This window comes from Rhododendron vialii, chromosome 5a (assembly GCF_030253575.1).
Source record: "Rhododendron vialii isolate Sample 1 chromosome 5a, ASM3025357v1".
Taxonomy (NCBI): Eukaryota; Viridiplantae; Streptophyta; class Magnoliopsida; order Ericales; family Ericaceae; genus Rhododendron; species Rhododendron vialii.
Genome location: NC_080561.1, coordinates 7738507 through 8015344, shown reverse-complemented (window position 1 = coordinate 8015344; position 276838 = coordinate 7738507). Strand labels below are relative to the sequence as shown.

The window sequence follows — 276838 nt, the reverse complement described above, 5'->3', positions numbered from 1 at the left end:
AGAAGACGGCGGCTGGACTAGAATGAAAACAAGGGTCATAACACAATTGGGGGAGTGGGAGGCGCCAAAAGTGGTACTCCCTCAAAATTTAGGAAATAGAACCTGATGGAGGAAATATAACGCTCTGCTACTTAATAGTCATAAATCTTTTTATGAAAATACCAGTCTCAAACCTTCACTTAGAAAGCAAAATTACGAAAGCATTATCAAAGTAGCAGTGAGTAGAGTAGTCAATAGTCACATACTTAAGTATGTACTTATGCATGAATTATATGTCCCAGTGGAAATAGAAATACCCACATTTTCCTCCTTGTTGTGCCTTCATACGAATCATTCTGATTATGGAAGTAATTACTAGCAATAATCAATTACTGATTCATAGACCAGATATTCATCTTACAACCACAGAACATTAATAAAGTTAGTCTCATCAAGCTACCAGCTACCATCTTTAATCTCATGGCAAAATGGGTCTTCCAAGTTTAGGCCGATCCTTGCTATAAATGAATCTTGTTATTTGTACAGATGTGTCTGTGTCTGTGTTTTCCAAACAACATGCAACTAAGACCAAGGAATTGACCTTTGGCAGGACTTTGACAGCAATTGAAAGTGACTCACAGACAGGATGGAGAACTAACAAGAACATGGTTTCAACTAACAAACACAAGCATGAGAAAACATGAATGAACAACAGTATGAATGGACCATAGTAGTCCACATTTAACCGAATGGTAAGACTTGTGATGGAACTTCAAAATTGAGTTGTGTATGCTCGTGCGTGAACACTGAGGGAGAGAAGGCGATTGCAGGCACACCACACAGTGAGACAAAATACATGGACAAAATATATTCCGAAAAAAGTTAAAACAGTTGATGCAACCTGCATCAACTGAAGTAACGTTTGCATACATCCAAGGCAAAAAACCATGAAATGACTTTGCACCAATGGAAAATTTTCCCAACACTTAACCCCAATGGGTTGGCCTTGAGGTCGAGGCCTGAGACTAGGAGGTTTGCTCTGTCCTAATGTCAAGATTCGAAACCTCTCATGTGCTAATGTTATCAACTCTTGTGGGGCCGGTCCATATGGATATGGATTAGTCGAGGTGCGCGTAAGCTGATCTGGAACTTGAGTTATAAACTACTCTCTCCGTCCCAATTTGTTTGTCCAATTTCGACATACGTGCCTTTTTAAAAATTATCTATATCTCACAATCTATAATGTTTTACATAATTTTGAAAACATTATATTTTAAATCTAATTGAGATCTATCAAACAAGATCCATATTATATATAAAAAAAACATTATAAATTGAAACATATAGACAATTTTATAAGAGGTCCCAAATAGTGAAAAGAGACAAACAAATCGCGACAGAGGGAGTAAAAAGTAAAAATAAATAAATCCCAAAACTTGCAAACTAGCTAATTGCTTCTCCACCGCTCCTAGAAATTTGCACCTAAGGAACCAATGTTCTCACTTTCTTCTACCACTATCTTTAAACAGAAACACTAGGAAAAGCCAACACAGTTCATCTTCCAATTCACGACTTCACTACGAACACTTCATAGATCCATTCCAGTTTTACTCAATGAAAAATGTTACCAATACACTGCAAACCATTTACTATATCATCTAAGATAATAACTAGGCCGTATCTACACCTACACTACGGCAAATGTTCTAAAAACTGCTAGGCGCTAGTCAAGCAGAAAGGGGCACCTAGGCGCCGACTAATCAGCAGCCTAGCGCCTAGGCGGGGACTAGGCACCCACTAGTCATGCATAATCTGAGCGTTGGACCACCGCCTAGCGCCTAGGTAGGGACTAGTCGGCCTAGGCGGACGACTTTTACAACACTACACTAAGCCCTCCGCTCGCACACTCAATTCTAGCTCTCACAAATTTTAGTAATTAAGAATAATTTCAAAAGACTCTGGCCCTCGCACTCTTGCTCACACGAGCGCATTATCTTACCTACTAGACAACTACGCTTCATATAAATAAATAAATAAATAAATATAGTATGTATATATATATATATATGTATATACACATACGAGTCAAAGGATTCGATCGAGTTTGGATACCTTCTCGTCGCAGGAATGGCAAAGAGCGGCCTCGTCCGCGGCGCAGAAGAGGATCGCGGCGGCGCTCTCACAGACGTCGCAGAGAGTTCGCATAATTTCAAACTTTTACTCTAACCGTGTGTGTGTGTGTCTCTCTCTCCTTACTCATCTCTCTTCGCCAAATCCATCTTCTAGTGTCCGATTAGATCAGAATTCAGTAGCTTATCGATACAATCGTGCATCCGTATCCTGCTCAGATGTTTGTATAGAGACAAGAATGAGAGAGAGAGAGAGAGAGAGAGAGAGAGAAGTGTTTTGGGGGGTCTTGACTTGTCGTGGGGAGGCACCACAGAGGAGAAAGACCCCTTGGCCACCAACTGCGAAGAGAAGCTTGGAGGAGAGAAAAAGAGGAAAGGTAAACATCACAGGAAAGTAGGAAACGACAGGAAGGGAATATCTGGTGCTCGACGGTGCACACTACTTTAAACGTACCCGCCACGTGTAGCCGCGTCGTGGTCTAGGAATAGAAATTCTCATGAACCAATGGGGAATCCAAAACCAAGTCAACGTACATAGACTCCTCCACTATGTGTGATCACTCACTGTGATGTGTGTGTGGTGCAAGGTTTTGTTTTGTTTTTTAACGAGGTGTTCGGATCAATTTGCACCATGCAAAGTGGGTATAGAGTGGCTGATTTGGTCGTTTGTCTCGACAATCGGTGACTTTGATCCTAATTAAGTAATGGACGGTTCAGATTTGTATGCGTTCAGATTCAATTCGAACCGTCCGTTCCGAAATGAATAGCGAAATCGACCGCTCGATACCGCTTTGCGGAGATGCTGCTCGCCAGGCAAGCACAGTCTTCTCTCCGGCATATTTTGGTTTCTTTGCCCGCGCTCATAAAGTGCCCCTTTTATGAGTGATCAGTGATGTTTCAAGACTCTTCGTTACTCTATATTCATGTTTGAGTCATAGAATTCGTGACGAAACCTACGTTAATGTGCGGTGGAAAAAAAAGTCTCTAAAGATTACGTGACTCTAGCCGAGGAGCTCCTAATAATTTTTCCCCTGTATGTATGGTTTCCAGGTGGTTGGCTATTTGGCGGTGGAAGCTGCTTCGTCTTTGTCTATCAAATCTTTTTCTATTTTATATTTATCCTTTTGTTTTTATGAAATAAAATACACGGGATGTTGTCGTTTCATTACCAAGGAAATTAGTAGGTACTTATCAATATTTTTTAGGGGAAAGCTCCCTCCGACGCTTTAAAGGGAATGGACGGAGCTGTCATGGCCACTGTGAGTTCTTTCGGGGTCTATTTTGATGGTCGAAATTATTTACATTTTAGATCTCGTCGAGAATGTCAAATTTGTTTAAAATCATATTGAGAAAATTGGGTTTCGATCCAATTTGCAGGTTTATTTTGTTCGAGATACATGTTTTCTAAAATCATACTAAAACACATCTAATTGACAAGAATTTTCGAATGATTGACGTTCTCAACGAGATTTAAAAAATGAACAAGTTCAACCATCAAAGCAGAACTGAAAGAGTTCACGTGTAGCCCAATAATATGGTCTAATGTGAATCCTCTTCCTTTCTTTCCCTCTTGAAAAATGAATACCACAGATAATCACGAAAATAGATGATGAGACATAGATTATAACAGATGTTATGATGACAGATAGATTATAACAGATGTTTGAATCTTCAAAGTACATCAATGGTACAACTTTAGCATTCTGCGTTCTTTTAAACTGATAAGTCTGAAACTTATTTCGATATTTTTTACATTTTGTAATTTTTCGGTTAGTTTTCATCCTAATTTTTAGGATTAATCATTCATCTCGACAAGATGGATCGGAAAAGCATAAAAATATAGACCGATATTGAAAAAATTCAAATAAGACGGAACTTAAGCTTCCAAAGATGGTTGATACTTTTTTCATCTTTAGTGAACTTTTTTTTGCTTTTTGTCATAATTTTATACTTTTTAGACTCCTCTCGTCGAGAAGGATGATTAATCAAAAAAAAATCACGCAAATTTAACATAAATTCTGAAAAGACGAACAAAACATACAAAACGAAAAAATTAATTACTCCAAATGAAAGAGAACCAAGCCAATGTTCATCTGAAATTATTCCAGGGGCCCTTCTTTCTTTTCTTTTTCTTTTTCTTTTTTTGATATTTGGGTATCTAGAGACTTTATGCACACTCTCGACTCGTTCTAAAACCTCGAAGTTTTACGATCGGTTTGAAGTTGACGATTAGAAAAAGCTCCAACGTTCTCGAAAATCCTGACACGAAGAAAGAGTCGAATCTGCAAACTCGTGGAGATAAAACGCCTTTAATTCTTGTTATTCTCGAGTCTTCTTACTTAAAGCGGCAGGCAAAAAAGGTTAGTAGATTTTTTTTTGTGAGCACTTTAAAATGATTTTGGCCTCAAGATATGAGATACGAACTCTGGGAAGATCGGTGGATGGTAATGGATTGAGGGTTGCTTTCATTAGGTACGACCCCCTTTCCAAGCTTGTGGCTGCGAATTTTAGTCGGTGAAATCCAACTAAAACCTGGAAAATTTATTTGTTTACGATTTCAAGACCGTTTATTTTTTTTGGAAATGTTAAGAATTCGATTCCAAGGCTTGAATTTGAATTCGAAAATCCAATTTCAAAATTGCTGTGATTTTTGTTCGAAATCCTTGAAAATTTGATTCCAAGGTGTCCTACGAGTGGCTGAGACACTCAACTCAGGGTCCACCGGGAGCACGGGTCCGTACTGAAAGTTGGTAGTTTTAGTTTTACTTGAATCAAACAATTATTGCTCTTTATATAGTTGAGCCAACTAGCTCACACAACTACGCGCCTATAAAAAAAAATATTTTGTTCAATAACTAAAGTCCCACCTCAATATCCAAAGCCATTTAATAGCATTTTAACCTTTTCATCGTTTCCTGAAAAGATATCTCAATTACACATCTATAAATGCTTAATCACATTATCTAATTTTGTGAGATCCCACCCTAGTCCCACATCGGTGGGGAATTAAAAGTAAAAAAGAAGTACATAACATACCACGACTAGTTATTATATAACTTGAGATTAATTTTTTGAACCACGTGGTTAGGCTAAGGATTAGCAGGTCGTGCGAGTTGTTGCAATTTTTTTTGTTGCAAGATCATGTTATTCCATCAAATACTCATCAAAATGAGAATATGGACTTACTTGAATTGTTACAAAAAAATCCAGAATGAACTTTTTAGTTCATCTTGAGATGTGGCTGCACCTTGAGCTTTAGCTCACCAGCCCTGTTACAACTGGCCTCCATACATGTAAACGGGTCGATGGTGTATGGGCCAATTTTGGGTGGGTCTGGGCAATGCCCAATTCATGTTTTGCTGAAATTCACCCATGGAAGCGAATTCATAACTTGCTGGATGGCTCAGGACTTATTTTAATAATTAATATCTGTCAATGACATTTTCAGCATTATCAAATGTTCTCAGCATGTCTATGTCATTGGCCGTCATTTTCCCAAACTTATACTTTGCCAAATCAATATACAGGCCCAAGGCCCATTACCACACGGCCCAACAATTCCAAATATTCTTACCAAAATACTTTGTACTTGCTCGCGGAGAAGACAGTCGTTATTTGCATAAAAAATGCTACACGCGCAATGGTTGTGCATATGGACTTTTACAAGGTGAAATCTTCCAAAAATAAGAGAACGTTTTCAATACAGGAAAACCCGAGAATTATGATTGTAATTAGTTTTGTATATTCAAGAAAATCGCAGGGGTTTACTTAGGGCTATAAATGAACCGAACCATTTATGAATTGTTTGAAGCTCGACTTGGTAAAGATTCGTTCGAGTGCAATTTGGGATATGACAAACCGAACTGAGCCTCAATATGAGCCGAATCTAAACATGAAAACATTTGGCTCGATTAGGCTTACAAACATATATGGTTTGTGCGCAGTCGTGCATATGACGAGAATATTTTCGCATATAACCTTGAACATTCTAAAACTTGGCTCGAAACCTCTCAGGTGCTATCAAGTCCTTTTTGGGACCAATACATGCGGAGTTTTTCGCTCTGACTTCAATTGGGATTCTCCGCAAGTTGGCTGTGAAATTGATTATCCAGGATTATGCAATGTGTACGTAAGCTGGCCCAGATACATAAGTTATTATGAAAAAAAAGTGTGTATATTCAAGTACAATCTCAGGGGCAAACATAATCTATCAATATTGCACCTTGAAACTACATGCTAAAGATTCGATCGTTGAACCTTGAACTGTAGAGACCCGTAATTTAAAATATATATATTGGTTTAATAGATATTGGAAATCGAGGAAAATGTGATTTTATTAAGCTTATGTGAAATTTGTGGAGTTGATTTGATTTGGGGTTTGTATGCTAGAATCGTAATTGGAGGGAGTGCTAATGTAATTTGGTAGGTGTGTGAATATATATAGAGGAGTATGTGTAGGGGATTAAAAATCCCATGTATTTCTCTCTCTCAACTCTCACGTCTCTCTCCATCCCTCTCGGTCTCACTCTCTCTCTCACTCATTCCTCCACCAAAGCTCAAAACCCAAAGAACCCAACCCTCTCTCCATCTTCCTCACGTGCTATTGAGTTCGTAGCTCATCCGGTTCGGCTCGGAGAGGAGTATTTTGGGTGTATTTCAAAGTTTGAGTTCAAGGATTCGCGTGGCCAGATCTCTTTGCGTGTTTGCTCTCCGATTGCGAGGTAGGGATTTCTTGCTCATTCTATGTGTTTATGTGTGATTGTTGTGCTTTGATCGTGCCTTGGACCATTGGGTTTCGTTGTTGTGTTTGTCCTTGAAGTTCTGCAGAATCGCTGCTCGAAACCTCGTGGTATCGATACAGATTAAGAGCTGTATCGATACTATAAACTTATCTTTCTGGTTAGAGAGTGTTGTATCGATACGACTTTGGTGCGTATCGACACCACAGCCTTATCTCCAGTTTTGCTCCTACTGCTCCCTTTTTGATTGTTTTGACCCCCGATCACTTCTAATTCCTTTTGGACACCTCCAAACCTATTTCAAGCATGCTTAATTGAATTCCTTTGGTCTACTTAGGTTATCCTCTTCCCGTTGGCTTTCCGTTGTCAGAGAAAGAGTAGTGTCTTACTAGATAAAAACTTGATCGAAATGTATTTATGGGATTGATGACACTTGAGAGTCATTGTGGCATGAGGTGATGTACGCTATAGGTATGTTAGGTGTTATGACTTGATGTGGTGAACGGTAAGACGAAAGAGCGTATTGCAACAAGGTTATCGAGTATCGTAGGATGTAAGGTATGACGTGGGGCGCTTGGTTGGTCAATAGGGGTTGCCTAGTGGTTCGGAAAAGAATAGGGTAACTCGTATCTTCGTGCTTCGTCTTGATTGATCATCCTAGGTTCCTTTGGCACTCGTTCTATAGATTCTCGTTTAGAACCTAGCCGGTGGTGTGTCGTGGAGTTGTTATGGGTTCGATACGTGACGTAGGGCGTTGTAATAGATTTAAAGGGATAACATGGACTTAAGGTATTTATTAATGTACAATAGGACATGGGTTTGAGTGTGTAATACATTGAATGATGATGAGTGAAAGATTGTGACTTTGGGAAGTGTTGTCATCTTGTATTCGGATTGATAATGTATATGTGTTGTGTGAGTTGTGAATATTGAATTGAGGGTTCTGGAACGCAAGGTGTGGTAATGCGGAGACTCTAGAAGGCTCGCAACGCAAGGTGTGGTAATGTAGAAATCCAGGTGGAGAGAATTCACTGTAACGTAAGGTGTGGTAATACAGTTAAATGTCTCGCTTGATGAAGGGAATTATAATTGATTATAGAAATTCATGTTGTTGTTTGGGCAGTTTATTGCTTGAGTTTGTGACTATTAAAGAAAGAGATAAACAATTGGTTCCATCAAAGTTTTTTAAAAGAAATGACTTTGGTTTTGGAAAAAGGATTTTTATGAAAAATCCTCCGGCATTCCTGAGCGAATCAATGGCTCTGGTATTTGGGCACAAATCAACGGACTCCAGCTATTCAAGCTCGAATCAACGGAGCTTGACCTGTGACGGTTATGAGTTTTCTCTAAACTATTTCGGTAATCAAAAAGAAAAGTTTTATGAAAAGAGGCTTGATGGCAAATGGTATTGAATAATGAGGTTGTTCATGGCATTCATTTGAGTAGTTATAAAATGGTTGAGAAAATCATCGTGATTATTTAGTGTGATATGAGTTTAATGTTGCTTCAAGATGATGTATGAATGGTTAGGGATGTCTTTAGGATGTATAGGATCCCATAGTAGAAACTTGTCGGTTCATTATGGCGCCCTGTTGTATCTCTTGTTCGTTTATTGGAACTCATTCATTTTTTTTATGCATAAATCGTCACATTTTCATATAGATTGTGTAAAGATTTCTCTACTGGGTTAGTGTAGCTCAACCTAATCCTTCTTTTCAGGACAAAATGCTGGACAGTAGCCTGCATACTTTGTGTGCTTGGAAGTGAAAGGCCTTTTGGAAGCTAACTACATTAGTTACTTAAATATCTTTGTAATTGATTTTCTTGAAAAGATGGGTTTGTAACTATTTTTTTTAGAATTTCTTTTTGACTAAATCGTTTGTAACTTAACTACTCATTTGTATTTGTATTTAAGCTTATTTGGGGCCGGAGTGCCAAAATTGTAAACCTTTAAACTTGGGAACTTGTTTGTTTAAGTTAATCAAATGGGAACTCTTTTGGGTACTATTTTTGATATGCGAGGTCCTTTTATTGAAATGAATTGTTTAATTATATTGAAAATCCATGGCGTAACATGAACTATTTGATTTTTTGATAAATATATAAATTGTCTAATTCAACCAATTAAATATGCAATAAGTTTATACTTATGAGGGACAACATTTTTTTGGCTGTGACAACACAGGGAAGAGTCATAATCTCTAATTTATTTTTATTTTTTTGTATCATGACCATAATCTCTAATTGGGAGCGGCTAAACTGAGAGGATTTTTTTATTTTTTATTTTGACAAAAATCCGCTAATCTAATTTTCATTCATTTTGCTAAGATGTAATTATTCTATTTTTGGTTTGGTATTTACTATTTAGGACACTCAATTTACTTATATTTGATTATGTGCCCATGCAAAAAGTTAAGAAATTGCTCACAAAAGGTAAGGTAAAATTATGCAAATCATTTGCTTAAAGAAACGTTTTAGAGATGAATTTATTAATAAATCAAAAAAATTCAAATTTCTACGAGATGTGACAGACAATATGCAAACATTAGCATCGGAACACGCCCTGGTAAAAACGTGTAAGAATCTACAGAAGAATATGCTACATTTGCACATTATCCTTTATGTATGGGTGTTGGTTGTCTTCGGGTTGCCGGCGATCTTTTTTCATATCAAACGGTAGGAGAATTATATTTTGCATTAAATTAAAGAGTTATAATGATGGACACTACATTAATTATGTGAGCTGCAATAACTAAATCAAGCTCTACGCAAAATAGCACAAGAAAAGGCTTCATACAGAGAAGAAGCAAACAAAAATAGAACTTTTTGACTTTCTTGTTTTTCTTTTCAATACAAAATAACCTTGTTTGGTTCTCCTCTCAAAACTTTAATCTCCAAATTCTTTTATCACACTTGACTACTTGTAGTAGTTCATCCACTCTGCTCGACCTCACTCTTTCTAATCACTTTCTTTCTACTTTCCATCACGCTTTGACCACACCCAGAATCACTAGATTACATAGTTATTTGTAGAGATACATGAATCTTACTAAGTGCACAAACTACTAGATGTCTTAGACTCCATACATGAATAATAACGACTCTTGAACTGACAAATGAATCTTCGGCTACATACATGAACCACACTACAATCATGTATCACGTGTCTCCACAACTTCCTAGAATTACCTAAAATCAACTTTATTTTTCCATCATTTTTCTTATCTCAAACTGATCACAACCAACTCTTACACATAGGAGTAAGATTTAATAACCAATTCTTACCTTTGGCAAGAATTTGACCATTGACCTCTCAGCAGAGGAGAGTATACAAGGCGTACGACTAATGGTCCAACGATCTCTTAAGCATTGGGGTCCGGGATTTTACTACATATGCTGGATTGTTTTTCCTTTTTTTTTTTCTTTTTTTCTTTTTTTGTCACCAAAACTAAACTGAAGAGTTAAATCGATTGAATATTTTAGTAAGAATTTCTTTGAATATTTTAGACCCCGTTTGTTTTGAAATTTTGGATTTGGTTTTGTAGGTAATGTGCGTGGAAAAAAATAGAGTAATGATTGAAAATATGGATAATAATTGAAAAGAAATAAAATAATAATTAGAATTTAAAATCCAAAACCCTAAAACGAACATGGTCTTATTAGCGTATACTGTAATTGGTTTCCTTGATTAGGTAGTCAAATTCGCACATAATGGCTTCCACTTTGGGTAAAAACCTTTCAATAGCCACTCAAGGAAAGCAAGGAATTGATTATATGTATTTTCTAAGATTTAATCAAACCAGTCGTAAGTTAATGGGTCATTATTTCCACGACCAACCTCTTAAAAATTTTAAAAATCCTTAATCGAAAATACTAAACTAATGACTAATGAGGGGTTGGTTTAGTGGTTGGACTAAATGCCCTGTGTTCAAGTCCCCGTAGTCCCTCATTGGGGTTAAGCTTTATTCACAAAATTATTCAAAATGCCATGCACTCTCGCTCTCATGCTCGCATTGCGCTCACAACATTTATGTTGAATGAGTAAATGTTGAATGACATAAATGAGAACAAACAAGGAAGAAATTTATTTAGTAACCAGAACAACATTAAGAAATTTATTTAGTAACCAGAACAAACATCTCTCAAGAAACAAACACACAAGAAGAACAAACAACATCACCGAGGACACTCTTTTGACACTCTACTATTACTGCTGCATCATCAATATCAACCACAAGAGTCTAAACTGGTCAGATCCCTCTAGGCCAGTGCACAATGTTGACACAAATCAACAATAGTTGCATCACTGATTACCACAAATAGTTTAATTGTGTTTTGATTTTTGAGTAGAAATTTCTTCAGCAAATATGGGGTGAGATCCTCGTCATAGGCAATCCAGATCCAATCATCTTGATCATCCTGATACTCAATTTCGAATGGCATAAATGTCCAGACGAATAATCTTAAACAATACAAGCAAATATAACACTGTGCATATTTTTTTTTGGGGAGGGGAGAGTAAATTTCACTTACCTCCCCTAAGGTTTCTGACAATTTCAAATCGGCATATATATCATATATTTTTATTTTTAATTGCATAGATCGTATCGGAATACGTATCACATATCTTAAAATACGTTTGTTGGAAGAGTATGAGTCTCTATGTTTAGTTAGACAAGATTTTATGAAAGATAAAGAATACTAAAGACGAGTGGGAAAGGAGAACATTTGTCTTACATTTGAGCTCAAATCTTTTTTTTTTTTTTGATTGGTACAAATGGCTAAAACTCATCCCTATTAATACTACTCAATGGAAGGCTCTAGTATAAAGATACTTTCATACAAGATAAATTTTGAGGTAATCTTAGAATTATACATGTGACTAATTGTCACAACAAATTCTAGGTATTTCACAAGGATATTTTAGAGTTTCTAAAAACTAAATTTTTATTTCTTCTTTAATAATATCTTCCATCTTTTGATTTTTTCAATTGGAGCTTTGTCATTTAGACTTCTAATCCGTTCAATAATTTTAAAATAATTTTTTTAATGGACTTGCGAAAAATCAGCTTAATCTAATACATGCAGGTCATTTTTTCATTCAAATTAAAGTATCTCTTAAAATTATTGAATAATTCGGATTATTCGTACGGAACTCGAAGTGGGCCCCGCATGCCGGGGCGTGCACGGTCAACGCACACCTGTTGGTGTCCAACTGTCCATAGCAGGGTTGGGCCCAAATAATGGAAAATTAGGCAACATACAAGTAGGGTCGGCTCTAGTTTTTTGAGGCCTTAAAGTGAAGATCAAAAATGAAGACTTTTTGTCAGATTATTACAAGGGATGTCAAAGTAGGAGGGATCCCTACGTTTTGTGAATTTTCGGAGGCCTAAAGGCAGCGGTCGCATCTTGAGCTTTAGCTCACGAGCTCTGTTATAGGTGTCCATTTTGGCCCTACTCCATACACGTGTAAACGGGTCGATTGTGTAAGGGCCAACTTTGGGTGCGTCTGGGCAATGCCCAATTCATGTTTTGCAGAAAGTCACCCATGGAAGCCCATTTATAACATGCTTCGCCAAATCAATATACACAGCCCAATCACAGAATTATGAGTGTAAGTTTTTATATTCAAGAGAAAACCGCAGGGGTTTGCTTAGGGGCGGCAAATAAATCAAACCGTTTGTGAATTGTTCGAGACTCAACTTGTTAAAAATTCATTCGAGTTCAATTCGGCGTATTGTTTGAGACTCGACTTGGTAGAGGCTTGTTCGAGTTCAATTCGGGGTATTAAACAAACCGAAGTTAGCCTCAATTTTTAGGCTCGTTTAGTGATGAGACGAATCTCAACGTGAAAATATTCAGCTCGATTAGGCTCGAGAACATGGAGTGCGTGCACGCATATGCATATCATAAGAATTTCGCATATAACCTTGAACATTCCAAAGCTCGGTTCGAAAACTCTCAAATGCTATCAACTTCCTTAGGTTCAGTACATTTAGAGTTTTGCTCTGACTTTAATTGTGACTCTCGCAAGTGGGCGGTGGAATTGGTTACCCAAGATTAGGTAAGGTGCTTGTAAGTTGGTTCAGACACATAAGTTATACATTAAAAAAAGAAAAGAAAGAGTGGCTGTGGGATGGCCGGTGGTGTTGGCGGCAGCTAAGTTCTTTGTTAGGGTTAGGGTGTGTTTTATTGGGGCTTTATTTAATGGGTTTGTCCCATGTTATTTGGGCTTATAGACCTCTTGGGTATTTGAGTTGCATCCCAATTGTTGCTTTAATTAGGCTTAAAGGCCTTTTAAAGGTGTGGGGCTTAATAGTCCCCATGAGTGTTTTTTGATTGGCTTCTTGTCAATTAAGAGATTAGGTCTCGAGTCCTTGGGTACAAGATTATCCCTACATTTAGGAATTTTTGTTCTTAGATTTAAAAGTATGATACCGTAAACCCTTATTCCTTTAATCTTTTTCAAACATTATAAATTTTTTTTTTTGCCGTTCAAAATAAATAAATAAATAAATAAAAAGTGTGTATATCAATCACAATCTTGATAGTGAAATGAACCCAATCCGCAAGTCACCAAAACAGACAAAGGGTATAGTTTTACACTATACACTAGCATCTAGATAGTACACTCTCTTTTTTATACATAAATATAATCACAGAAAAAATCAAAGTTTTTTTTTTTTTTTTGGGTGCCCAGTAGCAAGTTGGTAGAATACCTTCTTAAAAAATAAGCACTTATTTTACATTTTTCAAATTCAAAAATAATGTAAATAAAAAATAATTTTTTGATTTTTTTGCACTGTTCAAAATATCTCAATGAGATCTATCAAACAAAATCCATATTGCTAGAAAAATTATTTACGTAAACACATTATTTTTTAGCTTAAAATTATTTTCTTAAAATATAAGTACTTATTTTCGTTTCTAGAACGGACCATAAGTTGCCAGCCCTTATTAATAAACCCAAAAAAATTCAAATTCCTATAAGATGTGACATGGGTATCACGCTGTGGTAGGCACCCTACCGATCGGCTCCCGAAAATTTCTCCATTGGAATTGTCGTATCCGCCAGCGCTAATTATCTCCATTGTTGCGTCAACCTGCCCTATTAAAAATAGGGTTGGCAATGGGGCGGGTAGAGGGTGGATACTACTATCCTCGAATTTAAATCCATTCCCATCCCCTCCCTGATCTCCACTGGGAAATTATTTTTACCCTTCATCCCCTCCCCCAAACGGGGAACGGGGGTCCCTTGGAGAATCGGGAATCCAACTGGAACTACAGGCAAAATCGATATTCTTAATCCGGTATCCCTCCTGCAACAAGACGCCAAGAACAAACAACACACGGAAAATTCTTTAAAGCTTCGTTTCTTAGTCTCTCAACACGACGCTATTTCATGAGTTTCCGACGTGAATAATATTTATCAGACGTGAACAATATTTATCTGATTAGAACTATCGATTTGAGCTCTTTTTTCTACTAATCTTCTATCCGTGATAAGTGAATTCAATTACTTCTATGTTAATTGACAGTGAGATTTAGTTTCTTTCTTTCTTCCTCACTTATGTATATATAATATTCCTATATAATTTTCATTTATGTATATAACTTATTTATTATATATATATATATACACACACACACACACAAACGGGGCGGGGATGGGACGGGAACAGACTCATACCCATCTCCTACCCGTTCCCCATTTTTAAAAAAAAAATATCTCTATCCCCTACCCGATCCCCGAAAAATCTCCAAATCCCCAATCTATTTGGGGCGGGGCGGGGTGGCCGGAATTGCCATCCCTAATTAAAAATGTGTAAGAATCGCGGATAAAAAAAATAAAAAATACGTGTAAGAATCTAGAGAATATGCTACATTTGCTTATCATCCTCTATGTTTGGGCGTTGGTTATGCTACATTTGCTTTATTATCCTCTATGTTTGGGTGTTGGTATTCTTCATCTTGCCGCCGTTCATTTTTCATATCAAGCGGTAGGAAAATTATGTTTTACATTGATAGAGTTATATTGACGGACGCTATATTAATTATGCGAACTGCAATAACTAAATCAAGTCTAATATAAAATAGGTCAAGAAAAAGTTTCATACAAAAATATAAAAGATTATTAAAAATGAGATTTAAGAATTTGGCAAGAAGTGACAATTGACCTCTGAGTATACAAGGCGTGAGTTCATGTAAAATTTTTTTTTTCATTTTGTGTATTTTGTTTGTCGTTCTTGAAATTTTTTTAAAATAATCATTATATTTTTTTGGATTAATCTCCCGTCTCAACGAGAGGAGTTTGAAAAGTAAAAATTATAACCAAAATAAAAAAAAAAGTTCACTAAAGAAGAAAAATAATCAAACAATAGCTCTCTATTTTTTTGTCTAAAGTGTTGTCTCATTACAAATTTTTCCAACATTGGTCCATATTTTTATAATTTTCCGATTTGTCTCGTCGAGACAAACAATTAACCCTAAACATTATAATGAAAAACTAAACAAAAAGTTACAAAAAGTACCGAAATAAGTTACGGACTTGAGCCCGTTCCAGAACACCTTCTTAAAAAATAAGTACTTATTTCACATTTTTAAACTCAAACATAATATAAATGAAAAATAAATTTTCAATTTTTTTTGCACCATATTAAAGATCTCAATGAGATCTTTCAAATAAGATCTATATTACATATTTTTAGATTTTAATAAGCCCATCATTTTTGAGCTTGAAATTGCCTTATTAAAAAATAAGTACTTATTTCACGTTCCGGAACGGAGCCTAAAGCACTTATTTCACATAGTTTTTTTTTTTTTTGTGAATTTTTATTTTTGTCCTTAATCAAACTTTTTCACATTTGTTATTTTTGCGTCAAACTTTTATGGATTATTAGTTAGTCTTTACGAGAGTAATCAAAAAGGTAAAAATTTATGAATTTTACTCAAACGTTTTGGGAATTATCCAAGATAAAGCCTAAAAATTTCAAAAATTCCCAACTTTTTGGGTTTTATCTTCAATATTTTCAAGAATATCTAGGTAGAAGTCATAATTTTTTACTTTTCCAACTTCACTCAATGAGACAAACTAATAATCCACGAAAATTTGACGCAAAACTAACAATTACAAAAGAAATTAAACAAAGACCAAAAAAAAAAAAAACCCAAAAAGCTAGGTGAAACATGAGCTAAACTGAAGAGTTAAGCCAATTGAATATTTCAGTAAGAACTTCATTGAATACGTGTCTACTGCAATTGTTTTCTTTGATTAGATTAGATTAGATGTAGTCAAATTCGCACATAATGGCTTCCACTTTGGGTAAAAACCTTTCAATAGCCACTCAAGGAAAGCAAGGAATTGATTAGATGTATTTTCTAAGATTTAATCAACAAAGTTGTAGGTTAATGGGTCATTACCTTCTTCTAAAAAACTAGATTGGGGGAAGTTTGTATTTGAATCAAAGATTCCTGCACTGATTCTTTTTTGAAGGGAAAAAAAAAAGAGTAAAGAAATTAACAAGTCAAATAAGGTGAAATTCATTGGTTAGATTTTATATATTCCTTCTCCACGACCAACCTCTTAAAATACTACTCCCTCCGTACTAATTTAATTGTCCTTTTTGGAATTCGTGCTACCTTTTAATTGATTATATCTTGTAATTTTATAATCTTTTATGCGGATTAAAAAACATCGTATTATAGAACAAATTGAGATATATCAAACAACATCCATATTGGATATAAAATTCATTATTAATTTAAAGATATAACTAGTTTTTTTATCCAGTTAGAATAGAACTGAGACAAGTAAATTAGGACAGAGGGAGTACATGAATGAAGGGTTGGTTTAGTGGTTGGACTTGGTTGGACTGAGCCTATGTTAAGTCCACATAACCCATCATTGGGGCTAAATTTTTTAGTCACATAATTCTTCGAAATGTCATGGGCTATTGTTCTCGATTCTCGCATTGCGCTTAATTTCTCTATTTTCGCTCTCGCAGATTATAGTAGTTTGAGATGTGATTCAAAGACGTTTGGATTCTCGCGCTCTCACGCATGCACGCACAAAGATTCACGATCATCACGACTGTAACGAAAGTAAGAGTTGGCTGCTATATGGGCATATGGCCAATCTTCTTGCAGGTTTGACATCGAGATGGAAGGCGATCGGATTTCTCAAATGCAAGGCGATGCTGCTGTTGCTGAAATCGGCCATCACGGTTGGTTCTATCAAAGATTAAACATACTCTTAACATCACTTGCACTTGGAGGGTCCTTAGTTTTGGTTTCGATATAGGTGCGGTCGAGTCCCCAACAAATAATGGTGTGGTGTGATTAATCAATACTCCCCAGCAAAAGTGACGAGGTACCGTACTTGCATCTTCTTCTTTTTTTAGCAAAAAAAAATTACGAGTATAAAATGAGAAGCCTCTTAAAATATTTTAGAAAATCATTAATCTAAATATTCTATTTGCTGGGCGACCATCTCCCAACAATATGTTCCTATTTTGTGAAGCAGAGGTGGTGGTTACGAGTCTATCAAGGTGGTTGCGAAAGAGTGGCGGTGGATGTCTCGGCGATGCTTCTTTTATTTTGTTATTTATTTGAATAATATCCTCTCTTTGGGGGGTTTTGTCTTCATTTTGTAGGACGACGCTCCTATACACTTATAAATTCTTTCTGTTAGAGTGTCCGATCTGTGGATTACCAATATCTCCCGTGAAAATATTTTGATGAATACTAACCTCTTAACTTTTGACAAAAAAGAAGAAGATACTACTAGTACTTTTATATGCATTAATCAACTGGGCAGTTGAATTTAACTGGTTTAGCACCCCCCCCCCCCCCCCCCCAACCTAATTAACCTTTCCAACTTCCAAGCGGTTGGTAAATTATGTTTGGTGGGTGGTGGGGTTGAACCGTTTATGCTCATTATTATGGGCAAGTACTGATTTAGACTTTTAAAAAAAAGTACTAACAAACCATGATTAACAATTAAAGTGGTAATTTACTTTAATTATTACTGCATATCGGAAGGTAAATCCAAAACCTTGAACAACAAAACAAAAGACAGAGCGGCGCACTCGTCAAACCCTGTGTGGATAGGACTATACGAGCAAGGATACGAGCACGACTTTAAAATACAAGTCCAAACACAACTGCGTCCAAGGCTAGATTTAGAGTTGGATCCGGGAGGTGCGTTCCTAGCTAGATTTTCCCTATCCAATGTTTCGGAATTCCATTTGGAAGCGACTCCCTCATCCCATTTTACACATTATAAAATTGTTTGTATTCTTTATTTGAATTCATAATAAAAAAATGAATTGAAATCTTTTGAAAGGTGAAATATTCAAATTTTGTTTTACGTAAAAATACAATACATATTGACTGGATTCGTTTGAGATCCCATCTGAAAGGAAGTCTCACATTGGTGGGCAAACTAAAGTTTGAAGTAATATACAAGAGGACGCGTTGAACTATTGTATAACCTGAGATTAACATTTTGAACCACGTGATTAAGTTAACTCAAAAAAAAAGAAGAAGAAGAAGATGTGGCTCTTAGCCTGTCTGGTCAATGGGTGAGTCTGGGGTTTGAATCTATGGACTATGAAAGGGACTTCGAAATCTTCTTTAGTTGTTAACCTATTAATACCTCTCTAACCCATCACTGATGCATACAATGTTGAGAAAAGAAAAGAAAAATCCGAAAGAACATGGAAAACACTACTATCCTCTGAGCTTGTAGTAAGTGGAACAATTTGTGAACAATGGATTCGCATAAAACAACCTTGTTGCTTGTCTAAGATTATGTTTGGTTCATATGTCTATCTGAGCCGTCTGTTCGGCAATTCAACGGGTCAAATCTCATCTCAGTTCAAATGTTATATGGTGTCGAGATGAGATCCGGACTGTTAGATTGCCGAACGAACGGCTCAGACGGTGCACAACACCGTGCTGGTGCACATATATATTCTCTTAGTTGTACGTATCTGTAGCACATACTAACGTACTTTGGACGACTTTCGTGAGGAGAGTAATGGGAGCAACATGACATGAACCTTATTTTGTTGACTTGTTAATATTATAAACATTTCAAAAGTAGTATCTATTTCTTACGTACCCATTCCTTATTTTGTTGAAAATGTTGATATTATAAACGTTTAATTAGAGCATCCGCAATGTAATAATCAAAAGTGAATAAGCAAAACTTATCATGTCAGCTTTTGATTATTCATTTAGAGGGTTGCTAAAATTAGCAATGTGAAGTCCCACATTGTTACTTTTGATTATTCAAATGTCCAAATTTGATTATTGGTTAAGAGGTTGCTAACTTTGATTATTACAATGTGAGCATTTTTTAAGCAAACATTGTTAGCTTTAGCAATCTTTTGATTTTGATTATTACATTGTGGATGTCTATTGGATACCCATTTTCTTAATTAATTTCCTATTTTAATAGCACTATTGCAAGAAAATCTCTGTGCGTAATCGATCTTGTAATTTGTCGGGTTTAATTGCATATTCCTAAAGAAAATCTTTGTGCGTAATCGATCTTTTAATTGATATAATACTATAAAAGAGTCAGTCTCAGGTGTTATTAAAACCGTAATTTTTAAACTGTTTGCACGAGCGAAAAGCCCTATCTTTATCAAGTCAAACATATTGCAAAACCTTTTTTTGATTCTCAATTCAAACATCGCCAATCTTTCAAAAGGAAACAAAAAGGAGAAAATTTAATTGAGTTATCAATCGTTGATTTGTAGGGTTTAATTGCATACTTCAAGTGTAAACAAAAAAAATATCCATGGTTTGAGCTTATCGGTTCTAGCCCAGATAGCACTTCCTTGATCCTTCCAATTAAAAGTCTTGGATTCAAATCTCGTTATAAGTGAAGTAGCGTTGCACGTACTGATGGTGTATATCTCATGTACCCTTAGGCTTTGTTTGGAAGATGTGAAAATAAAGAGAAAGGTAGAGAAAATTGAAAAAAATTCACTTCCTTTTGTTTGGTTTGAGAGGAGAGTTGAGAGAAAATTTCTTTTTACATCGTTTGACTTTCCTCCGGCCTCCAGATGGCTCCTCCCATCACGGCACAAGGTGGGGTCATGCGAATAATTTCAACCATTTACTTTGTTATCTTTGACCATTTTTTCCCTCTCATAGATGTTTATGCTACTTCTACGGCCTGTTTGGATGGCGGAGAAAGAAGGTGGATTTGTGAGGCGGTCGGATTTGAAGTCCTGGTCTCATTTAAATTCGGTGTTTGGTTGAGTTTTCAAGGGGCCAGAGATAAACACTGTAGCGGATTCAAATCCACCTGAAGGTGGATTTGTGAAGTGGAGGTCAACCTCCAGCATTGGCAAATCCGGGGGTTTTCAGATGGTTTTACCCCTCCAAATCCCCCTATCGAACCAAGGGGATTTCGTTTTTGTTTTCTCAGACGATTTGTTTTTGTTTTTTGAAAACCAGACCAACAGAGAGAGAGAGAGAGAAAAGTACTGTTCGTCGCCTGAGCCGTTGTCGTGACCAGAGTTTTGGATGCAGATTTGGGGGTGGTCTGATTGGATCGCCGAACTCACCATTGTTGTATCCATCATGGCTGGAGTGTTGTACCATCGTCACCGGAGTGTTGTACCCATCATCGTGGGGGCCTCCATCGTTGCCGGAGTGATATCAAATTGGGGCTCCTCGTTCTGAACTTTTGATTGATTAAATTAGGGCTAGAGAGAGGTTGAGCTATGCCGAACCCACTGTCGTTGTACCCATCATGGATGGAGTGTTGTACCATCATCGCCGGAGTGTTGTACCCATCATCGTGGGGCCTCCATCGTTGTTGGAGTGATATCAAATCGGGGCTCCTCGTTCTGAACTTCTAATTGATTAAATTAGGGCTGGAGAGAGGTTGAGATATGCCGAACCCACCGTCGTTGTACCCATATTATGGCTAGAGTGTTGTACCATCATCGCCGAAGTGTTGTACCCATCATCGTGGGCCTCCATCGTTGCCGGAGTGATATCAAATTGGGCCTCCTTGTTCTGAACTTATGATCGATTAAATTAGGGCTGGAAAGAGGTTGAGATGTGCCGAACCCACCGTCGTTGTACCCATATCATGGCTAGAGTGTTGTACCATCATCGCCGAAGTGTTGTACCCATCATCGTGGGCCTCCATCGTTGCCGGAGTGATATCAAATTGGGGCTCCTTGTTCTGAACTTCTGATCGATTAAATTAGGGCTAGAGAGAGGTTGAGACATACACATCTATATTGTATTTATCAAATTAGCTCATAACTGTTACAAATTATAGTTTAAACATTATTAAGATAAAATGAATTTATTTTATCACACAATTAATAGTAATAAATATGTATTTATTCTAATTATAATGAAATTAACCTATATTGTTCATTAAATTAATAAACTGGGAGCAATTAAGTCATTTGATACCTTATCTCATCATATCCACCTTCTAAATCCCCCTTCTCAAAAAACCATCCAAACACCTCATTACAAATTCACCATTCTTAACATATCACCCTTAATTACATATCCAGCTTTTAATCCACCCTCATTCTATATCCACCCAAAACAAATCCTCCATCTAAACAGGCCGCTAAGGAGATGGAGAGACCGCTAAGCGGCATAACGTTGAGGCAAGTCTAAAGAGCATCAACCCTCACACCAAACACTTGCGCTCCTAGCCAGAATCAAACATTCACTGTCCAGTAGAAGAGATGAAAAAGGGCTACAAGCCCGTTGGCTCTCTCTGACATGTTCACAAAATTCACAAGATCACCGGATTTAAATTTCTCTCACTGTCCCCATTTTTATCTGAATGTCACTTTGCCCCTCTTGTTGGAAAGTTGTGACCATCAAAAAAAAAAACTACTCCAAGCCAAGTACCAGAAGGTGGAGGTTCGAGCCCTGGTGTGGGCAAATTTGGAGTCAGGGTTATGGACAATCCCTGCACCCTCAGTGCTAACTTAACACATCTCGCTAACCCTCGCTAACTATATAATATTGGAAAAAAAAATAAAGTACCAGTTTCTCACTTCCGTTGGGAATCCATCTAATGTAATTAACGGAAGTACAGGTTAATTTGCTCTTAATGGATAGAGTTTCAAATATTTCTTTGTCAAATTCTCAAAATTTTCTTTCTACACTCTTTCTTATTTCAAACCGTTATCTACCCGATGCCATTAGCAATTTGGATTTGGATTAACGTGTTGTGCCCAAGAGAGGGATCTAGCGATCCAAAATATTTGACTTTTAGGCTCCATTTGTTTAGACGTAAAATATTTTACCTATTTTTCGGTGTTTGGTTGTGTAAAAAATAAAAAAAATATTTTTTTCATTAATTGAATGAAAATAATTTACCCTAAATCGAGCTGAAAGTTTGTACTTGCATTTGACTTTTAGTGAAAGTCGAGCTGAAAATTGGTGTTTATTTTTTCTGAGCATTTTAGAGGGACTAGAAACCAAAAAGCCTACCCCACCATTCACCGCTCCCCTCACCACTCTCTTCTCACAGTAAAAGAGCGTTTTGGACGGTCCGTATTTTATAAAAATTCTTCCAGGGAAGAGAAAGTTTTTTTTTTATAACTCTGACCATTGATTGCCGAGACAGACGGTAAGATTGAGCGCTGCAGTGACGGGAGCGGTGAAACAGAATTGGGGTGCCTGAGGGGGAAAGCATGCATGCTGGGCCGATCGATCGAAGTCTTTCATGCTCGACAATAGATGGCTCGCATTGCATCTCGACCGAACATATCTTGACCGTCCATTGTTATTCGACAGAGACACAATCTATGCCATCCATTGCCAAGCATGAACGATCCAAATTGGTCCCGACAAGCACGCACCCCGATTTGGTGAAACAGAGCGGGTGGTGGAGATAGACTTTCTGACTAGAAACTGGCCGGGTGAAATGATTGATAGTAGTGTAGTACGGAGTATATCTCACTTGGGTCCCCACTTCCATCTTCATCACTGCGTGGGGTGCTTTGGTAGTTAAAAGAAGGCATCCAACCGACAGAACGGCACGAGCACTCATTTTAATTTTCTCTCACCTGCCTAGGAAAGCTTTCTCTCACTATACTTTTCTCGTTCATATGGGTCCACAAATTTTTCTTACTACTTTATCCCAAGACGGTGATCCATGATTCACGCCATCGGATTGAAAAGGAGTATTCGAAAAAAAGGAATTGGGGCCGGGAAATAGCCATTTGGATTTTCGAATACAGAAAGTCTACAGTTACCGATCGGGAAATCCCGATCGGAATCCCGACGTCCTGCTGGGCACTCTCCGGCCGCCGGATGACTGATCTGATCCATCCAATAATTCTATAAAAAAAAACGAGTGGACACTCGTGAGAATAAATGGCATCCGACGTGTGTAAGTGGCCGATTCAAGCACTCCTTTTTTGGCCGATCCAAACACTCCGTTTTTTGCCGATCCAAACACAAAAATGGAGTGCTTGGATCGGCCACTTACACACGTCGGATGCCGTTTATTATCGAAAGAGCCCACTCGGTTTTTTTTTTAGAATTATTGGACCGATCGGATCGGCCTTCCGGTGGCCGGAGCGTGCCCGGCAGGGCGTTGGAATTCCGATCGAGATTTCCTGATCGGTAACTGTAGACTTACTCTTTGGAATAAGTAGGTGCAGTTGGTGGTGAGCCACTCTCCTAATTTTGGAATCGTTGTTGATGTTGCTGCAATTCGTTATTAATGACATTTCTCTCTGATGATACCTCTCTTTCAACTGCACGTTTGTCGACGGGATAAAACATGAAAGGCTGATGCGATTTCGCACTGATATAATATATCTTTTCGATTGTATATCTTGGGGCCTGATATAATAACACTACCTCCCCTATCCTTGTCCGGAAAATAGCCATTTGGATTTTGGAATAAGTAGGTGCAGTTGGTTGTGAGCGACTCTCTCCTAATTTTGGAGTTGTTGATGTTGCTGCAATTTGTTAGTATTGATGACATTTCTCTCTCTGATGATACCTCTCTTTCAATGTCACGTTCGTCGATGGGATAAAACATGCAAGGCTGATATGATCTCGCGCTGGCTAATATATTCAAACTACTCATATTCGATATGGTGTTTGACACCCGAAAATAGACGGTGGATATAATATTCTTTTCGATTGTATATCTTGGGGCCTGATATAATAACACTACCTCCCCTAAGACCCCTATCCTTGTTAATTTATATCCGTCTTTGTTTTCGGCTTTTTATTATGAAAAGGTCAACTTTTCTTTTAATGTTAGTATATCCAACTACTCAGATCTACCTAGGGTTGCTAATTGAACTGAGCTACTGGAGTTCAAGTTTGTGTTCGTTTGTTAAAAGTTTGTTCAAAATGGGTTTGGTTCATAAACAAAGTCAAGCTTAAACATTTTTTTAAAGCTCGTCAAGGTTTTAAACCGAACTTGAAAAAATTACTATTTGGCTTGTTCGGATTGGCTTGATTAAAGCTTGTTTGAGCTCGTCTCATAACCAATATAAGCTTAAACATATTTTTGAAGCTCGTTAAGTTTTCAAACCAAGTTTGATCAACCACATGCTTGGCTTGTTTATTACCCCTATATTCCCTTCAAAATGAAACAAGCATATACATACATATGCCCTTTTCTATAAATTACTCAAACAAATCTTTTACAACATATATATATATATATATATATATATATATATATATATATATATATATATATTCGCATTTTTATCATATACATATATATATCCCTCACACTATATCCACCGAAACTAAACAACTCCGGTTGGCAAATGGCTTTCAAAGATTTGGCCAAGTGAGTATGAGAAATCAAATAATGTTAGTTATCTATGAGATCGCATGTTCGTATATAGGCCAATGTTTTCATACTCGGGGCCACCAGAGAATTTGCTCGATCAGATTGAAAGGATTTTTTTTTTTTTAAATATGGGGAAAAAACCATTTGAAATAAGTAGGTGCGGTCGGTGGTGAGCCACTCCCCTAATTTTGGAGTTGTTGGTATTTTGCTGCAATTCGTTATAGTAGGAGTAATAACTTTTCAGCATTGTAAGGACCAATTTTATTTGTCCTTTTTTTTTTTTTATAATAAGTACAACTTTATTGTTATTCAACGGTCCAACTAAAAAAAAAAAACTCTCCTAGAAGATAGTTTTGTTAAAATCTAAATTATTAAAAATACTTTTAGACAACTAAAATCACACAGACGACACGCTGCAGTTCAACAACAAACTGCAGAAAAGCCAGATTCTATTCAAAATTGAGAAAGAGGTATTCTTACTTCCCTACCCAATTGTTGGTTTGACTATTTTGCTCTCGTCCAGAAATGAAAGCAATGGCTAAATTTTGTGGGGTTAATTTCTAGAGTTTAACAACATGCGTATAAGTAGGCTCGGCCATTCAATCATTGATAATTTTATTTTTATTTTTCTTTGTGTGTGTTTGCTAAGGCGCAATGAATGATCAGATTTATGGTTTATTGTAATACTAGGGTTTGCCTGTGCCTGAAGGCACGGCGCAACGTGAGATCTAATTAATGGTAATTGTGCAATTAATATTGTTTGAGAGAAAGAGGGAGAGCCGTAGGATTTATAAAGCAAATCAATGGTTATGATTTATAGAGAGATAAGATTTAAAAACCGTTCTCCATTATTATGTAGATTTTTGTTCTACTGTTGCGATTTGAATTTTTTTCCAATTTTCTTTTAATCTTATTTTTTCAAGTTTTTGGTGGAATACAACAATAGTAAATATGACGTGGATCTTCGAGGGTCCTACTTGATTATAGGCAAATGATATTGGCACTCTACTTTTTTATGATGGTACTCTAAATTTTTTCTTTTAGTATAAAAATTATACATAGCAAGGCACATTAAAAAATAAATTTTGAAATGCCATCATAAAAAAGTACAGTGTCAAAATTATTTTCCTTGATCATATAGTAATAAAATATTCAAACGGCGGTATTTACTACTACTATATTGATTACATATGCGGTCTATTTGTTTACTAGGTAGAGTATCGGATTTGACTATATACTTACGTAATCAAATATCTAGTGCTTGGTTAAAATATTTACGGCTCAGATTAGATGTTCTTCGGACATATAATCTCATTACGTAATCAAATATCTAGTGCTTGGTTAAAATATTTACGGCTCAGATTAGATGTTCTTCGGACATATAATCTCATTACGTAATCAAATATCTAGTGCTTGGTTAAAATATTTACGGCTCAGATTAGATGTTCTTCGAACATATAATCTCACAAAGTACGAGATATTTGGAAGTGTGTGATTATTAATCCAGTCACTATTAATTCCATGGAGATTTACATCAGGTGGAATCCTGTATACCTTAATTATTAGTCCCGTTAAATAAATGGGTCCATTAATTAGAAGAATTATGTTTAACTGCGTTATTCAATTACCCCTTTCTCTCTACAAATTTAGTACTGTTAAAAAAAGTAATAAATTCTCTTTTCATTACAGATTTTTACTTAAATGTAATAAAATCTAATGTCATGGGCCCCAAGAGTCGCATTACATACGGGTTCATATATCTCGACAGAAGCTATATTATAGATATGAAATCCCAAGGGAAATGTGAGTCACGTGTTTAGGATAAGAGTTAGCAGGTCAGTTGGCACATGTCATTACAGAAAGGTGGGATTCTATATCTCTCTGTCAAGAACGAGTAGATGTGACTGATTTGCCATTCCCATTTGTTCTTGCGTGGTTTGCATGATGATAAAATAGGAAATGCATGTCATTATCCCACCGAAAACTAACACCGGATTTCTCCCCCCTATCTACCACCCCTATCCTATGCATTCATGTGGGTTAATTAGTGACTTGTACTCTTTATGAGAAAAATCAGAAAAAGTGTAAAATATGAATAAATTTTTTTAAAAAGTTCAAATAAGATGACAAAAGAAATACATTTTCCAAAATTCAATAATAAAAGGGTTTCAAACGATTTTAATATCTAGTGAATTTCCTTCTTCTTTTCGGTCATAGTTTTATACATTTTAAACTAACGTCATTAAGATAAATGGTTAATTCAAAAAACTGAAGCAAATCTAATTAACATTTTAAAACGATGAATATTGAAAACAAAACTCATGCGAAAGGGCTCCTAAATCTCGTGGGGTTAAGCTCTCCTTCTTCCCTTATCCTCCACTGCGAGGTCACAATAATGATTCGAGTCGTTTAGTTGTAGATATTTTGGAAAAGAACATTCGTGTGAAAAACGAATCCGGAGACCTTGTAGTGCATGGTACACTATAGTAACTTATCTTACATGTATACTGATTTAGATCATTGCTAACACTTTTGGATGGCTGGAATACTGCACTACACCCTTGTAGTACACCCCTTCACGATAGGGTTCTCGGATCCATGGTCAATTAGCATGATCAGATAACAATAATTGCATGAATAGTTTGCATTTTGTTTTCCAAAACGGACTGCAAGTATAGTTTCAAACTAAAACGGTTGATTTCATATGAACATTCCATGTACTTATAGCTATCCAACATTTAAGATTTTACGCAAGGGTATTCTTCTACACAATATATAGGAGATGAACGGTTTAGATCATTGTTATATGTCTAATGTGGGGCAAAAATGATGAGTCTTGAGGGTTACGAAGGCTGCAAATGAAAAAGCCGTTCGTGAACTGTTTGAGACTTGACTTGATAAAGACTCGTTCGAGTAATCGAGTTCGATTCGAGTGTTAAATCTTATCATGTTTTTTACAATTTTATATGTGTGTGAACCTACTTATGTAAAAATGAAAATATTATTTGTACTTCCGTACATGCATGAGCGCATCAATATTTATAAAACAAATAAAAAATCAACTCGTAGAGGAACATAGGCAAGCTCGCCTTGAACTCGGCTTATTAAATTTTTCATCGAAACTTAAAAACTTAACAAACAAATTTGAACATTCTAAAATTGAAGCTCAACTCGATTCGATTTGTTTGCACGAAGACAAACCTACGAAAGCGGCTTAACCCAAATCTCGTGGGCTATCGGAAGGAAACGGCTGTTTTGACTGAACAATTTAAAAAAAGTACTGATCAAACAGAGGTAAAATATAAATATGAGGTGTTATTTTGACCAGAAAATCCCCATCACTCTCGTTCCTAACATCCAGGCCGTTCAAATCTTCAAAGCAAAACAAAAGGGCAAAAACGTAACTCAACGATCACTTCGCATATGAAGTTGACGCACCAGCAACTCCCCCTGTCTACGCCGATTTGCAGGACCAGAGAGAGAGAGAGAGAGAGAGAGAGACGGTTCTATCCCATTGGTCTCTGAGTCTCTCTCTGCAAATTTTCACTTTCGTTTCAAAAAAATTACAAAGAGATCGTGTGAGACTACCATTTGGCCGATTCCTACTGTTCCATAGAGGATTATATACTCGCATGCACTTTATTCGACGCGTAAAGGTTTATCATCACTGAGATCTCTCTCTCTCTCTCTCTCCTTTATGGTAAGCTTCAAGTTCACACAAACCCACTTTCTAGAGAGAGAGAGAAACTGGGAAGCTTCAAATTCTTTTTAACCTGAGATTTGTACCCGAGGTTCTCTGTACCGAGATGTATTTTCGTTAAGACTGTGTGAGTTGACGTATTTGGGTCGTTAGATTTATATTGTGCGTTTTTTGTTTTTTATGTTTTAAAATTTTGTGTAATCCAATAACCGAAAATGCACCCTTGGGATTTATGACAGCAATTTTTTTTTGATAAGTAATTTTTTTTTTGGGTAAGTATTATGACAGCAATTTGCTGATACTTAACTCTGATTTTAAACCTCGAGATCGATTTCTAACATTCGTTAAATGCAAAAAATCCCAAGATACGTAATCAAGCGGTTACTTAAATGGTGGAAAATATTTACAGGTCTGCGTATCTATTTGTTTTACATTTCTGTCGTTTACTCCAGGAGATTTAACGGTTACATTTGTGTTTTTTTTTTTTCAGGAGAAGTTTCTGACCATGAAAGAGACAGACAAGGTAAACCCTCTCTTAAGTCTTAACAATCCTCAAGATGAATATGTATAATATAGACATTTTTTTGCAATTACTCAACCACCTAGGTCAGCTAAAGCGCTCCTCGACTAATCGCGATGAGTCGTTGGTGATGACAAATCCTACTGTCCACGAGCGGGGTCCAATTAAAGCCGGGACAGCGTACGTGTACCGATATAGTATAAATATGGATACATGTATGAGCTATGAATGTGACGGGGACCACAATCTCTGAAAAATTCCAAGCTTCACCGGCCCATTAAAATATTTCCTACAAAGCACCGTTACTTGGCATTCAAGCGTAGTTGGTCCCCATCGTAATGGAAAGCAATCAGTTGTGTTCTGACCTTCAATTGAAGCTTTTAGGGTTTGTTTGCTGAAAGCTTTGAACCAAAGATTAAGCAAAAGTAGCTTCAACTCAACTAACCCATGATTTGTATTTGGGGTTTACTTTCATTGGTTATTTAGTGATCCATAATCAACCTTTTTGTTGCAGTTAAGCACAACCCATCTGGGTTAGGGTCTTAATTGTTTTGCACGGTTGGAAAGAAGGACAGTGGGGACTGATCATGCTTGATTGGTTCAGCTATGGGTATTAAGGTTTTGGATTAATGGAGGTAGGTTTGTGAAAAGGAGGAGATAGGTGGGGTGAGAAATGGGGGCAATTGGTGGGGAGGAGTTGACTAAGTGGGAGAAGATGCAAGGGGAGGTGAGTAGTGGTGGTGGTGAGGAGAAGATTCTTGTGTTGATTAGATTGAGGCCTTTGAGTGAGAAGGAGGTTGCTAAGAATGAGGTCGCGGATTGGGAATGCATCAATGAGAATACCATTTTGTTCCGGAACAGCCTGCAAGAGCGGTCCATGTTTCCGACTGCTTATACATTTGGTAAGACAAATTTCTAAATATCTTCCAATTTGCTCCAGTTCACACGTTTATTTGCATTTGAAATGTGAGATAAACTGGTGAGGAAATTGATTGGATGTAGGTTATTGATCTAGAGCATATTGAACTAGGTATCAAGAGCAACTGCGATACGCTTTAGTGAACATTGGATGATTTGGATCATGTCCATGTGGATTTAGTTTTCACTGCAAAAATAACTGTACTGTTTTCACATGCTCTATGCAATTTGTTGGTTCACTTCAATTCCCTGTATTCCTCTGTCAGGAAACTAATGCCAATTGTTCCAAAACTCTACTCATGATTAAGCATTCGTAAACTAATATGTACCCAAGTTTTCAAACAGACTGTTGTTGATGGATAAAAATGTACAAGGGTAATCTGTAGTGGCTCAGAGGTTCATAATTCACTAACAATTTGTAGAAAGTAGGCCCTTTGGGCAGTTTTTGATACACACACACACATATATATTTTGTAGAAGTAGATGTTTCATAAGTGCACTGAATTTTATTTTTAGTTGGTCATATTGTTTTCTTATTCCGATCTTCCTTGTTCTTTTATTGCTGTTTCATATTGGTAGATAGAGTATTTGGTGGCGACAGCCAGACTAGGCAGGTTTATGAGGAAGGAGCAAAGGAAATTGCTCTTTCAGTGGTCAGTGGTATTAACTGTAAGTATAATCTTCATGCTGTTGCTTTCTGGTAATTATAACCTCAAAATTGGCTCACTTCTGCATTTTCTCCATTCAGCAAGTATTTTTGCTTATGGGCAAACAAGCAGTGGAAAGACGTACACCATGGTTGGTATAACTGAATACACAGTAGCAGACATTTATGACTACATACACAGGGTAACTATGAAATGCTGATTTGGTGTTGCTTTTTGATTTCATTTTCATAATCCATAATCAGTTTGTTTTCTGGTTTGAAACCTTTTTCTTCCCCTTTTCCCTCGGTGTTCCCCCAGCATGAAGAACGAGCATTTGTTTTGAAGTTTTGTGCAATGGAGATCTACAATGAAGCTATAAGAGATCTCCTTAGCGCGGATAGTACTCCACTAAGGGTTCTAGACGATCCAGAGGTTACCTTCATATGCCTTTTCATTTACGCACTCACTATGCAATTACATTTTAACTGAGGTCTGTAATCTTTTCTCATTTCCTTAGAAAGGGACTGTGGTGGAGAAAATAACGGAGGAAACACTGAGGGATTGGGCCCATCTCAAGGAGCTTCTATCAATTTGTGAAGGTAAATGGCATTTTATGGCAGTTGTGGTGGTTATTTAAAATTTTCTCTTCTTCATGCATATAGTTGCTTTTTTTCAGCTCAAAGAAGGATTGGGGAGACTTCCTTGAATGAAACAAGCTCTAGATCACATCAAATTCTTAGATTGGTCTGCTGCTCCTTCCTCTCCAAATTTGATACTCCTGTTATTAACTAATTTTTGTCCCAAGTTACTCCAGAATATTTATTTTACTTGCTCTCTTGGATTAATTTTCTGCAGACAATTGAAAGTTCTGCTCGTGAGTTTTTAGGCAAGGACAATTCAACAAAACTATCAGCTAGTGTGGTATAAGTCAACTCAACTTCCTTTAGGGACAACTTACAGTGAATATAAACTTTCTGAGTCAATATAACTGCATAATTGTTATTCTTAAAAAGAAGAAAGTCGGACAAAGAGTCATGGTAGCAAAGTTAATTTGTTTTTTTGGCAGAATTTTGTCGATCTTGCGGGAAGTGAGCGTGCAGCTCAGGCGTTATCAGTTGGAGCAAGACTGAAAGAAGGCTGCCATATCAACCGTAGTTTACTGACCCTTTCTACCGTTATTCGCAAGCTGAGGTTTAGTAATTGCCTCTTTCTTGACCATTTTAGCTCTTTACTTCAATTGTCAGAGAAAATGTATAATAGATAGGGGCTATCTGCTTAGCTTTCAAAAAGACTACTTTGTATCAAGAGAACTAAGTTAAATCTTGTCCACTTATCAGTATGGAATCGACACCTGTGTGTTTTTTTTGTTGTTTTGTCTCCCTTTTGTTTTCCAAAATAATTGGCTCTTTATGTGGAAGGGATAATTTATACAATGTATAGCTCATCAACTTTTCACAATTTTTGAATGAAGCAAGGGGAGACATGGACATGTGAACTACAGAGATTCTAAGCTAACTCGCATTCTACAGCCCTGTTTGGGAGGCAATGCCAGAACTGCCATCATTTGCACTTTGAGCCCTGCACGAAGCCATGTTGACCAGTCTAGAAATACTCTCTTGTTTGCTACATGTGCAAAAGAAGTTAGCACAAATGCAAAGGTTAATGTAGTCATGTCTGATAAGGCCTTGGTGAAGCATTTGCAAAAAGAGTTGGCTCGATTGGAGAGCGAGTTAAGGACCCCTGCCCCTTCTTCCACTTCTGATTATGCAGCATTACTGAGGAAGAAAGATCTTCAGATAGAAAAGGTAATGACACACAATAAAATCATTTCTTTATTCTCAGATGTTAAAGTGTATCACCAAATCATGGGGTATTATACACTTGGTTTTCTTGGTGGAACTGATTGCTGCATAGCAACAAAGTATAGTACTACAGGACTTGTATTTGGACAAATCGTGAGAAACAGGGATTGGATCTGAATGTTGAATTATTTGATGGAATTAGGAAGGGAATTAAGGGAGAAATACACGAAAAATCCATAGACATGTCCCTTACCATTCCATGTGCATCTCAACTTTCAAGAGGCAAATACTTTTCAGCTTTTCATAAAGTTCCATTTTAACATGTGAAACGAGTTTCCTTGTGCCTGTCATCAGAAAATAATGTTAGTTGAGTCAGGCAAGTTTTTTTGTTGCTTCCAATAAATACAGGAGTCAGGACATATTGTAACCAAGGGCATCTTGATGAATGAAGTTTTGCAAGGGTGGATCAAACTGGTAGGATGGACTCATGAAATTTGTGTTTGTATGATATAGAAGTATGTGACATGTGTGTTACTGCTCTTCGCAAAATCGGACGCTTCATTTGGGTTGCATAATATGCAAATCACACTCCACAGTCCACCCTTCTTTTCAGCGGCTTCACCCTACATACTCAAGACCCAAACAAGCCTGTTATTCTTCCACCACCAACCAGCATCCTCAAACCATGATGCATCTCTCCCTATGCGTGTGTCATCATATGTGGTCTTTTCATGTGTCTTGGTTTTTTACCCTCTTAATATTCCTTTTCTTTTTTAAGTTTACCTAGTGTTGAAGTGTGCGTTGTGGGGAGAGTGGTGAAGTATGGGAATTTGGAACACTCAAGTGTGTTTTGTTCACCTTTTGGTGTTAAAACGGAGAGGGTTAACCTGCATTTAGACTGGCAATCTTATTCATTGAATATATTTGTCCAGAAATGGAGCTCGAGAAGGTTATGTGAGCAGGAATAGCACCCCTATTTAAAAAATGCCACATACAATGCCAATAACAGTAGGGGATCTCATTTTATGAAGGTAGCTTGGTATGATAGATTCGGCCTATGGTTATCTCATCTGTTTGTATTTTGATGTAAAGGTGTAGTAGAGCCACAAATGCATTCTAGATGATTAGAGAATATTTACTGCTAATGCTGAGACTACGAGGACTCGGGCAGAAAGGTCTCATTACTTATTAGTTTTCCCCTGATTTTTCTATCACCCAGTTGGAGAAAGAGTTGAGAGAGCAAACTAAGCAGCGGGAACTTGCAGAATCTCGGGTTCAGGATTTGTTGCTCATGGTTGGAAATGATGAAGATTCGACGGAATGGGTAAGTAACTTATGCAGAGTTGATAATACGTTTCTTATGATTTTTTGACAGCTAACCATCGTTATTTTAAATTTCTTCAGGGTGGGCTTAGTAATCGTCCTAAATGGCAAGAGGGTAACAAATGGGAAGATGAATGTTCGGTGTCAGACTCATCAGTTACAGATGATACACATTACCAAGATATAGGTGGCAGAAAAATGGGCAACTCAGTGAATTCGTGGCCCTCTAAGATAGAGTTTTTCAATAACCCACTAACAGGTAGAGTTAAGTTCCTATGATCCGGTGCATGTCATTAGTAATGCAATTTGAGGGGGACCATGCCCCACCTCATCTTTTGAAACTTACAAAAAGTGTTTAAAAGCTTGTAAAAGTGTGGAAAGATGTGCAATATGTATTGTAACTATAATTTTTTCGTAGTGCTTATGTCCAATTTTTTTTTTAGAAGCTTACTCTCTCTTTCTTGCACACTTAGGAACTGGAGAAGATCCCAATGAAATTTGCCGGGAAGTTCGTTGTATTGAGATGGATGAATCAGGAGCAGACAAGATCTCTGAACCCCTTGCCTTTTCAACTGGCAATGCTGAAGGAATGCATAGCAATGTGGCCATTGACGAGTTGGAATCAACCCCACCAAGACAAGTAACTGAAACCCAAAGTAGCATGACTAATGGTATATTGGAGGAGAGACACCAGGATGTGCAAAAGACCATTGGTTCTCTTGTTAGCCGTTACCCTGAAGACCCATCTCCTTGGGCTCAAGGCAATATGTCACGGTGTGAAAGTCAGAAGTTGAATAGGAGCTGGAGTTGTAGAGCTACTCTAATGGCTGGCTCATCCTTTCCAGACTTTGAGACGACAGGTGATAGTCAGAACACACCAGTTGAAGGTTTTGAGAAAAGCTTTCCCGGAAGACCAGAAGGCTTCCAAAGGATGGTTCCGCCATTAAATTATGATGCGGCAAGGTTGTCGAGAAATGATTCCCAGTCTTCTATGGGGAGTGCTTTTGTAGATGAGTTAAAAGCTCAGAAGAACAAGAATTCCACAGATGAGGATATTCCTAGCATTGATACTTTTGTTGCAGGACTCAAAGAAATGGCCAAGCTTGAATATGAAAAGCAACTTGCTAATTGTCAGGTTAGAACATGCCCTTCTTCCGTGCTTTGTTTCCCGGTTAATCCTGTCATTTAAGTTTTGCTAACCTTCTAGTGTACTGCGAAATTGGTTTCTGTTAGTGAGTGGGCATTTGACCACCTTATTCACTTATCCTTTCATGTAACTTCAGATGTTCATCGATGCACACATCAGCGTTTGTCTTTGAAAGAATACTAATCCAATATGTATTCATCTGTTTCTTGGAACTTCAATATTCCTTATTGAATGATTACACTTATTAATGGATTTGAAAAGAGTATTAATCATCTTATATTTGAAAAATTGCTTGTCTCAAATCCATGCTTTTCTCTCACAAGTGATGGTGGAAGCCACAAAATAGTAGTGGGGATCCCACCATCACTTTTGATTTTTGATTTTTGACTTTTGAGAGAGATTGTAAGAACAGCGATAAAAGTTGGTGTGACCCTAGCATTGCTCTTATTTTTTTGTTAGGTGACAGAGAGCAATTTTAAGGGCTTGTACATATCGACATGTCACATAGCATTTTAAATTTCATCTACTCATTTAGTGCAACTGCATGTTTACCTAAATTGTGTAAAATAATTCTGCTTCCTTGATTCATTTCATTAGATTGCTTTAATGTACGTGTATTTCAGTACTTTGAAATGGTAGTAGCTCTTTTCGTGAAGCTTGCTCCGTTTAGTAGAGTTAGAGTTTCCTTTGTACAATCTGCTTCAGGGAGAAGAATCGAAGGCCAAGAAGAACGTCAAAGATGTTGGATTAGATCCGATGCTGGACGCAGCAGAAGCTCCTGCAACTTGGAATATTGAGTTCGGGATAAAGCAGAAAGCAATACTTGAACTTTGGCAATCTTGCAATATTTCGTTGGTGCACAGGACATACTTCTTCCTGCTATTTAAAGGCGACCCAACAGATTCCATATATATGGAGGTGGAGATGAGGAGACTTTCCTTCCTCAAGGAAGCATTTTCTCAGGGTAATCATGCTGTGCAAGGGGGTCAGACTCTCACGTTAGTGTCAAGGTCTGCACTCTGTCTTTTCATATACGCTCATGTTACTGAAATTGTATGATTTTCTAGCATCCATTAGTATTCAAAGGTTGCTTTGTGATATTTGAAAAAGAATACTGTCGAATCAATATGCTCAATGGCGGACCCATGTAGGGAGCCCCACAAAACTAGGGTTACAATTTCTTCCACACAAACATCACATCTCTTCGGAGAATTCCATAAAATAGTTGTATGAAATAATGCTAATTATGGTTGACATTATCGAAATGTATAAGGGTCCTAGACTATCACACCATGACATATGCTTACCATATTTTCCACTTAAGAGGGGAGAGAAGGATGAGATAACTAGGCTGTAGACATTTTATTTATGATTTCTTTAAAAATAGACTTTAATGCACATTGTCCACAGTTATCACTTGGATAAGAGGATCATGTGATTATATTACAAAGGAAATTTCAGGGCGCAAGGTAAAATACTTGAATTTTGAGGTGATCAAGCTAACGTTACTTAAATTCTGGGAAGCCCATATGCTAATTCTCTCATATGCATGTAGTGTCAGCCCCCATTTTGGTCCACTGCCAGCTATGTAGCACAGATACGGTCACAGACACATGATTTCTAAAAAATGGGGATACGGACAAGGCCTGGGACAGAGAAAAAATAAATAAATGAATCGATAATATTTATTTTATACCGGTGGAAATATACATATATGTACAGGCATGAAGCATCAATACATACAAACAAACCTCATATATACAGCTTATTACACTTCTAACCAAAATATTTCAAGTAATACACATTTATCCCCCAAAACACTTTAAAAAAATTGCATATTTAACTCATGTCATGTTCCTATACGTGTTCCTGCCGTGTCCCCATATAAAATTATTAAATTCAATGGACACGCCCATTAGGGGTGGGCATCGTATCATGTCGTGTCAATGTCTTGTTTGTGTCACAATTTCTCAATCCGAACCCGACCTGTTTAGCTTTTCATGTTAACGTGTCATGTCATATTTGTGTTCTGTGTTAGAAATAGCCAGCCATAACCCGCTAATTTCGTGTTGGCTTCGTGTTGGGTTATCGTGTCATCTCATAAATTCCCACCCTGCGTCGTTTCATGTCATCTCATGTTCGTATTAGAATTCTCTCAACTCTAGCCCGATCTGTTTAGTTTTTTATGTTATTGTGTTGTGTGTCATATTTGTGTTTCATATCAGAATTAGCTGACCCTAACCCGCTAACTTTGTGTTGGGTTCGTGTCGGGCCAGAAATTCCATCCCTAGATGCCGGCTAGACATCTAGGACTGTTGGTGCTTTATAGTCTGCAAACTTCGTGAAATATCCATAATTCCATATTGTTTTTTACCTTTAATATTTTACTTTTTCACCAACTCATCTTCTTTATGGAGTTGCAGTTTGAAGGCTCTTCGCCGTGAGAGAGATATGTTATGCCGGCTGATGCAAAAGAGGTTCTCGGAAGCAGAGCGAAACCGTCTATACCAGATGTGGGGTATCGGTTTGGGGTCAAAGCGGAGGCGGTTTCAACTGGTCAACCGCTTGTGGAGTGACGCTCACGATATAAACCATGCCGCACAGAGTGCTTCAATTGTTGGAAAGCTGATAAGGTTCAGAGAACAGGGAGAGGCGCCCAAGGAGATGTTTGGGCTTAGCTTCGTGCCTGCTGCACCCGCAAGCCGAAGATCCTTGGGCCGGAAACACAACAATGATCATTGGGCTTCCCTTTGGTAAGCTTGTGTCATATTACCGGATAGAAAGAAAATTAGAGGCGATGTGCTGAATTGTTTTTTTTTTCTTTCGACGTTTTGTTCTGTGCAATGTTCATTTATGATTGAAATTGAAAATGGTTGTCCACAGTTGCGATCAATTTGTAAACACACTGTTGGAAATGAACTTGTTTTAGGTTACTGTTTTATGGTTTTGGAGTTCTGTTTATTGACTAGTTTTTGGAGTTCCTGTTTCGGTAGATTGAGCTAACTATGAACCTTTCAAATTTGGAATCTTTGATTGTGGCCATCCAAACTGTGTGACAAGCTGAAGCGGTTCGGAAACTCTTCTTCTCTTAGCTGTTTTTTTCCCTTTTCTTTTCTCTTTGGTGTTGAAATCCTTCTTTTCTTTGTTCTGTCACTTGCTTTTGAAAAAATGCTAGGAGGGAAAAAAATTCTCTTATCTTGTATATGAATCCAGCGCCGATGTGGCCCGTGCGCGCTTGTACTCTTAGTCACATAATCCTTCAATAGGATCTTGTGTTTGTGCTTTCAATCCTCGCTCCTGTAAATTTAAGTACTTTGGGATGTTTATGAAAGACGCTTTTATTTTATATTAGTATATCTCAAGGTGCAATTTTATTTATTTAGGTAAGATAGTGGGTTACACAAAAACGTGGGGTAGCCATCCCACGAACATCAAAAAGAAAGCATTGGTATACAAAAAGGCAAACAAAAGGGAACATATGCAAAGTTCCATCTCACTCCAATGCATTTTTAGCCAAACGACTAGCTAGGAAAGTTTTTTTTTTTTTTAAATAGTAATAGTTTTATTGATATAAAACATAGATACATAAGATAATTATCTAAAGGTACATCTGTTCTTAATTAAAGGACTAGAAAGTCACAAAGGAGGATAACATTTCTGAATACAAAGCCAAAGAACGTGTCACCCCAATTGCACTCATTTGTACAATAGAAAACTCACACTGATAAAAAAACTTTACACCTGAATCTAGTTACACGTTTCAGGATTCGCGCTACCATCCTCAAAGATTCTTTGTAGTAGATTGTGTCTACATCACTCAAGAATTAAAACTCTTTTATGCTCACGCTCGCACTCCCGCAAGCTTTATGTGACTTAGCTCCTTCTTAGAGCGGAGGGAGCAATAGAAGAGTAACACCAACCTAGTGGAAAATGGAAGTAACATTCTGATAAGAAGTTTTCATTTTCTCCCGTTGTTATTGGAGGCAAACAAAGGTATATACTATACGAGTTGTCTGAGAATTTGTTTAAATTTGAAAGTCTAACAAAATTTGCAAAATTAATAAATTATTTACACCGCCGGTGTAAACATTTGTTTCCTCCAAATCAATTGCATTGCGCCACGTCGCCGTATTTTATTAATTGGGACCACTATTTTGACACGTGTTGTGATGCAATTGATTTGGAGGAAACAAATGTTTACACCGGCGGTGTAAATAATTTATTCTCAAAAAGAATGTGTACAAGTTCAATTTTATATACTATAATTTCTCCCCCGGAAATTTTTAACTTAAAGTCACAAACTTTAAATTAGAGTTTTGATGGAACTGATTATAATTTGAACTGAATTAGCTTAGCAGTAAAGATATAGGTATCGAAAGGGGGAGTGAAAACGTACCGACCAGCCGCTCCGGGCCGTCTTCAGTCACTGGATTCTCGGATGCCGTTGATTCTCGCGTGGGCCCCATCGGGTTTTTTTTGTAGAATTTTTGGACGGCTCGAATCGGCTGTCCGGTGGCCCGAGAAGGCCCGCTGGCGGTACGTTTTCCTTCCCCCAATCAGTACATATAGCATTACTCTTTAGTCTTTCCATAAATTTATAGAGTTCAAATCTGGACCGTTCATTTGCTGTAATTAATGGTTTGAATTTGCTGTACAACTAACTTTTATCGGTAAGAATTAACTATTATCACCGGTAAGAGTTCAAACCTTAGGCCGGAGAGGATCCAAATCCCTTTTCAATCCGTTTTAACAGAGCGAATCAAGTTGAAACCGAATCCGAACCGTTCATCATCATCTCTTCGGACTTGTTCAGTTCGGGTAAAACGGGCAAGATCCGGACGTGTTTAGTTCGGCGAAAACGACGCCGTATCCAGTCCGCCTTCACACCTTACATCCTCGAAAAGTGCCTGCCTCGGCGAAGCACAGTAGACAGAGAAAGAGAGGAGAGAGAGATGAGTGCACCGGCGTCGTACCTGGCTCGGAGGGCAGCGCAGAAGGAGAGAGTGAGGATCCTCTACCGGAGAGCCCTCAAAGAGACTCTCAATTGGGCCGTCCATCGTCATCTCTTCTACCGAGATGTATGTATATATATATATGTATCTATCTGTCGATCACCTCCGTTTCTAATCCATACTAGGGCTTGTTTCATTCCTTCCATTATCTCGGTCCTGTATGTGATGCACATGTGTAGGAATATTGAAATATCGGATCGGTGATGATGGATTTGATTGATTGTTTGTTTCAGGCTTCGGAGATGCGCGAGAAGTTTGATGCCAACAAAAACGTGGTTTGTTCTCTCAAAAGCTGCCCTTCATTAGATTTTGACTCAATTACTACGGAATTAGAGAATTTAGGGCTACAAATGAGCCGAGCCGAGCTTGTTCAAAACTAGTCGAGCTCGAGTCGAGCCCAAATAGTCGAGCTCTAGCTCAGCTCATTTTATGATCGAGGTGTTCGAGCTCTGTTCGTTTACTACACTAGCATCTATAAACAGCCGAGCTTTCGTAATTGAGCACGGTTACAACTCACTTGAGCTTGGGTTGTTTACCAAATGAGCTTAAAACTCGATCTCGAGCTCCACTCGTTTACTAGCGAACTGAGCTGAGCCTCAAGATGCCCGTGAACAGCTCGGTTCGTCTGCAACCCTAAATTATTTAGAGTGTTATGTTGATGGACCAAATGGATGTCATTGAAAACCTACTGATTACTCGGATTGACACAGGATTGTTCTTAGCTTAGCCATCAAATCCTTGTTCCCTTTAGTGTTTGTAACAATTTCAAAGATTAATAAAGTAAAATTTTCTTTTGCCGTTCAAAAAAAAAAAAACCCCCCTACTGATTTGCCGTTCAAAAAAAAGAAGAAGAAAACATACTGATTTCCTTTTCTTGTCTTACTTTCATATTTCTATAGGATTGATAGTTTGATTGAAGAGTTCATTTGTTGAATAAGCATATGAATTGTGCATTTGACTTGGGGGTAGCATTCGTTGGCTAATTTGACTAGGTGAGGATGCTTGTTGTTAAGGTCTGTTTCAACTAGGTGATCACTTCCATAAAAGTTTAGCATGGTGATCATCTGTAAGGGCTTAGGCAGTGTTTGGTTCACTAGAATGAAGGTGAAATGGGATGGTCATTCCCTCGGAACACGGATACTGGCTTTCTTCTCTAAAATATTAAAATAGTATACTTAACAAATGTAACGTGTCTATGTCCTGTGTTCGTATCTGTATTTCTTCAATCAAAGTGATATGATAGAATAGTTTATAACATGGTGAGAACTGCATCATTCTGGTTAAGTATCAGGGGTAATGCTATTCTATGTTGCATCACATTGCTTCCTTTGGTGGATTTCCAGGAAAGTCTCGAGACAATTGATAGACTGCTAGAAGATGGTGAAGCAGCCTATAACAAATGGCGGCACCCTGATCCTTACATTGGTAAGTACTTTACTACACTCACAGAAGCTTTATTCAATGAGACTTGAGAGCATTGATTTAACTTCTTTTCAGAGTCCTTTACAAAGATACAATATGAGGTGAAGAAGAAAATAAGACTGGAGTTGCATCATTAGAAAAGTCAAGGTTTCCATTGGATATTTTCGCTCATTTTGAGGATCATATGTCCCTTCTTGTGATAAGATATTCTAAAATGAAAGAATAAGGAGAATGACAGACCCACTTCGAGTGGGATGGACCTCTAATAGTTTAATATGGAGGGAACCTTGTCTCTTATTCTCGATATTTTCTTTCGACATTTTATGAGATTTTCAGCCTCCTCCATTCATTAACATGCGTTATACTATACAATAAAAGCACCAACCAACCAACACACTAAAACCATGATCATACAACGTAGGTAACCATCCAATCCCTGTACCCATGACTCCTAGCTACCACTAATTGCTTTCAAATAATCAAGTAAACAAAATATAAATTGTTATCAGTAAATTTAACTCCATATGTGTGGTTTTGAAGCTCACTTGTTTTCTTTTTGACAGTTCCATGGGCTCCTGGTGGCTCCAAGTTTACCAGAAACCCGCCTCCACCTCCTGGGGTAATTTATTTGAATAATGCGTCAATTAGTTCCTGTTGTTTTATTTGTCTGGCTTGTGGTCAGTAGATGGCTTGATTTCTTGTACATTCTTCTTAGTTGCTATATAACTTTCATAAATATGATTCATGCCTTTCTGTGATACTTTTCTTTAAGCAAATGTCCAGTGAAGGGATCTGAGAAGGTAGTCACGACCTTCCAAATGTACCGGAAGTGTCAAAGGAAAACTTGAAAATAGTATTGTTTTTTATATTAGAAGTGTTTGAGGAATTCTCTATCACTGGTTAGAATGATGAACAAGTGTTAAATGAGACTGTCTTTTTGAGTGTCTCATGGGAGGAAAGGCTATTTTGAAATGTCCTCGCATGCATTTGCTAATGCTGTAAACATTGCACATGGTGTTACTTTTCCGTCTCTTCATGTGTGAAGTCATTCTGATTCTGTCCAGAACTTGGCCATTTCCTTTATTAGTTTGACAAAGTTTATGGTTGTGTTGAGCATGTTCACTTGGGGTTCCCAGAACCTTTCTTCCTCACGGTTTCCAATAAATTTTTTTCTCCACTATTATTCCCATCCCTCTATCTATCTCTCTCCACTTATTACTCCAAAAACCTCCTCAAAACCTTTACCAAACAACCCCCATCTGTTTCGTTGGAAAACGTGTTGCGGAAACAATTTTATTTTGTACTTTTGGAGTTTGTTGCGGCAGAAATAGTAGTCACGAAAACTATTTTCCATACTTTTTGGCATTTGGGCCAACGAAAAATAAAATTCTGTCAAATATTTTCCGTTAGCAAAAATGAGTTTTTTTTGGAATACATTTTCCCCTTTGAACAGTGGAAACATTTTCTGGATCAGCACTAATATCACCCCACGACTACTGCCACTCAATCACCACCTCCACCATGGCCACCAGCACGGTAGCACCATCGTTTTCAGGGTTGGAACCAAACACAACAAACCTTTTTGCAAGTGTTTTTCTCGTAATATGTTCTCTGAACGACCGTTTTCAGCGGAAACAAACGGAACTTAAGGCAACACCAAATTTTATAGAATGATTGCATTCTTAGCCATTGTCTTGCCATGCCTTTTCCATCCATGTTCTTATGTTGCCTATATCCCCTTATTATTTGTCTTTTCACTAGAGTCGATGATTACTGCAGCAAGTTATGATTGGAATTTACGATCTATTTCGATGCTCTTTATCACCTTCTTATCTATTTCGATGCTCTTTATCACCTTCTTATTCTTGGGTTCCTGATGCAGATCGAGATACTGTACAACTATGGCCAAGAAGATCATATTTGAATCTGTGCTTCTTCTCCCATGGCAGTAAATAAAGGTAAAGTACCCACTACCCATTATAGGTGTATTGTGTTTTCGGTACTTCACGGAGGTTGGTAACTCGCAATAGTGGTCGGTAGAGATTTGAAGAGGTCAATGCTCAAATCTGGGATAGGTTTACAGATGCCCCCTTTTGGTTTGATAGTTTTTCTACAACAACTAGCCTGGTTGAAACTTGGTACCTCACCTGGCCTTCCAAATTTAAATATCCTTGTAGTCTTGTACTGAAACCTATGCGAGAGCCTGGAGAATGCTGAAGGCGCTCTCTCTCTCTCTCTCTCTCTCTCTCTCTCTCTCTCCCACACCCACACCCACACCCACACCCACACACACAGACACAGAGAAACACACAAGAAAAAAAAATTCTTACAGATTCTAATTTTCTGAAATTTGCTGTGGATGCAGATCAATGGACATGACTGACAAGGGAGGGTTTTCAATTCATTGTGTTTGTGTTGTGTTTAATGATGCTCTGAACATTTTGAGACACTCGGTTGTTCTGTATTTGTTTATTGTCGAGACTGATAGTCTGCCCTAACATGTGTGGGTTGACTTAAAGCATAGCTAATCTTGCATCCGACATGCAACCATTGTATACATTTGGTTTTTGGCATATTGGAAACTCAACGACATTGGGCAGGGATAGAGATCCTTGCATTCGCTGCATCCTCATAAAAAACAAGGGATGAGTGTGTGTGTGTGTGTGTGAGAGAGAGAGAGAGAGAGAGAGAGAGAGAGAGAGAGAGAGAAATTGCTATTCAACTTCGATTGCCCCTTCTTTTTCCCTTTTTTTTGAACGTCCCTTTTTTTTCCTCGCTTTCCCATATTCCTACTTGATAAATCTCTAGATAATTTTTTCGGTTAGTATACAAGCGAGTTTGGTAAAGGGCTCAGTCAATCTGCGCTTGCGCTCTCAATCCTTATTGTTGCACATTTGAATAGTTGGGGTGTTTTCTTAAGAGGCTTTTACGCTCATGCTAGTGCATGAGAATTATATTAGGCAAAAGGTCTACTCTCAATCTCAGGGTCTCTGTGATCGAAACATTAGAGTGAGATTTTTTCCCAATCAAATTTTAGCGTGGGATTTTTTCACACGGATATTATGGCATTGGATTTTGGGGGAAGAAATATGGACTTATCTGTTAGACAACAAATTTTACAAAACATAAAATATAGTATAGTACTTGAGGGATGGGTATCTCGCTCATTTTGCTTTGTTCGTAGGAGATGATGCCGTCACCTTCTACGAACAAAGCAAGTGATGGTGGTTTGCAAAGGCTATACTCGGAAGAGGCTGGTCACAGTATTTCACCCACTTCTTTTTCGGAGGCAAACAATACCCAACAACTAATCAAAATTGTTGGGGGTTAATATTTCCAAGTCAAAAAACAATAACACTGAGCACCTTGAATTCTGTAATAGCAGAAGATTTATTCACAACAGGACCCAAGGGGGATCTGGTCCCTGTAGTGCCCCAGAGCGCTTATATCTGAACCGCCTAAAAGTGATTTGAATGGTCCAGATTTTAAAAGAACTCTGTCTGAGAAGAGATCATTGATTGCCGAGATGGACGGTTGAGATTAAAGCACTACACCCTGTTGCGCCCCCGGATCTTAACAAAGGTGATGTTAGTGAATATGGACATGGGAGCTCTCGACAGAGAAACCATGCGGAGGTGTTCGCATGAATGACAAGATCATGATGGGCTTTAATAGTCGTCTGCTCGATTGCAGAAGCCCTAATGCTGAACTTCAGGACATTTTCAAGCGTCAGAATCTCATTCTGGAACACGGACACAAACATATTGAAGTCGGAAGTGATTCCGAATTATACAATGAAGCTACAAAAGGAAGAGCTGAATCCGCACTTTCCAAACCGCAAGATCATGTACTGCGGAGCTTAGAGAGGCCTTTAGTTTGCTTTGTAGTGAAGGTTCGCTTTGTACCGAAAAATTAACTAAGGTGAGCCCGTGCTGCAGGTACTTGATAAGGAGCTCGCTGTTGACTTTTAGAAGAGATTCGACTCAAAGACTCATTAACAAACAACACACATGTATCTTTTATACAAAATTTGAATCAATCCGCTCGTTAACCATACCTGGAATACCATCCTTCCCTTCTGCCTAATTCCACTTTAATGAATATAAACTCAACAGCGATAGAGGCTGGTTTTGCTCATTCTTTCTTTTTTTTTCCTTTTTACTCACCTGCACCATGCATCTGAGATTATTCTGCTGAAATTGCAATCGTGTTTTGGAGACTAAAGTGTCTCTACCACATGGCCATTACCACTAACTAGATAAATTTATGCATGAATGAGTAATTCCTTTCACCGTTTTTTGAACTTCCTCAAATAATTAAGACCTAACTTAATCAACATTGTGGAACCCACCCATTGTGAGAGGAGCATGTAAAAAGTGTGTTCGCAAGTTGTGTATGTAGCATTGTTGTTTCAACAAGCTCAAATGCAGTGCTTCTAGAAGGAAATTTAAAACCATTGAAAACCAAAATGACAACATTCTGTGGTTCTCTGTGCAAGTACCGAAACAGTGTCCAGAACTGGAACCATTGAAATCAATGGGGATCGTTTTGAGCAAACAAAAAGGGTGTAAAAATGGGCATCCATTTCTAGCCACCACCACCACCACCACAACAGGGAAAGAGCTACGAGAATGACATTTCATTAAATTTTAAGCCATACAACCACCTCCTGAACATTACAAGCTTGTCGTAGGGAGTGGCATTGTGTAACCAAATCCATGGAGGCACTCCGGGCCCAACAAAGCTCAAAGTAACATGAATTGAAACCAGAAAAAGCCCGAGTCGCTGCACACTTTAGATGTTTCGTATTAATACATCCGCTCCCTAATAGCATCTGAATCTTCACAAATAAGCCCCAACTATTCAAGATGAATTGAATAAGTGATGAATTCTCACACAAACACTCTCAATTGGTTCATAGCAGTTAGAACCTAAATTCCCTTCTAAGTCACTACTAGGGGCATCACTAGTCCATACCAAAATTACAACCCAAGGTTTTAAAAAACTCCCTAAAACCTTCTCAAGTCCTTTGCTGAAACCCATATCAAATCAAGTTTTTCCTCATCTTTCTACTCAAATTTACGTCTTTTATTTGTCCATTACCAAACGAAAGCTTTCTTACTCAAACTGAGCAAAGATTTGAGTAAAGCACCGGATATGATCTTATTGAACCTGACCCAAAGTTCACTGTGAAACTAATTTCTAGCCCTAGCAACATACCAATAAAAATTACCATCCTAAGCAATTACAAAACGAAAGAGGTCTATAACACGATAACACGTCCAACATGCCCGCGTGACAGTGTCTCATTGGTAGTTGAAAACGAACAATCCATCCAGTTGCCAATGAAATACTGCGACACAGACATGTTACGCAAAATGTTGTGTTCCTCTGGACTTTCTCAAAATTCAAAATCTTCATTAAAAGTGGAGGTTGATTATACGAAACAGATAGTTCAACAAGGATTCATATAAAAATCTGCATATTCCAATCGCAATCGAATCCCCAAAACCCTAACCCTAGGTTTTCAAACACATCAGTGCATCACTACGTTTCCTGTGAAAAGCAAAGAAGCATAATCAGATGAGCTTAAAAGGGAGGGGCCAAGGGGTGGACCTGGGCACCTCGACCTTGTCTTTAATTCGCTCAATCATCTTCTCCTTCTTCGGCCTCGAGTTTCCGTACGATCCCTTGAATCTCTTCCCTTTCTTCGTCCTCTTGTCCCCGCGTCCGCAGAGTATCGGCGCCCCCGCCGCAGCCGACGACGACGACAGCGATGAAAACGCCGCCGTACGATCTGGCGTCAGCATTCTCCTCGCTACTGCGCCGCACCTCTGGATCATCGCCATTTCTCTTCTCCGCATGAAAAGCTGGAGACGAACATCACAAGTAGAAAGAGTGCTTTTAGGGGTTTTTGACATCGCAGACCTCCGTTTTAGGAATATTTGTTTCCACGTCCTAATATTTTGTTCATAATTCATTCTAACCCAGAAGTTGTAACAACCGAGGTTCTGAATACCGTACCGGTTTTTTTACTGGTACGATATGTATTGGTACCGATGAGATACTCGATGCCATTTTAAATTTATCTCTATTAGAGGTGTAGGGTATCGGATTTGGACAATATCGATACGATACAGAAAATTCATAACCTTAGATACAACCTCCCTTTTAGCTTATTTATCTACCCCTCATGTTACTTTTCAAAATTGCATTACAGTCCACCAGCCTAGTCCATTCCATTTTTTCATAAAAAGGTGCACAACGGCCTGCTAGCGTGCCCAGTCCATTTTTATAAGGATTTGAGATGCGTATTTAGGTCTACGGGGTGGGGTTGGATAGAGTTTTTAAGGCCGTTTAGTTAACAGAATGGGCGTGGGAATATTTCTTAGAAATTAAGCCCGGCCCGATAAAATTATATGTGAGGTGCATTATCTATATCTATATAATAAAACAGAGTTGTGTTTGAATCCAAAAGACAACCAACGCTCTAGATTTATCCTCATGCCTACATAAATCTCTACCCTTCATTCTACTATGGCATTTTTGTAAATATTTGATCCATCCAAGGGTTATCATAAATGGCATTTTGGTAAAACTAGGATTAGATTTCCAAAATTTGAAACGTAGAAACGCAGACATTCTGTGAAACCCTAACCGTATTCCCATACCTCACCCTCCTTCTGTCTCCCTCTCTTCGATCGCTCTCCTAGCTCCACCGACTGGCGCGGCCACCACCGATCGGCGCGCGATCAAGAGCAGCATCACGTTCCTCGACACCTCCGATTGCTACAGTCCAGACACCGATGAAGTACTCCTCCGTAAGGTGCGTGCTCTCTCTCTCTCTCTCTCTGTGTACCTTCCATCTACTGATCTACAGGGTCCGACTGCCTCATCTACCACCATGTATTCAAGTAAGCCAAAATATTCCCAAACCGGAAAGAGCAAATCCACCCACGCATTATTTTCGAGTTCAATTGATCTAAGGTAAATTACTAAACCTGGTTAGCATTATTGGAATTCCAGATTAGGGTTTTTATCTTGGATTTGAATTTGGTTTTCGAATTTGGCTTTTATCCTGTTTAAAAAAACTGCGGCTGCAAACTGCAGAGTAATGGGTTTTCAAAGGGAACGAAGGGTTGACAAAAGCGTCGGCGGTCAACATCAGAACTTCAGGTTGGCATTCCGCCAGCAAAAGGGGTACATTTATCTATAGATATGTATTGATACTTATTTGTCTTTATAGTGTAAAGGCCATTATCGAGTCATTTGATTCGAGCAGCTTATTTTTTAAAACTTAGAGCTTCAAAAACTTGGATTTGGCTATGGGTGTGTTAGTAGGGATGAGTTGGGGGAAGCAAAACCATTAAGTGATTTGTTTCAGGCATTGGGCAAACCATGGTGAGCTTAGGGATGGTGAGGAATTAGATTAAAAGCTCCACCTATGGTTGATGCTTGATTTTTTTTCCACGAATAGTGTTATGAATTTTGTGCTCAAAGCTAGTTAAAACTTCCATATCGGTGATTTTTCCCTTTCTTATATTTTGTTATGTCAATTTTTTTTTTTATCAAAAATCTCATGTGGTGTCGTGGGCCTAATTAAAATTTTCTTTTGTTATTATTCTCTTTTCAGGTACTATTCTTTTACGATGTGGTGATATGTCGGAAAGTCCTAGGTGCTCAATGGATAAATTAGGCCCTTTACTCCTTTAGTTTTGATGATGTTATGAGTTTTGTGGATTGGAAAAAACATTCACGTATGTTGTACTTAATCAAAAGGCGGACAATCAATTCCACTTCAGTCATGATTAGTAGGCAGCGGCGGAGGGAGTTCTCCGGCAGCAGTAGCGGCCAAGTGGTTGTTTCTTTAGCAGCAATTGTTTAAGCTCAGAGGTGTGTCATGTGGATTTTCGATGGCGAGTCTGAGTGTTTGCACCAAACGGAGCAAGTACTACGATTTTTTCCTCTCATCATCATTTATTTATGGAGTTCAATTCCCGCTTCATGTTTGATTTCATTTGTCTAAATCCTTGGTATTGTGATTCAGTGGTGGGAAACCACTAAAGGGAACTGCATTTCAATGAGTGGGTGACCCTTCATCGGTGATCGGAGCAAAGGTTTTACGTCTATCTCTCAACCATTTATCTTGAACTGCATTTCTAAAATTCTAAAATTCATAGTGCATGCTATAAATCAAACTGTTGATACTGTTGAAAATTCATAATGCATTCTAAAATTCATACTATTCTTATTTGTGGAACTTGACTGACTACTTAGTAGCCATTGTTTCATACTTGCGTGCTTGATAAGTTATTTTCATGTTCAGATTGGTACGCCGTGTGGGTCTGGAAAAGATGCATATGTAGTGTTTGTTAAAAAGCCTATATGAAAGAACGCCAAGATAATGGAGAGCAAAATGGTTTTGTTTCGTGGTTGTTAGGATGTGGTTAGTGGCGAAAGTTGTGATGGCAATACCAATTTAGTTCCATGACATGAGCCTCAAAACTATTTTTCAATGATGCAGTTTTTGTTTTTTATGGATGAGAAATGTTAAAAGCTGAAAACTATGACCACATTTAGATATGCATATCAAATATGTGGTTCATGTATTGAAATTGGTTCTCCTTCATTCATTTTGTGATAGATTTTGTAGATGGATGATTTCTACATTGAACCCAAAATTTTATCTTTCATGCAGGAAGCGACTTTTTAACACACGTCTCCCCCATCCTCCACCCACACCACCGCTCACCTTGCCCCTGATCAAAGACAAAGAACCTCCCCTTGCAGCAGTAGGCCCGTCCACCGATGACCACCGACATCATCCCATCACCACCATGGAGTGATTCGGCCCCTCTTCTTTTCTGTCCTCCATCTCCTCTAGCGAAATCACGGCAACGATAACAACCAGGGGTAAAAATGTGTACTCATTCAGTACCTTTCTTATTCTTTTGGTCAATCCTTAACTTGGGTTTCTAACATGATTTTTAATCTTCATAAGTAGAATTCATGTTTTTGTTAAACTTTGCATTCATGGTGTATAGATGAAAACTGAATAATTAAGATAAGGCCCATTCCTTCTTTTTATTCTTTACGTGGCTTTTAGTTCACTATCATGAACAATTAACAAAAAGAATTATGGGCCTTCAGAAATTTATTTGGTTTGTTATTGGCTTTTACTAAGGAGTTTTACTGATAGTTTCTCTGCTTTATTTAATCCCTTTTGAATACCTTGCCTTCCAGCATTAGTATCAAGTGTGGCATGCATAATGGCCTTTGTAATGACCATTGGGTTGAATAGTTGTGTGAATTGAAGCGGCTATTTGTTTCGAGAGAGTATTAACTGAGTTACTCAAAAACTTAATGTGCCCATATGAGAAAACTTGAAATGGACGAAGAAATAGAATAAATCATTTCTCAAGTTCTTAATGTGTCCAATTTCATTTGGGCAAAATTTTGATTTGGTTTTAATTGTTTCAGGTGTGCATAAATCATTTCTCAAGTCCTGAACTTAATTGCATAATGTAGTTCAACGTATTTTATTTTTCAGATGTGGAGATATGGAAGGTTTCGAATGGGGAAGGCATGTATGGTTATATTGGCTATGAGGCTGCCCTTTTTTATGGCACTTAAAAAATGCTTTTTGAAAAACTGGTGATTCTACATTCCAATAATTGCATATTGTGGTTCAACGTGAAATTGAGTACTTGCAATGCTCCAAGGGTAATCAAGAAGCTATTGGCTTTGGTGGTGTGCTTATGGATGACAAAGGAGCAAGGAATTCAGGAGTGCATACTCGGACAAGGAGAGACTCAAGTAGAAATGGAGATGGATTTGCTGCAAGTAGTGAATCTAACCAAAGAAAATCCAACTCCTCATCGCCCTCATAGGAATCTGATTGAGAATTGTCAAATTTGTAGTAAGAGCTCTATGAATCACACTCCACAAGAGGGGAACAAATTAATTAAGTGACTGATGTTCTGGATTATGTTGGCGAGACTCAATGGTGGTGTTAATATGAAACACTCAATTGTGATTTCCAAAAGGGAAATCTTCTTGCAGCTAACATTGTAGCGGCTGAATGTGAGAGGCAATGCGGCCTTTATGCGGTTCCTGTCATTTGTGTACATACCAAAAAATAATAGACTTGGTCATGTCCCCTTTGAAGTGTAAGCTAAAATGGGGCATGTGTTTGTTTTAGTCTTATTGCGTGTAATTAGTTACTTCTTGCGATGGTCATTGGCATCAAAATGGGAAGGAGAATGGTTAAAAGAACATGTTTGTCATTGGTAGTTCTTTTTTAATAGGCAATGTTATGATTTTTACCGTCATGCTGTCTCAAGGGAGAGCCCGGTGGAATCAAGTGGGATACTTTTTCCACTCTCATGGTACATAATTTGAATAAATGGACCCTATTGGAAGTTTATTTAAGAAAATGACTTATAGGAGATTTTGTCTTTATCGGTGGGGTGGTAAATTCCAGAAAAATGGCAATTCGATTTTGTTTTTTCCAAAATGTGTCGCGCCATGCCTAAAAATGGCAATTCGATTTAGTTTTTTTCAAAATGTGTTGCGCTGTGCCTTCAGGCATGGGCATTCGCTAGTATGTTTATACTATAGAAAATATTAAGAATCAAAATAAAAACTACTAATTACCTATGTATACACAATACCCTTTTTCTTTTATGGAAAAATGAAGTTTCATCGTGAGAATGATATCTCTTTTAGTCCGGTCTTTTTTTTCTTTTTATTTAAAGTCAACTCCTTAAAACTATATGCACAAAATGATTATAACATGTGCAAAGTACAAAACTCTTTATGCATTGAAATTTATGACATAATCATTTTTCTTCTCTTATTTGTGAGACGAAGTCTGAAATTGATTTGACAATTTTTATTTTCAAAAACAATCAATGCGTAATGCCGTAATGGTTAGTTTGGAACTTGTGGAAAAAAAGAGAAACGAAGGGTATTAAAAAAAAAAAATCTCTCCTATTGCTTGGTTTTGATAGAAAATAGAACATTTTAGAACTATGCCCAATACAATTTTCCTCACATTTTTCTTCCACTTTCCACAAGTTCGAAATATAGCATGAGACAAATTGAAGGGGGCAAAAGGGTAATGGATATTGGCGCGTTAATTGGTGTGGCTGTTAATTGAACAGCGAAGCGACGGACTTCTCCTCAATCTTCACTTTCCCCAGAGAGAGAGAGAGAGAGAGAGAGAGAGAGAGATTCAAAGCAATCTCAATGGAGCTATGCGGTGCTACTTCTTTCGCCTGGACTAACTCCATCTCTCCCTCCCTCCACTTCTCCCAATCTTCCTCGGTCAGTCTCTCTCTCTCTCTCTCTCTCTCTCTCTCTCTCTCTCTCTCTCTCTCTCTCTCTCTCTTAATTGTATGTATACAGGTATAGGCATGCATCTGCATTGTCGGTTCTTGTTTGAAACATTAATAGTTTTGGTGTGTGGATTTATTTACGGGTCGGCTTTGTTGTATAGGTTTACGAGGTTAAGAGATTCAGGATTTTGTGTGTAAGCACCGACGCTGTCTATGCTCAATCCCAGAAGGTAATGCTTTCTGATAATTCCGTTAACTGGTTTTCCAATTGTGACTACGCTAGCCGTATAGTCCGTATCTGTTTTGATGTCGACGATGTGCGTGTTCAATATGTATTAAAAGAGCAGTATGTGGACTGAACCCGAACTAAGCGGGGCATATAATTTGAGGAATGTTATGTACGCAACTCTGGACACTATTGCGTCCAGAGTTGTGTATGCAGAGATTCGCAACTGGAGTGGTAGCCAACTGGTAGACACAATGTACTCCCATGTGTTTGACAGGGCATCAAACCTCACTAACTATAACAATGTTGACTTCCGCCGAGCAAAAAAAAAAGTAAAAAACTAAAAAATGGGGCATATATCTTGATGGAAGAGCTGAACTATGTAAAGTAATATTTACTATTAGCTAGAATTATGTCATTTGGATCGTGGTTGAAACTTGGTTAAATTCTACCTTCAAGACATTGAATTCTCTAAAGCGAGCGAGAACTGAGAAGCCAGGAACTATGGCTAACTTTTTGAAGATGTCGATACTTGTACGGCATGTAATAGGTCATCTAATTCTTACTTTCTCAATTTTTTTGGTCCTTCATAAATGCATGATCGAAGTTCTGGTCATGTGCATTTGATTCGCTTCACATGACATGGTAGATTGATAAACATTTTGCATATACATGTCAAATTTCATGTGGCAAAACTATGAATAACATCATCTCAGAGGTTGGAAAAAATGGTGTGACCTAAGGCAAGCAGATAATACCTTGGTGCGACAGAATTGAAGAGAAAAAACAGAAAAGAAACTCGTGGGATCACCTGAAAAGAAACCACGGTGCATCTTCTTGATCAGCTCCAAGCTTGGCAAGGCGGGCACGATTCCCCGCTCTAAGCGTTTGGGCAATTGAACTTCAGCTTTCTTCCACCATGTTGCTGCAGGGTGAATTTGGTCATGAGCCTTTGTTTAACATATTGATAGCAGCTTCAGAATCAAACTCTAAGACAACCTCTGTCATTCCATGTCCCACAATCATCTCAGGCCATTCCCTCTTTTTGCTAAAGTTGTTTCAGTCTGCATTTCTTTATACATTGTTCTTCAAATCTCATCGTATAAATTGAAGGAACGGCTGAACTTGCAAACATGCCGTTGATGTACACAATGTTTGCCTCCTCAACTGCAAAGTTATGCTAGTATCTTGTTTTCTCCCTTTCATGGTTGGTGAGGATGTGCAGCGTATCTGTTGGGCATCTTTACTGAGATATGGTTCATCAGTGGAGTGATCCATCTGTTGGGCTAGTTAAACGAAGTTAAAGCATTTGCAAGATGCACATGTTCAACCTTAAGCATTTTGTGGCCCAGAAATAGTATTGGTGTTCACCTTTTTTATGGACTTGAATCAGATAGATTTGGTTCCTTGGAAATTTAATTTTTTTTGCAGGAAAATCAGATGACTGTTTCCATAACAGGAGCTACAGGTTTTATAGGTAGAAGATTAGTACAGAGGCTACAGGCAGGTTGCGCTCATCCCATCTAGTTGTAACTCTAATGAATTATTCATTGCTACAATTGTATGGTTGAGGCACAAGCAAGCACAATACGTTAATTTGGTGGATTCTGTCGGATCTTTTTCTTGTTAGTAAGTTCCTTAGACTAACTTTTAATAGCAGGATCCTTATAAAATGGGTGCGCTCCCAAGACAGGAGCTCGAATCAGCGCTCCCAAGATGAGAGCTTGACGGGAGCTCGCTCCTAACTAAGATGGGAGCTTATCAGCTGTTAAGACAGTTATTCTCTTACTTTTAAGGAAATAATGCCATTTTGGAAATAAAAATATGAAAATCATATCAATCAAGAAGTTTGGCAAATTGGAAATATCTAACTTCCATTAATTACCCTTTAAGATTGGGAAAAATCTCAATAAGTATTACTTTTCCTGCAATGGTTAACTGTTTAAAGATATTCTATATATGTATTTATTTGTAATCTATATACGCTCCTTAGGCACTCCCAACCTTAGGAGCTTCTAGGTGCTTCTGCTCCCCCACTCCCGCTCCCGCTTCGTGCTACTAAGGACTAACTTTAAAGGGAACGCTATCAGCTCCCCATGTTAAGTCAGATTAGGACCTAATCACCTAAATCTACCCCTAAAATAGAAAGTTAAAAAAACTAACGGCCTGTACAGGATGCAAAAGTGCGTTTGTAAACTTTATATGCTTCTTATGTTTCAAGAGCATCTGCCAGATTCAGAACTTGATCAAGATAAGGGAGCAGCCCCGGAATGTCCTCCTACATGGATGCCTGAAATAGTGTTATTCATTCTACTAATCTACTCATCAGCTCCTTAAGTTGTAGATACGTCCAGTGTCCTACTTCTTTCACCCCAGGAATTCCAGTATTTCCACATCACACACAACAGGCTAAAAGCCAAGCCTTCTTCCTATGCTTTATCACCCTACTCTGCAACCAGGCTTTGATTGGGGAACACGCAAGGCATTCCACACATTATCACAAACCACAATACAATAAGTGAGAACATGAGATATGAACTCCCTATGTTGCTTGCAAAGCAACAATAGTTGATAACGACTTGCCTCGTCCGGACCACATTATTAAATATTAATAGCCAAAATCTTCTCATGGCTTGGCATTCCGCACCAAAAAAGCCAATTATTAGTGGCTCTCATAGTACTGGTCCTTGCCAATGGAAAATCATCCCTCTTTGAAGTCTTACCCAATACCCATCAAGGTCCTTTTAAGTTACCGATTGTCCCAAAAGCCTAAGTTGTTAGGAAATGGACCTAACAATATATATCAAGTTCTCAACACCCTCCCTCAATCCAACCCTATCTCGCACATGGAGATGCAAACATCCATACATACTGCAAATAATGCAAAGAGAAGAAACATAATGCAAATGGAAATCAAATACAAACAGAAAGTCTTGAACTCAAGACTTCTTGCAACTTGTGCTTTGACACCATGTTAAGTTAAGTTAGTTGCCAATTGTCTCAAAAGCTTAAGCTGTTAGGAAATGGACCCAATAGTGTATATTAAGCTATCCAACAGGTCTAATCCTCGGACTAGCTTTCTTTGAGATAATCCAGCTCAAAGAATGTTGACACTCTTTGCATATGTCTCCAAAGCTTGATATCCGCATGCATTTTCTTCCCCTCTCCCTAAGTCAATTTGCTACCAAAGCCAGTTTGTAAACTAAAAGGGCAACCAATGCACGAAGCCCCCGTTGTTGCAGGGCAGGGGCAGTTCCGCTGGGCTTTTAGAGGGTTTAGATTCAAAAAATACAATAGAATTTCATTTTTTTATGCATATAATTTAATGCTGTTTGCATTGAATCTTTCACAAGTCCAGAGTAAATGAAAATTCACATAACTTCGTAAGTAAGTAGATCATACAGCTTAATAAAACAAAATAAACTAGGCCTGATAAGTTTTCAACCAAAATAAATATATTTGTTTAATATATTGTTTGTATACATAAACTTTTTTATACATTTTGTTACGCTGAGATAAAATCCTGCAACCGCACAGGCAAAAGGGTGGATGTAAAAGCCAGTTTGTCGAATGCAAGATGAAAAATTAAAAGGGAAGGTCCTCCCAAACAATTACACTTAGGGAGAGGGGAATGCAAGATGAAATTCTTGTTGCCAGAATTTCACCTTTTGTCCCCCTTCTTACGTTATTTTATGATTATCAATAACTGTAGCTTGAAACATCTATCCCTTCTAATATTTTCCATTATTAGCATATGGTGTTTCATGACCAGATAGCTTTCGATGTGTCATGTTGTATTCCAGATTTCCTGCATGTGATGTTTGCCTTGAATGAATTTACTTAGTTTGAAAGTGATTGTTTTTACGGGATTCATATTGTGAACTTGATCCCTCTCCATGCACACGTACATGTATGCATTAGTTCTTGATTCTTGAATTTCTGAGCAGTGTGAACAGATCAGATGGCTAAGTGCTCTATTTTATTACCTTCGGAATGCAGATAATCACAGAGTTTGCGTCTTGACGCGATCAAGATCAAATGCTCAGTTAATTTTTCCGGGTAAGAAGGTAATACCAACATTTATTTGTCTGCACGAATGGATAGTGTTTATGAAATTAGCAATATAGTGGATATCCTAGTATACCACCCTCTTTCTTCTATTAAGGGGCAAATCTACCTGGTTTCAGCCATTTACCAAATGATTATCATATCCGTCGCCAGCGGGACCACTTCTTTCTGGTTCTTTTTTCTTGATTTGGAATTCCCTATTAGCTATTTTTCAAGTTCCAACTCACAATCAATGTATCGTATGTATTTTATTGTTTAAGCTACAGAACTTTCTTTTTCATTGCAACTCTAGAAGATAAACTCTTTGCTTTATCTTTGTTCTTGGAGCTGGAATTTAACTTTTGATTCTTAGCATTCCTTCTCTTCCTTTTCCTTGCAATTTAGTCAGGGAATTCCCAGGGATTGTGATCGCAGAGGAGCCAAAGTGGAAGGAATGTATTCAAGGTTCGAATGCAGTTGTAAATTTGGCTGGAATGCCCATTAGTACAAGATGGTCTCCCGAGGTTAGCAGTTCAAACTTATTTGACTACCTGGATTGTGCTTTCTATGCTACTTCCAAGAAGTAGCTATCGAAGCTTTTATACATAGTTTGCTTCTAATTACTTACAGAAGTAGGATTGTAATGCCTCAAGTCAGTTGACTACTTGCGCCCATAAATCAGAAATGCTTATTGATGTCCTACATACTGCAGATCAAGAAAGAGATCAAGACTAGCAGGATAAGAGTAACCTCAAAGGTCACCATCCATATTTTCTTTGCCATTCTCTACACTGCAAAAAAATCTTACGTACTCCCTCCGTTCCAAATTGCTGGTCCCTTTTAGGGAATTCAACTTTTTCCTTTGCCATTCTCTACACTACAAAAAAATCAAACCTACTCCCTCCGTTCTAAATTGCTGGTCCCTTTTAGGGAATCCAACTTTTTATGAGACATGCAATAAATGCATTCACACTTAAAAAGATACATTGATTTCCAACAATGCCCTTATATTTCAACTTTTGAATGAAACCATTGTTATGGAAAAAGGGACTATTTTGGAAGATTGAATACATTTTGTTTTGACTTTTCAAAGAGGACTAACAATTTGACACATCCCAAAATAGTGCAAGGGGCGAGCAATTTGGAACGGAGAGAGTATGTTCTTTTCTACTTTTGGAAGGGTCATTATAGCCTCACTCAATGATTGTTTATATTCTCCATTCTGGTTTGAAAATTTTGTTACTTATTTGTCATGAAGGTTGTAGAATTGATAAATGACTCACAAGATGAAGTCCGGCCTACAGTTTTGGTTAGTGCAACAGCAGTAGGTTATTATGGTACGTCTCTGCAAATATGATTTCTTTCTCATTTATTCATGGCTGTCTTTCAAACAAGTTTGTTAGTACCATTTTCTCCTTCTTTGGAGTTATTAAAAAGTTCAGTATTATCCGCTGATCATCTTTGAGCAAGACATAACACCATACAACACTTGAATACACAAGGAAAACCCCAACACCAGAGCATAGCACCAGAGCAAAACAAGCAAAAAGAGCTAAGAAAAAAATACTAGGGCCAGGCAAACTCGATCCAACACCTAAAGCCTTATTAAGAGCTGAAGGCATAACACCCCTTGTAGAACTCATTGAATCTCTAATAGCATTCACTAGTGTGGTTAATGTTCCTTTTACCTTCCGCAAATATTCAGGCACTAGCGAAACCCAAGTATTTAATGAGCAAAGTCCATCGGGAAATGATTACTTGGCTGAGGTAAGAAATGGTTTATCTCAGACTTGCAGTTTTAATCTATTTCTAAACATGAAAAATGACTAACCCTTCATCCTACCAACGCAATACCCTTACCAGGTTTGTCGAGAATGGGAAGCAACAGCTCTCAGAGTTAACAAGGATGTTAGAGTAGCACTTATTCGCATTGGCGTGGTCCTTGGTAAAGATGGTGGTGCTCTAGGTATGATTTTAGCTTCCGATTCTTTTTACTTGTATGGATGTTATTTTGATAAAATTGACATTATCAACCTCGGAATCCCTGTGGGAAAATTTATTCAGGCTTATGTGTCTCCTCTGAACGATGGGAAGGAAACCATAAAACTATTCAAGTAGCAATCCTCTTAATTTATCATCTAATTTATAATCCTTAAAATTTCTGCTACAATTATTTGGTTGCATCTGCTCGGAATTAGCAAAGATATGCCCTTCAAAATATCTGGTACTTTGAACTTAAAAATCACTCTATGCTCTTTTGCATTTTACTAAACAATGTTCTTTCTTGAGACTGTGCAGCCAAAATGATCCCTCTGTTCATGATGTTTGCTGGCGGACCTTTGGGTTCTGGAAGACAATGGTATTGCATAAAGTTTTGTCATCCCTAGGAATTGTTCCATAAACTTGTACCAAGCTACTGAACAATCGTTTAACATCATTTCCAAAGCAAAAGTGGCTTCGAATTCATCATCAAGGGCAGAACAGTAAAATTTAAAAATGTTGACCAAATAGTAAAAAATGTCAAATTTGCTTGTCTTATGATTCTTAACTATCTGTTAGATGTTTTGTGACATTCATTGAGATTGATTTAATTATCGTCATAGAGATTCTTCTCTTGGTTGTGTAGGTTTTCATGGATTCATTTGGACGACATAGTGAATCTCATATACGAAGCTTTATCTAATCCATCTTATAAAGGTAACTTTTCTTTATTGACCAATTTTTCAACGGACTCTTTGAGAGAGTAAGGGGCTAAGGGCAACTAGCTGAAAAGTGAAAATGCTAGAGTGGAAGTGAACTGCTGGTTTTATGTGTCCTTTAATCATCACCCAATACCCACTTGACCACTTCCTTTGTGATATCAAGTGAGCAAAGCACAGGACTAAGTAACTATTAAGAAAAACATTATTGTAATTTCCCATACAAGTATTGACCCAGGCAATCTTGTTTTTTTTTTGATCGGTAGGCAATCTTGTTTGATTTCGTGTTTTTGTTATCCTAAAAAGCTAGCGTGGGCCTTGTGCGAAACCAGCAATATTTTATCCACCATCTTTGTTGGCGGTTCAGACTTCCAGAAGTGGGAGATTTGTTGAGGATGCTTTTTTATTCCTCAGTTGTCACCGCAGCTGGAACCATTGATTCTCGTAGCGCTTATTTGTTTGACTGGACCAAGAGTGAATTACTTGGAATGAGAAAATCCCAATACCACACATCCCCAATATCTGATGTGTTCAATTTCTGAGAGATTGCATGCCCAACAGACGTGCAATCCCTACACTAGTTGTTGCATCCAAGTGCTTGTAGTGTGGGGCCTCACAGGTTTTGTAATCCAATCCATGTCAAACAGGCCCAAATATGCATTCAAAGATGCGATCATCGATCATCATACATCTGCATTCACGTGTTTAGTCTTTTTTGGTTGGCTTTGAAATGTTTTTTCCTTGAAATGGCCCTGCTTTGGTGATTTCACTTAGCTGAACAAATGATCTATCTGACACTTACTAGGCATCATATTATTAATACTGTTTTAGGCTCTTCTGTAATTTGTACTGAATCTAAAAGTGATCCTGATGTCAGGTGTTATAAACGGAACTGCACCTAATCCCGTTCGATTTGGGGAAATGTGTGCCCAACTGGGGTCTGTTATGGGTCGGCCTTCTTGGCTGCCTGTACCTGACTTAGCACTCAAAGCGGTGCTTGGAGAAGGTGCTTCAGTGGTAAGGAATCTTTTCTGTTGTGGTTTGTTTTTGCTTTCCTCCCACCGTTACTTTCATTTTGCTGGAACTTGACAAAAGGGCTTCCGGCAGGTTTTGGAAGGACAAAAGGTGCTTCCTGCCAGAGCTAAGGAGTTGGGTTTCCAATTTCGATACCCCTATGTGAAGGATGCTTTGAAAGCCATTCTTTCACAAGGAAGTCCAAGCATGACGCGATCAAACTGAACATAAATTCTACTATATTTTTTCTGAGTAGTGCTACTGACAAAGATGTTCCATGCTCATCAAACGGCTGCAAAGATGTGTCAGGATGTGTATCTTAACACCTATGTCCAAAGCATTTTCCTTCTTTTTTGGGGCAATGAATTGCAATGAATTGATATTCCAGTGCAATCATACTGAGATGAAATTGAGCTCTACACACACGAAATATATACCTCCCTAGGATGTTAGGATACATAAAACTCGGTCCATGAAAGTGTCCAAGAAAGAAAATAAATGGTCCAGATTCACAGTACTATTTTCAAGATGGTGGCTTTGGTATACCAATGGTTAGTGCCATTTATTCTTTTTCTGCTTCTTCTGGTTTTTTGTGAGCCTTAGTCTTCGAATTGCTGGGAATTGCTCATCTGTAAGTATAGGAAAAAAAACCTGCATTGCCCCATGGTGTTGATTGATGGGGGATATTTCCCGTCTTTCTTTCTTGGGAGATCAGTGCTATGGTGGAGGATGTCAAGGTTTGGGCGGATTCAAGACGATGGATGTGTGTGTGGTGTTGTCGGGAGAAGAGCAAAGATGCTCATTGGCTTGCATTCAGCTGTCTATGTAGGAAAACTTTATTTTAACCGGGTTGTATTCCGCCCAGATTAAATGTTGTCTTGAGTTGTTGCGTTAAACATATCCAAAAGAAAAAACTAAGTGTGAGGCAAGCGATGCAAGCCTAGGGTCATTTGAACGTCTCAAAGAGAGGATAGAGAAGAGAGGGAGAAGGATAAGTATAATTAGATGGTCATCTTAAATTATTTGGTTAAGATCAAAAAAACAAAATCTAATGGAGTATTACTTGGATATTGTCTTATTTGTTTATTTTAAGTTTGAAATTAGCACAAAACGTCTTTTAAAATCAAAGTTCAATGTATATCCTTAAAATTCACCAAGTAGTAAAAGCAGGGAAAAAAAAAAAGAGTAAAATTCTATCACATGTATTAAAAGTTGTCCAAAACCAGAACTCCTTTTAATTAGCATAGATAGGAAACTGTCCAGAGCAGAAAGATATTTTTAATTAATATGTACGGATAAGATATTCTTAATTAATACTATCAGATTAGTATAGATAGATGGGTCAAAATTTCCAACAAAAATATTAGGAACAGAAGCGCACAGATTGAGACACATATATGTGTGAGGCAGCATCTACGAGAACCTTACATTTACTTTATGGGACTCATGTACATCAGACACATATTGAGATACATATGTGTGAGGCACCATCTACGAACCCTACATCTACCTTATCGGATTCATGTGTATCAGACATTTCCTCATAATTTCCAAATCATGTTGTCCACTCAATTCCTACCCTACGGTTCTGCTCTCAAATCATGTCATCGCGAATTTAACAATTTAAAATGTTTTTCAAGAGTTACTTTCACACTCACGTTCGGTCTCAACACACATATTATGTAACTAAAGCCCAACGCAATGTCACATAATCTTTCTTCAGCTCGTGTTCTTTGCACTTGATCATAATTCTCGCTTTTCACAAATCTTAGGAGTTCACATCTTTCTTAAAAAACACTTATACACATAGTCTTCGCTCACACGTGTGTATTTATGTGACTTAAATTATACGGTAATATTCCGATGGGACCTAAGGTGCCTCTAACCACGCCTCTCTAATATATGCATGAGCCCACATATATAATTGTGAGGCCCACGCATACGCGGGAGGGTGTGGCGGGTGAAAAATTATTTGGTCGTTATGAGCACCGTCACTTAATGCCCAAGTATCCTTATCCACCACACATTTTTCGTGGTGCTCAATACTAAATGTATGAACTCACGAAAATATATGGTAGATAACGGTTCTAGCTTAGTCACATAATTCTTTGAAATAACCTTCGCTTCCGCTCTTAATTATCGCACTCATAAATTATAGTTATCGGGAGATTTTTTAAAAATTCTTTTACGCTCCCCATCCACCCAGGGATTATGTGACAGGGTGCTATGACATCACATGGTGGTAGCCTATGGAATAATTGCCCGTGATTATAAAAAAATTATTCAATAAAATTATTCAATGCCCCTGGACACCGGTAGATGGTGCCTCAAGCCTTTTATCTACTATACATTTGTGTGGTCCATACCATTTGTAGTAGAAAAGAGTTTGGGACACAACCAAATAGTAACCCAGGCCATAACAAAAATATTAGAGGCATATTAGTTGTGCCACGCCCCTCTCATATTTAGATGGGTATATGTAAGAGAGATTTGGCTGAGGTGTGGTACCCTGATGTGCCCCTCTTTTCCATATCCACACTATAAAGGGCGAAGCCGTAGATGACCCTGTGCATTCTTTTGAACATCAATTTTCCTGGGTGCTCTCAGAAATGGCGATAACGCTCAACAATGGCTTCAAGATGCCGCTTATCGGCCTCGGCGTATGGCGTATGGACGGAAAAGACATCAAAACCCTCCTATTCAGCGCCATCAAACTGGGCTACCGCCACTTCGACTGTGCCGGTACACAATCTCTCTCTCTCTCTCAAATCATGTCATCACGAATTTAACAATTTAAAATGTTTGTCAAGAGACATTTTCGCACTCATGTGAATTGGGTTTGATGGAAATGGATCAAGTGTGCTGTTAGTCAACAGTCACTGGTTCTTTGATACTCCTATATCTTTATTACGCAGTTGTGCTGAGATCTTAACGTGAAATTTGAGTGAGGTATTTTGATCGGTCAACGGTGAAGTATTGTACCATTTTCATAGTTTTAAACGTGGCCTATCAAAAATAAGAAATAAAAAATGTGGGATTTCAAGTGAGAGTTGATGAAGAGAATTTAGCAGGAGAAGTGAGCTTCAAATTTGCCATTTCCCTTTAAACTGTCACTTAGTTTGTTGTAGTGTTACTTAGGGTTCATTCTTCCATTCCATTTGTTAGCTTTCTTGGAGGGTTCCTACCTAAAATCCACTGGCTAAAGGTGGAGGAACCTCTAGAATATATTAACCAAACTTAGGTGGCTTAAATGAGCGATGAGTTTTAATGTGTTATATCATTGGCACTATAAAACAATATATACTGTTCCATAAACCTTGATTATGTTCATAACATGAACTCTGATCTTATAGTTTTGGGCACCTGTTGCTTTGCATAATGCCATGATAAATAAAGGAAGTGAGGATAGTGCCCCCAAATGTAGGAAAGTAAAAGAATGACCATTGCTTTCCAACTAGTTGTTTTTGCATTAATTGTTACTTCATCAATCTTAGTGATTAGCGTACCCGTTGTATGTGCTTCTCGTGATGGTTGGTCAAGTAACAAGAATGGTGTATTTTTCTGTACATCCTTATGGATTGGATTAGTTTTTCTGGTGGATACCCTTAATTCTCTCATCCCTTGAACCTATTCATCCCAGCTCTAAAAACGAAATGACTCCATGAATTCTGGGTATCCTTAATTCTCTCAGCCTGTGAACCTATTCATCCCAGCTCTAAAAACGAAATGACTCCATGAATTCTGGGTATCCTTGATTCTCTCAGCCTGTGAACCTATTCATCCCAGCTCCAAAAACGAAATGACCCCCTGAATTCATTTCGGTTGTACAAGGCTCCACCTAATGCACTAGGCTCCGGCGTACAATAGATTTTGAGTATTAGGTGGAAAGAACCACCCTTACCTTTTTGTGGGAAAGCCGATTCCCTCAACTCCTCAATTCCCTGTGAATTTCATAATGATGCCATGTTTTCTGCTATAATCTTCTCCAACTGACATGCAATGGCACGACTACCATATGTTGAGGGTAAGAAATAACGACATAGTTTTGTACGAAGTACGAGGAATCTCTTGCTCCTCTTGTGGAATCTGAACTATGTCCTCATTGAAATGGCATAGCACTCTCTTTAAAATTGTACTTACCAGTTCCCTCCTATGCCAGAAAATCAGCCCTCATATACAACAGATGCATGATATCATTATCTGCATTCCATACCTCGTATAATGTTCAAGGGATTTTGGAAGTTTGAAACATTGATGTTCCTCTTGGGGCTGGTTTACAAAGCAAATATAAGACCAGTAGATGTATGAGAATTTAACCATTAAGTTTACTTTGCCATTGTTTCCAGTGTATTTCCACAAAATCTTTTTGAGCTATTTTCTGGTAGATGATGGCCGATAAATTTGTGCTTTCAGCTGATTACAAGAATGAAGCAGAAGTTGGTGAGGCACTCGCTGAAGCATTTCAGACAGGGCTTGTTAAGAGAGAGGATCTTTTCATTACTACCAAGGCTAGTCATACAAATTTACCCTACTCTTTTTTGTTTTGCTCTGTCATTAATCACTCATTGTCCTGGTAGTGACATTTATCTTATTGTATTTTGTCCTGACTGCAGCTTTGGAATTCAGATCATGGACATGTTTTAGAAGCCTGTAAAGACAGTTTGAAGAAGCTTCAGCTTGATTATCTGGATTTATACCTTGTTCACTTCCCCATAGCCACGAGGCATACTGGTGCTTTCCACCTTCCGTTTCACCTTAATATATCTTGTTTCCATGCTGTTATGTCAGGACGCAAGATCAAAGGGCTGAATAACTCAAAACTTATTTTGACTGTATAACTGGGTTTCTTTGATGAAATTACAGAGTGAAGAACTTACAAATGTTAACATTGTAACTCATATGAAGTGGTGCAGAGTGTAATTTGGATTGAGATCTTAGGATGGATACTTTGTAGTGGAAGATAGGTAGACTTGAATACCCATTCAAGTACTGTGCAAATGATTTCTGAACCTAAACTAGTGTCATTATGAGGCAGTGGCACTGGCACATTGCGGGTGGCTGAACCATGTGGATGTATACATCTTAATATACTTTCAGATGTTCTGTAATCTACATGGATATATCTACTAGGGAATGCTAATCATAACCCATTGGGAGGTGGGTAAGGTTCGAAAAATGTGTTTCAAGCGGTGAAAGTACATATAAGAAGGTGGAAGTGCGTAGAAATTGTGAAAAGTGCATTTAGAATTCTAGATTATATGGTATTATTTGCACCTTAACCGCCATGTGGTATAGCATGTGACAAAGATTCACTAATGGGTACGAGTCCCAGAACTGCTCACTGATATAAATTTTTTGCGGATTCTTAACACGATGGGTTAAGATTTTTCTATTAATTTTAATTTCGATAATCTTTTGTGACATATTTCTGACACTTGCAGGAGTTGGTACAACTGATAGTGCTTTGGGTGATGATGGTGTGCTGGACATAGACACGACGATATCCTTGGAATCTACCTGGCATGCCATGGAAGATCTGGTTTCCATGGGTTTAGTTCAGAGCATAGGAATCAGGTGCATTGAGTTACCATTTTCTGTCATTTGCTAATGATATAGGGCACCACATAACATGGTAATATACTATACGGTTGTTGCTTGTCTATTGAGTCTATTTCGCTCTCACAATCCTGGAAGACGGGAAGAAAAACTGTTTATTTTAGGTCAATAAGCTATGAGGTGTTGAGGAGTTCCTATTAACTTTCAGGCATGCAACACAAAAAAGTGACCCTTTGATCTCATCCCAGTGTTATATAGCCTATACCTTGTCCCCTCTTTGAAAGTTGATAGGAATATAATGTCAACGTTTCTGTGTTCGGATTTGTCACCTTTTTCTGCTTTTTTAATTGTGGTCATGTATAGTTGAATGGGTGATGTTTAGTTGACGTGAGAGATTTGCATTTGGTTAATTTCACATCGAAGATACCCAAAGGTGTTCTTCACAGACTACTATCGACCTCTGGCTCAACAAGAACTTTTTAATTGTGCAAAAAATATCTCCTTAAGCATTGTATTTGCGAAACTCTTGTAACATACCTCTCTTTGTCATTTTCACCTCTTACCTATCATAGTAATATGTTTCATAGTACTTTGCTATGGAATATCTGGCAACTCAAAGCACAATTAAGGCGGATTTCTCTGCTGTTGGACACTTCCGCATTATATTGCTCTTTTTCCCATTCTTTTGTACCATCTCAATTGTAGATAATTCTCACGTATCACAGGACTTCTAATTTCTTCATGGCATTTTTTTTATTTTATTTTGCAGCAACTATGACATTTTCCTTACTAGAGATTGCTTGGCTTATTCTAAAGTGAAGCCTGCTGTGAACCAGATCGAAACACACCCCTACTTCCAGCGTGATTCTCTCGTCAAATTCTGCCAAAAGCACGGCATCTGCGTCACAGCCCACACCCCTCTAGGTGGTGCCACGGCTAACACCGAATGGTTTGGTTCTGTGTCATGTTTGGACGATCCCATTCTCAAAGTAAGTTAAAACTTTGTATCCGTCTAATCTTATGGCAAAAGAATATAATCGCTTTCAGGAATTCTAAGGTGTCTAAACGATTTTGCCCTTTGATTCCATGGTTTCAGGGTTTAGCTGAGAAATATAAAAAGACTGTGGCTCAGATTGTTCTCCGGTGGGGTATTCAGCGAAACACGGTAGTCATCCCAAAGTCATCGAAACTCGAGCGACTGGAGGAGAACATCAAAGTTTCTGACTTTGAGCTGACCAAGGAGGACATGGATCTGATTAAAAGCATTGACCGGAGCCACCGGACCAATCAACCTGCGGTATTCTGGGGTGTCGATATGTATGCATAAATTGGTCGTGGTTGTGTGAGTGGCGAGGTTCCTTTTATTTTCTGCTGATAATAAAACATGAGGAAACGAACGGTGTTTGATGTGGTGGATTGAACTTACTTTGGATTCTATTGGTGGTTTGATTTTGGTTTTATGATGGCAAACATAGCTAACAAGGGGTACGAGGGGAAATTGTTGAATTGGCTTGAATCTAGGGCGTACGTAGGAACGGCAATGGGGCGGGTTCATAGAGTTTCCCTACCCAATCTAATTTATTTAAAGTGCATCTCAAGTTGCGAAATTAAATTAGATACATTACCAAGTTTCCCTAGATCCCAATCTAGACACAAATGTATTCGGAATCATCTAATGCATGTGGATCTCCCGATCAACTCCAGAAACAAGCTCGATCACGTCTGCATTTAAATGACTAGATATGTATGGCATTGGATTTGAAGACTGCTCCAGTATATATCCAAGTAATCTCGATATGAACAAATTTGTATCTCTATAGAACTAGCTACGTAAATGACCCCATCCCAAACAATTTCTGGAGTCGCCATTCACGCCAATTTTACTTGTTTTTGAAGTCGTCAATCAATATTTTCATCCAATTGTTTAAAAAAAAAAAAAACCTCACTTCCAAAACGATGCCTGATCAATAGTATACTTTTAGGTAGCAAAAGAAGAGGAGAACGTAGCGAGAGTTCTTGGTTTCGTCGTTTCTGAACCTTGGTTTTACGAGTATGTAGTTTCTGTTCTTTTTTATCAGCAACGTAGTTTCTGTCCTTTCCTGGTGTTTTACTAATGAAACAACAGATACATATCATACCCTGTGGATGACTGTCTATACAAATGCCGCCACCAATTGAACAAAGTAAAGCTTTACTTGGCGAAAAAAACGCCAAAAAAGGGTTCAGTCACTAGGATGATTTCGGATTTCCTGGGGAACCCTTTCTCTGTAGTGTAAGCACTAATATACAATCGGAATAATGGCAAATCGGTCCCTAGGGTAATTGTCGAATTTACGTAGATACCACCTATGTGTTTCTGCCGCTGCAAAAGCAAGATTCGCCACCTGCCACATCAATTCAAGAAAGAAACTAGGTCTTCAGACAAGAATTGACAGATTACGCGGAAAACAAAAGCAATTCGCGATTCTTGATAACTTCTCAAGTGAAGGAAATGAAGCAATACCACAAATCCAAAAAGTAACCAGATTGTGAGGTCTGTACCACCACTAGCTACCACAAGACCAGCATATATAACCTTCATAAGAGAAGAGATCGCAAAATTAGGTGCAAATAACTGTGGGTTCCTCGGTACAACAAAAAATTACTTGAAAAGAAAGAAACAAAAAGAAGGGGACAAGAGAGAATTACGATCTCAGCTAGGTAGTGCGGAGATGAGACATAGTCAAACCAATCGCCATGAGGGATTACGTACTCATCAGCTTGTTCTGAGTTCTCCCGTAATGAGCCCTGGCCGAAATGAAATGATTCGGTCAGTGATAACAGAAAAGGCAGAATATATCGTAGCAGTTGTAAATGGGCAAGTAACATTTCCACCAACTTTCTCTGTTGCATAATCTACAACCACAGAAAGGGGACGGCGACAATGGACCAGGAAATCGTATAATACATTTTATTGTGAATATATCATCATTCAAAAGCGACTGTTGCCACTAAATACCAGAAGTCAGTTTTAGACCTCCATGAAACAAAATTCCAGACCTTTTAGCAATCAAATCAAGAAATGTAGACAAATGAGATCTCACAAATCATATATTTCAACTGCTGCACCGACTTATACTTACGGATAATATATTTCGCTATACTATCCTAGAAGACAAATGAGATCTCAGAAGTCATTGAGTAACATTTTAAGCAATTTCTGTTCCGTTGGCCAAAAAAAGAATTGATTATGCACTTGGCATCTCAATAAAACAAATGAACATGACAGACGAGAAGCTTACAAGAATTGCATGACAACGGCGCTGATGAATCCAACCCCAGAAAAATATAGCCATTCCAATCCATGAGTTCCACCGAAGTTTCATAAGAGGACCCACAAATTCCCACCAATCAAATTCACTGTTTGGGATCTGAAACATCTGATTCTTTCCTTTAACTATAAACTCAGCCACGTGGTTCATTGCAAATTGAAAGACCTCCGGTGCAAATGTGCAGCAAAGTGAAAGTGGTGCTGCTGCGTAGAAACTATCCTCAGAAAGATACCAAAAGATTAGTGAAATAACTTTTAAATGTTAGTGAAATAACCTATATCAAAATCATATAAGCAGATCGAAAGATACCATTTTTATGCTGGATCACGGTGTCATAACCGTAATATAAGATTTTCAATACTTAAATGTTAACACATGCTATATTTGCTACTTGCTAGCATGACAACAGAAACTGCCTTGATACATTTTTCAGTTTTGATCCTTGAACCTTCACAATTCTGCTGGAAAGCATATAGTATGATTTCCACACTAAAAATATGAATAATGCCAAGATCATTGGCACAATACACGAGACAAATACTCCCTTAAAAGTAAGAGGGAAGACAATATGTTGATCAACGCCCAAAACCCTACAAGTCTACTACATGGTTGCCATGGATATTTTGACCATGGGAGGTTCAACTTCAAGTAAAAGATCTCCTATTTTCCAGAATCGAGTAACTCTCTCAAACTCAAATTCAAACAACGATAAAAGTTTTATAAAGAGAACTACAGATTAACAAAACAGATTATAAAAGTCTCATGAAACTTACAACAAGCCAGCTAGGTAGCCAAATATGTGCATCCGGGCTGAGGGACTGTACTTGAATGTATATATAGTCTCATAAAGGCGTCTCAGAGCTTGAACTTCCATCAACAAAAGCAGAAATACAGATTGCCAAACCCTATATCTATGCTTTAGGGCGCTTGAACGAGATTTATGCGAAGAAAATATACTTGACGCCCCTGTCAAGTACGTGGCAATAGAGGAGTACTGGAATGGCTCAGAGACCAATGGTGCCATGTTATGCGCGTAAAACCAAGTGGCAAGCAACAAGAATGTTGTCCAAACCACAGCCAAAGCATAAAAATGACAGAACCAGTTCTGAGGTACACTCAATTTCTGCAGATCAACAGTACAGCACAACCATGTATTAGTGCAAGTGAAAGAAAACAGATAACTACAATGGGAAAGTGTATTGGAAATGTATCAATAGGTAGGTAATAATAACCTGATCATTTTTCGACACAGTGGCGGAAGCCGAAACTTCGAAAAGTGGCCCACATTAAATTGTTTGGATTTCAGAGAGGCTAAGGTTAACTTATATCTAATTGATATAGGCTACCGTATTTGAAGGGGGCAATACTAGTTTCTCTTTTCAACTTGTCTTGTATGTCCTTCCCTGCCCTCCTTCGAAGCTCAAGTTACTTCTCACTTCCCTCCCTAGGTTCACTTTCAGGCTGAGAAGGCTATCTAATATGCTTTTTTTTTTTTTTGAGAACATGCAAGAAGTGTTAGGTGTTAGTGTTGTTAGTGAGACTTGACCCTTGGCCTTGTGTAAGGTGTTAGTGTTGTTAGTGAGACTTGACCCTTGGTCTTGTGCATGGGGGTATATAGTGCCTTCCAACTTGGCTACAGGCTACCACCCCACTTGCCTATCTAATATGCTTAAACACATGAAAATTTGTATAACTTGAACTTGCTTTTTAGAAGAGTTACCTTCCTTAAATAGATACGAGTTAAGTTCTGTTAATCTAGCATATACAAAATATTGGGTGCGGTTCATGAGAATTTGCAGAAGTTTGGGAAGGCCACAGCCCTGTCTGCCAACCCCTATCCTATGACCAACCTATGTTCTTTTTTTTATTCATCTATTACTTCAAAAAACCCAGCTCTTGTTCCATAAAATTGGTAAAAATCACACTCAAACAATGCTTGAAAAAATTGTTCAAAGTCCTCATAAATCCAAAACAAATTTCCCAATTCCATCTTAAGCAGATAAATACGTAGCTGGAATGCAACATGGTAAACTAAGCTAACTAACGAGAAAATTTTAGATGCAAAGGTTATTTGTACCGCTTTATGTAGCACCGACACGGACACATGACACGACACTGACACTCCGACATGCGAATTTTAAAAAAATTGAGGACACGACACGCTAGGGGACACATTTTAAAAAGCATATATGTATACTATCACATGAAGAAAAGGTAAAACAATTAAGATTCTAATTGTAAATATGTAACACCACATATACGTTACATTATAACCACCATCATATCATTCATAAAAGTATTTCGACCAAAAGCATTTGATCATTTGTGTGCCTTTTTAACCAATAAACCATCACCCGTCACCCAAAACACATGACTTCTCTAAGTTTTAAGAATCCTACTATTTCTTTTATCAACCCCGACTTGTTTTCCAAGTGCCTGAGAGTGTCTAGAGCTTTTTTAGTGTCCCCGGAGTGTCCAAATGGAAAACATAGATAAAAAAAACTAGGACACTTGGAAATGAGTGTCTGACACGTGTCAGGAGAGTATTCGGAGAGTGTCGGTGTCCGACACCGGTACGTGACCTCTAACGAAGTGTCCATGCTACATAGGTACCGCTCCTCTCCCATGGGGTGAGACCTACATATACATGGGACCCACTTTGAGAGGGCATTACAAATAACCATTACCCATAAATAGAGGTGTACACATACACAAGCATAGGAATATATATACATGTGTATATATCTAACATTGAGGAGGGCAGAAGACGAAACGACATACATCGGAAGATTGCATGATCTCCCTCCGTGACCAACCTATGTTCTTCTCTTTCATTCACCTAATATTCCAAAAACCCAGCTCTTGTTCCATTAATTTTGTAAAAATCACACATAAACAGTGCTCAAAATGTTATTCAAGTCCTCATAAATCCAAAACAAACCTTCCAAATCAATCACAACTCAAGCACATAAATCTTAGCCACATAATCATTCACTAGGGCCGTCGGACCCTCCGCTCCGATTCTCAATCCTCGCTCCGCCCTCGCGCTCCCAATCCGCGGCCTGGCGAATTCTAGTACTTTAGGATGCTTTAAAAAGACACTTTCACGCTCGAGCTCATGCACCGCCATATGTGACTTAGTTACAAATAACCATTTGCAATCATTTTTTTTTTTCCCCAACTCCGTTTCTAAACACCCGCCGGTTCAAATTCTTTCAACTTTCAAGCTACCCACACACAGATGAGTACATAACACACACACACACATATGAATACAAACGTGTATATCTATATCTATTTAGAGAGAGAGAGAGAGAGAGAGAGAGAGAGAGAGAGAGAGAGAGAGAGAGAGAGAGAGAGGGTGGGAAAAAGATGAAAGGACGTACATTGGAAGACGATTGCATGATCTTTCCTCTCTTGGCAAACCCTAGCACAAGTTCGCGAAACGAATTGAGGTGAGAAGAGGGTATGGAAGCGACGAGTATAGGCAGCGTGGCAGCGAGCCAGGCCGCTCTCAACAAATCGACGAGCCCAATCTCCATTAAACCACCACACCCAAAACCAAGGACCCAACTTTTTTTTTTTCTGAATTACGGAGTAGCTTTTTCCCAAATGTTTCTAAGCTGGCTTCAGTTCTTGGTTATACTGGGACGAACAACGATTGCTGAAGTAGAAACGATAGCCCATAAAAAGATCGGACTTGCTGCTATTGTCAGTCCAGATAAACAAACTAAAAGACAAGAAAAATACGTATTTTTGTGCACTTTTTATATTTTTTAATACACATTCACATATTTACTATCGTCAGCCATGACTAATTTTAGAATTTTCCTAAAAAGATAGATAGCTTGCGGAGAACTTAAAATATTCTCGAAGCAGAAGCGAGGAATGTCAGAGAGAAGGAGAACAGGCAGCTTCTGTTTTGTGCTTGGACTCGCAATCAAGGTAGGTATCCTCCCCGGTAACTTCGAAGTAGAGTTTCACCAACCAAAGAGTGCAAAAGGGAAGTTCTGTTCTTCCTCGAACAAAATTCGCATATGTTAATTTTGTTAATTATTGATTCGTTTCGAGAGAATTAAAAATTTAATCTATTGTCTAAATATTCTGAGAAGTATTCATGTTTAAGGTAAAAAATGTCATTTTTGTACCTCTTTTTTTAGTTTAGTGAAAACAATGTTATTAAATGCAAGAAGTTGTAGACAAAAAAAAAATAGTGGAAACACCCTCTCATTAGAAGGACATGAGTTAAAATCTTTTCTACATGTACGTGAGTATTTTTTATATGTAGTACTTCCTCAATCTCAATTTATTTGCCTAATTTCAAAACACGTGTCCTTCAAAAAAATTATATATATTTTGCAATATATACAATGTTTTACGAGCAGTATTCGTACTCGACGAATTTAAACGTGATACCGAAGCATACGTTAGGGTATCCACATCTCACTCACTAAACATCTCTGTAAACAAAAGTGGACAGCCAAACCTCAAAATTGCTGCTGCATCAGCCTCGTTTGTGGCTCGTCATTATCAACAATTTTCTACAAATGCTACAGTGGCTCGTTTAAGGTACCGAGCAACTGTTCATAGACTACTAATTATTTTATTATTTTTATTCCCCTTTTGACGTCAAGTCTCTCTAGATCAGGAGCTCTCTCTATCTAAATTCTTGTTCCATGTTCTCGATCTGGAGCAAATAGAAATTTGCTCCTTCTTGTAGGGTAAGATTTTGATATTAGTTGAGGGAATTGCAGTATTCTGCTGTAAAAATTGGAGGATTTGGATCTATTTGCTACCTGTAGCACAAATGGGTTTCTTCATTTGGCAACTCCTCATCTCTTCAACTTTCGGATTGAGAGAGAGAGCGGGGGGGGGGGGGGGGGGGGAGAGAGAGAGAGGGGATGGATTAATTTGGTGAAGACGTTTGTATGGGTGGGTTTGATTCACGTATTTGGGGATACAGATCTTGATTTAGGTGGAGCCAAAAGGGCATTTCGAGTATTTGGGTGGGGTTGAGAGAGAGAGGGTGTTTGGTTTGGTGTTTTTTTTTAGAATAAAAAATGATATTTTTGATGGGATAATTTTAATGTAGGGAATCTGATGCAGTAGACATTTTAAAAATGTGTAGCTAAAATAATAAAATGGCTTTTAAAGGTGTAAATTGGTCCAAAATATAGAGAAACCGGTACGGATGCTCTTACTACTTTGGTGGGGTTGTGGACCCGTGGTAACGAATGGATAGAGGTTAATCCAAAAGGTCTGCCATAGTGAGTTTGGCTCTTTCGATGGGTACTTGCTGAAATGCTATAGTGGTTGAAAGCCCCTCTTCCTTGTGGGGGCTGCAACTTTGGTCTCTCTTCTGAATCTTTTGTGGACCAAAAAATTTTTTTTTTTTTTGAAGGAGAGAACAATGAAACAAAATTGTCAAAAAAAACTGTACGGTGGGTAATAGTGTATTTTTTATTTTTTTTTTATTCTCCAACAATGAAGGACAAAGTACAATCTTTCTTTCATTTCCACAAAATCCATTGAGGAAAGCCCTCGGCAATTATAAAGATGGAATAAATCTTATTCACCATCAGTGTAAAATTTTACTTTTCCATCACCTTCTATTATGGACCCCATTGAGTATCTATTGTTGTAATCTGAACCATTCATATTTTAAGACCCGCAATATAGTAGTGCAATGCAAAAAAAATTGGTTTGATTGAAAGTCGATAGATATATCAAAATTTGAATTTTGGTTTATAAATTGTACGATCTGATATCTGTCAATAATAATATAAGATAAACTATCCATTTTTCAAAGCAAAATTTAATTTTTTATACTCCTATCGATGTTAGTTCAAATTTATTTTTTGTATAAATACACTATTATGTGGGTTTACAAGATGAACGATTCAGATCAACAATAAACACACGATAAAACCGAAAAAGGTGGTGGGAGAAAAGTGGAGTTTTTCCACCCGGTGAAAAGAATTTATAATCTCATTATAAAAGAGACCTCACTCTCCCATTGAGGTCACTCACATTGTTTAGAGTGATTAATGACGTGGAGTGAAATATTTTTAGCTTAATCAATTGGGTGGAGTGTAGTGTTGGATGAACAATTGCTTCCTCTTCCTCACCATTATATATAAAAGTAATTTATTTTGCATATTTATTTGTTTTTGAAAAAGGTATGACCAAAAGAATGCTTCAATAATTACCCTTTGTTCTATATTGCAAGGATGGATCCAAGAATATAGTTTAGTGGGGTACCTGTTAATCATAATGACAAAAAATTATTATTTTTAGTCAACCACAGTAAGATTGTATAAAATTAAGGTTGTATAAAATTAAGGCATGTATTACTAACTATAAAAGTTTATAATGCATATTTTAAGTTAAATCAGGTAAAAATGAGCACAAAATCTCATACAAATTTTTTAAAGTATGTTTTAAATGAACATCGACAAGTTTTAGGATGATCGAGCTAGTTTTGTTAATGACTTTATTTTACAATATTTCTTCCAGACGGTAAAAAAAAAGAGAATCAAGAAATAATAGCTCAAAATGGACAAACAACTTGTAAAGTAACAAATATAAATATACTGTACTATATGATGAAATTAGGGCATAAAACTAATTCTGTATGTTTTTTTTCGAGATATATGCAAGTGTGTATGTGTGTGTGTGTGTGTGTGTGTGTGTATATATATATATATATATATATATATATTAGCACAATTTTCATAATTATGCTAATTTATACCCTTTTTTTTTTTTTTTTGGAGTAGGTGCACGCGTTCGAGTGGGAGCATGTGCTCTCGCGTTGCCCAGCTTCGGTCCGTCCCTGCTATATTGTCAGTCTTCCACGAAAAAAAATGCAATTTTCAGATCTAAAAATTATTTTTTTTATGCATAGTTTTTAAAATTTATTGACACCAAATTAAAGACTATTTGGTGCATTAGAAATTTCAAAAATTATGCAGAAAATATTTTTTTATCTAAAAATTACAATCCTTTTCGTAGAAGAAAACAATGTCTCAATGCGACGGAAGGAGTATTTTCTCTTTTTTTTCAAATTACTTATTAGATGGGCCTTTATATAATGCAACTTGTTTTTATTGCACCAGTATAACTATATAGGATTTTTTTTTTACTTTTGGCAGGTTCATAAGTAGGTGTCGATTTTAAGACCTTTACAAAAAAAAAAAAAGCTAAATGTAGACGTGGGAGTAATATAAATCAATTTAATTGAGATAAAATTTGAACCATTTATTATCGAGCATGAACGATATGAAGCGGACACGCATAGACCCTCGGGGTTCAAAATGAATTTTATGAGGACATCTCGCCGATTCCCAAAAAAAAAATATAAGTTGTTCTGCTCCAAGAAAAGAATTTATCGAAGAAGTCCAAATATCAAAGTACCATCCGAAGAAAACAAAGTGAAAAACAGTCCCCCCTCTCTCTCTCTCTCTCTCTCTCTCTATCTGCATCTGGCCATGGAACTGCTAACCCGAACATGCAACGGCGATACGTTTCTACTCTTCTAGTCCACCCAGATTCTTCAATCTCTCTCTCTGTCTCTCTCTCTCTCTCTCACACACACACACTGTAAGTTCCCCTCTCCCCCTCAAAACCTCTCTCTCCGATCACCCGCCCACCCTCCCTCTCTCTCTCTCTCTCTCTCTGAAATCTATTTTTATTCGTGTCTATTATCCTGTGCTTAAATCACGAAATTACTTAAACGAGTTTGTATCTTTTGCACACGCATGCTTTACTCGCCTCAATTTTGACGCTTAATCTGCCCGCAACCCTAGTTCCACTGACATATTCAAGCTACTGACTATGAAGTTTTGTTCTTTTGGCTGATTCTCTTGGTATTTGTATTGAAGTTTTTTTTTTTTTTTTTCCTTATAGAAGAGTATACTGTATAAACATGTTTTTTTTTGTGCTCAATTTGGTGTGTGCATGTTCATTATATTTGTAGCCGTTTACCCTTTTATGGATTAGGAGTTAGGACCATGCACAAATTTAGATCACTATTTTGGGTAGTGCATAGTAGTTTACATCTTTTTTTATAACCCAGGTGTCCGGGCCAGTTTTCGCTCATTTCGACTAATCCACCAATCCCACCGCCCACTTGCAGGGTTCCCAATTAAAGGGACTGGTTTCAAAAGAGTTGATAGCACCTAAAAGGTTTCTAACATGAGATCTTAGAAGGAAGCAAAAGGGAGCAAACCCTTAAGTCCCAAGCCAGGCCAACCCATTTGGGATTAGTAATGTACATCTTATTGACCTGAGTACTTTAGAGCAATTCTATCGAGAGGAAGTTGTTGCTTTCTGATATAAATTCAGGTGAAGTGTTATGTGCTCATAGTATTATGTCACGGGTTCGAGTAAAAGAGTGAGTCTCTCTGAAACAAGATCGGGGTTGCAGCCCGTTTGGAATTTTTCTTTTTCCATTTTTACGAGGGGTGACGTTTTAGGCTAGAGCTGGTCTGCTGGCACGTGTGCATTTATTTTAGCGGTCTTATTTAAAGTATAGTTGTTTCAGAAAATAGTCACTATGAAGTATGAAGTGACCGAAACCCTGGTTCCATTGACACATTCGAGCTACTGACTTTAAAGTTTTGTACTTCTGGTGGATGCTCTTGTATTTATATCGAGGTTAATATTGTACTTTTTTTGTAGAGATGAGTATACATTTTTGTTGTTGCTCAAATTGGTGTGTGCACGTTCAGGGCATATTTTTAGCTGTTCACCCATGAATGGATTAGTGATATGCACAAATTTCTGTGGTGACTGCTAAGGAATTGAGGTTCTTTCAACGCAGATCACTTGTTTGGGTTGTGCAAAATAGTTTGGACCAGAGTTTCTTAGACTTTAGAGCATTTGTTGCCTGTATAGTTCTATTGCGGAGGAAAATTTTCCTTTCTGAACAGATGTGCTCCTAGTATTAGGTCACAGGTTCGAGTCACAAGAGTGAGCCTCTCTACGAAAAGGTAATGACCTTTTTCTTTTTCCATTTTTAAGTGAGGTGATGTTGGTAGTCACCTAGGCTAGAGGTCGCTCTGCTGGCATGGGTATATGTCCGTGTTAATGGTCTTATTGAAAGTATACTTATTTCTGAAATAGTCTCAGTATGGTATTTTTTGTTTGGGTACAAACACTATTATCTAGCTTGGAAACCTCTTAGGCAAGCTATATTGGACTATTCTCATTTGGCACTTGATTCACCTTCGATAGTAATAGTAGTCGTAATTATTGTTATGTGATGTTGGTGAGCTCGGAAGGTGGGCACTGGGCACCAAGAAAATAGTTGATACATTTGCAGGTTAGGGCGATGAGGGTGGGTGGGAGTGGAACCACAACTTTTATCCACCTTCGATTCTAGTAGTAATATGTGCCCTGCAATGTTGGTGAGCTTGGAAGGTTGGCCGAGAATGGCCAACACATTTGTGGTTTAGAGCGATGAGGGTGGGTGGAACCACAGCTTTTTTCTTGGTGGTCTTGTTGAAGGTTTAGGTTTTGGTGGGGGGAGATATTTTGAAGGAGTGTATCCTTGGTAGCAGTGTCAGAGAAGAAAAGAGTAGGTGATAAGTATGAGAGGGAGAGCGAGGCACTGAAAGGAAAGAGCAGTGTTAAAGATCTGTGACTGAGAATAAGAGATAAGATGGTATTAACTTTCAAATTGGGGTGTTTCAATTGAGCCCCACTTGATGGGCATGCGGAGTTAGTTTGGTTTGGTTCAGAGTTCCGATTGAGGGATAGGGAGAATAGGCATGATTATATGTTTTTCTTAATCTTCTAGTTGAGTTACTTAAAATGGTTGTAATATTAGATTCTGCATTTTGAGAATAGGTGATATAATGAAGTTGAGAGTCATCGACTTATTTTGGTCAAAAGTGTGCAACAAACTTATCACAAGCAAATGTACACGCAAGAGCTGTGAGAACATGGAGCATATTATGCACGACAACATTAGGAAAGTTTGGTGATCACTTATGACTGTTGGAATTTCATAGTAAAGTGAATTTTGCATTCTTCTAAGTATTTTTCCTGTTGTCTTAATGGGCTACCTCATTGGGTGATCAATTTCATAAATGCTCCACAATCTAGGTGGGAAATCAGCAAGCACCCATGGTCCTTCTTAGGGGTGTACACAGTCCGGATTGGTCCGGTTCTCTAGAAAACCAGTAACCGAACCATTTCAAACGGTTCTAGAAAATTGAGAACCAGAACCTAACCAGTATATGCATGGAACCTAACCAGAACCAAACCGCAAGACCGGTCCGGTTTTGGTCCGGTTCCAGTTCTATCCAATAAGCATCCAAACACTTATTCACAAAATATGAACTCATAAAATTAAAGAAATAACAAGATAATCTGTTGGAATAAGAAAGGAAGGAAGAAAATAAAAGTTTTCCTAATAAATGAAATTTCATCTCTAAATAAATTAAGTTTAGCGAGGAAAAGATTAACCTACCAAATTCAAATACTTATTTAATTACACACACATATGTATATCTATATTATTTTAGTTTTAAACAGTCCGGTTCGGTTCTAACCACGGTTCATTAATTGATAACCAATAACCGAACCAAAATTAATGGTTCTTATTTTTTTGGAACCATAATCTGACCGTAGATCCGCAGAACCTGACCAAATAAGACTGTTCGGTCCGGATCGGATCGGTTCTACGGTTCGGACGGTTTTCTTGAACACCTGAGTTAGAAGAATGCAAAATTCACTTTACTATGAAATTCCAACAGTCATAAGTGATCACCAAACTTTCCTAATGTTTTCTAATAGTGCCTTTTTGGTTTTGCCTCTTCTAATCTAAGTGAACTTGGATTGTGCTTGGATGGGAAAAAGTTGTTGGTGCAAGGTGGCTAGATGGTTTTTATGTACGTACTTTGTTGCTTTGTTTAACTGTACATAATCGGAATCTTGAATTTCTCTTACCATTGGATGGGCTATATGAGATTATGAATCTTTGTTCTAATGGGATGTTTGTTCTTTGCTATCGAGTTCCTTGACAAAATGGTGGTTGAAACATGATTCGTTGATGCACATAAACATTCCATTGTGTTGATTTGCGGCATGATCTAGCCCCTCTCCATATATCGATCTGGCATTTCCATTCCTCAAAATCAATGCCACAGTTGTTCGCCATCAGTTAACTCATATGATCCAATCTCTGCTTTTCTTGTGCGAGGTTCAGGGAAATCCTTCAACTGATTACGAGGTGATAAGCACGATTATCTGAACATTGAACTGCATCTTGGAATAACTCACTTCTTAGAATGGATGACAATGGGGGACAGCGTGACCATGGGAGTCATAGGGTGGATTACTACAGAGGGGTGCACCCTCAGGTAATAGCAAAATGTCAATTTTCTTTGGTAATAACAATATGTCCATTGTCTTTGGTAATTTTCGGTGTCTTTATTAATGTGAATTTAGAGCATTGCCCTTTAATGTTGAGAAGGTGAACAACTGAATGGATAATGTTGTGAATTCACGAAATAAAAAATAAAAAAAAGGAACATGGCCATGGAAAAGGGTAGTGCAGAAATTACTACCATTCTCTTTTTGCTGATAGGAGAAGAGGAGAAGGGGGAAAGGAATAAAAACCTCTTTCTAACCTTGCTTTGAGTAGACAAACTTTAGTTCCTCTCAACAGATATTTAGGAACTTTCTTCTGCCCTTCCATTCGTTATTGCAGTGGAATACGATGCCCCAGTATCAAATGAAGGACGCAAATGCTGTCTTTATGAATAAGAAGATCATGATGCACATAATTGCTGAGAGAGATGCTGCTATTGAAGAAGTAAAAAAGGCCGTGACCGAAAAGGATGCAGCCCTACTGGAGCTAAATGAGGCAATCAAACAACGAGACGAAGCAGTGGCGGCTCGAGATACTGCATTCAGAGAACGCGACAGTGCGATCGCGGCCCTTCGATTTCACGAGAACTCTGTGAATGGTATATTAGGATATGGAATACAACGCGAAACAAAGCGCTCCCACCACCAAACAAACCATCCTTCCTTTGCTTCTGAAACTCCTTTCAACAGAAGGGAAGCCCAAACAAACTACTCCTTCCCAATATCCGAAGAAGGTGTTAAACCTCGCCCTGCAAAACGAGGAAAGGGTAATAAAGCCGCTTCAAATAAGGTATCACGTCAAGATTTTAAGATAGATTGTTTTCTTTTGTTCTACTGTTGTTGTAGTCAGTCTTTTATAATTGGTTTATCGTTCTTGATAACATTGTAACCACAGCTTCTTCTTGGTCCTTGAAATTGATAAAAAAAGGTATCAACAACGTCGCCGAAAAAGGGAAAGAAAGTGGGTGAGGATTTGAATAGACAGGTCACTACTGATGGTTCAAAAGCAGAATGGGACGCTCAGGATCATGACTTGATTAACCAGATTGATTTTGATGATTATTCTATGCCGCCACCGGTTTGCTCTTGCACCGGATTGCTACGGCAGTGCTACAAGTGGGGTAATGGTGGTTGGCAGTCGGCTTGTTGCACCACCACCTTGTCTCAATATCCGTTACCTCAGATGCCAAACAAGCGGCATGCGCGAATGGGTGGCAGGAAGATGAGCGGAACTGTTTTTGCCAGATTGCTTACAAGGCTGGCGGGCGAGGGACATGATTTGTCCGTTCCACTGGATTTAAGGAATTATTGGGCCAAACATGGTACGAATCGGTACATTACCATCAAGTAACTCGGAATTATTGGGCCAAACATGGTACAAATCAGTACATTACCATCAAGTAACTCGGCAATATTCGTTTTGGGGGGGGTGGTGGTATAAAACTTGTGTTTTTTTTTTTTTTTTTTGGGCGGCTTTCTGAGCCGATTTGGCTTCTGGGATTTGTGTTGAATGTTGAAATATATTCAAATTTCTCTGGTTGGCTGGATGGAGTCCCATTTGTTTTTCCTGCATTTCAGGTACCTTCCGGTGGGGGGAAAAAAAAAAAGGGTCGGTAAGAAAACAAGTTGAAAAAATCTTGTCTCTATTCCCGTGCTATTTAAGCCGCATGATAGCACAAAAATTGCACAAGAACAGGGAAAGGATTTCGGTACAGGTGACCTGCTGCAAAACGAAAGATGAACGAATCTCTCTCTCTCTCCACTTTGTTTCTGCTTAGGGACCCCAGTCGCCCCTTATTTCCTTGTCGAAGGGTCTGAAGAAACCAATTTCCTACCCAAGTGAGTTAACAGAACTTCAACTTCCACTGTGTCGGTCCGTTGGGAACCCCTTGTAACGAGGTGTTAATGGTGAACACAGATGGTGCAGTGGATGATCTTTTGGACCATAATGGTACTTCTATCGTGGGTTTCCAAAGGAAAATTGGGAGCTGCTCGGTGATGGCGGCAGAATTATGAGGCCTTAGGGATGGGCTCGTGGACCTTAATTGTTCAAATATTGTTGTTTGCACTGATGCTATTGCAGTGATCAAGGCCATTCAGGACCGGAGTCAATCAAGTGCTCATCCTCTTAGCAACTTGATTTTTTTATTGTGTGTTCTTAATGGAGGGTTTCACGGTGGCGCAAATCAAGCATGATTACCGGGAGGCTAATCGGTGTGCTGATATTCTAGCAAAGAATGCGTTGTCCCTAGCTTTGGGTGTTAGTTGCTTTAATGTTGTTTCGTCTTGTTTGTTATTTCAATTAAATGCAGACTCTGTAGGGGTTAAATACCCCAGACTTATTTTTATTCGGTCTTTCTATTGTCAGCCCAGTGGGTTGACAATAAATACACAAAAGAATAAGGAAAACACATATTTGTATATATTTTTTTTACACTTTTTAATACACATTCACACTTCTTATTGTCAGCCCAGTGGGCTGATTTTAGATTTTTCCATTTTTATTTCGTAATCTATGTTTCTCTGTTCACTGCCCAAAACCGACAGAAGTGAGGGTAGAAAATAGAACTGATTATTAATATCTGTCAAACCTTGCACTGATTATTAATATCTGTCAAACCTTGCAGTAAACGGCTTGTGCAGTAGAAAAATGTACATATGAGATGAATAATTCAAGCTTGGTAAACTCATTCTTGAATAAAAAGTGGAGAATGTCTCTCCTTCGAGAAGGCAGTGCACATAGGGAAAAAATTTCAGTGCCCGCGGGTGGGTACCACGTGGTGCCTGTCCGGTGCATCCGAGCCGTCCATTGCGTTTTATTTGACGGCTTGAATTTGGAGAGAGAAAGTATTGTGGTGAGAAGAGAGAGAGATTTTCAATCCGAGCCATCTAAAAGTGTATTGGACGGTCCGGATGTACCGAGTAGGTATCACGTGGGATATACCCACCCAGTACCGAAAATTTTCTCGTGCACATAGACTTTGGTGACAGACAAATTTGGGTACACATATGTTTGAAATTGTTCAATACGCGTGGATATCTTAAATAATAAGGCCTCTCTAAGTGCATTGGACGGTTTAGAACATTTTGTGTTTCGATCTATGGACCAAAAATCTGTGTGTGTCTCTTCCAAATTTTCATTCCCGCTCAGAGGAGGAATAAATGGGAATACACCCCATATTTTGTATATTATATTTTCTTGTAACCTTTGTATATACTTAAATTAATAGGTACTATGATATAAATAGGGATTTTCATTTCTAAAAAAAGTATGTGATAAGTAAAGTTTGATCCTCAAATAATTGTTTTATTGTTCTTGAAAATGTCCATTATCTTTTCTTTTTTTTATTACCAATGACAAACCGATTATGAATATGTGGGTATTCTAGATACTCGAAGAAAATAACATAACGATTTTGTATGATGCCTTGTACATGGAAAGTAATACGGCATAATCATGAAGGTCTATTTCTGTCGATACAAATTCTGACTCCGCCACTGCTCTTAGCAAATCAATTTTTACTCAGAGCAAAATAGGGTTTCAGTATTTGACCAATACTTGTTTTGGAATGAGAAAGAGGGTAGGTTGGAACTTGGAAACAATTACCAAAACCACCGACCAGACCACCTAATTCTTTTGAGTCACGTAAGTCTTCTTTCGTAGAAGGAAGGAACCTGGAACCAGACCACATGGAAAAGACAAATCGTACAATGTCACAAAGGAAAACAATTGTATGCACACGGTCGGACACAGATCCGAATACAGACGCATTCAGTTTCGTTCGAGATGTGTATGTATCTTGTGAGGTCCACGTGTATGAGACGTATGGGTCCAGAGAAATTTGTGTACGAATCTGTATCTGTAGCATTGCTCTATTTTATTTTTTATTTTTGGAGAAAAACTGAGATTTTGTTTTTTGCTTTTTGTTTTTAATCGGTAAAACTGAGATTTTGTTGTTTCTATGAAAAGGATTGGGCTTGATATATTCACAAATCTTGGGGATTTCGTTGTAAATTGGGTTGTTCATCTCTACTTTTAACACCTTGGTAAACCCATTTCTTTTTATTTTTCCTTACAAATCCACATCCCATTTAGGTAGTGAAAGTGTTGCAAATAAATATAAGTACACCATACAAATGAATGAAAGCCACTGAGAATGAAATGAAACAAATATATGTTCACATACGTCTATTAGGAATTATATATTCATCCGTTTGATACGACTGTTTTACAGCTATTTTGATAACGAAATAATGATACATATGATTTGGCTCTTTTACAACCTTTGATAATAGTAAAACGAAACTTCCTCATCTTCGGTATGAAATGAAGAAAGTTATAAGCGTACATTTTGACAAGAACAATGATGGAGAATATCAATAAAACGTTGACGTTAATCATGAATATCAGCAGTATACATCCATGTCAGTATGCGTTAAAACGGAGATGCATCTTTTAAGAAGTAGTATATTTTAATCCGTCTTGATACGACTGTTTTACAGCTATTTTGAAAGGAATTGACGGTTCATATGATATGGCTCATTCACAATCATTGATAACAACGAAACTTCCTTGGTTTCCATATGAAATGAAGAACAAGTTTTGACAATAATATTATAATCATGAATATTAACAACATATAATAATGTCAGTATGCGTTAAAAATAGAGAGATTATTTTCTCGAGAATGATACGACTCAAATAATATAGAGATGTTGTACATATTTTGCCAATAATAATGATAGAGACTACTAATGAAACGTTAATTATATCGCAGGTTTTATCCCACGAAGGTCAAACATTTTAAATCTTTGGAGCAATTGGAGGGTTTGCCCGGTTTTTAATTTTACGGCACCAAAGCTAGTCGAGATGCACACAAGCTAGCCTGGGTTATAAAAGAAAATAAAAAGTGAATCATGAATATTGCATTAAAATCGGAATCGTTCATTTTATGAGGTTTGTTAAGCACTTTTTCGCAAAAAAATAAATAAATAATAATAATCGGATATCGATAATTAAACAATTTGACAACACTTGTTCTCAAAAAATTGTTTGGTCAGTATGATTCAAAGAAGGAATTGGACGACAAATCTTTCTTGATCACGTGAATAAATGCTTGATTATTCTGAATTTTTGAACAAATGATTTGTTCAACGAACTCTCCGTAAAATGACTGGTTAATCAAATCGGAATGGTGCTACTGGTACAGATATAAAATCTACCAGTGTGTACAAATCCCATTTTGTCCCGTTTTGGATCTCAAAAAAATGATTGGAACCGTTCATTTTGTTTAAAATACTTTATTTACGGCTCCTGCGAAAAATAAACTCAATCTGATATCGGTTAAGACACCTACAAAACGTCCAACTTTGTCCCTAAATTCTAGAGTAAAGTTTGGATGTTTTGTAAATGCTCTTAACCATACCGGATTGAGCTTATTTTTTTCAAGGACCATAAGAAAAATATTTCAAACAAAATGAGCGACTCCGATCATTTTTTTAGACCCAATAAAGGGTTTGTACCCATTAGTACAAATTTTTCATATGTACCATTAGACTTTCTGATCAAATCGTGATGAAGACATTTCAAAAGAACCCTACTAACCACACAGACATCTGTGTATTGATTGTGCACAGATTTTGTTGTGAGGCCTACCATGGGTTCCACAAAAAATATCCGAGTTGTTCATTAAATGTAAAACATTTTTTCAAAGGTCTCTGCGAAAAATCAGCTTAATCTAATACCTATAGGTGCTTGATCAAATCATCTAAATTTTCATTCAGATTTCCGGATAATGAAAGTTAGATGATTAGATTGAGCACCTATAGGTATCAGATTGAGCTGATTTTCGTGAAGACCCTTGAAAAAATATTTTATATTTAATAAACGGCTCAGATTGTTTGTGAGACCTATGGTAGACCCCACAATAAAATTTGTACACAGATTGTCTTTGTGGACAGATTTATTGATTTGAAAATGCCTCACCAAGGCCGCACTACAAACCCGTGGAGTGTTTGCAGCTAGCACAAAGTGGGACGCTGGGGGGCTGTTGTTCCCTTAGGGGCAGCAGCGCGCTGCTGTCTCCGAATTCGGACCCACTCCAGTCTCGCTCCAATGATCGAAAATGTTCATTTCGTAGAGCTCGTCGAATAGAACAGCTATGCAAAAAATCAGCTTAATTGGATATCATTAAGTGCCTGATTGGAACCCATATAACTCTCGGTCCATAGGTTACAGTGGATTTGATCCAATGTTTCGGATCCATTCTTTTCAAGATAAAAAAGTTCCGATCAGGCACTTAATGATATCCAATTAAACTGATTTTTTGCATAGTTGTTCTACTCGACGAGCTCTACGAAGTGAACGCTTCCGATCATCGGAGCGAGACTGGAGTAGGCCCCGAATTCGGGGACAGCAGCCCCCCAGCGTCCCACAAAGTGCTATGAGATTGCAATTTCAGATTTTTGGTTTTGTTTTGTCATTTATTAAACCTAATTTACTCTATCTTAGGGGACTTAAGGAGGGGGAATGGGTGCTTACGAGAATCGAATCTTGTCCATGTGCATGAGAGTATAAGGAAGACACCAATTGCACTTCACTTGCAAGGGATGCATCAACTGCACTTCACTACACCTTCAGTCATTTGAAAAACGAAGATGAAGAGGAGCGAGATGAAAATCCAATATTGAATCCATTCCGTTGCTACTCTTAATTTATAGCGCCAAAAAAGAAAAAGAAAAAAGAAGACGACAATGTCCAGCCGGTCCCAACTTTCAATTTCATGGTCCCTCAGATCCTCCTTCGAAGAGTCCAATGCTGTGTAGGTCCCGTGGGATGTAGTTACACAATATTGCCCCAATTTAAAATAACTACATAGCCAATGTACGGCGCATTCTCAACCTCTCTCTCTAGAGAGACCCGGGGCGGGGGGGGGGGGGGTTGACAGATGGGGTTAATACGCGTCCATTAATGCGCGACTTGGTGAAGGTTGTATAGGCCAAGGGTATTTTTGAAAGAAATCATCGAAACCGATGTCGTTTTCGTTGGGCCGCAATGAGATGGGCTACTTTGCAGGGGATCATTTTTAACTGATTTGTAGTCGACCCAAGGCCAAGATCGTCTTTGGTGGGATCGTTTTTCCACCATCTCTTAAAAATAATGGAAAGGGTTTCAATCAAGTTTCTTTTTTTTAATGGAATTCGATATCACACACACGCAAGTTTATTTTTAAAGCGGTCACAAATAGTGAAATTGTGGAACCAAATCCACGCTGACACTCTTGGCCCAATAATCCCTCTGTAGTGATGATTCTGCCGCAATTTGAACCCGTGACTTATTGTCTTTGATACTATTTGTTGGACTCCTTTCCCACCATCTGTCCTAGAAAAACCAATTAACATTATGAATAATTTCAATTAAATCTTTTACGGAATTTAATATCGCACCTACAAATATGCTTTTAGAGCGCTAGTAAAAAGTACGGTAGTAGCATCTTGTAGCCAAAATACCAAATTCATGGAGGGATTCTGGCCCGACAGTTTTGAGTCCAGCTACTGGTATAGAAAAATTAGTACAGATTTTGTACATAATTTTTTATGGGGCCCACTACGGGTCCTCCACAAATGATTCAATCCGATCATTAAATGTAAAATAGTTTTTCAAGGGCTCCTGCAAAAATTCAACTCAATCCGCTACTTAGAAGTGTTCAATCCAATCATCTAATTTTTCATTTAGATTTCAGAATATGAAAAAGTTAGATGATTAGATCGAATATCTATAAGTATCGGATTGAACTGAATTTTTTCAAGGGCCCTTGAAAAAAAAATTTACATTTAGTGAACGGCTCGGATCATTTGTATGAGACCCGTAGTGAGCCACAAAAAAAATCTATGTACAAAATCTGTACCAATATTTCTGTACCCATAGACTTTTTGGACAGTTTTAGAGCTGTGCACGAATCATTTCTGACAGTTTTATTGGTGAATCACCGGGGAACGTGCCACGTGTCCAACGTACGGGGATATGAGTTAAAGAAAGAGTCAATATTGATGATGTCATCAGCGAGATGTGCGGGGCCACCGTCTGCGGTGATCACAAAAGTCCACATTCTGACCAGCGATGGAGTTGACTGTAGAGTATCATTTTGCTTTTTGTTTTTTTGTTCTTTGTTTTTCTACTATGCATCCACCGTTTTTTTATGACAGATGTCGTACTCTCACAAATTGCATAAATCACAAGAATAATAAAATAGTCTTGCGACAAGTATACTAGAAGACAAGGAAAACACATATTTCTGTGTACTTTTTACACCATTTAATACACATTCACATACTTATTATTGTCAGTCTATTGGGCTGATTTTAAAATTTTCTATAATAAAAAGCGATCCAGGGATTGTTGTGACATCCCGCTTTCCGGTGGCCGGCGGTACTGTAGGATGGCAGGCTCCGTTCGGACAGGAGGGGGCAAATCATGGTTTATAAGGAAAGATCCCTCCTACTTGTACAAAGCCTTTTAAAACCGTGAGGGCGGGCCAAAGTGTATAGAAACTTTACAGTTAAGTGTGCTCATCCTGAGGTAGTTCAGGGATGGATGACCTACTGGGAAGTCTATGAGCTTTGGGCGTTCAAAGCGGACAATATTGTACAAAGATGGAGCTGTGCTGCGCGGCCTTGCTGGCATCGGTCCGACTATCAGAGACGTCCATTGAGTAGAGCTCGTCGAGTTCAACCAGTGTATGAAAAGTCAACTCGATCAAATATCGTTAAGTGCCTCATCGGAATACATATAACTTGAAAAAAATGGATGTATTCCGATGAGGCAATTAACGATATTTGATCGAGTTGATTTTCAGTACACTGTTAGTACTCGACGAGCTCTACACAGTGGACGTCTCCGATCGTCGGACCGATGCCGGCAAGGCCGCGCAGCACAGAGCTGCGCAACACAGTCCCCGGATCCATAATAAAGCTGATAGGAACTTAGATATTCCCGGATCTTGAATTTGAACCGGATTGGCCTGTCTAAAAATAATTCCATCTTGTTAATTAAACAGAAAGTCTACTGGCACAGCAAATCTGTGTACAGATTATGCATAGATTTTTATATGGAGCCCAGTAAGGGTCCCACACAAGTGATTCGAGCCGTTCATTATGTTTAAAATATTTTTTCAAGGGTTCTCGCAAAAAATCAGCTCAATCCGCTACCTATAAGTACTTGATCTAATTGTCTAACTTTTCATTCTCTAAAAACTTGAATAAAAAGTTAGATGTTAAATCAAACACTTATATGTATCGGATTGAGCTAATTTTTTTGCAGAGGCCCTTGAAAAAATGTTTTAAACATAATGAACGGCTCGAATCACTTGTGTGGGACCCATAGTGAATCCCACATAAAAATCTGTGCACAATCTGTGCACAGATTTGCTGTGCCAGTAGACTGGTTCTTAATTAAAATGGCCTATAATCATTTATTATTAATAATTGAGATGGACGGTTGAAATACAAACAAATAAGAGTGGAATATTAGTCAACGGTGAGCTCTGATCATATATTATCAAAGAAAAGGAGAATGAATCAAGAGGGAATTAATCACACGTACATACATACGTACAATTCTTCTCATCAGTAGATTTCGGGGATTTGGACAGTGAGGTAGTAATATTTGCTTCGCGAGTGTATGGTAAGATTAATTATCAGAATTAGTCAGTTCATTAGGTTGGCATTGAGTTATAACATTTTTACAAGCATATACTAAAATTTCTCACTTTTCTATTCCAATCAAGAAATTCAAGAGAAAAAATTACAAATTTTTTTTTCAATATTGTATACATCAACGGGAGGTTAACAGGATATTAACATATTAGTCAACATGGAGTCTAGATGTTGTCCATAGCCCTGAACTCTAAATTCGCCTTTCGTGGGGCTCGAACCTCCACCACCACTGTGGAGGGAGAGTTTCTAAAAATAAAAAATAAATCTCCTTCCGTGGGTCTCGAACCTCCACCACCGCCGTGGAGGGAGGGTTTCTAAAAAAAACTCCTTCCATGGGGCTTAAACCTCCACCACCACTATGGAGGGAGGGTCTCTCAAAAAAAAAAACTTACAGTTTACTGAAGTCATTTTCTTTTCCTTTCCCTTTCCTGAGATTAAATTTTTTCCACTTTTCGACCACCACCTTTTTCCAGTCCTATATTGTATTTGTTATTGATCTGAATCATTTATCTTGTAGACTCCACATTGTAGTGTATCAATTTCCAAAAATAAATTTGATTGGACATCGAGTATCAAAAATTGAATTTTACTTTGTAAAATGGATTGTTTATCTTTATTATTATTGACAGAAATTAGATCGTTCATTTTAAAAACCAAAACTTAAATTTTGATATATCTATCGTTTTCCGATCAAGCTGATTTTTTGCATAGCAATAGTAAATTGCGGGTCTTAATATATGAATGGTTCAGATTACAGTAATAAACAATCGGTGAGGCCCATAATAGACGATAATGAAAAAATGGAATTTTACACTTGCAGTGGATTGAATTTATTCTCTTCTCTTCTAGTATGCGTGCGGCCAACGTTATTTTGTTGAAAAACTTGGTAGCTAAGCACATTTCTCGATTCCATGCCGACCTATGGGATCCACGTTATTTGAGTGGCCGACTTCTCCAAATGGGTAGTGCCCATTGCCATCGGCCTAACTTTTCACCCAACTTTTTGGTACCGTATTCTTGGTTATTTTTATTAATTTTTACTATCTCTATGTATAGTAATTTTTGAAGTATCTAACATCGTTCGTTTCGACAAAAAAAAAAATTTCAAAAAAATATAAAAATATAGAAAATAGTTAAAAAAAAGTCTACTTAAAAAATCCAAAAAAAAATACTAAAAGACTGTCTTTCTGAAGCCAAAAGAGCCCCAAGGCTCCGTTCAACTTTCTCAAATAAGTACTTATAAAATAAAGACATATTTTTAAGCTTAAAAATAAAAGGCTTACGAAAATAATTTTTCAGAGTTAAACAAGATCTATATTGCATTTTTTTAAAAATTTCAATAAGCCTATTTTTCTTAAGCTTAAAAATTATAAATAAATACTTATTTTTTAAGGAGGTAAACTGAAACACTGCCTAAGTCTCCCAGCATCGTCCCTACTCACTCCATTGCAGTTCTAGTCCCTCATACCTGCCCCTCTTAATTTCTTAGAACTATTTTTATACATGATTTTCCTTCGATGATCCCCAAAAATGGTCAATCTACAATGATTTTGGTTGATCAAGTAGAGATTCAGGTGGGGTTAACATGGAGTATGTAATCCAAGAGGCTAGTTTTGTGGTCAAAGCCTGCGACTTAGGGAGTTTTTTCCCATCTAAGATCTCAAGCTCGAAAACTTCTCAGGTGGCCCACTCCTTTGGTTGTTAACTTCAGGCTTCAGAGGTAGTTGAGGTGTGCGTAAACTTGTCTGGAAACCTGGTTATCAAAAAAACGATGGGGTTAACATGTGCAAAACGCCTAATCTTCCCAAGACAAGGTCGGTTAAGATGGGTAAGAAATTTTTATTTTTCCGCTAAAGTGAGGATATGCCCCTTTCCCGACCAATTTGCGACGATCCGAGCTGCTCAATACGTTCAAAACGTGATTTTAATGATACCCGCAAGAAATCAGAAAAAAAAGACCGGGAAGGGCTTCATCCGAGCAGTTTTTGTTTGTTTTTTATCGAACGGTTCAAAAAAAACTGCTCGAATGATGCCCTTCTCGGTCTTTTTTTTTGCTAATTTCTCGTGATTACTCTTAATTATGTTCTGAACACATTGAGCGGCTCGGATCATCGAAATTTGGTCGGAAAAGGGGAGAAAAGGGGACGTCAGCACTTTAATACGGTAAAGGTGCCTTTATATATATATATATATCAGGCAGTTTCGGGGATAACAAATTAGATATTTAAAAAAGCACCTCATAGTTCTTGATCAAATTTTAATGATCCGAGCCGCACAATATAATTAGAACGTGATTTTAAGGGTATTCGCAAAAAATCAGCAAAAAAAAGACCGGGAAATGATTGATCTGAGCAGTTTTTAGCTTAGATTTGATAAACAGTTCGGATCATAAAATTTTGGTCGGGAACTATGAGATTGAGATTTGGGGTATTTTTTTAGGTGTTTAATTGGTTGTCCGCGGAACCGCCCCGTATATATATTTGTGTGTGTGTGTATATAGGGAAAAAAACCCGAAATGATCCTTATAGTTAAGTATTTGTGTCAACTTGGTCCCTACAGCTTTAATTGGCTTAATTTATACTTTGTACTTTCCATTTTGTAACAACTTGGTCTAATTACTAACTGCCGTTAGCCTTTTTAACGCCAAACGCGAATGAGTCCCTTTTCTGGGGTTAAAACAGTAATTCTCCTATTCTCCTCTTGCCTTCAGTGGCGTAGCCAGGATTATACATCAGTGGGGGCATTATGAAAACAAAATCTCCGACGATAGCCAACTCCCGATAACATCCTACTGACCCATGACTTGATGGTCGTTAGTGATGCGGCGTGATTTTCGTGTTGGTTGTTACATCATGTTACAAAGGAGAGTTTTCAAATTTTGTAGTACTATTTTGTTCACCCATGCACTTAAACACTAGGTGAACATGTGCATATTACTCTTTAATAAATTCACCGAATCTTTACTTTGATATGATTGCAGACATTAATTTTGTGGAGCTTATTTGTGCAACAATTCAAACAAGTCATTCGTATTTTAACAAGTATTTAATCTAATAACATGTGTCTTGCTTTAAATATTTGGTAAACTCAAACTACCAATTTCAAAAAAAAAAAAAAAAAGAAGAGGTGCAGTGGGGGCAGGTGCCCCCAGTGGGAATAGGGTGGCTCCGCCACTGCTTGCCTTAATATACATCTGAACCAAAATACAACTCATTCTTCCATTCATAATGTTAATCGCTGATATTAAGTTTGGATTTTGGTAATGAACAAAATTTGGTTATAGTTTTCTAAAAAAAACAAAAAACAAAAGTTGCCCTCTAATTCATCATTTTCATGATCAGCCATGAGGCAACATAATCACTGGTATAAATACTAAGATGCCTTATTTTTCTGCATAGTACTTTGAACTTAACTTAAATCTGAAAATTTTGTCCTTATTTAATTTTTTTTTTTGCATTTGTTGATTTTGCGCCAAACTTTTGTGGGTTATTGATTCGTCTTGACCAGAGGAATCGGAAAAATAATTTTTTTTTACTTTTACCCAAGTATTTTGAGAAATAACCACTTTTTAGCAATAAAAAAGAAGAAGACATTTTGATGCTAAAAAGTGGTTATTTCTAAAATACTTGGGTAAAAAGTAAAAAAATTATTTTTCTGATTTCTTTCATCGAGACGAATTAATAACCCATAAAAGTTTGACACAAAACTAACAAATGCAAAAAAATAAAAAATAAATATGGACAAAATTTTCAGATTTAAGTTAAGTTTAAAAGAACGCAACCTGAAAATGCATATAGAACCATGTCCAAAAGTCAGAATATTACATAAACTCAGTTCCAAATTTAGCAAAGTCATAACCTAATACATAGACATAATAAACCACTCAACTAGGTTGCATTTTACCTAACTTAACAGCCCAAGTGGTTACAAAAAATAGTGCTCTGTCATTCCATTCATTTTTCTACATTTGGCCCATGCATTGATTCCTAATTAGGGATGTTGAAGTTTGAGAATAGGAGAATTATTGTTTTAACCCCAGAAAAGGGACCCATTCGCGTTTGGCGTTAAAAAGACTAATGACAGTTAGTAATTGGACCAAGTTGGAACAAAAGAGAAAGTACAAAGTGTAAATCGAGCCAATTAAAATTGTAGGGACCAATTTGATATAAACACTTAACTATAAGGACCATTTCGGTTTTTTCCCATATATATATAAATATATATTACTAAAATTGTATGTATGTAGTGTATCATTATTCATATTTTACTAATTTAATCACAAAGTTGACCACAAAGTTTACACTTGACAGTTACTGCATCAATATTCTATGTAGCAAGACAATTATGTGAACATATGTTTAATCTACACAAATCCTTACAATTAATTGCCCACTTTTAATTCTCCACTTGGCTATATATCTTCTACTACAAGGTATTTCCATCTCATTGAGGAGGAGGAGGAGGACATGCATTGAATACTACATAGTTTGATTCGTTCGCCGCTCTTTCCTCTAAGAGAGATGTCATGAGTTCAAGTCTTCACTGAGGCGATGTTCGACTCCCATCGCGACCACTAAGAACAAACCCACAACATCTTACATCTCTTGGCGGAAAAAAAAAAAAACACAAGGAGGAGAAAAGAAAGGAAAATAAAATACTGTAGGAAAAAAGGAAAGAAATGCATGTAGTTAGTTATGACTCTTAAAATGTAGAGTAGTTAGGTAGTACAATTTGTTAGGTCAGAACTTTGGCATGGGTCACATGCCCAACTTGGAGATGGCTTGTACCGGAAGTAATTAACTTTGGGTGCACATTAGAATACTGTATTAAATTAAAATTAAATATCTGCAGGCCATTTTGGTAAAAAAGTTAAAAGAAGGTGAGGGGAACACGCAATTACTGGGGGTAGGTTAGTAAAGATTAATTACTAGTCTCCATAAAGGGCTCAACCTTCTATAATAAAAAAGTGAAATAGTAGAACTTATATAATTAAAAAGCGTGTCAACATAGGAAAAAAAAGAAAGAGTCATTATTAGTCTTAATTACACTTTTCTCATATGGGAAGTTGCTAAAGTCTACTCGATCTTTTGCTTTTTACAAAGTTTTCTCCTTCTCATCCTCTTTTCCATCTTTTGTACCATAAGAATTTTATCTCTAGCTAAAGAGAGCTAAAGAGTACTAAAGACGCTCAGAGGCCGGTTATGATGTCGTGCCTTCGCGGTACGGGCATGCGTTGATAGGGCAATATAGGAGGTTAGTTTTTTTTTTAAAAACTTTTGACATTAACAAAATGAATGAGTATTAGTGTGGACTCGGTAAAAAACTGCGAAAGAAGATAATTGAAATGTCAATCTTTTTGTCGCTGTGTTGTTATTATCGTTGAATTGGAGGAAGCTAGGGGTATGATTTCTGAGTGTACATTTAGTTTTGGAAATGGGTCCGTTTATTTTTTTAATGAACGTACTTGAAAATTTTCAAATCATGAGAAAAATATAGTAAAGTCTTACTTTAGACAACTGATACTATTATTATTATTATTATTATTTTCTGGAGAATCTCCCACAGTGCAAGTGAAGTATCTTTCTTAGAAAGTTTGCGAATGAATACATTACAATAGCTAAATTAAGAGTTAGGTTCCGGTGAGGGATCCCTCATTTTATTAAAATACGGGACTCTCCTTCCCGATTGAATTTCGATGATCCGAGCCGCTCAAAGTGATCAGAACGTGATTTTAAGGGTCCCCGTGAGAAATTAGCAAAAAAAATGATCGGGAAGGGCTTCATCCGAGCAGTTTTCATTGAACGGTTCAAAAAAAACTGCTCGGATGACACCCTTCCCGGTCATTTTTTTTGCTGATTTCTCATGTGAACCCTTAAAATTACGTTCTGCACACATTGAACGGTTCGGATTTTCAAAATTTGATCGGGAAATGAAAGTCCCTCGTTTTAACAAAATGAGGGATCCCTCACTTGAAAATTCCTCGCTAAACTAAATGATTTTTTCATAAAAAAATAATTATCTTCTTTGATCTAATTGCTAATTCGTGAGCGATTTATCTCAAGTTGCCTTTTAATTTGCATATATCTTATGATTATTTAGAAAATACATTTATTTAGTGAAACAAATACCTCGAATTATTAAGAAATTAAATGAGTGATGAGGTGGAATATAGTCATCTCACATTGAGGGCAATAATAAATCATTTAATCACAATAATGTGATAAACAGTGTCGCATTAACTTTGCTCTTATCCTTTGGGGGTTTATTAAAGCAAAATAGCAACTACTCCTACCAAAAATAACAAGGGAGGAGTTATTTTACATCTACCGATAATTAATTCATGGGGGTGGCCCAAGCGTGGATAAAGATTTAATTAAGGAGTAATTATTTGCTACTAATAATCATCATCCAAACCGGAGACCTTATAGTGCGGGGTGCACTACATGGATGCAGTGCAGAATTCGAGCTAAAAGTGTTTGTAACGGTCCATATTGTAAAGATTTAAGGCTCGAATCGCGCATTACATGCATGTAGTGTAGGGGCATTATAGGATTCCTCAATCCCCAGTTGAAAAAGTATAACGAAGAAATGCTTTTACTGTATAACCGGATGAAATGATTAATGGATTAGGTAATCGGTTGTTTGAGTTGCTTTCGTTGAGAATAATGCGTATGTAGAAGTACTATCGATAATGAGACTAGTATACAACAAATTAGAATGTATACACATTATTCTCAACGAAAGCATCAATTCAGAAAAAATCATCATTTCTAACACATTAAAAATTTTACTTTCTAACCGTCTTTGAAATTCTTGTCCAACAATTTAGAAATACGTAAACAAACACACACACATAATACGGTTAGCAAGATCGTTAACTTTAATACTTTGGAATTAGTCAAAGTACACGAAACTCGGCCGGACATCCGTCACCGAAGAAGGAAAAGATTAGTACTCCGTAAGAAGAATCAGTGGCGTGGTTTACACTTGCGACGTGACCGCGTATTTTCAAAACTTTGAAGTTAAGCATTATTTTATTTATTTATTTATTTTTTTTGGGGGATTTATTTGCTGCATAATTTGCGGTGATGGAGGAGGAAAGATTTCTCAAATGCGGTCGGAATGAAATTGAAATTCGCTCCAAATGCAAACCCCATCCCCAAATCCAAATTCCCATTAAATTCACGCGTAGTTGGAGTCATGAAATCCGTGTAGTAGTCATCGTCGATATAGAGAGAGAAACCTCACACACATACAAGCAGCTTTTAGAGAGAGAGAGAGAGAGCTTTGTCTTCGTCGTCGTCGTTGTTTCCGCCTCAGCTCTCTCGCACTCCCTCTAGATTAAAGACTGAGAAACTCCCCCTGCTAACTTGCGCCAAATGCGGCGTACACAGTCCATTAGCTGCTGTCTTGCGCACTCGAAAGTGGCCGGTCATTGTACACAAGGTATACACATACATTTGACTGTCACTTGTTTGTTTTCTTCAAGAACCTAAATTTGTGGTTTTTTTTTTTTTTTTTTCCTCCTGGGTATTGTGAAATGATTGGTTTTTAATTGCTACCTTGTGATCTCATTTCCAGAACCTAGGGTTTAGCCTTCAATTGAAGAGTTGTGTATGGTTTGCTGCTGTGATTAAGTTGGGCCTGGACTGAACCGAGCTGAACTGAACTGAACTTTGTCAAGTTGTGTAGGGTTTTTCAAGAGACATTGTAGAGTTATATACTTGCAAGAACATATATAAAGTAGTTGTTTGTGGGTTTTAAGGAAATGGGAGAAACTGAGGAAGGTCGTATGGACATGATGCGTAGACTGCAATCTTCATTTGGGACTTCATCTTCTTCAATCCCTATACAGCATAATAGTATGAGTCAACTGGACATTCCTCAGTTCAATTCTTCGCAAATCCGCGCTCCGATGAGGCAATTTTCGCCGAATTTTAACGCTGATGGGAGTGGTAAGAGGGTAGGTATACCACCGTCCCACCCGCAAATCCCGCCTATATCACCTTACTCCCAGATCCCTGTTACCCGGCCCGCAAACCAACAGATGGGTTCTCAGAATTTCGCCCCGAGGCCCACCCATTCGCGATCTTTATCGCAGCCCGCATTTTTCTCCTTTGATTCACTGCCTCCGTTGAGCCCGTCGCCGTATCGTGACTCGCCGTCTACGTCGAATTCTGGTCCTGTATCTACAGTTGATGTGTCAATGGAGGAGAGAGATGCAAACTTGCAGTCTTTGTTATTGCCGCCCTCCCATATCGGAAGGGGTGGTTCTTCGAAGGTAGGGGAGAGTCTTCCTCCTCGCAAGGCGCATAGGCGATCTAATAGCGATATCCCATTTGGGTTGTCTACTATTATGCAATCTTCACCACCTCTCGTCCCATTAAAGAGTCCCAGTGGATTTGAGCAGTCTTTATTCAGAGACAATTCATGTGCTAAGCCGATCCAGCTGGTTAAACGTGAGACAAGTTGGGATAAAAGTGGGGAAAGCAATGTAGAAGGGATGGGTGAGAGGAAACCAGAAGGAGAAGTTATGGATGATCTATTTTCGGCTTACATGAATTTGGACAACCTTGACACTTTAAACTCTTCTGGAACCGATGACAAGCAGTCGATGGAGAATCGCGAGGATTTGGATAGTAGAGCCAGTGGTACAAAGACAAACGGAGGCGACAGCAGTGACAATGAAGCAACGAGTTGTGTGAATGAAAGTGGGAATGGTTTGTATAGGCAAGGCATCAATTCTTTGAATGAGAGAAGAGAAGGGAACAAAAGAAATGCAGGGGGAGATATTACTCCGACCACTAGACACTATAGAAGTGTTTCCATGGATAGCTTTATGGGGAAGCTTAACTTTGGTGACGAGTCTCCAAAACTGCCGCCTTCCCCTGGGTTACGCCCTGGACAATTGTCTCCCAGCAATTCAAATGACGAGAATTCAAATACCTTTAGCTTGGAATTTGGAAATGGTGAATTTAGTGGGGCTGAACTGAAGAAAATTATGGCCAATGAGAAACTTACCGAGATAGCAGTAAGTGACCCCAAGCGGGCAAAAAGGTAATGACTTCTTAAATCCTTAGCTGCATCAGTTGAATTGATTAATTGGATTTGAATGGTAGACTAAGTGTGTGGTTGGATGGTATCATTATGGGATGGAATGGTAGGGAATGGTTATTGTTTCCCCTCCCTATGGATTGGCCATTCACCTAAACTGGTGAATATTGATACTATTTGTAATGTATATTCTGTTTGTTTTTAGCATACTGATTGGCAGTCTGAGCATTCCAAGAGAATAGTCGTTTAATTCCATCTTATTTCTAGTGAACCAAACATGGCCTAATCGAGTCTTGGTCAATTCAGGATTTTGGCAAATCGTCAATCAGCTGCTCGCTCAAAAGAACGAAAGTTGCGGTATATTGCAGAGCTGGAGCACAAAGTTCAAACTTTACAGACGGAAGCAACCACATTGTCAGCTCAGCTTACCCTATTGCAGGTAATGATTAGAGCGTCATGGATTTGTTTCAGGTCTATTTTGTTAAGTGTTGCAATATCTTACTGTTGCTTTGTTTATACTGTCATATAGAGAGATTCTTCTGGACTCAGTAACCAAAACAACGAATTGAAGTTTCGACTGCAAGCCATGGAACAACAGGCACAGCTTCGAGATGGTATGATTTTATGACTATACGATATAAAAGCAGAAAGAAGAAGGTGCTAAATGCTCATACTTTAGTTGCTGCGTAAACATGTTTCTAAAGAGATGCAAGGATAATTTTCACAAATGAATTTTGAATCCTCTATGCATTTTCTTTTGCTTTTCATTTTGGTGTGCACGGATGGGAAATCATTTTTCATGTTATAATTCTTGTCTTGTAAATAGTAATATAGGTGCCTCTGGTAGTTTTTCTTTTGCATTACATTAGCTGGGGCTAAGAAGAGAAACCATTTTATTAACTTTTTCTTATTCTCTTTATGCTATGAAAAGTATTACGACTACCGGGCTTACGGACACTACTTTTTTGCTTAATTTGAATTTAGGGCAAATCCATTCAATCCCCCTGTGGTTTGGCTAGCACATGCGGATTTATCCCCCTATCATTTGGAAATATGCAAATACCTCTATGGGTTTTTGGACTAAAGTGCACTGTCAATTCTGTTTACGTTGTCTGTATTGACCGTAATAACTTATCCATCCTCTTCTTTTTCCTCTCTTATTTGTCTGCAAACTGCAGTATACTCACAACATTTGTAATCAAATTAAATCACTTTGTTGATGCGATTTTTTTGTTTCTTTTTTTCTTTCAAGTTTACAACCTTGATCTCCCACTTGCTATCTTGGGATTTTTTATGGTGTGGAAAAAAACGTAGTATCAAGTTATGCTCATATATTTCCTCTTACATAACGTACACATGCTATTTGCCACATACGTGGATATCGCTACCAATTCCTTTGAATTGCAGAGAAGCACTGTATCTCATATTTTCTTTAAAAATCCAAGTCTTCTGCTAACCAAAACACCACCAAGTATTGTTCTCTCTCGTGTATTAGTGTAGCTTCACTGTTGGTTTTGCTCTTCCCGGAAGACTATTATTTCTTTTTATCAGACAACATGTGTTTCTTTTGAGAAAGATATCACGTTCGTTTCCTCATGATTTTTCTTGGGGTTTCTTTCTCATAGATTGGGCGAAACACGGGATGTTTCCTGCGAATTTCGATGGTTTATCCTACAATTTCCTTAACCTTAGTTTTACATCATCGTCTGGGGGATATTTCTTGCTGGGCTTTTAATTTGCTCAGAATCGTCCCTACTTTTTGTCATGGGGGCCGTCTCGTGAAGGGGGCAATTTCATGCGCATAAGTAACAGCATACTGTGGTTAAATTGTTGAATCATTTTGTATGGCTGTTATCTTTTCTTTCTTTATATATCCAATTTATTGCTTAAATGTCTAATGATTAAGTTTTTTATACACGAATTTTGTTTGGATTTAAATTGATTTCTGCTTTAAATCATGTCTAACGTCATTGGGCAGGTGGTTTTATCTAGAGATCATAATTCTTTTTCACCCTTTTGAAGGAACAGTCATGCCGTGCATATTGATTTGTATCAGTTCAACAGAATAAAATTGACATTTTTAAAAACTGATGTTTCATTGTTAAAAAGAGAAATCCGGTTCCTTTTTCCTTCAAGGTTGAATGAGTATGTAATCTCTCTTGCTCCCTTTCTGCCCGTGAAACTTGATGAAATATGGAATGAAGTAGAAGAGATGTATATTTCATTGGTATCACTGTAGTACAATTCTTGACATGAAGGATCTCAATCGCTCCTATGAGAAAGTAATGTAAAATCGATGACGCTTGAGCTCTCAAACTCAAATATCCAATTCTCTTTATTAGACCTAAATATCAGCCATTCTTATCGAATAATCATATCAAACTAGTTCATTAGAAGTCCTTTTTTTTCCTTTTCCAAATGGAGCTCAAAGAGAGTTGCATATTTAAATGTGGTTGCTTGTGACAGCTCTTAATGAAGCTCTAACTGCGGAGGTTCAAAGATTGAAGATTGCTACTGCGGAGATGAATGGGGATCCAACCAAGTTCCAGCAGCTTTCTATCAGCCCCCAGATGTTCCAGCGACACCAGCAGCAGCAACAGACTCAACAGCAGCAGCAGAATGGCAACAAAACCCAAAAGCAAGACCAGTTGTAGGTTCTGCTAAGATAGAGCTGGGGTGGAAGTTGTATGCTTCTCAATTTAGTTTGTCGCCTATTGTCCTTATTATAAGTAGAAGTAATGCATTCGTTCATTGGATTTGTATCTCAAAAGACTGAAAAAACGAAGGTGTGGTAGTTGCAGGTTAAACCTCGTTCTGCATATCCTTCCCCAAGTCTATATAGGTATAGACAAGAAGCCTTTATATCTGTAGCCCTATAAATTTGGATTTAAAGTTTCATTTTGAAATGTTTTGTTGCCACAATTGGAGAGCTGAACTTCAACTCTTCCCGTTGTTTCATCTGAGTAAAGTACTAGTATTTCATTATCGTCTGGTGTGGTATACTGCTCAGTTCTCTAATTCTTTTGCTGGTGCCAATTGTGGTTAGGTGTCCCAGAACCAGTTTGGTTAGGTTTTGGTAGATCTCCTTTTTGAAAGGATCCCAAACGCGTTCAGCTCTCTTAGGTTTACGTTTACCCTGCTGCAATCTATGTGATTGGGCACCCCGTTCGTTCCTTAGACAAGCTTGTATGTGAGGCTGAATCTGTTTACCCTGCTGCAATCTTTGTGATTGGGCACCCCGTTTGTTCCTTCAACAAGCTTGTATGCGAGGCTGAATCTATCGAATCACTGGGTGAAACCCGTGTGCCTTGTTTTGTCAAATTCACTAGATCCATGTTAATTTGACGTATCTGCAAATGGCTGTAGGATTTGAACGTCAAGTCTTGTTTCTTGGTACGCAGCCTTACAGACTCTATCGTTTCATCAGATTCGCTAGTGGAAAGCCGACGAATCTGGTAAGGACTCGAAATTAAAGAGAAGAAAGAAAATAACAAGATAGCTATTCAAATGCTGAAGGCAGAGACACAAACTTCATTACCGTATTTCGCCATAAGTACAAAGTATAACGTAAATGTGTGCGGACATTCAAGAAATCAATAAGCTCCAGTGAGTATCATAACACATTAGGTAAATGCCACGACAACCGGAAAATGAGGAAAAAAAAAAAAAAAAGCATGTTAAACATAGGCCTTCAGCTTCCCCTGCTGCAAATTTTAGATATAGAACAAACATAATAAATTGCACCAAAATGTCAATCACTGGTCAAATTAAGACATCCCCTAAACTCTGCTGTTTCCATCACCAGAAGAAGTACCTGAACGGTAAACTGGAAGCCCTGTGAGCTAGATATCTAAGCAATGAAAAATGACAACCTCAGCCCCAGGGAGCAATGGTTAATGTACAAAAAGTTCATCAATACATGTGAAAGATGTATAAATATCTAGAAAAGTGCATTGATATCCGTAGAAAAATACATTGAAATTCTCTAGACTTTTTTTGGAATTAGGTGTGATTTATCCACAGCCCATTTACCTAAATGGGCCGAGGTTAGCAAAAACGATAAACAATACAGAAGAAGCATTCTCCACTTTCTGATCTGAATCTGTCCCTTCCCTCTAGTGTCCCACCTCCCAAAAAGCAATAAAAAACAGTGAATCAGAAGCAATTGTGAGCAACATACATAGCAACTATAGTGAAACAGTTTCCTCCTCCATTTTCTGATCTGTACTTGTCTTTCCCTCCTGCACTCTAGTTCCTTGAATCCAACCCCCATCAATTGAACCTATACTTCCATTCAACCCATCGTCGACGAAATCGCCAACTCGTTTCACTTTCCCCGTCGGCTCAACCGGATACTTCCCAGAAAAGCAAGCATAACAAAAGTTGTTAGAGTCGCTTCCCAGCAACTTCTTTAAGCTATCAAACGGCAAAAAAGCAAGCGAATCCAGCCCAATGAACTCCCTAATTTCCTCAACACTCATCCTATTTGAAATCAACTCCTCTGTACTTGGCGTGTCCACTCCGTAATAACACGACCCTATAATCGGTGGACTAGCAATCCTCATGTGAACTTCTTTTGCCCCCGCCTCCTTTAACAACCTCACGATCTTCGAAGAAGTCGTCCCTCTCACGATCGAGTCGTCCACAACCACAACTCTTTTTCCTTCCAATACAGCCCTCACCGGCGAAAGCTTGAGCTTCACCCCAAAATCCCTAATTTTCTGCGATGGCTCAATGAAAGTTCTTCCCACGTAGTGTGACCTAATTAACCCTTGTTGAAAGGGCACCCCAATTTTCGCGGCATAACCAAGTGCAGCTACCACCCCAGAATCGGGCACAGCGATCACTACATCACAATCGGCAGGGGCTTCAATGGCTAGTATTTCGCCAAATGCCCGGCGAGATTCGTACACTGACCGTCCGAAAACAATAGAAGTTGGGAGAGCAAAATATATGTGCTCAAATATACAAGCTTTGGGTTCAGGGTGTGGCATTAGACAAAGGGATTGAATCCCATCTTTGTCCACTACTAAAACTTCACCAGGATGGACTTCTCTCTCACAAGTGGCCTCAATTAGGTCAAGTGCACAGGTCTCAGAAGCAAAAACTATTGCCCCGTTGCTTCTTCTACCCATTACCAATGGCCGAAACCCATAAGGATCTCGAACCGCAACCAATTTATCTTCTGTTAGAAACACCATCGAATAGGCTCCTTCGAGCTTCTCGCAAGCCTCAACAATTCTCAAGAAAAATGGTCTAGCTTTCGATATTGCTATTAAGTGAAGGACAACCTCTGTATCAGAACTGGTATTGAAAATTGAGCCATTTTCTTCAAGCATGGCACGGAGGGACTGGTAATTGACCAAATTGCCATTGTGGGCGACGCCGACGGACCCGAATCGGTAACCGGCCACGAAGGGTTGGACGTTCTTGAGCATGGAGGAGCCGGCGGTGGAGTACCTACATGGATGGACGCAGGATTCTAATTTTGAGGCGTGAATGTGCATGCAACAACACAATTGTGATCGAACTGGATCCTCTCCGGCCCTCAAGGACGGTCATGTTAAAATCATTCGTGGCACTAGATGGGCACACTTTGATGATCGAAATTACTTGCGTTTTCAATTCGTCAACCATGCCAAAAATCATGGCTATTGGATACCAGTTGATATATTTTCGGCACACATTTATCTATGTCAATTTATATCCAATGAACATGATCTTTGGCTTTTGGCATTGTTGATATTCTCATGAACTTTAAAAAGTGAAACGTTCCGACCATAAAAGTGGGCCCTGGAAATTCCAGGCTGGAAGGGCGCGCACAAATTCACTACCATATTTCGAATACTAAGTAAATATTCTCATGCACCTGTGTCAACTACATATAATTAACAGTAGTAATACATATTTGAAAAACTCTACGCAGAACCTATATAATTTCATACTTCCCTCCCCACCATTTTATTTTATTTCTCTACTTTTGACTTTTTGATTTTCCAAAATGTTTTCATCTATTTCTACAAATCAAATTGAAAACACTATCAAATTTTCACTTTGCCGGTTTGCCCGCATCTCTTAAATTGACTTGACCAATCAAACTTTTTTTTGGGTACTTAAAGTGGACCTGGTACATGTTAGGGTTGTCACATTTGTTACGGAATATTGCCATGTCATACCACACTTTCCGTAGGACCCACCGCACCTACTCCGTAGAATCCACCACACCCATGTCGACACCAAAGCGAAAAATCTAACTTCAATTGATGGGCATTTAAGTGAAAACATCAAGTTGAAAAAACGCAATAATTATGCTCCCTAAATAAGTCATATTTGCAAAACAAATGGACTACCATTTTTATAAGGGCTCGTTTGGTTCCTTAATCTCAAAAATAGCTTATTAGTTTCTAATGAAAACAAGTATTCCTCCGTCCCTAAATAAGTGTTCGGCATGAAAAACTAGACTTTACAAAATATGCACATTTTTTATTAAAAAATTTAATTTCTTTTTCACAATCTAATAGAACTCATCGCTATCTATTGATTTGTGAAAAAAAATTAATTTTTTTAATGAAACAAATGCTTCTTTTTTCTTTTTGAAGGTCTAATTTTGGGTATTGTACATTTAACATTTAATTTTATTCAAGGACAGAGGAGGAAGTAGTATTAAAATAATAATTAACTCAGGTTCCAAACTTCTCCGGTAGTACCTGACGTGACCAATAGCCAAACCACCAGGAAGCTGCCGCAGCTTCGACTCGTTAAAAACATCGGCTACAAGCCCAACTCCGGTGACCGACTGCAAGACGTCGCCGTTAACCGCAACGATTCCGGCGCCCTCCTGTCCGCGGTGCTGGAGCGCGTGTAGGGCGAGGTAACACAGGCGCGAGGCCTCAGGGTCGCCGTAGATACCCACCACGCCGCACTCCTCCCTTGGCTTATCATCGTAGTAGTCGTCGTCGTCGTCGTCGGAGTAAATTGAGAGCGATTGGTGATCTGGGTTTGTTTTGTTTGTGGAGGTTATGCGGGAGATTGGGTTCTTGGAGGCGGTCGTGAGCAGGGTTCTGTGGGTTCGGGAGGAGGTGGGGGGGAAGAGAGAGAAGGGGGTGTTCGGAGAGAGAGAGTAGGGTTTGGTCTGTGAGGAAGAGAGAGACGAGAGGTTGGTGACCGTGGCCGTGGTGGCGGCGGCGGCGGACATTGTTGAGTGGTTGGGAGGTTCTGGTATGGAGGGGTGGTGAACTGGTGGGCTATGAATAGCCGAAGTGGCTTTGGCTTGAGTGTGGTCCTTTTGTTTCAATAAGTTTTCTTTTCTATTGTTACTTTCATTTTTCTGTCACTCCCAAGTGCTACACACACAACGGTTGTGTAAAACACAACACACAACTAATCTCTAGCCGTCCATTGCTATAATAAATGGTTAGAATTCGTTCAAATTCTTCCCCATAAAAGTTCAACTTTTTCTTGGAAGGGTTTTTTTAAAATCTAGACCGTCCAAATACATCTGGACGGTCAGAATTACGCACACAACCAACACAACGGTTGTGCAAGTAGCATTTTTGCATTATTATTCCAAAAATTTACCTCAAAATCTCCGAAGCAAACAAAGTTTGGTCCAGGTATTGTCACGTGGTGCCCATTATTGAGTGCATGGACCTCAAAAAATATGTGGTGAATAAAGATCTTAGAGCACTACGTAACGGTGTCCCAGGACCACCAAATAATTACTCGTTGTCAACATCCTCTCGTGTGATGGGTTTAACCCTCCATGTGATACAAAAATAAAAAAACAATTGCCGGTTTAGGGGACGATATGAATATCTTTATTTTGTAGTAAGATATTTTAAAGGAAAATGATAATGTCAGATTTGTTTTTGTTTGTGCTAAACCTCCACGCAGCATGCAGGTCCATTTCGGATCTCGCACGAAAAATTTAATGAAAAATGGAAAAATTGAATCGAGCACCTACACTTATCGGATTGAGCTAATTTTTCACAAGTCCATTCAATTTTTTTTTTAAATAAATAATTTAACGGCTCAGATTTTTCGTGTGGGATCCGAAGTGAGCCCCGTGACCTTCGGTGGAGAATCGATAAAGAACTCTTTTGGCAAATTGGCATACTTTGGAGCTCTTTTGGGCCACCGTTAACCAACATTAGAGACTTGAAACTAGTGGTAATATGGACGACATGGAAACTCATAGAAGTGGTTGTTAGTGGTAATTTTTCGTGTGGGATCCGGTGTGAGCCCCGCGACCTTCGGTGGAGAATAGGTGGTTTTTTTTTTTTTTTGTACGGCCTTGGAAGGATAGTTTGGACACCCTTTCTATGACAAGGACTTGAATTAGTTTAATTCCATGTTCAACACACTTTTGAATGACCTAAATGGACTGCTCGGACACCACGTGAGCATGGTCACGTATACCCACCCGGCACCCAAAAATTTATCATTTAATTGGCCTGAAGCAGTTGGTATCATGAGGTCAGGACATTTTATCTGTACTTCCATAACTACCAGTGGATACCATAGAATCTAAAGGGATCAGAACACTTCAAGTTGGTTTGGATCCAGATTCCATCACTCTCAACTCTTTTCACATATGGCTTTCAAAGGGAGCCCTCCATTCTCAGACACCAAGAGAATATGGCTAAGGATTGAAAGGACATTGGAGATTCTATCTATCTACAACCGCTGGAGTTTAACGCTAATAGTCGAACAAAACTATTAGAATTTGAGCTCGTATTTGCTACATAAAAACTCTTTTCACAATGATTCGTCACACAAGCAATTCAAGCTGAATTATATAACATAAATAAACTTTCAAACCAAACCTAAAGAAGCTACTATCGGTCTGTTCAGCTCGTGATGTCTAAAAATTCAAACTATTTGAGATGGACATTTAACCACCTCAATTAAAACTCATTCGAGATCAACTTGCTCAGTAATGTGAAGCCTGTTAAGTCTTCAAATCAAACTTAAACCCCAGTGCCCCAAGACATCATTCCAATATCTTGTCATGATGTCCCAGTATATTCCACCTTGGGGATGGAACTATATTTTTGAAAGCACCATTGCTTTCGTAATCACTCGACAAATTATCCTTGGCACCTTTTGTCGTTTTTCCATTTTAACAACAGTGAGAAAACAAAGCAAAATTTCCTCACCATGTAAAGTTTTCGCAAGAGAGTGATTGATTACCTTCAGCAGTTTTCTACCTCTTACAGTCCAACTTCTACGCGACCAAAGAAAATAGTGAAACACCATTAAAACAGAGACATAGCTCGACCGTTCACAAAGCAATGCATTGCGTGAGTTTTTGTAAGTTCAGTCAAACAATATCAGAATCTTATGCATCATGATGAATCATATTGGTTGTAGAACACCAAATATTAGAGCAGAACAGTACTTCAAATATAGAATTATGTCTGCTCATCGTGGTCTGCAGAAATCTGCATACCCTTCAATACTTTTTGTCAGCCTGTTCTCATGATTATGTGAAAGCCACTGTCGGTATCCACAATTTCGCTAACCTCACCAACTTTCAAAGCATAAGTTGCATCTTCAAAAGGTTTCTGCATCTGCCCACGACCAAAAGGTCCTGCAAATTACATTATAAAGTCAAAATAGAGCTGATAGCAACGCCTAGCAGCGTGTGGTAGATTCACAACTAGAATGGCACTATCGGATTACAAAGCATGAATAATATTCAACTTGAACTGTGAAACACCTTTCGAGCAATTAAGAAGACTGCAGTCACCATGCAAAAGATCACAAGAAAAGATACCAACCAACTTAACAGGTAAAATTTCTGTGTTGGTACCAATACCTTTGGGGGCATCCCCCTTGTCATTAAGTCATTGAACCATGGATGCTATCATGCTAGAAAGTCAAAATAGAAATGGATATGTAAACATACTGGACAATCAGCTGGAGATAGAGGCGTTGAATGAAGCACAAAAACAGGCGAGATCAGAAAGGGAAGATATGACAGTTAGGTGGTATCATCAGCCATTTGAGAGTGTAAGACAAACAATCCGATTTCAGCATTGCTACACTGAGATCGGATAATTATTTACAGTTGGAAGGTAAGCAAGCGATATAGAGGCACCAAATGTCCAAAGGATCAAGTCCTACGATCCTCTCTCAGGCCTCAGCCACCGGACCACGTGCTAGCTAGAACCATATTGCAATCTGGAAACCATAGAAAGATCGCCCATTGAGGTACAAGGAGCTCCCTAGGTAATGTCAGCCGACTCAAGGGGACATTTATGTGAGTAGCAAATCCTGCATGAGATTCTATTTCTCCTTGTGGCAGCTGTTTTTTGCATTACTGACTCAAACTCCCTTGTTTACCATGCAGAGACCCTTCAGCCCACAGGAGAGTCATAATTGAAGTGATCACTTCTGAAGGGCTCCAGCACTTCATTTCTCATGGTTCACAAGACCAAAATAGACATCTCAAACTGCACAGTAGAAAACGAATACAAGGGCAGAACTTAAACTTCTACGATGCCTTCTTACCCTGACCTAGCAATGCTTGATAAGACGAGGGAATGTAATTGGAATCCAAAAACCCTCTACTCCAGATTTATATCAATGTCTACCTACATGTCAAAATAAACCACAAAACAAAATGTGCTTTAACTTTCTGAAAACAATTGACCTAACAAAAGGTGTGTTAACTTGGTTGGTGAAGTCCCTTTGTATGCAAAATAACAGGGAAGAAATCTGGAGCAATAAACTACTGCAGATCTTATAATCTTTGCTTGACAATGAAGGATCTCAATAACATCCTAAACTGGAACCCAATAGGATATAAATGCATCAACTTACTGAGCTATATTTTGGAAGTTGGAGAGGTAAGTAGTTATTCCAAGGCAAAACATCTGTGCAGTTTGACCCATTGATATAATATCTAGCACAGAGTGCAATACATGGACAAGAAAAAGTGGGAAAAGACCAGACACTTGACTTGTATGACATAAACACCACAAGAATTGCAGATAAAAACCACAAGAATTGTATATCTTACATCCTACAGGAAATCACATTGGTGAATTTGGAAAGAAACAACAGTTGAACCATGAAACTTCACTGATGTAAACGTAGAAAATAAGAAAAGAGCCTCGACTTTAACAAGCTGATAGAGGCTGACCAAAAGCGAATGAACAAGGTGTTCTCTGTTCAGCTTCAGAAGAAAAATTCGCTCCAATTTGCATAATGAACCATCTCTAACGAGTAATCATCCTTTTCTAACTAGAGGACACGAATACGTAAAATACGGTGGCTGCGAACTACCTTTGCTTTGGTAATTATATGTGACAGAATCACAATACGCATAAATTTTCAAAAGTAACGCTTTGGTACCTACGACACACAATTGCTTTGGTGATTATGAGTTACATGACTTGGCAAACCAGTAAGAAAACAGTATTGGAATTCCCTTTTTCTACTGATGTGACTTGCTACTAGGGAGTTGCAAGGGAAATTTCTCAAACACTTGGCAATTTGTGCAATAAATCAAGAAAACTAGTTCAATAACCAATAAATAATTAACCAAACAACACTAGGGACTCTAGGGCCTAACAATTATGATGCCCTGCATTAAACAAAAAAACAAAAATAGTAATTGTATGCGCCCCAATTGAACACGAAACAAGCACTCACAGTATAAGCTATGGGAGTTAATCAAATGGTAAATTGAAAGGCATAGGTTAAGCAATCCAAAAACCTATAAATGAGAAATGAACGACTCTAAACCAAATCAATAGCAATAAGTCACCCATCAATAGCTGAGCAGAGATGAGAAATAAACCAAACCACTCAAATTCGAGCTCGTGTTCGCTTGTCAAAAGCTCCTTTGAGATCAGTTTCTCGCATAAACAAATCAAGCTTGTACCTTTTTTTTTAAAGCTTGTTAAACTTTCAAACCAAGCTTGAACATGCTACTGCTCTGCTTGTTCGACTTATGATTCGCCTATCTATTCTACTATGGCTGGCTCAGAGACATCAGAGGAAGACCATAATCTCTATAATCTCTAACTGGGTACCATCATAGCTTCACTAGGTCATTCAACCTAGCGTATAATCACTAGCATTTAAGTAAATCACCACACCTCCTCTATAATACATACGATAATTGACAAGTGAGAGTGCATGGTCAACACACACCTAAAATGCCTACATTCAAGCTACTCGAGATTGGTTTGTGACCAGCTCGATTAAAGCTTGTTTGAGATTAGCTTACCTCATGAACAAGTCGGGCTTGAACATATTTTTAAAACTCGTTTACTTTAAATAAAGCTTGAACAATCAACAGTTCATATTTTTAAAGCTTGTTAAATCTTTCAAATAAAGCTTGAACAATATAAACTGTTCGGCTCGTTTGGTAGGTTTACCAGTCCAACAGCTGAAAATCAATCCAAATGCACCAACTCTGAACACAATATACAATCGAACCACGTATTTGAATGTGCAAGCACAGATCTCCACCAGGGGTGCAAACGAGCCAAGCCAAGCTTCGTAGTGTTCGAGCACGAACGAGCCTAAAACTCGAGCTCGCTTTGTTAAGTAAATTAGCTAGGCTAGCCTCATTTACAAACGAGCCTAAAAATCGAGCTCGAGCTGCTCCCGAGCATCTCGGTTCGTTTGCATCCCTGTCCAGTAAACCTAAAGTTTTTTTTTAAAAAAAATTGGATACGGACCGAGATCACCGCCGCGCTTGGCGGAGCTGCAGTCAGAATAGCGGGAGGCGACGGCGTCGAACTTGGCGGTTCCGGAGACGACGTCGTCACGGAGGGATTGGAGCTGGGCGACGGCGGCATCGCGAGTGGTGGCGGAGATGACGCGGCCCTCCGGATCTTTCCACGACGACTTGCGACGGGAGCCCTGGTGCTTTATCAGTATGTGCGACGCCCTCACTTGTCCCGACGCCATTTTCGCCACTCGAGAGGTTCGATGAACTAATGGAGTAGTATCAGAAGACTGCAGCTTTCGAGCAATGAAGAAGATGGATTCCAGAGGAGAGTCGTGTAAGTTTTTTGTTGCGTAAAATGTTGTACTATCCCCCTGTATTCAAGCTTAATTTTAGATAGATCCCTCTACTTGTCATATTTTTTGACCGATGGGTGCAAACGGCTGAATCGAGCTGAGTTTTATAGTGTTAGGTCTCGGCTCGTTAATTTACTTAACAAGACTTTGTAAACGAGCCAAACTTTTAATGCCTTGTTCGGTTGTGGGTTTGGAAATTTTTTGGGTTTGGTTTTTGGGTAATGAGTGAAGAGATAAAATATGGTAATAATTGAAGATATGAATAATGAGTAGAGAGAGATAAAGAGAAAAATGAGATTAATGACTGGATATAGGGGTAATGAGTGGAGAAAAAAATAAAAGTAATAATTGAAAATATAGGTAATAAATAGATTTGGGTTTGGAAATTTTTTTCCAAACCCACAACCGAATAAGGGCTAAGTGTTTAGCTCGGCTCGTTTCTTAAACGAGCCTAAAACTCGAGCTTGACTTGATTACTAAACGAGCCGAGCCACAAGCAACTAAGTACTGGCCTTGAGCGAAGGTGAGCAAGATGTTTTCCTTCAATCCTAAAACTTGTGTAGTACTCCATTCGTTCCAAAAATAATGTACTCCTTCCGTTTCAAAATGAGTGGTCTTTATGGGATTCCGTACCATTTTAAAATGCTTATATCTTCCGATTTATGAAATTTTATGTGATTTTGAAAACTTTGTTTAATAGAACTAATTAAAATCTATGAAACAAGATCTATATTGCATATTTTTTAACCCTCATATTGAAAGATATAAGCAATTGAAAATGACATGTTTTTCCAAAAAGGTCACTCATTTTGGAATGGAGAGAATATTTACTAAAATAATTTTTTATTTTTTACACTGTTCAAAAGATCCCATCGGGGAATTAAAAGGTGTCCCCCACTTTATTGTGTGCCTATAATAAAATGTTATGCATCTCAAAGTGAATGTTATGTTAATAATAGCAAAATGAATATTATGTTAATGAAATGATGGAGGATACCGCGAAATATGTAATTTTGAAATGTTGCGCCATTTAAAGAAAAAAACATATGCATTAAGTAAAAAAATGTAATGTCTTCTTATGATAAAATGTTATGCCATTTTATACTCTTATTAATTTTGTTACACCATTTTGTGGTTATTGTATGCTCTTTTGTGATTATTGTTACGTATTCTTGTGATTAATGTTGTGCATTTTTATAATGAAAAAAAACTTATCATGATCTCCAATACAAAGTGGGGACAACATAGACGCTCCCATTTGCATCAATTCTTACGGAGTCAATGCAAAACTGCAATTGATAACTGGGATTGGTTACCACCAAAAATAATTTTGCTAGCCCCGCACACATACACATATACATACACATACACAAATACTTGCACCCGCGAATTCACATATTGTTTGAGTCTATGTGCGAGCTTTTTTATACGTGTATGTGTTTATGGTTTTAGAATATAGTAAAAACAAAAACAAAAACCGAAAGGGATGTTTTTGTAGTTTCAAAAAGTTAAAGGGGGGAGATCCGAATAATTTACCTGTATCTATCCCAAGTTTCCCAATGGATTCAAGCGCACCCAATCACCGCCCAATCTTTGCAAACAAAAGAATTAGGGCTCACATCTCGAGGTGAGAATTTTATCAGAGACTCCTCTGCTCATCCTTTTCTCCTCAAGTCTCAACCCACAAATTCCCAAATGGCGCCGCCTCCTGGTCCTTATTCCGGTACCAGTACTCTAGCTCTGGTATCGCCTCTCTCTCTCTCTCTCTCATATCTGTGTGTATTGCGATTTTTGTAGTTTTTTTGTTTGCCAGACGGTAGGATGGTAGTTGTTAGTGTAAAGTTAAGATTACGATGAGGCCCAACCTCCCATCCATCCATAGGAGTCGAACATTAGACCTCACGCCCTAAAGAAGCGCTACACAACAATTAAGGTATTTTTTTTCGATTTTTGGACTTACATGAAGTCTTATTCTCCAAATTTGGTTAACGTGGATGTAGGTGGCTCGTGTTTCCGCCTTCTCTCTAGGGCTCGCTTACGGGAGCATCAAGCTCAAGTATCTCAAGGTACTCTCTGAACTCCTTACCCCTTGAGTTCTGCTTTTCTAAATTTCGTAGTCGTTTTCCTGTACTCATTGTTTTGTCTCTTGTTTCATTTCGTGATTTCTGTGTTTGTGGTTAATTATGTGATTACAAGTAACGCTGAAGAATGCAATCCTTGGCGAATTGGTTCATTATTTCCCCGAATCAAAAGTTGGGTAGCTATATTATATGTCAAGTATGATTCATGATTTTGCGGTGGTCACAACGTAGATTTTTTGCCATTTCGAATGTACTATAGAACGTCACAATTAGGACCACTACTACCCTGTATTAATATGTCTTATGATTGAATGATATTCAACATACGGGTGCATAGGTGCTGCATGTTCTTGAAAGATGGAGATCAGTGGCATGTTTGATTATTTGTTGTACTTTTGCCAAGGATCTTTGGGCTGCGGTTCTTGTTTGGTGGGGCATTTCATGGGTTTTTCCGGCGATGGTGGTAAAATTTATTTGGGAATGGGTTGGGGTCAGAGTTAGTGGAAAAACGATGACCTTAACTAACTGAAGGCGGCCAACCTACTCTCGTGAATCATTTCCGCCCGAGCGGTCATAGTTCAGATTTCATTACATCTACATAGTAGGTCTAAAAAGATTGCCTCAGATGGTGTAGTAGTAGTTGGTATTGTCCAATTTTAGTTTGTGAGGATGCTAGGAGAGGGTAGTTTCCATGTAGACTTTCCTGTACTCTTATGTTGTAATTGCATAAAAATTTGCAGGCAGCGGTTGGTGCACCAAAATGGTGTTCAACGTGTTCCCAGTTACGTGTCAAAACATTTCTTTGCTAAATGATATTGTGTCTCTCAATGCCTCAATGGTTCATTGGTGAAACTCAGGCAGCAAGGGAAGAGGAGATACTAGATAGTGATAGTTGTTGGGGTGAGGAGGGGGAGTTGCGAAGGTGTTTTGGGAGGAAGGAGGCGATGGTGGCTCCTCCCCCTCATTTGGAATGGTAAGCGTTATTCGGGGTTTTCTGATGGTTTGGGGGTAGATGAAGGAGAAGCGTATAATAGTCTTATTGCATTGAGATTGGGGTTTACTTCATATTTTTCTCATGCTAAATATATCAAAATAGGTGGGTGTCGGTAGTAAGTGAAGTTAAAATTGGCCAAAACCACATCATGGTTTATTGGCTATTTATAAATGCCGGGCCTGAAATGGTCCAGATCCAAACCACAGGGAGACAAAATGGATTCTGTAAAGAAAAGTAATTTTAAATTAGGGACACGTTGGGAAATTTCATAGAGGCAACCCGAAGTATTGGTATCTGACATAGATATGATGGATTCTGTAAAGAAAAGTAATTTCAAATTAGGGACACGTTGGGAAATTTCATATAGGCAACCCGAAGTATTGGTATCTGACATAGATATGATGCCGATTCAACTCCCTTCTGCAAATATCTTTACTTCATAGGAAGCGACTAATAGCAACTGGTTTGTAGTTCCTCTGATACTGTTACAACTCCCTTCTGGAAGTTTCTGTTTTTCAGGGGAAGTAATTAAGCACAACTAGTTAGTATGCCTCTGATATTGTTTCAGCGGTTACAAAACTGAAACACAGGTCTGTGTTTTTCTGTCCTGCCAATTCAAGCACCTCGCAAAAGAGATGCCAAGCTATAGATGTGCTCTGTGGAGCTTTTGTTGAACTTCCTCGGGGACAATTGGCGGTTGCTGGACAGATTTCCTTTGGCTTTTTTGTACATTGATTAAGTACTGGAAGAATTTTAGCGCGTTTATTGAAACCTCATCATAGTACGAGAGAGTAACTGTTCTGGCATAAAGTGTTTGGTTCACAACCATTCCTCTAGTCACTTAGTGGAACTATATTACTCCTACCAATTTGCCTTGTCAAATTGGATGGATGGATCGTCAAAATTTGATGCCTTGCACTTCAAATGTTGTCAATTTCCATGGATGTCAAAACTCAATCGTCTTAATGTTATTACTTATTACTGATGAGGTTTCGTAGCATTCTTGGTATTTGGACTGCGTTTTTTCACCATCTGCTATGTAGTTTTGTTACTTTTGTGGATCATTATCCAATGCTAACAACAGTATTCCCCCCCTCTGTAAAATAAAAAGGAAAAAACAAAAAACAGGAAGAAAGCTATTCTGCAAGTAAGTTTACATTATTGAAATCCATAACAAACATTACCCGATGATCTTGTCACTTTACTTTTGATTAGGCGACTGTGGTTTCCCATGATTGGTGAGTTCATGCTACTACTTGATACTTTTATGCACATTATTTGTACATAGTCTGCAAATACTGATATGTTGGTTCTGTTTTCTTGCCTCAGGCGAAAGCTAAGTCTCATCAGAAAGCTGAAGCCAAGGCACATCACTGAAGGGGAGTGGTTATGTATCTCCTTTTTACCTTTGTGTTTGTTCATGGCAAATAATGGATTTCTGTCAAAAGTGCTTGTGGACCACGGTGCTCTGCATATAGCTTTGCAATTTTGTAGAAGTTTTGTACTTTGTTCTGCAACTGGTCTAGTTCTTAATATTAGCATTATGCGAACAACGTGGGGAAGTGCCATATCATATGGACATGGGATATTCTTCAGTTCCCCAATTCATATTTCACTTGATTAGATCCGTTGGTATCTCTTAGTTGCATTGATATGATGTGTGTAAAGTCGTTACTCTTCACTATTGTGACACTTGTTCTGCCATTTGGTGTCTTGATCTCTCCATGCCGTTGAAATTCAGTTACTGCTACCTTTGGAAGGCTTTACCTTGATAAACACCCCCATTGTGACTGGGAGTGATTTTGTATATATCCCAAGTAACTAAATACAGAAAATCAATGGATCTACTTGCACCGGAAGAATGGATCGAGACCAAACTTGTGTGGGCCGTGGTTTAGTCGATTCTTTCTATGCATAGAGTACCTTACGAAATTCAGATTTGTTCATTCGATCACCTGCCATGATGGCCTGATGGGTGACCTACTCTGATTGCGTGATGGGTTGAAATTGTATGGTAGGTCCTATTTAAAACAGAGGACTCATTGTTTAGTGTGGTGGGGGTTGTGATAGAGAGAATGCAATCCGAGCTACACGCTACTCTCACTTTGTAGATCAAATAAAGATAGGTTTACTCCATGAAGTGCTGATTATACAAGTTGTAGAGCCTACACACTACTCTCACTTATCATCTTTTGCAATAGTCCTAAGTTTGGGTTTGGAGTCTCAATTATCATCTTTTGCACGGCTTCTTGGCAGTTTACCGAGAGTGTGCAGTTGGGCTTCTCTCGAACGCTTGTCAGATCTAATTCAATGATGGGTTTTGTTCATATTGTTGATCTCTCGATTTGCATAGGCATGGTTTAAAATCATGTTAATTGGATACCGATTAGTATGTGAACAGAATAAAAAAGAAACCGAGACTGAATTTCGGTGATTCTGATCCGGTGTGCGCAGAACATCAGTTTGATTTGTTTTTTTTTTTACTCTGTTCACATATTAATTAATCTTCAATTAACATGATTTTAAACCACACGTGTGTTTTGTTGAGATCTACAATATAGACAGAACCGATTATTGAACTAGATTCGGCAAATGGCAGGAAAAGATCCAACTGCACCCCTGTGCCATTCTCGGCAAACTGCAGAAAAGCCACTTCCTTTTGCAATAATCCTAAGTTTGGAGTCATGATGTAACACGAAGTATTGTAGTATTATATTTGAGTGCCATTTGTTGTGATTATAGTTTGATGTATACCTTTTTTTGTTAAAAGTGTGATCCACCACTGCATCACCCACATTGTATTTTCAAATTAAATGTGATGTATTGTGAGAGAATGACCTGTCTCGTAAAGAGAGAAATAAGTACTCAAAAAATAAGAATCTTAGTGGAACGGGATAGAGCGCGGAAAACTTGGGCAAAACTACACTCAAACCAGTACACCTTTTCCGTTCCAGAGTTCATCAAGAAATTAATGAACATGATATATGCTTCAATTGGAACACTGCCAAGGGCAATATAGTTGAAGCAGCATGTGCTGTATGAAAAATAACGGGTTACAACGATTGCGAAAAAACCTCGTAACATTGCAATATCGACCAAACTACAGGAGTTCCTTCTGGCGGGTTGAGAGAATACCAGCGGCATGCCCTCTTGATGGCGGCAAAACCTTTTGCAATTACTTGATCAACTCATTGCGCTCCCTCAACTTCTCCGTCTCGCCACCCTGCGCCAAAAACCTCTCCAACATCCGAAGCACCGCCTCACTCATACGCCTCCCTCTCTCCAACATTTGTCTTGCACAATCGAAGTCTTCTCCCTCCTTTTCATGCGCGCACAACCCGGTTGCCAAAAAATGCAATGCACAACTGTGTGGACAATGACGTCTCTCCATCTTGATGTACAGGTAACCCTGCAACTCCAAACCCAAATCAGGCCGACGGCTCTTACAAAAGAATTTCATCAGTAACACCACCGTTCGCGTCTTTTCCAAACCCAAATCAGGCCGACGGCTCTTACAAAAGAATTTCATCAGTAACACCACCGTTCGCGTCTTGGGAACGAAATTTCTCTTCACCATCTTCTCACATAGCTCAACAACAGAGTCCACGTCTTTCGCCCTGCCCTCATTAATATGAGAAAACATGGTATGGTATGTGACATTGTCATATTGAATGCCTTCTCTTCCATCTCATCCATCAACATTGACTGCAGACTTCGCGTCTCTCGATTGAACAAAACAACTCAGTAAAGCATTGTAAGCCCTAGTATCCGCCACCAAGTTTCTCACGGCAATTTCATCGAACAACTATCGTGCCTTGGTTAAATTCTGAGCAACCCCTGCTCCATGAATCAAAGTAGACATTGTTTGAATCGTAGGCAACAAGTTCACCAATTCCATCTCTTTAACAAGTCTCAGTCCCTCACCAACACGTCCTTTCTTGCAATAAGCATTGATTCGAATACTGTAAGTCACGCTATCAGGCTTAAACCCTCGTCGAATCGTCTCATGGCAGAACAACTCAACGGAAGTAATACCACCCGTTTGCTTAAACCCTAACAGCAAGATTCATCGTCTTCGCATTGGGCGAAAGTGCCTGATCAAGGGAGTCGACAGGTGTCAAGTGAGGTTTGATCCGGTATTAAGAACGGTTTCAACTAAGTACTTAGAGCATCCGCAATGGGAATAATCAAATTCAATAACCAAAATGTGTCACGTCAGCATTTGATTATCCATTTAGTTCATAATCAAACTTAACAAACTTTACCTCCACATTGGTTATTTTTGCATCCCTATAAAAAAAAATCCCACAATACGCAATGCACCTATGTCCAATTGCAAACGAGTTTTAATCAAGCACCCGATCACACCAAATTTTTCGTCTCGATGAGACGATTCTAATGTGGGGTGTTTTTTAGTTTTTTAGTTTTGAGTTTGGTTATTGGGTTTGATTATTGAGTTTTGGTTATTGGTAAAAGTTGTTAAGTTTGGTTATGGAATGGATAAAATTTGATTATTTGCTAAAAGACTTGTAACTTTGCTTATTACAATGCGAAGTGTTTTTTTAGCATTGTTGTTAAGTTTGCTTATCCATACCAATTTGCTTATTACAATGTGGATGCTCTTATTGTTGAATTAAAAGTGATGTATTGTAAGAGAATGACCTATCTTATAAAATGAGAAATAAATAATAAAAAATAAAAACTTTAGTGGAACCGGCCTTGCTATTTCTGCTTAAAAAAAAAAGTGAAACTCTCCTATTTCCGCTTTAATTTGTTTATCTTTAACTTAGAGAGCTAATAATGCCAAAACCACTTTTGTTCTTGCCAAAACCTTTCTTGTTCATGCCAAAACCACTTTTGTTCCTGTCAAAACTCATTCATTGCATGACTTAATTGTCCTTCACTACACAACTTACTTTACGAACATGTCCCTTTAAATCCAAAGAATTATATTATCGTTCCAAAATGTTTTCTTCCCGTTCCAGAAACCTTCTTAAAAAATAAGCAGCTTATTTCATATTTTCAAACTCAAAAATAAAGTAAATGAAAAATAATTTTTCAATTTTTTTTGCATCGTATAAAAGATCTCATCAAGATCTTCCAAACAAGATCCATATTGCATATTTTTAGATTTCAATAAGACTACAATTTTTGAGTTTGAAATTGCCTTCTTAAAAAATAAGGACTTATTTTGGTTTCCGGAACGGAGCTGCTACAAAGGTTCTTCAACGGAGAGAAGCTAGAAGTAGAGCTAGGCTTGGCCGCTTGGGTTTCTCTTGGGTTGCTCGTGAATTGATGAAAACATGGAATTGGAAAACATAGATGTTTAATTTTTGTTTACGTCTCTTCTCAAATTACCTCTAGTTTTGCTCGTAAATTGCATTTTTGTTTGATGTTTAATTTTTGTTTGTTTCTCTTCTAAAATTAATGCTAGAATTTGATCATGAATCCTTGCATTTTTGCTTGAAATGTGGAACTGGAAAACACCTTGCACTTCTGGGATTTTCAGGGATATTTTCGTAAAGTAAGTGATGTAGTGGAGGGCAATTAAGTCATGTAATGAATGAGTTTTGGCATGAACAAAAAGAGTTTTGGCATTATCAATTCCCTTAACTTATTAGGCTGTGCTTAAATTATTCTCTCTTGTATTTTTTGGGTTAATTCTAGGGAGAATTTTTCATAAGTCCACTATACTACTTTCCAAACCCACTAAGTCCATTTCTAAATTCTATAACCTCCTAAGTCCACTAACCTATTAATAAGGATATAATAATCTTGATTAGTCTAATATACCCCCTGTTTTGAAAAAAAAAATTGCCCCGTTATTTCCTCAATTTCAAACATATCCATTTATTCATTTAATCCCCTTATAAAGCCCCAGCCCATTCCCCCCCTCCCCCCCTTTTCCAGACGATCCAGCCCATTCCCCGTCCCTGCCGATTACTCACTGCCGCTGGTTCACTCCTCGCCGCGGTGCACTCCTCTTCCTCCTCTCCGCCCTTCGTCGCCATCCATGGTCGTTACCACCATGGCCGAGACGAACGTACTCGCTTGTGGTGATGTTTGGTTCTTCAAAATTGATGCAGAGCAATACAGAAATCAAACTGTTACCATGAATATGGGCATGAGGCGGCATGTGACTTTGGAGATACTTATTATATGCTAATATTCGGTGCAGTGCAGATCGTAATGTCTCAGATACCCGATTTCCATAACATGGAATGGCTTTCTGTCGTTGCTGCAATCATGTCCTTTACCTATTCTTTCATAGGACTGGGACTTGGCTTGCAAAAGTTGTAGGTATGGTTGCCCAATTCTCTCTGCTGAACTTAGAAATAAGAAACTGCATTTTGGAATGAGATGGTACAAAATTCTCTGATGGTTCATTCCGAACAAACTTTGGCTTATACGACTGCAATCTGATATTTTCCATAGATCTGTATCAGATTTTTGACATGTTTTACTTCGTATATATGGTTATATAAAAGTTGTTGGAATTAAGATGTTGCTGACGTTTGTTTAGCTGTTGTTGGGTACCATATATGGTTATATGTTCAGATATGTTAGGGTTTTGTTTTTTGTACTTTTGATTAGCTGTTGTTGGGTAACATATATGGTTATATATTCAAGTCTATAAACGGTAGTCCAATTGCACTAAAACTGTTTTTTTGGTTGCTTTTGAATGTTTTTTGTACTTTTTTTGCTGCTGTTAAGAAACATATATGGTTATATATTCAGGCCTATATGGTTAACATATATGGTTAATTTAGTGTTTTAATTGCGAGTATATATGGTTATATCAAACTCTGATCATTATATGTTCTACTTTATTGAATTGGTCCGCGCAGCGGCCTTACTGACTTATTATTTGTGCAGTTGTTCAAAGGGTGAAGAGTATTAAGTTACATGTGAAGTTGACTGTGAAGAAGGCAACGGTGACAAAGGGAAAGAAGTTACGAGATCTCTTCTTCTTCTTTTTCCCATTTTTTTTAGAGTTAAAAAAGGACAGAATCTCATGTATAACGTTATAAGGTTATATGTTTATTTTTTGTCACACTTATTACGTTTTTTTGTGTGTATTTATTTATATGGCAAAATAATACATATAAGGTTGTTTGTTTGTTTTTGCATTGTAAATATATATAAAATTATTTATATACGGTTATCAGAAGCAAGTCAATGAAGCCGCTGCGCGGACCAATTCAATAAAGTAGAACATATAACGTTATATGTGAGTTTCTGTGTTGTGAAACTCCAAAAAAATAGTACATATAACATTATATAAAAGCTGCTGACTTGTGTACCTCCCAACAAAAAAAGAACATATATTGTTACTCGAAGCAAGTCATTGAGGCCGCTGCGCGGACCAATTCAATAAAGTAAAAATATAATGTTATATGGGAGTTTATGTGCAGCGAAACTCCAAAAAAAATATAGAACATATACCATTTTATGTTAATATATGTACGTTCAGATGTAAACGTGGAATGTTATATGTTCTTGTATTATAATTAAAAAGAGATTTCAAAAACTCATATAACGTTAAATGCGAGCCGATAAATGAGTATATAACGTAAAATGTAAGTATCGCACGTTAAATGAGAACTGATGAACGAGTATATAACGTTATATATGTACAATTACGTTATATACAGTGTATCAGAAAAGGAGAATCTTTTTTGTCGCTTTATTCCAACGTAACTGCTGGGATTTCAAACGTAGAACGGATAATGGGCTAAAAATATGGGATTTGAATGGAAAGGGTAATCTTCTCTCTCTCTCTCTCTCTCTCTCTCTCTCTCTTTTGGACTCTGTTTCCCTTCTGGATATGGGAACAACGTGAATATGGGAGATTTTATAGGAGTGGGATATGGGAGATTTTATAGGAGTGAGATATATCAGATTAACAGTTTTTAAAGGTAAGGGTATTTTGGTCCTGAACTAATTCCTTTTTTAATTGAATTGGACTTAAGGCCTCACCAAAACTTAATTAGTGGACTAGAGGAGTTATGAAATTTAGAAGTGGATTTAGTGGGTTACAAATATGCTATAGTGGACTTCCCAACAATTTTTTATTAATTCTAAGTGCCGATCAATTTCTTAAACAAAAACCTTATGTTGCTTAAAAAACAAAACCTCCCCAAAAAATTGAAAATTAGAAGAAAAAAGAAAAGAAAAGAAAAGAGGAAAACTTTTTTTTTTTGTGGTAATCCTAAAGAAAAGAAACCTAAAACCACGAAAGGGTAATCTCGTCATTGCGTCACTCTAGGGTTTTCATTGTATAAACGTTCTCTACCTCAAAGTTGCTCTCCCTCTGCTGCTGCGTTTTCGAGCCTCTCTCGCACTTCCTCCTCCCATCCCATCCTCCTTTCTTCAGCTCCCCGCACTCAACCATGGCAGAACAGGTATACCTCTCTCTCTCTCTCTCTCTCTCTCTCTCCTCGCTAATGTTCCCGATCTGATCGATATGCGTTTGTTATGCAGACGGAGAAAGCTTTCCTCAAGCAGCCTAAGGTGTTCCTTAGGTACCATTTTGTATAGTTTCATTTGTGGCTCCGATATGATATTTGTAGTTTTTTGTTTTGTTTTGTAATGAGGTTTAGAGAATTTAGCACGGTTATTGTAATTGATGTACTTGCAGCTCGCATAAAACAGGAAAGGGGAAGAGGCCTGGAAAGGGAGGCAATCGGTACTTCAAGAATGTTGGCTTGGGGTTCAAGACTCCCCGAGAAGCAATTGATGGTACGAACTATAATGCAAATTTTTTTGAATGAGAAATCATTCTTGTTGGTTATATTATGTGAACTTTGGTATGTTTGATTGAAGTTTCAGTGATATTGTTTGGCTCATGTAATAAGTGTCGCGTTTATGGTCGTCGTTTGTTTTGTTGTTTCGATGCGTGTGGGAAATGAGTTGGTCCGGAGCTTCATTTTCGTTTCTTAGTGGTTGAGAATTATCAATGTTCTAAAAATCTCTAGCGTCTAGTCGGCTGCCTAATCTAGGCGTCGGACCACCACCTAGCGTCTAGGTGGGGACTGATTGGCCTAGGCGACTGACTTTTAGTACACTGAGAATTATGACTTCATAGTGTTATATCAGAGACAGACCAGGGCATGGTGTGGTTGCTAAGGAAAACTAAATAAAAAAATACTAGAAGATTTTGAATTTTGGCATCTTATGTTTGGGACAATTTGTGACTGTTATCAGCACCATGTTGTTTTATTATTGTATTTTCATTTCTTTAGAAACAAGGGCTACAATAAATTGTGCTCATGTCATTAGATACAAGGAACACACAATAAATTACTCCCTCCATCCCAAAATGTTTGTTCGGTTGCAAAACAGTGACTTAGAAATACTATAATCTTTCAAGAAAAATTGAATTTTTTTCAACAATTTACTAGATACCAATGAGCTCTTTTAATTTATGAAGAAGGTTGAATTTTTTTCTTGGAAAGATGTTTGACCTTAGTAGTGAGTCTAGTGACACTTCTTTGCTTCTACGGACGCAATTTGGCATTTTCTTGTGGTGAAATGGTTTTTGTTTGAAGGGATGGGGTTACACCAAACCAAACTGAAGCCTCAATCTTCAAGAGGATGGACTTCAGTATATAAATAGATGAACCCTATGGCCTATACACTGCCATAGGTTCTGTATCTTGCTTTGTGTTACTGTAGCGAGATTATGTCGAGGCACACTTGTTATGTTATCGAAAGGTTTGCAGCATATATTCCTAAAGTGTCTTTGTTTAATGGGATTGGAGGCTAGGTTGGAGTAACTGTCATCCATCCCCGCCCCACCCCCCACCCCATTTTATGCTTCGTCTTCCAGGGTTTATCCGATGTTAGTGTCTAGTGAAGTGCTTCAATAAGCTCCGGTCACACCCCCTCGCCCCTTTCCTTCCAGTAGGCCCTGCATTTTTGGGTTATGGGGGAGAAGCCTGGTTAATTACATCAGTCAGGGCTTTATTGTGGTGTAGTGTGTTTTGCTAATATTGGCATATGAGGGAGATCATCATTGTAGAAGTAGGCAATCTGTCCTGGTCTGATCTCTGATGGTGTTAAAAGTATGTAGTAATTAGTGTTATTTTTCTGTTTGCAGGAACTTATATTGACAAGAAATGCCCCTTCACTGGGAATGTGTCAATCAGGGGTCGTATAATCTCTGGAACCTGTCACAGTGCCAAGATGGTGAGAACAATAATTGTTCGACGCAACTACCTCCATTATGTCAAGAAGTACCAGAGGTAAAGCTGATTGTCTTATCCTGTTTTTGTTGTTGTCGTTCTCTCTCCACTCTTGAGCTTAAATTATTTACTTGTTTGATGATGATTTATTAGGTACGAAAAGAGGCATTCTAACATTCCAGCTCACATATCACCATGCTTCCGTGTGAAGGAGGGAGACCATGTTACTGTTGGCCAGTGCAGGTCAGCTTTGGAATTTTATGATGATTTGCATTATTTTGTAAAAACTGCTTCGTTTTTTCCCCAATAAAAAAAAAAACAAGGAAAGAAAACTGCTTTCTTAGCATGTGGTTGTGCTCCATTTTGCAGACCATTGTCAAAGACAGTGAGGTTTAATGTGCTGAAGGTGATTCCAGCTGGTTCTTCTGGTGGTGGGAAGAAGGCATTTACTGCGATGTGAGTTTTGGTGGGATTAATTTTCTTTAGTGCTAATCTAGCATGTGGCAGACCTTGGCATTAGATTGTGTTATGTCAGTTCGAAGGCACTTTTCCCTTCTATTTTTGATTGGAAGTTTTGAAAATTTGTACGTGGCCAGATTTTGGTCTTGAGTAAATGGATCATTTCCGACTTCCATCAGTAGTAGTACACTTCCTTGTGCTATGGTTGTGAAATTTGTTTGTTTTGCCTGGTAATATGAATGTGTTACGAATGTGAAGTGCCATCTTTTTTTACTTCGGTACTTGTGAAGTGCCATCTTTCTTTTGATGCCTAAGGAATAATTGATTGAGATCATCATGACACTCTAGCTCTAAATTGTTGAGTGAACACTGTCTTCAGTTGTAGATGTTGGCGTGTAACTGATTTCTTACCTTTTGAGTGACACATTGAACTATTTCCTGAGGGTTGGCACCCGACTGTCATAAATTGGTTTTTTAGGCATATATAATGAGCATGTAGTAGAAAATGGTTACATTTCATTTTTAGAATTCCTCTGAGACAAACAACTATGCAGAAAGTTTTTGCTTGTACTGATGCGATAGGAGATTTATGGACGGAGATGGTTGAGTAGCCTGAACTGTCAAATTGTTGTGGTTAATCGAGTGAACACTCTCTACAACATCTCTATCGGCATGTAGGTAGGAAAGAGATATCGTGTTTTCCCGTATGGTGGTTATCTTCACACCTGACCTGCTCATTTCTTTTCCTGCTTGGTAAGATTATCCAGCGCGGGAAACGACTTCCTTTTTATGAGAACATGAAACATATGATCATATCATATACGGCACCTACGAAAGATCGGTACAAGAACAAAGGACAACGACTTCCTTTTTATGAGAACATGAAACATATGATCATATCATATACGGCACCTACGAAAGATCGGTACAAGAACAAAGGACTCCACTGACCTGTGGATACAAGAAACAGAAAAAAGAGAGTACACGAATAGCCTCAAAAAGACACCGGCAGTCGTAGGGAAAAACCAACGGTTTAACTGAAGACTGGGTTGTGTAGGGTTTATATGCATCAAGCTGAAATACTGGTTCTGCCACAATAGAACTCTCTGGGAACAGTTTCTAAACAATGATGTACTTTTTAAGTGTTTTGTACATCTTGGTGATCAGGGTGGTTTTGGGGACGCCAAAAAAAATCTAAAAAAACACCCCAAAGTTTCCGAGTGAATTTTGATGATCTGAGCTGCTTAATGTGTTTAGAACGCGATTTTAAGGGTACCTATGAGAAATCGGCAAAAAGATTTACCGGGAACTTCAATAAAAAACTGCTCAAATTAAGCCATTCCCGGTAAATTTTTTTACCGATTTCTCATGAGTATCCTTAAAATCACTTTTTGAACACATTGAGCAGCTCGGATCATCAAAATTTGATCGGGAACTATGAGATTGAGATTTGGAGTGTTTTTTTAGATGTTTTTTAAGGTGTTTTCGGAACTGCCTGCTTGGCGCGGTTCTAGTAAGTCATAGTTAATGTCGTAATATCGTACTTGATAGCAGTTCACTTAGTTTAACATATGGTGCATTTTTTTGAATTGTATTTGAACCTAAAAGCATCCTTTTCACGCAGTGACTTCGGATTTTTAAGATCTCAAGCCTTCCTCACTAGTGGCTCTTTGGTCATCATCTTTTTTCGTTATTCTTATTTTTTGGGAGTATAAGCAGAAATTCGATGCATATTGCAATCTGAATGTTCGGGCCATTTCACTAAAACTGAGAGTTTAAGAACTTGAGGAATTTCTTACAATCTGAATGTCGTGCGATATGCGTAAGGCCCGACGATTCTAGCAAGTACTATCAACCTCAAACGAGAACAGTAAAAATGAAAAAGAATGCAAGGAAAGCAAGAAACCAAGCCGCATGCAACACTGAACAAGAAGGCCCAGTTTCACACTCCTTGGTTCAAGACTTCTAAAAATGTGTTTCTTCTGCAACATGGCATACTGGCTGAGTAAGATTATGGCACCTCATTGTCTCTCTTCTTTTTTTTTGAATAGATCATAAGAGGTACAGAAGATCAGAGTAAACCTCTACATAACGCCGAATCTAAATCGGGCGGAATATAACCCGTATGAAAAAGAATTTTCTTATGAAGACACCTCGACGCAATCCAGTGAGCCGCTGAGTTGTTCTTTCTATTGGTCTACACAAAACTCCACTGCTTTGCATATGTTCATCTTTTAATATCCTCCACCGTTGTAGCAATTTGCCAACCCACCTAAGCCTTCGGGTCATTGATGCTGTCAATAAGATTTTTGCAATCTGATTCGAAAATTACCGCAGAAACATCCATCTCTAAAGCTACAACACAAGCAATCCTCAATGCCCATGCTTCAATAGCCAATGCTGAACTGCCCTTCACACGACCACAACGCTAAAACCGAGCTAATCCACCACCATCCCTGGCAATAATGCCAATGTCCTTTGTCGAGCCAATGTCCTTTCCCCTGAGTCAAAACTTAAGTTGTAATTTGATTTGGTACAATCTTGAGAATTTGTTATACTCGTTCAATCGCTATGCAAAAGTTTCAAATTAAAGTAATCAAACTCATTCCCATAAACTACCACCCTTGAAACCTGGGACTTCAGGTTGGTGCTGTGCAGTGAGGTACTGTGCACTTTCGAGCCGTCGGATCTCATCACCAACAATAGAGAGCCATTTATTGCTAAGATGAGATCCAAGCCGTCGGATGTACGATCCGATGGCTCGGAGGTGCGCAGCACAGTGCTGCGCACATCACTACACAACACCATCCCCCAATTCTTGAACCTGAGAGTTACCCCTTCCTGGTGAGGTTTTTCATCATCTCCGTGATGAGGAGTTAGTGTAATATATAAGGGCACGCGTCGAGTTACTGTAACCTTTTGAGTTATGTGGTTAGGCTAAGGGTCGGCAGATCAGTTGGCACGGATCGTTGGAATTTGTATCAGAGCACAACTTGATCTACATGGTGGGGGTCACCTCTAAGATTTGGTACGAGTCTGATGATGTGATGTATAGAGAGCTAAGTGTCACACTACGACCACCAAGGGAGATTGTAAAGCCCCAAGTCCCACATCAGTGGGCTAGAAGAAGGTAGTATATATAATATATAAGGGCATGCGTTGAGCAACTGTATAACACGATGTTAAGCTACGTGAAAAGATGCAGTATTGAAAATGTAATTATCTAGTTTAGAAACTCTTATTTTCAATTATCTAGTTTAGAAACTCTAAACAAAACAAGTGTTTGTGAATGAAATTGGGTGACCTTTGGTTTACCCGAGCTCATGAATTTTCCCTTTTCATTGTGGGAGTTTTCCCCCTATTCATGGTGGAGGTATTCATGGCTAGGCAGCAACATATATATATATATATATATAAAAGGCAGCTCCATACCAGGTTTCGTCACCAATTCATCTCCCACGCATACTTTGATGATGTTCTTGAGTGAGAGAGACTGAGTTAGTCCGCCAAGGTGTTCATCGATGGTGTTTCGATGTCGCGATTCGAGTCGGATCAATCTTGAGAGACAGGCCCTTTGGTAGACGGTGAATCTGTTTTAAAAATATCGTGTGAAATACGGGGTTCGGTTCACAACTCTTTATTGTATTCGGTTTGCAATATATTCGTTGTAAATTCAGTTTGTGAAATTGTAATAGAATTCGTATTACGGATACCCAATTGTAAGTTTGTAACTATCTTGGATAACAACACACACAGACAGAGGGAGATTGTCAAGGCAAATGCTTAAACATCAAGTTCTCTCACAGGGTGAAAGTGAAAAACCACACACCCCTCTGTGAGGCAAAATCTCAAACTTCTTTACAAATCTAACCCACAATCTCTCTCCCTTCATGGGTCTTCCAATTTTAGAACTAAGCTTCCTAGTAGTCATCAAACCCCAAAAGGGTCTCAAAGAGGCCCCCCAAAAAAGCCACAAACCTAAAACAAACAAAGAAAGATGTTAAAAAAAGACAAAGCACCAAAACTGCTTCATCTTACACCCATCTCTCTCTCTCTCTCTCTCTCATCTGAGCATGGAAGTGAGAGAGCGAAACACCACCTCTTCACAAGGAATAACGAGACCCATATCGTGATCGAACCCGAACTCCTCTTCGGCGCGTCGGAGGAGGCACTGGAACTCGGGGTGAGTCAAGAACGAGATAGGAACTATGTGCCTGCTCCTCTTCTCTCCGACGTACACCGCGAAATGGCCTTTCGGTACGTCGAGGGGAAGGTGGTCCGTTTCGTCCCCTTCGCAGCCGTTTTTCTTTCCCAAGCTCGAGCATCTCTTGAGGATTTGCTTTATCACTGCCGTTTGTGGTAGTTTGTTTGGTTTTCTAATGCCCATTTTTTTTTTTGCTGTGTTTTGTTTTGGTTTGAGAAAAGAAAAGGAGTTAGCGGTTGAAGAGAGGGAGAGAAAGTAAGGGAGTAGAGGTAGGTGGTGGTGGTGGTGGTGAGAAGATAGATGGGGTGTGAAGGGTACTTATGGAGGTTGTGGAGAGAGAGAGAGAGAGAGGACATGGTGGGCCAAACCGACCAAATGAGAGAGAGAGAGAGAGGACATGGTGGGCCAAACCGGCCCATTTGGTTGCCCTTATTTGTTGAACCTCAAAATGACAACAAGGTCCCTCTCTCTCCAATCTCAATATCTCAAGTTTACCATGCTTTGCAATATCTCAGGTTTACCAAGGTTGTTAGGTAGCTCGGTGCTTATAGTTATGGGTTACTCGGTAACTACCAATCCCGCACAGGGTCGAGTCGTGTTAACGGTTCCACAGGTTCAAGTAGTGTTAACGGTGCTCCTCGACTCTGCCATTTAGTTCTTGTCTACCTATCCTTTTCTTGAATGTGGCGGTACTTACTATGAATTTTGTTCTCATACGGTCACGTCTAAGGAAGGAATGTTATGCCTGACCGCCCCGCCAAGGGCGGAGGCACCAAGGGATTAGGGGGGTGGAGTGACCCCACTCACTTTGATTTTTCACCAAAACATTTGATAGTAGTTTGCAACCAAATTTTGCTATTTTGACTCCACAGAAAATCTCTAAATTGTCCCAACTTGTTTTAAATGCATAGAAATTCTAAACGTTTTCTTCTTTTCGAGAGTTGATAGTGTTAGAAATGAGACTAGCATGCATTATTTTACAAATATAACAAGTCTTTTAGGGCCAATTATAAAGCAAAAATGAATTATTTGTGCATATCAATCTTATAAATAACCTCTTAATCTAGTCATTTTTAGACTTGTGCGTAGAAAAAATATAGTTGCATATGAATATAATTTTTGACCCCACTAACCAAAATTTCTGGCTCGGCCCTTGCGCCCCGTGAATTGTTTTCCAAATTTCAGTACCATCAAAATCGGAATTGTCAAGCGGGTCGAAATTTGTTGAGTGCACTCTACTAACTCACCCTTCAAATCATGAAGACACGTAACAAAGTACAGATTTTGATGTTAATTTTCGTAAATTCTGCTGGAGATGCTCTTACCTCATCGATCATACTTCTAAAAAAAGTTTCTCCCTATATCATATAGGATATAGACTCTCACTTTGGACAATACACATTTTTTCTCCAAAATGTTATTTTGGAAATACTCCATCCATTCCAAATTCTTTGTCCGGTCCGCAAAGCGGAGTATTAAAAATAATACAATTTTTGCAAGAAAAAATCAAAAGTTTTTCAACAACTTACTAGATATCAATGAATATTTTTAATTTGTGAAAAAAGTTTGAATTTTTTCTTGAAAAAATTGCATCATTTTTAACACTCCGTTTTGCAGACCAGACAAAGAATTTGGGACGGAGGGAGTAGTAAAACTAGTTGCAGTCAATAATTTTCCTGATTTTAGTTAGAAGTTAGAACTTATAGTCACATGACAAAGACCAAACGAGGTTTTTTTTTTTTTTTGTGGCTACAAAAAATTCTGAAATTAGTGTGAAAATCCAAAAATCCTAGGGTGATTTTTGTGGAGTCACGGGCTAACTGTAAGCCGCACTAAGGAGTACGACCACTTGCTCTTTCTAGTTGTTGGGCTTGTGATTCTGCAAACACAACTTCAGAGACGTTCGATGTCTGTGGGCCAACATGCACCGAACGGTTCTAAAAATAGTTGTAATTGGAATTATTTATTTTCTTTGTTAACTCGTGCGTTTGGGCCACCATACGTGCACGTCGACTAATCTTGGAGGTCTAATCCCATATCCATTTGTGAGGAGCCCAATTATGGATTGGTCCCAAAAGAGTTGGTAACACCTGAGAGGTTTCAAACTTGAAACTTTAGGAGGAATAAACTCCTAAGTCCCCGACTGTGATCACCTGGCCAACCCCTTGGGGTGGTTGTGACTGGAGTTTTGTTTCATTGCCCTTATTTTTCCTTTATTCATCTATATTAGGCTCCGTTTGTTTCGATGTAAAATATTTTCTATGTAAAATAATTTTTCAGAAAATAAACTTCATACTTTTATTTTTTAGTATTTGGTTGGCACTTGAAAATATTTTCAGAAATCAAGAAAATAGTGTAGAGGGGGGGGGGGGGGGGGGGGGGGGTGGGAGAGAGAGAGAATTGCAGTAGAAGGCAGCGGGTTCATTTTGGAAAATAACTTACGGAAGATTTAAGGGTAAATCATTTTCATCAAATTAATGAAAAATATTTTTTACACAACCAAACACCGGAAAATAAGTAAAACATTTTACCGAAAAACATTTTGCGCCCAAACAAACGGAACCTCACAGTCTTGTTCTTGCATTTTACTGAACACACATCATATTGTAACAAAAACCGCACTTGTTGTGAATAGTTTGACACTGGATCTTAGTTAAAGTTCTTCTTTTTTTATCAACAAGCGATATGAGCTTGAATTTGAGTGACCTAGACAAAATAGAAAGGTCACGAGAAACTAACATAGCAGAAGAAAGAGGAACAACAGTAGCTTAGGTATATTGAAGTTTTGGCTATTTTAGATGGGGAAAAAACACAAGCAGCAGCCTCACAAGAGCTTCTGTACAATGCATTTTGTCTACAGTGCTCCGGCACAAGTAGGGAAGTACTGTACATCAGGTATGTAATATTTTATTAATTTCTCTCTCTCTCTCTCTCTCTCTCTCTCTCTCTTCTTTTCTGGAAAATTTGCACTATTAAAATACATAGTGCACTGTTTTTTTTTTTGTGTGTGTGGAGAAATCAGTTAAAAAATCATTAATGACTGAATAATACAACCTACCGCGTGCGTCTAGTACAATGGTTACAAAAACCTATTACACACGAGAAGAAAGATTACATATCCAAATCAATTCAAGAATTCGAGTCTAGCGATAAACTGATCAGACAGTAGGTGTCAATAAAAGAGAAAATGTATTTCAATTGAGGATATGTAAAATAGATAGTATTATTGTAGTGTTGAAAGAGATGTAAGTATAGGTAGAATAAATAGTATTGTTGTAGTGTTAAACGAGATATGAGTAGATAAAAGAAAAAATTTGCACTGTTCACTAGCATTTTTACCTTACAGTTGTACATGCTCTACAACAAGGTAGGTAAAACTTCAAATCACATTTCTCAAATTCCAACAGTTCTCCAAAACACAGAAATCTGGAAGTGTTTCCCCAAAAAGAGGCTTCCCATGTGTGGTCCTTTCCAATTTGTGGAGTTAGATGTGAACATTAAAGCCCCTTGGAAATGAGCACCACAAAATGCATTGCCTCAATGGAGCCTATGGGGCTCACCATTCCAGACCAAAAATGAAAAAAAAAAAAAACCAAAAGAAAAATAGCTGGAGTATTGTAATATCTCCTCCATGTTCTAAGGCTGAGAAAGAGATCAATTTTGATGCTTGGATACGGCTGTGTCCTGCATAAGTCTTGTCCCTTTGTTTCATTCCAATAACACTGATAAGGTCAGGTCCTTTCCAGTACATGTATGATACTTGTAAGCATCACGGAATGTACTGCAAATGCACATATATTATAGTATATACATGTAGATGAAAATACTGACATATGCAGACACACATATATATGGGTCCGGTTCCGCTTACACAATATTTAACACAAAACTAATCAGAATTTCACGCAAATAATCGGAGTCGTTCAATTTGTTTAAAACATGTTTTTAAGAGTTCTTGTAAAAAATCAGCTTATTCGGATATCGGGTAAGGGCTTGATCGGTTCCCAAACTAATGAAATCCCAAACTACTAAAGTTCGTGACGGTGAGGATTGAGAGAACGAATGCAGTGCAAAGATTAAGAGCGGGAGCGCAGGGCATTTTGAAGGATTATGTGACTAAGTTTAGAGTACCAAACAGGGTCAAGCTTAAATGGTTCACCTCAACGGTTGTTGGTTCACTTATTTGCTTACATTCTGTTTGATGATTATGTAGAGTATATAAGCAAATAAGCTGACAATCCAAACGAGTCCTGCCGCGGAAGCTTGGGCTTTGAGGGATGGATTACAGTTAGCTAGGGCTCATTCTTTGTATAGAGTTATTGTGGAGACAGATTCTCTAGCCTTGGTGAATTTGATCAATGGGAATTAACCTTACTAATGAGAGCTAAGCAGTATACTCTCTGATTGCAGGTCTCTCTTGGATCTCCTAAAGTCAGAACAAGCCAGCCGATATGCTGATGCTGTTTGGTTGCTTTCCTAGCAATTGTTGTAATTCTGTTGTTTTAGGCCTCGTTATGCTAAACTGCCTTGAGCAGTTGCTGTTAGATGATGCTAAGGAGGTGAAATTCCCCAGGACAATGTCTTAGTTTTTCTTTACTGTTCCACTTAAATACAGAAAAAAGTTCCTAAATCTCCCGCTAAAAACACGATTGAGAGATGCATATTGCATATAGACCTACTATATTCTCATTTTCATGGGCAGACGGATATCAATTCTTCACGCGAAGCGGATATCAATTCTTCACGCGAAGAGTCTTTGAGAAGATCCGAATTAATGATTGCAGCATTGGACAGTCCAACTTTTGACTGTCCGCTCCGGTCCAAAACTTGGACTGGGGAGGAATCACTTCCAAAAGAAAAAACAGAGAATGATAGAGTGGGGCCCTCCTGCGTAATATTGGCAAATCAATATCAATCAAGCCAGGCGACTGTTTACCAGAAAACATAAAAGGGAAATTTCTTTTAAACTGATGATGATGTTGACAAATGACAATGCCTTTTTTCGTAGGCCACATGAAGGCCATGTTACTCTTGCCCCCCAAAATCATCATGTGAGAACAAAAAAATAGCGAAGGAATTGTGATATCAGTTCCAACTACTTTCAAACGGCCAGCTTTTTTATTAATTATCCAAATAACATCACTCAAGAAAACTGTAACTACCCACAGGGCATCTTTCACTTCTCTGAAAATGGCGGGGATCAGTCTAGGTGCGCGTGAGCTGACCCGGACATCCTTAACCGTCGAACCAAAAAAAAACAAGAGTAGGGGTTTCCACACTTTTTTACTGTTGCTTTTGTTTCCCGAAATACTAAAATCAAGAAAGGAAAAATGACAAGAAGCCTAAGAGAAAATTTTAGTATTAGCTTCATCCTGTGCACAGTGAGAAACATTATATAGTATATCAAAACACATGTGCCTATATTTATTCAGTATCTATAGAGAAGCATAAACAAGATGAGAGTCACTGATATGCTGATATAACTCGGGAATTAAATAAACAAAACCGGATACATTCCTATGGGTGGTACGGCAACTAATCAACAAGAAAAATGCTGAAAACATGCAAAGATGACATCAAGATAAAGAATCTGAAATGGGTTCTAGTTAAATACAATATCAAGATGAAGATAACATGATATTGTCTAATCCCCAGGACCCACTTCAAAACAGATATATAGAAGATGTTCTAATAATTAAGGATAGGGAATCAAACCAGGGCTTTCGCTAAGTTGGCACGAGAAGCAAATAAGTGCTTGTCCTTCTTGAGGTTGCATGTTCGAATCCTACGGAGGCCAAACATTCCAAACTTTGGAGCCACTGGAGGGTCTGCTTGGTTGTTAACTTTAGAGGCCTGAAATTACTCGAGGTGTGCACAAGCTGGCCCGGATATTCGGTTGTCATAAAACAAGGATAGGGAATCAAACCTGGTGAAACAAAAGCACGAGCTAACAGAGAAATAATACTGAGATGACCACTAAAAGCATGGGGAGGACCCAAAAGAAATTAGCAAATAATTGAGGACCCCATTCTTTATCACCTCCCATTTCTGGACACTCTGGAGCATCAAAAGGACTCATGGGGGGTACCTGAGAATATCTCCTAGCTTTATTGCCCTGTACCAAGTGATCTTCAACAGAAACATTGATGTGAAGCTTTACACTTGAAACAAAAAAAAGTAATTTCAGTGTTACAAACACATACTGATTAGGAGTGCATACCTTAGAATTTGAGTGGACATGAAAAGTGATATCTGTTCCCGGCAATTTGGCACGAACTCAAGGCAAGAATCGGTGTCGAACTCATAAGTTTTGCAGTAAGCGAGAGAACCTTGTGCAATGGGTATAACCTTATAACTTTGTGGGCTGGTGAATCGAAATAGGAAAACTATGAATTAACAAGCTTGCGCGACGTGAACTGATAAATTGCCACTGTTGACGAGTTAAAATGTGGCCTTCAAATGGCAACAGGCATAGCAACATTTGAGCCAGAGGATTAAAAAGGTCGGAAGCATTAGAAGCCCAATGCAGGAAAGATTAATGGGTACAAGTTCTAATCATCCAACTCTACATCTGAAAAGTAATGATTTTCCTGTTCCTTCCAATTTATCAGCATGAATAGTAGAAATCACGTTTTCAGTTATTCAAGCATAGGCCACTTTCCCAAATTCAATGATATGTTTGGGGACAAATACTATGTCAAAGTATAAGATAGAACGGAGAAGCGTATGAGTAATAGCAGGCTCCTTGGACGGGAATCAGTAAATTTACAGACATAATTATTCCCAACAAAAACATTTCATTCAACAAACAAAAGCATTATTGTTTTACATACTTCTTCCTCCTGTTTCCTAAAAATAAAACATCAATCAGCTACGAATTACAACAACAGGAAGATATCTAAGAAACAATTACAGACTCACAGGATAAATGACTCATTGTAATAATACACTTCCAACGTTACAAACATACACATGCAGTCTGCCATAAGGTGATTTTAAGAAGTAAAATTGAGCTTATGGGAGGAATAATGCACGTTCACATATCAGAGGAACTTTTCATCTGTTGATGCGGCCCGTCAATCACAGTCAACTGCCTTCTAAGTCTAGCAATATGGGCTTGCACCTATCATATTCAAATAGAAGGCAAAGAATTCAGTAGATGCATTTTTTGAAGATTGAAACAATCAGTCAATAAACGTTCATGGGATTGCATAATTAGTACAAAGAATATGAAATTCAGTCCATGCATGCTGTAAAAATTGAAATAATCTGCAAAAGAAACATGCTTAAACTACCTATAGAAGTAAAATGCACAATGCAACTAATTCAGAGCAATAGCGAAGTTAGACGGGTTCCCAACTCCCTACCAATAGTAGAACATCCGAATCTAGCTTTCCAGACAACATACACAGAATGCAACGAAAAGACCCAGAAATAACGAATAATGAAACAATTCATATATTGATGTGCTCATTTTCAAATTTCTGCTTTGTTATTCCTATCATCCTGTAACTACAGGATGATCCACAAGAAAGGTGGCAGGATTCGAACCTATGGCAGGCCTGCCCCGCCCCAGACCTGCTGGGTTGGGTGGGCCAGTGATGAATCGCCAGGAAGATCGGAGTATGAAATTCCTAAGAGCTACAATACTGTAAATGTCATGCTAAAGTTATTTTTCTCTCAAGTTGCAGGGAAGGGACAGATTCACAGCCAATATGGTATGGATGACTCCTTTTTGTTGTTGCTATAAGTGCATAGTCAGCATAACTCTCTAACGAGTGGCATATCTCCGAAAATTTAACATATAAACCAAACCCCAAGTATGAGTGTTTATGTCCTCGCTTGGTTACATGAATAGAAAATGATATTTGAGATTATGTATATGAAAAGAAATGGCAAGTATAGAAATTCACGTTGACCTGCTGACGAGCTGCTGCAAGCTTTAATAGCTCATCGGCTTCAGAGAAATTTGAAAACCACTGGCTTAATGGATTATCTTTAGTGTCACCTCTCTTCCTCTTATCTATATCTTCATTTGGTACTACACAAGCACTAATGCAGTTTGGTAATTCAGAAAATAGTAAGGCACAAAATCTAAAGACAGGCTGGAAAGGAAACCTACCAGGAGGAGGTAAACTGAAACCAGGAGGTAACCGAGGCACAATTACAGCCGGATGATTTTGCACGCGAGCAAAGAAACCCTCTGAAGGTTCGGTAAGCACAATCTCGTCATAAGATTCCACAACAACCGGCTTTTTAGTAGACAATGAACCAGATTCATCCTCCGGATACAACTTTAAATGGTGAAACCTGTAAATAGTTGATTAAGAGATTTCACATATCCAAGGTGAAGAAAAAGTAATGAATTCCTACTTCTAAAAGGACAAAATAGCCACTATCTTATTTCCTTTCTGGTATGTACATCTATCAGTAGAAATATTTTGGTTCAATTTCAATCTTCATTGAATACATAATTCAAAGAAACGAAATTATGAATTTCACGAAATAAATTTGTGCATAGTACGTACATATTGGGAAGATAAAAGTGTAATGTCCGTATTATAAAGATGCAGTTAAAGTAAAATCAACGGATGGTACTTTTGCGTGTACAGAAATTAATGGTCCCATTAGTTACTTATATTTCTACGTTTAATTTCAGGTTGAGTTCAGCATGTAGTTTTGTACCTGCTACCTGAATATTGAAGTAAACTAAATTCGGTTGCCCCTGTATTGAAGTTTTAGACAGTGAAAACTAATGTTATGCTAGTTTATTGGTTGATCATTCGGGTACATGCACTTTTTTCAGTCTTTTTCTGTCCAACTTGTATTTAGCATAGCATTAGACATGATGAGATTCTATCCTTGTGACTGAGTTTGAGATCCCATTACATGGATTGATGCTACAACTTCGACAATATTTCCAAACCAGAAGAATGAATTGAGCCCTTTTCTGTTCACATTGAAAGTTTCCAGACAAGCCTTTAAATATGCCTCTTTTTCTAGTAAAAATTTCCAAAAGAGAATTTGATCCAAATTATATTGAAGAATCATTTGACCATCATTTGAAATTTCAAAGTTACTAAAGAATATTTACCACAGACTAAAATTGGAAATCACATGGTTGGCATGAAAGTTCCTTCCTAACAATGATTCAGTTCATGTAACAAGCAAAGCAACTCACAAGTGCAGCGGCTTCTCACAAATATCGCTGTGGAAGTGAAGGGTAATGGCAATTTCAAATTCACCCCATCCGGATTCGGACACCTCAAATGGTGGGGACTCCAATACCCTTGTTGGATTATTGAAACTGGCATGTAATTGGAAGACAGCACGCTTTACTACTACACCAAGATCCTCATTTGTTGCACCGCGAACATAAACAGTCCATTTATGAGACTGAAACCTAATCAAACGATGACAACAGTCAAATGGGCATTTCTTTGAAAAGATAAAAGCAATTCATGAACCTTACACAAACTTACTCGCTTGCCTTTTTCCCTAGCCAGAAAGCAATGCTACCAAAAACTATAGGAATGCTGATTTCGGCATCTTTGAGTTGTTTCTTCAAGCTCTACACAGAACCCGTCATCAATACTGAAACAAATATCTATCCTTTACACCATCACAAATCCTCGCACTATTTTTGCTCATTGAAGTGAAAATTTTGGTTAAAAGCTTGATACCCAAACATATCCTCTAGAGTAATTACCACCATTTTAATCCACCATTTGAAAGCCTCAAAGCTAATCTCAAAAGCTTCTTCCACCAAAATTTGGTTAAAAGCTCACTTCTTCCTAATTTAATGAAACATTTTTTCTTCTTCCTTATCTTTCATATCTAATTGGTGACAGGAGCACACTTTTTGCTCTCTTAGCATTTTATGTAAAGCTGATAAAAAAAAATTGGCAAATAATTGGAGATGGCCTTTTCAAGTAAGGCGAAAGATTGGAACTCACTTTTTGCTGTCTTTTCATTGTATGCAAACCTCATAAAAAATTGGAGATGGCCTTATAAGGATCGAGGATGTCTAGGAACACAACAACATGCACAACATGCATATGTGGCAACTAGCAATTCATCCGGTCACCAACGGAATAGTGCCACACATGCACAACATTTCGTGCAATATCCATATGTGGCACTGTCTCATCGGAAGTTGAAAGCTAGAAATTCATCCGGTTGCCAATGAAGTGCCGCCGCACAAGCACAAAATTTTGCACAACATGCATATATGGCAGTCTCATTGGTAGTTGAAAAACTAGCAATTCATCCCGTTGCCAATGAAACACTAACACATAAGCACATAGTGCAAGACAACATGTCTCATTGGTAGTTGAAAAACTAGCAATTCATCCCGTTGCCAATGAAACACTGACACATCGTACAAGGACAACATGCATACATGACAGTGTCTCATTGGTAGTTGAACACTAACAATTCATCTAGTTTCCACTGAAACACAACCACATGCACAAAATTTTGTGAATCATGCATATGTGGTAGTGTCTCATTCGTAGTGGAAAACTAGAAGTTCATCATACTACCACAAAGCATGTTGTGCACGTTACTAGACTTACTAGTAAAGATCATGAATGCTACGTACACTCCTACCGACCACTCCCCTCTCACCTATGTGTCGGCCTCACACATACGTGAGTGAGAGAGGAATGGTTGGTAGTCGGTAGGAGTGTTCCTAGACTTGCTGTTTTCTCATTCATGATGTGGGTACTCCTAAGGTAATTGAAAAAAATCATAAAATTGAAACGAAAGTTATTACCTTCTTGTCAGACTCCTCTGCGGATTTTACCACCACTTTGGTGCGCTGTGATTTCGGGGTGGGCCCGCTAACGTCCGACGGATCCTCCGCCCCGTGCTTTTTTGCCGACGATGAGCTCTGAGGCATTCTCCGACGTCGTGACGAACAACGATCGATCGAAGTGAAATCAGAAGGGGGGGATTAGGGTTCGAGATTGTACCGGATAGTACGGTCTGGTGCTTGGAGTTTGAAGAGAGATCAGCTACGGCGTGGTCTACAGTAGGGTTTGTTGGGTTGCCAATGACAGCGAGGCGCGTCGCGCTGGGCTTGGGCTTGGGCTTTGTTTTCCCAAGCGAAGGCTTTGGGCTTTAACCCATGGTTCTACCTTTTATTCGAGAGTGATTAGACAATCCGAGTTTGATGAATGTTCATAGTTTCGGTACGGTAGGCTTTGGGCTAAACATTTTTTTTTTATCTGCGAAAACAATTTATAAGGAAAAGGGATTTGGGGCAAAACATATTCCTGAAACTAACCACACGTGGTGGATCTTAGGTTGGATCCTGACGTAGGTGCGGTACGGTAGGATTTTCTAGAGACATTGGTATACTGTGACGTAGGTGCGGTACGGTAGGATTTTGTAGAGACATTGGTATACTGTGACATGATAATACTTTTTAGCGAGGTGACTAGGTACCATACTTGTACTTCCATTTTATGTACCCAAAAAATATATTGGAGAGTGATTTTTTAGTGTTCACGAGGTGCTTCGAGTTTTTTTTCATAACATAATTGTGTGGAAGACACCTACTTTGTGATAGAGTTTATCAAATTTGTCAACTTTTGCAAGTCGATTTGAACTTTTGAGTGATGAACTCAATTCGATTCGATCGTTAAACGAGCCGAGCCGAGCCAGGAGCTGCTTGCTCTGTATATACCAGTGACACTCAACTAAGACCAAGCCATTAGTCTTTTTGTTTCCCCCTTTGATGTCGTGCCAAAGCCAATGCCATTTTCATGACACGAACTATTGATGATTGATGTCTATCTCTCATTTCTTGCACCAATGTTCTCAAACTAAGAATCTTAATTCCCTCAAGAAACTTCATGCACACCTACTTAGAACAGGCTTACTATTTCTCTCCCTTGGCCTCCACACCCAACTCATTTTCACATACAGTACGTGCGTTCCCAGAACCCACCTTCAAACTCTCACCAACTTCTTCACCTTCATCAACCCAACAAACCCATTATCCTTTAATGCTTTGATATCTGATCTTCGTCGAAGAGGGTGGCCTTTTCTCGCTCTACAAACCTTTGCCTTCACCCACATCAATGGGGTTGATATAGACTCATACGCTCTGTGTAGCACGTTAACGGCTTCCTCTGATATCAAAGCTGTTGAATTTGGTAAACAGTTGCATACCCGTGTGATCAAATCGGGTTGGTCATCTAGTGTGTTTGTGGGGAGTGCCCTGATTGATTTTTACGCGAAATTGTTGCTTATCGGTGATGCAGCGGAACTGTTCGATGAAATGCCTTTTAGAAACTCAGTATGTGCAAATGCACTTTTGTCAGGTTATGCTGAGGCTGAATTGTGGGGTGAGGGATTTGAACTTATTCGAAAGATGCCAATGTTGAACTTGAATTATGATAACTTCACTTTATCGGCTACTTTACGTGCATGTGCTGGACTATATGCAATCGAATTGGGTGGACAGGTGCATGCAAAAATCATTCGTATGGTTCCCAATGTGGGAGGTGATGTCTTTTTGCAGAGTTCGTTGATTGAAATGTATGGTAAGTGTGGGCTGGTACAGAAAGCTAAGCAGGTCTTTAGTATGGCGGGGTTTGGACCGGAGGGAGAGAGGAAGAGGGATGTTATTCTGTGGACTTCAATGCTCAGTGTATACGGCAGAAATGGGCATTTTAAAGAAGTGGTTAGATTGTACAAAGAAATGCTGATGGAGGGGATCAAACCAGATGGGGTGGCATTTGTGACTGTCATCTCTGCTTGTGGTCACACAGGCCAAGTGAATCTCGGGATCGAGTATTTTGAATCTATGGTTTCTGATTTTGGATTGGATCCAACTCCGGAGCACTATAGTTGCCTAATTGATTTGCTCTGTCGAGCTGGTGAGTTGGAAAAGGCATGGAAGGTGGTAAATGAGATGCCATATAGAGCAAATGGTTGTTACACGGTTTCTATGTGGGGATCCCTGCTTAGCGCCTGCTACGAATGTGGGAATGTCGATTTGGCTAAATTGGCCGCTCAAAGGGCCCTGGAATTGGATCGTCAAAATGAAGGGATTTATGTTTTGCTATCGAACATGTATGCGAAATACGGCATGTGGAATGAGATTGAGCAATTGAGGGAGGAGATGAAAGAAAGAGGGCTGGAGAAAGATGTTGGTTGTAGTCGGATAGAGGTCGCGAGTTAAATTGGTATAGCTTGACCGACTTTGCTTATGCATAAGCAATGCTAATATGCTATATCCTTGCTCAATTCTATTACCAACTCACCAAATCCGTCATTCATCCTAATCATTTGTGCTCCACTGAAGTTGATAATGAACCAACAATGGTTTTTCCTTTCCAAGAATGAAGGAAGTGAAGGAAATGGAAGATTTCAAATGCTGGAATGATGGTTTGTGCATATTTGGAAACTTGGGAGTAGAGCCATGAGCTGCTCTAGCAAAGAGAGCATCACTCGAGTTCAATCAGCAAATAATTGGTACGATGGATTCACATTTTCCTTGCTTTAAATCTGTTTTACTTCCAATGTCTTTTGGATTTGATGTGCCTTAGCTCATCAAGAATATAAAACACCTTGTTTAACGAGTTTGTATAGTCTGATTGGGCCTTAAAAGCTCTCATTTCAATCCGTTGACATAATTTCTCATATTACAATATTGGTGATGAGTATTCGGGGATTAGTTTTATGTTTTTAGGTTCTCTCTCAGATGATGGAGATTGCTGTTGATATTGAGATGTTGCACAATAAATTGAACTAAATATTCTGTTTCTCATTTCTCTTATCAATAGAGTTGTCTCTTTCTGCCATCACAAACTTCTCATACAGAAAGAAAATATGTCATCTACATGGAAATGGATGTTCCTAATCTACAAAAGCGTCTATGATGAATTCTCCACTCTCATAGTCCATTCAAAACAGAAGTAAGATTGAGGAAGGTATCTTCTCTGCAAGGAATCGTGAGACCACCCATTGGATGACTATACCCAAATTCTTCTTCGGCCTTGTGTAGCAACTCTTGGAACAAAGGTTGGTTCAAGTATGATATTGGAACCAAAATCCTTTTCTTCTGAGACTCTCCAACATAAACTGCTAAATAGCCTTTTGGGACATGTACAACATTGGGAGCTGTTTGGCTTGCAGGAAAAGTAGACCGGCAAAGAAGAGCCTTTGCTTGAAGATTGCCAAGAAATCGGATTCCCATGACTTTTTGTAGAAGATAAAGAAAGAAACTTAATGAGATTTTTGAAGAAGAGAGAGGGCTTTGAGAGAAGAAAATGTGAAGACTTTTGTAGGTACTTTGTTGAGCCTCTATCACTCATATATATAGAGAGACGGGTAAATATAGAGAGATAGAGGGGGAATGTTGTGTATGCAGCCATATGAATGTGATAGGGAAAGGTTGGTAAGAGAGAAATTTTACAAGAGATCATCACATGGTTATGTCTTCCCAATTGAAATTAAAGGTGGGGACAATGGAGTTGGAATGTGCTCCATTGGTAGTGTACTGCTTACCCCACAAAACTTTGATTCAAACTAAACAAGTGGTAGATAGTGTTGAAGAAGTCTGGGAAGGGTCTACACAAGGACATTGAGAAAGAGGCATGACATGCATTTGCCTCCCCAGTACAACTTACATGACTTTTTTTTGTGTGTTTCCATTTAATTTGGCCAACCACCAATTCAACTTGTGAAACTAAAGAGTCCCAAATGAGGGGAATTGCAAAATTGACAGAAGCCTATATCAACCTACCATGTGAACTTGTAATATGCTGCATTGCTGCTAGTAGACCATGTTCTTCAGTGGGCCCCTTCTTATAGACTTCTCACCACCACTTGTTACCCAAAAAAAAAAAAAATCCTTTATTTCAATCCAATCCAGTGATTTGAAACCAAGTTGTGGGGTGCAAGGAGCATACCACTGCTTGCTGGTATAACTACAACCAAAATACAAGGATGATGACAGATTTCGAAAACGGTGGTTTGTCTTCTCAACATGTACTAATTTCGAATTTCATCCAGAGGTGCGGAAACGTGTCTTAATCGGGTTTGTCTAATTTTGAGTCAAGGATACGGAGGCATGCCGGAATATTTAAAATTCTTCAAATCTAATTTGTGGTTTTTAGATTAAACGGTGTTTAGCAGTAGTATTTGACATTTTCCATGCATATTATAGGAGTTCTATCCCTAGCTCATGAGAAAATTGAGTTGAAAATATGCTTTGCTAAGTTATTGTCCAACTAAACATGTCCGACCCAGACTCCATACCCTCATCTGAGTGTCGAGTGTCCGATACTGTACTTTAGAAATTTTGAATGATGCATATAACAAACTCATAGAAAAAGGAAATGAGAGAAGGTGCGTGTCGCAAGCACTTCTAATCCAAACTTTTTCTCTTCCAGTTTTAAGGGGGACCCTTTTGTAGGCTTTGTCAAAAAATACGTGGTAGGGTATCTGATGGTATCCAACTACTTACAGTTAGGCCTATCTTTTAGAACATATTCATGTGATGGCAGAATAAGAAAGCAAAGCCATGTGATTGTTCATTTGATAATGTCTCTCTGTAGACCCCATCCTAATTCCCCTTCACCACTCATTCTAGTTTTCATACATTTTCTACATACCATTGATCTCTATAAAAACATATCAGTAAGTCCAAAACCAACACAAGCTTCAAATTCTTCACTTGTTCTGCATATCCTCAACTCTTTTTCTGTTTGTTAAGTGGGTTATACTAATTGAAAACAATGGCTATTCGCATGCCTCGAATTAGTCATGCCAAACAAGTCCTTCGCTGGTCTTCACTGACAGCAACAAACAAAGCAGCTTCATCATCATCAGCAGATGTTCCAAAGGGTCATTTTGCAGTTTATGTTGGAGAGAGCGAAAAGAAACGATTTGTGATCCCGATATCATACTTGAACAATCCTTCTTTTCAACACTTGTTAAGTCAATCTGAGGAAGAATTTGGGTTTGATCATCCAATGGGTGGTCTTACTATTCCGTGCAGAGAAGACTTCTTCATAAATCTTACTTCTCGATTGGGTGGATTATGACTCTTTGATAGAGGACACTTATTAACATATTTAGCAGACATGATTTTGTAAAGCAATAGTAACATATTCATTGTTCAAGTCTATTATCTCCCTTTGTTAACACAAAGAGATTCAGTCTTGAGAAAAGGAAGAAATGTCCCATTTAATGGCAAAAGCTTCATAGCTATGAATTTTTTTTCTTTGGATGCTGCATTTTTTTGTTGTCCATTTCTTTTATTACGTCTTTGTACTATGCTTGGATTTTGGTTTGTGAAGGTTTATGCTTTCCGGGTTTTAGTAAATACAAGTATACAACTGACTTTGGAAATTCATTCCTAGAGCAATCAAAGCAATTTGCTTAAACTGAGGTCTACCTGGAAGGATCTTGAGGCGCACATGATTGACTTGTGATTAGATTTCATTTCGTGCTGTATTGTGTTGCCTAGTCAGTTTTTGTTGTATTGTTTTGGGGCTGTAATTAGATTTCATGCTGTATAACTGTGTATTCTTTTGGTTTTGTGCTTAATAAAAGTACTGCGACTTTGGAGATATCATGTTGGTCATGGCTGTTTAAGCTTGTGTTTTGGGGCACTGTACTTTTATTTAAGACCAACTCATTTAACTTCACACTTTGAATAGAAATTCTATCCATATACCAGTAGTCTATTTGCTTCCCATACTAATGTCAAGCCAATGCCATTTTTCACACGACACAAACTTTTGATGTCTATCTCTCATTAATGGGTATGATATGGACTCATACACTCAGAGTAGCTTGTTAACGGCTTCCTCTGATGTCAAAGCTGTTGAATTTGGCAAACAGTTGCATACCCATGTGATGAAATCAGGTTGGTCATCTAGTGGGTTTGTGGGTTGGTCATCTAGTGCTTTATGCGAAATTGTTGCTGATCGATGATGCAGCAAAACTATTCGATGAAATGCCCGTGATCAACTCAGTATGTGTAAATGCACTTTTGTCAGGTTATTCTGTGGCTTGTGGGTTGAGGGACTTGAACTTGTTCAAAAGATGCCCATGTTGAACTTGAATTTTGAGAATTTCACTTTTTCGGCTGCTTTATGTCCGTGTGCTGGACTATATGCTGTTGAATCGGGTGGTCAGGTGCATGCAAACATGATTCGTATGGTTCCCAATGTAGGAGGTGATGTCCTTTTGCAGAGTTCATTGATTGAAATGTATGGTAAAGTGTGGGCTGGTACAGAAAGCTAAACAGGTCTTTAGTATGGCGGGGTTTGGACCGGAGGGAGAGAGGAAGTGGGATGTTGTTTTGTGGACTTCAATACTTTATGTATACGGTAGAAATGGGCATTTTAAAGAATTGATTAGCTTGTACAACGAAATGCTGGTGGAGGGGATCAAACCAGACGGGGTGGCATTTGTGACTGTCATCCTCTACTTGTGGTCACACAGGCCAAGTGAATCTTGGGATCGAGTATTTTGAATCTATGCTTTGTGATTTGGATTGGATCCAACTTCGGAGCACTATAGTTGCCTATATGATTTGCTATGTCGAGCTGGTGAGTTGGAAAAGGCATGGAAGGTGGTAATGAGATGCCATATAAAGCAAATGGCCGTTGCACGGTTTCCATGTGGGGATCCCTGCTTAGAGCCTGCTACGAAGGTGGGAAGGTCAATTTAGCCAAATTGGCCATTCAAAGGGCCCTTGAATTGGATCCTCAAAATGTAGGGATTTATGTTTTCCTATCGAATATGTTTGCGAAGTACGGCATGTGGAATGAGATTGGGAATTGAGGGAGGAGATGAAAGAAGAGAGCTGGAGAAAGATGCTGGTTGTAGTCGGATAGAGGCGGCGAGTTAAATTGGTTACAGATTGGCCGAATTCGCTTAGGCATTCTATATCCTCACCTTTCTATTATAAAGTCACCTAATCCGTTGTTCATCCTAATCATTTGTTCTCCACTGAGCTTGAATATGAGCCAACAACAATTTTCCCATTTCAAGAATGAAGCAAGTGAAGGAAATGGAAGATTTCAAATGCTGGAATGATGGTTTGTACATATTTGGAGACTTCGTAGTAGAGCCAACGAGCTTCTCTATCGAAGAGAGCATCGCTCAAGTTCAATCGGGAAACAACTGGTATGATGGACTCATAGTTTCCTTCTTTCAGATCTGTTATACTTCCAATGTCTTCTGGATTTTATATGCCTTAGCTCATTTAAATCTGTTTGACAAAATTTCGCACATTCTAAGATTGGTGACAAGTGTTCATGAGTAGTTTTATGTTTTAAGGTTCTTTCTCAAGGATGATGGAGATTACCGTTGATATTGAGATGTTGCACTATAAATTGAACAATATATTCTATTTCTCATTTCTCATCTCTTTTTGCCATCACAAACTTCTCATACAGAAACAAACTATGTCATCTACATGGAATTGGATGTTCCTAATCTACAAAAGCGTCTGTGATGAAATTTCTATTGCCAGAGCTTTCTCCCTCCTTCCACTCTCATTGTCCATTCAGAACAGAAGTGAGATTGAGGAAGGTATCTTCTTTGCAAGGAATGGTGAGACCACCCATGGGATGACTAAACCCGAATTCTTCTTCAGCTTTATGTAGCAACTCTTGAAATAAAGGTTGGTTCAAGTACGTTATCGGAACCAAGAATCTTTTCTTCTGAATCTCTCCAACATAAACTGCTATATAGCCTTTTGGGACATGGGCAACATTGGGGGCTATTTGGCTTGCAGGGAAAATAGTTCGGTGAAGAAGGAACTTAGCCTGAAGAGTACTAAGAAATCGGATTCCCATGATCTTCTATAGAGGAGAAAGAAAGCAACAAAATGAGGTTTTGAAGAAGAGATGGGTTTAATAGAAGAAAATATGGAGACTTTGGTACTTTCATAAGCCCTATACCAACACACACACACACACACACACACACATATATATATATATATATATATATATATATATATATATATAGAGAGAGAGAGAGAGAGAGAGAGAGAGAGAGAGAGAGAGAGAGAGAGAGAATGGTATGATAGGGAAAGATTGGCAGGAGAGAAAATTCACAAGGGATCATCACATGGTTTTGTCATCCCAATTGAAATGAAGGGTGGGAACAATGGAGGTTGAATGTGTTCTTGTTAGTACTGAGTACTGCTTACCCCACATCTTGGATTGAAACTAAAGCAATGGATATATATATTTTTTTGAACAACAAAAAAAGATTTTATTAATCTTTGGAAACAGATTACAAAGATTAAATGGACTCTAAGCATGAGGCATCACAGCGGAGCAACAGCATACCCACAAAGATGACACCCTTTCACTCTGACAATCATTAGCTGCCAGGACCTGAAGGGAAAAACAAACTGATGTGGGCAAGAAGCCAACCAAGACATGGATATGTTCCAAAGAAAATGACTAGACGATTAGATTTAGGACAAAGTTCAGACATACATTGTGGTGGATAAACAAATCCACAAAATAAAAACAAAAAACAAAAATGCCCAATAGTAGATAGTGGTGGAGAAGTCTGAGAAGGGGTCTACAGAAGATGATTGAGAAAGAGGCATCACGTGCATTTGCCCCCCCTAATATACTTACATGACTTTGATAGTTTTTTTTTTCCATTTATTATGGCCAACCATCAACTCAACGGGAAAAAATTGATAGAAGCCTATATCAACCTAGCATGTGAACTTGTTATATGCTGCTAGTCTGCTACTCCTATTAGGCAATGTTCTTGAATAGGCCCCTCTGTAGACTTCTCCTCACCACTTGTTACCCCAAAACAAATCCTTCATTTCTTGGTTGTTTGTTGTTTGATAGATCATCAGGACAATTTATTTGAATCCAATACAGTGCTTTGAAACCAAGTTGTACTAATTACATTAAATGCTTATCTATGTTATGGCCCTTAAAAGGATCGAGTACGGGTGTCAGGTGCGGATATAAGTATTGGAGTCATCTAATCTACATCTCAAGGACACGGGGATACGCTGAAATGTTCAAAATTGTTAGTATATTTCTTTAATTTGTCCAATAAATTGTGTTTACGAGGAGCATTGGAGCATTTTATGCATACTACAGGAGTTTCACGCATACTCCATGATCAATTGGAATTATAAAAAAAAAAAAATACACTTTCTAAGTGAATGTCAAACTAAATATGTCAGAACATGGATCCAGTAGCCTCATCCGGATGTGGGTATCCGACACGGATAGTTTAGTCATTTAGAAGGATCCATGTAACACCGATGCTTATGCTGCACTGTCATATTTTAGAAGCAAATTAATGACAGGAGTTGAATAATGTAAACATTTCTGATCCAACCGGGTTATCTCTTTAAATTTAAGGGGGACCCTTTTGTAGGCTTTGTGGCAAAAATGTGGTAGGGATATGATGACTCCCAACTAACTTATAGTTTGGCCTACCTATTGATACAACTTCATGTGATGGCTGAATAGGAAAACAAAACCATGTGATTCTTCATGTGGTGTTTTCTTTAGGTAGACCCCATCCATAATTACCCTTCAGCAGTCATTTTAGATTCCATACAATTTCCCACACACCATTGTTCATCTATATATAAGCATATCAGAGAGTCCAAAACCAATACAACACAAGCTTCAAAATCTTCACTTGTAAACTTTCACTAGTTCTTCACCTCCTTTGCTCCATTTTCTTGTTTGCCAGGTGGGAAATTCAAATTGAAAACAATGGCTATTCGTATGCCTCGGATTACCCATGCCAAACAAGTCCTTCGCCGGTCTTCAGCAGCAACAACAGATGTTCCAAAAGGCCATTTTGCAGTTTATGTTGGAGAGAGCGAAAAGAAGCGATTCGTGATCCCGATATCGTACTTGAACAATCCTTCGTTTCAAGACTTGTTAAGTCAAGCTGAGGAAGAATTTGGGTTTGATCATCCAATGGGTGGTCTTACTATTCCATGCAGAGAAGACACCTTCATTGATCTCGCTTCTCGATTGGGTAGATCATGATTCTTTGATAGAGAGGACACTTGTTAGCATATTTTGACAAACACAAATTTGTAAAGCAGCAATTACCGTTTCTGTGTACAACATTGTCTCCCTTTCTTAGCACAAAAAGATTCAGTCTTGAGAGGGGAGAGGGAAAAAAGTCTGCTGGAATATCATAAGTAGGGACTAATGACATTTTCTCACATTTAAAGGCAAAACCTTCATGGCTTTGATTTTTTTTCCGTTGGTTTATATGGATTCCTTTATGCCATGCTTGGATCTCGGTAAGGTGGATGGTATTCCTTCGGGTTTTTGTGAAGATAATTGGCTTTATATGCCCCCCTGAGCTCTTGAACATGATGGATTTCAATTTGGAAATATCACATGTTCATTTTAGCAAGAAAAGGGCTGGATCAGTATTTATGTTGTAATTAATGATGACTCCATTGAGATTCGAAAATGATTGGGACACAGTGTGTCCAGGACCGTCCGCTGTGTGTGAGTCCCACGTGCATCATGTGGTACGAGGACTCAAGTGCATGAGACTTTTTTGGACATATCTGTGTGTCTGTAGCACTGCTTGTTGAGATTTGATGAGCAACACACTGGATGAACACTCTTCCTCAAAATATTCGGGTAGCCGGAGCCTAGGCAATGGATAAGGGATTGATTTTGCATTCCGAAAATTGCCTATTATAAAGTCTCATACTTTAGCAGTGGATATAAACATGGGAGAATTTTTCATAAGTCCACTATAGCACCTTTCAAACCCATCTAGTCCACTTCTAAATTTCATAACCCCTCTAGTCCACTAGTTTAATAACACAATTCTTATGACAAAAATACCCATACTATATAACCACTCATAAAGAGAAAAACCCTAGAAATTTCCAGATCTGGAGCAGCCCTCTCTCTCTCTCTAAAGTGCTCGCCGGTGCACTCCTTCTCGGTAACACCTCCCAACTCTGGGAGTCCAATGGAAGATGGTGAATGGGTTCTGGTACAGCACCCCCAGTAAAGGACTCCTTTGAACTAACCACACTTGATTCACAGATTTCAAATGCTCTCAAGGTGCGGTTCACCGGGCCAGCAAAGAACTGGACCGATGCCATTACGATCGGCAACGGCCGACTCGGTGCCATGGTGTTCGGCGGCGTTGCATCCGAGACTCTCAATCTCAAAGGTCATAAACTACCCCTCAACCCCATTTTTCTCTGCTTATTGTCTTTATTTGGTTCACAATAGAAGAAAAACTAAAAAAGAGAATGGTAAATTGTTAATTTGTGTTGGCTTTGCCGGAGGATCAATGAAATGTCACCAAAAATTCACCCAAGTGGTGGAATTAAGAGGACATTGAACGATGATCTGAAGCTGGAATACGTGTGCCCATTTTGTTTTTTTTGATCCGCTGCCCATTTTGTTTGGATGACTTTTATTCTTTGTTGTCATCGTTTCATCATCAGTCGCCGTCGTTTTAATTTTTTGCCGTCGATTTCATTCGTCCCGTCGTTTTTCCCTCCGTCGCCTTCGTTTTCTTTCTTTATTTTCAACACGAACAGGTAACTTCACTACATATTTAAGTTTTAGTTTAGGGTTGAACATATATGGTTATTTCATTTATATAACCATATATAACCATATATAACTATAGAATGACTAGAGTCGTTTGAAGTGGAGTTAGGTGTTTTATTAATGACTTTCTATTTCAGTGACGGTAGTCCAAATTTCACTGAAATTTGGTGGCTTTGGAATGTTTTTGTACTTTTTTTTAATTTGTTGTTGAGTAACATATAAGGTTATATGTTCAGGTCTATTAGGCCGTTGTGCGGACCAATTCATATAATGTTGTCTATTGTTATATATGATTATGGTAACATATATGGTTATATGTGGTTATGATTATATGTTTATGATATATATGTTCAAGTTTGAACATGCTTTATTATTCTTTTATAGGGTTATATATCCAAGTATGATCATGTTTTATTATTGTATATAAAGTTATATGTTCGAGCTTCAACATGCTTTATTATTTTGATAAATGTGGTTTTCTTTCATTTATGTAACCATATATAACCGTAGTCGATGATTATATAATAATATTTGAATGCTAGTGTTTAGGTTATACATGATTCTTGAATTTATGGTTATAACCATGTTTTTTGTACTTTTTTTTAGCTGTTGTTGAGTAACATATAAAGTTATATGTTCAGGTCTGTTAGGCCGCTGCGCGGACCAATTCATATAAAGTTGTCAATTGTTATATATGATTATGGTAATATATATGGTTATATGTAGTTATGATTATATGTTTATGCATATATATGTTCAAGTTTTAACATGCTTTATTATTTTGATAGATATGATTTTCTTTCATTTAATAACTATATATAACCATAGTCGATGATTATATAATAATATTTGAATACTAGTATTTAGGTTATACATCATTCTTGAATCTATGGTTATAACCATATTTTTTGTACTTTTTTTAGCTGCTGTTGAATAACATATAAGGTTATATGTTCAGGTCTGTTAAGCCGTTGCGCGGACCAATTTATATGAGGTTGTCTGTAGCTATATATAATTATGGTTACGACCACCACCGCTCCGCCGCTCTCACCTTTTTTTTTTTTTGGAATTTTCCATCACAGAAACTCACATATAACATTATATATTTTACTCTATTGAACTGGTCCGCACAGCGGCCTCACTGACTTGCTTTTTAACAGCATCCAGTTGTTTATAGATAACCATATAATGATATATGTTTGCATTTGTTTAACTCTGTGTATCTGTGCAGGAATGACAAAATCAAAATAGAAAGGTAAAAAGTTGGTACTTGTGGAACGAGCATATAATGCCCAGCTAATAGTAAGGATTGACCCTCCAGCACGGATGAAATGGTGAGATGACCGGTGATACGCACCTAAGATTGCTTGATCGTGGTGCTTAAGTCCGTTAGTTAGAAGTGCTTTTAGCTTTTATTGTCGTTTTTAGTCGATATTGCTCGTGAGGTAGTTTGTTTAGTGTTTCAGGCAAAACGCCCTTAAAAGGCGTGTTTTGGATGCAAAGTCAACCCCCAAGTTAATTCAAGACTCATCGCTCGGTGGAACTTGTGCCAAAGTGACCAAAGAACGAAGGCGAGGAGCATCGGGCAAGCCAACGGTCGTCGGGTGTCAAGTTTTGGAGGCTGGCCTGAAGACCAGAGATAAGCTCCCCGTATCGATACGGATTTTGGACCGTATCGATACGCGTTTGTTATCTTTCCAATCAGAGAGTCCCGTATCGATACGGCCATAATCTGTATCGATACGGGATTGTTACGGGAGATTGGCCTTTTCAGCTTAACGATGTGGTATCGATACTTTGCTTATTCTGTATCGATACGGAGAGCTTCCGACCAGATATTTTGCTACTTTTTGGACTTTCCATTTATGGAATACTTGCTACTTATAGTATGTTTTTAGATATTTGAGGAGAGAGAAACCCATTGTGTATAAATAGGGGTCTCCTCTCTCCCCTTTGTTATCTAGGTCTTTAATAGCTTTTAATTTTCCTCCATTAATGGTTTTTCAAGCTTTTCTAGTGTAATTCCTTAAGAACTCAAGTAAGTAATTCTCGTTTGTTAATTTCTCGTTTATTAAAGTTGTTCCTACGGACTAGATCTTTTATAATATCAAGTTTGTTTTCGTTTTCATCGGTTAAAAGTCATGTCTCGTTTTTATGCTTTCTTTCATGCTTTAGCTATGTGTGAGTAGTTGATAGGCCAAGTCTCGGGGTAATCTTTCCCGATGACTTAGGTGGTTATTTGGTTCTCAAACCTTCGGGCTTAAAATCTTGGTTTTCGGAATTTCATGAACCTAACCTTTTTGGTCTAAGCGAGGCGTGTTAACTCCTTGGTATGAAGTTTAGTCAAGCGGTCTTGGCAAGCGACATACCAAGGGCTCGTGGCCCCCTACGTGTTAGATACATTAGCAAAAATAGGTTGATTTAATTCCGGTTAATCACCTCTTTTGATAAACGTAGTCATTAAAGCTAAATCTTCCGGGCGTGAGCACGCGGTCGTGGCTCTCGCCTGAGTTATATTGAGAACCGGTAACGGCTAAAGTCAAGGGTTAGACGATCCCTAGACTTGCCTCCTTTTAGTTTATTAAGCGTTATCCTAGTCTTTTGCCTTGGCAATTTTCATCGTTTCAAAGCAAAACCAAGTTGGCCGTCTTAAACGCCACAATCCACCATATAAAACCTACAATCCGATTAAGCTACATTCGAATTCTCTGTGGGTACGATCCCGGACTTCCGGATATTATGCTACCGACGACCTAGCCCTACGCTTGGGGTATTCAACCTTATATTTGAAGGCGAGGTTTGAAGGCGAAGCATTTTTGGCGCCGTTGCCGGGGATTTCTTTTATAGCTTATTTGGAGGATCGACAAACCATTGTAAGTACTCCGTTTATTTTTCATTTGTGTACTTTGAGCTCGGCTTAGCGGATACCTCTAACCGAGCCACCAATTCGACTTGAGGTTTAACGAAGCTAGTCGAGCATCAATTGCCTTTTACCTTATTTTTATTGTTGCTTCTATAGCCGTGGTGGTGGCATAACCCCACGAGACTGTTTGTGAACGAGGCGGCAGCATAGCCCCTCTAGTCTGCTTTATTGGACTGTGCAGGTTGTATGCTCAATATCTATCGTAGCCCTTTATCGAATCGGTTACATCGATCTGCATCTCGCGAGCTATCACCTCCATTAAGCCCAATGGCAGATCAACCAGCAGCTCGCACTTTGCGCGATTATTTAACGCCAGAAAGAGGTCCACACGTCTCCCCCATAGTCATTCCCACTTGCACTGCCGCCAATGCGTTTGCTTTCAAGCCAGAGTACCATCGGGTTATCACAGAGTTTCGAGGGCGTGAATTGGAGGATCCTTATGCCCACATTCGGGAATTCGAAACTATCGTTAGCACTTTTGTGACCGGGCCGGGTCAGCTAGATCAAGCTCGCCTGAAGCTATTTCCCTTTTCGCTCAAGGACAAGGCTAAGCAGTGGTTCCATTCTTTGAAGGCCCGCTCCTTGCTCACATGGGGGGAAGTGCAAGATGTGTTCACCACCAAGTTCTTCCCGGTCAGCCGAACCAAGCTCCTCATGGATCAAATTCAGAATTTCAAGCAAAAAGATGGGGAGGTTTTCTACAAGTATTGGGAGCGTTACAAGGATTTGCTTGCAGCTGTCCCACACCACAATTTTCCCATGTATCTTGTGATCAACTATTTCTATTTGGGTTGTGATCGGGATTCTAAGCAGCTTTTGGATACTATGGGGAGCGGTGACTTTATGGGAAAGGACCCCGACGCCGCTTGGGAATTCTTAGATGCTTTGGCCGAAAGAGCTCAAACTTGGCAATACATTGATCCGGGTGACCAAGCTATGAGAAATCAAGGACCGGGAGGCTCCGGTAAGTTTTCAATGAATGAGCATAACGGTCTTGAGACGCGGTTGGATGAGCTATCGTTAAAGTTGGACAGAATGAAGCTAGATTCGGTCCAAGCAAAAGAAGCGAAAGAAGCGACAGAAGTGAAAGAGGTGAAAGAGGTTCGCCAAGTGGAAGAAGTTTGTGTCATTTGCGAGACTACGGGTCATTCGACCGACAACTGTCATACCATCCCCACCCTTCGGCAACACTATAATCAGCTCCCAGAAGAAGTATGTGCACTGAATCAACGTTGGGATCCATATTCCAACACTTATAATCCGGGGTTGAGATCTAATCCAGCTTTCCGTTGGAGTAACCAGAATGAGGCCGGCTCATCAACTTCTCAAGGTCCTCCTCCTTCTCAGAATCAAACATGGCGCCAATCTCAGTTTCAGGGTCAGCCACGTTTTCCTCCGGCACAATCTCAAGGCCCGCCAGGATTCATACCACCGAGCCAATTCCAAGGGCAAAATCAATTTCAGCAGCAACCAGCCCCACCTCCACGACGTTCTCTGGAGGATACTCTGAATGCATTCTGTCAAATGCAAACGACCACTAATGAGCAAACTACCCAGGCGATGAACGACATAAGGAATCAAGTGGGTAAATTAACAACGGCTATCGGTGTTTTGCAACAAGAGAAAGGAAAACTACCTACCCAACCTCAACCAAACCCTCAAGGCCAACACTTTGCACAAGGCTCTTCGGTGACTTTCCCCGAGCAAGCAAAGGCCATAATATCGTTGAGAAGTGGGAAGACGGTTGATAATGCTCAGGTGGAGCCGCCGGTTGCGCAAATCTTGTTACCTTTTCCAGCACTATTGAAGCCCACAGTGCCAAATGGGGAATCTCCCAAACCGGTTCTTACAGAAGAAGAAAAGGGAAAAGCTAAAGAAGTCGAGGTTCCGCCCGCTTTCACCGTTCCCGCTCCATATCCTAACCGACTTAAGTCGCCTGCCAAGCCAAATTTGAACAGTGATATCTATGAAGTTCTTAAAAAAGTGACGGTTAACCTTCCTTTGCTTGATGCTATTAAACAGGTTCCATCATACGCCAAATTTTTGAAGGAGTTGTGCACTCACAAACGGCAACTCCAAGTGCAGAAGAAGGTGTTCTTGACTGAACAAGTGAGCTCACTCTTCCAATCAACCCTTCCGCCCAAGTATAATGATCCGGGCTGTCCTACGATATCCATCACCATCGGGGGTAAAGTTTGTGAAAAGGCTCTTCTTGATTTGGGGGCAAGTGTAAACCTCCTCCCGTTCTCGGTCTATGAACAACTCGGTTTGGGAGAAATGAAGCCAACTCGGGTGACCTTACAACTAGCCGATCGGAGTATTCGAGTTCCCAAAGGGGTGGTCGAAGATGTTCTTGTTCAAGTTGACCAGTTCGTGTACCCAGTCGATTTCGTAGTTCTTGATACGTGCCCGGTGCCGGCAGCTCAATCGTCCGTCCCAATCATTCTTGGCCGGCCGTTTTTGGCAACATCCGACGCCGTTATTCATTGCCGGGATGGCCGCCTTAACATGAGTTTTGGCAACATGAAGATGCAAGTCAACATGTTCCATATCGGTAGCCAATTGGGAGATGACGAGGATGTGTGCGGAGTAAGCGTGGTCGATTCACTTGTTCAAGACCACATCACTACGTTTATTTGCAAAGATCAGTTGGAACTCGCACTGACGTCTGCCGAGGCCGATTTTCTTGAAGCCCCTGAGGTTGCGTACTTGTGCTCTTTGTTGGATGAGGAAGAGATGTGTGGTATAACCCCATGGGTCCCCAAATTTGAGGAGCTGCCCTTTATGGATAAGCGAGCCGTTCCGTCTAGCATGGAACCCCCAGTGCTTGAGTTGAAACCACTACCGGATACCCTCAAGTACGCCTATCTTGGCGACGGTCAAACATACCCGGTAGTAATTTCCTCCGCCCTCACCGAACTTCAGGAATCTCAACTCCTCTCCAAGTTGAGGACACATTCAAAGGCTATTGGATGGTCCATAGCCGATATCAAAGGAATAGATGGATCTCTATGCTCCCATCACATTTACATGGAGGAGGATGTTAAGCCCTCTCGCCAGCCTCAACGACGATTAAACCCGATTATGAAGGATGTGGTGCGCGCCGAAGTTCTGAAATTGTTGGATGTTGGCATTATTTACCCGATAGCGGATTCCAAGTGGGTGAGCCCGATACAAGTGGTGCCAAAGAAGTCTGGGGTGACTGTGGTAAAAAACGACAAGGATGAGCTTATTCCAATGCGTGTTCAGACTGGCTGGAGGGTGTGCATTGATTATCGAAAGCTGAACGCCAGTACCCGAAAGGACCATTTTCCCCTTCCCTTCATCGATCAAATTTTGGAGAGAGTGGCCGGGCACAAGTTCTACTGCTTTTTGGATGGGTACTCCGGTTATAATCAGATTGAGGTGGCCTTGGAAGATCAAGAGAAAACTACTTTCACGTGCCCATTCGGGACCTTTGCGTATCGTCGTATGCCGTTCGGGCTTTGCAACGCCCCCGGTACCTTCTCGCGGTGTATTATGGGTTTATTCAGTGACATGGTGGAGAAAATTATGGAAGTATTCATGGACGACTTCTCAGTTTTTGGTGACTCCTTTGAGGTTTGTCTTACCAACTTGGGGTTAGTATTGGCCCGGTGCGAGGAAAAGAACCTAGTGCTGAATTGGGAGAAATGTCATTTCATGGTGACCGAAGGCATTGTACTCGGCCATATTGTTTCTTCGAAAGGCATCGAAGTGGATCGGGCAAAAATCGATTTGATTGGGAGTCTTCCGACTCCAAAGTGTTTGAAGGATATCCGCTCTTTCTTGGGGCATGCCGGTTTCTATCGGCGGTTTATCAAAGATTTTAGTGCAATTGCCCGGCCTTTATGTCATTTGCTCGCCAAAGATGTGCCGTTCGAGTGGACGCCGAGTTGCGAGACCGCCTTTGCCAAGCTAAAGTCTAGTCTCACCTCTCCACCTATAGTGCGATCGCCGGATTGGGAATTGCCCTTCGAGCTCATGTGTGACGCTAGTGATTACGCCGTTGGAGCTGTTTTGGGCCAAAGGAAAGGGAAAGAGCCGTACGTCATCTACTACGTAAGCAAGATGCTCAATGAGGCTCAAATGAACTATTCCACTACGGAGAAGGAGTTGCTTGCCATAGTCTTTGCGTTGGACAAGTTCCGGTCTTATCTAGTGGGGGCTCCGATTACCGTGTACACCGATCATTCGGCTCTCAAGTACCTTTTCACGAAGCAGGATGCCAAGGCGCGTTTGATTCGGTGGATTTTACTCCTACAAGAGTTTGACCTCACTATTAAGGACAAGAAGGGTGTCGAGAATGTGGTGGCCGATCATTTGTCTCGCTTAGAATTCGAAGATCATACATCGCACATTCCTATCGGCGACTCCTTTCCCGATGAGCAGCTGTTCTCCATCACTACGGCTCCATGGTACGCGGATATAGTGAACTACTTAGTCACCGGTCTTATGCCTGGACATTGGAATTTGCAGGAGCAGCGTCGATTTTTGGCCGAGGTGAAACGGTTCTCTTTTGACGACCCGTATTTGTTTAAGTATTGCGCCGACCAACTTGTTCGCCGTTGTGTGCCCGAGTCTGAGCAACATAGTGTTATCCAGTTTTGCCACACGGAGGCTTGTGGCGGCCATTTCTCATTCAAAAAGACCGCCGCTAAGATTTTACAGTGCGGATTCTATTGGCCACAATTGTACAAGGATACGTTTGCTTTCTGCCGGTCATGTGCGCGCTGTCAACTTCTGGGGTGCGTGACGCGACGTAATGAGATGCCGCTTACCCCCATTTTGATTATTGAAGTGTTTGACTGTTGGGGTATCGACTTCATGGGGCCATTTCCTACATCTTTTGGGTACCTCTACATTTTGTTGGCCGTTCACTATGTCTCCAAATGGGTGGAAGCCATCCCCACTCGTACTAATGACGCCCAAGTGGTCGTTGAATTTCTCCGTGAGTACATTTTGGCGCGCTTTGGTATGCCCAGGGCTATCATTAGTGATCAAGGGTCCCACTTTTGCAACCGATCCATTGCGGCCCTCTTGCGGAAGTATTCCATCATTCACAAAGTCTCAACGGCTTATCACCCGCAAACCAATGGCCAAGCGGAGCTTGCAAATCGAGAGATTAAACATATCTTGGAGAAGACGGTTAATCCTACCCGTAAAGATTGGTCAACTCGCTTGGTCGATGCTTTGTGGGCTTACCGTACTGCGTACAAGACTATCTTAGGAATGTCACCTTATCGGTTAGTTTACGGGAAAGCATGCCACTTGCCAGTCGAGCTTGAGCATAAAGCGTATTGGGCCATTAAGAAACTAAATTTCAATATGGTACCAGCTGGTGCCCGCCGCAAGCTCCAATTGACGGAACTCGAGGAGTTGAGGTACAATGCTTACGATCACTCTAGCACTTACAAATCTAAACTCAAAGCCAAGCATGATAATAAGATTGTGATTAAAAACTTTGCGCCCGGTCAGCAAGTCTTGTTGTATAATTCTCGATTGCACTTGCATCCCGGGAAGTTGCGCTCCCGCTGGGCCGGACCTTATGTTGTCAAAAATGTGTCCCCTCACGGGGCAATAGAAGTAGAGAGCATGCGTAACGGTTCCTCTTTTAAAGTTAACGGTCAGCGGCTTAAGCCTTTCCTTGGTGGCTTTGAAGCTCGCGAGCCCGATGAGGTCTTGGCCGATCCCGTTTACACGGATGGTCCCTCGTTTTAGCTGGTGTTACTCTAATTTGCACGGGGAGCGAAAGCGTAACCGCTGAACTTAACTGTTTGTCGGACCCGGCCCCCGGGTAGGGGGTACCCTCCATTGACTTGGGTATATGTAGCTCCGCACGCCGCTACTAAAAAAAGGATCGTGTGCCCAGCTCCGGTTAGTAAGGGCAATTTTTAATATCAGTGACATAAGGCTTTCGTTAGTTTTTCTGATAGGAGTAATTCACAGTGAACCACTCACGTCTTCCAGATTAGCCCCAACGGGGGCGGTATAGATCTTAGGTTAGGCCTTGATATTCCCGTGCCCCATTACCGCACTTGGCTCTATCTTGTGCCTGCCTGGTTACGATCTTAGGGGACGCTGGACTTCATTGTTTGGCGGAGTCCAGCTGTGACTTGGACGCTCCGAGCTCTGATATTAAATTCTGTATATTTGTACATTTGTAAATATTGCGTTTCTGTTTTGTTCTTATTTTCTCATGTTTCGGGATTTTCTCACCAAAAGATTTCACCAACGCATCATTGTATCGGGCTTTAATTAGTCCTTCTTTGTCGTAGTTTGCCGTTAACGATCCATGCTCACCAGATATGTCCCTATCGGGGGCAATTTAGGTCTTTGGGTGCGGCTTGATATTCCCGGGCTTTGGCCCTAGGCTCTGTCTTGTTTCACTTTGTTTTGATCATAGGGAACGCTGGGCTTAATTGCTTGGCGAGGTCAAGCGGTGAATTTTACTTCGGGCATGATGTAACACCTTTGATGGTCTAGTATAGCCACCCGCGTTTTGCCTACTTGGTGAGACACGGGACGAAAAGTATGACTCGTGAGATTGCGTGAAAATCGGGTGGTGTCTTTTGTTTTTCTTTGTATATATGTTTGTTGGTGCCCGGATAACACGAGCCGGGCGGTTCTAATGTCATTTGTCTCTTAGTAGGTAGTTCGAGCTTAAGTCTTTTGCAGGGTGTACGTGCTACCACACCAGCCTTGGTGGATTGGATCTAACGTCGGAGTGATTGCGGCATTCAGGAGCCCTAAGCATGGGTGCGATTACGTGTCGCGGTTGTTAGTCCAATAAAGTTTTGGCCATGATCCTGTGTGACTAGCTGTGGTTCCGTTGGAAGAACCGAAGGAGTCGACCTTGGAAGCCGTTCGGATGACAAACGGAGCCGGTGGCGCAAAAACCTCCAACTTGGTCGAGGTATCTGGGGGTTGACATTCCCCCGTAGGTACGATCTTTTGTTCCTTTTTCCCTACTGTTGTTCTCCATGCTATGAGGGCATAGCATATTTCAAGTTGGGGGGAGGGACATAAATCGGATATTTATGTTTTATGCGTTTTGTTTAAATTTTTCGTTTTTGGTAGATCAATCCTTCCGTTATTACAAGTTAGTGGAATGGATCAACTTAGCACGTGGTCAATAGTTCATTAATTGGCAAGAGTTCTCGTAAATATTTTTGTTAAACTTGTTCTGTCCAACTCGTATGCATGCTAAAGGGCGAGAAATTAAATGTTGAGTGTGTTGTGAGCAGGTTTGACCCATATCCCGTTGATGGTTCTCAGTATATTCTTAGTTAGGTTTTAATCTCATGTCATGCCTAAACGTATTCGTTATCTACTTTAAATCGCTTCGGAATCTATGGCATATGTAAGAAATGATACAAGGCCATCTTCGCTTGATTAAAACCACAAGAGAGTCTCATTGTCCTTTAGAAATAAAGCCTAGTCCGCGTCTCACTCTTATCCATAGGAAACCGGATGTTTGGGTGGATGGTTGGAAGTTGGTTTTAAGCTTTGCTGGGGCTGGCTTCAGGTTTACAGGCTCCGGGTGTATTTTAAAAGTGGCTCTGGGCGTCGGCATTGGCTATCGGGTGGCAAAGTTGAACTTCTGGAGATAAGCCGCCCGTATCGATACAGCACGTAAGGCGTATCGATACGCGTTTGTTCGTGGGCAATCAGAAAGACCCGTATCGATACGGATTTTGGACCGTATCGATACGCGTGGGTTAAAGTCGAAATCTGCAGTTATCAAGGTCGGCCTCTTCATCTTCCCAAACTCCATTCTCTCTCACTAACCCTCCATAACCGCCCAAGCTCTTCGAAACCCAACCCCAAAAACACCAAAATCAACCCCAAAACTCCATAATCTCTCCCCAAAACTCCAAGCTTTCAAGGAATTCCAAAGGTTTTCAAGGATTTCAAGTCAAATCCTACTCGTATTAAGGTAAATCCTCTCTCTCTCTCTCTATGCGCATAATCTTCCATTGTTCTTCCTCTATATTAACTCCAAACCTTGATTACCCACTATATTGCCATGCATTGCTATTTTGAATCATCCTACCATGTTCTAAACCCCAACTTCCGAAATCACCCATGAACCCCTGTTTCCAAGATTTTTGAAATTTTGATTGGTTTTGGGACTGGAATTGCATGGCGAAGTTACCATTTGTGTACTTAAGTTTAGAAGCAAACTCTGTGTAGTACAACTCAGAAGTGTTGTGGATTCTGTCTGGCCGCCTATTTTTGCTGAAATTTGCACGTTCCTGGCTGCAATCTGGGTTGTTTTCGGTAGTATTTTGTTTCAAGATTTGGGATATTGTTCTGTTTGGTAGGTTTTGCATGCAATGGTGAGAACAAAGACTGTGGTTTCCAAGGGCAAGGCTCCGGCTTCTTCTTCGCAACAAGCGGAGGAGATAGTGCATGAAATGGAGGAGGAGGAGGAAATGATTGCAAACCCGCAAAAGCGAAGCCGGGCTAAGAGGAGGACGGCGGCTGAAATTCGTGCCGCAACTCAAAAGAAATGGGAAGAAGGGATCCGGAACCGGGGGTTCAAGAATGAGCGACATGTTGACGTCGACAACCTTGGTATCGAGAATCCGTTTGTTCGTCGCATCCGCGACCAAGGTTTGTCTTACTACCTGGCCCCTAACCCTAGTTACAACAAAGAGCTTGTCGTAGAATTTTACAAAAACATGAAAATTCCGCCTGAGGAGGATGAGAAGAAGGATGATGCCAAGGTAACATCAAAAATTGGGAAGATTACTATCGAGGTGACTTCAGGGTTTATTGCACGGGTTTTGAATTACCGCCAACCACCCGCGGATGATGTGAATTATCCCGATGAGGAGTATGTGGCGGATGAGACCGTTGTTCAGGAATTGTACAAAAATCCTAGGGAGGCAAGTCTCCCTCATGTGCCGGGAAGGTTTAAGGAGGTATATCGGCTTGTCAATCAGCTAGTGCATCACAATTTCAATCCGAGGGGTACGGAGAACAAGCCGGATAGCTACGAAGGGGGGATGATTCACGCGTTCATGAATCCGAATGTGGTGTGTGACTGGGCAAAGGTTATATTTCAGGAGATGATTGATTTCAAAGCCAAGGCCCCAACCAACTCTAGATTGCCTTTTCCGTGTTTGGTGACCGTTATGTGTTTGGCTCAGAAGGTTCCCGCTTCCAAGTTTCCGGAGCGTGAAAAGCTCAATCCGGGGGATATTAACAGTTCCATACTCACCCGGAGTATCTCTCAGTCCCGACCTACTGCTGCTGCTGCCCCACGTGGGGAGTACTTGACCACTTTGCCACCAAAGGGTGCAAAGTCGGCTGCTTGGAACAAATTGCTGTTTTGCCAAGGGGTGGCCACTATGGGATGCCTGAAGAAACTGAAAAAGGAGACCCGAGCCAATGCAAGGAGGCAGCGGAAGATTGATCATAAGTTAGACTGGGTTCTGAGCCAAGGAGTGGGGCAAGCCAGTGAGCAATATGTGCCACCGCCCGAGGAGCCTGATGAGGACAGCGATGATTTTGCTGGGGATGAGCCAGTGTTTGTGGATGACGAGTAGAGTCGGTGGAGTAGTTGGAAATCCCTCAACTTGGTCGGGGTGCTTGGTGGTTGACAGCCCATCTTTTATCTTTTATTTCGTTGTTTTAGTTTAGTTTGGTTTAGTTTAACTCTGACTTAATAGTTTAGTAAGTTTTTGTTGAGGCCGGCATGTGGCCTATGACTTGGTAGTTGGAGTTGGAGGCGGCCAAGGGTAGTTGAACCAAGCTAGTATATGGCCGCTATCCTATTTTGCTAACCGTTCTTTGATTTAAAACCAAGGTCAATATATGCTATAAAGCCCTTAGTAGATCTTTAATATGCCTTGATTCCATTTCGATTTATTGCCTGATAGCTAGTATATTTAGTTTGTGGCATGCTTTCTTTCGGCAATTTAGTTTTCAATCGTTTAGTCGTAAGTTCTGTTTAATGGTGCTCTCCACTTATAAGGCATGGTATTTTTGTTCCCCGTGCCTAATTCGAGCACTTTTCTTATGGGATATGGTTACATTGGTTGGAATTGGTTAAGTTATAGCTTCGTATCCGTCTTTTGTCTTTTGGCGCTCGTTTTGGATACTTGATTATAACTTGCTCAATATTTAGTTGATCGCTCAATTGTTGGCTGCGAGTTGTTTTGGAATAATTAAGTTGTTTTAACTCTTGCCAATTAGTTGCAGTTTGAGTAGGTGCCAAGTAGCTCTGTCGGAAGGATGGTCTGGCGTTCTTTATTTTTCTTTAGTTCCTATTTTGTTGCTAGGGACTAGCAACGCTCAAGTTGGGGGGTGTGATACGCACCTAAGATTGCTTGATCGTGGTGCTTAAGTCCGTTAGTTAGAAGTGCTTTTAGCTTTTATTGTCGTTTTTAGTCGATATTGCTCGTGAGGTAGTTTGTTTAGTGTTTCAGGCAAAACGCCCTTAAAAGGCGTGTTTTGGATGCAAAGTCAACCCCCAAGTTAATTCAAGACTCATCGCTCGGTGGAACTTGTGCCAAAGTGACCAAAGAACGAAGGCGAGGAGCATCGGGCAAGCCAACGGTCGTCGGGTGTCAAGTTTTGGAGGCTGGCCTGAAGACCAGAGATAAGCTCCCCGTATCGATACGGATTTTGGACCGTATCGATACGCGTTTGTTATCTTTCCAATCAGAGAGTCCCGTATCGATACGGCCATAATCTGTATCGATACGGGATTGTTACGGGAGATTGGCCTTTTCAGCTTAACGATGTGGTATCGATACTTTGCTTATTCTGTATCGATACGGAGAGCTTCCGACCAGATATTTTGCTACTTTTTGGACTTTCCATTTATGGAATACTTGCTACTTATAGTATGTTTTTAGATATTTGAGGAGAGAGAAACCCATTGTGTATAAATAGGGGTCTCCTCTCTCCCCTTTGTTATCTAGGTCTTTAATAGCTTTTAATTTTCCTCCATTAATGGTCTTTCAAGCTTTTCTAGTGTAATTCCTTAAGAACTCAAGTAAGTAATTCTCGTTTGTTAATTTCTCGTTTATTAAAGTTGTTCCTACGGACTAGATCTTTTATAATATCAAGTTTGTTTTCGTTTTCATCGGTTAAAAGTCATGTCTCGTTTTTATGCTTTCTTTCATGCTTTAGCTATGTGTGAGTAGTTGATAGGCCAAGTCTCGGGGTAATCTTTCCCGATGACTTAGGTGGTTATTTGGTTCTCAAACCTTCGGGCTTAAAATCTTGGTTTTCGGAATTTCATGAACCTAACCTTTTTGGTCTAAGCGAGGCGTGTTAACTCCTTGGTATGAAGTTTAGTCAAGCGGTCTTGGCAAGCGACATACCAAGGGCTCGTGGCCCCCTACGTGTTAGATACATTAGCAAAAATAGGTTGATTTAATTTCGGTTAATCACCTCTTTTGATAAACGTAGTCATTAAAGCTAAATCTTCCGGGCGTGAGCACGCGGTCGTGGCTCTCGCCTGAGTTATATTGAGAACCGGTAACGGCTAAAGTCAAGGGTTAGACGATCCCTAGACTTGCCTCCTTTTAGTTTATTAAGCGTTATCCTAGTCTTTTGCCTTGGCAATTTTCATCGTTTCAAAGCAAAACCAAGTTGGCCGTCTTAAACGCCACAATCCACCATATAAAACCTACAATCCGATTAAGCTACATTCGAATTCTCTGTGGGTACGATCCCGGACTTCCGGATATTATGCTACCGACGACCTAGCCCTACGCTTGGGGTATTCAACCTTATATTTGAAGGCGAGGTTTGAAGGCGAAGCAACCGGTGATAGAGAAGGACTGAGATGGTGTCCATGGGACAAATTTTTTATTTTTTTTATTGGACGATGTATATTATATAAGAATCGACTACAACGAGCAAATTTTGTTATATGTTCAATATATATATTTTTTGACAGATGTAATTGTATTCCTGTATCGGTGTTTGTTGGCTTTGGAATTACTTTAACATCAACAAATATGGTTATCTGTCCAATTCTGTTATCTGAATGTTTCAAACAAAAAATAGATAGATATGATTATCTTTGAAATTTTGGTCTCTTCATTGTGCCAATAACATCAACAAATTATGATATTAGTGAAATTCTGTTCTCTATATGAAATTCGGATTTGTTGTTCTGCCACTAATATCAACAGATAATGAATATAACAACATATAATGGACCTTAGACCAATTTTTTTTTAAAAACAACATATAAGTAGTATGTGAACAAAAATACATATAATGTTATATGTGCAGCGGCAGAGCGGGTGAGATCCGAAATTTAGAAAGAGTTGTCAAAATTCTAAAAAATGAAAAAAAAAAATTTTAAAAAAACCTGGCAAGGGCAATTTTGTCTTGTATTAATTCCTTTTTAGCTTGACAAGGGCCCAGTTTGGCTAACACGAAAAAATAAGAAGAATAACAATACATTTTTTTTTCTAAGCTAAACAAGGCCCTTGTCTGAGTGGACCTAATGGGTTACAAACTTGGGAGGTGGATTTGATGGGTTACAAACATGCTATAGTGGATCTCCCACCAATTTTTTATATAAACATCTGCCTTTTTGAGGATTTCAGATATATAAATATGTGAACTCGGCCTTTTAATTGAAAAGCTGCACTTTTTTCTTTTTTTCTTTTTTTTTTTTCTGGGTTTCAGCAATTTGGGGAAGTTCTTCCCTAAAAAGCAGTGGAGCATGTGCCAAGATGAAGTTAAAGGAAAGGGCGTATCTAGTGCACGAAGCTCGAGAATGTGCGGTTTCTGGGTAAGGGCTAATTTTTGCAACAATACCCTCGAAAGCAGAGAGGTCTGTTTGGATAATTGAATTCGTGAGACTTTGCCAAAATGAAGTTAGAAAACAGCAAATTGAAACAATACCAACCTTTGGATGTTAATCTTTGGTTGTGATTAATGCACCATCATGACAGGGGTTGTCATATGGAGTAGTAAAACAAGTCAATGGGACAGTGTGTTCTCCGGAATCCTATGTCCCACTATATCATAAACTTCTAAGAACTGAATTGAGAAAATGTATCAAACTGTATCGGTCTCGGTCGGTCTTTCCGAGCAACCTCTGTCTATATTCCGAAAAGGGTGTTTCTGCCGACCCAACCATCAGTATACAGAGAATCAGTAAGACCGAAATAAGAGGAGGATTCTAAGAAATTCAATCGAGATAGCTTGAAAGAGAAGGTCCTCTACTAGCCTAGGACGAGATCTTTTTGTCTGGCAGAAGCCTTTAAAATCTAAGACAATGCCATTAATTTCTGGTTTCTTATACTCTGATGAAAATTTTCTCCCTCCTGTTAAGATTGAATCTTTTGTGCAAAAGAAGTGAGAATAAAAATGGTTACGAAATTGTGTTGGCTAATTATGCTAGCAAGTCCTCTATTTTGAATCATAATCCACCCAAACGAGAAGTGAGACCAATGAAAATGTCTTCTTTGTAGGGGAGGGTAAGACCACCCATTGGGTGACGAAATCCAAATTCTTCCTCAACTTGACTTAACAAGTCTTGAACTGAAGGATTATTCAAGAACGATATCGGGATCACAAATCACTTCTTTTTGCCTGTCTATTACTCTTAAATTCATGAGATGGATGAGTAGGGAAGCAAAACTATATGATCCACTCACCTTTTCCTTGTTTCAGGTCTTTTTTTTATAACCAAGTGTTGGGGGTAGATTACACGCACCTCGACTAATTCTGTGGATCAATCCCATTGTCCACTAGCGAGGGCCTTATTTCAGCTCTATTACACTTAAAATGTCTTGTGTTTGCTTTAGTTAATCAGTAAATAACACATCTGGTTTCTGCTAGTCTAGGAGATGGGTTGTCATTATATCAACCTTTTACCCCTTCTATGAGTCCATGTATGCTGATTACACCTCCAGAAGCTCTCATTTCACTTCATGGACATAATTCCTCACATTCTTGGCTTGGTGATGATTCTGACATATATCTGCTGATTACTTCTATGTTTTTACGTTCTTTCTCAAGGATGATGGAGATTGCTGTCAATATTTAGATGTTTTTTTTTATAAGCGTCAATAGTTAGATGTTGTACAATAAGTTGAACAAAAAATTCTATTTCTAATTTCTCATGTAAATGAATATGTTTCTTGTTGACAAAATTCTGATACAGGAAAAAGCTATATATTATGTACATGGAACTGGATGTTCCCAATCTACAAAAGTGTGTGATGAAATTTCAATTGCCAGAGCTTTGTTCCTCCTTCCACTCTCAAAAGCCATTCAAAACAGAAGTAAGATTGAGGAAGGTATCTTCTCTGCAAGGAATAGTTAGACCACCCATAGGATGACTAAACCCAAATTCTTCTTCAGCTTTATGTAGCAACTCCTGAAATAAAGGTTGGTTCAAGTATGATATTGGAACCAAAAATCTTTTCTTCTGAATCTCTCCAACATAAACAGCTAAATAGCCTTTAGGGATATGTTCAACACCTGGGGCTGTTTGCCTTGCTGGAAAAATAGATCGCCGAAGAAGGGCCTTAGCCTGAAGAGTGCCAAGAAACCGGATTCCCATGACTTTCGATCGGTAGTGAAGAAAGAAAGGGACAAAATGAAATTTTGAAGAGAAGAGAGAGAGGTCTTTGAGAGAAGAAAGTAAGAAGACTGGTGTTGGTACTTTGTTGAGCTCCTAAGACACATATATATAGAGAGACAGATAGAGATAGAAAGCTAGAGGGAGAATGGTATGTATGCAGCCATATGAATGTGATATGGAAATGTTGATAGGAGAGAAAACTCATAAGGTATCATCACATGGTTATGTCTTCCCAATTGAAATGAAGGATGGGGACAATGGAGTTGGAATGTGTTCTGTTGGTAGTGCACAACTGAGGGAACTGCAAGATTAATGAAAGAAGCCTATATCGACATAGCATGTGAACTTGTTACATTCTGCTAGTAGACCATGTTCTTCAATAGACCCCTTTTTAGACTTCTCCTCACCACTTGTTAGCTGTTACCCAGTACAAGTCCTTCAATTATTGTTATTTTGTTGTATGGTGGCTTTGTTTATCCACCACAATGGTTCTTTCAACTTTGTCCACAGCAGGATAATTTCTTTGGACCCAATCCATTGCTCGTGGCGTGTCCATTAAATTTAATTAACTGTTTTAGGGGACCACAGGAGGGACACGACGGGGACATGGCAGGGGTTAAATATGTAATTCTTTTAAATTTTTTGGGTGTAGAATGTGTATTACTTTAAATATTGATGCTTTATGCTTCTACATATAACTATATTTCCACTGGTATAAAATAAAGTGTATATTTATGTATTTATTTTTGGTGTGTCTGTGTCCCTATTTTTTGAAATCTCGTGTCCCATCTCCGTATCCGTGCTACATAGGATATTGGTTTCTCTTCTCAACATGTACTGACATCAAATTTTATATCCCCTTCTCAAACTTAGAAGGAAATGAGAGAGTTGGATGTTGGGAGCACTTCTAATCCAACTGAGTTATCTCTTGAATTTTAAGGAGACCATTTTGCAGGCTTTGTCACAAAATATGGTAGGGAATATGATGGTTTTTAACTAACTTAACAAGCCTATCTGTTTCTCTTAAATTAATGTAAGGATGGATGAGTAGGAAAGCAAAACCATGTGATCCTTCATGTGGTAATGTGCCTCAGTAGACCCCATTCCTAAGCTCCCTTCACCACTCATTCTATACTCCATGCAATTTCTCGCATTGCATTCCTCATTTCTATATAAGCATATCAGTGAGTGTAAAACCAACACAATAAATTCATCCTCTTACAAAATTTCAACTTGTTCTGCACATCCTTCACTTCTTTTTCTTGCTCGTTAACTGGATAATACCAACTGAAAACAATGGCCATTCGCATGCCTTGGATTATGCATGCCAAACAAGTCCTTCGACGGTCATCTTTGACAGCAGCAAACAAAGCAGCTTCATCCTCATCATCAACAGACGTTCCGAAAGGTCATTTTGCAGTTTATATTGGAGAGAGCGAAAAGAAGCGGTTCGTGATCCCGGTATCGTACTTGAACAATCCTTCATTTCAAGACTTGTTAGGTCAAGTTGAGGAAGAATATGGATTTCATCACTCAATGGGCGGTCTTACTATTCCATGCAGCGAAGACATCTTCATCGATCTCACTGCTCGATTGGGTGGATCATGATTCTTTGATAGAGAGGACACTTGTTAGCGTATTTTGACAGACACAATTTTGTAAACCAGGAATTAACCATTTCTTTGTACGAGTCTATTTGTTTCCCTTTGTTAAGGACAGACTAATGACATTTTCTTACGTAAAGGCAAAATCTTCACGGCTTTGATTCTTCTCCTTTTTTGGTTTTTATATGGGATTGTGCAGTTTTTGAGTCGTATTTCTCAGTTGATTTGTTAATGCTATATGTAGTGGGCCGAATCGGGTACAGCGTTGGGCCGAGTGTCATGGGCGACCCGTCTTGCTGGGTCTCGTATGGGCGGACGCCCGGCCAAGTCGTCCCTCAGAGCCCACTTCGCCAGCCTGTCACGGGAGCCCAATTGCCCAACCGAAGGATTTGTAACCGGCCCATTGTGATGCCTGGGCGTTTAGCTGGGATCCACGCGGCGATATGGTGTCAAGCTCGAACACGTGCGTTCAGCCACTTGTGCACTGAGCCTCCTGTGTGAGGTTACCTGCTGGAAACGGTTACGGGTGACGTCATATACTTCCCTCCCTCTTTCCCGGCCAGTGTCCAACTTTGGCGTCGGAGAGCCCTTCGGCTGACTATACCCAAATCTGTAATGAGTCACTGATGCCGGCAACCAGAAAAGAGTTCCGATCAGAGAGAGAGAGAGAGACGTTCGACGATGTCTCCGGCCAAATCTGTAATGGGTTGTTTTTGTTTTATCAGTAGTGGTGGCGGAAAACGCTTTCAACCAAAGAAATGGAAAATATCTAATAATACATGCATACAAAGCGCGAGTTTTGTATTGAACAGACCACAACATCTTTAACCTGCGAAGTTACTGGAACAAGCCTTTTTCGACGTTTCTGGTCTTTTCAAACTTATTTTGGTATTACTTTGATGATCCGATTCGTCCATATTATAGATATTGTTAATTAAAATAGTTCAATGAAATATTAAATCAATCAGATACCCAATGGTGTGTCATCGGATATAATATGTCATGAAAAAATTCGAATACAAATGAGCTGGGAGCAGTGGATTAAAACTTGAGTAAAACTTTTTTCATTCATAGGCGCGTGAAAGATGTTACAGTTAGTCCGTTATAGCCGTTGGAAATCCCCGCAAAAAGACCTGAAGAAATCTCAATCAAACCTATTCTTATCTCGTGATGAGTCGAATCCGAGTCGACCTTCACCGCCGCCGATCCGGGTTTCGCTCACCAAGACAGCCGGTAGAGGCGTGTTCGTGACTCGGGCGTCGGTTGCTTGGTTTTTTCGTGGGGATCCCTGCTTAGCGCCTGCTATGAATGTGGAAGTGTCGCTTTTGAAAAATATGCGAAGCACGGCATGCGGAATGATATCGGGAAATTGAGGGGAGGAGGAGAAAGAAAGAAGGCTGGAGAAAGATGTTGGTAGTAGTCGGATTAGAGGTCACGGGTTAAATTGGTAACAGATTGACGGACTTTTTGCTTGCGCACGCCATACCCTCACCAGATTCTATTAAATTTTTTTGAACAGCAAAAAAGTTCATTAATCTTGAAATTGTTACAAGACTAATAGGAGCAAGGAAACAACAAATAATCAAAGATCATTTGCCCAAACTGAGACCCAAGCCTACGATTGGCAAGAAACTAATTGTATCCGTCGTTCATCCTAATCATTTGTGCTCCAACGAGCTTGAAATGAACCAACAACATTTTTTCGCCGTTGCAAGAATGAAGCAAGTAAAGGAAGCGGAAGATTTCAAATGCTGGAATGACGGTTTCTGTATATCGAGACGTTGCATAACAAATTGCATAGGAAATTTTGTTTCTAGCTCATTTCTTGTATCGATAGATTTGTCCCGTATTTTTTCCCTTAACCAACTTCTCATACATAAAAAAGTTGATGCTATGTACATGGAATTAGATGTATCTGCCTCCCCAGTATAACTTACATGACTTTTTTTTTCCCATTTATTTTTGCAAACCATCATTCAACTGGAGAAACTAAAGAGTCCCAAATGAGGAGAATTGCAAGATTGACAGAAAGCCTATATCTACCTACCATGTGAACTTTTTTATATGCTGCTAGCAGACCATGTTCTTCAAAGGGCCCCTTTTTGAAGATTTCTCCTCACCACTTGGTACCAGAACCAAAAACTTTTATTTCTTGTTTGTTTGTTGTTTATCATCAGTACAATTCCTTTCAATCCAGTCCAGTGCTTTGAAACTAAGTTGTGGGGTTCAATGAGTGTACCACTGCTTGCTGGTATAACTATATGCATAATACAATGATGATGAGAGATTTCAAACAATGGTGGTTTATCTTCTCAACACTTACTAATTTAGAAGTCAATGCATATGTTACATAGTCATGATATTACCAATGTTGGGTGCAAACACGTGTCTAATTATCATATTCACATAGTTTTTCGAATTCATGGATACCGAGACATGCCAGAATATTTAAGATTTGGTTGCAATATTTAATTTTCTATTTTCTATCTTAATATGGTGTTTAACAGTTATTTTAGGCATTTTCATTCATATTATAGGAGTTCTATGTGTAGTTCATGAGAAACTTGTGTTAAAAATATATCCGGCACGGATTCCATGTCCTTATCTGAGTGTCCCATACGGGTGCTTTATATATTTTGAAGGATGTATGTAACAAACCCTTACTTAGAGGAAATGTCTAATCAAACTGGTTTATCTCTTTGAGTTTTAAGGGGGAACTTTTGTAGGTTTTGTCAAAAAAAAAAAAAAAAAAAGATGTGGTAGGGAATGTGATGGTATCCAACTAACCTCCAGTTTGGCCTATATATTAAATGCAAATTCATGTGATGGCTGAATAAGAAAGCAAAACCATGTGATTGCTCATGTGGTAATGTCTCTCAGTAGACCCCGTTCCTAATTCCCCTTCACCACTCATTCCAGATTTATACAATTTCCCACATACCATTGACCATCTATATATAAGCATATCAGTAAGTCTAAAACCAACACAGGCTTCAAATCCTTCACTCCTATACAAAACTTCCCTTTGTTCTGCACATCCCTCACTCTTTTTCCTTGTTTGTCAAGTGGGATACTCCAATTGAAAACAATGGCCATTCATATGCCTCTGATTATGCATTCCAAACAAGTCCTTCGCCGGTCTTCATTGACAGCAGCAAACAAATCAGCTTCCCCAACAGCAGCAGATGTTCCAAAGGGCCATTTCGCCGTTTATGTTGGAGAGAGCGAAAAGAAGCGATTCGTTATCCCGATATCGTACTTGAGCAATCCATCATTTCAAGACTTGTTAAGCCAAGCCGAGGAAGAATTTGGGTTTGACCATCCAATGGGTGGTCTTACTATTCCGTGTAGAGAAGACGTTTTCATCGGTCTAGCATCTCAATTGGGTGGATTATGATTCTTTGCAAGAAGACACCTTGTTAGCATAATTAGAAAACACCATTTTGTAAAGCAGTAATTTCCATTTTTATGAACAGCATTGTTTCCCAAGGAGGAAAAAAATGTCGGGCCGAATATCATAAGTAGGGACTAATGACATTATCGTACACTTAACAGCAAACCTTCATGGCTTTGATCTTTCTTTTTTTTTTCCCATGGATTCGACTGTTTTTGGCAGACCAAGTTCTAGTCTAGTGTGTCCTCAAGCATGGTCTAGTTTTGGACTCGGGTGTTTCGTATCGTTGTGGGCCCATCCCAAGTCCAAAACATTCACTAGAACTGTTCATATTTTAGATGTCGTAAAGAAGTGTGTTCCTTAGGAAAGTTAGCTTGATTGAACACCAATAGCTATGTCAACAACTCACGTTTGTTGAAGACAAAATGAACCATTCCACACCTTTTACAGTTCAATTTGTCCTCCAAAATCCAACTTATTAACATATTTATCGGATTAAGCTAATTTTCTTGTGACCTTTAATATATGAACGGTTCTAGCCTTTTGGTCATTGATGCCGGCAACGAGAAAAGAGTTCCGATCAGAGAGAGAGAGAGACGGTTTGATGATGTCTCCGGCGAGGACCCGGGACCCTGCCGAGCGGCACCCCTGCCAAGCGGGTGCCGAGCGGCCAATCCAGCCATTCATCTCGGAATCAACGGCCAGGATTGAAACATATTTTTCCTTCTCCTTTCTTTTTTTTTAAATCCGTTCGGTACCTTTACATCTGGGCCGTCCAAAACACTTTTGGACGGCCGAAATGTGCTCGGCACCCCTGCCTAGCATCCCTGCTTGGCAGGGTCTCCAGGTCCCTCCAGAGAAACCTGTAATTTGTTGAAATCTGTAAACTTGTTGATATTTGTGGGGTTGTTTTTGTTTTATCAGTAGTGGTTGAGGAAAACGCTTTTAACCAAAAATGGAAAACGCGAGTTTTGTATTGAACAGACCTCGCATCTGTAACGTGCGAAGTACGAAGAACAAGGCTTCTCCGACCTTTTTGGCCTTTTCCAAACTTATTTTGGAATTTCTTTGATGATCCGTTTCGTCCATACTATAGATATTGTTAATTAGAATATATCGATAAATTATCAAATCAATCAGATACCCAATGGCGTTTCATCGGATATAATATGTTTCGAAAAAAATCGAATACAAATAAGCTGGGAGCAGTGGATTAAAACTTGAATAAAACTTTTTTCTTGCATAGGCGCGTGAAAAGATGTTACAGTTAGTCCGTCATAGCCGTTGGAAATCCCCGCTAAAAAACCAGAAGAAGTCTCAATCAAACCTACTCTTAGCTTGCGATGATTCGAATCCGAGTCGAACTTCACCGCCGCCGATCCGGGTTTCGCTCTCTGAGACGGCCTGCAGAGGGGTGTTCCCGACTTGGGCAACGGTTTCATGGTTTCTATGTGGGGATCCCTGCTTAGCGCCTGCTATGGATGTGGGAAATTTTGATTTCGCTAAATATGCTAAGCACGGCGTGCAGAATGATATCGGGAAATTGAGGGGAGGAGATGAAAGAAAGAGGGCTAGAGAAAGATGTTGGTTTTAATCGGATAGAAAAGGTCGCGGGTTCAATTGGTAACAGATTTACCGACTTTGCTTGTACCCTCACCCGATTCTATTACCAAATCCCCAAATCTGTCATTACATCATAATCATTTGTGCTCCAACGAGCTAAATTGAAATGAGCCAACAACATTTTTTCGCCGATAATGAAGCAAGTAAAGGAAGTGGAAGATTTCAAATGCTGGAATGACAGTTTCTGTATATCGAGACGTTGCACAACAAATTGTATAGGAAATTTTGTTTCTCATAACCGACTTCTCATACATAAAAAAGTTGATGCTATGTACATGGAATTAGATGTTCCTAATCTACAAAAGTGTCTCTGATGAAATTTCTATTGCCGGAGATTTCTCCCTCTTTCCACTCTCATAATCCATTCAAAACAGAGGTAAGATCGAGGAAGGTATCTTCTCTGCAAGGAATAGTGAGACCACCCATTGGATGACTATACCCAAATTCTTCTTCAGCCTTATGCAGCAACTCTTGGAACAACGGTTGGTTCAAGTATGATATCGGAACCAAAAACCTTTTCTTCTGAGACTCTCCAACATAAACTGCTAAATAGTGTTTTGGGACGTGTGCAACATTGGGAGCTGTTTGGCTTGCAGGAAAAATAGTTCGGTGAAGAAGGACCTTAGCCTGAAGAGTAACGAGAAATCGGATTCCCATGATTTTCTATTAGAGGAGAAAGAAAGAATTAAATGAGATTTTGAAGGATAGAGAAGGCTTTGGAGACAAGGAAATGTGAAGATTTGTGTTGGTAATTGGTACTTTGTTAAGCCACTGTAACACAAATACATAGATAAGCAGAGAGATTGAGGGAAAGGTTGGTAGGAGAGAGAATTTACAAGGGAATCATCACATGGTTATGTCTTCCCAACTGAAATGAAGGGTGGGGACAATGGAGTTGGAATGTGTACTCTGTTGGTAGTGTACTGCTTACCCCACAAGAACTTTGATTCAAACTAAACCAGTGGATTTTGATCCAAAGATAATGTCAAGATGGTTTGGTTAGGGACAAAGTTGAGACATCCATTGTGGTGGATAAACAAATCCACCAAACAGAAAGGGCAAAGGGGCAAACCTAGTGCATTAGGCTCCCGTCATTGGGGGTTTTGGGAAAGGGTTGATGTACACAGCCTTACCCCTACAAGCAGAGAGGTTTCCACGACTCGAACCTGTGATCTTCAGGTCAAAATGGTGCAACTTTATGCCCTTTACGCCCTTCACCAAATAGAAAGGAAAAAAAAAGGAAAAAAAAAAAACCCAAATTGAGGACAGTGGAGAAGAAATCTGAGAAGGGCTCTACAGAAGAACATTGACAAAGAGACATCTCATACATCTGCCTCCCCAGTATAACTTACATGACCTCTTTCTTTTCCCATTTATTTTTGCCAACCATCATTCAACTGGAGAAACTAAAGAGTCCCAAATGAGGAGAATTGCAAGCTTGACAGAAAGCCTATATCAACCTACCATGTTAACTTTGTTATATGCTGCTAGCAGACCATGTTCTTCGAAGGGCCCCTTTTTGAAGATTTCTCCTCATGACCACTTGGTACTAGAAACAAAAACCTTTATTTCTTGTTTGTTTGTTTGTTTATCATCAGTACAATTTCTTTCAATCCAATCCAGTGCTTTGAAACCAAGTTGTGGGGTTGCAAGGAGTGTACCACTGCTTGCTGGTATAACTATATGCATAATACAATGATGATGACAGATTTCAAACAATGGTGGTTTATCTTCTCAACACTTGCTAATTTAAAATTGAATGCATGTGTTACTATATTCAGACACGCGTCTAAATATCATATCCACATAGTTTTTCGAATTCATGGATACCGAGACATGCCAGAATATTTAAGATTTGCAATATCTGATTTGTATTTTCTAGCTTAAATGGTGTCTAGCAGTTATTGGAGTTCTATGCAGAGTTCATAAGAAATTTGTGTTAAAAATATATCTAGCAGGGATTCCATGCCCTTATCCTGAGTGTCCGATTCGGGTACTTTATAGATTTCGAAGGATGTATTTGACAAACTCATAGTCAAAGGAAATGAGAGGAGGTGGATGTTGCAAGCACTTCCAATATTGGTTTATCTGTTTGAGTTTTAAGGGGGAGAAATTCTTGGTTGCAAAATAGGTACCACGTGGTACCCAACGGGCGCATTCGGGCCATCCAAAAATGCAATCGACGGTCCGGATTGAAAGTACTGAATGGATATGAAAAAAAAGGTATCATTTTCTGGACGGCCCAGATGTGTGCGTCGGGTACCACGTTAGCCGTACCCTATTTGTACCCAAGATTTCTCTTTAAGGGGGACCTTATGTACGTTTTGTCAAAAAAGCAAAAAAAAGACGTGGTAGGGAATGTGATGGTATCCAACTTACAGACAGTTTGGCCTATCTATTAATGCAAATTCATGTGATGGTTGAGTAAAGAAGCAAAACCATGTGATTGTTCATGTGGTAATGTCTCTCAGCAGACCCCATTCCTAATTCCCCTTCACCACACATTCCAGATTTATACAATTTCCCACATACCATTGACCATCTATATATAAGCATATCATCAGTAAGTCTAAAACCTATCACAAGCTTCAAATCCTTCTCTAAAACATTCATTTCTTTTGCACATCCTTCACTACTTTTCTTGTTTGCCAAGTGGGATGCTCCAATTGAAAACAATGGCCATTCGTATGCCTCGGATTATGCATGCCAAACAAGTCCTCCGCCGGTCTTCATTGACAACAGCAAACAAAGCAGCTTCCTCAACAGCAGCAGCAGCAGATGTTCCAAAGGGCCATTTCGCCGTTTATGTTGGAGAGAGCGAGAAGAAGCGATTCGTGATCCCAATATCCTACTTGAGCAATCCTTCATTTCAAGACTTGTTAAGCCAAGCTGAGGAAGAATTTGGGTTTGACCATCCAATGGGTGGTCTTACTATTCCATGTAGGGAAGACTTTTTCATCTGCCTAGCTTCTCAATTGGGTGGATTATGATTCTTTGCAGGAAGACACTTGTTAGCATAATTTGACACCACCATTTTGTAAAGCAGTAATTTCCATTTTTATGGACAGCATTATTTCCCAAGGAGGAAAAAAATGTTGGCCGGAATATCATAAGTTGGGACTAATGACATTATCTTACATTTAACAGCAAACCTTCATGGCTTTGAATTTTTCTTTTTCTCGTTTTTGGCGGACCGAGTTCTAGTCTAGTGTTAATCCTCTAGTGTGGTCCAGTTTTGGACTCGGGTGTTTCGTACCATTGTGGGCCTTCCCGAGTCCAAAACAATCAGCAGAACTGTACATATTTTAGATGTGGCAAAGAAGTGTGTTCCATAAGAAAGTTGGCTTGATCGAACACCAACAGCTATGTACACCAATAGCTATGTTAACAGCTTGCCTTTGTTGAAGACAAAATGAACTTTTACAGTTCAATTTGTCCTCCAAAATCCAACGTGTTAACATATCTATCGGTGTTGGATTAAGCTAATTTTCTTGCGACCTCTAATATATGAAAGGTTCTGCCCTTCGGCCATTGTTTTGTACTCAAGATGGGCCCACAACAGTCCAAAACCGAACCAACCACACCGCAGGATTGCGGACTGGATCTGAAATTCCATTTTAGCGAGTCCATTTCTCAGTTCTTCGATCTTGGTTTCCGAAGGGGTATGCTTTCCGGGTTTCTGTCTACATAACTGATTGCATCTTTCCGCTGAGTTTTTGAAGTTCTTTGCTGAGCTTATTTAGATTTCAATTTGTAATTATCGTGTTGGTCATGGCTGTTTAAGTAAGGAATTAACTGAACCATTGAATCAACATGATCTTTGGTTTGGGGCCTTACTTTAAACCAAATCATCTAATATTATAGTTTGAAGTTCCAAAACTCCTACCTATTTTATCATTCTCGTTGGAATTTGTCCCATCGGTTAATTATCACTTCGAAAACGAGTATATGAGTCTGGGTGGCCTCATCCCTTTTTCCAGTTGGTTTTGAGTTGAATGATTTAACAATACTGAATGAAATTTAGACTCTAGAGTAGTATTCTGTCCATGTACCTTTAACAGTGAACTAAGACCATTAACAGTGAATTAAGACCAAACCATTAGTCTTTTGGCTACCCCAATTTATGCCAGGCCAATGCCACTTGCATGTAACACAAACCATTGATGTCTATCTCTCATTTCTTACACCAATGCTCTCAAACTTAGAATCTTAATTCCATAGAGAAACTTCATGCACACCTTCTTAGAACAAGGTTACTATTTCTCTCTTTAGGCCTCCAAACCCAACTCATTTTTACATACAGCAATTGCCTTCACAGAACCCAACTTCAAACTCTCACCAACTTCTTCACCTTGGTCAGCCAAACAAACTCATTATCCTTCAATGCTATGATATTGGATTTTCGTCGAAAATGGTGGACTTTTCTCGCTCTACAAACCTTTGCCTTTACCCATATTAATGGTGTTGATATAGATTCATACGCTCTGTGTAGCTTGTTAACAGCTTCCTCGGATATCAAAGATGTTGAATTTGGTAAACAGTTGCATACCCATGTGATCAAATCGGGTTGGTTATCTAGTGTGTTTGTGGGGAGTGCCCTGATTGATTTTTATGCGAAGTTGTTGCTTATCAATGATGCAGAGGAAATGTTCGACAAAATGCCTTTTAGAAACTCCGTATGTGCAAATGCACTTATGTATGTGAAGTACGGCATGTGGAATGAGATCGAGCAATTCAGGGAGGAGATGAAAGAAAGAGGGCTGGAGAAAGATGTTGGTTGCAGTCAGATAGAGGTCACGAGTTAAATTGGTAACAGCTTGACCAACTTTGCTTATGCATGCTAATATGCTATATCCTTACCCAATTCTATTAGCAAATCACCAAATCCGTCATTCATCCTAATCATTTGTGCTCCACTGAGGTTGGATATGAGCCAACAACGGTTTTCCCATTCCAAGAATGAAGCAAGTGAAGGAAATGGAAGATTTCAAATGCTATAATGATGGTTTGTGCACTTTTGGAAACTTGGGAGTAGAGCCATGAGCTGCTCTAGAAAAGATAGCATCACTCGAGTTCAACTGGCAGGTACGATGGATTCACATTTTCCTTGCTTTAAATCTGTTTTACTTCCAATGTCTTTTGGATTTGATATGCCTTAGCTCATCGAAATAAGACACCTTGTTTTACGAGTTTGTATAGTCCGACTGGGCCAATTCATATGGATTACTTCTGTGTTTTTAGGTTCTTTCTCAAGGATGATGGAGATTGCTGTCAATATTTAGAATTTTTTTATGAGCGTCAATATTTAGATGTTGTACAATAAGTTGAAAACCAAATTTATTTCTAATTTCTCATATAAATAAATGTCTCTTGTTGACAAAATCCTCATACAGGAAAAAGCTATACATTATGTACATGAAACTGGATGTTCCTAATCTACAAAAGTGAGTAATGAAATTTCAATTGCCATAGTTTTGTTCATCCTTCCACTCTCAGACGCCATTCAAAACAGAAGTAAGATTGAGGAAGGTATCTTCTCTGCAAGGAATGGTTAGACCACCCATAGGATGACTGAACCCAAATTCTTCTTCAGCTTTATGTAGCAACTCCTGAAATAAAGGTTGGTTCAAGTATGATATTGGAACCAAAAATCTTTTCTTCTGAATCTCTCCAACATAAACAGCTAAATAGCCTTTAGGGATATGTTCAACACCTGGGGCTGTTTGCCTTGCAGGAAAAATAGATCGCCAAAGAAGGGCCTTAGCCTGAAGAGTTCCAAGAAACCGGATCCCCATGACTTTCGGCAGTAGAGAAAGAAAGAAACAAAATGAAATTTTGAAGAAGAAAGGTCTTTGAGAGAAGAAAATATGAAGACTGGTGTTGGTACTTTGTTGAGCTCCTAAGACACACATATATAGAGAGACAGATAGAGATAGAAAGATAGAGGGAGAATGGTATGTATGCAGCCATACGAATGTGATAGGGAAAGTTTGGTAGGAGAGAAAACTCACAAGGGATCATTACATGGTTATGTCTTCTAATTGAAATGAAGGATGGGGACAATGGAGCTGGAATGTGTTCTGTTGGTACTGTACAACTGAGGAATTGCAAGGTTGAAAGAAGCCTGTATCGACATAGCATGTGAACTTGTTACATTCTGCTAGTAGACCATGTTCTTCAATAGACCCCTTTGGAGACTTCTCCTCACCAAATGTTAGCTGTTACAGTCTTACCCAATACAAGTCCTTCAATTATTGTTATTTTGTTGTATGGTGGCTTTGTTTATCCACCACCTTGGTTCTTTCAACTTTGTCCACAGCAGGATAATTTCTTTGGACCCAATCCATTGCTCGTGGCATGTCCATTAAATTTGATCAACTGTTTTAGGGGAACACAGGAGGGACACGATGGGGACACGACAGGAATTAAATATGTAATTCTTTTAAATTTTATGGGGGTAAAATGTGTATTACTTCAAATTTGATGCTTCATGCTTCTACATATAACTATCTTTCCACTGGTATACAATAAATTTTACTTATTAATGTATTTATTTTTGCTGTGTCCCTTGCCATATCCATGTCCCCATTTTTTTGAAATCTCGTGTCCCATCTCTGTCTCTGTGCTACATAGGATAGCTGTCTATCTTCTAAACATGTACTAATATTGACTGTAGATGATATATCCAATTCTCATACTTCAAAGGAAATGAGATAGTTGGATGTTGGGAGCACTTCTAATCCAACTGGGTTATCTCTTGAATTTTAAGGGGACCATTTTGCAGGGTTCGTCACAAAAAAATATTGTATAGGGAATATGATGGTTTTTAACTAACTTAACAGTTTGGCCTATCTATGTCTCTTAAATTAATGTAAGGATGGATGAGTAGGAAAGCAAAACCATGTGATCCTTCATGTGGTAATGTCCCTCAGTAGACCCCATTCCTAAGCTCCCTTCACCACTCATTCTATACTCCATGCAATTTCTCACATTGCATTCATTTCTATATAAGCATAGCAGTGAGTGTAAAACCAACACAACAAATTCTTCACTTGTGCAAAATTTCAACTTGTTCTGCACATCCTTCACTTCTTTGTCTTGCTTGTTAACTGGATATACCAACTGAAAACAATGGCCATTCATATGCCTTGGATTATGCATGCCAAACAAGTCCTTTGCCGGTCTTCTTTGACAGCAGCAAACAAAGCAGCTTCGTCCTCATCATCAACAGGCATTCCAAAAGGTCATTTTGCAGTTTATATTGGAGAGAGCGAAAAGAAGCGATTCGTGATCCCAGTATCGTACTTGAACGATCCTTCATTTCAAGACTTGTTAGGTCAAGTTGAGGAAGAATATGGATTTCATCATTCAATGGGTGGTCTTACTATTCCATGCAGCGAGGATATCTTCATCTATCTCACTGCTCGATTGGGTGGATCATGATTCTTTGATAGAGAGGACACTTGTTAGCATATTTTGACACACAATTTTGTAAAGCAGCAATTAACCATTTCTTTGTACAAGTCTATTTGTTTCCCTTTGCTAGCCCAAGAAGATTCATGCTTTAGAAGGGGGAACACATACTGCCGGAATATCATAAGGACAGACTAATGACATTTTCTTGAAACGTAAAGGCAAAAGCTTCACGGCTTTGCTGCTGCTTCTTTTCTGGATTTTGTATGGGATTGTGCAGTTTTTGTGTGTATTTCTCAGTTGAATTATTAATGCTATATGTAGTGGGCCGAATCTGGTACAGCATTGGGCCAAGTGTCATGGGCGGATGCACATTGGCCGGACACCCGGCCAAGTCGTCCCTTAGAGCCCACTTCACCAGCCTGTCGCGGGAGCTCAATTGCCCGGACCGAAGGATTTGTGAGTCGTGACCAGCCCATAGTGATGCCTGGGCGTTTAGCTGGAATCCACGTGGCGATATGGTGTCAAGCTCGAACACGTTCGTTCGGCTACATGTGCATCAAGCGTCATGTGTGAGGTTACCTGTTTGATAGAAGTATATAGGAGTGAGATATAGATCTCTCTCAAAACTCCCAAACGAACAAGGCCGTAAATTTGTCCCGATTATAGTTATAGATATCAGGGTGGACCATATCCTTTGTTTGTTTGTTTTTTCGTCCCGGATATAAATCTTCCGGGATATCTTTTATCCCCTGCAGGATTCTTAATTTTGGACAACCCCGTATTACCCAAACAGTAACAAATATCCTTTGGCCCCACCTTCTGTGCCCCTTTTCACGGAGAGAGAGGGAGAGACGTTCTTGGTCTCAGTTTGGAAATCAATCTGATGCCAACAACGAAGAAGACACCGACGCCGAAAAAAGGATCGTGCTACATACCTCATGGGTCATTGATGCCGGCAACAGAAAAGAGTTCCGATTGGCGATCAGAAAGAGAGAGCCGTTCGACGATGTCTCCCAAAAAAATGGAAAACGTCTAATAATATTAATACAGGCTTACAAAGCGCTAGTTTTGAATTGAAAAGACCTCGCATCTTTAACCTGCGAAGTGCCCGGAACAAGGCTTCTCCGACTTTTAGGCCTTTTGCAAACTCATTTGGAAATTACTCTGAGGCGCTAGCAATGAGTCGAATCCAAGTCAACCTTCACCGCAGCCGATCCAGGTTTCGCTCACCGAGACAGCCGGGAGAGGTGTTTTCTCAACTCGGGTGACGGTTGCATGGTTTCTATGTGGGGATCCCTGCTTAGTGCCTGGAACGAATGTCGGAATGTCGATTTCGCTAAATATGCGAAGCATGGCATGCAGAATGATGTTGGGAAATTGAGGGGAGGTGGTGAAAGAAAGAGGGCTGGAGAAAGATGTTGGTTGTAGTCGGATAGAGGTCAAGGGTTCAATTGGTAATAGATTGACCGACTTTGCTTGCGCATGCTATAGCCTCACCCGGTTCTATTACCAAATCACCAAATCCGTCGTTCATCCTAATCCTTTGTGCTCCAACGAGCTTGAAATGAGCCAACAACATTTTTTCGCCATTGCAAGAATGAAGCAAGTAAAGGAAGTGGAAGATTTCAAATGCTGGAATGACAGTTTCTGTATATCGAGACGTTGCACAACAAATTGTATAGGAAATTTTGTTTCTCATTTCTTGTAAAGATAGATTTGTCTCTTTCGTTTTTTCCCCATAACCAACTACACATACATAAAAAAGTTGATGCTATGTACATGGAATTCGATGTTCCTAATCTACAAAAAGTGTCTGTGATGAAATCTCTATCGCCGGAGATTTCTCCCTCTTTCCACTCTCACAATCCATTCAAAACAGAAGTAAGATTGAGGAAGGTATCTTCTCTGCAAGGAATAGTGAGACCACCCATAGGATGACTATACCCAAATTCTTCTTCAGCCTTGTGCAGCAACTCTTGGAACAACGGTTGGTTCAAGTACGATATCGGAACCAAAAACCTTTTCTTTTGAGACTCTCCAACATACACTGCTAAATAGCCTTTTGGGACATGTGCTGCATTGGCAGCTATTTGGCTTGCAGGAAAAATAGACCGGCGAAGAACAACCTTAGCCTGAATAGTAACGAGAAATCGGATTCCCATGATTTTGTATAGAGGAGAAAGAATGAATTAAATGAGATTTTGGAGAATAGAGAAGGCTTTGGAGAGAAGGAAATGTGAAGATTTGTGTTGGTAGTTGGTACTTTGTGAAGCCCCTGTGAACACATATGTATAGATAGGCAGAGAGATAGAGGGAGAATGATGTGTATGCAGCTATATGGATGTCATAGGGAAAGGTTGGTAGGACAGAAAATTCATAATGGAATCATCATCACATGGTTATGTCTTCCCAATTGAAATAAAGGAGAAATTTTTGGGTGCCAGGTGGCCGTGCCCACGTGGTACCCGAGCAGCCCATCCGGGCCGTCCAAAAGTGTATTGGATGGCCCAAATTGAAACCCTCTCTCTCCTCTCGCCCTATCACTCTCTCTCCTTTTTCTCTCTCTTTTTTCTGTCTCCAAATCCGAGCCGTCCAAAACCGAAATGGATGGCCCGGATGTGCTACTCGGGTACCACGTGGTGCCCGATCGGTACCCAAAAATTTCTGGGAATGAAGGGTGGGGACAATGGAGTTGGACTGTGTTCTGTTGGTAGTGTACTGCTTGCCCCACAAAAACTATGATTCAAACTAAACCAGTGGATTTTGATCCAAAGATAATGTCAAGATGGTTTGGTTAGGGACAAAGTTGAGACATCTCATTGTGGTGGATAGACAAATCCACCAAACAGAAAGGAAAAAAAAAAAAAAAACAAATCAAAGACAGTGGAGAAGAAATCTTAGAAGGGGTCTACAAAAGAACATTGACAAAGAGGCATCTCATGCATCTGCCTCCCTAGTGTATCTTCTTGTTTTTTTTCCCATTTATTTTTGCCAACCATCAATTCAACTGGAGAAAGTAAAGTGTCCCAAGTGAGGAGAATTGCCGGATTGACAGAAAGCCTATATCAACCTACCATGTGAACTTTCTGTGTGCAGCTAGTAGACCATGTTCTTCAATGGGCCCCTTTTTGTGTTAAAAATATATCCGGCTCGGATTCCTTGCCGTTATCTGAGTGTCCGATATGGGTACTTCATATATTTTGAAGAATGTACTATGTAAAAGGAAATGAGAGGAGGGAGATGTTGCAAGCACTTCTAATCAAACTGGTTTTAACTCTTTTAGTTTTAAGGGGACCTTTTGTTGGTTTTGTCAACAAAAAAAAAAAGATGTGGTAGGGAATGTGATGGTATCCAACTTACCGACAGTTTGGCCTATCTATTAATGCAAATTCATTTGATGACTGAGTAAGAAAGCAAAACCAAGTGATTGTTCATGTGGTAATGTCTCTCACCAGACCCCATTCCTAATTCCTCTTCACCAGTCATTCCAGACTTACACAATTTTCCCACATATCATTGACCAACTCAAGCTTCAAATCCTTTACTCCTATACAAAACTTCCGTTTGTTCTGCACATCCTTCACTCCTTTTCCTTGTTTGTCAAGTGGGATACTCCGATTGAAAACAATGGCCAATTGTATGCCTCGGATTATGCATGCCAAACAAATCCTTCACCGGTCTTCATTGACAGCAGCAAACAAAGCAGCTTCCTCAACAGCAGCAGATGTTCCAAAGGGCCATCGCTGTTTATATTGGAGAGAGCGAAAAGAAGCGATTCGTGATCCCGATATCCTTCTTGAGCAATCCTTCATTTCAAGACTTGTTAAGCCAAGCTGAGGAAGAATTTGGGTTTGACTATCCAATGGGTGGTCATACTATTCTGTGTAGAGAAGACTTTTTCATCGATCTAGCTTCTCAATTGGGTGGATTATGATTCTGTAAAAGAAGACACGACTTGTTAGCATATTTTGAAAACTCGATTTTGTAAAGCAGTAATTTCCATTTCTGTGGACTGCATTATTTCCCAAGTAGGAAAAAAATGTCGCCCTGAATATCATGAGTAGGGACTAATGACATTATCTTACATTTAACAGCAAACTTTCATGGCTTTGAATTTTTATTTTTTTTTCTGTTTCTGGCGGACCAAGTTCTAGTCTAGTGTTAATCCTCTAATGTGGTCCAGTTTTGGACTCGGGCATTTCGTACCGTTGTGGGCCCATCCCGAGTCCAAAACAACCACTAGAACTGTTCATATTTTAGATGTTGCAAAGAAGTGTGTTTCTTAGGAAAGTTAGCTTGATCGAACAAGCTATGTACACCAATAGCTATGTCAACGGCTTACATGTTTGTTGAAGAAAAAATGAACCACCAAACTTTTATAGTTCAATTTGTCCTCCAAAATCCAACTTGTTAACATATTTATCGGTGTCAGATTGAACTAATTTTCTTGTGACCTCTATTATATGAACAGTTCTGCCCTTATGGTCATTATTTTGTACTCAAGATGGGCCCACAACGGTCTAAAGCCGAACCAACTACACCACAGGATTACGGACTGGATCAGAACTTCCGTTTTCGCTTGTCCATTTCTCAGTTCAAATCTTTATGTTATGGTTTGATCTTGTTTTCTGAAGGGGTATGCTTTCCGGGTTTCTGTCAACATATCTGATTGCATCTTTCCACTGAATTTTTGAAGTTCTTTGCTGAGCTTATTTAGATTTCAATTTGTAATTATCGTGTTGGTCATGGCTGTATAAGTACCAAAAGAACTGAATCATTGAATCAACATGAACTTTTGGTTTGAATTTCCAACCCTCCTACCTAATTTAACATGCTTGTTGGAATTTGTCCCCCATCGGTCAATTATCACTTCGAAAACCAGTACATGAGTCTAGAGTAGTATTCTGTCCATGTACGTTTAACAGTGAACTAAGACCAACCATTAGTCTTTTTGCTACCCCAATTAATGCCAAGCCAATGCCACTTGCATATAACACAAGAGAGATACTTATTCCTGGTGGAGCCATGAATAAGTTGTTCATGGAGGCGGCAAATCTCACCCGTCCATTTTGGCAATCAATGGTCCGGATTTTAAAAAAAACTTTTCCAGCGAAGAGTTTTTTAAAATCCGGACTGTCCAAAACACTTTTGGGCGTGTGCGATTCAGCTCCGTAAAGTATATTTACGGAAATCTCTGTTAAAAAGTTTTCCTCATAACACAAACCATTGATGTCTATCTCTCATTTCGTACAACATTTTTTTGCAGTTGCAAGAACAAAGCAAGTAAAGGAAGTGGAAGATTTCAAATGCTGGAATGATGGTTTCTGTATATCGAGACGTTGCACAACAAATTGTATAGGAAATTTTGTTTCTCATTTCTTGTATAAATAGACTTGTCTCTTTCTTTTTTTCCCCATAACCAACTACTCATACATAAAAAAATTGAGGACAGCGGAGAAGAAATCTGAGAAGGGGTCTACAAAAGAACATTGACAAAGAGGCATCTCATGCATCTGCCTCCCCAGTGTAACTTACATGACTTTATTTTTTCCATTTATTTTTGCCAACCATTAATTCAACTAGAGAAAGTAAAGTGTCCCAAGTGAGGAGAATTGAAAGATTGACAGAATGCCTATATCAACCTACCATGTGAACTTTTGTGTGCAGCTAGTAGACCATGTTCTTCAATGGGCCCCTTTTTTGTGTTAAAAATATATCCAGCTTGGATTCCATGTCCTTATCCGAGTGTCCAATACGGGTACTTTACATATTTTGAAGAATGTATGTAACAAACTCATACTTAAAGGAAATGAAAGGAGGTGGATGTTGCAAGCACTTCTAATCAAACCGGTTTATCTCTTTGAGTTTTAAGGGGGACATTTTGTAGGTTTTGGCAAAAAAAAAAAAAAGAAGGATGTGGTAGGGAATTTGATGTTATCCAACTAACTTACAGTTTGGCCTATCTATTAATGCAAATTCATGTGATGGCTAAGCAAGAAAGCAAAACCATGTGATTGTTCATGTGGCAATGTCACTCAGCAGACCCCATTCCTAATTCCCCTTCACCACTCATTCCAGACTTATACAATTTCCCATATACCATAAACCATCTATATATAAGCATATCAGTAAGTCTAAACCCAACACAAGCTTCAAATCCTTCACTCATATACGAAACTTCCATTACATCCTTCACTCCTTTTCTTGTTTGTCAAGTGGGATACTCCTATCGAAAACGATGGCCATTAGTATGCCTCGGATTATGCATGCCAAACGAGTCCTTCGCCGGTCTTCATTGCCAGCAGCAAACAAAGCAGCTTCCTCAACAGCTGCAGCAGCAGATGTTCCAAAGGGCCATCTTGCTGTTTACGTTGGAGAGAGCGAGAAGAAGCGATTCGTGATCCCAATATCGTACTTGAGTAATCTTTCATTTCAAGACTTGTTAAGCCAAGCTGAGGAAGAATTTGGGTTTGACCATCCAATGGGTGGTCTTACTATTCCATGTAGAGAAGATGTTTTCATCGATCTCGCTTCTCAATTGGGTGGATTGTAATTCTTTGCAAGAAGACACCTTGTTAGCATAATTTGACAACACCATTTTGTAAAGCAGTAATTTCCATTTTTTTGGAAAGCATTATTTCCCAAGGAGGAAAAAAATGTCGGCCAGATTATCATAAGTAGGGACTAATGACATTATCTTACATTTAACAACAAATCTTCAGGGCTTCGAATTTTTTTTTTCCTTCTTTGCTTCCATTGATTCTACTGTTTTTGGCGTCTAGTCTAGTGTTAATCCTCTAGTGTGGTCCAGTTTTGGACTTGGGTGTTTCGTACCGTTGTGGGCCTATCCCGAGTCCAAAACAATCAGCAGAACTGTTCATATTTTAGATGTTGCAAAGAAGTGTGTTTCTTAAGAAAGTTAGCTTGATCGAACACCTATAGCTATGTACACCAATAACTATGTAAACAGCTTACGTTTGTTTGAAGACAAAATGAACCAACCGAATTGTTACAGTTCAATTTGTCCTCCAAATCCAACTTGTTAACATATTTATCGGTGTCAGATTATGCTTCGATCTTGGTTTCTGAAGGGGTATGCTTTCCGGGTTTCTGTCAACATAACTAATTGCATCTTTCCACTGAATCATGGAATCAACATGAACTTTGGTTTGGGGCCTTACTTTTAGTATAAACCAAATCATCTAATATTATAATTTGAATTTCCAAAACTCCTACCTATTTTATAATAGTCTATTTAGTTTTGAGTTGAATACTTTAACAATACTGAATGACATTTAGACTCTAGAGTAGTATTCTGTCCATGTACCTTTAACAGTGAACTAAGACCAAACTAGTCTTTTTGCTACCCTAATTATGTAAAGCCAATGCCACTTGCATATGACACAAACCAATGCTCTCAAAGTAAGAATCTCAATTCCATAAAGAAACTTCAGGCACACCAACTTGGAACAGGCTTACTATTTCTCTCCCTTGGCCTCCACACCCAACTCATTTTCACATACATGCCTTCCCATAACCCACCTTCAACCTCTCGCCAACTTCTTCACCTGATCAACCAAACAAACCCATTATCCTTTAATGCTTTCATATCGGATTTTCGTAGAAAAGGGTGGCCTTTTCTCGCCCTACAAACCTTTGCCTTTACCCACATCAATGGGGTTGATATAGACTCATATGCTCTGTGTAGCTCGTTAACGGTTTCCTCTAATATCAAAGATGTTGAATTTGATAAAGAGTTGCATACCCATGTGATCAAATCGGTTGGTTATCTAGTGTGTTTGTGGGGTGTGCCCTGATTGATTTTTATGCGGAAATTGTTGCTTATCAATGATGCAATGGAACTGTTCGACGAAATGCCTTCTAGAAACTCAGTATGTGCAAATGCACTTTTGTCGAGTTATGATGAGGCTGAATTGTGGGTTGAGGGACTTGAACTTATTCGAAAGATGCCAATTTCGAACTTGAATTATGATAACTTCACTTTATCGGCTGCTTTACGTGCGTGTGCTGGACTATATGCAATTGAATTGGGTGGACAGGTGCAAGAAAAAATCATTCGTACCATTCCCAATGTGAAAGGTGATGTCTTTTTGCAGAGTTCATTGATTGAAATGTATGTTAAGTGTGGGCTGGTACAGAAAGCTAAACTGGTCCTTAGTGGCGGGGTTAGTATCGAAGGAGAGAGGAAGAGGGATGTTGTTCTGTGGACTTCAATGCTCGGTGTATATGGCAGAATGTGCATTTTAAAGAAGTGGTTAGATTGTACAAAGAAATGCTGACGGAGGGGATCAAACCAAATGGGTGGCATTTGTGACTGTAGTCTCTGCTTGTGGTCACACAGGCCAAGATAATCTCGGGATCGATATTTTGAATCTATGGTTTCTGATTTGTATTGGATCCAACTCCGGAGCACTTTAGTTGCCTAATTGATTTGCTATGTCGAGCTGGTGAGTTGGAAAAGGCATGGAAGCTGGTAAATGAGATGCCAGATAAAGCAAATGGTCGTTGCACAGTTTCTATGTGGGGATATCCCTGCTCAGCGCCTGCTACGAATGTGGGAATGTCGATTTGGCTAAATTGGCCGCTCAAAGGGCCCATGAATTGGATTGTAAAAATGAAGGGATTTACATTTTGCTATCGAATATGTATGCGAAGTACGGCATGGGGAATGAGATTGAGCAATTGAGGGAGGAGATGAAAGAAAGAGGGCTGGAGAAAGATATTGGTTGTAGTCGGATTGAGTTCACAAGTTAAATTGGTAACAGCTCGACCAACTTAGCTTATGCATGCTAATATTCTATATCCTTGCCCAATTGGGGGAGGAGATGAAAGAAATAAGATACCTTGTTTTACGAGTTTATATAGTCTGACAGGGCCTTAAGAAGCTCTCATTTCAATCCGTTGACATAATTTCTCATTTTCCAAGATTGGTGATGACGATTCGTGGATTAGTTTTATGTTCTTAGTTTCTTTCTCAAGGATGATGGAGATTGCTGTTGCTATTGAGATGCTGCATAATAAATTGAACTAGATATTCTGTTTCTCATAAAAATAGAGTTGTCCCTTTTTGCCATCACAAACTTCTCATACAGAAACAAAAAATGTCATCTACATGGAAATGGACGTTCCTAATCTACAAAAGCATCTATGATGAATTCTCCACTCTCATAGTCCATTCAAAACAGAAGTAAGATTGAGGAAGGTATCTTCTCTGCAAGGAATAGTGATACCACCCATAGGATGACTATACCCAAATTCTTCTTCAGCCTTGTGTAGCAACTCTTGGAACAAAGGTTGGTTCAAGTATGATATTGGAACCAAAAACCTTTTCTTCTGAGACTCTCCAACATAAACTGCTAAATAGCCTTTTGGGACATGTGCAACATTGGGAGCTGTTTGGCTTGCATGAAAAATTGACCGGCGAAGAAGAGCCTTTGCTTGAAGATTGCCAAGAAGTCGGATTCCCATGACTTTTTGGAGAAGATAAAGAAAGAAACTTAATGATATTTCGAAGAAGAGAAAAAGGGCTTTGAAAGAAGAAAATGTGAAAACTTGTGTTGGTACTTTGTCAATCCTCTAACACACACATATATAGAGAGAGACAGGTAAATATAGAGAGATAGAGGGGGAATGTTGTGTATGCAGCCATATGAATGTGATAGGGAAAGGTTGGTAGGAGAGAAAACTTGCAAGAGATCATCACATGGTTATGTCTTCCCAATTGAAATTAAAGGTGGGGACAATGGAGTTGGAATGTGTTCTGTTGGTAGTATCCTGCTTACCCCAAAAAACTTTGATTCAAACTAAACCAATGGATTTGATCCAAAGATAATGTCAAGATGGTTTGCTTGGGGACAAAGTTGAGACATCCTCTGTGGTGGATAAACAAATCTACCAAACAAAAAAACCCAATGGAAGATTGTGACTAGTGAGTCCCAAATGAGGGGAATTGCGATATTGACAGAAGCTACCATGTGAACTTGTAATATGTTGCTAGTAGACCATGTTCTTCAATGGGCCCCTTGTTATAGAATTCTCACCACCACTTGTTACCAAAAACAAAATCTTTTATTTCAATCCGACCCAGTGATTTGAAACCAAGTACTTGTGGGGTGCAAGGAGTATACCACTGCTTGCTGGTATAACTACAAGCAAAATACAATGATGATGACAGATTTCAAAAAATCTCAACATGTACTAATTTCAAAACCGAACGAATTCGGACCTTGTGTGAGCCTAACTTATATGATCGGTTTGATTGCTATACATCATCGAGCGGAAAAATCAACACTGTCAAATACTCCTCCACTCCTTCGCTTCTTACAAGATGGCCATGTTGAGGGACTTGAACTTGTTCAAAAGATGCCCATGTTGAACTTGAATTTTTGAGAATTTCACTCTATCGGCTGCTATGTCCGTGTGCTGGACTATGTGCTATTGAATTGGGTGGACAGGTGCACTCAAACATGATTTGTATGGTTACCAACATTTAAGTCCGAGCACTCGCCGCTCGCTTTGTTATCAGGTATTCATCCAGACGTGGCTCACCCTCGTGCACCTAACCGTCTGGTTCTTTAGATCATATTGGGCGCAGTCCTAAGCGGTAACCGCTCATGCCGAGCACCAACGATGAAATTCGGGCGACCGCCCTGCCCAAATTTTAAAATTTATTTCGAATCATGATAGTTTTTGTCTTAGAAATGTTAAAATTATAAGAGTTTGTCTGCCCAACGGTTTTAAATAAAAATATAACATCTGCTACCTATAGCTATAAGGAACAATTAATTGTTATATACCACAATGCATAGCATCTCAAGGACACATGGATACGCTGAAATGTTCAAAATTGTTAGTATATTTCTTTAATTTGTCCAACAAATTGTGTTTACAAGGTGCCTTGGAGCATTTCATGCATACTGTAGGAGTTTCATGACAATTGGAATCGTAAAAAATACACTTTTCGGGTGAATGTCAAACTAAATACTATGTCAGAACATGGATCCCGTAGCTTTATCCGAATATGAGTACCGGCGGCACGGAGATTTGGGTCATTTAGAAGGATCCATGTAACACAGATGCTTATGTTAATGAGAGGAGTTGGATGGTGTAAGCACTTCTAATCCAACCGGATTATCTCTTGAATTTTAAGGGGACCCTGTTGAAGGTTTTGTCACAAAATGTGGTAGGGATATGGTGGTTTCCGACTAACTTATAGTACTCTGGCCTATCTTTTAATGCAATTTCATGTTATCGCTGAGTAGGAAAACAAAACCATGTGATTCTTCTTGTGGTGTTTTCTTTAAGTAGACCCCATCCTTGATTACACTTAACCACTCACTCTAGTTTTCATGTAATTTTCCACATACCATTGATCATCTCTATATATAAGCATATCGGTGAGTCTAAAACCAACACAACACAAGCTTCAAATTCTTCGATCACTTGTAAACTTTCACAGATTCTGCACCTCCTTTGCTTCATTTTCTTGTTTGTCAAGTGGGATACTCCAATTGAAAACAATGGCAATTCGTATGCCTCAGATTATGCATGCCAAACAAGTCCTTCGCTGGTCTTCATTGACAGCAGCAAACAAAGCAGCTTCCTCAACAGCAGCAGCAGATGTTCCAAAGGGCCATTTCGCTGTTTATGTTGGAGAGAGCGAAAAGAAGCGATTCGTGATACCGATATCGTACTTGAGCAATCCTTCATTTCAAGACTTGTTAAGCCAAGCTGAGGAAGAATTTGGGTTTGACCATCCAATGGGTGGTCTTACTATTCCATGTAGAGAAGACATTTTCATCGATCTCGCTTCTCAATTGGGTGGATTATGATTCTGTAAAAGAAGACACGACTTGTTAGTATAATTTGACAACACCATTTTGTAAAGCAGTAATTGCCATTTTTATGGACAGCATTATTTCCCGAGGAAAAAAATGTCGGCTGGAATATCATAAGTAGGGACTAATGACATTATATTACATTTAACAGCAAACCTTCATGGCTTTGAATTTTTTTTAATCTTGTTTGCTTCCATGGATTCCACCGTTTTTGGCAGACCAAGTTCTAGTCTAGTGTTAATCCTCTAGTGTGGTCTAGTTTTGGACTTGGGTGTTTCATACCATTGTGGGCCCATCCCGAGTCCAAAACAATCACTAGAACTGTTCATATTTTAGATGTCGCAAAGAAGTGTGTTTCTTAAGCAAGTTAGCTTTATCGAACACCAATAGCTATGTCAGTTGAAATCTTTACGTTATGCTTCGATCTTGGTTTCTAAGGGGTATGGTTTCCAGGTTTCTGTCAACATAACTGATTGCATCTTTCCACTGAATTTTTTAACATGGTGCATTTCAATTTGTAATTATCATACTGTTCATGGCTGTTTAAGTAAGAAAAGAACTGAATCATTGAATCAACATGAACTTTGGTTTGGGGCTTACTTTTAGTTTAAACCAAATCATCTAATAATTTGTCTCCCATAAGTTAGTTTTCACTTCGAAAACCAGTATATGAGTCTGGGTGGCTTGTCCCTCATTTCCAATTAGTTTTGAGTTGAATGCTTTAACAATACTGAACGAAATTTAGACTCTAGAGTAGTATTCACTCCATGTTCCTTTAACAGTGAACTAAGACCAAACCATTAGTCTTTTTGCAACCCCAATTTATGCCAAGCCAATGCCACTTGCATATAACACAAACCATTGATGTCTATCTCTCATTTCTTGCACCAATGCTCTCAAACTAAGAATCTTAATTCCATAAAGAAACTTCATGCACACCTACTTAGAACAGGCTTACTATTTCTATCTTTAGGCCTCCAAACTCAACTCATTTTTACATACAGCACTTGCCTTCGCAGAAACCGCCTTCAAACTCTCACCAACTTCTTCACCTTCATCAACCCATCAAACCCATTATACGTTAATGCTTTGTGCTCCACTGAGGAAGAATATGAGCCATCAACGGTTTTCCCATTCCAAGAATGAAGCAAGTGAAGAAAATGGAAGATTTCAAATGCTAGAATGATGGTTTGTGCATATTTGGAACTTGGGAGTAGAGCCATGAGCTGCTCTAGCAAAGAGAGCATCACTCAAGTTCAACCGGGAAATGATGGGTACGATGGATTCACATTTTCCTTCCTTTAAATCTGTTTTACTTCCAATGTCTTTTGGATTTGATATGCCTTAGCTCATAGAAATAAGACACCTTTTTTTGCGAGTTTGTATACTCTGACTGGGCCTTAAGAAGCTCTCATTTCAATCCGTTGACATAATTTCTCATATTCCAAGATTGGTGATGAGTATTTGTGGATTAGTTTTATGTTTTGAGGTTCTTTCTCAAGGATGATAGAGATTGCTGTTGATATTGAGATGCTGCACAATAAATTGAACTATATATTCTGTGTCTCATTTCTCATATGAATAGAGTTTTCCCTTTCTGCCATCAATAACTTCTCATACAGAAACAAAAAATGTCATCTACATGGAAATGGACTTTCCTAATCTACAAAAGCGTCTATGATGAATTCTCCACTCTCAAAAGCCATTCAAAACAGAAGTAAGATTGAGGAAGGTATCTTCTCTGCAAGGAATAGTGAGACCACCCATAGGATGACTATACCCAAATTCTTCTTCAGCCTTATGGAGCAACTCTTGGAACAAAGGTTGATTCAAGTATGATATTGGAACCAAAAACCTTTTCTTTTGAGACTCTCCAACATAAACTGCTAAATAGCCTTTTGGGACATGTGCAACATTGGGAGCTGTTTGGCTTGCATGAAAAATAGACCGGCGAAGAAGAGCCTTTGCATGAAGATTGCCAAGAATTCGGATTCCCATGACTTTTTGGAGAAGATAAAGAAAGAAACTCAAGGAGATTTTGAAGAAGAGAAAAAGGGCTTTGAAAGAAGAAAATGTGAAGACTTGTGTTAGTACTTTGTCGAGCCTCTAACACAGAGAGAGAGAGAGAGAGAGAGAGAGAGAGAGAGAGAGAGAGAGAGAGAGAGAGAGAGAGAGAGAGAGAGAGGTAAATATAGAGAGATACAGGGGAAAGGTTGTGTATGCAGCCATATGAATGTGATAGGGAAAGGTTGGTAGGAGAGAAAACTTGCAAGAGATCATCACATGGTTATGTCTTCCCAATTGAAATTAAAGGTGGGGACAATGGAGTTGGAATGTGCTCTGTTGGTAGTCTGCTGCTTACCCCACAATACTTTGATTCAAACTAAACCAGTGGATTTGATCCAAAGATAATGTCAAGGTTGTTTGATCAGGGACAAAATTGAGACATCTACCAAACAAAAAAACCAAATGTAAGATAGTGGTGAAGAAGTCTGGGAAGGGTCCACACAAGGACATTGAGAAACTAAAGAGTCCCAAATGAGGGGAGTTGCAAGATTGACAGAGCTGCCATGTGAACTTGTAATATGCTGCTAGTAGACCATGTTCTTCAATGGGCCCCAAGTTATAGAATTCTCACCACCACTTGTTACCAAAAACAAAATCCTTTATTTCAATCCGTACTTGTGGGGTTCAAGGAGTATACCACTGCTTGCTGGTATAACTACAAGCAAAATACAATGATGATGACAGATTTCAATAAATGGTGGTTTGTCTTCTTAGCATGTGCTAATTTCGAAACTGAACCAATTTGGACCTTGGGCAAGCCTAACTTATATGATCAGTTTGATTGCTAGCATCATTGGGCAGAAAAATTAACGCAGTCAAATACTCCTCCACTCCTTCCCTTTTTACAAGATGCCCATGTTGAGGGACTTGAACTCGTTAAAAATTGACATCTTCAAAAAAAAAAAAAAAACTTCTTAAAAAGATGCCCAAGTTGAACACTTGAACTTGAATTTTGAGAATTTCACTTTATCGGCTGCTATGTCTGTGTGCTGGACTATATGCTATCGAATTGGGTGGACAGGTGCATGCAAACATGACTCGTATGGTTCCCAACATTTAAGTCCGACCGCTCGCCGCTCAGTTTATTATCAGGTCCAACCGACGGCCAATCACATGATTCATGCAAACTTGGCTCACCCTTTTGCACCTAACCGTCTGGTTCTAACCCTTGTGCACCTAACCGTCTGGTTTTATATATCATATTAGGCGTCAGTCCAAGCGGTTACCGCTCGTGCCGAGCACCAACTATGAACTGAGGGGCGGATGAGACCAGGCGACCGCCCTGCCCAAATTTCAAAATTTCTTTATAATCATGATAGTTTTGTCACAAAATGAGAGGAGTTGGGTGGTGTAAGCACTTCTAATCCAACTGGGTTATCTCTTGAATTTTAAGGGGACCCTTTTGTAGGTTTTGTCACAAAATGTGGTAGGGATATGGTGGTTTCCAACTAACTTATAGTACTCTGGCCTATCTTTTAATGCAATTTCATGTGATCGCTGAGTAGGAAAACAAAACCATGTGATTCTTCATGTGGTGTTTTCTTTAAGTAGACCCCATCCTTGATTACCCTTAACCACTCACTCTAGTTTTCATGTAATTTTCCACATACCATTGATCCTCTATATATAACCATATCGGTGAGTCTAAAACCAACACAACACAAGCTTCAAATTCTTCTATCACATGTAAACTTTCACAGATTCTGCACCTACTTTGCTTCATTTTCTTGTTTGTCAAGTGGGAAACTCCAATTGAAAACAATGGCCATTCGTATGCCTCGGATTATGCATGCCAAACAAGTCCTTCGCCGGTCTTCATTGACAGGAGCAAACAAAGCAGCTTCCTCAACAGCAGCTGCAGATGTTCCGAAGGGCCATTTTGCTGTTTATGTTGGAGAGAGCGAAAAGAAGCGATTCGTGATCCCAATATCGTACTTGAGCAATCCTTCATTTCAAGACTTGTTAAGCCAAGCCGAGGAAGAATTTGGGTTTGACCATTCAGTGGGTGGTCTTACTATTCCATGTAGAGAAGACATTTTCATCGATCTCGCTTCTCAATTGGGTGGATTATGATTCTTTGCAAGAAGACACCTTGTTAGCATAATTTGACAACAACATTTTGTAAAGCAGTAATTACCATTTTTATGGACAGCATTATTTCCCAAGGAGGAAAAAATGTCGGCCGGAATATCATAAGTTGGGACGAATGACATTATCTTACATTTAACTGCAAACCTTCATGGCTTTGAATTTTTTTTTTTTTTCCTCGTTTTTGGCGGACCGAGTTCTAGTCTAGTAGTGTTAATCCTCTAGTGTGGTCCAGTTTTGGATTTGGGTGTTTCGTACCATTGTGGGCCCATCCTTAGTTCAACACAATCAGCAGAACTGTTCATATTTTAGATGTTGCAAACGGACCCGAGGACCCTGCCGAGCGGGTGCCGAGTGGCCAACCGGCTGTTCATCTCGAAATCAACCGCCCAGATCAAAACATCTTTTTTCTTTTCCTTTTCTTTTTTTTTAAATCCGTTCGGTATGTTTGCAACCGGGCCATCCAAAACACTTTTGGACGGCCGAGATGCACTCGGCACCCCTACCAAGCAAGGTCTTCCGGTGCGTTGCAAACTTGCAAAGAAGTGTGTTCCTTAAGAAAGTTGGATTGATCGAACACCAACAGCTATGTACACCAATAGCTATGTCAACAGCAACGGATCAAAGGGGATATCATGGGGCTTGGTATCCTCGGTATACCTAAAAGTTTTTTCTCGTGCCTTAGTTGAAGACAAAATGAACTTTTACAGTTCAATTTGTCCTCCAAAATCCAACTTGTTAACATATCTATCGGTGTTGGATTAAGCTAATTTTCCTGCGACCTCTAATATATGAACGGTTCTGCCCTTTTGGTCATTGTTTTGTACTCAAGATGGGCCCACAACGGTCCAAAACCGAACCAACCAAACCGCAGGATTACGAACTGGATCAGAACTTTCGGTTTTTGTTAGGGTTTTCCAAGAAAAATCGAGAACCATGAAACCGGTATGGACCGAACCGATCCGTGCCTTTTGGATTTTGTCCGTAGATTAATGGTCCGGACACGGATTCAAAAATTAAAAAATCGTGAGATACGGATTAGGATTGGATTTTTATTTCAAACCCGTGGATTCACTGAACCGGACCGTGAGATATTTAAAAAAAAATATGTGTGTAATATTTATAAATAATTATAATTTTACTAACTGTTAAGTATATCATCAACATACAACAGTAAATAAACAAATGAACCATCTGAAAGTTTTCAAAAATACACACAATTGTCATACTCACTTCTTGAATATGACTGGCTTATCATAAATGTATCAAACTGCTTATACCACTGCCTAGGGGATTGTTTGAGGCCATATAAAGACTTACGAAGTAAACAAACGTGATCCTCCTTACCAGAAATAACAAATCCCTCAGGCTGACGCATATAAATCTATTCCTCAAGCTCGCCATGCAAAAACGCAGTTTTGACATCAAGTTGCTCTAACTCAAGATCATAACATGCAACAATAGCAAGTAAAGTGCGAATGGAACTATGTTTTACAACTAGTGAAAATACCTCATTGTAGTCAACACCTTCCTTCTGGCTGTATCCTTTCGCCACTAGCCGAGCTTTAAACCGAGCGTCTTCTACCCCTAGAATACCTGGTTTGCGCTTGAAGACCCACTTGTATCCAACAATCCTTTTCCCTTTCAGCGGTTCTACTAACTCCAATGTCTGATTCTTCTGAAGAGACTCAATCTCCTCATTCATAGCAACAAACCACTCTGCAGACTCAGCACTCAAAATAGCTTCTGTATAGCTTGAAGGCTTCTCATACTCAACTGTTTCAGCAACTGATAAAGCATAGGCCACCATCTCAGAATAAACCGAATACCTTTCAGGAGGCCAAATCTTCCTCCTTGGCCTATCTCTAGCAATAGTGCGTGGTTGCTCAACTAATGCATCAACCTCTGTGTCTGAACTCTTGAACTCCTTTTCAATTGGCTTCTCAATGTGCTTTTTCTCTGAGTCAGAAGATTCACTCAAAAACTCCACCTACTTTGGAACACTATGTTCCTGAACTATATCATCAACCTGCTTAGACCCCTTAATCAGATAATTTTCATCAAAAGTCACATCTTTACTGATCAAAAACTTCAAATCATCAGAGCACCATAACCTGTACCCTTTGACACCTGCTGCATAACCCAAGAAAATACACTTCTTGGCCTGTGGCTCCAATTTACCTTCATTCACATGAGCGTAAGCTGGACACCCAAAAACACGCAACACAGAATAATCAGTCGGATGACTTAACCATACCTCAAACGGAGTCTTACACTTAGTAGCAGTCGACGGAGACCTGTTCACCAAATAGCATGCTGTGGAAACGGCTTCAGCCCAAAATTCTTTGCCCAATCCGGAATACAACGTACCTTCTCCAAAAGAGTCATGTTCATTCATTCAGCCACACCATTTTGCTGAGGGGTTTTTCTCACTATGTGATGCCTCACAATGCCCTCATCACTGCAAAATCTATCAAACTCGCCAAGACAAAACTCCATACCATTATCAGTTCCCAAATGTTTTATTTTCTTATCAGTCTGATTCTCAATCAAAGTTTTAAACTGTTTGAATGTATTAAAGGCGTCACTCTTATGTTTCAACATAAACACTCAAACCTTACGAGAGAAATCATCGATAATACTCATAAAATATCGAAAATCACCTTTAGAAGTTACCTCTGCGGGACCCCAAAGATCCGAGTGAAAATAATCCACCGTGCATTTGGTGCGATGAACAGCTGTACTGAATTTTACCCTGCGCTGTTTGTCGTAGACACAATGCTCACAGAAATCTAGCTTCTCAATTTTCTGGCCACATAGCAAACCCTGTTTACTCAAAACTGTCATCCCCCTATCACTCATATGCCCAAGGCGCATATGCCACAAACGAGTCAAGTCTGAATCTGAAACCTTGGATGAAGCAACCGTTGCTGCAGCACCTATAACTGTACTGCACTGGAGTGTATAGAGGTTACCACGCTTCTAACCCTTCATCAGTACTAATGCACCTCTTGAGATTTTCAAAACTCCACCTTCACCGAGGAATTTGCAACCATGAGAATCAAGAGCACCCAGGGATATAAGATTTTTCTTCAAATCCGGAACATGTCGAACCTCAGATAAAGTCCTAACAATACCGTCATGCATCATAAACTGAATCGTTCCAAAACCAACAGTCTTACAGGTCATGTTGTTGCCCATCAAAACTGTACCACCATTGACCGTATCATAAGTAGAAAATCACTCTCTATGCGGACACATGTGGTATGAACATCCAGAATCTAGAACCCACTCGGTATTAAAGCGAGAATCGCCTCTATAACTGATAACACATTATCTGACTCATCTGAACTTTCAGCAATTCCAGCAATTACTTTACCCCCTTTCTGATCTTCTTTTTCCTTCTCCTTGAGTTTTAAACAATCACTTTTCCAATGCCCGGGTTTCTTGCAATAATTGCACTTTCCCTTCTTCTTATTTGATGACCTGGATCTTCCCCTATTACTCGACTCCACCCTTTCTGTTGTTCTTTCCCTAACAAACAAACCCTCCGCATGTGCATCACCCTCACCTGACACTTTTTTCCTCAATTCTTTCGAATATAGGCTGGCCTTAACATCCTCCATAGATATCGTGTTTTTGTCATACAATAGGGTTGTAACAAAGTGTTCATACGAAAGTGGTAAAGAACATAGCAAAATTAGGGCTTGGTCCTCATCCTCAATTTTACTATCAATATTTTTCAGATCCATAATAATACGATTGAACTCGTCTAAATGATCCTTAACAGGTATACCTTCCCGCATACGAAACGTATAAAGACGTTGTTTGAGATATAACCTGTTGGTGAGCGACTTCGTCATATATATGCCTTCCAACTTCAGCCAAATTCCTGCTGCTGAAGTTTCTTCTTCCACCTCGCGAAGAACATCATCTGCCAGACTCAACTGAATAGAACTCAGAGCTTTGGCATTCGTATCATCCCAATCTTCCTCTTTAATTCCAGAACTAGTCTTGCCTGACAAAGCCTTGTGCAATCCTTGTTGGGTTAACAAAGCCTTCATTTTTACTCTCCAAAAACTGAAACTGCTGCTCTACCCATCAAATTTCGCAATCTCGAATTTAGCCGCCATAGCCACAATCGGAAACGAAACCCTAGTTTTTGCAACCTAAGGCTCTGATACCAGTTTGTTGTAACGAACGCTATGAATGCAAGCTAAGAACGAGAAATTGAAAACTTAACAAGAAATCACAAAGACACAAGATATACGTGGTTCCCCAAGATGGGTACGTCCACGGGCGAGGAGAGAGAGGATTCACTAACCAACGTGAAGAAGAGATACAAAGAGCCGGCTATAATCCGTAACTCTAAAAAGGCCACAATATAAGAGCCCAAAAGATAATTCCTAGAAGTCCCCAAAAGCCCTATTTATAATAAGCTACAAAAACGAAAACAACATAATTAACCAATGTGGGACTAAAGAATACAAGGCATTCCTAACAAGTTGCATACCCTTGTGATCAAATCGGGTTGGTCATCGAGTGTGTTTGTGGGGAGTGCCCTGATTGAATTTTACGCGAAATTGTTGCTTATCAATGATGCAGCGGAACTGTTCGATGAAATGCCTTTTAGAAACTCAGTATGTGCAAATGCACTTTTGTCAGGTAGTGCTGAGGCTGAATTGTGGGTTGAAGGACCTTATTAAAAAGATGCCAATGTTGAACATGAATTATGATAACTTCACTTTTTCGGCTGCTTTACGTGCATGTGCTGGACCATATGCAATGGAATTGGGTGGACAGGTGCATGCGAAAATCATTCGTACGGTTCCTAATGTGGGAGGTGATGTCTTTTTGCAGAGTTCATTGATTGAAAGGTATGGTAAGTGTGGGCTTGTACAGAAAGCTAAACAGGTTTTTAGTATGGTGGGGTTTGGACCGGAAGGAGAGAGGAAGAGGGATATTGTTCTGTGGACTTCAATGCTCGGTGTATACGGCAGCAATGGTCATTTTAAAGAAGTGGTTAGATTGTACGAAGAAATGCTGACGGAGGGGATCAAAGCAAATGGGGTGGCATTTGTGACTGTCGTCTCTGCTTGTGGTCACACAGGCCAAGTGAATCTCGGGATCAAGTATTTTGAATCTATGGTTTCTGATTTTGGATTGGATCCAACTCCGGAGCACTATAGTTGCCTAATTGATTTGCTATGTTGAGCTGGTGAGTTGGAAAAGGCATGGAAGGTGGTAAATGAGATGCCATATAAAGCAAATGGTTGTGGCACGGTTTCTATGTGGGTTGAGCTGGTGAGTTGGAAAAAGCATGGAAGGTGGTAAATGAGATGCCATATAAAGCAAATGGTTGTTGCACGGTTTCTATGTGGGGATCCCTGCTCAGCGCCTGCTACAAATGTGGGAATGTCGATTTGGCTAAATTGGCTGCTCAAAGGGCCCTTGAATTGGATTGTCAAAACGAAGGGATTTATGTTTTGCTATCGAATATGTATGCGAAGTACAGCATGTGCAATGAGATTGAGCAATTGAGGGAGGAGATGAAAGAAAGAGGGCTGGGAAAAGATGTTGGTTGTAGTCAGATAGAGGTCACGACTTAAATTGGTAGTAACAGCTTGACCAACTTTGCTTTTGCATGCTAATATGCTATATCCTTGCCCAATTCTATTACCAAATCACCAAAGCCGTCATTCATCCTAATCATTTGTGCTCCACTAAGGTTGAATATGAGCCAACAACGGTTTTCCATTCCAAGAATGTAGCAAGTGAAGGAAATGGAAGATTTCAAAAGCTGGAATGATGGTTTGTGCATATTTGGAAACTTGGGAGTAGAGCCATGAGCTGCTCTAGCAAAGAGAGCATCACTCGAGTTCAACCGGGAAATGATTGGTACGATGGATTCACATTTTCCTTCCTTTAAATCTGTTTTACTTCCAATGTCTTTTGGATTTGATATGCCTTAGCACGTCAAGAAATAAGACACCATGTTATATGACTTCGTATAGTCTGACTGGGCCTTAAGAAGCTCTCATTTCAATCCGTTGACATAATTTGTCGTATTCCAAGATTGTTGATGAGTATTCATGGATTAGTTTTATGTTGTTAGGTTCTTTCTCAAGGGTGATGGAGATTGCTACACAATAACTTGAACTAGATATTCTGTTTCTCATTTCTCATACAGAATAAAAATATGTCATCTACATGGAAATGGACGTTCCTAATCTACAAAAGCGTTATGATGAATTCTCCACTCTCATAGTCCATTCAAAACAGAAGTAAGATCGAGGAAGGTATCTTCTCTGCAAGGAATAGTGAGACCACCCATAGGATGACTATACCCAAATTCTTCTTCAGCCTTACATAGCAACTCTTGGAACAAAGGTTGATTCAAGTATGATATTGGAACCAAAAACCTTTTCTTCTGAGACTCTCCAACATAAACTGCTAAATAGCCTTTCGGGACATGTGCAACATTGGGAGCTGTTTGGCTTGCAGGAAAAATAGACCGGAGAAGAAGAGCCTTTGCTTGAAGATTGCCTAGAAATCGGACTCCCATGACTTTTTGTAGAAGATAAAGAAAGAAACTTGATGAGATTTTGAAGAAGAGAAAAAGGGCTTTGAAAGAAGAAAATGTGAAGACCTGTGTTGGTACTTTGTCGAGCCTCTAACACACTAATATATAGAGAGACCGGTATATGGAGAGATAGAGGGGGAATGTTGTGTATGCAGCCATATGAATGTTGTAAGGAAAGGTTGGTAGGAGAGAAAACTTGCAAGAGACCATCACATGGTTATGTCCTCCCAGTTGAAATTAAAGGTGGGGACAATGGAGTTGGACTGTGTTCTGTTGGTAGTGTACTGCTTACCCCACAAAAACTTTGATTCAAACTAAACCAGTGGATTTTGATCCAAAGATAATGTCAAGATGGTTTGATTAGGGACAAAGTTGAGACATCTACCAAACAAAAAAACCAAATGGAAGATAGTGGTGAAGAAGTCTGGGAAGGGGAGTTGCAAGATTGACAGAAGCTACCATGTGAACTTGTAATATGCTGCTAGTAGACCATGTTCTTCAATGGGCCCCTTCTTATATATAGACTTCTCACCACCACTTGTTACCAAAAACAAAATCCTTTATTTCAATCCGACCCAGTGATTTGAAACCAAGTACTTGTGGGGTGCAAGGAGTATACCACTGCTTGCTGGTATGACTACAAACAAAACACGACGATGATGACAGATTTCAAAAATGGTGGTTTGTCTTCTCAACATGTAGTAATTTCAAAACTGAACCAATTTGGACCTTGTGCAAGCCTAACTTTTATGATCGGTTTTTTCCGTGAAAGGTTATCAGAGTCTTAAGATGTTCCTCTACACAAACTATTTCCCATATAATTGAGTGTCCAGGCCACTCTACGCTACTTGTAGTGTCATGTAATAATTAACCTCAAGGGATTGATTTAAGACTTAAGAGCTTACTCCTTTCTAAGTCTTGGGTTTGAAATCTCAACTCATGTGAGTCCAATCTGTACGGGGCTTTTCATTTCGTCAGACTTCTCGTTACAGAGCGCAAGGAATGATCGTTGAAGTATCAGTTAAGGTGTGTGTAATTTTAATATCCCGAACACCTTGAGTTATCCTTCAAGGCCTCAAAAAAAGTTGATGTGTGCGTAAGCTGGCTCGGACATCCGGTCATAAAAACAAAAACACCTAGTGTTATCAAAAGAAATACTAATGGATCACAACGCGGAAATATCCTCGGGGCACCGAATGGCTTTCCATTTTTCCTTCTGCCGAGATTCATTGTGCATTTAAGTGACGTCTGGGCTGCTTATTGTTGGGACGGTTTTCCCATGGGGATGCAAAGAGCCACTCCTAATAGTCTGGCTCATTAATTCATTGAGTAATATGATCGTTTTAAATTGCAAAAAAGTAGAATTAGATTTTTTTTTCAAAGTTGCAATCTTATTTTTTGCAAGATAATGTATTCCAAAATCATATCAAATAATGTCCAATAAACTTGACTGCAGACTTGATGTTCTCCACGAACATAACAAAATGGACTATCTCAATCAATCATTGATGTGAGATTGTTCAAAAAGTTTATGGGCTGGGATTGAAGAGGAGCCAGACTCAAAACTACAAAAACCCAAATTCATTGCAGAGAGAGAGAGAGTTTGTAAAACTCAAAAACACCAATTCATTGCAGAAAGAAACTACAGATCACAGTGAATTAAAACCCAAAAATACCGATTCATTGCACAAAGTAACTACAGATCACAGCGAAAATTAAAAACCCAAAAATACCAATTCATAGCACAAAGAAACTACAGATCACAGTGAATTTTGCCAAGCTTAGCCGAAGTTCTGTAGTGTTCAGCACTGGGAGAAGAATCGGTATTTTGAAAGCCACCAAAACTTTGATCTGTTACAACAAGGATTTGGGATGTGGAAAGCCTATCGCCTCCGCATTCCTCGTCCACCACGACCACGGAAAGCAGCTCCACCACGACCTCTACCACCCATTGCAGCAGCATCTCCCTGAGCACTTTCTGACTGCATTGCCAACATTAAATCAGTAATGTAAAAACAGCGAAAATCAATATATCCACAAGACAATTTCACGCACACAGTGCATCAAAGATTACATATCCAGATGATGACTACAAATAACCCAGATTTCCTAGAAGATGTGGCAGAGAGATGCATGTGCTGTGGGGTTAAAACTACAAAAGTCTATGATAGGCAGTGAGAAGTCACGAGCATCGAGAAGTTCAGTAAAATTAATTTGAATGTAAATCACTAATCAGACCATAAAAAGAATCTAGGATCAACCACCTCAATTAGGCTTGCATTCACCCGAACAGAAAGTAAATTTCAAAGCCATATTCATCCACCAAAGGATCGAGGACTAATTTTTTTTTATCTGGCCTTCCTTATGACCAGTGTCCTTCCATTTTCCTTGTTCCTAATTCTCCATCGCGCATCTACATGCAATTTCTTCAAAACTTTCAAGATGACATCATTTTGATGCCCTTTAACTACTCTCATGTACAGATGATAAGTATTACCACTTTCATTAGCATAACTGTTTTTGATGTATTGTCTAATGTTCTCAAGAAATAGGCCGACCAAGTTTCAAAATCTACAGATCTCCACTTCAAATGAAACTGCCTTTAAAAGATTTTGCTTGTGAAATGGAAAACAAGGTATACTCTGTATTTTCATACATGAGGCTCAGCTTTACTTTCAGCAGTCCTGGAGAGTCTTGTAAGAGAGCTCTTATCCAAAGACATCATTCCAGTGATTCCAACATGATGGATTGGCAATCTCAGTATGAATTCTCCATTCAAAACTATGTTTTGAGCAATTTCAATACATTATCACTTTGAACAATGATTTAGAGATGTAACTGAAGCAGCTAGCTGATCATTGTGATCAAGCACCAATCTTGATGAATTGACCATGTAATAGATAAAATATACTCCTGATTCCTGACATTGAAGTGCAATATTTTGCATCCATAAAAACTTAGCAATAACAACTTCTAAGCTAGTGCTCAATAGCTGCATCTTATGAGACAGATAGAAAAATGACAGCACATGTATGGACCTTTTCATCATTTTGTACACAACCGAAAGGTCACCACAACAATTTTGGTCTATAGATTCAAGTCCGCCACACTTCCTAAGTAAATCTAGGATATGAAAGCCCCAATTCCATAAGTTCTTGAAACCAATTCCATAAGTTCTTGAAACCATGCCAACCACCATCACCTCTTTGGGCTCTTTGGGACCACTGTATGATACTAAAGAGAAGCAAGGACTCGAAGAAGGAAACTGAAGAAAACACTTTATTGAGAAATAGTACGACAGTAATATATCAGTTTGATAGTACGACCAGATCCTCTATGGAGAGAATCAGTATCAACTTAGAACGAAGCACACATACCTTTGGGTTTTTCACTGTCTCATCCACACTTAAGACGAGGCAGGCTGCTTCAGTAGCCGCATTTATGGCATTGATCTGCAACAAAGGTCTCAAAGTCATCATAGATGTTGAAAAGGCTAAAAAAACATCAGCAATAAAAGAATAGATCAAAACTAGCACCCGGTAAAGTAAAAGCTAAGAGATACCTTGACTACTGCTGGCTCCCACACAAAATTAGCATAATTATCAGCAATTCCACCAGTGTTAATATCCACCCCATACAATGCACCCTCACCTGTTCAAAACATTGTCAGCATGAAATACAATATGACATGGCGACTGCAATAGTGACCGATCTATTCGACCCACTCCAGAGTCTATAACCAAATATATACCATGACCATCATATTGATAATTAACTCTTTATCTCACATAACTTATTTGAATCTCTTCTGAATTTTGTTGAAGTAAATAGAGTAAACTGACACATATTTCCTAAATTTCTGAAAGATGTTACTCATCCTACCCATAAGTCTACAACCACACCCAAATCACACACCCACTCACAAATGTGTGGAGTGTGTGGACTCCACACATTTGTGAGTGGGGTGTGTAAATGAGTGTATGATTTGGTGTGGTTGTAGCACCCACACATTTGTGAGTTGGGTGTGATTTGGGTGTGGTTGTAGCATTTTTGCTCATCCTACTCAAAAATTATCTTCAAATTTAACAAAGTAGAAGCAGTTTGCAGTACTTTCTAGTGACCTCTGTGTGCACTCCGCCTATTGTAAGGGGACCTTCAGCGACATGAAAGAGAATGCCGGGAAAGAAGCTAAAGATGGAGGACAAAAGAAAGAGTCACTCCATCTTAACACAAAAGAGCATTTCACGGAAATTAGATCCCACCGAAAGTTGAAACATCTCTGCCAGCTGAAAAACTGTATGGAATACCAATCTAAATGCTTCACAGCTACAAGCAGCAAGAAATGGATGCACAAAACACTACAGCCTAGTGCAACCAAATTCGTTGCTGCTTACTTCGGAGAGCCCAAGCTAGATGCTTGTACTACCAAGTTTTGCTGACTGCTGGTGGTAGCTGACTTCTACTCAAGCATAAAGACTTCTAAGGTTTTTCCCCTTACTAAATGACTGGAGCCTTGATTTGGGCATTGTACTAGTGCGTAGGGTAGGGCTCCTTTATGCCACGGCCACAAGGTGCACAGCTATCCCAAATCAAGGAATGGAATCAATTCTAGCAGCACCCACCAGCGAAAATTGAGCTTGGTTTGGTTGGTAGAGGCCACCCAAGTTGTATCGCCAGCCTGCTAGCTCATTTTGAAGAATTAAAAGGCCAACAGGCCAGAGGGTGGCCATCAACAAAGAAATGTTCAACACACAGCAGGCACATTTTATTTTATTTTTATCTAAATTACTCTGTAATAAAGAGTATTTCAACATAAAAGATGTTCCAAAACCTAATGTTCTTATTGTGGTGTTGCGGGGTAGCATCCTAAATCGCTTACTGGACATAAACCCACAAGTTACTGCAACCAAGCTAAAGGCACATCATAGACGGGAAATTAATGGAATTGGAACCCACTAAAACAGCATTCAACTCATTATGCTCTTACGACCACATCAGCAGAAACGGGGTAGCAAGTTTCCGTCCAAAATAAAATAACAAAATGGACAAAGGACAGGAAAAAAGCTAACCAGTCTGTAGTGCATGTTTCTGTCTCAGTTTGTTCAGCACATCAGTCGCATCAAAACCAGCATTGTCACAGAGTTGTCGTGGGATAACCTGTAACACACAAGGTGCGTAGTGCACACATTACCATATGCAATTTTTTCAAGTTGTTGAATACCCCTGAAACTTCATTAAAAGGAAGACCAACAACTACTCACAAAACACGTTTTATGAAGCAGAAGTATTGTAGTACCTCACTGAATGGGTAACATATAATTAGCACCATTTGATTTGCACCAGACACTACAATAGCTAATTTCTAGCCATCTACAGGCATGCAAGCGAGCCATTATAGTGGCAATTAACAATAACGCCTAATAAAATACAGCTGTAGAGTCTAGTCACAGGATCCAAATCCTATATAGGATTGCTTCAAAAGTTACATGAGCTAAATAGTAGATCAGGAAAGCAAACCATCTTCAAGCAAATGAAACAGGAAAACCTAGTAACAGTTACCTCAAGAGCTTTAGCGTAAGAGTTAATAAAAAGCTGCGACTTTCCAGCTATTGTCCGTGCATGCTGCCTCAAATATCGGCTTATCTCCATCTGCAACCACAAATTACAATGTCAAACATCAACCCAGTGCACTCACATTTTACAAAACCAACATCTCTCAAGCAGCAATAAGATCGTACATCTATTGCACCACCACCAGCCACAACAGTAGAATTCTTCATAGCTCTTCTAACAATCATGATTGCATCATGTAAACTCCGTTCAGCTTCCTCAATGAACTGACATCATTTCAGACAAAAAAATATTAGGGCCATCATTATCTGTATCGTGCACCCATACTTTGGTGCACCCTTCAAATACAAAAGAATGTTGACATACCTGATCGGCTCCACCACGGAGAACTATAGTGGCTGTCTGACCAGATGGGCATCCGCTAAATATGTTAAACCGCTCATTCCCAACTTGCCTCTCCTCAAAAAGCTCACAAGATCCAAGAACCTACAAACCAATCAAATCTCAACAACTTCAGTTGGATTGAGAGAGAAAACACAAGCAGTTTCAAACATATGGATTACTAACAGCCAAAGTGCCTGATGGTTGAGTTTCTTCATTGTCTAAAACCATGAGATAAAAGGAGGAAAACCTCATCAATAATGTTATTAATAGATGTCTGTACTGTTCCACCCGTTGCAGCTGCAACTCGTTGCAGATCCTCTTCAGCAACTCGACCCGCACAAAATATATCTCGATCTGCAAAATACTGATACAAAAAAATCGGTGCTGTTATGATGTTGATCAATTTACCGGAAAAAAAAAGAACACCATTAAAAACATTGTCAACGCATAAAAATGACAAGTGAGAAGTGCAAAAGCTACGAAAGTAAGTGGCAGTTAAAAAACTAATACCACGGACTTTTGTAATTTTCTACATGCCACCACATTAATATGACTGAGACAGTGCCAGGCAGTGCACTTTTTCAGTTGAACTCTCCTCCAAAGGCCATCTTGCCACAACTTGCAACAGATTCTGAACTGGAAATTATGTCCAATGCCAACGTATTTTCATACAGCCAAGTCTAAAAATAGAATAACTTGCGTGTTTCTAAACAAAAAAACAGAAATAAACCATAACTGACAAAAACATGTTTTTGATGTACCTAGGCAACTAATAGATACAGTTAGAGTTCCAGGTACTATCAGAATCAATATTTAGATGCATTTATAAAAGGTGAAGTCAAAAACCTGTGTGCCTAGATCACCAATAGCGAGTCGTGAAAGCACAATTTTGGCCCCACTTTTCACACATTTATCCAACTTATCATAAATAATATTCCATTCTGCATCAACAATTGACTGATACTGTGAAGGATCTGAAAGTCTGCATCAAGAAAGACAATCCATCAGAAATGCTATGCAGCAGTTCTCAAGACATGAACACCAAAATGTAGCTACAACCATACCTTATCTCGGCATTTTCTTTCTCTGATTTCAGCTCCAATTCAATGTTTAATAGGAGAATTTTGGGCATTACAAACTTCTTTGGTTGCTGCTCAAAACCAGCGTATGAGAATGTCTTTTTGAAGGCAACGCCATTTACAAGGAAGGAGTCCCGCATGTTACCTCCTGGAACCTATAAAACCAAGCCTACAAACAATGAATGCAGGTATATATTTGGATCAAAAGTGTTAAAGGTTCTTGCCTACTTAGTGGTTACCTACACGTTCTATACTACAAAACAATACCAACATGGTGCAATTCATCATACACACTACAAAGTTTGATATAGTTTCTTTTACTCTGTCCTTGGCATTTTCTGTGTGTCCTTAGTCTCATGATGTAGTAATTTACAGGGGCACTATTGTGTTTTTATGTTATTTTAGTTGCTTTGAGTGTTTGCACCTAGCTAACCATACATATAGACCTAGGTTTTCCTTCCTTGGCAGCTTTTAATCATTTCAAGAATAGAATTATCAAGAGCATTCCTCTTTTTATTCCCATTTGGGAATCTCTCTAGAATTCTCATTGGAAAGTTTGGTTTGCATTAAAGTAAATTAGAACAAAAACTCCAAGGGACAATATTTCAAATACTCAGTAACATGGCACTGAACATGAAGATGAAGAACATTTTTAAAAAAAAGCCCACGCCTATACATGCAGATCAAAGAATCAAAGATGACAATGAGACAGATAAATAACCTATCCAATATTATTGCTGCCTAATGAAAAATGTGATTACCTTCTTGATTCCAATCATATTCAGCCTGTCGTCACTGCCAATTGCAAGGACAGCATCCACAACCATGGTTGCAAAGAACTCCTTTTCTCCACCAATAAGCTTTGAAGACAAAGTTGTAGCAGCACAATTTGCGAGTAAACGTTTCTTTTCTTGTAGACTTTTTCCTTCTATGCTACTGGCTAGTTCTTTGACCTTCTCAATTGCCTATTGAAAAATGTGATATCAAAGATGCACAAGTACAAGGCCTTTGACCATGTCAATAAAAAAGATAAAAGAAGAAGTAATATGTTCATGAAAAACACACCAAGTACGCTGCAGTGCGAAAACTCCGGATTAGATTTTGAGGGTGGACCCCGTCCTCAATAAAAGGCTTGGCCTCCTTCAGAAATTCCCCTGCAAGCAGAACCACAGTAGTAGTTCCATCACCAACCTGCACCACAACGACAATATGCACAAAGTCATTTGAATGACTAACTCAAGAGCCTCATAACAACTTCACAATAGACATCAACCATCAAGTGTTATATTGCACCCATAACAAATCAACAAGTAATATTCTCCACCCCACTTAATCCACGATTCAAATACCAATGGAGAAAGAAAGAGAAGGGGAAGGTAAATTACAAGTTTCCTTTCTTGCTCATCTTTTTCCTCTTTCCTTTACAAGTTTCCTTTCTTGCTCATCGTTCTCTTGGTTAATCATGCTCATGTTTTACTTTATCTTTCCTTCGACACGAACCAAAAATACTTTAACATCAATTTTCTACGATTGCGTATAATTTCCTCACTTCCTTTCCCGCCCTTTCTCTTCTTTTCTCCTCCTTCTCACAAGTTCCAAAGAGCCTAAGTTTGTTAGCATAAAACTCCAAACAATTGTCTCCCCTACAACATAGGTAAGTTAAATTAATTTATTTCATTTTGCAGAACTCTAAACCTTGGGAGGAGATAAGATAAACAACTCAGAGAAAACCAATGTTTGATGAAGCCCAATTTGAGTTACAAAAGTTAAATTCCACAAAAAATTCAAACCTAAAAATTAATATTATGTAGGATTTTGCAAGAGAGAGTTTAGCAGAATGTTTCTCAAACACATGCAATTTCAAAAGGAAATGTAAATGTTCAAAATACCCATCCACGTTGTCATTGTCACTATTTTCTCTAGAAAAACCTATATAGAAGTGTGTGTGTGTGTGCGCGCGCGTGTTTCATCCGGGACATCTACATGAAATACACCCTGCCACTTTGAAGCAAAAAAACATTTTCCCAATTCAAGACACGAGAGGAACTTATTTCTAAAATTCCCAATTCATCTACAGCAGCAAGGGTGTCAAATTCCCATAACACCAAAATAGAATTAGCATCAACCGTAACAGACAACAGCATGAAAGCAACTGATCCGCACTGTGAAAATACACGGATTAATTGCCTACAACACTTGCAGCAGCAAATAAAAGCAATAGTAATGTAATTATACCTCAGAATCCTGAGACTTGGCAATATCAACAAGGATCTTAGCAGCTGGGTGAACAATGTCAAGAAGTTTCATGATTGTGGCACCGTCATTCGAAATGGTGGTATTGCCTTTCTCATCATGGATCAGCTTGTCCATACCCCTTGGCCCAAGAGTGGTGCGCACGACATCTGCCACAGCCATGCACGCATTTATGTTGCTCACCAGTTGTGCCTTCCCTTGGGACGTGTCCGTCCCTTCCTTAAGCAATATGATCTGAGGTTGCTGTTATTTCCATTGCCGCCGATGCCACCACAACCAAAACAACAGTGGAATAAGAAAACTAAGGGTGTGTTCCACTAATTAAAGTAACTACTTATTTTTTGAATTGAAGGTGATGTATTACGAGAGAATGACATGTCTCGTAAAGCAGAAAATAAATATTTAAAAGATAAGGACCTTAGCGGAACGAGGTCTAAAACTCAGTAAACTTGAGGAATGAAAGGTCCCCATTGTACAAACTGTCGTCTGCTTGGTTGCCGAGAAAACAGAGCGTAACGGAAAAAAAATAAAAATGACACTTGGAAAAGTTTGTTCAGCGACATGTTCTGGTATTTCACCAACTGTAAAGTAGTGGGAACCATGAGAAATGAATTGAATTCTCACTTTGTCCCCGATGGATGGTCCATTTTCAGTAGTCGTGGAACTTTCGGATCAAAACAACGTACTTTCATAACTAATTTTTCAAGGTTCCCATACCGTTCAAAAGATCGCAAAAGTTTTAATTGCGAGCTTTTGAACATTAGTAAATACGTACTTGTAAATAGAAATTTATAGAAAGAGAGAGAGAGAGAGAGAGAGTACCATCATAGCCGTCATTGCGAGTGGCGGAGGGTGTAGAGAGAGAAGCGGGGATGTCGGATTCCGGCGAGGAATGAACGGCGGCGAGTAGATCGGTGAGGGCGGTGCAGGGGTTAGGGTTTTGGTCCCGCTGTTCAGCTCTTAGGTAATGTGTCTCTGTGCCCTTTTCTCGGCTCTTGTGGTTGATTCGAATTTTTGCTGAATTTATTTAGGCCCCTGAGGTTTCCCTATGAGCCAGATTCCCCCTTGAGGTCATGGAAATTACAACCCCTCCCCTGACGTTAAAAACACTTTACCCCTTCCCGTTAAGTGGACGTTACCTCTGTGAGTGGAATCTTGCTGACCTCATCCAAAAACCTCTGCTGAATCTGCTGATGGATACAAAGATTTTTATTAGGGTTTGTTATATACTTTTTCAGATTTGATTAGGGTTTGTTAAATCTGGACAGGATTGGGTAACTATCAAGGGTTTAGATTAATACTAGAAATTAATAAAATCTGTATATATATGTATATACTTCAGTTCGGTCGGGTTAGATTAAAAACTCCAAAAGCCAAACCCGAACCAAAAAATCCTAAACCGGAAAACTGAAACCGATCGGGCCATATGTGGGACCGACCGAACCCGACTAGCTTTTTTGGTCGGTATTTTTCGGTTGGTTCGGATTTTTGGTTTTCCATAACACTACAAGAGAGAGTAAAAGGGGTTTTCGGTTTTCCGTAACACCGCTACAAGAGAGAGTAAAAGGAGGCCGTATCCCAACTAGTTACCTTCCAACCAGTCCGGTCCAGTTTTGGATCATTTGTGAGCCATTCCCGAGTCCACGACAATGATCGAAACTAATCACTTTCTAGAGCTCGTCGAGAACAAGGACCATTCAAAAAATTACGTTTATCGGATATCGTTTGATATGATTTCGGCATTAAAGATGATTCTACTCAATCAAAATGAAGTGATTCAATTCCTACCAATTCATTTCCCAGCTAAAAACATATTTACATTGATTCAGCTAGAGACACTCCGAACTCTTCTAACTCAAAATGGAGTGATCAATCCAAAAACAAGAAATTCAGAATTGTGGACTACAATTTTGGTATCTCTCATTGAGTTCATGCTTATGAGCACTTCAAGCTACATGTGACATCAATGAAGGTCTCTTCTCTGCAAGGGATCGTAAGCCCGCCCATCGGATGATCGAATCCAAATTCTTCTTCAACGTTACTCAACAATTTCTGAAATAAAGGGTGTCTCAAATATTCAATTGGAACAACAAATCTCTTCTTCTCCTTTTCACCAACATAAACAGCTAGGTGGCCTTTTGGCACATCCAAAGCCATTGAAGTCGAGAAAACTCTTCCAATAACTTGCTTAGCTTGAAAGATACCCGGCAATCGAATACCCATGATTTTCCAAGGTCTTTTGTTCTAAGTGGATAAAAAGATCTAGAGAGTGAAATATAATCTCAAGATTATTTATGAAGACAAAGAGAAGCTAGCTTTGGTTGTGAGTTTCCATTGAAAGAACTTGGAATCTGTATATATATAGACTAGAGAGAGAGAGAGAGAGAGAGAGAGAGAGAGTGGTGAAGAGACCATTAGTTTAGGTACCAATCACATGGCTATGCTTCCTAACAAAAACACCATGTGGTGGTCTCGTGATTTAGTAGGGGGAAAACAGCTGAGGCCTACTTAAAGCCATCTGTCTAGGTGTCCGGTTGATGATCTAAACGTTTATCCAATTGACCAATTGGATCAAGGACTAAATTGTACAGACCAAAAATTCATGATGATTGATGCCCGTCCTGCATGTTGATTAGGCCAGCCATATGTGGCTATCATATTGAGAATTGTGGTGAATACTAACACAAAGGACAAACTAATTAAGGTTGTGGCTAAGAAGCATTTACGGACACACGATACAACACGAATTTGCGTGTACGGCATTTCTCATAAACGTAGGGAACATTTAGTATAGAACAACTTTATGTGTTACCGGTAGTTGATTGACATTTATATGGTAACAAATCCATTATTGGTATCAAACACACTAATGATGATATAAAGATCGTCTTAAATAGATTATTTGCTTTTGTATCATCCATGGCAATTTTTACCATATCTCAACATGCCTTTGCGTAATTCCAACAAAGAGATATACTAGAAAAAATGAAACGGGTATTCAGGAGTGTCCGAACGAGTCAACGTGAGGCTAGTAAATATTTCGTGCTCCTTCGATGGTTGGGACCTTTTGTCAACACCATGACCACCCAAGTTGGTTAGCTATTATGTTGGCACAAAGAATGCTTACTGACTTGCACAATGTCTAAATTAAATGGTTCTCTGCATAATGCTGACGTTTCTAAATTTCCAATTCACTTTGAGAAGGGTCTTTGGATGTAAACACCATGTTGGGTATCAAAACCTTCAATGATGTACTTGTTAATTTAAATCAAGGTGCAAAAATGTGAATATGGCCTTCAATAATGTTCTTGTTGCATGTCTAACATTTCAATATCTTTTTTTTTTTTTTTAGGCAATATACATCAGCGGGGGTTAGTGGAAGGTGTTAGTATTAGCACGGGTCCAGAGGCTATACACAGCCCTAACCCTCAAAGGGCATGCCCTCTGTGGGGTTCGAACCCAAGACTTTCCACAAAGAGAAGGCAGAGACTTATCAACTGCACCAAGCAGTGGTTGTCAACATTTCAATATCTTTTGGTTCTCTCATATATTGGATCACTTTCCTAATCATTCTATCTCACTTATTGGAACATTTCTTTCTGTTTTGTTCTTATGTTTCGATTTTGGCCATTGACTTGGTGGGTGTGTAATGGTTTAAACAAGCTACATTTGGTAATCAATGCCTACAAAAAAAAATGAATTGGCCAGGGTAGGCCTTGTTTGTTTCTAAATTTTACTTTGTTTTAACTTTGTTTTTCAATCATTACCCTATATCTTTTTTCAATCATTATTCTATTTCTTCAATTATTAATTTTATTCCTTTCTTTATCTCTCTCGACTCATTACCCCTCTCTCCAATCATTACCCTATTTTTCTCTCCACCTACTATCAAACCTAAATTACACAAAATTACCAAACTAACAAGGCCAATTATTTTTTACTTTTCGGTTTCGTTAATATTGTGATTTTGATCAAGTTCTGTTTCGTGGAGTTTTGGATGCATTAACTAATTTTTATTTGTTGTTTCTTTGGAAGGAAAACAATTCTTCAATTTTACAGGATGAACACAAGGGATGGTGATACTAAAAAGAAAGACATTTTTAGGAGCACGAAAAGTGATCGAAGGTTGGCACCATGGCAATAGCATCTACGACTTTCGCAACGGAGGTCACCATGGCAATAGCATCTACAATTGTGGATATTGACATATTTATACCCAGGGGTAGTCCTATGGTACACACCCTTTATTCGGAGGTGTACCGTACGCATCATGATTTTAAACCTTTGGATTTCAAAGTAAATAATCCAGACCACCCATTTCTTAAATCAATTAATAAAATAAAAAAATGGCTTAGCAGGTAACAGGTTGTTCTCTCTTCTTTGACTTTCTCTCTCTCTTCCTCATGTGTAAAATACTACAAATTATACAACATAACCACAATTGTTATGACAACACAAAAATTTGACACTTTCTTACCACAATGTGTCGTACCAAAAGAAATCGATCAAAAGATACTAGATACAAGATCAAAATATATCGTTGCACAATCAATAATTATTATACCCAAACAAGATACATGTCTAAAATATCACAAATTAAATATTGTATAACTTAACATCCTAACAGTCCTAATCGATCATTTAAAAAATACACTCACTAACGACATTTAGATTGTTCAGTCAATTTATATTTGGTATGAAACCTAGTCCTCTATTATAGTTGAATGTAATGTGGCCATGTGACTGTGACACAATAATGACGATCAAATCCGTTGAATTTTTTATGTTTGTTGATTAAGTCACCTACGTAATTTTTTGTCTCTATCAAGTTTAGGAAGCTCCATCATCGGCACGCAAATTGAATAATAGAATGATATTTTCCATCCAATTAAGTGTCTAGCTATAAGCCATCAACTTCATTCTTGGTACGAATGACTTAATTAATATTATGTAAAAGATAGACGATTTTGATAAAAAAAAATGCCTTACGTGGGGCTAAAATGGTGCATTATTATATTTTAATATTGTATTAAAATTGAACGACGAGATTTGTTGAAGTATGAAACTTCAAGGACTAACTATGTGATTTATTCTAAAAAATAATAACATTCTTTAAATAAAAAAAAAAGAACGAAGGGTTTAAGACTTGAACCCCAGATCTTTTAGATAAATGTCCAAACTCTAACACCTTATCACTATGGTACACAATTGAAAATTTGTAATTCTAAAGGCTATTAATTATATAATATTTTCTTGTATGTAAGGGCTTTATTTTCAGGCTGAAAATTTGAGAAGAGGCCTCAAATGACTCCATCCTAGTGCTGGGCCTACACTTGTAGATCAATATTATAGCCCATGTCATTGGTGTAAATCGAAATGTCGACTACAATAATTTTTTTTGAAAGAAAGTACAATGACAATAAATTTACAAAATTATTTAGATTTTACTTTCACGACCTAGTTTCAAGGACCACCATTAAATTTGGATTGGTACGCATAGGGTGAAGGTTTGACACCGATCCATGTGGCAAATATATAGTGCCAATTGTTAAGTGCACCGCCCTGAATATTGATAAGATTGGGTATTAATATAATTAAGTTCACCAATTAAAAAAAGGAGAGTAATTTTCACACTCTATTTTTTGATATTCACACTTATTTTTTTGTACTCCATTTTAGTGTTGAAATTGTATGCATTTGAGACAGTTGGATAATTATTTTTTTCGTGACCTCTCATTTTTCCACGAAGGAATTTTGATTTTTTGAATTAAATTTTGTAGAAAAATAATTTGATTTAGACTAATATTTTGAGAGGAAATTGTAGTTGTATTCAAAAATTTGGGTATAATACTTACTTTTTGGTGAATTTCTTGGATGAAAATTTTGTGCGAGAACTTCATTTTTAGTTTAAATTATTGAGGTATTGTGTAGGGACAAATAAGAATTTGAAAAAATAGTGTAGAGGGAATTGAAAATTAAGATAATATGGTGAAAATTTTAAAATTTGAAAAAATAATGTGGCGGGAATTGAAAATAATTAGTGGTATTGTATTTTGTCAATTATAACTATCGTTTACTGAACATTCTGATTGAATTTTTTTTATACGACACGTTGTGGATATGAAAACGCCAATTTATGGTGTTGTCATAACAAATGTGGTTATATTACTGAATTTGCGGTATGGTATTTTGCTAATAATAACTATCGTTAACTGAGCATTTCAATTGAATTTTTTTTATACGAAACGTTGTGGGTATGAAAACGTTAATTTATGGTATTGTCATAACAAATTTGGTTATATTACTGAATTTGAGGTATGATATTTTATTGATTATAACTATCGTTAATTGAACATTCTGATTGAATTTTTTTATACGAGACGTTGTGGGTATGAAAACGTCAATTTATGGTGTTGTCATAACAAATTTGGTTATATTACTGAATTTGTGGTATTTTAGACATGTGTTATTACAGAATATTTTAATTAATTTCCTTTGGTACGACACATTGTGGTAAGAAAACGTCAATTTATGGTATTGTCATAAAATTTGTGGTATTTAAATATGTTTTCTTTTGATATGACACATTGTGTTAAGAAAATGATAATTTTAGGTGTTGTCATAATAATTGTGGTTATTGTATAAAATTTGTGGCATTTTACAAATATTTTTGGCTTGGGTATAACAATTGTTGATTCTGGTACGACATATTTTGATTTTGTTACAGAATATCATACGAGTCAAAAAAAAATTGGTACGATTCATTGTGATAAGATAATGCCAATTTATGGTGTTGTTATAACATTTGTGGGTAACATTATTTAATTTTTGATATTGTACGTATATATTTGGTTAGGGTACAAATATTATGGATTTCAGTACGAATAATTATGGTTATATAATAACAATATTTTTTAATTATAGGTAACCTGCTAATGACCTGTTCAACAGGTAAATTTTAATGTACAAGTCGTAACTAGAATCATAAATATGCATTAGAAAACCAAAAATTGGCATAAGGAAAATCACAAATTGTCATAATTTAAGCATACGGTATACCCTGTGTACCATAGCTTCTTCCTATACCCAGTGGTCATCTTTATTTCTGCGAAAACCACACACAAATATATACATATTGACATATCACATCCACGTTACTTAAACAAAAATAGGATAAATTTCACGAATACCCCCTCTCGTATGAGAAATAACAATGAAATCTCATGTAACCAGTGCTTGTCAAATCGCCTTTGCAAACCTCAAACTGGATACAGCCAGGGGACTAGATTACGTAAACTTGGATGGATAGAGCTGTTTGATTAGCATAATTCAACTAACAATACGATTAAAGCTATTCCACTCAATCAAAATGAAGTGATTAATTCATACCAATTCATTTCCCAACTAAAAACATAGCTTTACATTGATCCAGCTAGAGACACTCCGAACTCTTCTATCTCAAAATGGAATGAATCCAAAAAGAAAAATATATATATCAAAATTGTGGACTAGAATTTTGGATTCTCTTTTGAGTTGATGCTTATCATGAGCAATTCAAGCTACATGTGACATCAATGAAGGTCTCTTCTCTGCAAGGGATTGTAAGCCCGCCCATCGAATGATTGAATCCAAATTCTTCTTCAGCTTTACTCAACAATTTCTGAAATGAAGGGTGCCTCAAATATGCAATTGGAACAACAAACCTCTTCTTCTCATTTTCGCCAACATAAACAGCTAGGTGGCCTTTTGGCACATCCAAAGCCATTGAGGTTGAGAAAACTCTTCCAATAACTTTCTTAGCTTGAAAGATCCCCGGCAATCGAACACCCATGATTTTCCAAGGTCTTTTGTTCTAAGTGGATAAAAAGATCCAAAAAGTGAAATGTGATCTCAAGATTGTTTATGAAGAAAAAGAGAAGCTTTGGTTGTGAGTTGCCATTGAAAGAACTTGGAATCTATATATAGAGAGAGAGCACAAGGGATACATGGTTAGGATTTTGAGATTGATTTTGTGGTGAAGTGACCATTGCATTAGGTATCACATGGCTATGCTTCCTAACAAAAAACACCATGTGGTGGTCTACTCAAGGCCATTTGTCTAACTAGCTAGGTGTCCGGTTGATGATATAAACGTTTACCCAATTGTCCAATTGGATCAAGGACTAAATAATACAGACCAAGAAATCATAATGATTGATACCCATCCTACATATTTGTTAGGCAACGCCATATTTGTTAGACACAACACGAACAAGCATGCACGACATTTCTCATAAATGTAGGGAACATATATTGTGTATAGAACAACTTTATGTTACCTGTAGTTGATGGACATTTATATGGTAACAAATCCATTGTCGGTACCAAACACATTAATGAAGATATAAAAGATCATCTTAAATAGATTATTTGCTTCTTCTTTTTTTACCATTCAGACATGGCGATTTTTACCGTGTCGTATTTCCAACAAAGAGTTACTCTGCATATACTAGAAAAAATCAAATGGGTATTCGGGCGTGTCCGAACGAGTCAACGTGAGGCTAGTAAATGTGTTGTGCTCCTCCGATGGGTGAAATTAAACCTTTTGTCAACACAATGACCACCCAAGTTGGCTAGCTGTGAATGCCCACTGCCTAACACAATGTCTAAATTAAATGATTCTCTGCATAATGCTGATGTTACTAAGAATCGAACTCACTTTGAGAATGGTCTTTGGATGTAAACAACATGTTGGGCATCAAAACCTTCAATGATGTTCTTGTTTAAATCAAGGTGTGCAGAAATGCGGATATGGCCTTCTCAAGTTGCTTGCTTTTTTCTTAGTTTGTGTCCCCAAAGTGGTAGGACACTATCTCTCACAACAAATAAACCAAAACCATGTGAATACCCTACCATTTCCTAAACCACTTGCCTTATTTTTCATTCATAGCTCTCCTCACTTTTATTTCCAAATTTAACAGATTGAAAATGTCTACATCCCTATATATACTCAAGGACTAGAAATAACATGTCATTTCAGAACAGTCCTCCACTTTGAAAAATAGTACAACATCCCACCTTTCATTTTGATTCAATTCAATTTCGACAACATTCCAAGGTCTTTTGGCTATTACAATTTCATTTTTTTACATGGGTATCCGATCAGCCACCATAACTCGGGCCAAACAAAAGCTCCAACGCTCCCTATCACCAGAAAACAGAACTCTCGATGTTCCAAAAGGCCATTTTACTGTCTACGTTGGAGAAAACCCTAAGCGTTTCGTCATCCCAGTATCTTACTTGAATCATTCCTTAGTCCAAGACTTGTTACATTGGGCTGAAGAAGAGTTCGTATTCAATCAACCGATGGGAGGTTTAACGATACCCTGCGGTAAAGATTACTTCATTAGCCTTACTTCTATGCTAAATGCTTCATAATTTTTGGTAGTCTCATCTTTGCTCTGGCATTCAAGTTTTTCTTTCTTTCTTTTTTCCTGTTTTCCTCCTTTTCTTAGCTTAAAAGGCTAACGCATGAGACTTTCAAGTTTGTCTCTTCAATATTGTAAAGTTGATTAGAGTTTAGAGATGCTTTCTTACAACTGTAATACCCTTGAAATTTTTAGTGCTATTCTTGTCTACTCAGATCCCAGGCTTCTTTTCTTTTTTTTCGGAAAATTTTTCGTATTTACTTTCTTTTACGAAAAAGTGAGTGTGAATATAAAAAATGAGAGTGTTAAAATCACTCCCCAAGAAAAAAATGCCGGTAATTTTTTTTGTCCCTTTTGGCTTTTTTTATTTTTATTTTTATGTGGCCCCCTTTTGCACTTTCGAGTACTTTTTCAACTTTCGGGACAACTTTTCTTTCTTTCTGGTTTCGCTCAGTGAGGTAAATCAAAAGTAGATGATTTTTTTACCAGAAACAGAAAATAATTGACAATAAACACAAAGATTCCAAGAAGAGAGGTTTATTTCGAAGAGAGATGTCAAGAGATCGAAGGCTTCGTAAGAAAATTAAAAATGGCGGCTTGTGAATTTAAACACAAAGAAGGGATTTGATCTCCATCATCTAGTAATCAAAATTTAAATTTGGAACCCCAAGGGGTTGGCGAAGTGGTTTAGGGATGAGAGTTAGGTGTGTACTCCATCCTAAGGTCTTAGATTCGATTTTCCTTACTAATAACTCTTGGGATTATCTCACCCTCATGCGTAAACAGCAATTAGTCTAAGGTGCATATAAATTGACCCGAGACACCTTGCATTTGGCTATGTTTGGTTTGGTTTGATGAAGTAGGAAGTGGAATAGAACGGTTATTCCTATGGAATGTCTACTCCAATGTTTGTTTGATTTCACTAAAAATTGAAGGAATAGTCATTCCACATGGAATTATTATTCATCCAAATAAAGGAATAGCTATTCCAATTGAAAAAAAGTAAAGAATTATAATTCCATTCCACCAATATCCCTTTTTCGAATTGTTAATGTCACTCGCATAATTACGAATGCCACTCCAAAATTTTCTATTCCATTCCACCATCCCTTCTTTGGGATGCTGCAAATTTCGTTATTGCTATTGATTCATAGCCACAACCAAACTTGGAAAGAGGAATGATTATTCCGACCTCAATTCCTCTTATTCCATTCCATTCTTAAATCCATTAATTCCTATTTCCATTCCATTCTATCTAACCAAACGCACCCTAGAAATTCAAGCATCGTAATTTACAAACTCAATAATTTGTACACTGTATAAATCATCTTTTTTTCCCCCAAAAGGGCCAAAACCACACACACGTTGTTTAGCATCCCGCGCATCCCACATTGGTAGAAACAAGGAAGCCTATCGGGCAGATAATGAATGTACTCTTTCATGCCCGGTAACTTGAACTTGAGCATCCGGGTCATGTTGTTAGGCCCAATAGCATTCAAGTTACCGGATCAATGGTTGATCTCCACGCAAGCTCTCGTAGAGACTATGAATCATCAAGGGGCCCAGCCAATATGCGCTGCGATGCCCCAGATATCCGCGGGCCACGCCCACACTCTGTTGATGATCCGTGCAGGACTAGAGCTATTGGCCCGGTAACTTGAGCTTAAGTTTTGGTAGTCGAAGAATGGTACGCAATGTTTTGGTGCCTGTTACGAGTGTTCTTGGCGTATGATACACAATTTTTTTTTTGGCTCATTCGTTAAGCATTTTTATGGTATTAGTTACGTATTTTTTAAAAATGAAGTTACAAATAGGAATGTACGGTACACCCCAAAATAGGTACACTTTTTGTTGGTTAGTTACATTTTTTTTTATCGTATTCATTATGAACTTTTTTTGGTAACCAAATCAAAACTTTTGGAGGTGTGTACCGAGAGACGGATTTAGGTTAAGGCATAGGAAGGCCACGGCCCCTGCGTGGTTTTGGGGTTTTTTATTAAGAAAATATTAATATTAATATTAGTAGTTTTTTTGTTGTTAAAAATACCTAGATATTATAGTTTGTATTGTACGTCATTTAAACATTTAAATTCTTTAAGAATGTATTCGTTTTGGGTCCCAAAATTGAATTTTACTCCATGCACACAGTCTCCCATAAGTTTTTCCTTCAATTATTAATCTCATATCTCTTTCAAGGGTAGTCCTATGGTACACACCCCTTATTAGGGGGTGTACCGTACGCACCATGATTTTAAGCCATTGGATTTCAAAGTGAATAATCCGAACCACCCATTTATTAAATCAATTAATAAAATAAAAAAAGGGCTTAGCAGGTAACAAGTTGTTCTCTCCTCCTTAATTTTCTCTCTCTCCCCCTCATATCTAAAATACTACAAATTATATAACATAACCATAATTGTTATGACAACACAAAAAATTGGCAATTTCTTACGATAATGTGTCGTACCAAAAGAAATTGATCAAAAGATACTAGATACAAGACCAAAATATGTCGTAACACAATCAATAATTATTATACCTCCTCATCGGCTCCCTAATTCAATAAAAAAAGAATATTTTCATCCGATTAATGGTCTAGCGATAAGCGATGAACTTCATTCTTGGTACATTTGATCGAATTCATATTCTATAAAAGATCGACGGGTCCGATCGAACAAAAATGGCTTACATGAGGCTCAGTTGGTGCATTATTAGATATTAATATGCATTTGGATACATTAAAAGTCTTTCGATTACGTAGTTGTCAATATCCGATAATCTCTAATTTTGGTGACAATGCTGAATATCGTATAACTTGACATCCTAACAGTCCTGATCGATCATTCTAAAAATACACTCACTAACGACATTTAGATTGTACATTCAATTTATATTTGATATGAAACCTAGTCATCTGTTGTAGTTGAATGTAAGGTAGCCATGTGATCGTGACACAATAATGACGATTAATTTGGGTATAGTTCTTACTTTTTGGTGAATTTCTTGGATGAAAAATTTGAGCGAGAACATCATTTTTACTTTAAATTATTGAGGCATTGTGTAGGGACAAATAAAAATTTGAAAAAATAGTGTGGAGGGAATCGAAAATTAAGATAATATGGTGGAAAGTTTAAAATTTAAAAAAATAATGTGGCAGGAAGTGAAAATAAATAGTGGTATGGTATTTTGCTGATTATAACTATCATTAACTTAACATTCCGAATTGAATTTTTTTTAATATGATACGTTGTGAGTATGAAAACGTCAATTTATGGTATTGTCATAACAAATTTGGTTATATTACTGAATTTGTGGTTTGATATTTTGCTGATTATAACTATCATTAACTAAACATTCCGATTGAATTTTTTTATACGACACGTTGTGAATATGAAAGCATCAATTTATGGTGTTATCATAACAAATTTAGTTATATTACAGAATTTGTGGTATGGTATTTTGCTCATTATAACTATCATTAATTGAACATTTAGATTGAATTTTTTTATACGACACGTTGTGGATATGAAAACGTCAATTTATGGTGTTGTCATAACAAATTTGGTTATATTACAGAATTTGTGGTTTGGTATTTTGCTGATAATAACTATAGTTAATTAAATATTCCGATTGAATTTTTTTTATATAATACGTTGTGGGTATGAAAACGTAAATTTATAGTGTTGTCATAACAAATTTGGTTCTATTACAGAATTTGTGGTTTGGTATTTTACTGATTATAACTATCGTTAATTGAACATTCCGATTGAATTTTTTTTATACAACACGTTGTGGGTATGAAAACGTCAATTTATGGTGTTGTCATAACAAATTTGGTTATGTTATTGAATTTGTGGTATTTTACAAATGTTTTTTGTTTAGGTATAACAATTGTTGATTCTGGTACGACATATTTTGATTTTATTACGAAATATCATACGTGTCAAAGAATTTTTGGTACGACTCATTGTGGTAAGATTATGCCAATTTATGGTGTTGTTATAATATTTGTGGGTAGCATTATTTAATTTGTGATATTGTACACATATATTTGGTTGGAGTACAAGTATTATGGTTTCTGGTACGAATAATTATGGTTTTATAATAACAATATTTTTTAATTATGGATAACTTACTAATGACCAGTTCAACAGGTAAATTTTAAAGTAAAAGTCGTACCTACAATCAAAATATGCATTAGAAAACCACAAATCGTCATAATAAAAATCACAAATTGTCATAACTTAGACATACGATATACCCTGTGTACCATAGCTTTCTCCCTCTTGGGTATTCTATCTCTTTTCACTCGTTACCCAAAAAACCTCCCTCAAAACCTAAACAGAACAAACTATTAGATTCTCAAACTTTGAAATTTCAAAATCTTATTCTTCATTGTTCGACTCCCGCATTTACGAAATCATTCGTCCCTGTGTGTACCATAGGATTCTCCCCGATTTCAGAACCTCTCCCATCACGGTTAGTCGCTAAGTGAGTGAGGAAGGAAGGAAAGAAAGTCCTTTCTCACCAAAACATCATGTAAAAATGGGTTTCCTTGCTTGTTTATGAACATTTTTGTTTCTGAACAAAACGGAAGAGAGGGTTGAGTTTCTTCAAGCAATTAATTAACCAATCCAGAAATCAAAACTATCTGAACTCTGGCCAAAAAGAGCAACATTAAATCTCCTTCTCAAGCAGCAACCGGAGAAGACGAATACAATCATTAGGAGAGCGATAGGGGATCATACTGTACACGATTATCCGAATGACATCCGTAATCGGCTTAACCATGAAGCTAGTTGCTCGTACTTTATATGATTGTTAATCGATGTAATGATGCAATCACAATGTTCTACATTAATCAACGATATTGTTACTCGTGAAGAATGATAAATGAGGATAATGACCAACTCGAAAAGTTTGGGGTTCGTGAATTTAAACACAAAGATGGGATTAATTTGACCTCCATCATCTAGTAATCAAAATTTAGAATTTGAACCCCTAGGAAGTGGTGTTGGCATGAGAGTTAGATGTTTGCTCCATTCTAAAATCTCATGTTCGATTTTTCTTACTAACAATTCTTGGGGTCAAATCACCCCCACGCCCCCACGCGTAAGCATATGAAACGGCTGTGAGAGGGGTTATAGGAATTAATCCAAGGTACGCACAAGTTGGCCCGAGACACCCTGCAGCATTAGGCTATGTTTGGTTTGATGGAATAGGGAGTGGAATAAAATGGTTATTTCTATGGAATGTCTATTCCGATGTTTGGTTGACTACAAATTAAAGGAATAGCCATTCCACATGAAGTTACTATTCATCCAAATAAAGGAACACATATTCCAATTGAAAAAGTAAAGAATTACAATTTTCCAAACCGACATCCCTTTTTGTATTGTTAATGTAACTCGCATAATTACTAATGTCACTCCAAATTTTGCTATTCCATTCCACCCTCCCTTCTTGGAGTGCTGCAAATTTCGTTATTGCTATTGATTCATCGCCACAACCAAACTTGGGAAGAGGATTGATTATTCCGATCTCAGTTCCTCTAATTCCATTCTATTCTTAAATCCATTCCATTCCATCCAACCAAATGCACCCTTAGAATTTGAGCATGGTAATTAACAGACTTGATAATTTGTGGTCTTATTTTATTTTTAGTTTTTTTGCCAAAATGGTAGAAGTTGTATTATATCATGAAACACCGAATACATTGAAGTTGGATATCATCCCAAAGAGAAGTAAATAACCAAACAAGAGGCCTAGCTACCCAAGATCACCCACTAGAGCCTCACAATAAGGCTTTGTCAGCTAATCGGCCATGACCGACCTCCAAACAGAGAGAGCAACACAAACCCTCAATTGCGACAAAGATAGCCCAAAGAACACCAAAAACCTCCCCCACAGGGGACGGAAAACTTCCATTAAAAGGAGAGAACCAAACCTAAAACAAACGAAACTAAAACGAGACATGAAAATTAATAATAATAAAAATACGCTTAACGGGGAAAGATCTTGTATGATAGATGTGTATACAGAAGTCTATCCTTTTTTTCTTTTTTTTTTCTTTTTTTAACTATTCTGATCGATAAAAATAAAAAGTCTTATCTTTTTTTCCCCGAGAGAAAACCACAAACGTATACGTTTCCCATCCCACATTGCTAGGAAAGGTATATTTACTCCGGCGTATATTGAACGGACTCCGTTATTCTAATAACTTGAACTTATGCAGATATATGTTCGAGTTATCGGGTCAATAGTTTCTCTCCACACAGTCTCTTGTAGAGACTATGAATCATCAAGGCGCCCAGCCAATGCCGCGCTGCAATGCCCCAGATCTCTGCGGGCCACGCCCATACTCTATTGAAGATTTGTGCAGGACTGGGGCTATTGGCCCGGTAACTTGAGCTTAAGTTTTGGTTAGTTGCGAATAGGGCAGCTGTAAATGAACTGCGCAGCTCACGAGCTCAGCTCGGCTCGAGCTCAAGTTCATGGCTGGACTCGTTTACAGCCCTAGTTGCGAAAGTTATCTTGAAAGTATATGGTACAAGTAGTCGAAGAATGGTACGCATGTTTTGGTGCCTATTACGAGTGTTTTTGGTGTATGATTGTAGACATTAAAATTTCGGCATGGCTAATCACCGTTCGATTAATCGAGATGAATAAATAATCTTAATTAATTAAAATCAAATGTTGGTCAAAGCCTACAAATTAATATTGGGCTCGCCAAAGAATGGGTTCAATTATTTAAAAGAGATGGGCAGAACCAAAATAAATTGGACCAACTTAATTAGTCTAACGGATCAAAGAATTGGGCTAACTTAATCAGCCAAATGGGTCAAGGAATTATACAAGTCCAAAGGTGTAGGCCCACTTTAAATAAATCCTTAAAAAAAAAGAGTTAAATAATAAATATATTATTTCTCTTTTAAAATTAAAATTATTTTCTTAAAAGAAGTGTGAAATCTTCTTACATATGAAATGAAATCAATCAAGCCAATCAAGAATTTTATTTTAACATCTTGTCATACTTAACTCTCCTCTCCTTAAGCCTATAAATAGAGGCTCATTTGAGAAAGAGAGGACCTTTTGCTTGACATTTCCACATAGCTCTCAAACACTCTTCAAGAATTCAAGCACTCTCAAACATGTTTGGCCAATAGAATTCAAGCACTCTCAAACATCTCTCAAGGCTTTTCAAAGGTCCCAAATCCTAATCTCAAAGTTCTTCTCAAATCCCTCTAAAGTTCTTGTGTAGTATCAACAATCACTCAAGCTACATGTCAATTAATTAACAACAACAGTCTACATGCCGAATCCTGCAAAGATTGCTCCTCAAACTCATCGTTTTGTCAAGATTAAGCTACTCAAACCCACAATCAAACTTCATTCTTCAAGCTTCTCAACTCAAAGATTTGAAGGAATTACCCACCGTTCCTCTCTTACAACAAGTTTCTGCAACCGTCAGATTGTAATTTCAATTGGAGATCAAATCAGAGGATTTTGTTCTTTATTTTGTGAAAGAGCATATTATAGAGAATTGTATCCCTTGTTCTTTTCAAATCAATAAAATCGTATTGTGTGCTTATTTTTCATGTTTTTTATTGCAGGGACTCGAATTTGTGTGTTACAATGATACACTTGTTTTTTTTGGCTCATTCATTACGACACTTTTATTGTATCAGTTAAATATTTTTTAAAGTTGAAGTTACAAATAGGGATGTACGGTAGACCCCAAAATAGTCACACTTTTTGTTGGTTAGTTGCGTCATTTATTGTATTAATTAATTATGAATTTTTCGGAGTGACTTGTGAATTTTTTTGGTGACCAAATCAAAATTTTTGGAGGTGTGTACCATAGGATTCTCCCCGTTTTCAGAACCTCTCCCAGTGAGGAAGGAAAGAAAGAAAGTCCTTTCTCACCAAAACATCGAGTAAAAATTGGTTTCTTAGCTTGTTTATAAACATTTTGTTTCTGACTAAAATATAAAACTTACATTCCGAATTGAGGGCTGAGTTTCTTCAAGCAATTAACCAAGCCAGAAATCAAAGTTATCTAAACTCAGGCCAAAAGAGCAACATTAATCTCCTTCTCGAGCAGCAACCGGAGAAGACGAATACAATTGTTAGGAGAGCGATAGGGGAGCATACCGTACACGATTATCTGAATCGCATCCGTAACCGAGCTTAACCATGAAGCTAGTTGCACGTACTTTATCATTGTTAATCATCATAATGAAGCAATCACAATGTTGTACATAAATCAACGATATTGTTACTCATAAAGAATGATGAATAAGACCGTTGATAATGACCAACTCGAAAAGTGGAGGTGGCATGGCCAAAATTCCATTGCTTTGTTTTTCCAGGGCCATATTCCTCGGTGAAGAACAACTGTCGTAAATGTACCGGAACAAAACACCTCTCTGTTTCGCAACATCTGAATTCTGCGCAAGAATTCTGAAGGGCTTCAGTATATTTTGCTCCTCCTCGCCTCCTATTGCTTCTCTACAGACTACTAACTTGAGTCAATCTCCGAGGATTCAGAAACAGGAAATGTGTATGTTGGCCATTAATCTGAGAACAGATTTCCAGTTCTAATGTTACGCTGCTGATCACTGATTCCTTTACCCAACCATGAACTGGATGAAAGGACTGATGGTGTTGCTACACCCAAACCTATTCCTCTCCAGCCGAAAGGATAAGCAAGTTTTGGCTGTAACCACTTTTTCGTGACCACACCAAATATACGGATTTTCCCGTAGGATTCGTTCCCTTTGTAAGCTAGTCCCAGCCTCCTCAACATTGCTGCGACTGCCTGACCTATCCTGAGCACCAAGACAAATCACAGATTCACAACAAAATCGAAGCTCATTACATAATTCTTAGCGTTAGACCGGGAAAAATATATGGAAGGCGGTGAAATAATCTGATTCCTGAATGCCCGTAGTAGATATTACAAACTTGCAGTACATAAACAATCATGAAAATGGAGGTATCCTTTTCATCCTTTTCCTATACCAGCAATCGCAAACTATGCCCAAGAATAAAAAGCTTGAAATGAAAAGAGTAGGGTATATATGTTACGTTGAACCCTGTGTGTCTAATATTCCTGACCACTATCAATGCTCATTTACCAGCACAGATAGGACACACCTAATGTCTAAAACAAAATGGAGAGAAGAATACGAAGAACAATTGGAATTTTCCAGGTTTTACCATTAGAGAAAATCCTCATCCTCATCCCTTCACTGCTAACTGTTTTGTCTATTCCAAATTGTACTACCGAAATATGCAAGGGACTCTTAATTATAGCGGCAAAAGTATCAAACATAAACCCATGTGAGATCTGCTGCATTTCCAGAGGCATGTATGGTTCAAATCATCCATAATAAGGTCAGTTGCGAAAAGTAAGCGCATCTCACCTTCCTGCAACACTAATTACTTTCTCGCCCGCAGGAGACTGAATTTGTATACTCTCTGTAGGCAGTAAAATGACTATATTGGGCAACTTTGCACCTGCACAAAAATTGCAAAAGGAAAAACTGAAGGTGGAAGTCACAACCTTACCTTAAAACACACCGTGCCACCTACAACTTTTTCTACATTAGCCACTTAGCCCTGATATGACAGACAAATATTAAATGGCTTTAACTACTTGTTTCAGTTGTCCTGGTTTAAGTTATCCACGAATCCATCAATAGTAGTTTTTATGAAAAGAGGGAGGAGAGAACCAAGTTCTTTTAACGTGCACATGCAGTGCCTTTCCCCCAGTGGTAAAGTCATGTCTAACTAAAGGAAAGCAAAATTAGTGTTGATAGTGTTACCACTACCAGCAGCAAGCTGATTCTTGAGGCCCTTCAAAACTGTCAATAGGTATACCTGGCCAGTTATAGAGAAGAGTCAGCAAACAGGACAAAAAGATCCTCAGCAGCATGTCTTTTATGCATGAGAGAGAGAGAGAGAGATGATGATAGTCGCCAATTTTTATAAGCTATTATGTGTTTTAAGTTCTTGTCACCGCTGAATAAATGAACTCATGGCATGTGAAGCGAGCACAGAAGAAGAAACCCAATTATTCTAGAAAAAATCTGGGGCTAGAAGTTTCATATGTCGTTCTTAAAACTTACATTATAGCAAACATAGGGCCTAAGTTTATTGATATAAAGAGAGAAGCCCAATTCGCTATATGAACCAAGTTTATTGATATAAGTGACCAAGAAGTACCAAAATTTAAATCCTTCTTGTGGTTGTGGACATAAAGAAATACCATTGCCTTTAATACAATATAGCAGTCCAAGAAGAAGCGAAAACCAAAAATCTTACCTTAGCTGTATGGACATGTAACTCCGTTGCATCAATTACTATTGGAATTTCTTTGAAGGATACACATGGTATAATTCCACGAGAAGCAGCTTCCTGATGTCCAGTTATCTATCAGCTAATTTCTTCAAAAAAAAGCGTCCAGAAAACACAATCAATTAAGATAGATAGTCCTCTAACCTCGAACAATGAGAAAGCCCGGGGATCGTACTCTCCAAAACCATCGACCAATGAGTAAAGGGTTGACCTTTTAGGTGAATCGGTACTGACTCCTAGATTCTCGACTAGACTATTTCTCAAGGAAGCATCATGTGGAAGTTGCAAGCAACCCAAGACTTGTGAAAATATTTCCATAGTAGGTACTATACCAGCTAAAATTGTTTGTCTATAGACCTTTAAGGCCAATGATGCCCTGCAAATGGATTACGGATCACAAACCAAAAATTAGCAGGGAGACTAAATTATAAAAATAAGATATAAATTCAGACTTGAATAAAGAGAACTCCGAAAACTTAGCACATAGGAAGGAAAGAAAAAGCTTACTGAAACTATAATTAATGGAGTCTAAATTTCATATCATGGAAAAGTAACGAAGGTCATATCTTAGCAAAGTAACTAATTGCTGACACTTGAATTGGACCACCTTCATTCAGTATTTCTCATTCCTGATCCTAAGAAAGGATATTAATCTATGAGTGTTCTGAAACGTTTCAAAACTAGGGTACAACGTAGGACACAACTCAAATTCCAGAAGCAGCCAAACACCAGAACCTTTGGTCCTTCAGAGCGAAATAAGTGGCACATTGTCAAGAAACTCTATAACTTGCGAATTATTGAATTATTTTCTTCATCCTTGTAGTTTTCCTGTCTCTTTAGCTGTAATGTGTGAAGTGGGACATTAATGGAATTGATCTCAGGATCTATTAAGATTTACAACTTTGGCCATGAGATGTCCAATAAAAAGCAAATAATGTAGTAATCACTGAGATAAGAAAAAGATAACCTCTGCAATCACTCAAGTCATTATGTGGTATACTTTCTCCTTATTCAAAAACACAGGTGGAGCAGAATTTATTGTAGCTAGAAGAAACACCTACCATTTACTATCAATTTGAGGCCGTCCAGAGTTGAATGAAAAGATGGGCTCGCCAAGCGCATAAGCCTTCTCAAACCTCCGTGAGCACATAGCTGCAAGCAGAGTACAAAATTTAGACAAGAGAACATGAACAGTTATAGATAACAAAACTATAGGATCAAGCCAACAAAACGAAGCCAGTTCAGGAACCTTAAGTGAGAGAGTGAGACAAATAAAACTCCACATTTGTAAACATGCATGAATGTCCTTAGAACAGGCACAGTTGCATGAATCAATTCTTTCCCCAGCCATGCAAGCATTCAAGAAAACAAACAAATTAACTTTTACACATGAAAAATTCTGGTCCTTCCGGATGTCCATTTTCCGAATAAATAGCATGCATTGTTCTGGATACACTAAACGAAACAACAAGATTTTTCCTCTCTTATGGTGCTCATAACCGCGAGAGTTTAACGTGTGATCATGCTCTATATAGAACTGGACAGGCTTCGACTTTTAAAGTGCAGTTCAATAACCATTATCTGGTGGGTCAAAGCAGTTCAGCGACATTCAGTTAGTTAATGGTAAAAATATAGCTGAACACTAGACTTGATGCAATGATGAAAAAAAATTCCTTGGAAAGATGCAAAATGCCTAGACTCTCCCTTCTCTCTTCTTTCTCTCTCTAAACTTTTACCAGAGAAACCCTAGCCGCCGTTGTTTGCTTGGGGGAGGCGCCGCCTCCTCCCCCGGGTGCCTCTCTCTCTCTCTCTTCCTTTTTCTTTTCCCCTTCCTTTGCCGGCGCTCCTCTCCTCCGTGGGCTACTATTCCCCCCCTCCCTCTTCCCCTTCCCTCCTCCTTCCTCGGTCCTCCCCCCCAATAAGATCCTGCCGGATACTCTACTAGGTGTATCCCGTTCCGCCGGCCTTCTGGATCCCTTTGTGGACCGCCGTTCTACCTTGTTGGAGGTAGACGGTCTCTTGCCTAGTGGCTCTTTGGCCATTTCGGGTGGTGGATAGTGCAATTTTGCTAGGTTGTTGGTGGCGATGCTGTGAGTGGATATGGTGTGTTGGGACCGGGCGTGGCGGTAGAAGGGGCTGTCGTGTTCTGTATTCAGAGTTCATCTGTAGATGCTATATGGCTTGATTAATGAATTTGCTTCTTCCGTTGAAAAAAAAATCAACAAAAATGATGAATGAAGATCTATGGTATAAAGAACCAAAAACTAACATCCTCCACCTATGATACAAAGAGGGTGAAAAAGGGAGGGATTCAAAATCAAAGAAAAAACTTGCAATTCCTGAAAACTTTCTTTCCATTGGAGAATAACAGAGAAACAAACTGGTAGGGCAAACCTTTAATGCCTACCTATTAGACACCTGGACATAACAAGGTTAAGGGTGACACCATCCTTTTTGGCTTGAGAAAGGAGCCTGAGACCAATTTCCACATCATCCTTCCTAAACACGAGTTAAAAAAGAGAGAAAAATTCAAAGGTAGATTTATGCCAAAATGCCATCTGTTAATACAACTAGCGAAGAGGATAAATAAAACTAGAGCAATTACTTTTCACTTGCCACTACTAAAATGGAGTATGTAATGGTGTTTGGGCACAAGCCAATTCTCTCCATCTCGGATAAAACCTCCAGAGCCTTCTGCAGTTGATCTCCATCACCTGCAGTGGGATTATGTGATTTATCAAATTGTTTTGAATCAGACAAATGTAAGCAAAACTTCCATATGCAGTCTTAAATGCATCATTATCATTATCTAGCATCCCCCCTCATGTCCGACTATGTCTTGCACGTGGAGAAGCAAAATGTAAATAGAGAAGCAAAAGGCAGAGTGACTTGAACACAAGATCTCTGAAAAGTCAAACCCCGGATACTAGTCCCAAACTGTCCAAAAGATTTAGTCCCAAACTGTCCAAAAGATTAAGTAGATCGGAAATGGACCCATCAATTTATATCACGCAATGTCATTTATAGCTCACATATTCTGATACCATTTTTGGAACTATTACAGTGCAACATCTCTCCATGGCACATTTGATAAGTTTGTGTTCCATTTAATAGGATATATAACGTTTGGACAAACATATTTACAAAGAATATTTCTACAACAATATGCATGGGTTTCTTAAAAATACCAAATTAACATAGGACATGCTTCCAGAACCAAGAAGACCTACTTAACAAAAAGGGCGATTGATGTGAATGAACAGATATACACTTACACAAGGCAGTGATTAAGGCATTCATTGTTGAAACTGTTGGTCTCAGTTTAATGGACTTAATATCCTCATATAACTCCAGCGCCTTCTGCCAGTTTTTTGCCTGAGATGGATTCTGAATCTCATAAGTTCTACAACATGAGAAATTAAAGAAGATGAACTGGCCGTGTTCTTGTCTTTATCAACATGTCTACTTAAATATGGACCACCCATGTTAGTCACTAAACTTATCAAAATTTGACGTAGGTAACATACAAAAAGAAGGGCCACAACACAAATTATCAAAGTATATCCTATCTAATGATTATAATGTCTAATCTATAGACTACTAAAAGGAATCCTACCAAGTTGCTAACGATAAGAAATATCAATAACAACAAGAATTTTCTTTATTACTGCCAAAGACACGCATTTGACCAGAAATTATTTTTTGTATGCATTTGGCACTTGGGCATCACACTAAGCTTCCCAAGCAGACAACTGCGACCCCACCAGTTCTCTCTGCTAAGAAAACTCGATTTCGCTGAGTTAGGAGCTGGACCAAGAGCACCATTGAAGGATGACCTTGTTGAACCAACAAAGCTTCTTTAACTAGACAGAAGTACAGTATTCCTCGTCTTGCCATCGCATAAAGATTAAGTATTGCACATCCAACATGCACAACAGCATGACCCCACGTACATGGGCAACCCGAGGGTGTATGGATAAGCTTAAGAGGATGAATATAATACTATAATACACACAAAACAATGGAGCGTTTACTTCACCCAAACTTGAGGGCAAAAGAAGACGGTGTAAGTTACTATAGATAAACCAGAGTGCAAAGCGGCTTTAAGCAGACAAGGCAATAACAAGTCCTAGCCTGCTAGGATAATGCATGTAATAGTGAGGACATGGTGGAGGGGAAACAAAGAAATAGCCTGTCAGCACACATACATACAACAAAGTTTATAAATGAATGACAGGACATACATTGCTACAGGCTCCCATTAAAGAGCTGTATGATATGGTTCCAAGACGTTTCCCATGCTTCCTGGCATCTTGTAGGATTTCAAAGGCAGCATCCAACTTCCCAGCATGCCCAGCAACGTCTATCAGTGCACTGAGAAATGTCTGTATCAAACATAAAAATCTTATAGTAGGCCATTCGCACTCATAACACAAATATGCTTTATTTATTATGGAAAAGTTCTGCCACATTGAGAGAGAGAGAGAGAGAGAGAGAGAGAGAGTTGGCCTTCTGGTGTTGAACGAAATACCTCATCGGGGATAACACCATTTCTTGTCATGTCACTGTACACACGACAGGCAAACTCCCAATCACCAGTCTGGCTGCAACTATTAACAGCAATCGTGTACACCTCTGGAGTGCCCTTGATTTTATATTGATGAAGCATGTTATATACTTCTTGTGCCCGACCAACCTAGATCATTATTTTGTAAATTGTTCATATAGATGTGCCACGAGAAGAAGATGTGAGATTTGATTTAAAGTGATTGTACTATAACTAAAAGGAATATAGCTGTCCGTAAGGGTACACTTGACAAATCTCACCTGACCAGCATTTGCACATGCCTTCATCAAAGCACCAATAGTTATGTGATCGGGGTCTATAGGACGTACATCCGTTGTCATTTCTGCTAAGACATCAAATGCACGATCAACCGCACCGGATTGGCCACATGCTGAGATGAGTGCATTAAAAATAACTCGGTCTGGCTTCACTTTCTACTGCACACAAGATGCCATCAGTCGGAAGACATGTAAGATTCCAATGTAAAACTAAAGGCTGCAACCACACCTTCATGCTTGCAACTATAATTGGCAATTAAAAGCAGGATTTAGAAGCTTTGAGGTTAAGTTATGAAAGAGGAAAAATACTATGAATCCAGTTGCTGCATCATACCTTAGACCTCAATATGCCATAAGCACCAAATGCCTTAGCAACTTGGCCAGCCCTAGCACAACCATCTATAAGTGCCCCATAGGTATGAAGATTAGGTTCCACTCCAGCATTGACCATTTCATGAAAAACCTACAGTGACAAATCAAGAAGTTTCAAAACACGGGATAGCAGAACGTCAAATGTGAAGATATTTCCATTTGCCTTTCAAAAAAAAAAAAGATATTTCCATTTAGGCAGTACGTAGGAAGTAAAGGATGTCCCAACCACCCAAAGAAACTACCTCATCCCAAATGAAAATGAATCCTTTGACAGGTTACATATGTGAAAAAAAAGAAGAAGATGATAGTCCCAACTGATGCCACGCGTGTGCAGCATTAGAACAGAACCATAAATGACAACATAATGGAAATTCGACCAAAACAGAGGCACAGAAACTAGCAAACAACCCTTGAGGTCCATTGAATTTACAATATTATAAACAACATGATAGTAGAAAGGATGCAACCATACTTTGAACATTGTATCAACTTTTCCACTTTTTGCACAAGTTGATATCAGAGTAGTGTAAAGTTTACAATCAGCTTCTAGCCCAGCATCCTGAACAAGTTTCAGAACCTCAAAAGCTCCTGATTGTGCAATAACGACATTCAAAATTTTGAAGCATGTCAATATCTCACACAGGAAATGATAAGCTATCCATGGAAGGCCTGAAATAGAGCAGATTAAACAAATATACCCTCCGAATCTTGAGAACTTGTGCAGACAGACATTAGCATATTAAATGTACTCAGGGTTGGATTTGGGATCAGCCTGGTGAAACGAAAAGCCTCTTTAACAGCCCTTAAGTTTTGGCATTTTTTGAAGAACCGCACATGATAAACCTGAAACCAGATCATTTGATAGATAGCGACAAAGACAAAGTAAGCAAAATCAGAAGAAAGAGGATTAAGTACAAGGTGAAAGGAGGAAAAAGCCTTGCCTTGTCCATATCCAACAACCCCTTACTTTCCATATCTTCAAGCAATTCTAAGCAATCAACTAACCTAGTAAGCCCAAGATTGTGTCAAAGACAAGCTTTGAAACTCTATGTATTAAAAATGAAGGGTTGTAAAAGAAATGCTTTCAACATTTAAATTATCAGTGCTTCTCAAAATGAATTTCTTTCAACATTTAAATTATCAGTGCTTCTCAAAATGAATTTCTCTTTGACGTAAAACTCGTGGTCCAAAGGCATCTGATCTTCCAGGAAATTTGTCAAGGTGACCAGAACATGTAGTTTCATACTTCAATGGAAGAAAATTACCTCCCATCTTTCAGCAAACGCATGTAAGCACCGAGTTGACGAGAAGGATCATGTTGAGCATTGACATGAACCCCATTCGCGAGGGAATGCTGGGGAGAATATTGGTGTCCATCCTGTGGTAGAACTTTTCTCTCCTTATAGGGGAAGCCCCTGCTTTTCCTGGAATCTGCACTTTTGATGGTAGCATCATCTTTATAATGTGCTGGAGGTGTTTTCCCTTCAGTACTCTCTGACAAGGCGAACTTATTTTCTGTAAAGTCAGAACAAACATAGTGCAAGTTAGAAACCTCCCCAAGTATTATTAGGCAGACCAAGACAAGAGGAAAGGATTGTGTTAACCTCAGATAAACTAAAGTATGATCAGAAAAAGATTGCTATATGCCAAACCTGCAGTATGACTGGAGACAACTGCTGATAATTTCACTCCATTAATCATAGATATCCTCTTTAGAGAAGAGGATCTCTTTTTATCTTGAAGAGAGACACGAGAAGATAATGTCTTCACACCATTCAATTTTGGTACAGATTTCACAGCAGATTGATTTATCTCATAAAATTTGTAAAGCCCTTCATGGTCTGATTCTCTTGATGCACGACTGTAGTTGATGATTTCACCCACTTCAGCAAGTTCAGAAATTGGTCTTTTATGCTGATTCACCTCCACATGCGCACTCTTCACAAGAGCAGTTGGAGCAATTGACTGGTGTTTAACAATTAGTGCAGGCAACTCAGATGCAAACTCAGTTTCCTGTGGACACTGTTCGAGCTTCAATTCATGGATTTCTGTCGTGTAAGGAAGTGGCTGTGGCAGGCCTATTTCAGATTGGGCGGGAATTGGGAAAGATACGCTGGTAAATTCAGATTCACTTGAGGACATAGAACCGCTTACACCAGAAACAATGATACTGGCAGGAGAAGACTCTACTGCATTATCGATGAGAGTTTCTTGATGCATAAAAGCAGTTTCCTTAAGATGAGGCAGGAAGGGCTTTTCTTCATCCTCTATTTTCCTTTCACTTGTTTCCTTCTCTGCATATTTGCTTTCATCAGCCGACGTCATTGTTTCAAGATCCAGACCCAAGTTCTGATTCTTAACATAACTGTCAATGATACTTCTGACCTGTTGAGAAATCACAAGTAGCGGACTTGACACCTAAAACAAAAGCATGAACATTAGACCGTTGTTTCAAGCTTCTAACTTGGGCTGAACCATCCTATGTCAGCTCTAGTATTGCATTACTATGTATAAAAGCAAAAACATAAATACCAGGCGAACAGAGAGAAACAAAGAATCAAGAACTTAAACAAGGACGGACGCATAATTTAAAGGTTGGGTGGGCGAACAGATTAATATAACTATTCAAATATGATCGGTCAAATTATTCAATTACTAAGAGATCGTCATCTAAACTTAACTGCATGCAATCTTGTGTACTCCTATTCATTTCAAAAAGCACAATAGTAATACAAAAAATATAAATATCGTTAAAAATTACATTTTTTTCAAAAGCTCTTGATTGGGCGGGTGTTGAGTTTTCAAAATGATCTTGTGTATTCCTATTCATTTTAAAAAGCACAACAGTGTTAAATATATATATATATATATATATATATATATATTACTAAAAAAAAATTTTTTTTAAACTCTTGGTTGGACGAATGTTAAATTGTTCAAACCTACATTGGGCGGACGATCTTATGCAATTTTAATGTTGTTGAGATAAAAACTACTCCCCGTTCCAAAATGATAGTCTCTATAAAAACACGTGCAATTTTTAAATAAAAAATTAAAGTACTTTGTACATGATTTTACAAATTTCTTCGCACTAAATTAAAGATATCAATCTGTTCTTTTATTTGGTAAAAGAAAATTCAAAAACTTATGCACAGAAGTATTTTATTTTTTAATCCGAAAATTGATCGCACAAATTTTCGCAAGGACTATCAAAATGAAACGGAGGGAATACTAGTATAATTCTAGTAGGAATTTAAAACGTCAGTAAGACAGTCGACCGGGCTCATCCACCTACAATTCTTTGTTCGGCAGACGAAGTTATGCAATTTTAACGTTTAACGTTCATATGATAAAAACTACTACTACAATTCTAGTACAAATTTAAAACGTCAGTAAGACCAATCGACCGGGCTCATCCACCTCTCGAATAGCAGCAACCTCGGTCCCAAACAAACCGACATAGAAACTATCACGCTCAATTACCTCGCCGACGTTCTTCCTCTTCGTTCTATCAGAGTAACTCAAAGAGACAAAGGCGAGAGCTGAAACCGTGACCACGGTGACGACGAGGAGAGACGATTGGGAATCGAGAGAAGCTCGGACGAGGAAGCGAGGGGACCGCATTTGGAGCCCTAGGAGCTCCTTGCATTTCCTGTTGGAGCGGAGAAGGCCGGGCGGCCTCAAGTTGTGGCCGCAGCCGAGGAACTCCCTGCGAACGGGCCGGAGAGAGGAAGAGCAGGGCGGGGAAGAAGCGGAGGGGAGAGAAGTTACCGAGAGACTGTGGGATTTCGCAGAGAAAGTGGCGTCCATGGAAGTTCAGAGAGAGAGAGAGAGAGAGAGAGAGAGTGAGCGAGAGAGAGTGAAGAGAGAGTTTGTTTTGGGGATAAGGAAGATAAGATGAATGGGACTGCAACCAAATAACTGCAGCCCAATCCGCGGGATGCTGACGTGTCATGCACTACCGGTGTCTGCTATCGTGCACCGTGATTCGGCTCTGTCTTTATCCTGCGCCGGTTTCCCTCGAGAAGGCGGGAAAATTCCAAGTGGGTGGCGTTCCAATTTTGTCCCCTTAAAAAATAAATATTTATTTATATATTTTAAGCTTAAAATTAATAGATTTATTGAAATAAAAAAAATATGCAATATGAATTTTGATTGATAACTTTCAATGAAATCCATCAAATTCTGCAAAAAAAAATTAAAAAATTATTTTCGTAAACCAACTATTTTTAAACTTAAAAATAGGTCATTATTTTTTAAATACTTACCCCGTTCCACTAACAACTTTTTTCACTTTTTTGGTTTTGACTTTATTTGAATTTTTTTCGCGTTTATTCATTTTGTGCCAAATTTTTTGACTTTTTAATTCGTCTCATCGTTGAGACGAATCGGAAAAGTTAAAATTTTTTATTTTTATCCAAATATTTTGAACAATGGCCACTTTTATGGAGAAAAAAAAGTGATCATTGTTCAAAATATTTGTGTAAACGTAAAATTTTTAACTTTTTTGATTCATCTCGTTGAGACGAATCAAAAAGTCAAAAAAATTTGGCACAATACAAACAAACGCGAAAAAAATTCAAATAAAGACAAAACTATAACTTTTAGAAAAAGTTTAGTGGAATTATTTCAAAAAGTGGAACGGAACAACGTAATAAGTGAAAGTGTAATCAGAATCCAAAATTTTTATAGAAATGTTTTGAGTGAAATATAATCAGAATCCAAAAGTTTCATCCGAAGGTGATTTTTGGAATTCTTCATTTTACAATTTTATTTATGACAGTGGATTTTGACATAATTCATTCCGTAATGATTTTCTAAACAGCTAAAATTCAACATGCAAATTGTAAAATGATGTAGCAAAGAAACTATACGTTAATTCGGTAGACACCAAATCTACTCATGTGACCAACCTCAGGGCTTTTTTAATCTTGAGATGCTAATTTCTGGCTTCATTATCTATTATTATATATGTCGGTCTTTTTTGTACCTTCTACTCTCGTCGATGTATATTCCGGATCGAATAGTAAAATTCTTCATAATTTGTCGATAAAACAAAGCTTTTAATCAAGCGAACCATTAAGGAATTGGAGTACATATATATGATTCTCCAGGCTTACATATTCGGTCGATTTGCATATCATATATGATGTCCCATTCATATTGTTGAAATAATAGAAATAAATGAATTTTTCTAACATAACACTCCCAACAAATATGAATTTTGATCCCTTTCAATACCTGCAAAGATATAGTGGTTCTAGGCAGCCATTTTCCTGGTCCGTCATTTTCCCTTTTGCATTATCCATAGCTTTCTTGTTTGCAGACAAAAGTGGAAAAGTTTTTTCGGATCTTAAATTAAATCGGATAAAAAATATATATATCTTAAATTAAATTAGTTGGGCTGGACATTGTAATTGGATTGGATTACTCCACCAAAACCCTCAGGACTGCTACTGGTTAATTTGGGAAAATGACGACCAAAAACGTGTTTTGATAATCAATACCTGCCAAGGACATTTTCAGCATTAACAAATGTTCTTAGTTTGTCCTTTGTGGGTATTAATTATCAAAAAACGTCTTGGGCCGTCATTTTCCCGGTTAATTTCCACCCCCAAACCCTCCCTTGGGAAAGTCAAAATGAAACCATAATAAATAGCGCAAGCAAAAAAGGGCCCAATCCAAAAAACCCAATGCCCAATTCCATAGTTGATCTCCTTCAAACAACGCCGCCACCAAACAAGTTGCTGGGTTGAAGCCCACGCTCTACATCCGGCCCGCCCCGTTATAGTACTCGAGGACATGCACAGACACTACAACTACCACGGACCCAGCCATCACAACACAAAGCATGGGTAGGCCCATTTCCGGTACCAACTCCGATGTTTGGGTTGTCTAATCCCAACTTCAAACTTGGTTGCATACTTATAACAAGTTATAAAAAAATAAAAAGACATACAAGTCAAAAAGATAAAAAAACAAAATCAAGGTTACATTATTACTGTTTTTAGCTTTTTTTTTTTTTTTTTGCCACGGCAATATACATCAGCGGGGGTTAGTGGGGGTGTTAGAGTTAGCACGGGGAGACCAGAAGCGATCCATAGCCCTGATCCCCTAAAGGATCTGCCCTCTGTGGGGCTCGAACCCAAGACCTTCCACAAATGAGAGGCAATGACTGACCAACTGCACTAAGCAGTGGTTGTCCAAAAATGTAACACCCACTGCCCAAAAATTACATAAATTTTTTTTTTTTTGTTTTTAGCTTGAATTACATAAAATCAAAATGTAACTCTGGTAGGCAGTTGCCCAAAAATTATTTGTGTTGCCCTATGGTGGGGGTTGTCCAAATTCTGAGGTCTTGTGGGGCTTAACCCGGGATCCGCTCTGCCTAGCCACTTCTTCGGACCTCCTCCTATCAAATATTATTGTCACACCAACATATAGCAGCACGAATGTGCATGAGATCACCTTTACAAGGGTAGTCATCGAGCAAGGATCTGCCCAAATGGGAGAGATTTACATTCTTAAGATATAGTAATATAGGGGAAAAAAAAATACCATCAACAAATTGAGAAATCCATATAAGACTTATTTACCTTTTCAACTTGTGGTTCTACTCTCTTTTTTTTTTATGGAGTACATGCAAGAAATCTACACGAATCTAATCTAGGGGTATAGGGAATGGGATCTTACTGTGAGAATTGAACCCATGACCTCGTCTCGGTAAAGGGAGCACTTTACCACTCGGGCTACCCTTTGTTGTTCTACCCTCCTCCTTTTTTTTACCGTATCATTTCATTTCATTTACGATTCACTCTGTACAAGCGGTAGAAAAAAGAGAGCTCCTTGTTACAACAGGAAAAAAATTAGGCTCAACTATATATGGAGGAGCAACGTACAATTTACCTTAAATATAAACAAAAAGAACTAGTGGATCCTTCAAACCCCCGTTTGTATTCCTCACAACGGTCTTACCTCCGTTTTCTTCTCTCCCAAGTCACTCACGACCTCCTCAAAACCCTACCTCTCCATCCTCCCCGCCTGCGAATCCGACAAACTCTAGTGCCCCGGTCAAATCAATCGCGAAGAACCACCGCAATGCCCCCGTTATTTTCTACCGGTTCTTGAACCCATACGATGTGGATCTTTAAAATTCGGGCAAGCTTTTCTAGTGTGAAATTTTATGATTTTGACAATCTTAATCCATGCCTGCCTCAAATTTCTGTAATAAAAGTCCAAATCTCCTGAATTTCATTGTACCAACCTCTTTGGAGCGACCATGGTAGTTGGTCAAGCAGTTGTGCAACCATACTTCGGTGCGTACAAGGTTGTGCCATACGCGGCTCCATTTGGAGCTTTCAATGGTCAACTGAACACCCAAAAAAATTCTTTTTGCTTAAAATACATGTAAAAAATTTGGTCTAGCCTTACTTTGAATACTTAACCCAAATGTCAATGAACACCCAATTCATAAATAAATAAATTACCACCCACCCAAAATATAGCCCATGAATTAATCCACTTTGAAATTGAAAGCCCAAATTTCAGCAATAAATGAGTTGTCAATAACATTACAAAAGAAGTCACAAGATTGAGGTCCTTGGTATGATTGTCGAGGATGACCCATCAACAGATCACAAAACTCAAGCTCATTCTATTAGGAAGTCAACGCTATCTTTATAATTTGTCTTTTGCTTATGCTTGGTAAAAAATGTCATGAGGATCACAAATGAATTGTCAATAGCATTACACAATAAGTCATAAGTTATCAGAAATGCTACGACACTTGTTGAAATATCTAAGCTACGATTGCAAGTGATGAGAGAGGATGGTTGGGATTCTTTGTTGGCCGAAGTGTCTTCGTTTTGTAGCAAACATTATATTCCTTTTCCTAACATGAATGAGCAAAAAAAAACATGAATAAAATGTTTGTATCTAGTGATCAGCCACAATACAAAGCCCCACAAATAACGATTTCTCATTGTTATCGCATTGAGCTATTCTACAGAGTCTTGGATATGCAACTTCATGAGCTAAACAATCGTTTCACAAAGGCAAATACAAAGATATTACTTTTTATGAGTTGATATAAATAGATAAATTTTATTATATATATATATATATATATATATATATATACACAATCAGTCTCAAATGAGGGAGTCCTTATTTTAGTTAAAATGCGGACCTCCTCATTTCTCCCATTTTCCGATCGAATTTCAATGATCCGAGTCGCTCAATGTGTTCAGAACGTGATTTTAAGGGTACCCGCGAGAAATCGGCAAAAAAAAAGACCGGGAAGAGCTTCATCCAAGCAGTTTTTGTTTCAACCGTTCGATAAAAAACAAACAAAAACTGCTCGGATGAAGCTCTTCCCGGTCATTTTTTTTGCTGATTTCTCGCGGGTACCCTTAAAATCACGTTCTGAACACATTGAGCGGCTCGGATCATCGAAATTCAATCGGGAAAGGGAGGTCCATATTTTATTAAAATGAGGTGGTCCTTACGGGAGATGGACTGTATATATATATATATATCAGTCAGGATCCTATGAGGGATCCCTGACCGTAAGGGACTCCCTTTTACCGATCGAATTGCGACAATTCGAGCCGCTCAATGTGTTCAGAACGCGATTTTAAGGGTACCCGCGAGAAATCAATCAAAAAAATGACCGGAAAGAGCTTGATCCGAGTAGTTTTTCATAAAAACACTATAAATGCATTTTATACAAAACTGTTTGGATCAAGCCCATTCCCGATCATTTTTTTGAGCGATAAAATCTCATTCCGAACATACTGAGCGGCTCGGATCGTCGCAATTCGATCGCGAAAGGAGAGTCCCTTACAGTAAGGCCGTAAGGGATCCCTCATAGGATCCTGAGTAAGTGTGTGTATATGTGTGTAGTTGTTGCTTCTAGAAGTAGTATAATGTATATATTTTTGAACACCTTTATAAGAAGGCAATGCTAACAAATGCCCCCGGGGCACATGTTAACATGTGATATATATAGAATACTCACAAGTTTTTGTATAATAAATATGGAATATGCACAACTATCACAAGGAAACATTATTCAATGAGTATTTCATGTAATTGATTTGTATATTTTATTCTCATATGTCCATATTAATTATTCCGATGTAGATTAGAAAATCACCTTTGTTTAGGAATTAACAAGGACAATCCCTAAACCAAACCCTCTCTATGGCATCTTCCAACATAAAATGACTAACCGATAGGGGTTCCACGCATAATACAATGTCTTCATCTTGTTTGAATCCTATATTTTTGTTGAACTACTAGGTGATGACTCTTTTTGAATCCTGTATTTTCTTTTCTTAAACATCACGTACCTTTGTTTTGGATCAATAAGAGGAACTTTTTTTCTTGTAGGATTTTGTAAAAAATTAAATTATAAAAGTCGCATTTTATTTATGTCTTGCCATGGTATTTTTTTGTCATTTAATTTTTATGTTAAATGCTTGGATTGATTTTTAGTCACCTGCTAATGCTATACTTGATAAATCTTAGAGCATTATGAAGTGGAAAAAATGGTCCACGACAAAATTAAAAGACAAAGTGGAAAAGGAAAATGCATGCGGGGGAGGGAAATGCAAAGAGACATGCATATAGAAATAACATTGACATAGTTCATAGGAGTAACAATTTTGCAACTCACTCGATTAGAGGAGTAGACACATAAGCTCCCCCACTATACAATCCAATCCAATCCAATCCAATCCAAACACGTTAATCCGTTCTCGCTGAATTTTAGAATACATACAATTTCCCCCCAACTTGTTGCTACTACCCTACATACCGAATTGCCACCCATATGAATTAGACTTAGGTAACAGGTCGTGTCGGATCGTGTTCATGTCGTGTCAGTCGGGTTCATGTCACAAATCACTCAACCCGAATCCGACCCATTTAGAATTCGTGTTTCTCGAGTCATGTCATTTTCGTGTTTTTGTGTCAGAAATGCTCAACCCTAACCCGTTAACTTCGTATCCGATTCGTGTCGTGTTATCGTGTCTGTTGCACAACTTTATATAGAATTACAGATATATCATATTATATATATATGTATGTATGTTTGTGTTAATGTGTGACACAGATTAGTAACCGTGTTAATCGTGTCAATTTCGTGTATCGCGTGTTCAACCTGAACCCGATCTATTTAGAATTCGTGTTCTCTAGTCGTGTCATTTTCGTATTTTGTGTCAGAAATGTTCAACCCTAACCTGTTAACTTCGCGTCCGGTTCATGTCGTGTTGTCGTGTCCATTGCCTAGCTCTAATATGAATAGTCGTGCAATTTTGGGATTAAATATCAAAATACATTCGTAATTTTTATTTTTTTTTGAATTTCTTTACAACAAATTAAGGAACTCAAGACAAAGTACTTTAATTTAGAGCAAAGAAATTTACATTTTTTTACACAAAAGTACTTTATGTTTTATATTCACAAAATTGAACGGACTTTTCTTACGGGAGGTGCAATTTGGGATGCGAGACTAGGACGCTACGCGCGATGGACTTCAACATGCGCGAAGTGTTGCTGCGGAATAATCTTCGTGTACAAATAGAACGCTACGCAACTCAGGGCCGGCCCGACCCAAAAGATCCAATGCCCATCCCAGAGATGGCCTCCCCTCACGACGGCCGGGCCGAAACACCTGGCCGGGTTGATCCCAGCTCCAGCGTAGCCCTTCGCTGCCGTCACCGTTGTCGAGATGAACACCAAGAGGCCCAACACAAGCCCGACAATGGAGCAAACAAGAACGTTGCCCATCTTCTTTGCTTGACGCCCGTCAAAAGCCATCCAAATCGAAGCGAAAAGGAACACGAAGGAGCATATTATCTCGAGGCAGAGGGCCGGGCTCGTCGCCAGCCCGGTCGTGACTGGCCCGTCTGGGCCCGGGGCGACCACCGTGAGAGTACAACCCCCGAGCGAGTAGGTTTCCGCGATGGCGCCGCTCACCACTGCCCGGAGCGCCAGGGCCCCGAGCACGGCCCCGGCACACTGGGCCACGATGTAGATAAACGCCCGCGAGAAGGAGATGAGGCCCACGAGGGCGGCGGAGAAGGTGACGATCGGGTTGATGTGGCCGCCGGAGACGGGGCCCATCGCGATGAGGAGGATCGCGACGATGAGGGCGACGAGGGTCGCCAGTATGAGGTTCGAGGCTTGGGTGTCCATGTTGTAAGTGGAGATGACTATGGTGTCGATCATGAAGACGAGTGTTCCGGTGCCGAGGACCTCCCCCACTGATGCTCTCCATACCTAATAACATTTTGGTGCATGTGTTAGTACATCAATAGTATACCCAGAATTAGAGAGAGAGAGAGAGAGAGAGAGAGAGAGAGAGAGAGAGAGAGAGAGAGAGAGAGAGAGAGAGAGAGATGTGGTAAAATAGCTTAGAGCATAGTACACTAACGGTTGCATGCAAATGAAATGAAGATCTTTTATCTCATGGAAACCAAAACACACACACACACTCTCTCTCTCTCTCTCAATATGCATTACCTCTGGTGAGAGATAATCATGGAAACCAAGGGAGGAGAGGAAAGATGTCCTTTTAGACTTCTTTGGTGGTGAAGAAGCAGTAGGAGTGCCGTTGCCGGCGGTCATCTGATCACTTTCCCCTGCAACTTCAACTTTGAACTCTTCTTGATCACCAGCCCCAAGCTGGTTAACAGGAAAACTCATATTTCTTCAATTCAAGGTGATGGATGAACTGATGAGAAAACGGTAGGCCTTTATATAGATTAATTAATTCGAGATACTTACTCTCCTAGGTCCCATTTTAAATGTCCTTTACCGGAAATTGAGCTTTCTAAGGATTCAAAACTTAATATGAATCTTATTTGGTAAATATTGGAGTAATTAGTTTTACTATACAGAGTTCTCACAACTGTGAAAAATATTATAAATTAAAAGATATAGTCAATTAAAAAATGATAAATATCAACAATGGTCAAACCAAATGTGATAGAAACCGGAAAGAGTAGTTTTGAAGGGTAAAATTAGAATTTTGGCATGTTTTGATGATTATTTTTAGAAAGTGAATACTTATTTTAGGACATCCCTCGGTAGAAACATGAACAATTCAAATGGAACGAAGAAAGTATTTAGCAATGTCCACATATATACTTAAATATTGAGCAAAAGAGTGGATTAGTAAAGAAGTTAGGGTTAATTGTGACTCATGTTCTGCATCATGGGTTGGCTTCCCACATCGGAAAGTTTAGGTTTATGTGCGTGTTGAAAAGATCCTTTTACGCCTCACTATTCAACAATTGTCTAGTTGGTAGGCTAAGTAGAATTACTCTCTTGTCATCTGCTCAAAATGAAATGTGAAAGGGATATTGGAGTGCCAAGTGGCATGAAATGACAGGCTATTGCAAATTAAAACAGTTTTAATTTAATAAACAAAAGTCTCTTGACAATTGAGTACGTAAAAGTTTCAACCAAATGTTTAGAGAAAAGGATATCTACATTCTTAAGTATTTTTTGTTTTCCTTGATACAAATTAAAATTCATACTTTTCAGTTGCTATCCTCATTTTATTTTAGATGTTGATGTTTATTGTCAATCATACACTAATCAACATGAATTAAAGAATTCATAATGAATCAAATCTCCCCAAGTAAGCTTCAAATTTACAATTAATCAGTTAACAGCCAACCGCTCGACCAATGAGCTACTGAGGAACAATGGCAAGTTTCGACCAGAAAGGGATATCTACATTCTTAAATATTCTTTGTTTTTCTCACTTCATATTAAAATTCATATTTTTCAATTGTTATCCTCATCTCAGATTTTGATGTTTATTGTCAATAATACACTAATCTAACATCATGTGTTTCTCAAGTAATTTTAATTAAAAATGGCAATAGAATGATGGGAGAAGAAATCTATATAAAAAGGATTATATGCATATGCCAAAGTCAAAAATCACAGCTCTCATTTGTTTTAGTCTCCAAAATTCCGATGTATCCTCAATGATGGCACACTAATTAAAATTGCACGCAATTAAATTCTCCAAAGTTTCAAATATATAATTGCTCCACTTCTGTTCAAACCAGTTTTTTGTTGTTTTGCGTTTTGAATGAAAGTATTTGATACCAGGAAAATCGAATTTTACATTATGCATATCGCAAGAAAATTTAACATGTATGGACAGATCGAAATTAAGTTAATTTTCAGATGAACGCTGCTACTGGTACAGCAGGAGGTGCACAGCAGCGGCGCACAGATCGCTTTTGCGCCCGTCTCGGGTCCCTCAAAGATGATCGGAGCCGCTCATTTTGTTCAAAATAGCCTAAATTTTGAAGCAAAGTTGGATGATTCGTAAACACCCTTCCCGATATCGGATTGAGATGATTTTTTACAGGGACCCTAAACAAAGTATTTTAAACAAAATGAGCGACTCCGATCATCTTTGCGGGACCCGAGACCGGCGCAAAAGCGATCTGTGCGCCGCTGCTGTGCACCTCCTGCTGTACCAGTAGCTTTACTGTTTTCAGATATAGTAAAAGTTGTAAATATTGTACTCAGGTTCGAATTCTCCTTGTCAACAACTCATAGAGCCACCTCACTTGCACGCGTAAGCCTGTGAAACGACTGTGGGAGGGGCTATTGTAACGACCCGCTCTATCTTTGTACAATATTGTCCGCTTTGGACGCCCAAAGCCCATAGACTTCCCAGTAGGTCACCCATCCCTGGACTACTCCAGGATGAGCACACTTAACTGTGAAGTTCTTATACGCTTTGACCCGCCCACACGGCTTTAAAAGGCCTTGTACAAGTAGGAGGGATCTTTCCTTATAAACCATGACTTGCCCCCTCTCGTCCGAACGGAGCCTGCTTCCTGCAGTACCGCCGGCCACCGGAAAGCGTGCTCATCCTGGAGTAGTCTAGGGATGGGTGACCTACTGGCATGGGAAGTCTATTGGCTTCGGGCGTCCAAAGCGGACAATATTGTACAAAGATGGAGCGGGTCGTTACAGCTATAGGGATTAGTCCGAAAGTGCGCGCAAACTTACCCGAGGTGGTTATGCTGGTTTTGGCCTCACATAGAAGTCTCAATCAATCCTAGCTTACCATGGAAGCTGCTTTCTTAGAATAGAAGGATGGTTTGGAGGCGACTAAACGTATTAATTATTTGCTGAAATCCTTACGGTTTCTGGATGTTTGAATTGGTGTACTGTACCTAGTTTGGTTGTTTCTCTTCTCAACTTCTTGTTGGAAGGTCCCCCCTTCCCCTTTTTTCTTTCTTCTCCCTCTTCTTTCTCCCTCAATGTTCCGATTATCAAAAAAAATAAAAAATTTACCCGAGACACCCCTGCATTACCAAAAGAAAAAGTTGTGGATACTTTATCAAACCAATTCATCGTTCAAAAAGGGAGTGATTTTTAATTCTCTAATTCCTGACTAGATTCATGTATTAAATGTTACAATTCCTATAGTGATTTTGTCCATAGTAATTGTTGATTATAAAAGTGACACACAAACAGCAAGTCATATAGAAAAATGAAAAATTCAATTCCATCTGTAAAACCGTTTCTTTTCCCTTAAGTATTAAATTATCGTGTGCACCACAAGTTGGTAGCTATTAGTATCCGATCGTTTTTCGGTTTTGAAGGAGAAAAAAAAGTATTCCCTCTGTCCCACTTTGTTGTGCCTGTTTCATTTTTTGGACGTGTCAAAAAACTGTCTATATCTCTTAATTTACAATATTTTATATATTCAATATCTCAAAAAGGATATCTACATTCTCAAGGGAGTATTATTGGTTTTCCTAAATTCAAATTAAAATTCATATTTTTCAGTTGTTATCCTCATTTCAGATGTTGATTTTTATTGTCAATTATACACTAATTAATCAACATGTGTTTCTCAAGTAATTTTAATTAAAAATGTCAATAGAATGATGGGAGAAGAAATCTATATAAAAAGGATTATATGCATTTGCCAAGTCAAAAATGATGGCACACTAGTTAAAAATTGCACTCAAATTCTCTAAAGTTTCAAATAATTGCTCCACTTCTGTATATATAGGTTTTCTTTTCAAATGGAAGTATTTTATACTAGGAAAATCGAATTTTTCGTAATATCTATCACAAAAAAAAATTTAACATGTATGGACGGATTGAAAGTTTTTCAGATATAATAAAAGTTGAAGATACTGTATGTCACATGTTCGATTCTCCTTGTTAACAACTTTTAGAGCTATCTCACTCTTCACACGTAAGCGTGTGAAACGGCTATAGTGATTTGTCTGATATGCGTGCAAACTGGCCCTGGACACCGTAATTACCAAATAAATAAATTTTATCCAGCACACAAAACAGCAAGTAATAGAAAAATGAAAAAATCATGTCCATCTGTAAAACCTTTTCTTTTCCCTTAACTATTAAAAATATTTTTCGTGTGCACCACAAGTTGGTAGCTACTTGTATCCGGTCGGTTCCCATTTGGAAAGAGAAAAAAATAAAATTTTCGATTCGATTTCGGTCGAACCGAACTGAACGAAAATATTAAAGAACAAAGGGGACCGGACCGAGTCGAGCCGAAATACTAAACCGATTAAACCGCGGGTTTTTAACCGTTCTCATACGTTGCACCAATCTTGGCAAATGATTTTAAACCCTTAGTCACAATACTAAAAGCATCTCTCTCTCTCCAATCCGGGTTCTTGTCGATGCGGACGTCGACGATCACGATTCCAATGTGGAGACTGGAGACCATCGATTGAACAACCCAAACGTTGCGTGCACCGAAGGAGGTGAAAACCAAGACAAGGGTTTCTCTTGAAAAAAAAAAGAAGATCTGATCCTCTCGAGTCCAAGTTAAAAAAAAAGGGATCCAGTCGCTAATTCTGGGAGTGGCCGGATCTGCTTAACGGCGAGGCTGGTTGGGTGGTGGTGTTGGTCCGAACGGTGATGTCTCCGGTGTTTTGTGCTGCGGCAATTAGGAAGTGTAGTTAGGGCTTGTGTGTTTGGCTTTGCCGGGCGGGTCTAGGCCCGTATGTTTTTGTTTGGGCTAATATGTATATTTGGATTTCGGGTTGTGCTTGCTTATTTATTTTTAGGGCTCCCGTGTTAGACCTCAGGCGGTTGGGCTTCGGCTTATTTGGTGTTTTTTTCAACTTTTGGTTTGAATCTCCTTTTCCCTTTCCCCTCTCTCCGTTTTTAATAAAAAATTTGCCGATAAAAAAAAAAAAAAAGAAACAGTCCAAATCTGAACTATGCATTGGAAAAATCAATAGCTCAGATCTGCTTAAGGACTCTTCGCATGAAGCATTCAATTTTTCAAGCAAAGAGATTTTGAGCAGATTCAAATCATTGATTGCAGTATTTGACGGTTCAGATTTTGATTGTCTTTTTCAATCCAAAACATGGACGGGGAGGATCCGCTCCTGAAAAAAAAAAAATCTGAGTTACGAGGGGGCCTTGAATTGTTATTGTCGCCACTGGGTTTCGTTTCTTTGAATTTTTAACTTTTCAAGGGATTTTTGAACGTATGCACTTTCTCATTTTATAGCCTAACCCGAAAATACCGAATTCCCCGAACCGAACTACCCTGAACCGATTTCGGTCTCCCATGTAGACTGGTCAGGATCGGCTTTGAACATGTCCTCCCCAAACCGATTGGTTCTGTCTCAACCAGCCCAATAAAACCGGCCGCCCCGATCCGATTTCACCCCGTGTACTCTTTTCATGGCGATCACATAGTGCATAATAGTACTTGCGAATAAAATTTCCACATTAACTGATCAGTACTTATCTGATGAAGCTATAGTTGGATTGATTTGCTGGAATACAATTTGAATACTAATTTCTTTAAAAAAAAAGAAGTTAATTGTCACAATACATGACGGAATTTAATAATGTCGCATAATCCTTTTCTTCAAGCTTGACGGCCGAAAAACACGCAAGAACAAAAGAGAACTCCTATTGAACAATGCCGATCTTGAATTTCCATCATGGTCCCGAAACTGATGCAATTGAACAGTGTTAGAGTCGTCACACTAAATAGCCAAGCACCACTGGATAGAGTTATAATCATATTCCATATCTACCTTGATCAATCAACTGACCCATGGGTTAATTTTTTTTCAATTGACTAAGAAAATTTTTATTTATCACACTAGCAAAAAGATGATCATTACAATAATAACAGAAGAAATGCACAAGTGAACTTCAAAAAGTAGCATAAGAAAACATTAAGGTAAAAATTAATGTACTGTAAAACACTAGCAAAAAGATGCTCGTGAGCTGCTCGGGACGCACTCCGGCCTGCAACTTTTAATTCCATTTCTAGGGGGAAAAGAAAACATTATGGTAAAAATTAATGTACTGTAACATTTTTTAATCACTGTTAGCGGCTCAGGCTTTTTTTTTTTGTTGCATTTGTCATTTTTGTGGGATGTAATCTATGGATAAAATCAGGATCGAACCGTTGTGACTCACGGATTGAATTGGAAACCAGAACGTAGGATTTTTGGTCCGAACACGGATAAAACACCTATACTTATCCGGTTGAACTAATTTTCAAGATCTCTCGAAAAGTTATTTTAAAACTATTAAACGGCTCAGATTATCCGTGCCGCTTGCCGGTATGTGCACAATCGGTGCTTAAATGGTCGGTTCCATGGAAGGGTTCGTTAATTAATTATAAACAATCTCTATTATAAAACAGAAGGGTGTGGGGACAAGTTATTGCAACAGTTCAGATTTGTTTGATCCAAGGGTTGATATGTCCTCTCCAACTCTCTTAAGAAAGTGCTCACAATTTTTCAAATATTTTACAAAAATGTCATCTCTTCTTTTTACACAGCTTCTGTCCTTGATATAATAAAATAAATAAATTCCAGCTCCTATCGTTTGGGTTCCCCTCTCTCTCTCTCTCTCTCTCTCTCTCTCTCTCTCCTGTCATCTCTCGAATCCCCACCGAGGTTTACAAATCCAATCGGAAGTTAGGCCAAGGAACATTCCTTTCGATTATCAACAAAAAAAAAAACACTCCTTTGGAATTTTTGATTTATTTCGGCGAAATTGATTGAAGAAAGCTCCGTGAAAGCTAGGCCAAGAAATCTCCGTGAAAGCAAAAGTAATAGGTCTAACAAAGAAACCATTTTTTGAAAGTCGTGTGAAACATTCCTTTGGGATTTTTTTTGAAATTTTTTGGTGTCTGTTTCTTTCCAAGGTACAAGTAGTGTTTAAATTTCAATCTAGCTGCTCTTTCAAGTGGAATTTGTGCCTGTTCTGAGTATTCAAGAAAATTGGGTGATTTTTTTGGTGTGAGTGTGTATTGTTAAATGTTACACATAATTGAGTTTTGTTATTTTGACTCCTTTTGACGTTCCGTTGTAAATGATAGTTTAGTAGTGTACCACGCCCAGATCCATGTGTTTTTAGATTCTTCTCTCTTTTTTTCTCCCTTCATTTTTCTATTATCATCGGGTTGCCTGTGCCTACATGGGTAGAAATTGATGTAAGTCTTGGCAGAAATTGAACTTCTAAATAGTAACTCCATTGGGTAATTTTCAGCAAATTGAGCCAATTCCAATCGGGATGGGTAGTGTCATAGACACATGCAAACACTATGCCTTCGGTATCGCTTACACTGAGGTATTTCAACCAAAGCCGAGTTCACTATAACTTTTTTCGATAGCCTATTTTTTTCTTACAATTCGAACTAATTTTTTTTTACTCTTTATATGGTTAATTTATGGCATTTGATAACTATTAGTGATTGAAGTTACATTGAGGTTTTTGATTTCTGAGTTCTAATATGTTCTTTCATTTACGCAAATAGGTTTAATGTATGTGATGGGGGATTCAGAGTAGTGCTATTTTAACTTTTTTACTTGGTATTTACTTAAATTCCATAAGCAAATTGATATTATTTGTAACTAACTTAAAAGCTTAGTTGGGGGAGTGCCGTAAGTACGGGTAATTCTCTTTCATGTCACTAAAAAAAGGATCACATACTGTACACTAATGAATTGATTTAGTGTTTGAGCCACTAGCTAACAAGTGTCATAGGCACCGGTAATTCCAACCGGGGTGTGTAGTGTCGTAGGCACGGGTAAACACTAGTTTTTATAAGTAGTTTAAGGGCTCATTTGGCTTCTCTCTCTTTTTTGTCCTTATTCAAATTGTTTTTGCATTTGTTAGTTTTTTGTCGATTTTTTTAGGATTATTGTTTTGTCGTGACGAAAAGAATTTAAAAAATAAAAAATTACAATCAAAATCTAAATTTTTTTGAGTAAAGACATAAATAAGCCAATAAGCAAATTTTTTTATTTTTATTAAAAAAAATTGAATTTCGATCGTAATTTTTTACTTTTTAGATTCCTCTCACCATGACAAAACAATAATCCTAAAAAAATCAACGAAAAAAATTAAATAAAAAAAAGAGGCCAAATAACATATTTAGCCGAATGAGGCATTAGACTTGAGGTGTGCCAACTAAGCTGTAAATAAACTGAGCCATTCGCGAACTGTTCGAGGCTCGGCTCGACAAGAGCTCGTTCGAGTTCGATTCGTCTGCTAAATGAACTGAACCTGAACCTCAATTCTAGACTCGTTCCGTAAATGAGCCGAACCTGAGCCTAACAGTATTCGGCTCGGTTAGGTTCGCAAACCTATACTTAAATTTAATTAATAATTCAATAGAGGTCTATTTGTAAATGTAAAAAAAAATTTAAGGTTGTATATATAATTCAAAACTTATTTTTTTTTCAAATTCTATACAATCAATGTGAGAGTTTGGGTTCGATTGAGTTTAATGAGCTGAGCCGAACCAAATCTGAGTCTTGACGAGCTCAATTCGAGCACCGATTCGGCTCAGCTCGATTCATTTGAGTTTAACGAGCCAAACTCGAACCAAGATGTTCAAGTTTGAATCGAACCCGAGCTGAATTCGAGCCAGACTATTACCTTAACGAACCCAACCGAGCCGAACCCGAGCCTTGAAAAATTTTAACAAGCCGAACTCGAGCCAAGTTATTTAGGCTCGAATCGAACTCGAGCCAAACTCATACCTTAACGAACCCGAGCCGAACTTAACAGGGTTCGACTCGATTTGGTTCGTTTACAGCCCTAGTGCCAACCCTCCAAAGCGCCAACGGCCACTGTGCTACTTGCACAGATAATTTTGCATATATCTTGCACATACATTTTTTTGGGGCCCATATCAGGGTTCCACAAAATGATCCGAACCACTCATCTTTTTTAAAATATTTTTTGGAGGGTTCTTGTAAAAAATCAGCTCGAATAGATATCAGTAAGGGCTTCCTCAGAATTCGTAAGGCAAAACAGAATGATTCGCCCTACGATTTTTGAGAAAGTTCTTACCGATATCCGTTAGAGCTGATTTTTTACAGGAACTCTTCAAAAAATATTTTAAAAAAGATGAGCGATTCGGATCATTTTGTGGGACCCTGATATGAGCCCCACAAAAATGTATGTGCAAGATAGGTGCAAAATTCTCTATGTGAGAATCATTTCTGGAAAAGACTCAATCTGACTCAATCGACGCTGACACCAATAAATCTAAGGACACATACATTTTTACACAAATCTTGCACATACACTTTTATGGGGCTTGCCTCGGGTCCCACCAATATGATCCGAACCGTTCATTATTTTTAAAATAAAATTTTAAGAGTTTCTGTAAAAAATCAACTCAATAGGATATCAGTAAAGGCTTTTTCAGAAATAGTAGGGTGAAACAGCCTGATTCGCTCTGCTATTTCTGATAAAGCCTTTAACGATAACTTATCGAATTGATTTTTTACAGATACTCTTAAAAATTTATTTTAAAAATAATGAGCGGTTCGGATCATATTTGTGGGATCTGAGGTGGGCCCCATAAAAATGTATGTGCAAGATTTGTGTAAATATATACGCGCAAGTAGCACGGCAGCGCTGACACCCGTGGCTTGGGAGGATGAACGGGTTACGTTTGTACAGATGAAAAGCCGCGCGGTGGTGCATTGGGTCGATTGCGCCATTGCGGGTTAAAACTTTCCAACCCGTTGTGAGTCCAACCCAACCCGGCCCGGCCGCTACCCACTGGAGTATTAAACTTGCTCTTCATGAGTCTTTGACATTCAATGATATGAAGAGTTGCTCGGTGCTCTTAGGTCATCCACAGTGGTATAATCAAAAGCTAATTTATTTCTAAAGTTAACGATATTGGTACAAAAGATGACTCATAATGGTATAATCAAACATAGTAACATCCTTAGAAATAATTAAATTTTAGACTTTGGATAACCAAAACTAGCAACCTTTTTCAATAATCAAAATTTGTGGACGTCACACCTGTAACACTCCTAAAATTTTTAAATAAATAAAAAATTGAAAATGCTAATTTCTAATCTGATAATTAATTAACTAAGTTAATCAATCTAAATGTATGATTAGGTTTATAATAATAGTAGTAAAAAAGAAAGAAAAAAAAAAAGGAAAACGGTGCTTAATTAATCGGGCATATACATTACGCATAGCTTAGATATATATAAATAGGTAAAGAAGATATCTTTACTTTTTCTCCTTTACTATACATACCCGTCCATGTACACAGGGATTTTTTGAAAGCTACCAGTAACCCACAAATTATGGCTTCTGCTCTTATCTCTTCCGTACCTTGCTTCCCTTTTTCATTCCATCACTCTTATACTTATCCCCCACACTCCTACTATCTCTACACTTGCACTCTCTCTCACTTCCTTATAAAGATCCAAAAAAAAACAGTCCGGTTCCCAGGCTGTTCTTCTTTTTCTTCTCTAAATTTTTGTTTGCCTTTTTCCTGCTTTCGTCAGTTCCACTTTACTTGCTTTTTCAGCCGGATTTAAGGTAGATTAATCTCTTCTCTACTTTCTCCTAAGTATATAAATGTGTTATTATATTAGTTATAATGATGGGAATTGAAAAGAAACAAATCCGTGCATTGTAAATAAAAAAAAAATCAAAAATTTTCGTTTTCGGTTCAGATTTGTGTTTTTCGTGAAAATATTCATATGGAAATCTGATCCGTTCATCTTGTTCGTCTTGTTGAGACGATTCCGGAAAGGTATAATAAGCCCCTTTTCGATCTTGGAATTGACCATACGACCCGGTCAAAGTTCCGGATTAAACCATATAGATATATGTTTTATAAATATATATATATATATATATATATATGTATGTATACCTGCGTACAGTACCCGTTGAAGATGACTAACGTCATCATGAACCGCATCTTTCAGAATTACAGTTTACCCTCTGTGTTTTGGTTGTGCTAAAATTTGATCCTAAACTATGTAGAATTAATTGTTTTACCTCCTGTGTTAAAATTTTAAACTTTTAGGATACATCCATGACTATTTCTTAGGGATCTGTGATTTATGTTAACCTCTAAAGGATTTAGTAACTAAAAGTATTAAGTTTAGAAAAGAATAAAATTTATTTATTTATTTATTTTATTTATTTTGTAGTGTTATTTTATTAATTGTTAACAAAGGCCCAAATATTTTAATAAAATTTTTGTGTAGTTCATAACTTCAGTAAATACATTGTGGATGTAGAACATGTTTAATTTACTGGAAAGTAAATATTTGACAATCAGAGAAATAATAACATGATGTATAAGTTTAAAAAAATTATTAAATTACTTATTTGCTAAAATTTTTCTGTTATAAACATAACAATTTAAGGGCATCGGCCCGCTCATAAAACACTACACGCCTTACTTTTTCGCACCATATTAAATGTTATATTGAAATGTATCGTGTTTGAGTTGTTGTTGATTGTATCATGTTGTACATGCTAGAATGGACTCAGGTTCGTTGGGGTGGTTCGAGTAGTGAACACATAGACGTGGTTAAGTAATGGATAAAATGGTAAAGTTGATCAAGGATGTTCGGTGCCGCTAAAGGACCCCGAGTACGGTAAAGTACTCAGTGAGTGTGTGTGTGGAGGACAGTAAAGGACTCCGAGTACAGGATTTGGAATACGGTAAAGGATCCTAAATACGGTATAGTGCCCAGTGTGTGTGTGGAGGACGGTAAAGGACTCCGGGTACAGAATTTGGGATACGGTAAAGGATCCTAAATGCGGTATAGTGCCCAGTGTGTGTGTGAAGGACGGTAAAGGACTTCAGGTACAGTATTTTGGGAAACGGTAAAGGATCCCTAAATACGGTATAGTACCCAGTGTGTAGAGTTCGGAGACGGTAAAGGATCCTGACAATAAGATAGTGCGACCCATAATACTGAGTTGTCATGGAGAGTTATTCCATGGGAAAGTCAATGTTGGTGGATGTGGGAGGAAAGGATCTCGTAGAGAGAATCCTTAGATTTCATGTAAGATAATGGATAGTGAAGGAAATGACAATGTGTTATCATTCTGTACCTCCTGTGAATTGTTATATTGTTAATTTGCTAATTGTAAGGTAAGGGGTTAGTAGGGTTAAGATTATCTACTGAGTTTCAAAACTCATTATAGTGCCGTTGGGCTAGCGTTTCGTGCCAGGTAATACAGAGACCGAGGAACAGAATCTGCAGCAAGATGAACAGTACCATGGTGAAGACCTCTCAACTGAGGAAGGAGAGTTTGTTGAGCCTTGGAGGCCATACCCTTAGAAGCTCTGTTAAATTGACGTACTTTTATTTAGATTTTCATAAGTGTTATCACATTTGTCAAACTCTATTTCATTTTGTTGGTTTGTAAGATAATTAAGTAGGTTTGAATTTGGTATTTAAGGTTTTCGCTGCTAAATTCTGTTTAATAAAATTTTATTTTTTATATATCAGTTTTATGAACTATTAAATCAATAAAAAAAATGATTTAATTAACGTGTCCAAAAATCGGGGCGTTACAACTTGGCATCAGAGCTTTAGGTTCAAACCCTCAGCCTTGGGTAGATTGGGTAGCACTAGGTTTCATAAGTTTATGTATTTAATCGTACAGTAAATATACTGCCTTCTCACGCGCCAAATTATTATTGTCATATTTTTTTTATTTTTTGTATGAAGATTATATCATTTAAACATTAAATTTTAAAATGTAGGATGTCGAGCTCATCTTCGCCAGAACCATATGGTACTCATTTGTTTTGTTAGGACCCAATCATTTGTTTTGTTAGGACCCAATGAAAATTTCTTTCATTATTACCAATAAAAATTGCTTCGTCACGTAAGTGTTATTGCGTTCGTCAATATATTACGCTCTTTAGGTATGAAAATGAAAAACCCCCTGACAAAAAAAATAAAAAAAATAAATTTTGTATATAGATGGTGGGAACACGAAACGGAGCCCAATCAAACAATGATCAGAATAGCGGACCACAACCCAATGGACAAGGAGCACAACCAGACTTAGTTCAACTGATGCAAGAATTTGTTGCTGCTGCTGCCGGCAACCCTCAACAGCAACAACAACAACGCGGACCACTAACCAGGAGTAGAGATCAACTTCTGGATGCATTCTGCAAACGTCGTCCTCCGATCTTTTATGGGGAAGCAAACCCTAGCGCTGCAGAAGCATGGATCAAACAAATCTCTAAATACCTGGAAGTACTTAATGTGTACTTAATGTGACTAGTGTGGGCGATCGCATTGCCTTAGCAACCTTTCAGATGCAAGGGGAAGCAGATCATAGGTTGGATTAAAATTGATTGTTTTTTCATTTGGTAGCTTTTACCCATTTATTTTTAAAAAAATTAGTCTTAAATCTATTATGTGAACTTTATAAGTACACAAGTCTATCTATTAATTTTGTAAGATCTCAAGTCAATTTCAAGGTACCCTAGAGTAGGGTAAGGTACGCCAGGATTTAGGTACTTTTATAGGGTACACAAGGGGTTTAGGTTGTGTGAACTTATGACTTTTACGAAACTATTAGGTGGACTTGTGGGTTTATGAAATGTCTATGATAGACCTGCAACTAATTCTCCCAGACTCGTTATTAATCCAACCTGTACCAACTTATGAACCTCACTATTTTAAATTTCTAGGTCTGCCCTGCCAATGAGAGTTACGGTCAACTATACAACCTATATACCTAGAAATCTTATCATGTTGCGTGTCGCTGTGTATGATCATGACTCAAGATCAGTCATGACAATGAAACAATTGTCTTAACTAATTACTACAAATTTTTCTACCCCCGATCAAAGTTGTTAGGGACAAGTTGTGCATTTGGTCCCTAATGCTTATCAAAACAAACCCATAATTTGGTCTCTAAAAATGATTTTTGACTTTTCTGGAACATGTTTTAGGCACAAACCTCCTGACCGTGCAATATTGTCCCAAATTTTCTTTAACAACCAAAATTTTGGCTTTTTCAACCAATATGTTTTGTTTTGTTTTTTTGATCATTTGCAACCAACATATGTTTGGTCCCTAAAATCATTAGATGTTGTAGTGATTTCATCCTTTTAATGTATTCTTTTTTTTTTGGCCCTTCAAAAAAAAATGTATTCTTTTTTTGGTACGTGGGAATGACAAAGTATTCAGATTTCTGATATTTTGCGACAAGAGTTACATATGTACCCAGCATTAGGGCATGGTTTTTTTTTTTATCGAAGGAACAACCCTACAGTCAAGTTACTATATGGACCAGACTATGCAACTCAAACCTCCGGAGAAGCTAGCGCGGTCATACCAGTTATGGCCCCCCACTTTGTGACGCCCCATAGCCGGGTTGAGACCAGGCTCCGAAGGGAGTCCCGGTAGACATATGGATGGGCAATCACGGATCCCACATTGCTTGGTGAATGCATGCAAAGTTCAATGCTATGTACTATAATAGATCACGCCTCTATCTTTTTTTTGATCGGCAAAAAATGAATTTTATTAAAAAAAAAAGGGGAAGATGGGAGGGAGATCCAACCAAAAGTTGGAAGATACATCACAAGGGCAAAGCCAAGGGTCACACCCAAATAAAACAATACAGCTCAACCCATTACCCAAATAAAGCAATTAAAGCCTAAAACACCCTAATCCGGTCCACCCAAGGACCGGCCCACCCAATCCAGCCCTCAAAACCCTAATCCCTTCAATCACCACCGCCGCACAAATCACCAGAACAACCAGTCTCGCTGTTAAGCAAAGCCGGCCTCTTCCAGATGTAAAGATCGACAACGGAAATCAGCCTACGACAATGACAATCAAAGCAACAGAGCTGAGGGTAACAAAACCACCACCAAACCCATCAGAGCCCCAACAACCCCAGCGGCATCTCGATCTCCACCAGAGAAGCAGCAACCTAGAAACAGTGAGAAGCCAACCCCGCACCCGAAAGAGAACTCGAAATGACCGCCGGCCGAACTTTGGCACACAAAGACGACCTGAGCAACCCATCCATGGGGGCCACATCCAACTCACCACCACCGGACTAAAACCAACTCCGATCTAAACCACATCTTCACCGATCGTTTTTTAATAGACCTGCAAAAAGACGTTAGAAAATAAACTACAGTACACCACCCCCTCCACTAACCACACCAATAATCCTGATCACCGCCACCCACCAACACCGGCCCGCAACCACCGAACCGCCCAACACCGTTAGGCTCCCGGAGGAACCAAGGAAATCTCCAACCGGAGGCAGAGAAACGGAGCTCCACCGCCAAACCCTCCCCCACAGGGGAGGACGGCGATCCGACAGCGAACAAAGGAGGGGAGAAGATGCGATCAGGATTGCAAGGGAAAGGAAGGGAGAGGGGAGGAGAGGGAGGAAAAGAAGGGCTCGGGGGGAGGAGGCGCCCAAATCGCCAGAGAGAGCTAGAAGGCCCTTACTAGATCTGTATCATGCCTCTATCTTGTACAAGGCATTTTAAAGCTGTGAGGGCGTCAAAGCTTATTAAACCTTCACAATTAATCGTGCTCGTCCAACAACAATGCTAGGATGGGTGAGCCACTGGGAAGTCGATAGAGCTTGGGCGGCTAAAGCTCTAAGGCAAGAGCGGGTTGTTACACACTTACTGCAAGATACTTATCTGGTGGGGGAATCAAAGACCTTGAAAAGTACTTCCAAAGCTTGGGCATAAATCACTGGGGCAACCCCGGGTGTGTATAAGTACGTGGGTTGAGTCACAAAAAATGGATCCCATTAGTAGGCGGGCGCAGGTTTCTAATTAGGGGTGTGAACCGCATGTATTTCTGTATTGACAGAAAAATTCACATCCTTTATATAAAGACATATTTGTGTATCAAATGATAACAAAAATATAGATGCTATAAGCATGTGTTATCAAGCGTACAACCGATATCGAAATAAGTTGATTTTTTATAGGAACTCTTAAAAATCTATTTTAAACGAATTGACCGACTACAATCATTTGTGTGGAACTCCGATTAGTTGTGTCAAAATTTGTGTTAACTTTTGTGTGAGGGTTACCGGCCCCTATATATGTATATGTGTGTATATATATACACCAGCTTTCACATGCAGACGCCCTTATTCTTCTAAAATGCTGACATGTGATCCTGACTGTTAGATTGTATTTTCAATGGTCTAGATCCTCTGATGTGTATATATATATATATATATATATATATATATATATATATATATATATATATATATATATATATATATATATGTATATGTGTGTATATATATACACCAGCTTTCACATGCAGACGCCCTTATTCTTCTAAAATGCTGACATGTGATCCTGACTGTTTGTTTTTTATCGAACGGTTCGAATAAAAACTGCTCGGATGAAGCCCTTCCTGGTCATTTTTTTTTGCTGATTCCTTACGAGTACTCTTAAAATCACGTTCTGAATACATTAAGCGGCTCGGATCATTGAAATTCGAACGAGGAAATGGGAGAAATGGAGAGATCCTTATTTTAACTAAAATAAGGATCTCTTTATTTGAAAATGACTGTAATATATATATAAATCTTCGGGTAAGGACCTTAAAATGAGGACCTCCCATTTCTCGCCTTTCCCGATCGGATTTCGATGATCCAAGCCGCTCAATATGTTCAGAACGTGATTTTAAGGGTATCCGCGACAAAATCGGCAAAAAAAATGACCGGGAAGGGCTTGATTTAAGCAGTTGTTATTTGAACCGTTAGATAAAAAACAAACAAAAATTGCTCGGATGAAGCCCTTTCCGGTCTTTTTTTTGCTGATTTCTCGCGAATACCCTTAAGATCATGTTCTGATTACATTGAACGGCTCGGATCATCGAAATTCGATCGGGATATCTATCTATATATATATATATATATATATATAAACTAGTATTATGCGTAGAACGGTGGATTAGTGAACGGTGGTCGACAGAATGAAGGAGAAGAAATTTTTATAAAAAGAATTCTCTGCCTCAAAAGTCAGAATTCTCTTTTTTTTTTTACTCTTCCAAAATTCCAATAACTTTGCACGTTTTTTCTTAGTAATTAGTGAACGGTCCTACATTGGGTTTTTGGCTTAAATTTTGCTTAAATTGAATCAGTGAACCCATCACCTCCCTAAATTCTCTAAGATAGAGTAGATTAGAATTAGCTAATTGTAAAAAAATAGTAATTATAATAATAATAGTAAATCAGTAAATGGTCCTGGCCTGGCCTGGCCTCCTAAATAATTTGGTAGCAATTACACAAAGAGTTGACCCTGAGCTAAAGCAAGTGTTACGGTCCCTTTAGGCTTCCAAAAAATTCTGAATGGTAAGGGCCCCTCCTACGTTTTTATCCCATATTACTGTCCAACAAAAGAGGCCCTAATTTTAATTTTCGCTTTAAGCCTGTGAAAAGTCAGGCCCGACTCTGATTACACAAACAGTATGGTTCCCATAGGTGTCCCGAAAAAAAAATAAAAAAAAGAGGTCTCTACTCAATTCCAAAAACGGGAAAAAAAAAAAAAGCTTTGTTTTTGCTAGTCTTTTTTTTCTTTTTTTAATTTGGTTAGGAGAGGTCAATAAAAAAAATTCCTTTTCTCTTGTTTTGCACAAATTATTTTGATAGAGAGAGAAAAGGCCACAGACGCGGTTTTTGGTTTTATTAGTAATCAGTGAACGGTCCTACATTGAGTTTTTGGTTTTATTAGTAATCGGTGAACAAAAATAATTGATAGCCATTCAATTATTTTTTGATAAAATAGTGGCCGTGTGTTCTACAATAGAAACAAAAAAGAAAAACGTTATTACTGAGAGAGAGAGAGAGAGAGAGAGAGAGAGAGAGAGAGAGAGAGAGAGAGAGCCAGGGACTTGGTTTTTGGTTTTATTAGTAATCAGTGAACCTACATTGGGTTTTTTGGTTTTAATAGTAATCAGTGAATAAAATAATTGACAGCCATTCAATTATTATTAAATTGTTAAAATAGCAGCTGAATTTTTAAATTTTGAGTAAGCTTTTGTACTGCCGTTTTTTAATTAATTTTTTTTCAATCTTAATCCATTCTGCCTTTTTCCTAAATTTCCTGAATTAATTCCAATATCTCAACCACCTCAAATTAAAGCATAAACGATTTTAAATTTTTTTTCAAGAGAGATGCATAGTTCATCACTCTAGCATACTTCAAGTTATGTCATGATATTTTTCCGTTTCAAGTTATTTACCGAAAGTAAAGTTCAACAAAAAAAAAAAAGTTATTTATCAAAACAGTACATTCAAACACATCCTAAATAACATCTCGACATAATACGTAACAATTGTGCAAGTACACACAATCGGAAAGTAGACACATATGCTCCTCGATCCACTGCCCAATTCAAACCGAACACGTTAATTCGTTTTGGCTCGATCGGATTTCGGCATACATACCATTTACCCCAACTTGTTGCTATTATATTACAACACATATCATAGTTTTCACACACACAGAGCCTTCAAAAGGTTGAAGAAGTCATGTTTGTACCCATTGGCATGATGTGGGATGATCTTTGTGTACAAGTAGAAGGCCACACAACCTATGGCCGGGCCGGCCCAAAAGACCCAATGTCCGTTCCAAAGATGGCCCTGTCTCACGATTGCCGGGCCCAAACATCTTGCCGGGTTTATCCCAGCTCCAGCGTAGCCCTTTGTTGCTGTTATTGTAGTTGAAATGAAAACCAAAAGGCCCAACACAAGCCCAATAACAGTGAAAACAAGAACATGGCCCAACTTCTTCATCTGCCGCCCATCAAAAGCCATCCAAATCGAAGCGAAAAGGAACACAAAGGTGCATATTATCTCGAGCCACAGGGCCCGGCCCGTCTCGAGGCCAATCGTAACGGTCCCGTGCGGGCCCGGCGCAACAACCGTGAGAGTGCAGCCCCCGAGCGAGAAGGTTTGCTCGATGGCGCTGCTCGCCACGGCCCGGAGCGCCAGGGCTCCGAGCATGGCCCCAAGACACTGGGCCGCGATGTAGATCGCGGCGCGGGAGAGGGAGATGAGGCCCACGAGGGCCGCGGAGAAGGAGATGATGGGGTTGATGTGGCCGCCGGAGACCGGGGCCACCGCGAGGAGGAGGACGGTGACCGTGAGGGCTATGAGGGCCGACATTATGAGGTTCGGGGTTTTGGTCTCCATCTCGTAGGTGGAGATGACTATGGTGTCGATCATGAAGACGAGAACCGCCGTGCCAAGGAGCTCCCCCATTGATGCTCTCCATACCTAGTAGTATCACTTTGGTGCGTTAGTGTAAGAGTATGCCAAAAGTTTCAAGTGAAGCTTTTCTTCTGTCATTTTTGAATTTGATTTTTTTTTTTTTTTCGCATGCAGCAAAAAGTAAAGATTTTATTGATAGCCAAGGTCGTTATAATAGAATGGAACGGGAAAGAAAGGCATTACAACAAACGAATGACATTCCCACTATGTTGACACTTATACGTTCGACAATCATATCCCAACTAACTCTTGAATTTGGATTATACCTCCAACTTTGAGGCTGTTCGTTTTGGGAATTTTGGACTTTCGACTTTTTCTCTGCGCACGATCCTCAATAAATTTTTTCTTAACTCTCTCTTCTCTCCACTGATCATTACCCAAAATCCTAAATCCTAAAACGAACATGCTCTTAGGGATTCTGTAGATTCATTGATCAGAACTTGATGGAAGAACTTTTATCGTTTTTTAGAAATTGAAGATACAGATCAAAAAACTGAATTTCAAAATATTTGTGAAAACGTATCATTTCATTGGCTCCGAGGGCAGAATTATGAGTATAGAAGGGTGGGCTATATATAGCCCAGGTCAGTTTTGGAAAAAAAAATTACAGGTAAAATTTAGCCCAAATAATTTTAGCCCAATCTATTTCACTCACCAATCCGTTTTAGTACAGGACAGATTACATTTCTGGATCTGCCTTTGGTTGACTCTCGATAAATTATGAAGATAATAGTGTAGTGTCAAAATCAATGCCAAAAATATTCCAAAAAAATCCTCATAATGCAATGAGGTATATATACCGAATTCTTCTTGTTACACAATGAATAGAGTAGCGTCAGTGCGTAATTATGAACACTTAAGACTGAATTTTTTTTTTATTGATTCTGTCATATTTGGAAAAAAAAATAAGTGCCGGGTGGGTACCACTTCAAGCCCGCTTGGTGCATCAGAGCCGTTCATTGCATTTATGGACGGCTAGAATTCGGAGAGAGAAAAAGGAGAGATAAAGTGTTAGGGTGAGAGGAGAAAGAGGGTTTCAATCCGAACCGTCCAAAAGTGTATTGGAAAGCCTGGATGTGCTGAGCGGATACTACGTGGGATATACCCACCCGGCACCGAAAAATTCCTCGATTTTATTTGGTTAAAACCAAAAACCCAAAGATTATTTAGCTAATTAGTTACAAGTGAAAATTGAAACTCACATCCAAGGAGAAGAAGTCCTCCAAGCCCAACCTCTCACTCAACGAAATGGGTATTTTCTGCTTCCCTTCCTCAGGTCTCCAGTGGCCCGATCTTCAAGAAACCAAAAAGAAGAAAATGATCAGTGGACAGAAACCCTTAAAACAACAACCAAACAGGGACTTGAAAATTTGCATTACTACTAGTATAAATTAAGAAGGTGGCTTGAGGAAGAAGGAAACTTTACACTGGCGTGGAGGAGAGGGGTTGGATTCTACTTCCCCCATAGCTTTCTTCATCCTCCACAACCCCTTTATTTGCAGCCATTTCCAGATCAATTTGAGCAAAACGCAGTCACTTGTGTGGCTTTGCCTTTTGGTTCTGTGTTAGTTGAATATATAGACAAGGCTGCATTGACTTTCCCTACTACTACAGAGGCTGAATTCCGCTGAGGGCTTTTCGGGTTATTTTGGACTTTTTTTTATTTTGTCCTTATTCAAATTCTTTCGTGCTTGTTAGTTTTGCGTCTAACTTTTGTAGATCCGGCTTTTTGTGCTTTATCTTGGATATTTTAAGAAATATTTGATTTTCGATTCATTTTGCCAAGATAAACCAATAATCTACAAAAATTATGCACAAAATTGACAAATGCGAAAAGCCAAAAGTCTTTAGATAATGCAAGGGAATCAGTTGGGCATTAAAGTCTTCCTTGTCTCCTCCTCACATTGCTTTTCAACCGTTCCTCCCTCAGTTCATTTATTGGAGAAATTTTTGGTTGTCAAGCAGGCATCATTTATTGGAGAAATTTTTGGTTGTCAAGCAGGCATCACGTGGTGCCCGAGCATCGCATTTGGGCCGTTCATTTCGATTTTAAACGGTTCGGATTTAGAAAGAGAAAAAAAAAAAAAAAGAAAGAGGAGAGAGAGTGCGGTGGGTTGATAGGAGAGGAGAGATAGGGTTTCAATTTGGGCTATCCAAAAGTTTACAGACGGCCCAGATAGACTACTCAGACACCACATGAGTACGGTCACGTGGTACCCACCTGGCACCCGAAAGTTTCTCCATTTATTGGCTTCCTTTTCTGTTCATTGTTTTTCTTTCAAGTTACAAAAAATCACTGAACTAGCAGCATTTTGTTTTTTGCTATTTAAGGGGTTGTTATGGTAGTTGACAGAATCGCACTAATGAACGACTCGATTCGCTACTCAAGTCGCGATTTATAAATAATAAATAAATAAATAAATAAAAGAAAAAAAAAAGAGTCAATATACAAGTGAATCAGGGTTTAGAGCATCCGCAATGATAATAATCAAAAGCAATAACCAAAATGTGTCATGTCAGCATTTGATTATCCATTTAGTTTATAATCAAACTTAACAACCTCTATCTCCACATTGATTATTTTTGCATCTCTAACCAAAAAAAAAAAAACCCCACAATACATAATGCACATTTGTCCAATCGCAAACGAGTTTCAATCACGCACCCGACCACATCAAATTATTCGTCTCGATGAGACGATTCCAATGCGAGATATTTTTTAAGTTATTGAGTTTTGGTTATTGGTAAAAATTGTTAAGTTTGGTTTTAAAATAGGTGAAATTTGGTTATTTGCTAAATGACTTGTAATTTTATTTATTATAATGTGGGGTATTTTTGAATATTGTTGTTAAATTTATTTATCCACTCCCATTTGCTTATTACAATGGGAATGCTCTTATACAGAATCGCGATGAATTGCATATATGATTCATGGTTTGAGGCACGCTTCGAAACATGCAAATATAGTCGTTACCCCTCCGTCTCTAATTTCTGGTCCCCATACAAATGACAAGAAATGATGGAAAAACTAATCTTTTCATAAATTTTGGCATGTGAGTCACAATATCCAACAATCCCCGCTGTGTTTCTATTAGGTCTAGTTTTCCAAAATAAGCCCGGAGTTATTTCTGTTTTGCCCTCTCTCTGTTTTATAGTTTTGCATCAAACTTTCATGGATTATTGGTTCGTCTCGACAAGAAGAATAGAAAAAGTAAGAAATTATAACTTTTACCTAACTATTTTTGAAAATATCCAAATTTTTGCACTTTTATTAACCCAAAAGTCTAAGCTAAAAGTGCTAAAATTTGGATATTTTCAAAAAATATTTGGACAAAAAACCCAAAAAAAAATATCAAAGCTTATTTTGGAAAACTAGGTCTTAATTAGATTACTTTTAGAGTTTAATTTCTTTCTGCTAGCAAGGGAACCGTCAATTTTTCACCACCGCTATGGTGAGCTCCGATTAAGCTGATTTTTTGCATTGGTATAAAAATGAAAGTTTCAAATTACTACAATAAACGCATGCTTGGGTACTTGGGCCCACAATGCTAGTGAGGGAAACCGCATGGTTACCACCCAACGAATAGATCTAAACTCTTACTTATAAGATGACCCTAGCTAATTAATTACTCCAAAAGAAGTTGATTATGAACATATAGTAGTACATATAAAGAATAAATAAATATTCGTTCACCCAAAAGAAGTTGATTATGAACATATAGTAGTACATATAAAGAATAAATAAATATTCGTCACCCAATCGAATCCAATCCTTTCTAATTAAAAAGCCCCACAAACTCTTATGCGAGCCGAGCAATATTACTGACACCGCATTTCATACTCTATAAAGAATAGACAACTCCTAAGAGTTTTAATTTGCCTCTTAAGTAGAGGGAAGTTGAATAAATAGGGGTAGTAGTCTTGATTAGTGTCTGTAGCACAACTGCATGCAAATAAATGGGACAGGTACAACTACACAAGTTGGCCGGACTTATAAATGAAAATTAAATTGTGTTATTAATGGATGGAACATGGAAGTCGTGAGAGGCCCCCTCAGCTATAATAAAGTTGAGTTGACAGCAATATTATTCTATCCATAGAAAATCTATAGCGTTCTCGGGCCAACCTACGCACGTCTCAACTGTTCATCGTGGGTGGTCAAATTTACGAACGCACAATCGCTTATTAGTTTTAGGACTTTACGTACAGAATCAGATAAAAAGTTATGGAGACGCTAATCAATGATTAATTGAAATATTTGTGGAGAACTTAATTTTAACGGTAGAGGATAATAATGTAAAGTTGTCCCCTACGTTGAGTGGACAGCTATTAACCCCATGAAAATCCCCACATTAGAATTCGCCCATTCCAATTTTACATACAATGAAACATTTCTGAAAATGGTCCGTGGGTAGGCCCCGTTTCACTAAAGTTTTTTTTTTTTTAAAGTATTTATTTTTTACTTTACGAAACAGGTCAGTCTCTTACAATACATTACCTTTAATTTAAAAAATAAATACTTATTTTTCTTAGCTGAATGTGGTCTTACGCGCACCTCGATTGATTAATTTTAGATAAAGTTACAATGTTTAGAGAGAGAGAATGACTGAAACCCTAGGAGGGCATTTTTATCATGTACGAATTCTTTTTTTAAGTAAAATGGACTTAAGACCTTATAAAACATTCCTAGCGGACTAGAGGGGTTACAAACTTAAGAGGTAGACTACCCCGTTTCACTTTCTCAA

General features: G+C 38.6%; 43 protein-coding genes, 1 long non-coding RNA gene and 4 pseudogenes across 59 annotated transcripts in view; 26 read left to right on the top strand and 22 right to left on the bottom strand.

Annotated features, from left to right (window-relative positions):
* Positions 1 to 2485, bottom strand: part of LOC131325144 (B-box zinc finger protein 19) — a 5783-nt gene extending 3298 nt beyond the window's left edge. For all 4 annotated transcript variants that reach the window (XM_058357227.1, XM_058357228.1, XM_058357226.1 and 1 more), the window contains exon 1: positions 2092 to 2485. In XM_058357227.1, the coding sequence (XP_058213210.1) occupies positions 2092 to 2184 (93 nt within the window). In that variant the 5' untranslated portion in view covers positions 2185 to 2485. The remainder of the gene's footprint in view (positions 1 to 2091) is intronic.
* A 25655-nt stretch (positions 2486 to 28140) lies between these two features.
* On the top strand, positions 28141 to 37678 carry LOC131325140 (kinesin-like protein KIN-7E). Of its 4 annotated transcripts, none has more exons than XM_058357220.1 (16): positions 28141 to 28380; positions 28871 to 28903; positions 29415 to 29802; positions 30398 to 30487; positions 30567 to 30667; positions 30784 to 30897; positions 30983 to 31064; positions 31142 to 31209; positions 31321 to 31386; positions 31532 to 31656; positions 31937 to 32270; positions 33487 to 33591; positions 33672 to 33849; positions 34064 to 34725; positions 35443 to 35747; positions 37161 to 37678. In XM_058357220.1, the coding sequence occupies exons 3-16, from the start codon at positions 29574 to 29576 to the stop codon at positions 37492 to 37494; spliced, it is 2793 nt and encodes a 930-aa protein (XP_058213203.1). In that variant the 5' UTR covers positions 28141 to 28380; positions 28871 to 28903; positions 29415 to 29573; the 3' UTR covers positions 37495 to 37678. The 4 variants fall into 4 exon arrangements, with proteins under 4 accessions (XP_058213203.1, XP_058213199.1, XP_058213200.1 ...); XM_058357216.1 differs by having other exon boundaries at positions 33672 to 33855; XM_058357217.1 differs by having other exon boundaries at positions 28221 to 28336; positions 33672 to 33855.
* Positions 37679 to 39591: 1913 nt separating this feature from the next.
* Positions 39592 to 43797, top strand: LOC131325147 (NADH dehydrogenase [ubiquinone] 1 beta subcomplex subunit 9). Its single transcript, XM_058357230.1, has 6 exons — positions 39592 to 39815; positions 39983 to 40024; positions 41093 to 41174; positions 41735 to 41790; positions 43054 to 43129; positions 43537 to 43797. The coding sequence occupies exons 1-5, from the start codon at positions 39690 to 39692 to the stop codon at positions 43093 to 43095; spliced, it is 348 nt and encodes a 115-aa protein (XP_058213213.1). The 5' UTR covers positions 39592 to 39689; the 3' UTR covers positions 43096 to 43129; positions 43537 to 43797.
* A 2771-nt stretch (positions 43798 to 46568) lies between these two features.
* LOC131325146 (small ribosomal subunit protein bTHXm) lies at positions 46569 to 47171 on the bottom strand. The gene has a single exon (XM_058357229.1). The coding sequence runs from the start codon at positions 47150 to 47152 to the stop codon at positions 46751 to 46753; it is 402 nt and encodes a 133-aa protein (XP_058213212.1). The 5' UTR covers positions 47153 to 47171; the 3' UTR covers positions 46569 to 46750.
* An 889-nt stretch (positions 47172 to 48060) lies between these two features.
* On the top strand, positions 48061 to 51291 carry LOC131325148 (uncharacterized). Of its 2 annotated transcripts, none has more exons than XM_058357233.1 (4): positions 48061 to 48158; positions 48282 to 48371; positions 49870 to 50084; positions 50894 to 51291. In XM_058357233.1, exons 1-3 carry the CDS (start codon positions 48076 to 48078, stop codon positions 50015 to 50017), a joined length of 321 nt encoding a protein of 106 aa, XP_058213216.1. In that variant the 5' UTR covers positions 48061 to 48075; the 3' UTR covers positions 50018 to 50084; positions 50894 to 51291. The 2 variants fall into 2 exon arrangements, with proteins under 2 accessions (XP_058213216.1, XP_058213215.1); XM_058357232.1 differs by having other exon boundaries at positions 50722 to 51291.
* A 1045-nt stretch (positions 51292 to 52336) lies between these two features.
* Positions 52337 to 60915, top strand: LOC131325141 (epimerase family protein SDR39U1 homolog, chloroplastic). Of its 2 annotated transcripts, none has more exons than XM_058357222.1 (13): positions 52337 to 52499; positions 52672 to 52740; positions 54177 to 54243; positions 56736 to 56795; positions 57189 to 57307; positions 57496 to 57540; positions 58042 to 58120; positions 58489 to 58550; positions 58647 to 58749; positions 59082 to 59142; positions 59410 to 59480; positions 60360 to 60499; positions 60590 to 60915. In XM_058357222.1, exons 1-13 carry the CDS (start codon positions 52422 to 52424, stop codon positions 60719 to 60721), a joined length of 1086 nt encoding a protein of 361 aa, XP_058213205.1. In that variant the 5' UTR covers positions 52337 to 52421; the 3' UTR covers positions 60722 to 60915. The 2 variants fall into 2 exon arrangements, with proteins under 2 accessions (XP_058213205.1, XP_058213204.1); XM_058357221.1 differs by having other exon boundaries at positions 54168 to 54243.
* A 2049-nt stretch (positions 60916 to 62964) lies between these two features.
* Positions 62965 to 67510, top strand: LOC131325143 (NADP-dependent D-sorbitol-6-phosphate dehydrogenase-like). Its single transcript, XM_058357224.1, has 6 exons — positions 62965 to 63238; positions 64910 to 65004; positions 65110 to 65227; positions 65938 to 66070; positions 66822 to 67041; positions 67149 to 67510. The coding sequence occupies exons 1-6, from the start codon at positions 63106 to 63108 to the stop codon at positions 67377 to 67379; spliced, it is 930 nt and encodes a 309-aa protein (XP_058213207.1). The 5' UTR covers positions 62965 to 63105; the 3' UTR covers positions 67380 to 67510.
* Positions 67511 to 68157: 647 nt separating this feature from the next.
* Positions 68158 to 73300, bottom strand: LOC131325142 (polyprenol reductase 2). The gene is made up of 6 exons (XM_058357223.1): positions 72750 to 73300; positions 70137 to 70486; positions 69334 to 69577; positions 68741 to 68839; positions 68556 to 68627; positions 68158 to 68436 (listed from the first exon to the last, which is right to left on the bottom strand). The coding sequence occupies exons 1-6, from the start codon at positions 72903 to 72905 to the stop codon at positions 68332 to 68334; spliced, it is 1026 nt and encodes a 341-aa protein (XP_058213206.1). The 5' UTR covers positions 72906 to 73300; the 3' UTR covers positions 68158 to 68331.
* A 3463-nt stretch (positions 73301 to 76763) lies between these two features.
* LOC131325139 (protein BASIC PENTACYSTEINE5-like) lies at positions 76764 to 82289 on the top strand. 4 transcript variants are annotated; one of them, XM_058357215.1, is made up of 5 exons: positions 78715 to 79510; positions 80167 to 80265; positions 80579 to 80732; positions 81083 to 81532; positions 81671 to 82289. In XM_058357215.1, the coding sequence occupies exons 3-5, from the start codon at positions 80661 to 80663 to the stop codon at positions 82091 to 82093; spliced, it is 945 nt and encodes a 314-aa protein (XP_058213198.1). In that variant the 5' UTR covers positions 78715 to 79510; positions 80167 to 80265; positions 80579 to 80660; the 3' UTR covers positions 82094 to 82289. The 4 variants fall into 4 exon arrangements, with proteins under 4 accessions (XP_058213196.1, XP_058213197.1, XP_058213195.1 ...); XM_058357213.1 differs by lacking the exons at positions 78715 to 79510; positions 80167 to 80265 and adding an exon at positions 76764 to 76965; XM_058357214.1 differs by lacking the exons at positions 78715 to 79510; positions 80167 to 80265 and adding an exon at positions 76772 to 76933 and having other exon boundaries at positions 80573 to 80732.
* A 15362-nt stretch (positions 82290 to 97651) lies between these two features.
* LOC131325138 (bZIP transcription factor 29-like) lies at positions 97652 to 102495 on the top strand. The gene is made up of 5 exons (XM_058357211.1): positions 97652 to 97902; positions 98038 to 99513; positions 99817 to 99949; positions 100040 to 100124; positions 101977 to 102495. Exons 2-5 carry the CDS (start codon positions 98225 to 98227, stop codon positions 102162 to 102164), a joined length of 1695 nt encoding a protein of 564 aa, XP_058213194.1. The 5' UTR covers positions 97652 to 97902; positions 98038 to 98224; the 3' UTR covers positions 102165 to 102495.
* A 923-nt stretch (positions 102496 to 103418) lies between these two features.
* LOC131325137 (amidophosphoribosyltransferase, chloroplastic) lies at positions 103419 to 106812 on the bottom strand. The gene is made up of 2 exons (XM_058357210.1): positions 106218 to 106812; positions 103419 to 104970 (listed from the first exon to the last, which is right to left on the bottom strand). Exons 1-2 carry the CDS (start codon positions 106703 to 106705, stop codon positions 103698 to 103700), a joined length of 1761 nt encoding a protein of 586 aa, XP_058213193.1. The 5' UTR covers positions 106706 to 106812; the 3' UTR covers positions 103419 to 103697.
* Positions 106813 to 108781: 1969 nt separating this feature from the next.
* Positions 108782 to 112561, bottom strand: LOC131325136 (peptidyl-prolyl cis-trans isomerase Pin1-like). Its single transcript, XM_058357208.1, has 2 exons — positions 112209 to 112561; positions 108782 to 109102 (listed from the first exon to the last, which is right to left on the bottom strand). Exons 1-2 carry the CDS (start codon positions 112438 to 112440, stop codon positions 108978 to 108980), a joined length of 357 nt encoding a protein of 118 aa, XP_058213191.1. The 5' UTR covers positions 112441 to 112561; the 3' UTR covers positions 108782 to 108977.
* Positions 112562 to 114076: 1515 nt separating this feature from the next.
* LOC131325135 (uncharacterized) lies at positions 114077 to 117333 on the top strand. The gene is made up of 3 exons (XM_058357207.1): positions 114077 to 114297; positions 114555 to 114620; positions 116959 to 117333. The coding sequence occupies exons 1-3, from the start codon at positions 114250 to 114252 to the stop codon at positions 117004 to 117006; spliced, it is 162 nt and encodes a 53-aa protein (XP_058213190.1). The 5' UTR covers positions 114077 to 114249; the 3' UTR covers positions 117007 to 117333.
* Positions 117334 to 123911: 6578 nt separating this feature from the next.
* LOC131325111 (small ribosomal subunit protein uS17-like) lies at positions 123912 to 126526 on the top strand. The gene is made up of 6 exons (XM_058357184.1): positions 123912 to 124034; positions 124114 to 124154; positions 124271 to 124371; positions 125732 to 125876; positions 125970 to 126059; positions 126186 to 126526. Exons 1-6 carry the CDS (start codon positions 124023 to 124025, stop codon positions 126274 to 126276), a joined length of 480 nt encoding a protein of 159 aa, XP_058213167.1. The 5' UTR covers positions 123912 to 124022; the 3' UTR covers positions 126277 to 126526.
* A 3516-nt stretch (positions 126527 to 130042) lies between these two features.
* LOC131325115 (auxin-responsive protein SAUR50-like) lies at positions 130043 to 130774 on the bottom strand. The gene has a single exon (XM_058357187.1). The coding sequence runs from the start codon at positions 130660 to 130662 to the stop codon at positions 130339 to 130341; it is 324 nt and encodes a 107-aa protein (XP_058213170.1). The 5' UTR covers positions 130663 to 130774; the 3' UTR covers positions 130043 to 130338.
* Positions 130775 to 137256: 6482 nt separating this feature from the next.
* On the bottom strand, positions 137257 to 141674 carry LOC131325110 (transcription initiation factor TFIID subunit 14b-like). 3 transcript variants are annotated; one of them, XM_058357182.1, is made up of 6 exons: positions 141257 to 141674; positions 139962 to 140050; positions 139661 to 139882; positions 138602 to 138789; positions 138399 to 138520; positions 137257 to 137602 (listed from the first exon to the last, which is right to left on the bottom strand). In XM_058357182.1, the coding sequence occupies exons 1-6, from the start codon at positions 141380 to 141382 to the stop codon at positions 137516 to 137518; spliced, it is 834 nt and encodes a 277-aa protein (XP_058213165.1). In that variant the 5' UTR covers positions 141383 to 141674; the 3' UTR covers positions 137257 to 137515. The 3 variants fall into 3 exon arrangements, with proteins under 3 accessions (XP_058213165.1, XP_058213164.1, XP_058213166.1); XM_058357181.1 differs by having other exon boundaries at positions 138393 to 138520; positions 141257 to 141622; XM_058357183.1 differs by lacking the exon at positions 137257 to 137602 and having other exon boundaries at positions 138399 to 138531; positions 141257 to 141622.
* Positions 141675 to 142152: 478 nt separating this feature from the next.
* On the top strand, positions 142153 to 148638 carry LOC131325107 (pentatricopeptide repeat-containing protein At2g13600-like). 2 transcript variants are annotated; one of them, XM_058357179.1, is made up of 2 exons: positions 142153 to 143662; positions 148349 to 148638. In XM_058357179.1, the coding sequence occupies exons 1-2, from the start codon at positions 142274 to 142276 to the stop codon at positions 148358 to 148360; spliced, it is 1401 nt and encodes a 466-aa protein (XP_058213162.1). In that variant the 5' UTR covers positions 142153 to 142273; the 3' UTR covers positions 148361 to 148638. The 2 variants fall into 2 exon arrangements, with proteins under 2 accessions (XP_058213162.1, XP_058213163.1); XM_058357180.1 differs by lacking the exon at positions 148349 to 148638 and adding an exon at positions 143913 to 144175 and having other exon boundaries at positions 142153 to 143880.
* LOC131325128 (auxin-responsive protein SAUR21-like) lies at positions 144239 to 144828 on the bottom strand. The gene has a single exon (XM_058357200.1). The coding sequence runs from the start codon at positions 144689 to 144691 to the stop codon at positions 144389 to 144391; it is 303 nt and encodes a 100-aa protein (XP_058213183.1). The 5' UTR covers positions 144692 to 144828; the 3' UTR covers positions 144239 to 144388.
* On the top strand, positions 146007 to 146722 carry LOC131325121 (auxin-responsive protein SAUR21-like). The gene has a single exon (XM_058357194.1). It carries the CDS (start codon positions 146235 to 146237, stop codon positions 146541 to 146543), a length of 309 nt encoding a protein of 102 aa, XP_058213177.1. The 5' UTR covers positions 146007 to 146234; the 3' UTR covers positions 146544 to 146722.
* Positions 146734 to 148638, top strand: LOC131325109 (putative pentatricopeptide repeat-containing protein At3g23330; annotated as a pseudogene).
* Positions 148391 to 151708, top strand: LOC131325132 (auxin-responsive protein SAUR22-like). 2 transcript variants are annotated; one of them, XM_058357205.1, is made up of 3 exons: positions 148391 to 148638; positions 150441 to 150525; positions 151207 to 151708. In XM_058357205.1, the coding sequence occupies exon 3, from the start codon at positions 151230 to 151232 to the stop codon at positions 151509 to 151511; it is 282 nt and encodes a 93-aa protein (XP_058213188.1). In that variant the 5' UTR covers positions 148391 to 148638; positions 150441 to 150525; positions 151207 to 151229; the 3' UTR covers positions 151512 to 151708. The 2 variants fall into 2 exon arrangements, with proteins under 2 accessions (XP_058213188.1, XP_058213187.1); XM_058357204.1 differs by lacking the exon at positions 148391 to 148638 and having other exon boundaries at positions 150398 to 150525.
* LOC131325131 (auxin-responsive protein SAUR23-like) lies at positions 148844 to 149437 on the bottom strand. The gene has a single exon (XM_058357203.1). It carries the CDS (start codon positions 149310 to 149312, stop codon positions 149010 to 149012), a length of 303 nt encoding a protein of 100 aa, XP_058213186.1. The 5' UTR covers positions 149313 to 149437; the 3' UTR covers positions 148844 to 149009.
* Positions 151709 to 152372: 664 nt separating the features above from the next.
* On the top strand, positions 152373 to 155084 carry LOC131325134 (uncharacterized). Its single transcript, XR_009199601.1, has 2 exons — positions 152373 to 152673; positions 154294 to 155084. It is a non-coding gene; the product is annotated as an uncharacterized LOC131325134 (long non-coding RNA).
* A 14999-nt stretch (positions 155085 to 170083) lies between these two features.
* On the bottom strand, positions 170084 to 171180 carry LOC131325127 (auxin-responsive protein SAUR23-like). Its single transcript, XM_058357199.1, has one exon. It carries the CDS (start codon positions 170555 to 170557, stop codon positions 170255 to 170257), a length of 303 nt encoding a protein of 100 aa, XP_058213182.1. The 5' UTR covers positions 170558 to 171180; the 3' UTR covers positions 170084 to 170254.
* A 580-nt stretch (positions 171181 to 171760) lies between these two features.
* On the top strand, positions 171761 to 172392 carry LOC131325120 (auxin-responsive protein SAUR21-like). Its single transcript, XM_058357193.1, has one exon. The coding sequence runs from the start codon at positions 171875 to 171877 to the stop codon at positions 172184 to 172186; it is 312 nt and encodes a 103-aa protein (XP_058213176.1). The 5' UTR covers positions 171761 to 171874; the 3' UTR covers positions 172187 to 172392.
* Positions 172393 to 175021: 2629 nt separating this feature from the next.
* On the top strand, positions 175022 to 175741 carry LOC131325122 (auxin-responsive protein SAUR21-like). Its single transcript, XM_058357195.1, has one exon. The coding sequence runs from the start codon at positions 175271 to 175273 to the stop codon at positions 175577 to 175579; it is 309 nt and encodes a 102-aa protein (XP_058213178.1). The 5' UTR covers positions 175022 to 175270; the 3' UTR covers positions 175580 to 175741.
* A 1812-nt stretch (positions 175742 to 177553) lies between these two features.
* Positions 177554 to 179812, bottom strand: LOC131327519 (auxin-responsive protein SAUR21-like). The gene is made up of 3 exons (XM_058360677.1): positions 179732 to 179812; positions 178801 to 178878; positions 177554 to 177862 (listed from the first exon to the last, which is right to left on the bottom strand). Exons 1-3 carry the CDS (start codon positions 179810 to 179812, stop codon positions 177554 to 177556), a joined length of 468 nt encoding a protein of 155 aa, XP_058216660.1.
* LOC131325114 (auxin-induced protein 15A-like) lies at positions 179636 to 180350 on the top strand. Its single transcript, XM_058357186.1, has one exon. It carries the CDS (start codon positions 179857 to 179859, stop codon positions 180187 to 180189), a length of 333 nt encoding a protein of 110 aa, XP_058213169.1. The 5' UTR covers positions 179636 to 179856; the 3' UTR covers positions 180190 to 180350.
* Positions 180351 to 180746: 396 nt separating this feature from the next.
* On the top strand, positions 180747 to 182004 carry LOC131327518 (pentatricopeptide repeat-containing protein At3g24000, mitochondrial-like). Its single transcript, XM_058360676.1, has 2 exons — positions 180747 to 180861; positions 181472 to 182004. The coding sequence occupies exons 1-2, from the start codon at positions 180747 to 180749 to the stop codon at positions 182002 to 182004; spliced, it is 648 nt and encodes a 215-aa protein (XP_058216659.1).
* A 522-nt stretch (positions 182005 to 182526) lies between these two features.
* Positions 182527 to 183229, bottom strand: LOC131325113 (auxin-responsive protein SAUR23-like). Its single transcript, XM_058357185.1, has one exon. It carries the CDS (start codon positions 183109 to 183111, stop codon positions 182692 to 182694), a length of 420 nt encoding a protein of 139 aa, XP_058213168.1. The 5' UTR covers positions 183112 to 183229; the 3' UTR covers positions 182527 to 182691.
* Positions 183230 to 184194: 965 nt separating this feature from the next.
* LOC131325117 (auxin-responsive protein SAUR21-like) lies at positions 184195 to 184904 on the top strand. The gene has a single exon (XM_058357190.1). The coding sequence runs from the start codon at positions 184331 to 184333 to the stop codon at positions 184640 to 184642; it is 312 nt and encodes a 103-aa protein (XP_058213173.1). The 5' UTR covers positions 184195 to 184330; the 3' UTR covers positions 184643 to 184904.
* Positions 184905 to 186236: 1332 nt separating this feature from the next.
* Positions 186237 to 186911, bottom strand: LOC131325125 (auxin-responsive protein SAUR21-like). Its single transcript, XM_058357196.1, has one exon. It carries the CDS (start codon positions 186775 to 186777, stop codon positions 186475 to 186477), a length of 303 nt encoding a protein of 100 aa, XP_058213179.1. The 5' UTR covers positions 186778 to 186911; the 3' UTR covers positions 186237 to 186474.
* An 810-nt stretch (positions 186912 to 187721) lies between these two features.
* On the top strand, positions 187722 to 188926 carry LOC131325124 (auxin-responsive protein SAUR21-like; annotated as a pseudogene).
* A 1681-nt stretch (positions 188927 to 190607) lies between these two features.
* On the top strand, positions 190608 to 191330 carry LOC131325116 (auxin-responsive protein SAUR21-like). The gene has a single exon (XM_058357189.1). The coding sequence runs from the start codon at positions 190854 to 190856 to the stop codon at positions 191166 to 191168; it is 315 nt and encodes a 104-aa protein (XP_058213172.1). The 5' UTR covers positions 190608 to 190853; the 3' UTR covers positions 191169 to 191330.
* A 93-nt stretch (positions 191331 to 191423) lies between these two features.
* Positions 191424 to 193494, top strand: LOC131325108 (pentatricopeptide repeat-containing protein At3g12770-like; annotated as a pseudogene).
* A 160-nt stretch (positions 193495 to 193654) lies between these two features.
* On the bottom strand, positions 193655 to 194221 carry LOC131325126 (auxin-responsive protein SAUR23-like). Its single transcript, XM_058357197.1, has one exon. The coding sequence runs from the start codon at positions 194102 to 194104 to the stop codon at positions 193802 to 193804; it is 303 nt and encodes a 100-aa protein (XP_058213180.1). The 5' UTR covers positions 194105 to 194221; the 3' UTR covers positions 193655 to 193801.
* Positions 194222 to 196004: 1783 nt separating this feature from the next.
* LOC131325118 (auxin-responsive protein SAUR21-like) lies at positions 196005 to 196628 on the top strand. The gene has a single exon (XM_058357191.1). The coding sequence runs from the start codon at positions 196156 to 196158 to the stop codon at positions 196465 to 196467; it is 312 nt and encodes a 103-aa protein (XP_058213174.1). The 5' UTR covers positions 196005 to 196155; the 3' UTR covers positions 196468 to 196628.
* Positions 196629 to 198018: 1390 nt separating this feature from the next.
* On the bottom strand, positions 198019 to 198581 carry LOC131325129 (auxin-responsive protein SAUR23-like). The gene has a single exon (XM_058357201.1). The coding sequence runs from the start codon at positions 198469 to 198471 to the stop codon at positions 198169 to 198171; it is 303 nt and encodes a 100-aa protein (XP_058213184.1). The 5' UTR covers positions 198472 to 198581; the 3' UTR covers positions 198019 to 198168.
* A 1409-nt stretch (positions 198582 to 199990) lies between these two features.
* Positions 199991 to 200774, top strand: LOC131325119 (auxin-responsive protein SAUR21-like). The gene has a single exon (XM_058357192.1). The coding sequence runs from the start codon at positions 200302 to 200304 to the stop codon at positions 200611 to 200613; it is 312 nt and encodes a 103-aa protein (XP_058213175.1). The 5' UTR covers positions 199991 to 200301; the 3' UTR covers positions 200614 to 200774.
* A 341-nt stretch (positions 200775 to 201115) lies between these two features.
* Positions 201116 to 206652, top strand: LOC131327516 (pentatricopeptide repeat-containing protein At2g03880, mitochondrial-like; annotated as a pseudogene).
* Positions 206653 to 206782: 130 nt separating this feature from the next.
* LOC131325130 (auxin-responsive protein SAUR23-like) lies at positions 206783 to 207193 on the bottom strand. The gene has a single exon (XM_058357202.1). The coding sequence runs from the start codon at positions 207191 to 207193 to the stop codon at positions 206891 to 206893; it is 303 nt and encodes a 100-aa protein (XP_058213185.1). The 3' UTR covers positions 206783 to 206890.
* A 1584-nt stretch (positions 207194 to 208777) lies between these two features.
* Positions 208778 to 217547, bottom strand: LOC131325104 (T-complex protein 1 subunit eta). Its single transcript, XM_058357175.1, has 14 exons — positions 217321 to 217547; positions 216481 to 216741; positions 215311 to 215436; positions 215007 to 215210; positions 214231 to 214400; positions 214013 to 214148; positions 213414 to 213530; positions 213149 to 213268; positions 212950 to 213048; positions 212771 to 212860; positions 212281 to 212368; positions 210774 to 210862; positions 210589 to 210663; positions 208778 to 209193 (listed from the first exon to the last, which is right to left on the bottom strand). The coding sequence occupies exons 1-14, from the start codon at positions 217333 to 217335 to the stop codon at positions 209095 to 209097; spliced, it is 1689 nt and encodes a 562-aa protein (XP_058213158.1). The 5' UTR covers positions 217336 to 217547; the 3' UTR covers positions 208778 to 209094.
* An 874-nt stretch (positions 217548 to 218421) lies between these two features.
* On the bottom strand, positions 218422 to 218846 carry LOC131325105 (auxin-induced protein X15-like). The gene has a single exon (XM_058357176.1). It carries the CDS (start codon positions 218719 to 218721, stop codon positions 218434 to 218436), a length of 288 nt encoding a protein of 95 aa, XP_058213159.1. The 5' UTR covers positions 218722 to 218846; the 3' UTR covers positions 218422 to 218433.
* Positions 218847 to 223858: 5012 nt separating this feature from the next.
* On the bottom strand, positions 223859 to 224464 carry LOC131325106 (auxin-induced protein X15-like). The gene has a single exon (XM_058357177.1). It carries the CDS (start codon positions 224327 to 224329, stop codon positions 224042 to 224044), a length of 288 nt encoding a protein of 95 aa, XP_058213160.1. The 5' UTR covers positions 224330 to 224464; the 3' UTR covers positions 223859 to 224041.
* An 823-nt stretch (positions 224465 to 225287) lies between these two features.
* LOC131325103 (auxin-induced protein 15A-like) lies at positions 225288 to 225937 on the top strand. Its single transcript, XM_058357174.1, has one exon. It carries the CDS (start codon positions 225628 to 225630, stop codon positions 225913 to 225915), a length of 288 nt encoding a protein of 95 aa, XP_058213157.1. The 5' UTR covers positions 225288 to 225627; the 3' UTR covers positions 225916 to 225937.
* Positions 225938 to 234095: 8158 nt separating this feature from the next.
* On the bottom strand, positions 234096 to 245373 carry LOC131325102 (pentatricopeptide repeat-containing protein MRL1, chloroplastic). The gene is made up of 19 exons (XM_058357173.1): positions 244968 to 245373; positions 243138 to 243902; positions 242750 to 243009; positions 242426 to 242489; positions 242183 to 242327; positions 241957 to 242072; positions 241447 to 241575; positions 241095 to 241268; positions 240799 to 240963; positions 240512 to 240652; positions 239543 to 239642; positions 238873 to 238981; positions 238675 to 238766; positions 237329 to 237419; positions 236412 to 236643; positions 236235 to 236327; positions 235742 to 235790; positions 235334 to 235427; positions 234096 to 234736 (listed from the first exon to the last, which is right to left on the bottom strand). The coding sequence occupies exons 1-19, from the start codon at positions 245292 to 245294 to the stop codon at positions 234481 to 234483; spliced, it is 3402 nt and encodes a 1133-aa protein (XP_058213156.1). The 5' UTR covers positions 245295 to 245373; the 3' UTR covers positions 234096 to 234480.
* A 6441-nt stretch (positions 245374 to 251814) lies between these two features.
* LOC131325101 (uncharacterized) lies at positions 251815 to 253267 on the bottom strand. The gene is made up of 2 exons (XM_058357172.1): positions 253014 to 253267; positions 251815 to 252770 (listed from the first exon to the last, which is right to left on the bottom strand). The coding sequence occupies exons 1-2, from the start codon at positions 253194 to 253196 to the stop codon at positions 252009 to 252011; spliced, it is 945 nt and encodes a 314-aa protein (XP_058213155.1). The 5' UTR covers positions 253197 to 253267; the 3' UTR covers positions 251815 to 252008.
* A 17829-nt stretch (positions 253268 to 271096) lies between these two features.
* LOC131325100 (aquaporin TIP3-2-like) lies at positions 271097 to 273977 on the bottom strand. Its single transcript, XM_058357171.1, has 3 exons — positions 273520 to 273977; positions 273296 to 273386; positions 271097 to 272099 (listed from the first exon to the last, which is right to left on the bottom strand). Exons 1-3 carry the CDS (start codon positions 273597 to 273599, stop codon positions 271317 to 271319), a joined length of 954 nt encoding a protein of 317 aa, XP_058213154.1. The 5' UTR covers positions 273600 to 273977; the 3' UTR covers positions 271097 to 271316.
* Between the last annotated feature and the right edge of the window lie 2861 nt (positions 273978 to 276838).

Bases quoted from the DNA above. Each gene is read 5' to 3' on its own strand.
- LOC131325142 (XM_058357223.1), bottom strand. From the start codon at position 72,905: ATGGAGATTGGGCTCGTCGATTTGTTGAGAGCGGCCTGGCTCGCTGCC. The intron at 68,628-68,740 runs GTAATTCTCTCT...TCTCTTATGAAG, and splicing joins CGCACTACCTAGCTGAGATC to GTTATATATGCTGGTCTTGT. The intron at 68,437-68,555 runs GTATTGCTTCAT...TTGATGTGGCAG, and splicing joins GGTTACTTTTTGGATTTGTG to GTGGCGAATCTTGCTTTTGC.
- LOC131325118 (XM_058357191.1), top strand. From the start codon at position 196,156: ATGGCAATTCGTATGCCTCAGATTATGCATGCCAAACAAGTCCTTCGC.
- LOC131325129 (XM_058357201.1), bottom strand. From the start codon at position 198,471: ATGGGAATCCGAATTCTTGGCAATCTTCATGCAAAGGCTCTTCTTCGC.
- LOC131325127 (XM_058357199.1), bottom strand. From the start codon at position 170,557: ATGGGAATCCGGTTTCTTGGCACTCTTCAGGCTAAGGCCCTTCTTCGG.
- LOC131325128 (XM_058357200.1), bottom strand. From the start codon at position 144,691: ATGGGAATCCGATTTCTTGGCAATCTTCAAGCAAAGGCTCTTCTTTGC.
- LOC131325113 (XM_058357185.1), bottom strand. From the start codon at position 183,111: ATGTGTGTCTTAGGAGCTCAACAAAGTACCAACACCAGTCTTCATATT.
- LOC131325106 (XM_058357177.1), bottom strand. From the start codon at position 224,329: ATGGGTGTTCGATTGCCGGGGATCTTTCAAGCTAAGAAAGTTATTGGA.
- LOC131325138 (XM_058357211.1), top strand. From the start codon at position 98,225: ATGGGAGAAACTGAGGAAGGTCGTATGGACATGATGCGTAGACTGCAA. The intron at 99,514-99,816 runs GTAATGACTTCT...TGGTCAATTCAG, and splicing joins GACCCCAAGCGGGCAAAAAG to GATTTTGGCAAATCGTCAAT. The intron at 100,125-101,976 runs GTATGATTTTAT...TGCTTGTGACAG, and splicing joins ACAGGCACAGCTTCGAGATG to CTCTTAATGAAGCTCTAACT.
- LOC131325110 (XM_058357181.1), bottom strand. From the start codon at position 141,382: ATGCCTCAGAGCTCATCGTCGGCAAAAAAGCACGGGGCGGAGGATCCG. The intron at 138,790-139,660 runs GTGAGTTGCTTT...AACTATTTACAG, and splicing joins TGTGAGAAGCCGCTGCACTT to GTTTCACCATTTAAAGTTGT. The intron at 138,521-138,601 runs GTAGGTTTCCTT...GTGCTTGTGTAG, and splicing joins TTTCAGTTTACCTCCTCCTG to TACCAAATGAAGATATAGAT.
- LOC131325148 (XM_058357233.1), top strand. From the start codon at position 48,076: ATGTATTCAAGTAAGCCAAAATATTCCCAAACCGGAAAGAGCAAATCC. The intron at 48,159-48,281 runs GTAAATTACTAA...TGCAAACTGCAG, and splicing joins TCGAGTTCAATTGATCTAAG to AGTAATGGGTTTTCAAAGGG. The intron at 48,372-49,869 runs GTACATTTATCT...TCTTTCATGCAG, and splicing joins GCATTCCGCCAGCAAAAGGG to GAAGCGACTTTTTAACACAC.
- LOC131325141 (XM_058357221.1), top strand. From the start codon at position 52,422: ATGGAGCTATGCGGTGCTACTTCTTTCGCCTGGACTAACTCCATCTCT. The intron at 52,741-54,167 runs GTAATGCTTTCT...TTTTTTTTGCAG, and splicing joins TCTATGCTCAATCCCAGAAG to GAAAATCAGATGACTGTTTC. The intron at 59,481-60,359 runs GTAACTTTTCTT...TCCTGATGTCAG, and splicing joins ATCTAATCCATCTTATAAAG to GTGTTATAAACGGAACTGCA.
- LOC131325102 (XM_058357173.1), bottom strand. From the start codon at position 245,294: ATGGACGCCACTTTCTCTGCGAAATCCCACAGTCTCTCGGTAACTTCT. The intron at 242,490-242,749 runs GTAATTTTCTTC...TGGGCTTACTAG, and splicing joins CGTTTGCTGAAAGATGGGAG to GTTAGTTGATTGCTTAGAAT. The intron at 234,737-235,333 runs GTGAGATGCGCT...CTTGGTGCTCAG, and splicing joins GTAATTAGTGTTGCAGGAAG to GATAGGTCAGGCAGTCGCAG.
- LOC131325119 (XM_058357192.1), top strand. From the start codon at position 200,302: ATGGCCATTCGTATGCCTCGGATTATGCATGCCAAACAAGTCCTTCGC.
- LOC131325103 (XM_058357174.1), top strand. From the start codon at position 225,628: ATGGGTATCCGATCAGCCACCATAACTCGGGCCAAACAAAAGCTCCAA.
- LOC131325130 (XM_058357202.1), bottom strand. From the start codon at position 207,193: ATGGGAGTCCGATTTCTAGGCAATCTTCAAGCAAAGGCTCTTCTTCTC.
- LOC131325101 (XM_058357172.1), bottom strand. From the start codon at position 253,196: ATGAGTTTTCCTGTTAACCAGCTTGGGGCTGGTGATCAAGAAGAGTTC. The intron at 252,771-253,013 runs GTAATGCATATT...AAATGTTATTAG, and splicing joins ATGATTATCTCTCACCAGAG to GTATGGAGAGCATCAGTGGG.
- LOC131325111 (XM_058357184.1), top strand. The intron at 124,155-124,270 runs GTACCATTTTGT...ATGTACTTGCAG, and splicing joins CAGCCTAAGGTGTTCCTTAG to CTCGCATAAAACAGGAAAGG. The intron at 125,877-125,969 runs GTAAAGCTGATT...ATGATTTATTAG, and splicing joins TATGTCAAGAAGTACCAGAG to GTACGAAAAGAGGCATTCTA.
- LOC131325122 (XM_058357195.1), top strand. From the start codon at position 175,271: ATGGCCATTCATATGCCTCTGATTATGCATTCCAAACAAGTCCTTCGC.
- LOC131325132 (XM_058357205.1), top strand. From the start codon at position 151,230: ATGGCTATTCGTATGCCTCGGATTACCCATGCCAAACAAGTCCTTCGC.
- LOC131325107 (XM_058357179.1), top strand. From the start codon at position 142,274: ATGTCTATCTCTCATTTCTTGCACCAATGTTCTCAAACTAAGAATCTT.
- LOC131325135 (XM_058357207.1), top strand. From the start codon at position 114,250: ATGGCGCCGCCTCCTGGTCCTTATTCCGGTACCAGTACTCTAGCTCTG. The intron at 114,298-114,554 runs GTATCGCCTCTC...ACGTGGATGTAG, and splicing joins GTACCAGTACTCTAGCTCTG to GTGGCTCGTGTTTCCGCCTT. The intron at 114,621-116,958 runs GTACTCTCTGAA...TTCTTGCCTCAG, and splicing joins TCAAGCTCAAGTATCTCAAG to GCGAAAGCTAAGTCTCATCA.
- LOC131325131 (XM_058357203.1), bottom strand. From the start codon at position 149,312: ATGGGAATCCGATTTCTTAGTACTCTTCAGGCTAAGTTCCTTCTTCAC.
- LOC131325117 (XM_058357190.1), top strand. From the start codon at position 184,331: ATGGCCATTCATATGCCTTGGATTATGCATGCCAAACAAGTCCTTTGC.
- LOC131325105 (XM_058357176.1), bottom strand. From the start codon at position 218,721: ATGGGTATTCGATTGCCGGGTATCTTTCAAGCTAAGCAAGTTATTGGA.
- LOC131325104 (XM_058357175.1), bottom strand. The intron at 215,211-215,310 runs GTGTGTTTTTCA...ATTTTTCAATAG, and splicing joins TTCGCACTGCAGCGTACTTG to GCAATTGAGAAGGTCAAAGA. The intron at 214,149-214,230 runs GTATGGTTGTAG...TTCTTGATGCAG, and splicing joins AAAGAAAATGCCGAGATAAG to ACTTTCAGATCCTTCACAGT.
- LOC131325115 (XM_058357187.1), bottom strand. From the start codon at position 130,662: ATGGGCATTAGAAAACCAAACAAACTACCACAAACGGCAGTGATAAAG.
- LOC131327519 (XM_058360677.1), bottom strand. From the start codon at position 179,812: ATGAATGTTTTAGAGAAGGATTTGAAGCTTGTGATAGGTTTTAGACTT. The intron at 178,879-179,731 runs GTATGTGGGAAA...TTATGCATATAG, and splicing joins TTATATATAGATGGTCAATG to TTATACCAGCAAGCAGTGGT. The intron at 177,863-178,800 runs GTACTGATGATA...CTCCTCTAATAG, and splicing joins GGATTGGATTGAAAGAAATT to AAAATCATGGGAATCCGATT.
- LOC131325126 (XM_058357197.1), bottom strand. From the start codon at position 194,104: ATGGGAATCCGACTTCTTGGCAATCTTCAAGCAAAGGCTCTTCTTCGC.
- LOC131325114 (XM_058357186.1), top strand. From the start codon at position 179,857: ATGCTCCAATTGAAAACAATGGCCATTCGTATGCCTCGGATTATGCAT.
- LOC131325125 (XM_058357196.1), bottom strand. From the start codon at position 186,777: ATGGGAATCCGATTTCTCGTTACTATTCAGGCTAAGGTTGTTCTTCGC.
- LOC131325140 (XM_058357216.1), top strand. From the start codon at position 29,574: ATGGGGGCAATTGGTGGGGAGGAGTTGACTAAGTGGGAGAAGATGCAA. The intron at 30,898-30,982 runs GTTACCTTCATA...TCATTTCCTTAG, and splicing joins GGGTTCTAGACGATCCAGAG to AAAGGGACTGTGGTGGAGAA. The intron at 31,387-31,531 runs GTATAAGTCAAC...TTTTTTTGGCAG, and splicing joins CAAAACTATCAGCTAGTGTG to AATTTTGTCGATCTTGCGGG.
- LOC131325146 (XM_058357229.1), bottom strand. From the start codon at position 47,152: ATGAATTATGAACAAAATATTAGGACGTGGAAACAAATATTCCTAAAA.
- LOC131325120 (XM_058357193.1), top strand. From the start codon at position 171,875: ATGGCCATTCGCATGCCTTGGATTATGCATGCCAAACAAGTCCTTCGA.
- LOC131325100 (XM_058357171.1), bottom strand. From the start codon at position 273,599: ATGGCTGCAAATAAAGGGGTTGTGGAGGATGAAGAAAGCTATGGGGGA. The intron at 273,387-273,519 runs GTAAAGTTTCCT...GGTTTCTTGAAG, and splicing joins CCCCTCTCCTCCACGCCAGT to ATCGGGCCACTGGAGACCTG. The intron at 272,100-273,295 runs GTGAGTTTCAAT...TGATACTACTAG, and splicing joins AGGACTTCTTCTCCTTGGAT to GTATGGAGAGCATCAATGGG.
- LOC131325121 (XM_058357194.1), top strand. From the start codon at position 146,235: ATGGCTATTCGCATGCCTCGAATTAGTCATGCCAAACAAGTCCTTCGC.
- LOC131325116 (XM_058357189.1), top strand. From the start codon at position 190,854: ATGGCCATTAGTATGCCTCGGATTATGCATGCCAAACGAGTCCTTCGC.
- LOC131325136 (XM_058357208.1), bottom strand. From the start codon at position 112,440: ATGGCGTCGGGACAAGTGAGGGCGTCGCACATACTGATAAAGCACCAG. The intron at 109,103-112,208 runs GTCCGTATCCAA...TGTAATTTGCAG, and splicing joins CAAGCGCGGCGGTGATCTCG to GACCTTTTGGTCGTGGGCAG.
- LOC131327518 (XM_058360676.1), top strand. From the start codon at position 180,747: ATGGGCCCACAACAGTCCAAAACCGAACCAACCACACCGCAGGATTGC. The intron at 180,862-181,471 runs GTATGCTTTCCG...TTCTCTCTTTAG, and splicing joins CGATCTTGGTTTCCGAAGGG to GCCTCCAAACCCAACTCATT.
- LOC131325147 (XM_058357230.1), top strand. From the start codon at position 39,690: ATGAGTGCACCGGCGTCGTACCTGGCTCGGAGGGCAGCGCAGAAGGAG. The intron at 39,816-39,982 runs GTATGTATATAT...TGTTTGTTTCAG, and splicing joins GTCATCTCTTCTACCGAGAT to GCTTCGGAGATGCGCGAGAA. The intron at 41,175-41,734 runs GTAAGTACTTTA...TCTTTTTGACAG, and splicing joins GCACCCTGATCCTTACATTG to TTCCATGGGCTCCTGGTGGC.
- LOC131325137 (XM_058357210.1), bottom strand. From the start codon at position 106,705: ATGTCCGCCGCCGCCGCCACCACGGCCACGGTCACCAACCTCTCGTCT. The intron at 104,971-106,217 runs GTACTACCGGAG...CCATCCATGTAG, and splicing joins TTGGCTATTGGTCACGTCAG to GTACTCCACCGCCGGCTCCT.
- LOC131325139 (XM_058357213.1), top strand. From the start codon at position 80,661: ATGGATGACAATGGGGGACAGCGTGACCATGGGAGTCATAGGGTGGAT. The intron at 80,733-81,082 runs GTAATAGCAAAA...TCGTTATTGCAG, and splicing joins ACAGAGGGGTGCACCCTCAG to TGGAATACGATGCCCCAGTA. The intron at 81,533-81,670 runs GTATCACGTCAA...TGATAAAAAAAG, and splicing joins ATAAAGCCGCTTCAAATAAG to GTATCAACAACGTCGCCGAA.
- LOC131325143 (XM_058357224.1), top strand. From the start codon at position 63,106: ATGGCGATAACGCTCAACAATGGCTTCAAGATGCCGCTTATCGGCCTC. The intron at 63,239-64,909 runs GTACACAATCTC...TTGTGCTTTCAG, and splicing joins CCGCCACTTCGACTGTGCCG to CTGATTACAAGAATGAAGCA. The intron at 66,071-66,821 runs GTGCATTGAGTT...TTTATTTTGCAG, and splicing joins GTTCAGAGCATAGGAATCAG to CAACTATGACATTTTCCTTA.